The 257,535-nt window shown below is 42.0% G+C and overlaps 13 protein-coding genes and 1 long non-coding RNA gene across 24 annotated transcripts; 10 read left to right on the forward strand and 4 right to left on the reverse strand.

Annotated features, from left to right (window-relative positions):
* The first annotated feature begins 3,158 nt into the window (after positions 1-3,158).
* Positions 3,159-4,171, forward strand: LOC147333960 (butyrophilin subfamily 1 member A1-like). Its single transcript, XM_086285858.1, has 2 exons — positions 3,159-3,339; positions 3,834-4,171. The coding sequence occupies exons 1-2, from the start codon at positions 3,159-3,161 to the stop codon at positions 4,169-4,171; spliced, it is 519 nt and encodes a 172-aa protein (XP_086141984.1).
* Positions 4,172-10,605: 6,434 nt separating this feature from the next.
* Positions 10,606-55,109, reverse strand: LOC147333961 (butyrophilin subfamily 2 member A2-like). 2 transcript variants are annotated; one of them, XM_086286811.1, is made up of 3 exons: positions 55,031-55,109; positions 11,174-11,509; positions 10,606-10,942 (listed from the first exon to the last, which is right to left on the reverse strand). In XM_086286811.1, exons 1-3 carry the CDS (start codon positions 55,092-55,094, stop codon positions 10,770-10,772), a joined length of 573 nt encoding a protein of 190 aa, XP_086142937.1. In that variant the 5' UTR covers positions 55,095-55,109; the 3' UTR covers positions 10,606-10,769. The 2 variants fall into 2 exon arrangements, 1 of the variants encoding a protein (XP_086142937.1); XR_015128425.1 differs by lacking the exons at positions 10,606-10,942; positions 55,031-55,109 and adding an exon at positions 13,163-13,406 and having other exon boundaries at positions 11,377-11,509.
* LOC147333962 (nuclear factor 7, ovary-like) lies at positions 26,486-28,156 on the forward strand. Its single transcript, XM_086286528.1, has one exon. It carries the CDS (start codon positions 26,486-26,488, stop codon positions 27,872-27,874), a length of 1,389 nt encoding a protein of 462 aa, XP_086142654.1. The 3' UTR covers positions 27,875-28,156.
* Positions 36,272-37,211, forward strand: LOC147333963 (uncharacterized). The gene is made up of 3 exons (XR_015128472.1): positions 36,272-36,302; positions 36,378-36,439; positions 36,713-37,211. It is a non-coding gene; the product is annotated as an uncharacterized LOC147333963 (long non-coding RNA).
* Positions 55,110-61,770: 6,661 nt separating the features above from the next.
* On the forward strand, positions 61,771-63,356 carry LOC147333964 (nuclear factor 7, ovary-like). Of its 2 annotated transcripts, XM_086286570.1 has the most exons (3): positions 61,783-62,019; positions 62,206-62,472; positions 62,506-63,356. In XM_086286570.1, the coding sequence occupies exons 1-3, from the start codon at positions 61,783-61,785 to the stop codon at positions 63,172-63,174; spliced, it is 1,173 nt and encodes a 390-aa protein (XP_086142696.1). In that variant the 3' UTR covers positions 63,175-63,356. The 2 variants fall into 2 exon arrangements, with proteins under 2 accessions (XP_086142697.1, XP_086142696.1); XM_086286571.1 differs by having other exon boundaries at positions 61,771-63,356.
* A 16,465-nt stretch (positions 63,357-79,821) lies between these two features.
* Positions 79,822-90,792, forward strand: LOC147333965 (CD226 antigen-like). Its single transcript, XM_086286634.1, has 4 exons — positions 79,822-80,002; positions 80,506-80,835; positions 88,400-88,732; positions 90,469-90,792. The coding sequence occupies exons 1-4, from the start codon at positions 79,822-79,824 to the stop codon at positions 90,498-90,500; spliced, it is 876 nt and encodes a 291-aa protein (XP_086142760.1). The 3' UTR covers positions 90,501-90,792.
* Positions 90,793-93,608: 2,816 nt separating this feature from the next.
* Positions 93,609-242,291, reverse strand: LOC147333966 (butyrophilin subfamily 2 member A2-like). 3 transcript variants are annotated; one of them, XM_086286460.1, is made up of 9 exons: positions 242,231-242,291; positions 239,985-240,311; positions 231,889-232,227; positions 230,267-230,599; positions 229,206-229,544; positions 225,411-225,749; positions 134,761-135,096; positions 95,755-96,090; positions 93,609-95,523 (listed from the first exon to the last, which is right to left on the reverse strand). In XM_086286460.1, exons 1-9 carry the CDS (start codon positions 242,289-242,291, stop codon positions 95,345-95,347), a joined length of 2,589 nt encoding a protein of 862 aa, XP_086142586.1. In that variant the 3' UTR covers positions 93,609-95,344. The 3 variants fall into 3 exon arrangements, with proteins under 3 accessions (XP_086142586.1, XP_086142587.1, XP_086142589.1); XM_086286461.1 differs by lacking the exons at positions 134,761-135,096; positions 225,411-225,749; positions 229,206-229,544; ... (2 more) ...; positions 239,985-240,311; positions 242,231-242,291 and adding an exon at positions 97,243-97,427; XM_086286463.1 differs by lacking the exons at positions 93,609-95,523; positions 95,755-96,090; positions 225,411-225,749; ... (3 more) ...; positions 239,985-240,311; positions 242,231-242,291 and adding exons at positions 133,937-134,534; positions 136,249-136,433.
* LOC147333967 (nuclear factor 7, brain-like) lies at positions 110,309-112,076 on the forward strand. Its single transcript, XM_086286656.1, has one exon. The coding sequence runs from the start codon at positions 110,321-110,323 to the stop codon at positions 111,713-111,715; it is 1,395 nt and encodes a 464-aa protein (XP_086142782.1). The 5' UTR covers positions 110,309-110,320; the 3' UTR covers positions 111,716-112,076.
* On the reverse strand, positions 115,230-118,305 carry LOC147333968 (complement C1q-like protein 2). Of its 4 annotated transcripts, none has more exons than XM_086286711.1 (4): positions 118,101-118,305; positions 116,191-116,262; positions 115,717-115,848; positions 115,230-115,619 (listed from the first exon to the last, which is right to left on the reverse strand). In XM_086286711.1, exons 1-4 carry the CDS (start codon positions 118,303-118,305, stop codon positions 115,336-115,338), a joined length of 693 nt encoding a protein of 230 aa, XP_086142837.1. In that variant the 3' UTR covers positions 115,230-115,335. The 4 variants fall into 4 exon arrangements, with proteins under 4 accessions (XP_086142837.1, XP_086142836.1, XP_086142838.1 ...); XM_086286710.1 differs by lacking the exon at positions 116,191-116,262 and adding an exon at positions 117,762-117,854; XM_086286712.1 differs by lacking the exon at positions 116,191-116,262 and adding an exon at positions 117,762-117,819 and having other exon boundaries at positions 118,096-118,305.
* LOC147333969 (matrix remodeling-associated protein 8-like) lies at positions 121,373-129,498 on the forward strand. The gene is made up of 4 exons (XM_086286647.1): positions 121,373-121,553; positions 122,056-122,385; positions 125,948-126,280; positions 128,024-129,498. Exons 1-4 carry the CDS (start codon positions 121,373-121,375, stop codon positions 128,053-128,055), a joined length of 876 nt encoding a protein of 291 aa, XP_086142773.1. The 3' UTR covers positions 128,056-129,498.
* LOC147333970 (nuclear factor 7, brain-like) lies at positions 148,091-155,735 on the forward strand. Of its 3 annotated transcripts, XM_086286540.1 has the most exons (3): positions 148,106-148,342; positions 148,529-148,795; positions 148,829-149,793. In XM_086286540.1, exons 1-3 carry the CDS (start codon positions 148,106-148,108, stop codon positions 149,489-149,491), a joined length of 1,167 nt encoding a protein of 388 aa, XP_086142666.1. In that variant the 3' UTR covers positions 149,492-149,793. The 3 variants fall into 3 exon arrangements, with proteins under 3 accessions (XP_086142668.1, XP_086142666.1, XP_086142665.1); XM_086286539.1 differs by adding an exon at positions 155,715-155,735 and having other exon boundaries at positions 148,106-149,473; XM_086286542.1 differs by having other exon boundaries at positions 148,091-149,793.
* On the forward strand, positions 165,058-170,980 carry LOC147333971 (matrix remodeling-associated protein 8-like). Its single transcript, XM_086286635.1, has 4 exons — positions 165,058-165,373; positions 165,877-166,206; positions 168,666-168,998; positions 170,738-170,980. The coding sequence occupies exons 1-4, from the start codon at positions 165,193-165,195 to the stop codon at positions 170,767-170,769; spliced, it is 876 nt and encodes a 291-aa protein (XP_086142761.1). The 5' UTR covers positions 165,058-165,192; the 3' UTR covers positions 170,770-170,980.
* Positions 176,394-181,412, reverse strand: LOC147333972 (uncharacterized). The gene is made up of 7 exons (XM_086286473.1): positions 181,093-181,412; positions 180,203-180,283; positions 179,295-179,436; positions 179,038-179,153; positions 178,545-178,771; positions 178,220-178,326; positions 176,394-177,911 (listed from the first exon to the last, which is right to left on the reverse strand). Exons 1-7 carry the CDS (start codon positions 181,343-181,345, stop codon positions 176,642-176,644), a joined length of 2,196 nt encoding a protein of 731 aa, XP_086142599.1. The 5' UTR covers positions 181,346-181,412; the 3' UTR covers positions 176,394-176,641.
* Positions 206,105-207,725, forward strand: LOC147333973 (nuclear factor 7, ovary-like). Of its 2 annotated transcripts, XM_086286568.1 has the most exons (3): positions 206,117-206,353; positions 206,540-206,806; positions 206,840-207,725. In XM_086286568.1, the coding sequence occupies exons 1-3, from the start codon at positions 206,117-206,119 to the stop codon at positions 207,509-207,511; spliced, it is 1,176 nt and encodes a 391-aa protein (XP_086142694.1). In that variant the 3' UTR covers positions 207,512-207,725. The 2 variants fall into 2 exon arrangements, with proteins under 2 accessions (XP_086142695.1, XP_086142694.1); XM_086286569.1 differs by having other exon boundaries at positions 206,105-207,725.
* Positions 242,292-257,535: the final 15,244 nt, after the last annotated feature.

Genomic DNA, 257,535 nt, shown 5'->3' on the forward strand with positions numbered 1-257,535 from the left:
ATGTCACATATTGACAGTGGCTCACCCAATGACATAATTACCCAGCTACATTTCTGAAAGAATGCAAAAGCATTGACATATATTTTTCCTACAATAGCCCGACGGGCAGGGAAGAGATAGATTTTGGTAGCCCGACTGAAAAAATCGCTAGCTCCGGGACGTCGGGCTAGCGATATTGCAAGCCCTGTATCTGATTGAGGAATCACTCATCTTTGGAAAAGAGAGTTTATTACAGAGAAATGGCTTTTTCCAAAATAAAAGCTATACTATCCGCTTCTTCTGGGCTATATTCTCAGCAGCATAAGGAGAATCATGTGCTAACAGCTGTCTAAATGACTCGGCTAAAGTTAGTAGCATGCTTGCTTTTTTTTGTCTGCTTCCACTTGTCTTTGCACCAGGATGATGTCGGCGTAAATGTGCAGTCATATTCGTTGTGTTCCCACTAGTGCTTTCAGGTTAATCTCGTTGAAATGACCTTAACGCCACAACACGGCAAATCTCCGTTAACGAGCTACCGCCGATCGCCCCGTGCATGGGGCTAGACGGCCAACACGTTAACGAGCTAACTGCGCTAACACACTAGTTCCCACCCATGTAATTGAGCATTGCATGGCACATCCAACATACTGTTTTACTTTAGTCCATGACTCGCTTACCTTCAGGGTCATACGTCACATTAAAACCAAAATAATTCCAAACGCCAGATCTGAATGAGGTTCAATTTGCCTGTTGCAAGTAGAGCTTAACTTCTGTCTCGCTAGCTTGCCCTGCACTCTTCCTTCTGACGATGCTGTCTGTGTTGAGCACTCAGTGGATCTGCGCTCGACAGTGCAGCCTAGGCGGAGTAGTCGAACACAGATTCACTGAGCGCTCAACACAGACAGCATCGTCAGAAGGAAAATTGATAAAATAAATTACAAATGTTGTATTGTTCGATACATATGCGTACCGAACCGAAAGCACTGTATCGAACGGTTCAATATCGATACGAATATCGTTGCACCCCTAATATATATATATATTAGGGGTGCAACGATACACAAAATTCACGGTTCGGTTCGATACTTTGGTGTCACGGTTCGATATTTTTTCGATACAAAAAAATGTTCATGCCTTTTTAATTTGTCATTTATTAAAATTATAAATATATATTTTAACTCAAACGTGCAGTTTTTAGATTTAATGTTGCTGAAACAACAAAGGGATAAAATAAATCTATCTGATCAAGAAATCACTCATCTTTGGAAAAGAGAGTTTATTACAGAGAAATGGCTCTTTCCAAAATAAAAGCTATACTATACGCTTCTTCTGGGCTATATTCTCAGCAGCATATTAAACATATCAGGTCCCCATAAGGAGAATCATGTGCTAACGGCTGTCTAAATGACTCGGGTAAAGTTTGTAGCATGCGTGCTTGTTGTTTTTGTCTGCTTCCACTTGTCTTTGCACTAGGATGATGTCGGCGTCAATGTGCAGTCATATTCGTTGTGTTCTCACTAGTGCTGTCAGCGTTAATCTCGTTGAAATGACGTTAACGCCACAACACGGCAAATCTCCGTTAACGAGCTACAGCGGATCGCCCCGTGCGTGGGGCTGGACGGCGTCAACACGTTAACAAGCAAACTGCGCTTCACCTCTTCAGTTCTGAAAGCTGATGGAGAGTCTCGGGTGTTAAACTCCCAGTGAGGTTGTGATGCTGGCGGAGGTCCTGAGAGTGGATGACCCACCCTGCTGTCAACTGAGTTACTGAGGTCACATGGGTCAATGTGTGAGGGGGGGGTGAATGGCCCGGAAGTGATCCCAGGACTATGTTATAGGTAGCCAACACTTTTTCCATGTTTGAACTTAATGTGACCACTAGAGGGAGGTATGTGCCTGTTAGTGCCATAAGCCAGCTGTGCAGCAGGCAGGTTGTTTGGCTTCATTTTTGCACAATGGGAGGAGGCGCTGTCGCGTCGTCCATGTTTTCTACAGTCATTGATTTGGACACAGCCAATGTGTTTAGTTTTACTCTTCCCCATGTGATGTCATTATGTCCATTTGTGTCAGCTTTTTTCCCAGGTGCCTCCACTTCCCCATCACCTCATATGTGTATGTAAGTCTTCTGTCTCCCTTTGTTCATTGTTGCTTCGTCTGTGTTCCCACCCCCATGTCCTCATAGTCACAGAGTCATAGTGTGTGTCATAGTGCCCTCATATTATCACAGTATGTCATAGTTGTTCATAGGTTTCTTAGTTCTCCTGTCACCAGCCAAATAAAGGCTCGCTTTTGGTTTCAAGTTCCATCTCTCTGCCTATGTCTGTTCGTGGGTCGTCTACATACACTCCACAACCGAGACAGGAGAGGAACCTGATAACAGCTGAACGTTCTTTTGTTCACACGGAAAATAGGTGTGAAAGGCAAAATTATAAATTGTTTCTAAAAAAAAATTAAATAAAGCTGTTTTATTAAATGAATATATACATAATGCAAATGTGCTCATAAATGAGTTGACTCTGTGTTTTCAGAGTTAACAGATTCATTCAGCGATATTGTCTGGATCTGAAATATTGCAGGTACACGCAGAGTGCAGAGGATTTTTACACATACACTGATAATTGTTTTCTATAAGTCTCTGGGTCAGGAAGTCCAAACATGACGTCCTGAACTGGGCCTTAGAATAAGCTGAAGGATAACATTAGATAATCAAGGCAGGATGTGTTTTTGTGTCCATGTGTTTCTGATTCCAGGAGGAGCAGATACCAGGGGAGGTCGGATGTGGACGGGGAGGATTCGCAGCAGACTGCCACGTTGGATTTGGGAGAAGATAATAATATTTTGTCATTGTCAAAGTATAAAAGCTGTACAGCCCATTTCAGGGTTAGGGTTGGGGTCAAAGTGAAACTAGAAATATTTAGAATCACAATGAGTTCAAAGCGTGAGGAGGTCTGATGTTCCAACAGTGTTCAGGATGAGAATTATTACCTGCAATGCTCCAGTTTGACCTCATGGTGGCAGTGCCGTCTCACTGTTATAATGGCTACACTCAGACTACAGGAGAGAACAAGAGGCTGTACTAAAACTCTGATGTTTTATCGTGTGTTTATGACATCATGCTGACGTCAGCCTGATAATACCTGTTGATTCAACTAAACAGCCAAGGTTTCCAAGGCTCTTAAATGAACCACAAACTACAGGGTAAGAGTGAGCTGCTGAAAGTCAGATCTGTTCTTCAAAGCAGACTTTCAGCTTTATTACAAACTAAGAGTCGGATCAGCACAAATACTGACACAGAGATGGCTGCTGGCACTGCGCTGCTCTGCTGCACTTTGCTGTTTGTCCTTGTCTTCGTCTCTGCAGGTGAGATTGAACTAAACTGAGGTTCTCTCTGAGATAACAAGAAGTACAGGAGGATTATTTTCATCTGGATTCAGTTTGTCTGTGTGTGAAGGAGACACCAGGCTGGGTGGACACTTAACATCTGTAATCCAGCTGTGACAGAGACAAAGAAGTGTAATGTGTGTGTCAGTGTCAGTGTCAGGAGTCAGGATGCAGCTACAAAGCTTCTTGTTCAGTGTATACAAACAGCTGTAGCTCCATAAAGGCAGCATGCAGAGACTCACAGTGTCTTATAATGAGAGGCTGCTTTCTCTCACACATTATGTTCACTTATTATCAGCACATGTTGTTGTTCTGTGGAAGCTAACATCTTGTAGTTTCTGACACTTTGCATGTTTAGCATGAGGCTAAAATTCCCCCTCAGTGGGTCACTGGTGACCTGCTGGATGTTCAGAGGTTCATTAAATCCAACATGACTAAAAACTCAAATGTCAAAGTGTTGTTTCCTCTTTCAGAGCAGAAAACCATCACAGCTGAGTCTGGACAGGACGTCACTCTGACATGTCGAGCTCCAAACAACAACATTAGAGTAATAAAGTGGGAGAGATTTGACCTGGGAGATGATTATGTGCTTTTGTACCAGGATGGTCTCCCTGATTCAACACACCAGCATCCATCTTTTAAGAACCGGGTGGATCTGCAGGACAGACAGATGAAGGATGGAGACGTGTCTTTGATTCTGAAGGATGTGACAGTTCATGACGCTGGAGCATACGAGTGTCGTTTCTTCATGGAAGAAACTCGCTCATGGAAGTTAATCAGCAGCCTCAACCTGATTGTTACAGGTGAGTGAGTAGAGTTGAGTGTGTGTGATCAGAGGTGAAGCTGCTTCCTGGTTGTTGATGTGTGTTTGTTGTATGGATGAGCTGGTGGATGTCAGAGGTAGACAGATGTTTCTCCAGCTGTTGTCTTTGTGGCTGGTAGTCTAGAGTTGTAGAGCAGCATTGTTTGGTTAGAGCAGAAACAAAGACATTTATGTCTCTTCTTCTCTTGCTCTCTAACTCGTCTGTAAACATGTGTGGGGAAACTCAATGTTAAAGCCTACAGCTGGAGGGGGAGGGGAGGGGTGGAGCTGGTGGTTGTGAGTCTGTGAAAGTGAATCCTGCCGGTGCCATAGCTGCTGAAAACGTACTTAGTGCAGACACAAAACGTCCATCAGCTTCAAAGTGTGTCAGAAAAATGTCCACATGGTGACTGATGGATGAGAGAGGTCCCATTGTTGTTGTTGTGCACAAATCATTGAACAACACAAACACTTAGAGCTGCTTTCAGTGCTGCCTGTTTTGTTACTGCACACATTTCTGATGGTCCTACAGTCCAACGTAGCAAACGTCTCCCTGAAGCCTCTTCTTAGAGACCAAAGGTTGGATCAGAGCGAGCAGCTGAAAGGACACATCTATGAATGCAGTCAGAGACTTTCTCACAACCTCACACTTCATCTGGTCACATTTACACTCAGCTTCTCTGTTAGTCACTGAGATTATAGACTCGCACATTTAAAATAATCTGAATGTTGGATCAGATGAAGTTAATATTTTTTATTTCTTGAACATATGTTTAATTAGCATGTTGCTAAAGCTTTAAGTAATGCACTGGTGACCTGGTGTATGTTAACAGGTCAATTAATCAAATCCAGAATAACTCAAATGTAAGCTAAACAGCATAAATATTAAACATAAACAACATCATATTTCCCCCATGGCACAGTCCACTCAGCACTTCCTGGAGTTTCTCATTTGATCGTTCATCGACACTCATGACTTACAGAGACTCTGATCATCAAACACAGGAATAAAACAAGCAGTGAGCACAACAAAGGATTATTAAAGAAGGAATATTAACTCTATTCTAACTCTAGTAACTCTACACCAGGAAACCACCAAATCTTCTGCAAACGTGATTTTAACCAGTCAAAATGTTTTTGGATATTTATTCAGTGTAGAAACCTAAAAAGTCAGTTTTTTTTTAGATGTTTGGTTGTTTTGAACAATTATATCAAACTGTAAGTATGATGTTTGGTATATAGTATTATATATTGCATGGTATTGATATATTGCACTGTTTGAAGTGCTTCGTATATAAAAGTAGTAAACTGTGTACACAGTGTTTGGTGTGACAGAGCTGTTGTCACTGAATCACAGGTTCAGATGTTTCAGCCTCATAATAAACAAACACGTTTTCAGAGACTCGAGGATTTGACCTTCCAAAAGTCTCAGACATTTTTAATGAGCTCTCACAGTCTGCAGCCAAACAGGTCAAATTATAAAGAACAGCTGGATCAACCCAACATGACCTCTGACCCCGAAGCAGCTGTTAGACCTGTGTATTTGAAAAAAAATATGATTTTTTTATGGTGAAAGCAAGATTCCAGACTGCAGTTTTGGTCAGATCATGTTTTTAAATAAAAAGCAGAAAAATCAACATTAACATTTTCTCACTTTATAAATATTATGAATGATTTTTTCATCTAATCTCCTGAACTAGAAGAGGACACCTCACAGCTGTTTCTCACCTGCAGGTCAGCCAGGAGGACACAGAGATGAACTGTGAGTCGGACGATCTGAGGACAGACAGAAACTCTCCTGAACATCCAGCAGTCGACTCTGATGATCATCATGTTCAGACTCGGACCAACAGTGTGTGTCTGTGCTGTCTGTGACTCTGAACTACAGTTTATTCATCTTGTTCATGAGATTTACTGACACAAAGTCAAACTGTGTTACAAACACACATGAATTTCTGATCTCAGAGTCAGTGAGTGTTGGAGCTTCAGGTTAGGCAAATTAACTATTTTATGTTGGTGTGATTGTTTATTAGCTTCATGTGACTTTTTCTTCTTTAAGTACAGTCCACTGGAAAACACTTTGTATAAAAATCATCTCTTTGGCTGACATTGTTTTTAGTTTGTAAACCAATCTTACCCAGTTTAACAGATTGTACAAACTGTTAACGTCTCTCTCTGATCCTGCACTGAGAAGTTTGACAACCTCTTCAACTTTTCTTTAACATGACACACTGTTCAGCTCAGATTTAAACTGCTTTGACCTTTGACACCAGCAAAACATCCTGAACAACTTTGCTGGGTTGAGACCTGATTACTTTTCATAAACAGACCCATAAGACTCAAAAATATGAAACATATTTTCACATTTATACTGTTGTATAGATGATGCAAACTTTTGTACACTGATGCTCTTTTGGGTGAAGTTTGACTCATTTGTTTAGATGGATTTTCAGATCCACCAGTTTGGCTCAAGTTAGAAACATTGTGATTTTAGGGAAAATTGCCACTCATAATGTATAAATATACACATCATGTTTGTGTGGATTTGTAATGAGACAGCAGTGAAGCAGTGAAGTCATCCTGTTGCCCACAGAAACAGACTGTGAATTAGTAAAGTAACACATGGAGCGCATGAGGAACAAAGGTCATACATGTATCTCCTGAAGTGGATTCTGGGTCTCTGACTTCCTCCCACAGTCCAAAGACATTAACGGGTGTTTTTTATTTATCCGTGTGTGCTGTGTGTTAATGTGTGGTTCCTACAGAACTTAATGGTCAGTAACACTAACATATAAACATGAGTACATCACATCAGCACATGAAAGAACAACAGTGTGGCATTAATATTACAGCAGTGAGGACAGTGTGATGAACTGATGCTCTGATCTCTGGTCTGACCAAAGCTTTAACTCCAAACATCTCTCCACTGTTAGAGCTTCTGCACTGTTTCAGGTTCAAATCATGGTTGATATTTTCATGGCCTGATGGTGTGACGCCTCCACCTACATCACTGAACTGCTCCACTTCTGTACTCTTCTCTCTGTGGCCTTCTTGAAACATCCTCTTGGTGTTTGTGGGGTTTTTCTCAGTTCATGTGTGCCTTATAAGAGTTTGTTTTTTAAAGACAATGACAATCAGTGAATTCCTTCTGTGATTGAATGAAATATGAGCACTATGTAAGTGTGTAAGTGTTAATAAAGATTTACATGTACCTGTTGAATTCTCTTCTCATTGTTTTTGTCCCTCCAATAACAGACAAACCTCTGTTTCTGAAGTGCCTTAGAGCAACGTCTTCCTCTGTAACTCAATGCTGTGGGTAAACATGTCTTTACTTCTGTGCCTGAAAACAACATCTCCCTGTAGAAAGTGAAGGCTGAGCTCACTCAGATCACTCAGTCAGATCAACTGAGCTTAGAAATAAACTGATTTGTTGATTTTACAATGCTGTGATTGCAGCTATTCCACAACTCTCTCTGTTAATGGTGCACATGGCCACTGATTAAATGGTCATTGATCAATGATCATTATTCTTTCGGATAGCGATTGAGATTGTGGATAGAAGTGGCAGAAATGGGCTTCCTCCAAAGAGTGGTTGGCCTCTGCCTTAGAGATAGGGTGAGCAGTTTGGCTATTGGGGGGGCTCAGGGTAGAGCTGCTGCTCCTTCACATCGAAAGAAACCAGTTGAGGTGGTTTGGGCATCTGACGAGGATGCCTCCTGGGTGAATTGTTCCATGCATGTCCCACAAGAAGGAATCGAATGGAACTGAAGAAATCACTTGGAAGAGTGACAAAGCATTTCTCCAATTGAATGCGTCCAGATAAACAGAATCAACCTTTTGTGACACTTTTATAATGTTCAACACGATTACTAACAGATAACACACCCAGTGCACTAAACTCACTGTGTGCAGGACTTTGTTTGGTGTTTACATAAATGGTAAATGGTCTGAATGTCTATAGCGCTTTACTAGTCCCTATGGACCCCAAAGCGCTTTACACTATATTCAGTCATCCACCCATTCACACACTGGTGATGGCAAGGCAGACATACATTGTAGCCACAGCGGCCCTGGGGCGCACTGACAGAGGCGGGGCAAAATGAAAACAAACTACAAACTGCTGAGCTGTTGAACAGCTGATCCAGCCTTTAGTCTGAGCTGCAGTCAGTCACACAAACAGACTGAACAGGGTGTGTTCTGTGCAGCACCTGCATTTAAAACAGAAGCAAAGCTGTTCCTGTGAAATGAAACTGAAAGCCTCTCTGAGCGTCTCCCTGTAGAAAATGGAGGCTGAGCTCAGTCAGATCACTCAGCCTGCAGACAAATGGAGGCGTGTTTGAGACGTGCAGATAAACACTCAGCTTTGTGTCGTCCTCTAAGGGCTCAGGGCCGTCCTGTTGTCATATTATCACATGCATGACAACATGCGTCTCAGTCCTCAGAGTCCTCTGCACAGTGCTCAGGGATTTTCCTCATCTTTCATATTGTGTGCCTGTTTGAATTCAAGCATCATCGTCTACAACTGGACACCGAGCTCTATCTGTCCATGAAGCCAGATAACACACACCATTTAGTTAAACTGCAGGAATGTCTTAAAGACATAAAGACCTGGATGATAACTTTCTGCTTCTTAATTCAGATCAAACTGAGGTTATTGTAATCGGCCCTGAAAATCTTAGAAATATGGTATCTAACCAGATTCTTACTCTGGATGGCATTACCTTGGCCTCCAGTAACGCTGTGAGGAACCTTGGAGTCATTTTTGACCAGGACATGTCCTTCAATGCACATATTAAACAAATATGTGAGACTGCTTTCTTCCATTTACGCAACATCTCTAAAGTTAGTTTTTTCAGTTTCAGTTTGCTGGCACTGTTTTGGCGTCTGGGGGCACGATTGTTAATAACAAACACACAAATATTACATCTTTTGAATCTGTGATGACATGTGACAATATGATGAAGTTCACATGATGTAGCTTCTCTGCCAACAACACAAATGAAAGAATAAATAATTTAAACCAAAGTAAGAGTTTATTGTTCAAATACAGAGACACTCTCACACTGACCTTTGTTGTTTGTTCTCTGTCCTTCATACAAACATTTGGTGCTTACAGACTCTGTGAACACTGAGTTTTAAGGCTTTTCTAATGCTGTGTGAGCAGCAGGAAAATACAATCAGAGCATAAACACACATACATACAAGGTCAAAGACGAGTAGCTACACTTTTTAAACGCAATAACTGATCACTTATGTGAAGTCAGCGAGTACCGAGGTGAACTTTTCTTATCTTTGAGATCTATTGAAACAACTACATTAAATCATACTGCTGAGTGACAACAATAGCGTTATCTAAGGTTAGAGGGTTACCTAGGCAACCAGGGATGTGCATAACCATCTGTCAGCTACAAATTGATGCATGAACGATGGGATGAGTTCATACTTGGATGTAATTTTAGTGAAACAGCTGATCGAGGATTAGTGTTGTTGAGGTTTTGTGGTCCACAGCTCACACTCACATAATGAGGTCATATTTGATCTTATAAACAAAAACACTGATCCCAGGTCTGTAACACTGTTCATGGATACTGAGGGTAAACAACACACACAGCTCACAAAGATAAAGAGAAAACTGAAACCAGATCTTGATGATTGAAAGATTCAGGTGTGAAAAACTTCATAAATATGTAATCTGAGCTCAAAATGATGTAACTACAGTCAGTGGAAACAAAACCATCAAAGTGAAAAATGTTCAAGTGTTGATTTCATTTGTTTGAAGAGTTAAAAGTAGGCGTGCACAACAAAATGTCTCAGCGAGCTGTGTCACACTCAAAGTCAGAGCTTTCTGTGTCAGAAAGAGGCTAAATCACCATGGTAACTGATGGTGAAAGATCACCTGGTCAGGAGCATTTCATGTTCAGAGTTTTGTTTTTAAATCAGCTGTTAGAGCCACGTTTTCACTGTGATGTCGATTCTCTGCTGGAGGAAATGTTTCATATGTGCAGCTTGTTAAACTGTAACTTGCTGAAGCCACTGAGTGAAGCTAAACTGCACATCACACTGTTACAATGTACCTGTATTCATGTAGTGGAGACATTAGTGAAGTTATCAGTGAGTAACATCTCTGATTGGACTGGGTGGCGCTCACAGGGACCATTTTGTGTAGAAGAAAAGTCACATGGTACATGAAACGCTCCTTTTCATCTGAGCGTGCTCAGAGCCTGAAGCAGAGAAAGGTGATAATCACCACGGTGATACCTGCTGTCTCTGACTGCAGTTTCAGGTTTAGTTGAGCCAGCTAACACAAAGAAAGCCTGACTGTGTTGAAGTTGATTTGTAGTCACAGCCCTCTGGATGTTCCAGTTACTATGAAATGTAAAGACTGTTTTTAAAGATGAAACTCGTCCACTGAGATGAGCTGTCAGCAAAAACAGAAGCAGCCGTTAAAGATAAAACTGAAATAAACCTACAGTGCTGTGGGCCTGCTGTCTGTGCTCAGTTCATCTGTTTCTGCAGGATTTTAAACACTGACAACACCCAGAACTCTGAACAGCAGCAGCAGACTCAAAGCTGGAAAAACCTCTGAGACATTTTAAACCTGCTGCACTTAAACAGGAGGCTGGTTTGTTTCCACTCTCTGCTGTTGTTTATGTTTTCTGTAGATCAAAAAACCAACAACAACAACAAGAAGCAGAGCAGAAACTGACAGACCAACAATCAGTCCAACAGATCCATCCTCCTTCTCTTTGTCTTCATCCTTCTCTTGTCCTCCTGTCAGACCTGCAGGTGAGAAACAGGTGTCAGCTGTCAGGTAGGTGATGAGTGAAGAACAGAACAGAATCCATTTGCTCTTCAAACTGCTGTCAGACATTATCTACTGCACTCTGATCACATCACTCAGACCAGCTGCTTTCTACAAAGTCTCATCAACAACATCTTTAGAAACAAACATCAACAACCAGGAAGCAGCTTCACCTCTGATCACACACACACTCAACTCTACTCACTCACCTGGAGGAACAACATGAAGGTGGATGCTGCTGATGAACTTCCATGAGCGTGTTTCTTCCATGAAGACACGACACTCATATGTTCCACTATCAGCAGTGTTCACATCCTTCAGAATCAAAGACACGTCTCCATCCTTCATCTGTCTGTCCTGCAGATCCACCCGGTTCTTAAAAGATGGATGCTGGTCATCTGGAACAAAGTGACCGTCCCGGTAAACAAACACACATTTATCTCCCAGGTCAGCTCTGCTCCACTCTAAAATAATGATGTTGTTGTTTGCAGCTCGACATGTCAGAGTGACGTCCTGTCCAGACTCAGCTGTGATGTTTTTCTGGTCTGAAAGAGGAAACAACACAGAGCAGAGAGGTTAAAGGTCAAAGTACAACTGTTCACTTCTACAGCAGCCAATCAGAAACACACAATAAAAGATTGTCTTCTGTTATTAGATGATGATCTTTGATTGTGTTTCTTCTTGTGTCCCTTCAGGCGTCACCACAGCGAGTCTTCTCCTCCTCCTCACCTGATCCCGAGCATCTTCATCAGGGCTGATTTGTGACAGAAGGACAGCAGCAAGAGTGAAAGGGAAGGTTTGAAGATGGCAGTGAGCTGCTGTCATGTTTGCTTTGGAGACTCTGACACAAAGACAGGAGGCCGAGCTGAACATGTTCAGATTTTCATTGAGAGCAGAATGGACGAGATTATGAACGAGTTCATCAGAGGGAAGCTCAGGCTGAGACGTTTGGAGACAAAGTTCATGAGCAAAGACTGAGACGGATGAAAAACATCATCTGAAAAACAAATCTTTGGTTTTAGAATCTGTTAGTTTGATAAAATGTTGTTGATGGACGAGTTCATTGAGACTCTGGACGTCTGTCAGACTGAGTCACTGCTTTTTATTGTAACAGCTGTACTGATGCTCCTGAATCTGGCCTCTGACACAAACCTCCAAACAGTAAGAATGAAAAAAGAATAAAACTATTAAAACTCTTCAAGCAATAAATAATCAAACCTGAAAAAGAAGAAAATCATCTGGAAACTAAACTGAACTAAACACAAAAAGTCCAAATGGAATAAAAACTCAAACTAATGAGAAAAAACTACAATAACTCTGTTCCACAAACAACAACATGTGCTGATAATAAGTGAACATAATGTGTGAGAGAAAGCAGCCTCTCATTATAAGACACTGTGAGTCTCTGCATGCTGCCTTTATGGAGCTACAGCTGTTTGTATACACTGAACAAGAAGCTTTGTAGCTGCATCCTGACTCCTGACACTACAACACATCACACTGACACACACATTACACTTCTTTGTGTCTGTGCTGCAAACTGCACCAACACACAGACTCCACCCAGCTTTGTGTCGATCGCAACACTGAATGAGTAACAAACTACTTCTTAGAGAAATATAATCAGCATGTAAACCAGACTGAGACTCTTTATCTCAGAAATAAACTCAGTTTAGTTTCTATCAGTTAAATCTCACCTGCAGAGACGAACAGGACAAACATCAGCGTGGAGCAGAGCGACGCAGTTACAGCAGACATGTCCGTGTTCTCTGTTTCTGCTGATCTGACTCTTAGTTTGTTCTAAATGTTTGAGTCTGTTGGTGTTTTCACTGAATAACTGAACCTGAGTTTAAACCTGAACACATCAGATTAAAGGTTTAAATAAATCTGAATGTCCCTGAGGGTTAGAGCTGATCTGTTGTTCAGCTGCTCGTTTAAACTCAACACTTTGAAGATGCTTTGAAAGTCTGATATGTTCGACCAATATAATTTGAATTTTCTACCAATGATCTTTCAGGCTTTTCATGGTTAACATCCACTGAAAATGAAATTATATTTTAAATTTAGTTTCACTCGCTTTTGTAGTTTCTGTTCAAATATGTTTGTGGGTTGATGTTAACCAAACTTTAACCAAGAAAACTGAAACGTTTTACCTAAAGAACTGAAAATGATTTTAGAAAAAGGCAACAAACACTTACTGTTGTTCTTAACAGATCTGTTAACTCCTCAAACACTCTTCTGATCATCAGGATGGAAAAAAAATCCACATGAAGATAAAAACTGTGAGGCTGGTTTAATCGATCTGCTTTCTCTGTAGGTTCAAAAGAAACTACTTTAGGTGAGCTTTTTTTTTTTTTAAATGAGCGATTAAAAAAGAAAAAAAATGCTAAAAATGTAAATCTGTGGCTGAACTGACCTCTGTGCCAAACAGCTGAACCAACTGACTCTTGTTTCACTCTGCTGTCCTGTTTAACAGGTAAAACAAGGTGTCACAGTTATAGGAAATGAACCCGTTTCCAATGCAACAGGTAGACGTGTAGAGACAAGCTCCACTCTGTCTGGCAGTGAATTGAAATGAACTTGTCCTAATGAATAAAAAGTCAAAAGTCAGTTGTGTTGGAGCCACAGAGAGCAAATCTCTGTTCTTTATGGAGAACCAGTGAGTCCTACTTCCTGTGTCTAGTTTTACTTCGTCTGTCTCGTCCTCTGTGATTGGCCCATGAAGGTTATAGTTTCAGATGGTGATGAGTAGATGACACATGGAGTGTGTGGCACATTCACTTTGCTGTGTTGACACTGTGTTGGTGTGACACTGAAGGGCGATTAATTAATAATTGCCAACAACCTGGATAAAGAGTGTGAGACTAAACTTGGGTGATTCATTCTGACAGCTCTGTACTGTACTGTGTTACACGAGCGCTGATGGCTCACGTCTGCTTGTAGATCAGCTGATCACAGCCTGGAAACAGCTGGAGCTCACAAAACAAATGATTCCGACTTATTTCTTTATCCCTGCTGCACTCAGTCGTAGAGTTCCTCTACCTGCCACATCCACTTTAACCCCAGACTACCTTTTACTGAGTACTACGGTAGGACCTGAGTACTTTTCAGAGCCTGTAGTTTTCACTTTTACTTCTGTAAAGAAGTTTAATGAGTACTTCAGCTATTACCACAGTATTTGTACAGCTTGAGTATCTGTACTTCTTAACTACAGATTTTTTTTTTTTACTTTTCTCCCTTTGAAAGTGTCTAATTATCAGTAATTATCTATTATTTACTGAATAATATGTAGAATATAAAGCAGAAGCTGTGGATGACTTACTGTAGTCAGTTCAGGAGAATCCTCAGAGTTTCTGCTCCTCATCATGATGGAAACATGAAAACATGTTGATGCTCTTTGAGCTGGAATCAGTCCAAAGCAGCCGTGAGTGTGAACCAACAGACATCATTATAATAAATCTGACATGAATCCTGATAGAAATCCTGCTCACTGACCTCTCTAACTGTAACTCTGTCACTGACACATCTGCCAACATCTGTTCCGGTAACAGCTCAGAGGAGTTCAGCACTTTCTCTCAGATTATTATCAGAAAAATCAGAACAGGAGGAACGTTTTTGTAAATGTGGCTGAAAGCGGCGAGGCAAGTTTATTTATATAAGTTCATTTATATAGCACAATTCAACAACAAGGTGATTCAAAGTGCTTTACAGAGACATTAAAAAACAAAAACAATAAAAAGCATGATTTAAAAAAACTGTAGATAAAATCAGAACAATAGATAAAATCAGTAGTTAAAATGTTAGTTTTGAAATTTAAGCTTAAAAGTGTGGATTTGGTGCTTTATTCAAATGCAGCTGAGAACAGGTGAGTCTTCAACCTGGATTTAAATAAACTGAGTGTTTCAGCTGATCTGAGGCTTTCTGGGAGTTTGTTCCAGATATAAGGAGCATAAAAGATGAATGCAGCTTCTCTGTGTCTGGTTCTGACTCTGGGAACTGATAAAAACTGGATCCAGATGACCTGAGGGATCTGGAAGGTTCATACTGGGTCAGGAGGTCACTGATGTATTTTGGTCCTAAACCATTCAGAGCTTTATAGACCAGCATCAGAACTTTAAAGTCTATCCTCTGACGGACAGGCAGCCAGTGTAAAGACCTCAGAGCTGGACTGATGTGGTCCACTTTTTTGGTCTTAGTGAGGACTCGAGCAGCAGAGTTCTGAATGAGCTGTAGATGTCTGACTGATTTTTTAGGTAGACCTGTAAAGATGCTGTTACAGTAATCAAGCCTACTAAAGATGAATGCATGGACTAGTTTTTCCAGGTCCTGTTGAGACATCAGATCTTTTATCCTTGAAATATTCTTGAGGTGATAGTAAGCTGACTTTGTTATTGTCTTAATGTGTTTTTCTAAGTTTAGGTCTGCATCCATCACTACACCCAAATTTCTCGCCTGGTTTGTGGTTTTTAGATGTATAGATTGAAGTTCTCTGGTGAGCTGTAATCGTTTTTCTTTGGCACCAAAGACTATTACCTCAGTTTTCTTTTTGTTTAGCTGGAGAAAATTGTGGCACAACCAGTCATTAATTTCCTCAATGCATTTACCAAGAGCCTGTACAGGGCCTCGGTCTCCTGGTGACATTGTGATATATATTTGTGTGTCATCTGCACAGCTGTGGTACTTTATTTTGTTGTTCTTTATAATCTGTGCCAGTGGGAGCATGTAGATGTTAAACAGAAGGGGTCCCAAGATGGAACCTTGGGGAACTCCACATGTGATACTAGTCTGCTCAGATGTGAAGTTACCTATTGATACAAAGTATTTTCTGTTTTCTAAGTATGTCTTGAACCAGTTTAGTACAGTTCCTGAAAGACCTGTCCAGTTCTCCAGTCGTTTGAGTAATATGCTGTGGTCAACTGTATCAAATGCTGCACTGAGATCCAGTAAAACTAAGACTGACATTGTTCCACTGTCTGTATTCAGACATATGTCATTAAACACTTTGGTCAGAGCGGTTTCAGTGCTGTGGTTCTGTCTAAAACCTGACTGGAAGGCATCGTAGCAGTTATTCTGTTTTAAGAAGTAACTGAGCTGTTGAGAAACTGCTTTTTCAATGATCTTACTTAAAAATGGGAGATTTGAGATCGGCCTGTAGTTGTTCATTTGTGTCTTGTCAAGATTGTCCTTTTTCAGTATAGGTTTTATTACAGCAGTTTTTAGTGATTCTGGAAACACACCTGATAATAAAGAAAAGTTGACGATCTGTAACAGGTCTGACTCCAAAGTCTTTGAGACCTTTTTGAAAAAACTTGTTGGCAGGACATCTAAACAGCAGGAGGAGGAGTTCAGTTTACCTAAGATGTCCTCCAGGTCTTTGCTGTTAATCGGGTGAAACTGTTTCATTGTGTTTAAACAGTTTTTCGGTGGACACAGTACATATCCTGGATCTGCTGTTGATGTACCAACTGCTTGTCTAATCTTTTGGATTTTTTCTGTGAAGAATTTGGCAAAGTCATTGCAGGCCATGGTTGAATGAAGTTCAAGCTCAGCTTTCCTACACTCTCTTTTTTCATTTTTCACCAGTGTGGAGTTTCTCCATGGAGACTTTTTCCTTCCAGAGATAACCTTCACCTTAATGGGAGCAATAGTGTCCATTACATTTAACATGTTAGCATTGAAGCTATTGACGAGCTCATTGACTGAACCTTTGGACAGGTCAGGTGTTAATGGGAAGACCTGGTTAAAAATTGCACTACTGTGTTCAGTTATACACCGTTTTGTGATCACAGCTGTTGATATATTTGTGTGGGCTGAGATTTTACTTTCAAAGAAAACACAGTAATGATCAGACACGCCCACATCAGACACAGTAACCTTTGAAATGCTCAGGCCCTTGGAGATCAGCAGGTCAAGAGTGTGTCCTCTATTATGTGTGGCCTCTGTTACATGCTGAGTCAGCCCAAAGTTGCCCAGAGTGTTACTCAGGTCTTTAGTCCCTTTGTCCTGAGGGTTGTCCACATGGATGTTAAAATCCCCAACAATAATTACACAGTCGAAATCAACACAGATCACAGACAGCAGTTCACTGAGGTCATTAAAAAAGTCTGTGCAGTATTTGGGAGGCCTGTAAACATTAAGAAACACAACTTTGGATGGGCCTTCAGCTGTAAAGCCACATATTCAAAAGATAGCTGCTTACATCGAAATGATTCATAAAATAAGACAGCAAAATAATTATTCTGTCCTGATTTTAGTTTTTATAAAAAAAAAACCAAAATCCTCAGGAATAAAAACTGAATATAAATAAATAATAAGTAAAATATATTACATATAATCAACACACCGTACTAAATGAAAGTTTATATAAATCACATTTATAACAAATAAATTCTAATCAGAAGCCTCTTTATGATTATGATTTCCCCACCATCAAATAAAACAGAAGAGATAAATGTTGATTATAGATCTTCTTTTGTTGTTGTTCCTTAATTTATTTATTTATTTAAAATATTCTGGAAACATCCAGAGGATGTGTTTTAGTTATTTTTGGTCATGTGTTTTTTAAAACTTTATTTAAATTTAATGTTTTTCTCAATAATTACTCCAAGGTTTTTTTTGTCCAAATGTCAGCTTGTTGTTGTCATAGTAACAATGTCAGTCAGTGTACTTACTGCTTTCCTTAGGTTACTGTGTCTATAACATAGCTAGCATTGTTTTATCCTATTAAACAGAAATGAGGCATCTTTGGCACAATTTTGGTTTTAGATGCTGTGATTTGAAGCATTGGGTTTTGCATTATGTCCACTGACGTTTTTACATGGTGTTCAAAATTACTTCCCAAATATCTGCCCAGAGATGTATGCAACACAAAAAATGACTTCCCCATTCAAGCACCAATGCCACAGCAAGTTTTACAGTTTCACCAAAACAAAATGTTTTATTTGTCTTTAGAGGAACATCAGAGGGACACATCTAACACAACAAACAAAGCCTTGTAGAAAGGAAACAAAAATGACGTAAAAGGCTTCCCACTCCTACAGCTACAAAAATGTATAATTAATTACAATAATAATAATTTCTACAAAAAACTAATTTAGCTCTTCTAGATGCAGAAACTTCATCACACAAGTAAGCACAGCCTGATTGGAAATGGGGCATAGGTAGGGACAACCAGTCTTGTAGTCGTCCCCATTCAATCTCCAACCGATGATCACCTTCCAGCTGGAACTTACATAACCATAAAGGTAAGGAAAGGAAAATCTCAATGCATCATGGGAATCCCCCGGCAGCCTACGTCTATTGCAGCATAATTAAGGGAGGATTCAGGGTCACCTGGTCCAGCCCTAACTATATGCTTTAGCAAAAAGGAAAGTTTGAAGCTTAATCTTGAAAGTAGAGATAGTGTCTGTCTCCTGAATCCAAACTGGAAGCTGGTTCCACAGAAGAGGGGCCTGAAAACTGAAGGCTCTCCCTCCCATTCTACTTTTAAATACTCTAAGAACAACAAGTAGGCCTGCAGAGCGAGAGCGAAGTGCTCTAATAGGGTGATATGGTACTACAAGGTCATTAAGATAAGATGGGGCCTGATTATTTAAGACCTTGTATGTGAGGAGCAGGATTTTGAATTCAATTCTGGGGTGATCGTGGCTCAAGAGTTGGGAGTTCGCCTTGTAATCGGAAGGTTGCCGGTTCGAGCCCCAGCTTGGACAGTCTCGGTCGTTGTGTCCTTGGGCAAGACACTTCACCCGTTGCCTACTGGTGGTGGTCAGAGGGCCCGGTGGCGCCAGTGTCCGGCAGCCTCGCCTCTGTCAGTGCGCCCCAGGGTGGCTGTGGCTACATTGTAGCTTGCCATCACCAGTGTGTGAATGTGTGTGTGAATGGGTGGATGACAGGTTGTGTAAAGCGCTTTGGGGTCCTTAGGGACTAGAAAAGTGCTATACAAATACAGGCTATTTACCATTTACCATTTAACAGGAAGCCAATGAAGGGAAGCCAGTCTCAGACCAACAGAATAGACCCAGCAGAAGAAGCTACTTCCATTTAGGAGTTTTCATGGCCTCTGAGGATTTCCTCCAGTTTTTATCCATCTATTGGTATCAAGACTGCATCTGTGAGATTTTCTGCCACAGAGGGAATTTTCCACGACTGCTACAGCTGCCAAACGTCTTGATGCATGCTCAATCATCCAGGTAAGTAAATCTCCAAAAGTTGATTCTGTTCATCTGGACGCAGCGTTTTGTGGGAGAAACGTTTCGTCACTCATCCAGGTGACTTCTTCAGTCTCAGCTGACTGCAGGTTTCCTCAATCTTATAAACAGAACATTTGCATAATGACTGAAAGCAGCCCACTGAAGGAAGAATGGGCTGGGAGGTCAGAGATCAGTGGGCTTTGGTCAGTGGTTGTTGATCATGAACTGACAGATCTGTATCCTGTGTGTGCACCCACTGTGGGCCTTTTCTGTGCTTAGTGTCAGCCTGAGCTCCATGCAGGCCTCAAAGGCCAAGCAATTCAAAAGCTTCACCAAAACAAGGCACCACTCAAATAGCTGGACCCAGGCTCGCCGCCCTTATGGAGGAAAACATAGAAGATGATCTCTGTGAGTTATTTTTACTGTCATATTATAAAATGTGATGTTCTAGCATCATGTTATTCTTCTTAAGCCTTTGAAAAGTTTCCTCTGTGTCCATTAAACTGATGACTTTAGTGCTGATGTCTACTTGTTACATTTAGTACTGTTTAATTTTCAACCTAGGAAGATCTGTAAGAAGGACTCACAATATAACATAATACTGTAAGATTACTTACAGGTAAAATACTCAGATTGTACTTAGATAAAAGTATGTAATCACAGACTCGCCCAGCCCGACTGCCTTGAAGTTCAGGTGTCTTCACTGCCTCCTCTGATAAGAGCTGGAGACCTGAGTAGGTTCGTCAGCCATCAGCAGCAGATCACCTCTCGATCGGGCACGTTTTCATCTGGGAGGCTTTTAGAGCTCACTGCCCTCGGCGTCGCTGCTGGAACAACCAAGTTTTGCTATTGAATCTTTGACCTGCTGATCTCACAGAGGCAGGAGACCCAGAACATCCATGCCAGCTTCAGTTTATGCTCTGTCCTGTCATCCAATCAGATTTGCATGTAATACACTGATATTCAGCCCCAGCCTGGTGTTCTCTCCATCTCTGACCTTTCACACAATTTAAACTAACAAACTTTCTCTTTAAAACTGTTTGTCAATCACAATTTACTCGATTTATTATTATTCTATCACATATTTATATCAGTCATAATGAACTCAGTATGATCTGAGCTGTAAACCTGTATTGATCATCACAAACCTTTATAGCGCTTCAGAGCAGCTCCTTCAGTGGCTGCAGCACCCACGATGTGGGACGGAGAGATTTCCTCCCCTCTGCTGTCAGACTCCACCACAAAGACTTTGCAGCTGATCAAACACACACATGTGCAATAGGACTAAGTGTAACACTCTTTTTCTGACAACGTTGTATTTGTGCTCAGTTGTATGTAGCATGTGTATTCTATTTTTATCCTATTATTCTATTCTATTCTATTGGGTACAGTTGTGTACAGTTTCTTATTCTATTCCAGGGTTCTCTCATGTTTGCTATGTAACTGCACTGTCCACTTCCTGCTGTAACAAAACAAATTTCCCACATGTGGGACTAATAAAGATGCTCTTATCGTTACTGTATAACCACAGGTTCACTTCACATTTGGTAGAATATAAAAGGACAAAGCTGGACAATTGTCATCACATTTCTCATTAGTTGCTGTTAGCACAGGCACACAAAGAAAGCAGAGCTTTAGCTTTAGCTCCCTACATCACTTTTAAGCCTGGATGTTGAGGCTTTTGCTTCCTCTCAGCTGTGATGACATCTCTGTCTGCTCCATCTCACCCAACATCATCCATCTGACCTGATGCTACCTGACAAACTAAAGATAAAATATTAAATTCATTTTGCATCACTTACATTTAAAATACATTTAAGGTGGATTTCTTAAAAGGGAAGGGACTGACCTGACTGTTGTGTCGAGACAGGTGTGAAGGGAGTTAAATCCAGTCTTATACTACGGACGTGTTTGGTTTTGGTCTGTAATACGTTGAGTTTATTATCTATAAGTTAACATAGCAAATCCTCCATCCAGAGGCTAAAGTGATATCAGAGCTAGACTACTTTAAGGGAAAACAGATGATCGTCTGAGCCTTAAATGAAATAAGGTTAAAAAGAAATGCTGCTATCGACAGTGTGAGGCAGTGAGCTCTGTTATACCATATTTTTTAATTTCTTTATTATTATTATATTATAGTGTTATTACCTTCCTGTTACTTCATAATAGAATGACAGTTAATGGTAAAAGTCTTGAATAGTTTTGAATTTATTTTTCCATGATCACATTTCATTCAATCACTCGTGGACTTGTATGAATGTTACATGTATTATTTTCACCCGTGGATTTACAGACACTGTGTGAACAGTTTTCATTTTATCCAAAGTTTTACTTGATGTCCAACTGATAAAATCACTGACAGACAACAGAAGCAGGAGCTCAGAGAGAAATTCAATTCAACTTTATTCATAAAGAGACAAATCACAACGTTTGGTTTTATTTTACAGAAACTTCAAACTAAACCAAATTCAGGACGTGTATTAAACCTGCAGCTGATCCCTGTCTGCTGTTCACTACCTTTGATTTCTGTTACCAGCATCATCTCATGTTCCCCAGGTTCACTGACAACGCTGAAACCACCAGCGGGAGACTAAGAGTGCTGATTTAAAAAGATTCAGACATTTTATTTTGCTGCAGCTCAACATGAGGCTGGATCCTGATTCTTTGTTGTTTTTGTTTTCTCTACATCAAGAAAACAGCAGCAACAAGAAGCACAGCAGGAACTGACAGGCTGACCTTCAGTCCAACAGATCCTCCTGTGTGACCTGCAGGTGAGAAACAGGTGTGAGGTGTCAGGTAGGTGATGATGAAGAACAGAACAGAATCCATTTGCTCTTCAAACTGCTGTCAGACATTATCTGCTGCACTCTGATCACATCACTCAGACCAGCTGCTTTCTACAAAGTCTCATCAGCAACATCTTTACAAACCAACATCAGATTGTGTGTTTTGTGGTCTAAAGTTTTGTGCCTCTGGTTTCTCATTGGCTCACACTCTTGCAGAGCCGTAACACGCACATGAATGAGAGGTGGTGAGTGTAGTTCCTATTGACAGGGTATTGCAGACCATCCCGCTAATTGCTGAATTTACTTTTGTCTGTCATATTTATGATGAAAAACAAATGTAATCAAATTAGATATTGATATTTTCATATGGGAATTGATCCTGCAACATGAAACGCTGGGATTGGAAGTTCAGCATCGCTCCGCACATCATACCTGTGAGATGACAGACAGCAGTGTGGAGGAGAGTGCGACACAAAAACACAGAAATATGACTGACAGCTGCAAACGAAGCAGCATCTGCTGCAGGTGAAAGATATTGGGACTAGCAGAGCAGAGTGGCTTCACTGTAAAACAAAATTAGCAGTGAGTGTGAAAAGTTTCTGTGTGTGGAGTTCAACACCGTCCACTCAGAAGCTGCATCACTGGATGGTAGATTTAAAAAGCTTCAGCATTCAGTGACAACAGAGCTGTTGATGAGGCACTTCAGAGAATAACTGCAGCAGCAAAGTGCACTCCCACCCAGCTCCACCATTACAGGGCCAAGTGAAGGAGGAGCCACAGACGTCTGCTGTGTGGAGCCTCTTTGATGAAAGAGCTGCAGGAGATGCTGCAAAGAGAAATACTACAGCTGATGTTATGATGGAGATGAAATGTTATCTTGAGGAGCCCCTCATCCAACAAGGAGAAGGCCCACAGAGCTGGTGGGAGGCCAAGGCCACAGTCTTTCCCTACCTGTTGAAGGTGATGGAGGGGAGACTGTGCATTGTGGCAACATCTGTTCCTTTGGAGGGTCTTCTCAAAAACTGGGCAGATACTAAGGAGAAACCACATCAGCCCATCCAAGCTGAGGCAGCTGGTTTTTCTGAATGTCGACCTGCACTGAGGACAAACTGTTTGGCTGCTGAGTTTGGTTCTGTTCTGTGGATTTGTTTACAGTGGGGCTTTTTGTGCTGAATTAAACTTAAAGGTTTGATTAAAATATTAAACAACAGTAAGAATGCCTGCTTTTGTAACAGAACAAAAACACAAAATTAGGCAATTATAAGGCTTTTCATAAAAACACTACATGCAAAAGGGTTTGTCAGCACACAAAGCATTCACATTTGCCAAGTAAAGCTAAAGTATGAGGCTACAGAGGATAATAACTTAAGAGACATTTGGGAGCCACGAGACGTGCAAGATAATCCAGAGCTTAGATCTAAATAAGGAAGTCTTAACTCAGTAATGGAGAATATCCTCACACATTAAGAAGCACCGAGGGAGGGAAGTCCTTCATTACTCTGTCAGTCAGGTAGGTGATCAGTGAAGAACAGCACAGAATCTATGTACCTGCATGTTCAGCTCAATTTGTGGATGCAATAAGAAGTAAAGTGAGAGTGATCAGCTTACCAGTGACTGTGATATTAACCAGGTTACTGATGGCACCATTACTGGACTCACACCAGTAAACTCCGGTGTCGTGAGGCACCAGCGTACTGATTGAACATGATTGATCACGTTGCTGTTGTCCCCGCCCATCTCCACACTCAGCCCTCTGCAGTTTGCTTGTGTTTCTCCTCACAGTCCAATCAGAAAAGCTTTGGTCCTCCTCACAGATTACAGTCACAACATCTCCCTCAGAGACATCAGAGCTGTGAGGAAGAGGAGAGGTTAGATCAGGGCAAGGCTGGACTGGGACAAAAAGTCGGGATGAAGATTGAAAATGTGACGTCATTCAGGGGTAAAACCGCAAAGGATTCTGGGAACTTGTGGCAAGAGGTACTAGCGCACGCAGGCTTTCAATTGAACTCAGTTACACAGCGATAAAAAGAAACCCAAAAAATGGCAAGAAGCTGTTGTATTATTGACTGCAACAGCCGGTCGCATGACAGCCACGGGAAGCCGACGGGTAAAGAGATCATTTTTTTTAATCGGATTATGTCGTTGAAGAGACATTTTTAAGCCATGTTTCCGAAGTAAGAGCCGACGGATGGTCTGGATATACCAAACATAACGTCCCAGAACTCTCCAGCTCACATGTTAGTCTGATCCAAGCATTCCCACAAAGGTCAGAGTTTTGTTGTAGTTAATGCGTCATTTTTCTTAACATGATTGGTGATATAGGTTACAAGCAAGTCTGGCGCTGAACAGAAATTGCTCCTTTGTTTATTGTGCATAAATAGTGAATTGTCCTGACACAATATTGTGTTTCGCTTCTGTTATTATGGTACATTGACAGAAACATATACTTTTATTCACAGGGTAAAACAGGTGTTTTGTATCACTAATTGTCCAGTACGATTACAGCATACAATATTATTGTCACTGCTACATTTCTGTAACGCGTACCAGAAATTATTTCCACTACTAATTAATTACCATTGAGCTCAAAGGTTATATTAATAAACGGTTAACGAATGTGTATTTATGACGACGATTTGTGAGACTGGTAAACTTATGATGGTCTTTTGTTCTACACGGTGCATTTCAAGGTCCTGCACCCATCCGTCGGTAAACTGTACCTGGGCTTGTTGCAGTGACCTGAAGTTACTAAACTTCATGAGTGTATGCACTCACTCCAAGAACCGTATGATTATAAATATGAGCGTGGTGAAAGTTGGGCAGCACGCTGACGTCTTTGGTCCCTCTGTGTGCTCGTAAGGGTCTGACCCTTTCACTCCTTTGATTTTTTCCTCGTATCTTTTCTTTGTCTTTTCGTCGAGACTTTTTTGTGCGGCAAAGAAAAAACAAGAAGGTATTGGAACCGGAGAATGAACGTTTTGCGGTGCTGCAAATGCTTGCATTTGATGCGGTACTTGGATTGTTTTGCCACGAGTTCCCGGCATGCAATGCGCGAAAATCACGTGATTGCTAAACAAGGGGGAGGGTGCAGCCAGCCTCCTCGGCTGTAATTGGTCCAGCCCAGAGTCGATCATGACCAATTGGCCAATCCAACACCTTTCATTATATATACCCTTCCTTAAAAAAAAAAAATTCATCGGCCCATAAAAACAAAAAATCGCCAGCTATGGATCAGGGGTGTCAAACTCAAATACACAGTGGGCCAAAATTCAAAACTGGAACAAAGTCGCAGGCTAACGTTAATATTTATTGAAATATATTTATTCCTCCAGATATAAGAATGAATCTTTTCTCAAACACGTTTTGCTGAAAAACTGAATATGGAACAAGTTCTGCTCCAATTATTTGGGTAAAGATAATAAACACTTTGATGGCCTATAAGTGAAAGTGAAAACGTGATAAACCAATAATATAATTAATAAATAATTATATTTTTTGATAAGTGAAGTTCACTGAACTGAAAGGAAATTTTGGTTTGATGATGGTTGACATGTTTTCCAAATAGACGTTTTTCCTCTAGTGAGGAGATGCAGGTGCAGCAGAGCATTGCTGGAAGAAATGATCCCAAGGGTGGAATCTCCTGAGAAATCTTCAGAGACCCAGCGAGAAGTAGGGACCATAGCTGACAGCCCAGGCAGGGGTTGAGGTCAAAGGTCATGCTGTTTGGGGACCTACTGGTCATCATGAGAAGATTCTGGAACCACAGCAATGACCATAAAGCTGCACTGGATGGAGAGCTGTGTCACGGGGCTTTCCAGAGGTAATCACGAGGAGATTGTGGACAACATGTGAAATGAGAGAAAAGCTCTTTATTAGTAACTTTTACAACTTCTGGCAGGTTAATGTCTGAACTTTGGAGTGAAACACACCCTTAGTTACAGGAAATAACACCACTGTCTGTAACTAAGTGAATCCACCTTAACACCACCTGTGTGTGTGTGACTGCATTACACTCCCACTGCTGGGAACCTGAACAAGAACCAGAACAAAGTCTAAAATAGAAGCTGACAAACAGCTGCACCACCGAGTGACACTTTATTTTATAAACTTCACAACAGGTTTCATGTTGTGACCTGTGGAGGTGAAAAGACACAAAACCTGTTTTACAGCTTTTGAGCTGCAGGCAGGATTGAAACACACCTTAGTTAAAAGTCAAACAGCAACATTTGTCTCCTCCCCTCACGTCACTCAAATGTGACAAACCAGGAAACAGGAAGTTCTTCGTCCTCAGTAAAGAGAGACGCACAGACGATCAGACTGAGCTCAGACCAAACTAGCAGCTTCCTCTGAGTGAGTCCAGCTACAGGAGAGAAAAGTGGAAAACTCCAACACTGCTGCTTCAAGCTGCTGACGCTCCACACACTGAATGTGAGTTTGAGCAAAAACACGACTCAAAGCAAGTTTCAGTGAAGGTGGTAGAGGAGGGAGGGGAGCCAGGACTGACTGTACTTCCTGTCTGCTGTTTTCAGCTTCACTCACAGACTCAATGGCTTCCAGATCAGAGGAGGATCTCTGCTGTCCGGTCTGTCAGGAGGTCTTCAGAGATCCTGTTATTCTGTCATGTAGCCACAGCTTCTGTAAAGACTGTCTGAAGAGATGGTGGAGAGAGAGACCAACACACGAGTGTCCAGTTTGTAAGGAAATATCAGTTTATGATCCACCTTTAAACCGAGCTTTAAAGAACCTGTGTGAGTCGTTCTTACAGGAGAGAGATCAGAGAGCTTCAGAGGCTCTCTGCAGTCTGCACTCTGAGAAACTCAAACTCTTCTGTCTGGACCATCAGCAGCCAGTGTGTGTCGTCTGCTGTGCCTCAGAAAAACACACCAATCACAGATTCAGACCCATCGATGAAGCTGCACAACAACACAAGAAGGAACTTCAGGAAACTCTGGAGCCCTTAAAGAAGAAGTTAAAGGTTTGTGAAGAAGTTCAAGTGAAGTTTGATCAAACAGCAGAACACATTAAGGTCCAGGCCCGACACACAGAGAGGCAGATTAAGGAGCAGTTTAAGAAGCTTCAGCAGTTTCTAGCAGAGGAAGAGGAGGCCAGGCTGGCTGCACTGAGGGAGGAAGAGGAGCAGAAGAGTGGGATGATGAAGGAGAAGATGGAGGCTCTGAGCAGAGAGATAGCAGCTCTTTCAGACACAGTCAGAGCCACAGAGGAGGAGCTGAGAGCTGAAGACGTCTCATTCCTGCACAACTACAAGGCTGCAGTGGAAAGAGTCCAGCGCTGCCCCCTGCTGGATGATCCACAGCTGCCCTCAGGAGCTCTGATAGACCAGGCCAAACACCTGGGCAACCTGACCTTCAACATCTGGAACAACATGAAGGACATGGTCTCCTACACTCCTCTCATTCTGGACCCAAACACTGCTGATACAGACCTCATCCTGTCTGAAGATCTGACCAGTGTGAGAGAAGGAGAGAGGCAGCAGCTTCCTGATAATCCAGAGAGGATTGATTGTTACATCTCTGTCCTGGGCTCTGAGGGCTTTAACTCAGGGACTCACAGCTGGGATGTTGAAGTTGGAGACAGTATACGGTGGGCACTGGGTGTGTTAGCAGAGTCTGTGCAGAGGAAGGGAGACATGCTGTCTGGATTATGGACAATATTTTTCTATAAAGGTAAATACTACACATTCTCACCATCAGCAGATTCTGCTCTCTCAGTCCAGAAGAAGTTCCAGAGGATCAGAGTGAATCTGGACTGGAACAGAGGAAAGCTGTCGTTCTCTGATCCTGATACTAACACACACATACACACCTTCACACACACTTTCACTCACAGGATGTTTCCATACATTAGCACTGATGATGGTGGTAAAGTGAAGGTGTGTCCGTTGAAGGTGTCAGTGTCAGTGCAGCAGATGAGTTGAGGATGATGATGTTTCTAATGTTGTTTCCTGTCAGTGAGTTGAAGCTGTTAAACTGCAGCTGTCCTCCTGCTGCCTCGTTGTTCCAAAGCTCTTTGTTTCTCTTTTAGTTTCACTCTTTCTTTCTGTTTCTGCTGTCCACCTTTTCACATGGAAAATCATTTCACTGTTTCTCACTGAATGACTCCCCAAACTAGATTTGAAGTTCTATCAAGTTTCTAATCATTACAAGTGATTCATGTTTCTATTTGATGTGTAAATGGAGATGATTTAGTTTGCTGGGATATGGACTGACATGTGTTGAATGGGAGGAGCAGTTTGTTGTTGTCTTCTTGTCTGTTTATGACAACAATAAATATGTTGTTGAAACAATGATTCATGTTTAACTCCATATATGAAATGTTTCTGCTCTTTGAATTCTGTTTGATTAAAGACTTTCTTCATGACACAAATGAGATTTCAGTGTATTAATAGAACTAAATAAGCTCAGAGTTGAAAGGCTGGAGTATTATGTACGTGCTTCACTGTCAGGATCTTCAGGGGGATTCAAAGGGAAACATCAAACTGCTGTAATGAGATAAACTAGTTGGGCTGAACACACTTATCTGTAGTTTGTCTCCATCCAGGATCATCAGAATATAATGAACATGTGTGAAGAGCCACAAAATGCTGCTGCCCTCTCAGCATGATGAGCTCCAGCCTTTGTTAGCAGGACAACAGGAAACATGAGACAACTTTCAGAGACAGTAACCAACTGTGGCCACAAGATGGCAGCAGCTGATCTGAGATCCTTTATTGGACAGAAGGACTCTGCTCTGTGACGTCATCAGAGAGACGGCCTTCACTCTGATAGATCTGACGTCATGTCTGCACTGCGATGATGAAAGCTGATAAACACATTGTTATTGATCCATGAAATCACCTCTGTCCTCTCAAGTGTAGCTGTTTACAGAGCTGAAGAAGTCCTTCATCATCAAAACAGACAAACATGTATTTCCTGTATTAAGTGACGTCATCCTCACTCTGACCTCTTACATACATTCTGTTCAGTTTTCCTGCTGTAAGAAATAAACTGTGTGAAAATAGAAATGCAGGGAAACATCCATTAATCACAGCTGAGCCGTTTGTTTCTGACTCACATTCAATGAGGCTTCAGGTGTAAATACCTCAGAAGTGTTTGTGAGTTCAGTAGAAGCAGACCCAGTCGACCATCATGGCCTCCACAGCACTACACAATGCAACAGAAAGGCCTTCATCATCTGCTGAACCACCTCTGAACCACGACGCTCTCCCTGCATCTAAAAGCTGTTAGTCAGGATGAGATGCTGCTGTGATCGCTCACAATTTACCTGTGAGACCTTTGTAAATATTGTCTTTGTTTCTGGAGGAAACACCTTTAGTCTGTTTGTATTTGGAGTGCAGATCTGGGCGTCCATCACTTTAACCTGCACACGTTTAGTTATTGAGTGTAGTTGATGTTTGGCAGCATTTTATAAGTGACAGTTCATGAACGGTGAAGGAACAGAGGACGCCTGACCATCCTACCTGTGTCAGTAAGAAGACTTTAATCACAACTTCACAACTTAACACAACTGAAACCTGAATTCAGTGTTGCATAGTTTACTAACAGTGTGTGCTGACACTGAAGTTAGCAGTTTGTTTCCTAAGAGCTGCTGGGACAAACCACAGTGACCGGCTACAGAGTTTAGTTAAGGTGGTTCTAACATGTGACCTGTTGAATTATTTACAGGGATTTATTTTTCATTTAAAGCATCATTTGTGAAGTTTTTATGAAGTTTACTTCTTTTTTGTTCTTTGTGTAACGTTTAGATTTTCTTCTCTTGTGTTTTAACTCTTCAGGTTTCCTGTAACAGAGATGTAAACCACCGTTTTCTGATGCTGCTGCACTGGGACATAAACACGGCCACTTTATTAGGCACACCTTGCTGGCTGCAGGTTATAACCCCTGCTGGAAACATCCCCACAGATTTGGATCCTTATTGCCATGACAGCACCACACAGCTGCTCCAGATGCTGCAGGATGCTGGTCAGGGCTCTAACAGTGAAACTTTACTGAAAGTAAGAAACCTGAGAGGAAATAAACTTTGACTTTAGTAAGCTGAGCTCTGAAGCTGTGATGGAGCTCAGTCGGTGTGAAGGCGGCTGCTGTGTAACAAACGTTTGTCTGAGGTGCTGCGACTGATCGTGGTCATGTTTATTTAAAGAAGTCGGTGATGAAGCAGGCTGTGCAGTCCGAGCTCTTCATCAGTTAACAGTCCTCCAGAGCTGCTGCAGGGAGCTGACTGTCCTCCAGGTGGCGCTAAGTGAACAAAGTCCAAAGAAATAAACTTGGACTGTTTTTTGAAGCCTAAATAAAATGTGAATAAACTTTATAGATACATTTGAAACCAGCTACTCTGTGACTTTACACACTCACACAGTAACAGAGCTGATTCCTGATTGGAGCAGCACAGAGTTAGACTTCTTTTCTGGCTGTGGATTGGTTCGTCAGGATTTCCTCCTTTACAGGTTTAAAAACAATCTCTGTTTCTACATTTTTTGACCTCCTTCTTGTGTCTAAAGGTGAAGCAGCACCAGCCTCCTCTGATCCTCATGTTGTAGCTCTGTGTGTCCAGCAGGGGGCAGAACACCTCCAAACTGTGCCAGCAGCTCTCACTGTGAGCTCAGACGTTTGTGGACACTCAGTTTGTTTGAACATAGTAAATAATCAGAGCTTCTCACACTGTTTATGGGGACACCACCTGCCCGAGGGTGTACTGTGTCAGAGAGGTGGTGTATGGTGCTGGGTGTAGTCTCTCTGCTGGTTCACAGTTTTTACTGAGGAGCTGTGTTCATGTCAGGAAGGTTTCGTCTGATCACTGTGGTGCAGTTTGGTTTACTCTGTTTCTGAGTGTTTGTAGGATCAGTCTCTGCAGGTCACCTGATACCTGGCAGTGAAGTGTTTATGAATCAGCTCCGTCAGATTGAATCCAACAGAATAACATGTAAAACACTCCAGGGCTTTTACTCTGAAACTTTCTCCAGAGCTGTCTGGAGTTTTCTTACATTAAAATATTCTGGGATTACCAGACTGTCCACATCATGTGTCCTACAAAACTTTCATCCACAAATATACCCTGACATTAAACCCAAATAGATCTGAGAGCGAGTCATTAGTATCAGTACTGTGTGTGTGTGTGTGTGTGTGTGTGTGTGTGTGTGTGAGAGAGAGATATTCAGGTAACTTACTGGGTTACTGCACATGCTCACACCTTTTCAGCACAACAGGTGCAGTTTGGTGTTTTACTGCCTCCTGCTGGAACAATGATGGCAGCTCTCAAGACTTTATTGGTTATTGTCATTTCGTGTTACACAGCCTGAAACGAAATACTGTTCCTCAGCAGCCTCTACAGTGCAATAACCAATATATTTTAAAAAGAATAAATACAGTTTAAAGGGAATAAGTTTAAAAAAGAGCAGCAAAAAAGGCATAAATAGCTTAAAATCTAAGTTCTAAAAAAACCTCCACTTTTTATTAATATTTTATTATTTATCAAATTATTATAAACTAAAAATATTTTTTACGTGATAAACGACTTCAGTGCTTCGTCCATGACCTCCTGAAGGTAAAGGGCCCAAAGAGCCAATCAGCAGCTCTGAAACAGGAAATATGACTCATGGAGAAGTTCACAACAGTTTCAGCTGCCAGTTGTACTCATCACCATGGAGACGGTCTCCATGGTGGAGGCAGAGTGACAGTGTTGTAGATGCTGCATTTTGAAGCCTCAGTGTTTATGTTGTGCCCTTAAACAGGGGAAATAGTGAGGAGAGGTGAAAGAGCGGCACAGACACGCAGCTCTCACTCTCACTCGTCTGTATTGAGTGAAGGAGGAAGCGCGCGAACCCACCTACTGGAGCCCTGAGGCATTAACAATGGATCGACGCACAATCAACCCAGGCAAAACTTTCACTACTTATCTCCCTCTATATTCCCACTGCATATTCTATTCGAAAACAGTCAAAGCAACAAATAAAACATTAATAAGGGCATGACATGAAATGTAAGGAACAGAGATGTACAACTTCAAAACTAATCAAATTTATGATCCACCACATTTATATTTTTGTTCACAGCCATGTACACATCAAACTCTCATCTTTCTGTCCAAAAACAAAACAAAAAGATTCCCTGTAAATTTGACCTTTTCCTTCAACTGTCCATTATAGCGTGGTCTTCCTACTTATCTTGACACAATACTCAGTCGCGTTGCCTGCTGCAAACTTAAAAGAAGTCTGACGAATGAAGTGACTGTGAGTGTGTCTGACGTCACGGTGTGTGTGAAAAGGTATCCAGCTGGGGCAGACATGATTCTGCAGGTCACCTGCCCAGTGGACAAAAAGAAATAAAATAGTTGTGTGGATGATATATGAATGATAATACGAAGAGCGTTTTGTGTCTCTCAGCCTGAAACAACTGTAATGCCACTTTCTGTTTTGGAGAAAGGACAGTTAAAAAAAGATGTGTGTTGTTTTAAGCAGTGATGAGAATAATGAAGATGTGATGAGAGAGCAACACAAAAGTATAAGTACAGGGATGATGCTCTTTACAGGAAGGGTCAGAGCAGACTCTACCTGCTGAGGCGGCTGAGGTCATTTGGAGTCCAGGGAGCGCTTTTAAAGACCTTCTATGACTCTGTGGTGGCATCTGTCATTTTTTACAGTGTGGTATGTTGGAGCAGCAGTTTATCTCCCGCCCCATGCATGTAGATGTTGCTGAACTGCAGAGCTGCTTCAGTGACAGACTGCTGCATCCTCGATGCATGAAGGAGCGTTTCCGCAGGTCCTTCCTCCCTGCAGCTGTCAGACTGTACAATCTGAACTGCTCCCAACAAACACAGATGTTTACATCAGCGCTGTATCGTGCACTGTTTTATCAACCGATTCACACTACAACCAGGGTTGCCTCTTATCTGTATTTAATTTTATTTAATTTAACAACAGTATGGTACTCAGTTTTTGGTAACCATTGTCCTTCATGTAAATATGTAAGAATTGTGTATGTTTCTGTTCTGTGTCATGTGTACTGTTTGTTTGTATATGTGTTTTCTTGCTGCTGTTACACCCAAGTTTCCCCTTGTGGGACAATTAAATTGATATAACAACACTCGTGGTAAAGTTGTGGACTGGAAGAATACCTGACCAAGATTATCTTGCAATGTTTTGCAGCCGCCAGTCAAGCCAGTAGATAAATGTCTGTGATTGTCGCAGGTGGCTGTGTGGCTGGCAGGAGCTCTTTCCTATCAGTTTGTCCCCACCTTCACCTATGGTCACGAGCTTTGGGTAATAACCAAAAGAATCCGATTCTGGATATGAACTGCAACTCTCTTTACATTGGCCTTTCCTCCACCCTTCTCGTTAGATTGCAGACTGTCCAGAATGCGGCGGCACGCCTTTTGACAGGTAGCAGGAAGTTTTCTTCCATCACTCCTGTTCTTGCTGGCTTGCACTGGCTTCCAATTAAATACCGTATTCAATTTAAAATATTACTTTTCACCTACAAAACCATTAATAACTTTGCGCCGAGCTACCTCAATGAGCTTCTCAGGTTACACACTCCTGTCAGAGCACTTAGCTCTGCTACCCAAATTCTTCTGGAGCAACCTCGTTCTCGGCTGAAGTCTCGCAGTGACCGCGCGTTTGCTGTAGCTGCCCCGGTCTTATGGAACAACCTTCCTGTCGCTATCCGGGCGTCTGACTCTATGCCACTGTTTAAATCACGGCTTAAGACTTATTTCTTTAATCTTGCCTTTCCACCCAGTTAACACTTGTGTGCGCTGGTACATTTTTTATGCTTGTGAACTACTTTTATATCTTATGATGGTTTTTATAATTGATACGTGCCAGGTCCTTTCTCTTTTCCCTCCCATCTCCCTTTTCCTATTTTATTTTTGTCAAGCACCTTGGTATACCCTTGTTTTTTTAGTGTGCTTTATAAATAAAGTTTATTTATTTATTTATTATTTGTTGCTGTTTAAGTTTGTCAATTTCAGACCTCTGTCTCTGAAGTTCAACGTTCTGCATTTCCAGGTCTTTCAGTTTTGCGACATGGTCTGACAGAAAAGAACATAAATAAGTCAATATGAATTTTATTTATCTGCATCATTTGAATCTTTTCATTTTTAGTAGGTTAGATTATTGAATAAATAATGAATAAATAATAAAAATAAAAAAATTAATGAGAAACGTTAGTGATAGATTCATGAAGTGACATTGATATCTCTGTAACAGGGGCTCATATGAAGGTTTCCTCATGCTGTCATTTTTCTCACTACCTGACATCATACTCTACCTTTATTCTCTTGTTTTAAGGTCCTGATTTCCACTTTCTGTTCAGCCACTGAGGCAGTCAGCTCTCTGACCACAGCATGGATTTCCTGTGGACAGGGTTGTTGGTTTGAAATCTGCTGGTCAAGAATTTCATTATCTGCCTCTGTCTGATTTGTGGAAACAGAGCAGACCAGAAGCAACAGCGAGAACTTCAGCGTGATCTCCATTCTGTCAGTGAAAACTCAACAGTATCTGTGTGTCATCTGCAAACCTGACTGACTTTTATATTACACAGTACAGAGGGGAGGTCACTGTAGCATTAGATTCAACCTTATTCTAGTGAATCAGTGACTAATGTAATCTTTATGACTTCAGATGCAGTACAAGGAGAAGAACAAGTGAGTATCAATGATTGTCAACTGATAGTAAAACATGAGCATGTGTGTTTCCACCAACTGACCAGAGCTTAGAGGACAAATATCAAAATGTGTGCTCAGATACAGATGTTTAAGCAGCTGTGAAAGAACATATCTGGAAGTTTTTGGCACTGAGGAAGTAATTGCCTTTGATTATGGAATTCCTCTAATAACTCAGAGCAAAAATACTCTAAGCGACAAAATGCATAAAGTAATCTTTACAACTTTTACAAGGTACAAGACTACAAAGAGATAAACAAGTGAATGTCAATGATTATCAGCCGTTCATAAAATTAATCAGCACGTGTTGTTTTAGAAAATCCAATGTGAATGTAGGAACCATGAAGGTCACTGACATGGTATAACTTGAAGATGAACTTCTACTCTTCATGTGTAACATGACACTTGGTTGACCACCCTTCCCACTCCAGTTCAATAAAACCACAGCTGTGCTTTTTTGTTTCTTTCTTCTCTGACCACTTAGGTGAGAAAGCTAGTGTTCAATGCTTTTCAGAGAATGAATTAATCTCTGACCCTTCCACTCCAAGCACTCCTCCAGATGCAGTGAACAGTCTTATAAGCAATACAAGAGCATGCTGAAGAGTCTTGGTTGCTAAATACAGCAAAAGTATTCGGTGACAGTGTTGTAGATGCTGCATTTTGAAGCCTCAGTGTTTATGTTGTGCCCTTAAACAGGGGAAATAGTGAGGAGAGGTGAAAGAGCGGCACAGACACGCAGCTCTCACTCTCACTCGTCTGTATTGAGTTTCAGAAGCAATACAACCAAAACAATATTCTTATGGATGCACTCAGTCTCAGGACAACTGTATCCAAACTAAGTCACTATTGTTCGCTGCATTAGCTGATGAGAATACTTTAGATAACATGAACTGTAGCATTAGACAAAAACATCTTTTTAACTCGCACATGTTAGCTGACACAGTCACTAACTTTCCACAGCAATGAAATAATACTTTAAGTACTGCATGTCTTTCAGTAGTTAACTTATACAGATAGTAACAGAAAAATCTTCACACAATATGGCGGAGTAATAGCGAAAACTAGCATACACAGTGTGTTGATAGGAGTTATGTGGGTAGTTCAGCTTCACCACTAGGGGGCTGTCTAACCAAATTGTGATATATACTGTGTTGTAGAAGCAGCGGCAGGTTACGTTTACGTGCATGGATGTGAGCCACGTTAAAAAAAATAAAGAAGCTTGCTCACTACTACTGATGTTTTATTGAAAACACGACATGGTACCAGGAGTGAACCAGTAAAGCAGGTCATCATGGACAGTGTTAAGCCACCAGATGCCGTCAACTGGAACGGAAATGTGGACTGTGAGTGGCGAACTTTTAAACAGCGGTTTATGCTATACCTGCAAGCTGTCGGCCTAGATAGTAAGCCTGATACACGGAAGATTGCACTGCTTCTTACCGTAGCAGGTCCACAAGCGGTGGAAGTATATGTAACCCACATAAAAATAAAAAGAACTGCGTCTATAACTAAATTGGAATCTTAAATTCCAATTGGGAGCGTGCCCGTGAAGGCATCGCGACGCGTCATGGCGCGTGTCTGCACATGCCTGTTGTGACCAATCACATTCGCGAGGCACCGATATATGCCTTCCGGGTTGTCGTCTCGAAAAGACGCGGGGGAGAGGCGTTAGCGGATGGAAGCAACAGGTACGTAGGGCGAGCGCTCTTCGCTGTTTACTATCTTGGCTTGTTTTTGAATTAATTGTGGATTGCGTTCAACAGTATTTTGATACCGCCGTGGGTAGATGCGTGGGGCTCGTATGTGACATCGCACGTAGTGAATGGTGAGTTGAGCCTGAATGTTTGTTTGTATTTGTAACCTGTATCAGTATGCCAGTGCAATTAGCTGATGGGATGGCTGAGGCTTACTGCATTACTACTGCTCTCACTTTATGTGGCTGTAGTTTTGTTATTTGAGATTGTCATTTGTTTTAATTCATTACAATGGTTGGATATGTATTTGTTGTATTTTCTCATGGATTTTATGTGTACACTGGAACTAAAGCTAGCTTGGGAAGTTTAGATGAATTTTGCTAATAGTGGTTTTGTGATTATAGTGCAGGCTAGTGGTGCCCTGGAGAGACCACAGCGACACCACTACTTTGGATGGCGAGCTAGGCCCAACGAGCCAGAACCCCAGCTACAACTTCCTGCGGTCTGGTAGGAGGCTGCTGCGGCCTACACTCTCCCCTCTTGGTTTCAGTCCCCTAAATCTCACTTCTGAGATTTCAGCTTTGGAATCTTAGTGCTGATCATCCTACTTCAAATTTCAACCTGTCTAGACTGTCATACGCGTTGGACTTATATCACTCATGAAATAAACTTTATGGACATTGTTGCCAGAGGTTGGACGAGGTTCCTGCACTGCCGTGCAGCGGATATTTTACAAGCTTGAATTGTTTTATTTTTTCCTTGTCTGCAGATTTTGTAAATATTGGTGTTTGGTAATTGCACTTTATTTTCACTATAAATAACAATTGTAATCACAATATCTGTGGTTGTACGTTTATTGTACTTCACTCACCTCCTAGAGCCGAATCTGATATCTTCTGAATTAGCCCAACTACTCATAACCAACTTAAATTATTTTAGCTTATGTACTTGCTACATATATAACACGTTTGTGTTCGCAACTGCAGAAGACAAAGAAAAGTTTGACGAAGAAAGTTGAGAAAGTTTGATGAACACTGTTCGCCCAAAAAGAATGAAACATTTGAGAGGTACGTCTTTCGGTCACGTATACAACAACCTTCAGAGAGTTTTGATACGTTTCTGACTGACCTCAAGTTAAAGGCAAGAACATGCAATTTTGGACAGCTGCAAGAATCTATGATAAGAGATCAGATCGTATTTGGAATAAAAGATATAAAGATGAGAGAGAGGCTTCTGAGAGAGGCGGATCTGACTTTAGCAAGTGCTGTGAAAGTATGTCATGCCAGCAAGCTCGCAATACAACATGCAAAAACCTTCAGCGGGTCGCCGAGGGAAATAGACATGGAAAGTACAGCTGTAGCTGCAGTGAATACACGGCAGGCAGGGCGCACGTACAAAAAAGAACAGAAAGAATCAAAAGACACTTTCTTGTGCAAAAGATGTGGCACAAAACATGGAAGGAAACAATGCCCAGCTTATGGTAAAATATGCAAAAAATGCAATGGACAAAACCATTTTGCCAAGCAATGTTTTTCAAAGAATAAACAAAAAGAAAGAGTACACACAGTAGAAGAAACTGCTCTTAGTGACACGTTTTTTGTGGGAATGGTAATGCAGCATGATACACCCATGGACCAACCTGCAGTCAGTACAGTGAAGCAGGACAAATGGACAGAGATGTTACCAGTGAATGGAGCCCTGGTAACTTTCAAACTGGACACAGGAGCCAAGGCTAATCTGGTGAATGAGCTGGATGTGAAAGCAATGAAAACGAAACCACACATATTCCAAAATAACAGTTTACTCCAAGCATATAATGGAGAACCAATCAAAACCAAAGGTAAATGCAGGCTCAGGGTAAAAGGAAAATATCACAGTCTGATGTTTATCATTGTGCCAGAGGGACATGAATCTCTGTTGGGAGATAAAGCATGTGAGCCCAAAAGTGTGAAAGAAATAGTGGATCTGTACCCAGACATATTCAAGGGGTTTGGAGTCTTACCCTTCACCTACAAGATAAAGCTGAAAGAAGGAGCTCAGCCTGTGGTTCATGCACCTCGACGTGTTCCAGCTGCTCTTAAAGACAAGCTCAAAGAGGAACTAGAGCGGATGGAGGCACTGGAAGTTATAAGAAAAGTTGAAGAACCTACTGAATGGGTTAACTCCATGGTGTGCATTAAAAAACCATGCAGACTCTAGGATCCGAAAGACTTAAATGCTAACATACAAAGAGAGCATTACCAGATACCTACAAGAGAAGAAATAACAAGTGAAATGGCTGGTGCAAAATTTTTTAGCAAACTAGATGCGTCCCAAGGATTTTGGCAACTAAAGCTTCATGAAGACAGTACAAAATACTGCACGTTCAACACGCCATTTGGGCGTTACTGCTTCTTGAGAATGCCTTTTGGAATTTCTTCAGCTCCTGAGATATTCCACAGGACCATGGAGCATATGATCGAAGGAATCGAGGGAGTCAGAGTTTATATGGACGACATCATTTTGTGGGGATCCACACTATAGCAGCACAATGAGAGACTAGTAAAGGTTTTGGAAAGAGTGAAACGTTATGGACTTAAACTGAACAGAGCAAAATGTCAGTTTGGCGTGGGTGACATTACCTTTCTCGGTGACAAGCTGACAGCCGAAGGCATCGAGCCGGACAAGGAAAAACTACGAGCTATACTGGAAATGCCACGTCCAGAAGATAAAAAAGGTGTGTTGAGAATCCTGGGAATGGTTAACTTTATTGGAAAATTCATCCCAAGCCTGGCAGCCAAAACAGTGCACCTGAGACAGCTTCTACACAATAGCTGCTGTCACGGTCCTGAGTCTGTGGACTCAGTGTTTTTCTGTTTGTATTAGTTATCTTTGATTTCATGATGTGTTTTGATTCTCTTGGGTTTGATTTCTGTCACTGTATCCCCTAGTTTAGTCCACGTCTGTTCAGTTTCCTGTTTTACTTTGAAAGTCTGTGTACTATGTCAATGTGTTGAGTTTTGCCTCCCCTTGTCTTGTCATGTCTGATGAGTCCCAGCTGTGCTCTCCTCCTGTTTCACATTCCCTAATTACCTCAGTATGTATTTAAGCCCTGTGTTTTTCCCTGCCAGTTGTTGCGTCCTCCACGTTTGTTGTGTGTGTATTCATTGTCTGCAATCTTCAGCATCTCCAGTCTAGTTAGTTTAAGTTGTTGTTTATGTATCGCCAAGGGTGACTCACCAGCAAATAAAGCTGTCGTTTAAGTTAATGTTTTGTCTCCGAGTCCTGCACGTGGGTCCAGCCACTGACAGCCACACAACTCATCGTGACAGCTGCGAGTTCAGATGGAATAAAGAACTGGAAAACGAGTGGCAAGAACTGGAAAACGAGTGGCAACAACTGAAAAAGACACTTACAACAGAGCCAGTTTTGGCGTATTTTGATCCAAAAAGAAAAACAAAAGTGTCAACAGATGCATCGAAGGCCGGGATCGGCGCAGTGTTGTTGCAGGCTTATGGAGACCACTGGAGGCCAGTGGCATATGCCTCAAGAGCAATGACAGAGACAGAATCTCGCTACGCCCAAATAGAAAAAGAGACATTGGGGCTTGTCTTTGGATTTGATAAGTTCCACACCTATGTCTATGGTTTGCCAACATTTGTGGCAGAGACTGACCACAAGCCATTGATAGCCATAATCAAGAAAAACTTAAGTGAAATGTCTCCATGCATTCAAAGATTGATGATGAAGCTACAGCGCTATGATTTCAACTTGATCTACACACCAGGTAAACATACTGTGTTAGCAGATGCACTCTCTAGGGGCACAACCCCAAACAAAGAGCAAAGCTCCACAGAGATGGATGTAAATATACATGTAAACCTGGTAGCAGAGTCACTTCCTATGTCAGACAGAAAATCACATCAGATCAAGGCTGAAACACATAAGGACTCTAGTCTGCAAAGAGTTATAACACTGTTGAATGGGAAATGGCCAAGAGGTGAATGCAAAACATACTACAACATAAGGAAAAAACTACCTGCTGGTTATTGATTACTTGTCAAACTATCCAGAGATGGCATTATTGTCCAACATGTCAGCTACTTGTGTCATAACGCGCATGAAATCAATATTTGCTAGACATGGGATACCACAGATTGTTCATAGTGACAATGGACCTTGCTATAGTTGTAGAGAATTCCAACTATTTGCTCAGGAATATGACTTTAAACATGTGACCTCAAGCCCCCTGCATCCACAGTCCAATGGGAAAGCAGAGAAAGGTGTGCACATTGTGAAACAGTTACTAAAGAAAGCACAAGATAGTAAGGCAGATCCTTATTTGGCACTACTGAGCTACAGAGCATCACCACTGGAGCATGGCAAGTCACCAGCAGAAATATTAATGGGAAGAAAACTACGGACCACTCTTCCTTACACAACAACCAGGAAACACAAACAAGTGAGAGACAAAATGAAACAGTCGCAGAAGAGACAAAAGATCAACTTTGACAAGTCCTCAAAAAGTCTAAAACCACTCGCACCCAATGAAGCAGTCAGAGTGGAAGATGCAAACATCTGGGAAAACAGAGCAACTGTACTGGAGGAGGTAAACCCAAGATCGTACAATGTGAAAACTGAAGATGGACTGATATTAAGGAGAAATCGGAGGAGTTTACTGTAAACTCAAAAGACAATGGGACCATCGGAAGGACAGTGTGATGACAACACACCACCTGAACCAACAACACCCGTGAAGGACAGTGTGGAGCAAAGAGACCAGTCACCCATTGTCAGAAGATCAGCACGCTCTATCAAGCCACCTGATAGACTAAACCTTTAAGCATATATATATATGTATATGTTGGTGTATACATATATAGCTAGATATATATACATATATCAAAAAGGAACTTTCTGCATTATTGTGTGTTCAGTAGTTTACACTGTCACAAATGTTTGTGATGTAATTCAAGCTATGCAATGTTAGGTATGTTTCCACAGTGTTGTTCAGCAGTTAACATCTAAAGAAAAGGGGATGTGTTGATAGGAGTTATGTGGGTAGTTCAGCTTCACCACTAGGGGGCTGTCTAACCAAATTGTGATATATACTGTGTTGTAGAAGCAGCGGCAGGTTACGTTTACGTGCATGGATGTGAGCCACGTTAAAAACATAAAGAAGCTTGCTCACTACTACTGATGTTTTATTGAAAACATGACACACAGCAACAGAGATTAACTGGAACTTCTCAGCAAAATAGTCTGCAATTCACATCTTCCGCTACAATGAACAATGATAACAATGTAATAATCAACAGTAACACACATTTATACAGATTTGTGCATGACAGTTACCTTAAACAGGGGAAATAGTGAGGAGAGGTGAAAGAGCGGCACAGACACGCAGCTCTCACTCTCACTCGTCTGTATTGAGTGAAGGAGGAAGCGCGCGAACCCACCTACTGGAGCCCTGAGGCATTAACAATGGATCGACGCACAATCAACCCAGGCAAAACTTTCACTACTTATCTCCCTCTATATTCCCACTGCATATTCTATTCGAAAACAGTCAAAGCAACAAATAAAACATTAATAAGGGCATGACATGAAATGTAAGGAACAGAGATGTACAACTTCAAAACTAATCAAATTTATGATCCACCACACGTGACTGCTCAGACCTAACACACTATGTGACACTCACACCTTGTGGTATGTAAATTGTATATTACCATAATAAAATACAAAATAACCATCTGTTCTCCTGGAGAAAGTATAATTTAATCAAACCGTGCAATTTACTGGCCCTGTGTGCATAAATGGTATCTTTGTTGTGTTGTGTTTTTGATTGTAGATACCTTATATTCTAATATTTTTATTTGCCACCCTCAGATTTGACTGTCCTGAAGCAACATGTGGAAGAGCCCTCCTCTCCAAGTCTAACAGATACATTGTCTGTCTCAACCACCAGCAGTCAGAGCAGTGACACAAGTGATGCCGGACTTCAAATGGTTCAGCCTCTATTGGACAGCATACGTGCAAGAAATGTAGATACAGTACTTAATTGACTTATACTTGACTCTTTAGTTGCCATTACTTGAAAAAGCTTAAACACGAAGATAAAACAGATTAGAGAAAAATAATTTAATATAGTATTTCATGTAGTTTGCTCTGCAACTGTAGTGTGTAATAAGACTTGCTCTCTCTCTCTCTCTCTGTTTTTGTTATGCATGTTAACCATGAAACGTGTTTCCATGATCAGTGTCCTGCTATTCAGGTAAATGAAACCACTTCTAAGAAGATACTGGTCCTAGGAAGGGAGAAAGTAAGACATTTCAAATGTTTTGATGCCCAAATGTCATATGGGTGTGATTCACAATTTTATGTTCTGTGAGAGAGTTGCATTACTTAATTTGTTGGCTTGATGGAGACTTTACAGAGTCTTCCTCACGTTAACACTGCATTACAAGAAGTACTTATTCTGTAGTCATTTTTTTCCTTTAATTCTGTTTTTTTTCTTTTCGCCCAATGTTAGGCCTATCTGACCTCAACTGTTTAGCTGCCAATAATGGTGGATATTATGCTATTACAGTACTGTTACACAGAATGTATGTTAATCCATGCAGCATTCATATTTGAATATGTTATTTTTGATAAATAAAATCCATACATTCATAATAATCACTATTGTGTTTTTGTAGTAATTTGCACCTAAAACCTAAAACTTTTTTCAATTGATGAGTAACACTACAAAAGAGTTAATATCAAACTTAACTCTAGTTATGAGTTAAATTTTACTCTATATGGTAGTAGAAATTTCACTCCGTGAGAGTTTAGTTTTAACTCCTATAAAGAGTTGAAAAATCAACTCCCGGAAAAGAGTTACTCTAACTCTGCACTAGAGTTCATTCGATGGTCACGCATGTACGCTCAAATGTAGTTAATCTGAACTCCCTGAGAGTTTATTCCAAAGACCAGAATTTGCTGTGTAGCACAAACCCTGTGCCTTGCTTTATGAAGGAACCAGTTATGAGACAAACTGACTCGCTCAGTTCGAGCAGCAACATAACACTGCGAATTTCAGTAAAAGACTGTCGGCTCTTTCCAAAGTTCTCCTTTCTGTATTTCACTGCTTCCTGGAAAGAATTTCTGGGGAATCTACTCTCCATCCATTGTTTCAGACGCGGACACTGCTGACAAAGTAGATCGTAAACCTCCTTACGGTCAATGTTGCTGCCGTTTCTTTGATTAGGGTTTTTAAACGCAATCCGTTCTGCTGTACTACATCTAAGACCGTCATTGCACCTCTGCGCTTTGCATTATTTGATGCATGTGGAGGTTTCTGCTACCATGGGATGGCTACATCTTTTATTTCTGTATCTGCTCCTTGTGGAAAACATATTTTGGATTTTCTTATTGTCCAGATGATCAATTATGTCTGTGCACTCAGTCTTACGTTCGTCATTGATGTTAACCAGCTCAAAGTAGCCCAGGGTCATCGGTGAAGCGACCATCTCTTTCAGAACCTCGGCCGCAGTTAGTCCCTTCTCCCACAAAGATACTTGAACTGTTTTAAAGCGTCATTTAAAAAAAACAACTTCTCTCTTTTTTTGGCATTTAGTCCCCCCTTCTGTAAAAGACAGAATAGTAATCTCTCACCTTAACCATCTTCTTATATTTATTGAAAGGCCTCCGTGCAAGGTTGAACACAGTTAGTGTTGCGTGTGCCATCTGAACTGGATTTCAGTCTGAACTGATGTCCGTGTTGGTCCTGCAGAAAATCCGAGTTGGAAAAGGTAGAAGTTTTTTATGTTGCATAAACAAAATGTATTTCATTTTGTTCATAGTCTATTTAAAGCCATGATCCTTTTCTTATCGCTTTCACTGGAGTGGGTAAAATGAGTCTGCAAAGTTAAAAAAAGAGATTTACATTTATTGTTTATTACTTTTATTGGACATCATCCGATCCCATTTATGCACATTTAGGATGTACAATAGATGAGAATGACATGGTCAGCTGAAACTAAAAATTCAGCTGAAACCAGGCCAAGAAGATGAAAATTCTGTTGAAAATGGGTGAAGAAGCAGAACAATGCTACTGAAATGTTGTAAATAAGCAGAACCTTGCGCAGAAAAGAGGTCACAAAGCTGAAGTTTCTGCTGACAACAGCTGAAGAAGCTGAAATTTGTGTTGAAAAGACTTTTAAAAAAGTTTAACTGCAAACTGAAAAAGAAATGTTGCCATCAGCGGGACTTAAAACCCAGGCCTCCCACTCTGAGAATGGCTGCTCATCTCACTGAGCTAAGACACAGCTCACCATGCAAGAAAAATCAGTGATCACACTTGTCATGTGGTCCATTAATTTCAATGGGCCAAAAAATTGCAAAAAAGCTTAATATCTCAAACGGTATAACCGTTATGATCACCAAAATATACTGCAGTCTTGCGTAAAGATGAAGTGACTTCGTACAGCCCCGATTTGCAGACGCTGTGCGCAGAGGTTCAGGAGCAGAAGTCCCATTGTACCAGGGCAGACCCGACGATGTTTACATGAACACGCTTTTTAGCATTTCTCAATTGACCACTTTTGACACATGGTTGCTGTACCCACTGGGAGATGGATTATGAGTTTCTGAGAATTTCAGAGATCCTTTGTGTTAAGTCTAATTGTTGAATGTTATCATTATGCTTCTTAAATTTGTAAGGTCTGAGTTCAATCTATAGGATCAAGACATTCCTTTGTCTCTGACCACTGTGCTGGGAGAGGCTTTTATTGCAGATACATCCTATCTGGAAAATCTGTTTCTTGTGATGTTGCTGCCTGCTTATATGACCCTTTTGGTCAGCAGGAGGTCACACACACACACACACACACACACACACACACACACACACACACACACACACACACATTCTCACATGCATACAGATGTTTACACATACACACACATAGTGCCTTGTCTTAGAACCATTTGGGGGGTTTTACGTGGGAGGTGCTGTGATGTGTATTGTGTGTATTGTGCTAGCAAGTAAAAGATGTTCATCTTGTTTTTGTCGTTAACAAGAATACGTTTCTAAACCAGCAGGGCTTGTGGAAACACAGGCCCAACACTTACAGATGAAGGTCATGTGAAGGTAGGTGTAAAGCATCTGATTTACTGTTGGCTGGTTTCATCTGTGAAAAAACAGCATATGAAATGAATTCAAGAGAAGCTGTCAGGCTTTATCTTTATCCTCACAAAGAGGAAGTGTATTCAGTTACTCTCCTCTACTCTGATTTCTTGTAATTTACAGGAAGTTGCTGAATACCTGATGTGTTCATGCAGTCAGTGACTCTTGGCTTTATTCTAAAACTGTCATTCTCACTAATCCAGTCAAGTTTTTGTCGAAGACTGTTTGACAGATAGGAGATGGAGGCTAAACTCAGTATTCTGGGGATAAAACTTAAACTCAAGAGCAGCTTTAATACTCCAGTGATCGGTCTGTCCGCACAGCAGATACAGGTTCATAATTTTATCAACACATCCATCCACAGATGTAAATCCAGAGCAGCCATGTTTACCCACAGCATTCAATTACAGAGGAAGATGTATATTAGTTGCTCAAAGGCACTTCAAAAATAGAGGTTTGTCTGTGATTGCAGGGACAAAAACAATGAAAAAAACGCATTCAACAGGTATATGTGTAAATCTTTATTCAATTCAATTCAATTTTATTCATATATCACCAAATCACAACAAAAGTCACCTCAAGGGCTTTATTAGCCCTTACATTCTGCTCATATTTCATTCATTCACAGAAAGAATTCTGATAGGTTTGTAGCTTAAACCTATTCGCTGGAGCGTTGAAGGTTCATTAATATATGACGTATACATACACACAAAGAGTACCTTGCCTGTGTGTTGTGTGTGTGTGTGTGTGTGTGTGTGTGGGGGGGGGGGGGGGGGGGGGGTCAGTGTGTGTCCCCATAAACAACTTCCCTAAACCTGCTGGTCTGGAAGTCCAGCAGTTCATCTAAACAAAAGGCACTTAGCCTAAAACACACATAGATACGTTTATCCTACCATAAAACAATAAGAGAAGGTACGACCTCTCCCATACTCCCAGGATGTGGGTGTGAATGCCAGAACACTCTGGAATGCACACAAAGTTTTTGCAGACTATTAAGGATCAAACCTCTACCATTGATTATAAAACTCTAAGCATATATGAGTAGATATTTCTAAGCATAAATGACAATCCACTATATAAACCTGACAAATTCCCTCATTATCATTGTCTTTAAAAAAAATGCCCTTTGCTTTGCAGAGATATAACAGTGTTCATAAAGGCACAGTGGACACATGAACCAAACAACACAGAAAACACCAAGAGGCTGTTTAAAGAAGACCACAGAGAGAGGAGTAAAAAAAGTCGAGCAGGGTGGAGCACTTCAGTCATGTAGGTGGAGGCTTCACACCGTCAGGCCATAAAAATAAGAACCATGATTTGAACTGAACCTGAAACAGTCAGTGCAGAAGCTTTAACAGTGGAGTGATGTTTGGAGTTAGAGCTTTGGTCAGACCAGACAACAGAGCATCAGTTCATCAAACTGGCTGCTGATTAAAAATGGTCCTTACTGCTGTAATGATTAATGCCACACTGTTGTTCTTTCATGTGTTAATGTAATGTACTCATGTGTTTATGTGAGTGTCACTGACCAAGTTCTGTATGAACCACACATTCAAACATTTGCAAATATGTGATATCTTGATAAACCGAGCAGATATTTGAACTTTCCACAGCTACATTCTCGCCTGAAAATATGTTAAAAGTTTATTTTGTGACCCAGAAAGAGTAATAAGAGTGATATTAAAAACTTAGTAGCTGCCGACATTGTTGAAAACTGGAATTGGCTGGGCCGTGCTATGAATTCTGGGATATGGTGGGCCACGAAGGACACACCCGACCCATCCTTCAAATTCGGGGAAAAGGAGAAGAGATTTGTCAGCTGCATTCGGAGAAGTCTACGAATTTGGACAGCCTTCGTCACGTCGCTGTGACATAATCGGCCTACAAATGCAGCCTCAAGAGGATGCAGCCCATGAATTTGGACACCCCTATAACAGTTTGTAAAACCTCTTAAGTCTGATGAGATGGATTTACAAACTAAAAAAATGTCAGGCAAAGAGAAGATGTTTTTATACAAAGTACTTAAGGAGGAAAAAGTCACATGAAGCTAATAAACAATCACACCAACATAAAATAATTAATTTGCCTAACCTAAACCAACACAAAAACACTCACTGATCCTGACATTAGAGCTCACAAAAATTCATGTATGTTTGTAACACGGTTTGACTTTGTGTCAGTAAATCTCATGAACAGCCTGAAGATGAATAAACTGTAGTTCAGAGTCACTGACAGCACAGACACACACTGTTGGTCTGAGTGTGAGCATGATGATCATCAGAGATGTCTGCTGGATGTTCAGGAAAGTTCATTGGTGTCTGTCCTTAGATCGTCTGACTCACAGTTCATTTCTGTCTCCTCCTGTCTGACCTGCAGGTGAGAAACAGCTGTCAGCTGTCAGGTAGGTGATGAGTGAAGAACAGAACAGAATCCATCCCCTTTTCCCTCATAGCAAGCAGGTCTGGCCCGGATCTGGTATCAAGCCGGCACTGCTGGCTGACTTCTGGCACGATAAGACGTTTGTCATCCAGATATGGGCCAGGCTTGCCATAGATGGCACTGTCTATGTGATGTCATGCCATATCTGGCTCGATTGTGGTTTGGTTTATGTGGCCCAGGCTCATAGAAAACAGGCCTGGCCGGGATCCAGCATCAAGCTGGCACTTCTGACTGACTGGTGTCATGGCAGAGTGTATGTCAACCAGATGCGGGACAGGTCTGGCAATGAGGCGCTATTTATGTTCCTATTTTCCTATTTTAGTTAGAAGACCCAAATGCCATGTTGCAATACTATACTGCTATGGTAGCCAATGTTTCAAGTGCACGTTTGACAGGATTATGAGTGTACACTTTATCCAAAACCTAGTGAGGGTTTACTCATCTTTGCCAGTGAGTGGATGTAGCTCAGGCGGTAGAGCAGGTCACCTATTGATCGGAAAGTTAGTGGTTCGATCCCTGGCTTCTCCAGTCTGCATGTCATGAGTGCGAGCATATATGAATGTAGTTAGGAAGCACTCAGTTAAGAGAAAGTGTGTGAATGTAGCATGTTGCATAGAGCACTTTGAGTAATCTGGGAGAGTTGAAAAATGCTGTATAAGAATCATTCCATTCACTGTCTGAACAAAGTTTTGTCATGTTGCTTTTGCACTATTATGCACATGTTGTTATTACATGGCTTAATTAAGGTACACATTAGGCTGAATTCTGGGACCAGAGCTGAAAGTGTTCTGGGACAGCACAGGGCCAGCAGTGTGTCTGCAACTGGCCTTGTGCTGGCCCATGTGTGGGTCACCAAAGGGTCGTCATTCTTTGTGGTATGTGGAACATGTGTAAGCACATTGTGTGGCCCAGATTCGGGCCATGCCAATTTTGCTATGTGGATAACAGGTCTAACAGTTCGTTCAGGGTCGGAGGTCATGTTGGTTTCATCCAGCTGATATGCAGATCTGTGAGAGCTCATTAAATAGTGATGGGATTTCCGGCTCTTTTTAGAGAGCCGACTCTTTCGGCTCCCAAACGGCTCTTCAGGTTGTTTTGTTGCTTTAATTAATTTATAATTAACAACAATATAAAATTATGCACAAAAGGGATAACTAATGTTAAAAAGGTGGTTTTATTTATATATGTTTATATATAAATATTATTAGATTATTCTGTTATTATATGTTACCTTATATATGTAATCAAAGTAGTTGAATTAGAATACTGCTGTAGATCACATTATACCCTTTAATATAGAGTGTGTGAGCTGTATGTAGTTTAGTTCTCATTATACTTTTGAGTTAACAGAACATATTCACATATTAGTTCATTAGATAAATGTGCATCACTCTGTATCCTTGATCTGCTGGGAATGTGTTACACTGTTTTCTTGACATGCTTAATTGTTGAATCATGAAGAGAAGGTTGTAAGCAGGAGACTCTGTGTCTAAAGACAGGGGAGATAGACAGACCACATTCCACACCCCCACCTTACAGAAAGCAGAGAAACAACTGCCGAGGTCATAACTTAGGCGCTGTAACAGAGAAAAAATGTGATGTTTTGGCTTTTACGACTAGCTGGGGGCCACTAGAGACTATAAAAAGCTGAGCAACCCGTCACCATTTTGAGACATGTGCCTGACCCTCTGGTAGCATCTCTCCCGTCCGGACGTTGTAATGCTCTGACTGTTGAATTGTATGGAAATAAATGATTGTTGATTGAGCATTGATACACCGAGTATTGTCCTTCCTTCAGCCCAAAGATTCAAAGAATTGGGAGAATTCAACAACTTGGTGCCGTGTGACCCGGATCTTTGGTGTGCTGAGGAGGTGTAGATTTGGCCTTTGGTGAGATCGTGGGGCAAAGTGAACAGAGGACCGGTCCAAAAATAAAAAGGTAAGCACAGCCTGTTGTATTATAAATACCAAATGTGCATATTGGGCTTTCCAAATTAATCTGTTCACTGAGTCACATGTATTTTCACAGTAAATTTGTCGGTGTCTGGTTTTTGGCGCAAGATACTAACAACATAAGTTGAGGCTGAATTCCAGTGTGTTAAATAAACTGCTTCTACCGAGATACTAATAACATACTACGTTGGACTAGTTGCAGTAATCTGCTTCTACCGAGATACTAATAACATACTACGTTGGACTAGTTGCAGTAATCTGCTTCTACCGAGATACTAATAACATACTACGTTGGACTAGTTGCAGCCACTTTACCTTCCACATTTAATTTTGTCTAATACTGGCTTCTGTAGCAATAATACATTAGAATTTATTCTGAAGACGCGGCCATTAGTCCAGTACATTGAAGTCGAGGTTTGTTTATTTTGTTTATGGTGTCAGTGACGTCCTGGCTTTTGCCGGCTATGAAATAGAAGTTGATTTAAGGAAAAGCAGATGCTGGCTTCACGGTGCAGTTGGACGCTGGCAACGCGAGAGCGAAACACGTCCGTAGGTTTGGTTTATGATACGGCGTGTTCCGGTGGTGCGGCCGTGAAGTGCAGTAGTGGTTGGTGCTAGTTTTAGTACATTGGATAGAGGTTTTGACGGTGGTTTGTGGCGTCAGTCGAGTATAAAGGGCTGCGGTCATAATACAAAGTAAAATTTAAGTACAGTGGCCCCTACAGACAAAGCACGTACAAACTCCAAAACACATTTCTAGCGTTAACTGAACTTCCAAAACAGAGCTACCTAGATCACTTAAATTACACAATTGAAAGCGTGTATTGTTTGTGTATTTATACACAAATAATATATTGTTCATTTACCTGTTACTACAACACACCAAATCCGGTCATTGGTACATCCTGGCTTGTGTAGCCACTAGGTAACAAAAGCTCAACACTGCGCCTAGCGTCCTGGAGCACTTCTGTTTGTGATTTGTACGTGTTTTGAGTTTTTATGTGCTTCTGAGTTTTAATGTGTTTTGGAGTTTTTACGTGCTTCGGGGTTTGTACGTGCTTTGTCTCTAGCAGCCACCGTAAATATACTTTGATTTATTCACTCCACATAAAATGTAATAAATAAATCATATAATACAAAAACCAACTATTCACATTTCAACTTTTAACTTTAAATTTTCAGTTTTTTCTTTTTAAACAAATTTAAAGTGAAACAACACAAAACACTGCAAACCACAACACAATTAAACATAAATTAAAATATGAAAACAAAAAGATGCACATTCTCTGTCATATGGACCTGCATGAATAAACTTTCTGAATCCTTTATCATCCGCAACTGAAAATAGTTGTGGATGATTACTATACCTTTCTAATGTGATGTTGTTGTCCCTGGCTCTCTTTCTCTCTCTCTCCCTCCCGCTCTGTTCCTGTGCTACTTGAGTGTAACTACTGCCCCTCCCCCCTCTGCCCAGCGCAAAGCACAAGGCTCGCACGTGGAGTGAAGCGGAAAAAAAGTGCGAGAGAAAGGGTGAGAGAAAGAAGAAATAAAAAACCATGGCTCCCAATAAGGAGCCGGCTCGTGTCGTTCACTTCAAAGACCCGGCTCTAAGAGCCGTTTCGTTCACAACCGACACATCACTATCATTAAAACATGCCTGAGACTTTTGGAAGGTCAAATCCTCGAATTTCTGAAAATGTGTTTGTTTATTATGAGGCTGGAACATCTGAACCTTTGATTCAGTGATAACAGCTCTGTCACACCAAACAAACTACACTGTTTACATAATTTACAATGTTTATATATGAAGCACTTCAAATACTAAGATAATAATACTAAAAGTGCAAACTGAAAGAGGATTCTTTTAACACCTCAGTGAGCTCAGTGTGATTGTGTCATTAACCCTGATAATTATTGAATTAATTATCTTTAATTTCCTAATACAGTTGTTACACAGGCAAACTGGGGTTTGTCAGTTTATAGTACAACGATCAGCTCGTATGTTCTCAACCATGAATGAATTAATTTTAACCAAAATCCAGAGGAGATGATGATGTAAGAGAACAACAATTTATCACAGCTGGTCCAGATGTGTCAGGGATCACTGATGATTTCAGCATGAGAGGTTCAAATTTATAATGTGATCAGTCTCCTCCAAAGTTTGTAGAACGATCCAGGCAGTGATTCTGGAATTTGGAAACTGCTTACAGATTAGTAACTCTGCTCAGCTGGTCTCAGGAACATTACAGCAAGAGGGCAGAAACTAGAGCTGGGCGATATAAATTTTTTCATATCACGATATGTTTTTTTCATTTCAGGCGATAACGATATCTATCACGATACAAGCCAAATAACTATATTTGTAAGATTTAAATGTGCCGTTGCTCACAAGTAAAATGTGAAATAATCAGCAGCTTGTTTGGATTTAAATACTTATTTCTCATAATAAGTTCAACAGGGTAGATGTACTTAAGGAACATGAGACTTTTTCAGATAAATAAAGGCAAATATTGCAAACTACACAAAAGGCAGCCGCTAAAGCGTTTAAGTTTCAAAACAGAACAAACAAAACAGACTAAATTGTCAATTCCACTTAGAAACAAAATATTAATTCTAAAAATAAATCTTAGTTTGTTTTACAGAAGAACAGACTGTTACGGTCGCTGACCTCTAGTGGCTCCCTCTGTAGAGGAGTGTCTTTTCTCCTTTTCTTGTGTTGCAGGTCTGCCTCATGAGCCACAGCTGAGGTGTGTTCCAGCTCGTCAGCCACGGCATATAGTCTGCCATCCTAAACTGCCACACCCCTGCCACTTCCCCCATTTTTGCCGGAGCTGTGAGCTGTATTGTTTTGGGCAGCGGGCCTTAGTGTGTATGCGTGTGAGACCTTAAACTCTGTGAAACTTTGGTTTTCTTTCTTTCATTGTAAGCAAAGGTTGTGCGATTGTGTTATTGTGTTAATTAGTTCATTGTTGTGGAAGCAGGTAGGGGTTCTCTGCCATTTTAGTTTCAACTGTTTTCTCCTGTTTTTGGTTAGACAGGGAGCTCAGCCATTGTATCTTGTTTTGGTTAGTGAGTACTTGGTTTGATTTCTAGCTAAAGGGGGTGTTTTGTTTGTTTTGGCCTTGGAGACCCTGAAGAAAAGAGCTTCCCTGTGTTTATTTTTACTGTAGTAGTTTTGGGCAATAAATCATGTTTAATGACATCTATTCTCCAGTAGTTCATGTGTTCTCTTTCACTTTGTGTTACCCCTCACCCCAGTCAACACTTCATTTGTAAGTGGGGCGTAACACAGACAAAATTGACTAAGTTTTGTCAATATCAAATCAACTGAGAACTAAAAGGAAATTCTCAATCTCTCCTTGTTGTATAGCTTAGCTTTTCAAACAGTTTTAACAATTACTTTAGTCTGACAAAATCCCAATGACGAATTAGCGCTTCCAGTCAGAGATGAGCATGCACCGGTTTACTACTAAACTACTATGCTACTACTACTATGCTACTGTTTTTTGTCAGACTTGAAAAAGCCGAAATACCTTCACACTACGGAACTTCTATGGCTCTTCCGTTCGACAATTGGAACCATCATCTGTTTTCTCTTCGGTAACCTTCGGTCACGCTCTCGGTTGATTTTTCTCTAGTCGGCGCACTCATTTCCTCCATTACCCGGGCGGCACGGCGGCTGGCTGCTTCCCAAACAAATACACATGTGCGGCTTGGCACTTGGGCTGTACGTAACAAGTCACGTGATGTGATGCTGCGGCTGTGATTGGTTCGGCTCTGCGCTACTTAATTTAGATTGGCTGTTCTTTTTTTTTTTTTTTTAAAAAGAGGACAAGAGAGATGAGGCCTATCGCAATAGTTTAACTTTTCTATCGAGAAAACGTTATTTTGCAATACATATCGTTATCGTTCTATCACCCAGCTCTAGCAGAAACACAGCTACAGTATTTTGCCTTGATTTAAACATGGCAGACTGACAACAAACACACATCAACAACCAGGAAGCAGCTTCACCTCTGATCACACACACACTCAACTCTATGGGCTCAAAATGTGGTCATAAATAGATTTGTGCGTGCGTAAAAAAGATTTGTGCGTGGACTTAGCCAAAACAAACCCCTGCAAGTTACAACTACGAATTTTGACCTTATTTTTCTTCCTGTCATCTGATTGGTCAATGTCATGTCAATCACAAATGTAACAATCCAATCAGAGAACAGATGGGTTTGGCTGTCAGAGGGGCGCTTTTTTGAACTGCAGGTCCTTGAAGGGTAATACAGTTTGAAGCTGGACGATCTCTATATAAATATCCGATAGCAGCTAGGTCCCCTAACTTTCAGCAGCTGTTGAAAGGATAAAGTTGTGGTATATCAGTGGTTAGAAATACCATTATTACTTTAGGATTAGTTTAACACAACGTCAGGGCTGACCCGGGACCATTGCTGTGAGTCACAGTGCGCAGCATAAAAGTCCTTTCACATCGGATGCAGGATGTGCTGCTAATGCTAATTGCTAACTAAAAGCAAAGGATCCAGAATTTGTTGCTGGCTGCTGGGCTCTGTGGGTTTTTGCAGCAGCTCTACCTGTACTAGATGCACCTGCTCCTTGTCTTTTCTATCTCTGACTTTATGTCCTCTACAAGAGCTTCTTTTCTTTTTGCTAGTTCTTCAAATGTTCAATAAAAACATGTATGCTAATTCATAACGAAGAAAGCTTTGTAATGAAGACTGTCATTTCCAAAGCACTGCCCCCCCCCACCCTGCGTCTCCAGCGCTGTTGAAAAGGCTGTGGAAGTCCCTGTATTGAACACGTAGTCCTGTGACACAAAATCACCAAACTCGGACGACCACAGATTGTTTTCCTTCGTGGTGATGAAGGAAAACGCTGGGTTGGCATGTAAAAGGGCATTTATTCCCTTCAAAGACCTGCAGTTAAAAAAAAAGCGCCCCTCCGACAGCCAAACCCATCTGTTCTCTGATTGGATTGTTACATTTGTGATTGACATGACATTCACCAATCAGATGAAAGGAAGAAAAATAGGGTCAAAATTCGTAGTTGTAACTTGCAGGGGTTTTTGGGCTAAGTCCACACACAAATCTTTTTTACACATACAAATCTTTTTTACAAGTACAAAATATTTATGACCACATTTTGAGCCCAAACAACTCTACTCACTCACCTGGAGGATCAACAACAGTCAGGGAGATGGAGCTGATGAGTTTCCATGAGTTTGTTTCTGCCATGAAGCCATAACACTCGTATGTTTCAGCATCATTAATCGTCACATCCTTCAAAATCAAAGACACGTCTCCATCCTTCATCTGTCTGTCCTGCAGATCCACCCGGTCCTTAAAAGATGGATGCTGGCTGTCTGGAACAAAGTGACCATCTCAGTACAAAAGCACATATTCTTTCTTCAGGTCATCTCTGCTCCACTCTACAGCTCTGATGTTGTTGTGTGGAGCTCGACATGTCAGAGTGACGTCCTGTCCAGACTCAGCTCTGATGGTTTTCTGGACTGAAAGAGGAAACAACACAGAGCAGAGAGGTTAAAGGTCAAAGTACAATTATGATCAGAATGATTGACTTTAAATATTTTGTTTATTTCCTTTGACATTTGAGTTTTTAGTCATGTTGGATTTAATGAACCTCTGAACATCCAGCAGGTCATCCATACAACAAACACACATCAACAACCAGGAAGCAACTTCACCTCTACTCACTCACCTGGAGAAACCCTGAGGTAGATGATGCTGATGAGCTCCCATGAGTGAGTTTCTTCCATGTAGACATGACACTCATATGTTTCAGCATCATTAATCGTCACATCCTTCAGAATCAAAGACGCATCTCCATCCTTCATCTGTCTGTCCTGCAGATCCACCCGGTTCTTAAAAGATGGATGCTGGTCGTCTGGATCGAAACGACCATGCTGGTACAAAAACACATTTTCTGGCAACAGGTCAGCTCTGCTCCAATACACACGTCTGATGTTTGGAGATCGACATGTCAGAGTGATGTCCTGTCCAGACTCAGCTATGATGATTTTCCGCTCTGAAAGAGGAAACAACACAGAGCAGAGAGGTTAAAGGTCAAAGTACAATTATGATCAGAATGATTGACTTTAAATATTTTGTTTATTTCCTTTGACATTTGAGTTTTTAGTCATGTTGGATTTAATGAACCTCTGAACATCCAGCAGGTCACCAGTGACCCACTGAGGGGGAATTTTAGCCTCATGCTAAACATGCAAAGTGTCAGAAACTACAAGATGTTAGCTTCCACAGAACAACAACATGTGCCGATAATAAGTGAACATAATGTGTGAGAGAAAGCAGCCTCTCATTATAAGACACTGTGAGTCTCTGCATGCTGCCTTTATGGAGCTACAGCTGTTTGTATACATTGAACAAGAAGCTTTGTAGCTGCATACTGACTCCTGACACTACAACACATCACACTGACACACACATTACACTTCTTTGTCTCTGTCACAGCTGGATTACAGATGTTAAGTGTCCACCCAGGTTCATGTCTCATTCACACACAAATGGCATTCTTTACTTTTAGTCTTATGACCATATGTTGTATATTTATTGTATATTTATCACCCTTAAAAACCTATGTCAGACATTGGTTTATGGACTTTGTATTTTGAAGCCTCAACATTTGCTTTATTGCTATCGCTATGTGGGTTTTTGTGAGCCTTTTGGGACCATATGAGGACGAGGGATCAGAATCTGGAGTTGTGCACACTACTGTTTCTTTTAGTGTGTATCCATAAGATTTGTACAGCAGATTCAAGTTGTGCCTTGAAAACAGGAAAGTCATCTGCATAGAGGAGAACTTTAATAGCAGGCTTGTATAAAGTGAGGCTTTGTGCACTCGTTTTACTTCTGTCACCCTGTTTTGATGCAGAATTCACTTGAAATCAGGGAAGAACGGGACTTTCTTTTTAAATGTGTTCTTGTGAATTGATTGTGTACCTCATACATTTGATTTGACTTTCTGTGAGACAACAGTCATCTGCTGGCCAAATAAGTTTTCCAAATACCTCCACGTGATCAAGCCTGGATTTAGAAAAGAATAGCAAAAACAATCTGCACCTCCTGCTTCAGATGCAAGTTGTGTTTCTGTGTTGAAAGACAGCGGCGGTTGGGGAGACCTCGGCTCATCCAGCTGGAGAGCCTGACCAGGAGGAGTCGAACATTAACTCAGCTCTTCCAGGGCACCCTGCAGACTCGGCTGCTGGCATTGGCGAGGGAGTGCGGCCGCCACTGGGATGACGTGAATGCCAAACTGGCATCTATCACAGATCGACTGCAGGTATGCGAGTCAGACCTTCTGAGGAGGGTTTCACTTTTCTCTTTTCTCTATAATTGTCTCTTTTCTTTCTCTTTAAACTTCTTGTCTCAGAGTGGGAGGGATTTGACGCACAAAGGGAGGAGCTTGTCGTTTGGTTGGCTGATATGGATGTCCACCTGAGTGAGGTTGACCAGCTGACAGGAAACACCTGTGAAAAACTGAAACAACTGCAGGTGTGGGCTTGTTTTGATATGACATATATTTGATATGATACATACGTCAAGATATTGTCCTAAACTGGACTAACAAAGGACCATGAGTCCAACATGAAACTTACCTTACATAACACTGCAGTTCATTGATAATTTTAATCAAAAACTTGTTGTTTAAATATTTTTACTGAACATGCAAACATCTGCTGATGACAATGTCTTTATTGGTCTGTTATGAAGCTATTGCTATTTCTAATGTGTTTTTATCACTTTCTGATGTTTTGTTAATTAAACAATACATGTATTAATTGTTGTGTTATCTATAGATATAGTATTGATATATATTTATTTATAGTATAGTAAAAAATATTATTATCACTGTTTAAATGACTGATAAGTGACATGTATTAGTTGTGATGTTGTGCTGAGGGTTAAAATGCCTTTTTGTCTTTTGGTAACTACGAAATGGCAATAAACCATTAATATATGTCTATGCTGTGCTCGTATTTATTTTAGCCTACTCAACTTCAATTTATAATACATTTTATTTTGAAAGATTTGAAATGGTTCCCAACCCAGCGGTCCCCAACCTTTTTTGCGCCACGGACCGGTTTATGCTCGACAATATTTTCATGGACCGGCCTTTAAGGTGTCGCAGATAAATACAACAAAATAAAACTAGTACCGGTACCGCAAAAAAGAAAATTTATTCATAACACACGTGAAAAGGCCAAGGAAAACCGAGTAAACGATAAAAACGATAAAAATGATAACAAAATAATGCTGAAAACCGATAAAAAACCCTGAAAACCATACATTTCACACCTGACGCTCAACTCTTGCGGCCCGGAACCAAACGACTCACGGACCGGTACCGGTCCGAAGCCCGGGGGTTGGGGACGGCTGCTTTAAAGAACTCAGGAGGATGGAGCCAATGAATTTGGAAACCCCCTAAATGTGATCTGATGAAGTGTGAGGTTGTGAGAAAGTCTCTGACTGCATTCATAGATGTGTCCTTTCAGCTGCTCGCTCTGATCCAACCTTTGGTCTCTAAGAAGAGGCTTCAGGGAGACGTTTGCTACGTTGGACTGTAGGACCATCAGAAATGTGTGCAGTAACAAAACAGGCAGCACTGAAAGCAGCTCTAAGTGTTTGTGTTGTTCAATGATTTGTGCACAACAACAACAATGGGACCTCTCTCATCCATCAGTCACCATGTGGACATTTTTCTGACACACTTTGAAGCTGATGGACGTTTTGTGTCTGCACCAAGTACGTTTTCAGCAGCTATGGCACCGGCAGGATTCACTTTCACAGACTCACAAGCACCAGCTTCACCCCTCCCCTCCCCCTCCAGCTGTAGGCTTTAACATTGAGTTTCCCCACACATGTTTACAGACGAGTTAGAGAGCAAGAGAAGAAGAGACGGATTCATAAATGTCTTTGTTTCTGGGCTATGTGCTGATCAGAGGTGGCCCATACTAAGGTTTCAGCAGTTGTAATGAATAAGGTTTATTGGCATTATTAACATATTAGGAGAAGATTTGATAAACAAAGAAAGAAAAATACCACTGTTGATCACAGGTGGATTTACTCTATTGTGTGTTTTGTCTGGGCTTTTTTTCGTGAATGAACTGAATAAATTATGGAGGTGAAGAGGAAGCTCTCTGTACAAAAAGAACAATGACAGTTTTTACAGGATGTTGTGTTTGTTCTAAACATTTCATTTTGCTCTTTTATTGTGAAATAATTTAACTTTCATAGCAGCAGTAAATAGACGTCATTCATGACACTGAGATCTGTGAGCTCAGCAGAGTGAACTCAGATTTTCAAATTAAAATATTCATATAAAAATGAGCAAAAAACAAAAAAAAACAGAGAGACTTGCTCTCAGTCCAGGATGTCCTTTATTGCGTCCATCCTTCTCTTGTCCTCCTGTGTGACCTGCAGGTGAGAAACAGGTGTGAGGTGTCAGCTGTCAGGTAGGTGATGAGTGAAGAACAGAACAGAATCCATTTCCTCTTCAAACTGCTGTCAGACATTATCTACTGCACTCTGATCACATCACTCAGACCAGCTGCTTTTACAAAGTCTCATTGATGGGTCTGTCTAGCAGACCACACCAGATACAGAGTAGGTGTCCGCCACTCCCCTGCACCTGTGTCAGTTTCCCAGGTAAGGGGGGCTGGGGCCCAGTTGGTCCCTGCTTCAGTTTCTGGGGCCGGCTGGTCCCTGCACCCGTATCAGCTCCTCGGGTGTGGACAGCAGCTGTCCAGTCGCTGCCAAAATCTGCACCGACCCCCGAGGTGAGGTCCGCCAGGACAACGCTAACCTCCGCACCTGTACCCACTCCTCGGGTGGGAGTGGACCAACTTCACAATCTCTTTTGCAGCCCATAGCTCAGCCATTAGCCCCGCTACCTGTAGCAGTTCAGCCTGCTGTGCAGTCGCCCTCAGTTCAGCCCATTTACAACATGATCCGAAGATCCGTTGTATATGAGCAGGAATAGTTTAAAGTTATGGCTGAACTGTCCCAGGCATCTTCTGTTGCCCAACTACAAATGGGTGGACCTCCAGGTCAACGGAAAGCCACGTGACCGTGAGAGTTCCTTATATCACAGTGCAGTGGTAGATACAAAGCCCTGTACTGCCCTATATTGCACCTTAATTTGTTTTTATATAATTGCGTGGAATGAGTCTTGAGTTGAATTTTTTAATAGGCAAAAAATATTTAATATATTTAAATAAGTTAATAAGTAAATGTTAAAAATTTTTCTTTTTTTCTTTTTTCGCTGATCCGAAAATTGATCCGAACCGTGAGATGTTTGATCCGTTGCACCACTACACACAAGTGTAATGTTTTTGACTCATCTAGCTGATTTTTGTCCACATTCAATCATGCCTCACCTCACAAAGGCCTATTCTGTGTTTTTGAGTTAATACACAAGTTCCTTAAGATTTAACTCGATATCACTGCAAAGTGTGTAATAGACAGTCCACCAGCATTCAGAAGTTGCAGGAAGCTGCAGTGACAGTAGAGAGATTTTCCTGTGTCCTGGGCCCCTTGGCTCATGCTGGACTGCCAGTTGCCTCTGTTTCTCTGGCAGGGGTGTCAAACTCAAATACACAGTGGGCCAAAATTCAAAACTGGAACAAAGTCGCAGGCTAACGTTAATATTTATTGAAATATATTTATTCCTCCAGATATAAGAATGAATCTTTTCTCAAACACGTTTTGCTGAAAAACTGAATATGGAACAAGTTCTGCTCCAATTATTTGGGTAAAGATAATAAACACTTTGATGGCCTATAAGTGAAAGTGAAAACGTGATAAACCAATAATATAATTAATAAATAATTATATTTTTTGATAAGTGAAGTTCACTGAACTGAAAGGAAATTTTGGTTTGATGATGGTTGACATGTTTTCCAAATAGAAGTTTTTCCTCTAGTGAGGAGATGCAGGTGCAGCAGAGCATTGCTGGAAGAAATGATCCCAAGGGTGGAATCTCCTGAGAAATCTTCAGAGACCCAGCGAGAAGTAGGGACCATAGCTGACAGCCCAGGCAGGGGTTGAGGTCAAAGGTCATGCTGTTTGGGGACCTACTGGTCATCATGAGAAGATTCTGGAACCACAGCAATGACCATAAAGCTGCACTGGATGGAGAGCTGTGCCACGGGGCTTTCCAGAGGTAATCACGAGGAGATTGTGGACAACATGTGAAATGAGAGAAAAGCTCTTTATTAGTAACTTTTACAACTTCTGGCAGGTTAATGTCTGAACTTTGGAGTGAAACACACCCTTAGTTACAGGAAATAACACCACTGTCTGTAACTAAGTGAGTCCACCTTAACACCACCTGTGTGTGTGTGACTGCATTACACTCCCACTGCTGGGAACCTGAACAAGAACCAGAACAAAGTCTAAAATAGAAGCTGACAAACAGCTGCACCACCGAGTGACACTTTATTTTATAAACTTCACAACAGGTTTCATGTTGTGACCTGTGGAGGTGAAAAGACAAAACCTGTTTTACAGCTTTTGAGCTGCAGGCAGGATTGAAACACACCTTAGTTAAAAGTCAAACAGCAACATTTTCTCCTCCCCTCACGTCACTCAAATGTGACAAACCAGGAAACAGGAAGTTCTTCGTCCTCAGTAAAGAGAGACGCACAGACGATCAGACTGAGCTCAGACCAAACTAGCAGCTTCCTCTGAGTGAGTCCAGCTACAGGAGAGAAAAGTGGAAAACTCCAACACTGCTGCTTCAAGCTGCTGACGCTCCACACACTGAATGTGAGTTTGAGCAAAAACACGACTCAAAGGAAGTTTCAGTGAAGGTGGTAGAGGAGGGAGGGGAGCCAGGACTGACTGTACTTCCTGTCTGCTGTTTTCAGCTTCACTCACAGACTCAATGGCTTCCAGATCAGAGGAGGATCTCTGCTGTCCGGTCTGTCAGGAGGTCTTCAGAGATCCTGTTATTCTGTCATGTAGCCACAGCTTCTGTAAAGACTGTCTGAAGAGATGGTGGAGAGAGAGACCAACACACGAGTGTCCAGTTTGTAAGAGAAGGTCTTCAAAGGATGAACCACCTTTAAATCTGGCTTTAAAGAACCTGTGTGAGTCGTTCTTACAGGAGAGAGATCAGAGAGCTTCAGAGGCTCTCTGCAGTCTGCACTCTGAGAAACTCAAACTCTTCTGTCTGGACCATCAGCAGCCAGCGTGTGTCGTCTGCTGTGCCTCAGAAAAACACACCAGTCACAGATTCAGACCCATCGATGAAGCTGCACAACAACACAAGAAGGAACTTCAGGAAACTCTGGAGCCCTTAAAGAAGAAGTTAAAGGTTTGTGAAGAAGTTCAAGTGAAGTTTGATCAAACAGCAGAACACATTAAGGTCCAGGCCCGACACACAGAGAGGCAGATTAAGGAGCAGTTTAAGAAGCTTCACCAGTTTCTAGCAGAGGAAGAGGAGGCCAGGCTGGCTGCACTGAGGGAGGAAGAGGAGCAGAAGAGTGGGATGATGAAGGAGAAGATGGAGGCTCTGAGCAGAGAGATAGCAGCTCTTTCAGACACAGTCAGAGCCACAGAGGAGGAGCTGAGAGCTGAAGACGTCTCATTCCTGCACAACTACAAGGCTGCAGTGGAAAGAGTCCAGCGCTGCCCCCTGCTGGATGATCCACAGCTGCCCTCAGGAGCTCTGATAGACCAGGCCAAACACCTGGGCAACCTGACCTTCAACATCTGGAACAACATGAAGGACATGGTCTCCTACACTCCTCTCATTCTGGACCCAAACACTGCTCATCCAAACCTCATCCTGTCTGAAGATCTGACCAGTGTGAGACGAGGAGGAGAGAGGCAGCAGCTTCCTGATAATCCAGAGAGGTTTGATTATTATTTCTCTGTTCTGGGCTCTGAGGGCTTTAACTCAGGGACTCACAGCTGGGATGTTGAAGTTGGAGACAGTACATGGTGGGGACTGGGTGTGTTAGCAGAGTCTGTGCAGAGGAAGGGAGACAAACTGTCTGGATTATGGAGAATATGGTTCTATCAAGGTAAATACTACACAGGCTCACCATCAGCTCCTCTCACTGCTCTCTCAGTAGAGAAGAAGCTCCAGAGGATCAGAGTGAATCTGGACTGGAACAGAGGAAAGCTGTCGTTCTCTGATCCTGATACTAACACACACATACACACCTTCACACACACTTTCACTCACAGGATGTTTCCATACATTCAAACTGGTGATAAAGTGAATGTGTGTCCGTTGAAGGTGTCAGTGTCAGTGCAGCAGATGAGTTGAGGATGATGATGTTTCTAATGTTGTTTCCTGTCAGTGAGTTGAAGCTGTTAAACTGCAGCTGTCCTCCTGCTGCCTCGTTGTTCCAAAGCTCTTTGTTTCTCTTTTAGTTTCACTCTTTCTTTCTGTTTCTGCTGTCCACCTTTTCACATGGAAAATCATTTCACTGTTTCTCACTGAATGACTCCCCAAACTAGATTTGAAATTCTATAAAGTTTCTAATCATTACAAGTGATTCATGTTTCTATTTGATGTGTAAATGGAGATGATTTAGTTTGCTGGGATATGGACTGACATGTGTTGAATGGGAGGAGCAGTTTGTTGTTGTCTTCTTGTCTGTTTATGACAACAATAAATATGTTGTTGAAACAATGATTCATGTTTAACTCCATATATGAAATGTTTCTGCTCTTTGAATTCTGTTTGATTAAAGACTTTCTTCATGACACAAATGAGATTTCAGTGTATTAATAGAACTAAATAAGCTCAGAGTTGAAAGGCTGGAGTATTATGTACGTGCTTCACTGTCAGGATCTTCAGGGGGATTCAAAGGGAAACATCAAACTGCTGTAATGAGATAAACTAGTTGGGCTGAACACACTTATCTGTAGTTTGTCTCCATCCAGGATCATCAGAATATAATGAACATGTGTGAAGAGCCACAAAATGCTGCTGCCCTCTCAGCATGATGAGCTCCAGCCTTTGTTAGCAGGACAACAGGAAACATGAGACAACTTTCAGAGACAGTAACCAACTGTGGCCACAAGATGGCAGCAGCTGATCTGAGATCCTTTATTGGACAGAAGGACTCTGCTCTGTGACGTCATCAGAGAGACGGCCTTCACTCTGATAGATCTGACGTCATGTCTGCACTGCGATGATGAAAGCTGATAAACACATTGTTATTGATCCATGAAATCACCTCTGTCCTCTCAAGTGTAGCTGTTTACAGAGCTGAAGAAGTCCTTCATCATCAAAACAGACAAACATGTATTTCCTGTATTAAGTGACGTCATCCTCACTCTGACCTCTTACATACATTCTGTTCAGTTTTCCTGCTGTAAGAAATAAACTGTGTGAAAATAGAAATGCAGGGAAACATCCATTAATCACAGCTGAGCCGTTTGTTTCTGACTCACATTCAATGAGGCTTCAGGTGTAAATACCTCAGAAGTGTTTGTGAGTTCAGTAGAAGCAGACCCAGTCGACCATCATGGCCTCCACAGCACTACACAATGCAACAGAAAGGCCTTCATCATCTGCTGAACCACCTCTGAACCACGACGCTCTCCCTGCATCTAAAAGCTGTTAGTCAGGATGAGATGCTGCTGTGATCGCTCACAATTTACCTGTGAGACCTTTGTAAATATTGTCTTTGTTTCTGGAGGAAACACCTTTAGTCTGTTTGTATTTGGAGTGCAGATCTGGGCGTCCATCACTTTAACCTGCACACGTTTAGTTATTGAGTGTAGTTGATGTTTGGCAGCATTTTATAAGTGACAGTTCATGAACGGTGAAGGAACAGAGGACGCCTGACCATCCTACCTGTGTCAGTAAGAAGACTTTCATCACAACTTCACAACTTAACACAACTGAAACCTGAATTCAGTGTTGCATAGTTTACTAACAGTGTGTGCTGACACTGAAGTTAGCAGTTTGTTTCCTAAGAGCTGCTGGGACAAACCACAGTGAGCGGCTACAGAGTTTAGTTAAGGTGGTTCTAACATGTGACCTGTTGAATTATTTACAGGGATTTATTTTTCATTTAAAGCATCATTTGTGAAGTTTTTATGAAGTTTACTTCTTTTATGTTCTTTGTGTAACGTTTAGATTTTCTTCTCTGGTGTTTTAACTCTTCAGGTTTCCTGTAACAGAGATGTAAACCACCGTTTTCTGATGCTGCTGCACTGTGACATAAACACGGCCACTTTATTAGGCACACCTTGCTGGCTGCAGGTTATAACCCCTGCTGGAAACATCCCCACAGATTTGGATCCTTATTGCCATGACAGCACCACACAGCTGCTCCAGATGCTGCAGGATGCTGGTCAGGGCTCTAACAGTGAAACTTTACTGAAAGTAAGAAACCTGAGAGGAAATAAACTTTGACTTTAGTAAGCTGAGCTCTGAAGCTGTGATGGAGCTCAGTCGGTGTGAAGGCGGCTGCTGTGTAACAAACGTTTGTCTGAGGTGCTGCGACTAATCGTGGTCATGTTTATTTAAAGAAGTCGGTGATGAAGCAGGCTGTGCAGTCCGAGCTCTTCATCAGTTAACAGTCCTCCGGAGCTGCTGCAGGGAGCTGACTGTCCTCCAGGTGGCGCTAAGTGAACAAAGTCCAAAGAAATAAACTTGGACTGTTTTTTGAAGCCTAAATAAAACGTGAATAAACTTTATAGATACATTTGAAACCAGCTACTCTGTGACTTTACACACTCACACAGTAACAGAGCTGATTCCTGATTGGAGCAGCACAGAGTTAGTCTTCTTTTCTGGCTGTGGATTGGTTCGTCAGGATTTCCTCCTTTACAGGTTTAAAAACAATCTCTGTTTTTACATTTTTTGACCTCCTTCTTGTGTCTAAAGGTGAAGCAGCACCAGCCTCCTCTGATCCTCATGTTGTAGCTCTGTGTGTCCAGCAGGGGGCAGAACACCTCCAAACTGTGCCAGCAGCTCTCACTGTGAGCTCAGACGTTTGTGGACACTCAGTTTGTTTGAACATAGTAAATAATCAGAGCTTCTCACACTGTTTATGGGGGAACCACCTGCCCGAGGGTGTACTGTGTCAGAGAGGTGGTGTATGGTGCTGGGTGTAGTCTCTCTGCTGGTTCACAGTTTTTACTGAGGAGCTGCGTTCATGTCAGGAAGGTTTCGTCTGATCACTGTGGTGCAGTTTGGTTTACTCTGTTTCTGAGTGTTTGTAGGATCAGTCTCTGCAGGTCACCTGATACCTGGCAGTGAAGTGTTTATGAATCAGCTCCGTCAGATTTAATCCAACAGAATAACATGTAAAACACTCCAGGGCTTTTACTCTGAAACTTTCTCCAGAGCTGTCTGGAGTTTTCTTACATTAAAATATTCTGGGATTACCAGACTGTCCACATCATGTGTCCTACAAAACTTTCATCCACAAATATACCCTGACATTAAACCCAAATAGATCTGAGAGCGAGTCATTAGTATCAGTACTGTGTGTGTGTGTGTGTGTGTGTGTGTGTGTGTGTGAGAGATATTCAGGTAACTTACTGGGTTACTGCACATGCTCACACCTTTTCAGCACAACAGGTGCAGTTTGGTGTTTTACTGCCTCCTGCTGGAACAATGATGGCAGCTCTCAAGACTTTATTGGTTATTGTCATTTTGTGTTACACAGCCTGAAACGAAATACTGTTCCTCAGCAGCCTCTACAGTGCAATAACCAATATATTTTAAAAAGAATAAATACAGTTTAAAGGGAATAAGTTTAAAAAAGAGCAGCAAAAAAGGCATAAATAGCTTAAAATCTAAGTTCTAAAAAAACCTCCAGTTTTTATTAATATTTTATTATTTATCAAATTATTATAAACTAAAAATATTTTTTACGTGATAAACGACTTCAGTGCTTCGTCCATGACCTCCTGAAGGTAAAGGGCCCAAAGAGCCAATCAGCAGCTCTGAAACAGGAAATATGACTCATGGAGAAGTTCACAACAGTTTCAGCTGCCAGTTGTACTCATCACCATGGAGACGGTCTCCATGGTGGAGGCAGAGTGACAGTGTTGTAGATGCTGCATTTTGAAGCCTCAGTGTTTATGTTGTGCCCTTAAACAGGGGAAATAGTGAGGAGAGGTGAAAGAGCGGCACAGACACGCAGCTCTCACTCTCACTCGTCTGTATTGAGTGAAGGAGGAAGTGCGCGAACCCACCTACTGGAGCCCTGAGGCATTAACAATGGATCGACGCACAATCAACCCAGGCAAAACTTTCACTACTTATCTCCCTCTATATTCCCACTGCATATTCTATTCGAAAACAGTCAAAGCAACAAATAAAACATTAATAAGGGCATGACATGAAATGTAAGGAACAGAGATGTACAACTTCAAAACTAATCAAATTTATGATCCACCACATTTATATTTTTGTTCACAGCCATGTACACATCAAACTCTCATCTTTCTGTCCAAAAACAAAACAAAAAGATTCCCTGTAAATTTGACCTTTTCCTTCAACTGTCCATTATAGCGTGGTCTTCCTACTTATCTTGACACAATACTCAGTCGCGTTGCCTGCTGCAAACTTAAAAGAAGTCTGACGAATGAAGTGACTGTGAGTGTGTCTGACGTCACGGTGTGTGTGAAAAGGTATCCAGCTGGGGCAGACATGATTCTGCAGGTCACCTGCCCAGTGGACAAAAAGAAATAAAATAGTTGTGTGGATGATATATGAATGATAATACGAAGAGCGTTTTGTGTCTCTCAGCCTGAAACAACTGTAATGCCACTTTCTGTTTTGGAGAAAGGACAGTTAAAAAAAGATGTGTGTTGTTTTAAGCAGTGATGAGAATAATGAAGATGTGATGAGAGAGCAACACAAAAGTATAAGTACAGGGATGATGCTCTTTACAGGAAGGGTCAGAGCAGACTCTACCTGCTGAGGCGGCTGAGGTCATTTGGAGTCCAGGGAGCGCTTTTAAAGACCTTCTATGACTCTGTGGTGGCATCTGTCATTTTTTACAGTGTGGTATGTTGGAGCAGCAGTTTATCTCCCGCCCCATGCATGTAGATGTTGCTGAACTGCAGAGCTGCTTCAGTGACAGACTGCTGCATCCTCGATGCATGAAGGAGCGTTTCCGCAGGTCCTTCCTCCCTGCAGCTGTCAGACTGTACAATCTGAACTGCTCCCAACAAACACAGATGTTTACATCAGCGCTGTATCGTGCACTGTTTTATCAACCGATTCACACTACAACCAGGGTTGCCTCTTATCTGTATTTAATTTTATTTAATTTAACAACAGTATGGTACTCAGTTTTTGGTAACCATTGTCCTTCATGTAAATATGTAAGAATTGTGTATGTTTCTGTTCTGTGTCATGTGTACTGTTTGTTTGTATATGTGTTTTCTTGCTGCTGTTACACCCAAGTTTCCCCTTGTGGGACAATTAAATTGATATAACAACACTCGTGGTAAAGTTGTGGACTGGAAGAATACCTGACCAAGATTATCTTGCAATGTTTTGCAGCCGCCAGTCAAGCCGGTAGATAAATGTCTGTGATTGTCGCAGGTGGCTGTGTGGCTGGCAGGAGCTCTTTCCTATCAGTTTGTCCCCACCTTCACCTATGGTCACGAGCTTTGGGTAATAACCAAAAGAATCAGATTCTGGATATGAACTGCAACTCTCTTTACATTGGCCTTTCCTCCACCCTTCTCGTTAGATTGCAGACTGTCCAGAATGCGGCGGCACGCCTTTTGACAGGTAGCAGGAAGTTTTCTTCCACCACTCCTGTTCTTGCTGGCTTGCACTGGCTTCCAATTAAATACCGTATTCAATTTAAAATATTACTTTTCACCTACAAAACCATTAATAACTTTGCGCCGAGCTACCTCAATGAGCTTCTCAGGTTACACACTCCTGTCAGAGCACTTAGCTCTGCTACCCAAATTCTTCTGGAGCAACCTCGTTCTCGGCTGAAGTCTCGCAGTGACCGCGCGTTTGCTGTAGCTGCCCCGGTCTTATGGAACAACCTTCCTGTCGCTATCCGGGCGTCTGACTCTATGCCACTGTTTAAATCACGGCTTAAGACTTATTTCTTTAATCTTGCCTTTCCACCCAGTTAACACTTGTGTGCGCTGGTACATTTTTTATGCTTGTGAACTACTTTTATATCTTATGATGGTTTTTATAATTGATACGTGCCAGGTCCTTTCTCTTTTCCCTCCCATCTCCCTTTTCCTATTTTATTTTTGTCAAGCACCTTGGTATACCCTTGTTTTTTTAGTGTGCTTTATAAATAAAGTTTATTTATTTATTTATTATTTGTTGCTGTTTAAGTTTGTCAATTTCAGACCTCTGTCTCTGAAGTTCAACGTTCTGCATTTCCAGGTCTTTCAGTTTTGCGACATGGTCTGACAGAAAAGAACATAAATAAGTCAATATGAATTTTATTTATCTGCATCATTTGAATCTTTTCATTTTTAGTAGGTTAGATTATTGAATAAATAATGAATAAATAATAAAAATAAAAAAATAAATGAGAAACGTTAGTGATAGATTCATGAAGTGACATTGATATCTCTGTAACAGGGGCTCATATGAAGGTTTCCTCATGCTGTCATTTTTCTCACTACCTGACATCATACTCTACCTTTATTCTCTTGTTTTAAGGTCCTGATTTCCACTTTCTGTTCAGCCACTGAGGCAGTCAGCTCTCTGAGCACAGCATGGACTTCCTGTGGACAGGGTTGTTGGTTTGAAATCTGCTGGTCAAGAATTTCATTATCTGCCTCTGTCTGATTTGTGGAAACAGAGCAGACCAGAAGCAACAGCGAGAAAAACAGCGTGATCTCCATTCTGTCAGTGAAAACTCAACAGTATCTGTGTGTCATCTGCAAACCTGACTGACTTTTATATTACACAGTACAGAGGGGAGGTCACTGTAGCATTAGATTCAACCTTATTCTAGTGAATCAGTGACTAATGTAATCTTTATGACTTCAGATGCAGTACAAGGAGAAGAACAAGTGAGTATCAATGATTGTCAACTGATAGTAAAACATGAGCATGTGTGTTTCCACCAACTGACCAGAGCTTAGAGGACAAATATCAAAATGTGTGCTCAGATACAGATGTTTAAGCAGCTGTGAAAGAACATATCTGGAAGTTTTTGGCACTGAGGAAGTAATTGCCTTTGATTATGGAATTCCTCTAATAACTCAGAGCAAAAATACTCTAAGCGACAAAATGCATAAAGTAATCTTTACAACTTTTACAAGGTACAAGACTACAAAGAGATAAACAAGTGAATGTCAATGATTATCAGCCGTTCATAAAATTAATCAGCACGTGTTGTTTTAGAAAATCCAATGTGAATGTAGGAACCATGAAGGTCACTGACATGGTATAACTTGAAGATGAACTTCTACTCTTCATGTGTAACATGACACTTGGTTGACCACCCTTCCCACTCCAGTTCAATAAAACCACAGCTGTCCTTTTTTGTTTCTTTCTTCTCTGACCACTTAGGTGAGAAAGCTAGTGTTCAATGCTTTTCAGAGAATGAATTAATCTCTGACCCTTCCACTCCAAGCACTCCTCCAGATGCAGTGAACAATCTTATAAGCAATACAAGAGCATGCCGAAGAGTCTTGGTTGCTAAATACAGCAAAAGTATTCGGCCCCCTTGAATTTTTCCACATTTTGTCACATTACAGCCACAAACATGAATCAATTTTATTGGAATTCCACGTGAAAGACCAACACAAAGTGGTGACCACGTGAGAAGTGGAACGGAAATCATACATGATTCCAAACATTTTTTACAAATAACTGCAAAGTGGGGTGTGCGTAATTATTCAGCCCCCTTTGGTCTGAGTGCAGTCAGTTGCCCATAGACGTTGCCTGATGAGTGCTAATGACTAAATAGAGTGCACCTGTGTGTAATCTAATGTCAGTACAAATACAGCTGCTCTGTGACGGCCTCAGAGGTTGTCTAAGAGAATATTGGGAGCAACAACACCATGAAGTCCAAAGAACACACCAGACAGGTCAGGGATAAAGTTATTGAGAAATTTAAAGCAGGCGTAAGCTACAAAAAGATTTCCCAAGCCTTGAACATCCCACGGAGCACTGTTCAAGCCATCATTCAGAAATGGAAGGAGTACGGCACAACTGTAAACCTACCAAGACAAGGCCGTCCACCTAAACTCACAGGCCGAACAAGGAGAGCGCTGATCAGAAATGCAGCCAAGAGGCCCATGGTGACTCTGGACGAGCTGCAGAGATCTACAGCTCAGGTGGGGGAATCTGTCCATAGGACAACTATTAGTCGTGCACTGCACAAATTTGGCCTTTATGGAAGAGTGGCAAGAAGAAAGCCGTTGTTAACAGCAAACCATAAGAAGTCCCGTTTGCAGTTTGCTACAAGCCATGTGGGGGACACAGCAAACATGTGGGGGACACAGCAAACATGTAGGGGACACAGCAAACATGTGGGGGACACAGCAAACATGTAGGGGACACAGCAAACATGTAGGGGACACAGCAAACATGTGGAAGAAGGTGCTCTGGTCAGATGAGACCAAAATGTAACTTTTTGGCCAAAATGCAAAACGCTATGTGTGGCGGAAAACTAACACTGCACCTCACTCTGAACACACCATCCCCACTGTCAAATATGGTGGTGGCAGCATCATGCTCTGGGGGTGCTTCTCTTCAGCAGGGACAGGAAGCTGGTCAGAGTTGATGGGAAGATGGATGGAGCCAAATACAGGGCAATCTTGGAAGAAAACCTCTTGGAGTCTGCAAAAGACTTGAGACTGGGGCGGAGGTTCACCTTCCAGCAGGACAACGACCCTTCTGCTATCTTTTATGGTGTGGTCTGCTGGGGCGGCAGCACCTCTGCTGGGGACAGGAAGAGACTGAACAGGGTGATCCGAAGGGCCAGCTCTGTTCTAGGATGCCCTCTGGACCCAGTGCAGGTGGTGAGTGACAGGAGAATGGCGGCTAAGCTGTCATCCCTGTTGGACAACGTCTCCCACCCCATGCAGCAGACTGTGACAGCACTGAGCAGCTCCTTCAGTGGGAGACTGCGGCACCCACGGTGTGGGACGGCAATAACACTAAGTGCAATAATCTTTTCTGGCATCGTTGTATTTTTACTCAGTTGTATATAGCATTCGTATTCTATTTTTATCTTATTGTATATTTTTATTCTATTTTATTCTACTGTATATAGTATATTATTTTATTCTATTCTGTACAGCTGTGTACTGTATTTATTCTTATCGTATTCTAATTTTTGCGTCATAACTTTTGCACTGTCCACTTCCTGCTGTGACAAAACAAATTTCCCACGTGTGGGACTAATAAAGGTTATCTTATCTTATAATTACATTTCAATGCGACAGCTACAAACAGTTTGGTGTGAAAAATGAAGAAATGGTCTCAGAACAAGTAGTTTGAGCCCTGATTTCTGATTCAAACTAATTTAACTGTTTTCAGTGGTACATATGGAGCTTTATCACAGGAGGAGACACACCGACACATATTTCCTTTCAATTTGGTTTTCTACTTGTTTTCTATCTTTTTAGTTAATTAACTGATTTTAATTCTCAGATTTTGCCACCTAATTCATTATTTCCAAAGAATCTTATCTTATCTTATCTTAACATAAAGCCAGGGCAACAATGGAATGGTTTAAAACAAAACATATCCATGTGTTAGAATGGCCCAGTCAAAGTCCAGATCTAAATCCAATCGAGAATCTGTGGCAAGATCTGAAAACTGCTGATCACAAACGCTGTCCATCTAATCTGACTGAGCTGGAGCTGTTTTGCAAAGAAGAATGGGCAAAGATTTCAGTCTGTAGATGTGCAAAGCTGGTAGAGACAGACCCTAAAAGACTGGCAGCGGTAATTGCAGCAAAAGGTGGTTCTACAAAGTATTGACTCAGGGGGCTGAATAATTATGCACACCCCACTTTGCAGTTATTTATTTGTAAAAAATGTTTGGAATCATGTATGATTTTCGTTCCACTTCTCACGTGTGCACCACTTTGTGTTGGTCTTTCACGTGGAATTCCAATAAAATTCTGTCTGGACAATGTCATATCATGAGTAATAATTAAAAATAATCCATATACATAAAACAAACACATGCACACACACAGTGACATTTTAGACCTTCAGAATACTGTATATACTTTGGGCATCTCGGTGCTGATCCAGAATCCTTACATTATTATTTATTACTAGAGCTACAATAATAAAGCAATGAGGAGGGGGAAGTAATAAATATGAAATAATGTATTTATGATGATTCCATTTGTTTCACTATCCACTCTGTGCAGGGCAAAGCTTATTACATGTTTAAACTGTAGAGATACAATCATTTTACTGCTGTAAAATCCAAATTTTGTCTTATTTAAAATATAAATCTAATATAATCTGCTTCTTAATGTATGTTCTTTAAAATACAGTGTGGCGTGGGTGTGGTCTCTGGCCAGCTGCAGAGGAGGGGTGACGCAGTGAGCTCCCGGGGCGGTGCAGGGGCGGGGTGAACAGGTGTGCTGGGATCTGACAGTGATTGTGTCTCTTTATATGTTGGCAGTGACAGTCGGAGGAGGAGGGCGGACATGACAGCAGAGAGAGAGCGGGAGTGTCTGTGTCCCTGTACAAACGCACAGTATTAAATAAAAGTTCGGCTGTCGTCAAATTCGCTCCAGCTTATATTTCTTGGGTCCAACGTTACATACAGCTTGTGTTTTTTAATATATCATAATTATAATAATGCATAATTATGTGGACATGCATATTAGATCGTTTTTTAGTGGAATATAATCCCTCCAGAAAGGCAGGAAAAGCCCGGAAACTTACTTTAAAACTAAATATGTTCCCTAAAACGGTGACAGAGCTACAGACACATGACAGCCTTACACAGGTAGCCAGCAGCTATGACCAGCACTACTTGTGCAGTTAATAAAAGGACAGGTAATGCTTGTCGCCCTGTTGCACACACAGCACGCTCATTTGTTTCAGTTCGTCAGCTGCAACAAGACAACTTACCAACGTGTACGTAATAAGCTGATACTCCTGGGTGCTACACACTACAGTGTACGCTGTACACCTACTTACTGGTTGTGTCGCATCAGTCTGTGTCTCTGAGTTAACTTGTGTTTCTCCTACAGCTCCGGACCGCTAAAAATGCGCGTGCTCTTTGTGAGCTCGTTCCCGGCTCGTAACCAGCGCGTTCTGCCGTCAAGGGTGATCATTGGTTAAATGTGATCATGTGACTGATGCAAGCCAGATCCTTTTATTTAGCAAAACTATGATTAATAGTTAAATATTATTGTTGAGGGGCACAGACAAGACTCCGCAAAAATTTTTTAAAAGTTGCCTCAACAAAAGGGCACTCTGGGCACCCATCAGGAAAGGGGCGGGTGCTCAAGCCCCTCCAGCCCCCCCCTCTGCACGTGCCTGCTGTTACACCATCGTAGGTTATACAGGCACTGATCCAATAGGTGTTTTGGCAGCCATCTGCTGTGACTGGTTGGGGGTGACGGAAAAGAGACGAGGGCAGATGGCGACAGGATAAAAGACACACATCAGGAAGAGACAAAGTTTATTACTCCTACTGATTAAATATCACAAACAACAGCCAATACAAACTAAACAACAAGCTAACAGGGGTGCTGCAGTCTTGGAATAAAACTGCAGAGATGATCAGTCTATGAAACCAAAGATGTGTTTTATATTGGGAGAAGTACCAAAAAATTTAAATAATGGGATATAAACTTGGCACTAGGACAAGCAAATGATTTTAAACTGGGCAGGAAAAATAAGATGCTTTTGAGTGGAGTCTCATGGGTCCCCCAAATATTTGTATCTTTACAAAAAATAATAATAACCAAAGCGCAAAAAAAAGAGTAATATTTGGCATAATTAAAACTTGCCTACTAAGAATGACATAAAAATTACATAAAGTAGCACAAACACTTTAATATGCCACGGGTAAATTGAGCTGTGGCATTTTTCCTTTTTAAATCCGCCTTTTTTCTGAGCTAATTGAAAGCTGTTTAGAGATCCGTGGTTCTTTCACAGAAAATGATGCATTACTGTAAACTGAACACAATATAAAGTATTTAAAATGAGTTAAGCTTTACACATGTGCCGCAGTGACATTACTGCAGGTGTGATTCACTGACAATCACTTCCTCACTGAATGTTTCAGTGGTGCAGTTGCTCGGGCCTCTGAATCTCTGTTTTTTTGTATTTACCTGCTGCTGATGCTCCTCATGCTTACCTCTGGTCTTACCTTTGCTTCTTCCCCTCTGCTTGGATCTTCACCCATGTGCCTGTTGGACTGTCCTCTCCTCTGTAAACTCAGAGACCTCCTTGCCCTCCCCATTACACATTCTGGCTAAACTTGATAAAAAAAATACTGTAAACCAATGTGTCCTGCATTTGAGTCCAATTATCATGAACATAATTTCTCTCTTTTTAGTTAATAGATCAGATTGTGTGCTTTATAACATGTTTCCTTTATTTGCCTTTTCTTTCTGTGGTCATGTTAAAAAGCAGAGTGTAGTATATTGTTAGAGAATTGAGCCTGTCCACAGTAAAATAGTCACTTCTTTAAACTTAGTCCAAAATGGTGAGAAGAACCTTAACCTCACCTCAGAGTCTGACCTTAAACAACATTCAGTGTTCTGTTCTTCTTTCTGCTTTGTCCTCTCTTGTTTTCATCCATGTTTCTAGAGTTACATTTATTTATACTTTGTGTCGGCTCAGTGATTTATTTTTCTGTCTGCAGGTAGAAAAATCATTGACGTTTGCAGATGACACAGATGCTGTTATGTTTTCAGTGACTGAATGGAGATCATTGCAGTTTTCTTTGTTCTTTTTCCACAGATCAGACCACGAGCAGACTGCACTCCAACAACCCTGTCCACACTACATTTGACTGGTACTCACACTGCCCTTGAACATAAACTAAACAACATGTTGATTCCACCATGTTAGAAGATTTATAGAACTATCATATCATCCCCTTTATGCCTCCGTACTTAAGTAAGTACTTAAGTAAGTAAGTACTCATTCACCCCTCTTTCTGTCATGGTATAAAAAGCTCAGGTTTGCACAGACACACATACTACGTCTGAAAAGAAGATCCAAGGTAAAGTGTTGGGTCGGGTAGTGAGACTATGCTTAATGGTAATTTGTGACTGACAATATTGCTGTAATTTCCAGAGAAATTGATGGCGGAAGGAAGAAGATCTTGCACAGTTCATTTTGCACTTGCATTAGAGCATGAAGCAAAGGTGGAGAGTCAGAAGACTGAAACTGACCAGTTGAAACAACAGCAGTTTTTTTTAATCATACGCACTGGACTCTAAACTAAAAAGTGATTATTAAATGTGAAAAAATGTAAAATTGCTGTACTGCATGGTAAATGGTTTGTTTCAGTGTCATGGAGCTGCAGATGTTTTAGAACATAAATCCTGAAAAATGCAACCAAAACCACCCCAAAAAAATTATATATATATATATATATATATCATTTTTTTGGGGTGCAACGATACACAAAATTCACGGTTCGGTTCGGTTCGATACTTTGGTGTCACGGTTCGATATTTTTTCGATACAAAAAAATGTTCATGCATTTTTAATTTGTCATTTATTAAAATTATAAATATATATTTTAACTCAAAAGTACAGTTTTTAAATTTAACCCTAACCCTTGTGCGTGTTTTTTATTTTGACAGCGAATGCGCACCTGCGGACCACTTATGTGCAGCCCTGGTTATTTAGCTCGTCATATTGCAGCCACAGAAATTCTTTTGTCCATGAAACCATAAAGCTGCACTTTCTTTTTGCCTTATAGTCTGATTTGTCATAACTTTTCCGTTTTGTGGTAAGCTTTTCTTTGGCTGTCACTTCTTCACCCTGACCTGTCTTATTTGGCTCAGCAGAACTGAAATATAAATCCTGCTGCTTTTACACACGCACTCACATAAGCTCAGCGATTCTCTGCACGATCAACCTCTCACATGTTTAAGCTGCGGGAGATTTCACTTGTCATGTTTGCATAGTAAGCTAACGATTAATAAGACGATGTCAGAGGAATTGGTGCACAAATTATCATCACTCACAGATCAGTGCTGTCGCTCTCTATACACAGTTCGCACGATTGCAAAGTGAAAGCAAAAAAACAAGCGCAAATTCAAACGCGACTTCAATATGTCACATATTGACAGTGGCTCACCGATGCCAATGACATAATTACCCAGCTACATTTCTGAAAGAATGCAAAAGCATTGACATATATTTTTCCTACAATAGCCCGACGGGCAGGGAAGAGATAGATTTTGGTAGCCCGACTGAAAAAATCGCTAGCTCCGGGACGTCGGGCTAGCGATATTGCGAGCCCTGTATCTGATTGAGGAATCACTCATCTTTGGAAAAGAGAGTTTATTACAGAGAAATGGCTCTTTCCAAAATAAAAGCTATACTATCCGCTTCTTCTGGGCTATATTCTCAGCAGCATAAGGAGAATCATGTGCTAACAGCTGTCTAAATGACTCGGCTAAAGTTAGTAGCATGCTTGCTTTTTTTTGTCTGCTTCCACTTGTCTTTGCACTAGGATGATGTCGGCGTAAATGTGCAGTCATATTCGTTGTGTTCCCACTAGTGCTTTCAGGTTAATCTCGTTGAAATGACCTTAACGCCACAACACGGCAAATCTCCGTTAACGAGCTACCGCCGATCGCCCCGTGCATGGGGCTAGACGGCCAACACGTTAACGAGCTAACTGCGCTAACACACTAGTTCCCACCCATGTAATTGAGCATTGCATGGCACATCCAACATACTGTTTTACTTTAGTCCATGACTCGCTTACCTTCAGGGTCATACGTCACATTAAAACCAAAATAATTCCAAACGCCAGATCTGAATGAGGTTCAATTTGCCTGTTGCAAGTAGAGCTTAACTTCTGTCTCGCTAGCTTGCCCTGCGCTCTTCCTTCTGACGATGCTGTCTGTGTTGAGCGCTCAGTGGATCTGCGCTCGACAGTGCAGCCTAGGCGGAGTAGTCGAACACAGATTCACTGAGCGCTCAACACAGACAGCATCGTCAGAAGGAAAATTGATAAAATAAATTACAAATGTTGTATTGTTCGATACATATGCGTACCGAACCGAAAGCACTGTATCGAACGGTTCAATATCGATACGAATATCGTTGCACCCCTAATATATATATATATTAGGGGTGCAACGATACACAAAATTCACGGTTCGGTTCGATACTTTGGTGTCACGGTTCGATATTTTTTCGATACAAAAAATGTTCATGCCTTTTTAATTTGTCATTTATTAAAATTATAAATATATATTTTAACTCAAACGTGCAGTTTTTAGATTTAATGTTGCTGCAACAACAAAGGGATAAAATAAATCTATCTGATCAAGAAATCACTCATCTTTGGAAAAGAGAGTTTATTACAGAGAAATGGCTCTTTCCAAAATAAAAGCTATACTATACGCTTCTTCTGGGCTATATTCTCAGCAGCATATTAAACATGGCCCGGAAGTGATCCCAGGACTATGTTATAGGTAGCCAACACTTTTTCCATGTTTGAACTTAATGTGACCACTAGAGGGAGGTATGTGCCTCTTAGTGCCATAAGCCAGCTGTGCAGCAGGCAGGTTGTTTGGCTTCATTTTTGCACAATGGGAGGAGGCGCTGTCGCGTCGTCCATGTTTTCTACAGTCATTGATTTGGACACAGCCAATGTGTTTAGTTTTACTCTTCCCCATGTGATGTCATTATGTCCATTTGTGTCAGCTTTTTTCCCAGGTGCCTCCACTTCCCCATCACCTCATATGTGTATGTAAGTCTTCTGTCTCCCTTTGTTCATTGTTGCTTCGTCTGTGTTCCCACCCCCATGTCCTCATAGTCACAGAGTCATAGTGTGTGTCATAGTGCCCTCATATTATCACAGTATGTCATAGTTGTTCATAGGTTTCTTAGTTCTCCTGTCACCAGCCAAATAAAGGCTCGCTTTTGGTTTCAAGTTCCATCTCTCTGCCTATGTCTGTTCGTGGGTCCTCTACATACACTCCACAACCGAGACAGGAGAGGAACCTGATAACAGCTGAACGTTCTTTTGTTCACACGGAAAATAGGTGTGAAAGGCAAAATTATAAATTGTTTCTAAAAAAAATTAAATAAAGCTGTTTTATTAAATGAATATATACATAATGCAAATGTGCTCATAAATGAGTTGACTCTGTGTTTTCAGAGTTAACAGATTCATTCAGCGATATTGTCTGGATCTGAAATATTGCAGGTACACGCAGAGTGCAGAGGATTTTTACACATACACTGATAATTGTTTTCTATAAGTCTCTGGGTCAGGAAGTCCAAACATGACGTCCTGAACTGGGCCTTAGAATAAGCTGAAGGATAACATTAGATAATCAAGGCAGGATGTGTTTTTGTGTCCATGTGTTTCTGATTCCAGGAGGAGCAGATACCAGGGGAGGTCGGATGTGGACGGGGAGGATTCGCAGCAGACTGCCACGTTGGATTTGGGAGAAGATAATAATATTTTGTCATTGTCAAAGTATAAAAGCTGTACAGCCCATTTCAGGGTTAGGGTTGGGGTCAAAGTGAAACTAGAAATATTTAGAATCACAATGAGTTCAAAGCGTGAGGAGGTCTGATGTTCCAACAGTGTTCAGGATGAGAATTATTACCTGCAATGCTCCAGTTTGACCTCATGGTGGCAGTGCCGTCTCACTGTTATAATGGCTACACTCAGACTACAGGAGAGAACAAGAGGCTGTACTAAAACTCTGATGTTTTATCGTGTGTTTATGACATCATGCTGACGTCAGCCTGATAATACCTGTTGATTCAACTAAACAGCCAAGGTTTCCAAGGCTCTTAAATGAACCACAAACTACAGGGTAAGAGTGAGCTGCTGAAAGTCAGATCTGTTCTTCAAAGCAGACTTTCAGCTTTATTACAAACTAAGAGTCGGATCAGCACAAATACTGACACAGAGATGGCTGCTGGCACTGCGCTGCTCTGCTGCACTTTGCTGTTTGTCCTTGTCTTCGTCTCTGCAGGTGAGATTGAACTAAACTGAGGTTCTCTCTGAGATAACAAGAAGTACAGGAGGATTATTTTCATCTGGATTCAGTTTGTCTGTGTGTGAAGGAGACACCAGGCTGGGTGGACACTTAACATCTGTAATCCAGCTGTGACAGAGACAAAGAAGTGTAATGTGTGTGTCAGTGTGATGTGTTGTAGTGTCAGGAGTCAGTATGCAGCTACAAAGCTTCTTGTTCAGTGTATACAAACAGCTGTAGCTCCATAAAGGCAGCATGCAGAGACTCACAGTGTCTTATAATGAGAGGCTGCTTTCTCTCACACATTATGTTCACTTATTATCAGCACATGTTGTTGTTCTGTGGAAGCTAACATCTTGTAGTTTCTGACACTTTGCATGTTTAGCATGAGGCTAAAATTCCCCCTCAGTGGGTCACTGGTGACCTGCTGGATGTTCAGAGGTTCATTAAATCCAACATGACTAAAAACTCAAATGTCAAAGTGTTGTTTCCTCTTTCAGAGCAGAAAACCATCACAGCTGAGTCTGGACAGGACGTCACTCTGACATGTCGAGCTCCAAACAACAACATTAGAGTAATAAAGTGGGAGAGATTTGACCTGGGAGATGATTATGTGCTTTTGTACCAGGATGGTCTCCCTGATTCAACACACCAGCATCCATCTTTTAAGAACCGGGTGGATCTGCAGGACAGACAGATGAAGGATGGAGACGTGTCTTTGATTCTGAAGGATGTGACAGTTCATGACGCTGGAGCATACGAGTGTCGTTTCTTCATGGAAGAAACTCGCTCATGGAAGTCCATCAGCAGCCTCAACCTGATTGTTACAGGTGAGTGAGTAGAGTTGAGTGTGTGTGTGATCAGAGGTGAAGCTGCTTCCTGGTTGTTGATGTGTGTTTGTTGTATGGATGAGCTGGTGGATGTCAGAGGTAGACAGATGTTTCTCCAGCTGTTGTCTTTGTGGCTGGTAGTCTAGAGTTGTAGAGCAGCATTGTTTGGTTAGAGCAGAAACAAAGACATTTATGAATCCGTCTCTTCTTCTCTTGCTCTCTAACTCGTCTGTAAACATGTGTGGGGAAACTCAATGTTAAAGCCTACAGCTGGAGGGGGAGGGGAGGGGTGAAGCTGGTGGTGAGTCTGTGAAAGTGTCATGGTCTCCGTGCCTGCCCGGTCGGCCCCACAAGGCTACAATTGCTGTTGCTGTTTTCTCCCTCTCTGCCTGGGCGGAGCTCACTGTGGGCTCCCGCCCTTGGCCCACACACACACCTGACAACACTAACCCATCATCACCGGGAGCACTATTTGAGGCTGGAACACAGATCCTCTCGTCGCTGGATGATTGTACCCCTAACGTTAGTGTTCTCACAGCTCTTGTGCTTCATATCCGTGACTTGTGATTAGTTGATGACCTGCCTTCTCGTCTGCTTCAGATCCCCCCCCCCCGGACCTGCGACCTCCCTGCTGCGGGAAAGTGTGTGAGTGTGAGAGAAGAAGACGTGAGCGAGTTACCCTGTGATTTCCCCCCCGGAGTTTTGGATCCCTTCACTGTACATATATTGCACTGCACTGTAAATAAACCACACCTTGGAGATACCTTACCGCTCTGCGTTTGAATCCCTGTACCAGATCGTGACAGAATCATCCAGCCACGGAAATGGATTCAGCAGATCCAGCGGTCTCGACTCCCACCCTCGCCACTTTGGCCGCGATGCTGGCACGCCACGAGCAGATGTTCATTCACCTTCGAGCAGAGCTCGCGAACCTCACACAGGCCGTGGCTCGGCTAACACCGCTACCGGCCGCTCCTCTGGTCGCCGCTCCTCCGTTGGAGGCGCCAGTTCCAGCTGTAAGTGTCGCGCCACCTGTTCACGTTGACAGATTCCTCCCTACTCCCAGGGCTTTCACGGGAGAGATTGATAAATGTGCTGGTTTTCTCACTCAGTGTGCCCTTCAGTTTCGCCAGCAACCGCAAACCTTTTCTACTGATGGTGCGAAAATCGCTTATATCGTCCAGTTACTCCAGGACCGTGCTCTAACCTGGGCTCAAGCTGCGCTTCAGGCGGAGCCGGACATCACCTTTTCTGACTTTCTTACTAAGTTTAAAGGTGTGTTTGACAGGAAAGCCACAACTGCCACCGCCGGCCAGCGCTTGCTTGCGCTTAAACAAGGTAAACGCAGCATGGCTGATTTATCTATTGACTTTTCTACCTTGGCTGAACAGGCGAAATGGGGGGAAGAGGCCCTTAAAAGTGCATTGCTCACTAATATTAATGAGGAAATAAAGAATGAACTAATGCTCCGTGAACTGCCTTCCTCCCTGGATGCGCTTCTGGTTTTGTGTATGCGGGTGGACGATCAGGTGCGCGCACATCGGAGCGCACGCGCGCGTTCGGGGCATGCCCCGCTGGACTTTTGTGGGACCCCTACTGCAGCCCATGGGTCGTGTGACGCCGACACCGGGGATGGGGAAGAGCCCATGCAGCTTGGGCGCTCACGGCTGTCGCCCGCGGAGCGCCAGCGCCGTCTTGCCTCCGGTGAGTGCGTTTATTGCAGCCGTAAAGGCCACTCTGTCTCCTCCTGCCCAACGCTGGCAAAAGGGCGCGCTCACCAGTGATCGTGAGGGTGCTGGTGGGCGATCTGTCGAGTGAAAGCCCTCTCCCCAGGCTTCTTTTGCCGGCTACTCTGCGTGTTCGGACTGTTTCTCATTCTCTCTCCGTTCTCATTGACTCTGGGGCTGAGCAGAACTTTATTGACACCTCACTCGCCGCCAAACTGAACATCGCCTTGGAGCCTCTGTCACGCCCCCTCCGCGTTCACGCACTGTCGGGCCAGCGCCTGCCTGACATCACTCATGTTTCTGAATTCCTTTCATTATCTCTCTCTGGCAATCACGCAGAAAGGATTTGTTTTTTTTCGTTTAAGGCTCCTCTCACTCCGCTGGTTCTGGGTCACCCCTGGCTTGTCCTCCACAACCCGCATATCGACTGGGAGAAGGGTGCCGTACTAGGTTGGAGTGTGGCCTGCCATATGAACTGCCTCCGGGCTGCGGCTTCCCCCGTTTCGCTCCCACCCACGGCCTCGCCGTCGGACGCCCCGGACCTCTCGATGGTTCCGCGGGTTTATCATGATCTGCGGGATGTTTTTTGTAAGGATCGGGCGCGGTCCCTTCCCCCGCACCGCCTGTACGATTGTGCCGTCGATCTTCTTCCTGGAGCTCCGCTGCCGTCTAGCCGCCTGTACAGCCTCTCCCGGCCTGAGAGGGATGCTATGGAGCGTTACATCTTGGAGTCGCTGGCGGCAGGGTTGATTCGCCCCTCCTCTTCCCCTGTCGCGGCTGGGTTTTTTTTCGTGGATAAGAAGGATGGTTCGCTGCGGCCGTGTATTGACTTTCGGGGCCTTAATCAGATCACTGTTAAGAACAAATACCCTTTGCCGTTGCTTTCCTCCGCCTTTGAACTGCTTCTAGGCATGACCGTCTTTACCAAGCTGGATCTGCGCAACGCTTACCACCTGGTGCGCATCAGGGAGGGGGATGAGTGGAAGACCGCGTTCAATACGCATCGGGGCCACTTTGAGTATCTCGTGATGCCGTTTGGGCTGACTAACGCCCCCGCAGTGTTTCAGGCGATGGTTAATGATGTCCTTCGTGATTTTGTTAACCGTTGTGTATTTGTGTACTTGGATGACATCTTGATCTTTTCTAAGACACTCGAGGAGCACAAGGTCCATGTCCGGCAGGTCCTGCTGCGCCTTCTGGAGAACCGGCTCTTTGTGAAGGGGGAGAAGTGCGATTTCCACGTGGCGTCAGTGAGTTTTCTGGGCCACATTATCGAGAAGGGGGACTTGCGGACTGATCCGGAGAAAGTGCGGGCTGTGGTGGAATGGCCTACTCCTCCTGATCGCCGCCAAGTGCAACGTTTTTTGGGATTCGCCAACTTTTACAGACGGTTCATTCGTGATTTCAGCAGAATCGCTCTCCCTCTCACTAAACTCACCTCTCCCAAGGTTCCCTTCCAGTGGGATTCTGCCGCTCAGCGAGCCTTCGCCCTGCTCAAGGACAGGTTCACCACCGCTCCCATACTCTGGCAACCGGACCTTACACGGCAGTTCGTTGTGGAAGTGGACGCATCGGACTCCGGGGTTGGGGCAGTTCTGTCTCAACAGCTGGACGGTAAGCTGCACCCGTGTGCCTTTTATTCTCGCCGTCTCTCCCCAGCAGAGTGTAACTATGACATCGGGGACCGGGAGCTTCTGGCCGTCAAGCTGGCCCTGGAGGAGTGGAGACATTGGTTGGAGGGAGCAGCACAACCATTCATCGTCTGGACGGATCACAAGAATCTGGAGTACCTGCGCTCGGCTAGACGTCTCAATTCCCGGCAAGCCAGGTGGGCACTGTTTTTCGCTCGTTTTGACTTCACTATCACCTACAGGCCAGGAACACGGAACGTAAAGCCAGACGCCCTGTCCAGGCAATTCTCCATCACTGGGGAGGACTCGGACCCTGAGCCTGTCCTCCCGGCCGCCTGCGTAATTGGAGCCATCTCCTGGGAGATCGAGGGGCTCATCCAAGAGGCGCAGGAGACCGAACCGGATCCTGGCACTGGTCCACCTGGTCGCCTCTTCGTTCCTTCAGCCGTCCGCTCTCAGGTTCTCCAGTGGGCTCACACCGCCCGCTTTTCATGCCATCCTGGGGTCCTCCGCACCTGCTCGTTCCTCCGACGTTACGTCTGGTGGCCTGCTATGACTAGGGATGCCAAGGAGTATGTAGCCGCCTGTTCGACCTGCGCCCGGAATAAGCTTTCGAACCGCCCTCCACCGGGTCTTCTGCAGCCTCTCCCTACACCAGCTCGACCATGGTCCCATGTTTCTTTGGACTTTGTCACGGGCCTGCCGCCCTCCGCTGGTAACACCGCCATACTTACCATTATCGATCGTTTCTCCAAAGCTGCACACTTCGTCGCCCTCCCGAAGCTCCCCTCGGCCTTGGAGACGGCCCGGCTCCTCACCTCCCTTCACGGGATCCCCGAGGACATCGTCTCGGATAGGGGGCCGCAATTCACGTCCCGTGTTTGGAGGGAGTTCTGCTCCGCACTGGGGGCCAAGGTCAGTCTGTCTTCCGGTTTCCATCCACAGAGTAACGGGCAATCGGAGCGGGCCAACCAGGAGCTGGAAGCTGCCCTCCGCTGTGTCACTTCGCACAACCAATCGACCTGGAGTGAACAGCTTCCATGGATCGAATACGCCCACAACAGCCACACATCCTCCGCCACGGGCAAGTCTCCCTTCGAAGCGTCCCTGGGCTATCAACCACCTTTGCTCCCGGCCATCGAAGGTGAGCACTCCGTTCCTTCTGTACAGGCTCACCTCCGCGGGTGGCGTCGTGCCTGGCGGGCGACTCAGGCTGCCCTGCTCCGTACTAAGGAGCGGAACAAGACCCTCGCTGACCGTCACCGGACACCGGCCCCCGTGTACACCATCGGTCAACGAGTATGGCTGGCTACCCGTTTTGTGCCGCTACGGACTGAGTCAAAGAAGCTGTCTCCTCAGTTTATTTGCCCTTTTCCCGTTGAGGCCATTGTGAACCCTGTGTCTGTCCGCCTCAAGCTGCCGCGCAACATGCGCATTCACAATGTCTTTCATGTGTCTCAGGTCAAGCCGGTGCTCTCCAGCCCGTTGTGCCCTCCCTCCAGGGCCCCGCCGCCCCCCTGGCTCGTGGATGGTCAGCTGGTCTACAATATCACCCTGACAACACTAACCCATCATCACCGGGAGCACTATTTGAGGCTGGAACACAGATCCTCTCGTCGCTGGATGATTGTACCCCTAACGTTAGTGTTCTCACAGCTCTTGTGCTTCATATCCGTGACTTGTGATTAGTTGATGACCTGCCTTCTCGTCTGCTTCAGATCCCCCCCCCCGGACCTGCGACCTCCCTGCTGCGGGAAAGTGTGTGAGTGTGAGAGAAGAAGACGTGAGCGAGTTACCCTGTGATTTCCCCCCCGGAGTTTTGGATCCCTTCACTGTACATATATTGCACTGCACTGTAAATAAACCACACCTTGGAGATACCTTACCGCTCTGCGTTTGAATCCCTGTACCAGATCGTGACAGAAAGTGAATCACAGTCAACTACAGCCCCTTAAATTGCCTTATTACACAATGCTGAGAAAGCATTCGAACGGGTGGAGTGGGATTATCTGTTTTATACTCTAAATAAATTTGGATTTGGCCCTAATTTCATTTCATGGATTCAGTTACTTGACTCCTCACCTATGGCACGTGTTAGAACAAATTTGTTATTCTCTTCTTATTTCCCACTTGTCCGTGGTACGAGACAAGGATGTCCCTTATCCCCTCTCCTTTTGCGTTATCAATTGAACCATTGGCGATTAAAGCCAAGCTGACAGCTGACAGTTGCATTAAGGGCATCTTCAGAGCTGACCAGGAGCACAAAATATCCGTATATGCTGACGATCTCCTGCTGTATATGTCAGAGCCTTTATAACACTGAATAAGCATATCCCTGCATTTATTTGGAACGGCAAAAGTCCATGAATTCATAAAGATTTCATGCAGAGGACTAGGCCAATGGGTGGATTAGCCTTGCCAATTTTTCAGTCTTATTATTGGGCAGCAAATATTCGAAATATGCTGGATCAGTAATTTTACCACAGAGACTCCAGCTTGGCTCCAAATTGACTCATCCAATTGTGGCAAAATGTGCCTATCAGCTTTGTTGAGTTCAGCTCTCCCATTAGAACTGTACACCTATAAATGTAACCCTTTGTTGTATGACTCGCTCAGAATCTGGGTGCAATGTAAGGTTTGGGTTACACTATCAGCTCAAATCATATGTTCCCACCCTCAATGATGGATTCTGCCTTTAAAATATGGGAAGGTAATGGACTTAGAAATATCAAAGACCTTTTTGCAGATGGAATTTTTCTCATTCACGCAGCTCCTGAAGCAGTTTAATGTTCCTCGCAAACATTTTTTCCGCTATTTACAAGTTCACCACTTTGTAAAGAGTCGATTTCCTTCATTTCCAGAAGTACCTGAGGAAACTTCTTTGGATAAAATTATTAATATAAACACTCATAAGAGAGGGGCGATTAAAGAAATGTATGCTATATTATTAGATCTTCAATCTCCTTCTCTCTCCATCCTTAAAGCACAGTGGGAGAAAGACCTTGGGATGACTTTAACAGATGAACTCTATGTTTTCTCCATAGGGTACACTCTTCTTCTATATGTGCCAGACATGGGCTGACCCCCTGTGTAACAGATGTAAAGCAGAAACAGGTTCACTCCTTCATAGTTTTTGGCCCCAATCTTCATAACTATTGGGTGTCTACCCATACGGAAAAGATGCATATAAATCTTATAAAGTTTGTATCTGTCTTGTGTGAAGCTTGTATGAAAAGCATACAAGAGTGAAAACAGATTAAGATCCCTTGAAAATCATAAATGAAACTTGTATGTTTTGGATATTTACTAAAACAATATAAGAAAGTAATGAGAAAGTGGCCACTTTCATGAGTAAATCATATAAGCCTTATATGATTGACTGTATGAAGTAGGCCACATCTTATGCAAGTCTTATAAGTTTTTTCTATTTCTTTTCCATATGGGTATATTTAACACCTTTTCAGAGATATATAACGTTAATTATGATCCCTCTGCTCTAATCTTTGGGGTGATACCTCAAAACATCACTTTGCCAAAATACTATTCAAATTCTTTGCTTCACTCATTGCAAGGCGCCTTATACTTTTAAGATGGAAGCAGGAAGCTCCTCCCACACATGAACAGAGGCTTGCAGAGCTCATGAAGTTTTTGCATTTAGAAAAGATGAGATATACACTGGTAGGTTCAACCACCAAATTTCTTGAGGCATGGCAGCCTTTTCTAATGTACATGGAAACATTTAAAATGACCACATTGTCATGACCAGATACCATCCATCCATTTTATTTTTGTTGTTGTTGTTTGTTTGTTTTTTGTTTTGTAGGGGTTTCTTTAGTTTGTTTGTTTGTTTTCTTTCTGTTATCTTTTGGGGTATTGTAAAAACTGAACAGCAAACTACTGTATGTTCAAAGTTTTGCTATTAACATGCTGCTGTAACTGAAAATAAAATGAAAAAAATAAATAAAACTCAAATGTCAAAGGAAATAAACAAAATATTTAAAGTCAACCATTCTGATCATAATTGCACTTTGACCTTTAACCTCTCTGCTCTGTGTTGTCTGAAGGGACACAAGAAGAAACACAATCAAAGATCATCATCTAATAACAGAAGACAATCTTTTATTGTGTGTTTCTGATTGGCTGCTGTAGAAGAACAGTTGTACTTTGACCTTTAACCTCTCTGCTCTGTGTTGTTTCATCTTTCAGATCAGAAAACCATCACAGCTGAGTCTGGACAGGACGTCACTCTGACATGTCGAGCTCCAAACAACAACATCTTCGCTCTAGAGTGGGAGAGAGCTGACCTGAAGTCAGGAAATGTTCTTTTCCGAGTTGGTTGTGATATTATTCTAGACGACCAGCATCCATCTTTTAAGAACCGGGTGGATCTGCAGGACAAAGAGATGAAGGATGGAGACGTGTCTTTGATTCTGAAGGATGTGACGATTAATGATGCTGGAACATACGAGTGTCGTTTCCTCATGGTAGAAGCACGCTCATTCAAACACAGCTTCATCAAACTGGTTGTTGATCCTCCAGGTGAGTGAGTAGAGTTGAGTGTGTGTGATCAGAGGTGAAGCTGCTTCCTGGTTGTTGATGTGTGTTTGTTGTATGGATGAGCTGGTGGATGTCAGAGGCAGACAGATGTTTCTCCAGCTGTTGTCTTTGTGGCTGGTAGTCTAGAGTTGTAGAGCAGCATTGTTTGGTTAGAGCAGAAACAAAGACATTTATGTCTCTTCTTCTCTTGCTCTCTAACTCGTCTGTAAACATGTGTGGGGAAACTCAATGATAAAGCCTACAGCTGGAGGGGGAGGGGAGGGGTGGAGCTGGTGGTTGTGAGTCTGTGAAAGTGAATCCTGCCGGTGCCATAGCTGGTGAAAACGTACTTAGTGCAGACACAAAACGTCCATCAGCTTCAAAGTGTGTCAGAAAAATGTCCACATGGTGACTGATGGATGAAAGAGGTCCCATTGTTGTTGTTGTGCACAAATCATTGAACAACACAAACACTTAGAGCTGCTTTCAGTGCTGCCTGTTTTGTTACTGCACACATTTCTGATGGTCCTACAGTCCAACGTAGCAAACGTCTCCCTGAAGCCTCTTCTTAGAGACCAAAGGTTGGATCAGAGCGAGCAGCTGAAAGGACACATCTATGAATGCAGTCAGAGACTTTCTCACAACCTCACACTTCATCTGGTCACATTTACACTCAGGTTCTCTGTTAGTCACTGAGATTACAGACTCGCACATTTAAAATAATCTGAATGTTGGATCAGATGAAGTTAATATTTTTTATTTCTTGAACATATGTTTAATTAGCATGTTGCTAAAGCTTTAAGTAATGCACTGGTGACCTGGTGTATGTTAACAGGTCAATTAATCAAATCCAGAATAACTCAAATGTAAGCTAAACAGCATAAATATTAAACATAAACAACATCATATTTCCCCCATGGCACAGTCCACTCAGCACTTCCTGGAGTTTCTCATTTGATCGTTCATCGACACTCATGACTTACAGAGACTCTGATCATCAAACACAGGAATAAAACAAGCAGTGAGCACAACAAAGGATTATTAAAGAAGGAATATTAACTCTATTCTAACTCTAGTAACTCTACACCAGGAAACCACCAAATCTTCTGCAAACGTGATTTTAACCAGTCAAAATGTTTTTGGATATTTATTCAGTGTAGAAACCTAAAAAGTCAGTTTTATTTTTAGATGTTTGGTTGTTTTGAACAATTATATCAAACTGTAAGTATGATGTTTGGTATATAGTATTATATATTGCATGGTATTGATATATTGCACTGTTTGAAGTGCTTCGTATATAAAAGTAGTAAACTGTGTACACAGTGTTTGGTGTGACAGAGCTGTTGTCACTGAATCACAGGTTCAGATGTTTCAGCCTCATAATAAACAAACACGTTTTCAGAGAGTCGAGGATTTGACCTTCCAAAAGTCTCAGACATGTTTTAATGAGCTCTCACAGTCTGCAGCCAAACAGGTCAAATTATAAAGAACAGCTGGATCAACCCAACATGACCTCTGACCCCGAAGCAGCTGTTAGACCTGTGTATTTGAAAAAAAATATGATTTTTTTTATGGTGAAAGCAAGATTCCAGACTGCAGTTTTGGTCAGATCATGTTTTTAAATAAAAAGCAGAAAAATCAACATTAACATTTTCTCACTTTATAAATATTATGAATGATTTTTTCATCTAATCTCCTGAACTAGAAGAGGACACATCACAGCTGTTTCTCACCTGCAGGTCAGCCAGGAGGACACAGAGATGAACTGTGAGTCGGACGATCTGAGGACAGACAGAAACTCTCCTGAACATCCAGCAGTCGACTCTGATGATCATCATGTTCAGACTCGGACCAACAGTGTGTGTCTGTGCTGTCAGTGACTCTGAACTACAGTTTATTCATCTTGTTCATGAGATTTACTGACACAAAGTCAAACTGTGTTACAAACACACATGAATTTCTGATCTCAGAGTCAGTGAGTGTTGGAGCTTCAGGTTAGACAAATTAACTATTTTATGTTGGTGTGATTGTTTATTAGCTTCATGTGACTTTTTCTTCTTTAAGTACAGTCCACCGGAAAACACTTTGTATAAAAATCATCTCTTTGGCTGACATTGTTTTTAGTTTGTAAACCAATCTTACCCAATTTAACAGATTGTACAAACTGTTAACGTCTCTCTCTGATCCTGCACTGAGAAGTTTGACAACCTCTTCAACTTTTCTTTAACATGACACACTGTTCAGGTCAGATTTAAACTGCTTTGACCTTTGACACCAGCAAAACATCCTGAACAACTTTGCTGGGTTGAGACCTGATTACTTTTCATAAACAGACCCATGAGACTCAAAAATATGAAACATATTGTCACATTTTATACTGTTGTATAGATGATGCAAACTTTTGTACACTGATGCTCTTTTGGGTGAAGTTTGACTCATTTGTTTAGATGGATTTTCAGATCCACCAGTTTGGCTCAAGTTAGAAACATTGTGATTTTAGGGAAAATTGCCACTCATAATGTATAAATATACACATCATGTTTGTGTGGATTTGTAATGAGACAGCAGTGTCGGAGGTCACAGTCATCCTGTTGCCCACAGAAACAGACTCCTCCTGTGAATTAGTAAAGTAACACATGGAGCGCATGAGGAACAAAGGTCATACATGTATCTCCTGAAGTGGATTCTGGGTCTCTGACTTCCTCCCACAGTCCAAAGACATCAACGGGTGTTTTTTATTTATCCGTGTATGCTGTGTGTGAATGTGTGGTTCCTACAGAACTTAATGGTCAGTAACACTAACATGTAAACATGAGTGCATCACATCAGCACATGAAAGAACAACAGTGTGGCATTAATATTACAGCAGTGAGGACAGTGTGATGAACTGATGCTCTGATCTCTGGTCTGACCAAAGCTTTAACTCCAAACATCTCTCCACTGTTAGAGCTTCTGCACTGTTTCAGGTTCAAATCATGGTTCATACTTTCATGGCCTGATGGTGTGACGCCTCCACCTACATCACTGAACTGCTCCACTTCTGTACTCTTCTCTCTGTGGCCTTCTTGAAACGTCCTCTTGGTGTTTGTGGGGTTTTTCTCAGTTCATGTGTGCCTTATAAGAGTTTGTTTTTTAAAGACAATGACAATCAGTGAATTCCTTCTGTGATTGAATGAAATATGAGCACTATGTAAGTGTGTAAGTGTTAATAAAGATTTACATGTACCTGTTGAATTCTCTTTTCATTGTTTTTGTCCCTCCAATAACAGACAAACCTCTGTTTCTGAAGTGCCTTAGAGCAACGTCTTCCTCTGTAACTCAATGCTGTGGGTAAACATGTCTTTACTTCTGTGCCTGAAAACAACATCTCCCTGTAGAAAGTGAAGGCTGAGCTCACTCAGATCACTCAGTCAGATCAACTGAGCTTAGAAATAAACTGATTTGTTGATTTTACAATGCTGTGATTGCAGCTATTCCACAACTCTCTCTGTTAATGGTACACATGGCCACTGATTAAATGGTCATTGATCAATGATCATTATTCTTTTGGATAGCGATTGAGATTGTGGATAGAAGTGGCAGAAATGGGCTTCCTCCAAAGAGTGGTTGGCCTCTGCCTTAGAGATAGGGTGAGCAGTTTGGCTATTGGAGGGGCTCAGGGTAGAGCTGCTGCTCCTTCACATCGAAAGAAACCAGTTGAGGTGGTTTGGGCATCTGACGAGGATGCCTCCTGGGTGAATTGTTCCATGCATGTCCCACAAGAAGGAATCGAATGGAACTGAAGAAATCACTTGGAAGAGTGACAAAGCATTTCTCCAATTGAATGCGTCCAGATAAACAGAATCAACCTTTTGTGACACTTTTATAATGTTCAACACGATTACTAACAGATAACACACCCAGTGCACTAAACTCACTGTGTGCAGGACTTTGTTTGGTGTTTACATAAACGGTAAATGGTCTGAATTTCTATAGCGCTTTACTAGTCCCTATGGACCCCAAAGCGCTTTACACTATATTCAGTCATCCACACATTCACACACTGGTGATGGCAAGGCAGACATACATTGTAGCCACAGCGGCCCTGGGGCGCACTGACAGAGGCAAAATGAAAACAAACTACAAACTGCTGAGCTGTTGAACAGCTGATCCAGCCTCTTATCTGAGCTGCAGTCAGTCACACAAACAGACTGAACAGGGTGTGTTCTGTGCAGCACCTGCATGTAAAACAGAAGCAAAGCTGTTCCTGTGAAATGAAACTGAAAGCCTCTCTGAGCGTCTCCCTGTAGAAAATGGAGGCTGAGCTCAGTCAGATCACTCAGCCTGCAGACAAATGGAGGCGTGTTTGAGACGTGCAGATAAACACTCAGCTTTGTGTCATCCTCTAAGGGCTCAGGGCCGTCCTGTTGTCATATTATCACATGCATGACAACATGCGTCTCAGTCCTCAGAGTCCTCTGCACAGTGCTCAGGGATTTTCCTCATCTTTCATATTGTGTGCCTGTTTGAATTCAAGCATCATCGTCTACAACTGGACACCCAGCTCTATCTGTCCATGAAGCCAGATAACACACACCATTTAGTTAAACTGCAGGAATGTCTTAAAGACATAAAGACCTGGATGATAACTTTCTGCTTCTTAATTCAGATCAAACTGAGGTTATTGTACTCGGCCCTGAAAAGCCTAGAAATATGGTATCTAACCAGATTCTTACTCTGGATGGCATTACCTTGGCCTCCAGTAACACTGTGAGGAACCTTGGAGTCATTTTGACCAGGACATGTCCTTCAATGCACATATTAAACAAATATGTAAGACTGCTTTCTTCCATTTACGCAACATCTCTAAAGTTAGTTTTTTCAGTTTCAGTTTGCTGGCACTGTTTTGGCGTCTGGGGGCACGATTGTTAATAACAAACACACAAATATTACATCTTTTGAATCTGTGATGACATGTGACAATATGATGAAGTTCACATGATGTAGCTTCTCTGCCAACAACACAAATGAAAGAATAAATAATTTAAACCAAAGTAAGAGTTTATTGTTCAAATACAGAGACACTCTCACACTGACCTTTGTTGTTTGTTCTCTGTCCTTCATACAAACATTTGGTGCTTACAGACTCTGTGAACACTGAGTTTTCAGGCTTTTCTAATGCTGTGTGAGCAGCAGGAAAATACAATCAGAGCATAAACACACATACATACAAGGTCAAAGACGAGTAGCTACACTTTTTAAACGCAATAACTGATCACTGATGTGAAGTCAGCGAGTACCGAGGTGAACTTTTCTTATCTTTGAGATCTATTGAAACAACTACATTAAATCATACTGCTGAGTGACAACAATAGCGTTATCTAAGGTTAGAGGGTTACCTAGGCAACCAGGGATGTGCATAACCATCTGTCAGCTACAAATTGATGCATGAACGATGGGATGAGTTCATACTTGGATGTAATTTTAGTGAAACAGCTGATCGAGGATTAGTGTTGTTGAGGTTTTGTGGTCCACAGCTCACACTCACATAATGAGGTCATATTTGATCTTATAAACAAAAACACTGATCCCAGGTCTGTAACACTGTTCATGGATACTGAGGGTAAACAACCCACACAGCTCACAAAGATAAAGAGAAAACTGAAACCAGATCTTGATGATTGAAACATTCAGGTGTGAAAAACTTCATAAATATGTAATCTGAGCTCAAAATGATGTAACTACAGTCAGTGGAAACAAAACCATCAAAGTGAAAAATGTTCAAGTGTTGATTTCATTTGTTTGAAGAGTTAAAAGTAGGCGTGCACAACAAAATGTCTCAGTGAGCTGTGTCACACTCAAAGTCAGAGCTTTCTGTGTCAGAAAGAGGCTAAATCACCATGGTAACTGATGGTGAAAGATCACCTGGTCAGGAGCATTTCATGTTCAGAGTTTTGTTTTTAAATCAGCTGTTAGAGCCACGTTTTCACTGTGATGTCGATTCTCTGCTGGAGGAAATGTTTCATATGTGCAGCTTGTTAAACTGTAACTTACTGAAGCCACTGAGTGAAGCTAAACTGCACATCACACTGTTACAATGTACCTGTATTCATGTAGTGGAGACATTAGTGAAGTTATCAGTGAGTAACGTCTCTGATTGGACTGGGTGGCGCTCACAGGGACCATTTTGTGTAGAAGAAAAGTCACATGATACATGAAACGCTCCTTTTCATCTGAGCGTGCTCAGAGCCTGAAGCAGAGAAAGGTGATAATCACCACGGTGATACCTGCTGTCTCTGACTGCAGTTTCAGGTTTAGTTGAGCCAGCTAACACAAAGAAAGCCTGACTGTGTTGAAGTTGATTTGTAGTCACAGCCCTCTGGATGTTCCAGTTACTATGAAATGTAAAGACTGTTTTTAAAGATGAAACTCGTCCACTGAGATGAGCTGTCAGCAAAAACAGAAGCAGCCATTAAAGATAAAACTGAAATAAACCTACAGTGCTGTGGGCCTGCTGTCTGTGCTCAGTTCATCTGTTTCTGCAGGATTTTAAACACTGACAACACCCAGAACTCTGAACAGCAGCAGCAGACTCAAAGCTGGAAAAACCTCTGAGACATTTTAAACCTGCTGCACTTAAACAGGAGGCTGGTTTGTTTCCACTCTCTGCTGTTGTTTATGTTTTCTGTAGATCAAAAAACCAACAACAGCAACAACAACAAGAAGCAGAGCAGGAACTGACAGACCAACAATCAGTCCAACAGATCCATCCTCCTTCTCTTTGTCTTCATCCTTCTCTTGTCCTCCTGTCAGACCTGCAGGTGAGAAACAGGTGTGAGGTGTCAGGTAGGTGATGAGTGAAGAACAGAACAGAATCCATTTCCTCTTCAAACTGCTGTCAGACATTATCTACTGCACTCTGATCACATCACTCAGACCAGCTGCTTTCTACAAAGTCTCATCAGCAACATCTTTAGAAACAAACATCAACAACCAGGAAGCAGCTTCACCTCTGATCACACACACACTCAACTCTACTCACTCACCTGGAGGAACAACATGAAGGTGGATGCTGCTGATGAACTTCCATGAGCGTGTTTCTTCCATGAAGACACGACACTCATATGTTCCACTATCAGCAGTGTTCACATCCTTCAGAATCAAAGACACGTCTCCATCCTTCATCTGTCTGTCCTGCAGATCCACCCGGTTCTTAAAAGATGGATGCTGGTCATCTGGAACAAAGTGACCGTCCCGGTAAACAAGCACATATTCATCTCTCAGGTCAGCTCTGCTCCACTCTAAAATAATGATGTTGTTGTTTGGAGCTCGACATGTCAGAGTGACGTCCTGTCCAGACTCAGCTGTGATGGTTTTCTGGTCTGAAAGAGGAAACAACACAGAGCAGAGAGGTTAAAGGTCAAAGTACAACTGTTCACTTCTACAGCAGCCAATCAGAAACACACAATAAAAGACAGTCTTCTATTATTAGATGATGATCTTTGATTGTGTTTCTTCTTGTGTCCCTTCAGGCGTCACCACAGCGAGTCTTCTCCTCCTCCTCACCTGATCCCGAGCATCTTCATCAGGGCTGATTTGTGACAGAAGGACAGCAGCAAGAGTGAAAGGGAAGGTTTGAAGATGGCAGTGAGCTGCTGTCATGTTTGCTTTGGAGACTCTGACACAAAGACAGGAGGCCGAGCTGAACATGTTCAGATTTTCATTGAGAGCAGAATGGACGAGATTATGAACGAGTTCATCAGAGGGAAGCTCAGGATGAGACGTTTGGAGACAAAGTTCATGAGCAAAGACTGAGACGGATGAAAAACATCATCTGAAAAACAAATCTTTGGTTTTAGAATCTGTTAGTTTGATAAAATGTTGTTGATGGACGAGTTCATTGAGACTCTGGATGTCTGTCAGACTGAGTCACTGCTTTTTATTGTAACAGCTGTACTGATGCTCCTGAATCTGGCCTCTGACACAAACCTCCAAACAGTAAGAATGAAAAAAGAATAAAACTATTAAAACTCTTCAAGCAATAAATAATCAAACCTGAAAAAGAAGAAAATCATCTGGAAACTAAACTGAACTAAACACAAAAAGTCCAAATGGAATAAAAACTCAAACTAATGAGAAAAAACTACAATAACTCTGTTCCACAAACAACAACATGTGCTGATAATAAGTGAACAACATGTGTGAGAGAAAGCAGCCTCTCATTATAAGACACTGTGAGTCTCTGCATGCTGCCTTTATGGAGCTACAGCTGTTTGTATACACTGAACAAGAAGCTTTGTAGCTGCATCCTGACTCCTGACACTACAACACATCACACTGACACACACATTACACTTCTTTGTGTCTGTGCTGCAAACTGCACCAACACACAGACTCCACCCAGCTTTGTGTCGATCGCAACACTGAATGAGTAATAAACTACTTATTAGAGAAATATAATCAGCATGTAAACCAGACTGAGACTCTTTATCTCAGAAATAAACTCAGTTTAGTTTCTATCAGTTAAATCTCACCTGCAGAGACGAACAGGACAAACATCAGCGTGGAGCAGAGCGACGCAGTTACAGCAGACATGTCCGTGTTCTCTGTTTCTGCTGATCTGACTCTTAGTTTGTTCTAAATGTTTGAGTCTGTTGGTGTTTTCACTCAATAACTGAACCTGAGTTTAAACCTGACTACATCAGATTACATTTAAGGTTTAAATAAAGCTGAAGCTGCGGTTCAAACTCTTCCGTGTCTCATCAGGACGTCGCGTTAGAGTGACGTTTGGTAGGTTGGACTGAGGATGCGCAGAAATAAGTGCGTCACAAAAGGCGAAGTGGAAAAGTTTTAGTGTTCAGCTGTTGAACGATCTCCACAGAACAAAATCAGAACCTCTCATGTGTCGTCATGTAGGAACAGTTTGTGTTTCAGTCGCTGAAGCAGAAGAACGTTTTGTTTCTGACGGCAGTTTGATTCTTGTTTCATCGCCACAAACAGAAAAACTGAAACAATATGAAAATAAGTCTCAGGGAAATATTTTTACTGTGCAGCCAAAACTTCCTGTTTTATCTCAGAGTTAAATCTCACCTGCAGAGACGAACAGAACAAACATCAGCGTGGAGCAGAGCGACGCAGTTACAGCAGACATGTCCGTGTTCTCTGTTTCTGCTGATCTGACTCTTAGTTTGTTCTAAATGTCTGAGTCTGTTGGTATTTTCACTGAATAACTGAACCCGAGTTTAAACCTGAACACATCCGATCAGATTAAAGGTTTAAATAAATCTGAATGTCCCTGAGGGTTAGAGCTGATCTGTTGTTCAGCTGCTCGTTTAAACTCAACACTTTGAAGATGCTTTGAAAGTCTGATATGTTCGACCAATATAATTTGAATTTTCTACCAATGATCTTTCAGGCTTTTCATGGTTAACATCCACTGAAAATGAAATTATATTTTAAATTTAGTTTCACTCGCTTTTGGAGTTTCTGTTCAAATATTTTTGTGGGTTGATGTTAACCAAACGTTAACCAAGAAAACTGAAACGTTTTACCTAAAAAACTGAAAATCTCTGTTCTTTATGGAGAACCAGTGAGTCCTACTTTCTTTGTCTAGTTTTACTTCGTCTGTCTCGTCCTCTGTGATTGGCCCAGCTGTGCTCCCACATGTTATACTGTGTGTACATGTTGTCTTTGTCTTCTCTTACTCTTTGTTATTCTCCCTCACAGCTGCGTCCCATGAAGGTTATAGTTTCAGATGGTGATGAGTAGATGACACATGGAGTGTGTGGCACATTCACTTTGCTGTGTTGACACTGTGTTGGTGTGACACTGAAGGGCGATTGATTAATAATTGCCAACAACCTGGATAAAGAGTGTGAGACTAAACTTGGGTGATTCATTCTGACAGCTCTGTACTGTACTGTGTTACACGAGCGCTGATGGCTCACGTCTGCTTGTAGATCAGCTGATCACAGCCTGGAAACAGCTGGAGCTCACAAAACAAATGATTCCGACTTATTTCTTTATCCCTGCTGCACTCAGTCGTAGAGTTCCTCTACCTGCCACATCCACTTTAAACCCAGACTACCTTTTACTGAGTACTACGGTAGGACCTGAGTACTTTTCAGAGCCTGTAGTTTTCACTTTTACTTCTGTAAAGAAGTTTAATGAGTACTTCAGCTATTACCGGAGTATTTGTACAGCTTGAGTATCTGTACTTCTTAACTACAGATTTTTTTTTTTTTACTTTTGTCCCTCTGAAAGTGTCTAATTATCAGTAATTATCTATTATTTACTGAATAATATGTAGAATATAAAGCAGAATCTGTGGGATGACTTACTGTAGTCAGTTCAGGAGAATCCTCAGAGTTTCTGCTCCTCATCATGATGGAAACATGAAAACATGTTGATGCTCTTTGAGCTGGAATCAGTCCAAAGCAGCCGTGAGTGTGAACCAACAGACATCATTATAATAACTCTGACACGAATCCTGATAGAAATCCTGCTCACTGACCTCTCTAACTGTAACTCTGTCACTGACACATCTGCCAACATCTGTTCCTGTAACAGCTCAGAGGAGGAGTTCAGCACTTTCTCTCAGATTATAATCAGAAAAATCAGAACAGGAGGAGCGTTTTTGTAAATGTGGCTGAAAGCGGCGAGGCAAGTTTATTTATATAAGTTCATTTATATAGCACAATTCAACAACAAGGTGATTCAAAGTGCTTTACAGAGACATTAAAAAACAAAAACAATAAAAAGCATGATTTAAAAAAACTGTAGATAAAATCAGAACAATAGATAAAATCAGTAGTTAAAATATAAGTTTTGAAATTTAAGCTTAAAAGTGTGGATTTGGTGCTTTATTCAAATGCAGCTGAGAACAGGTGAGTCTTCAACCTGGATTTAAATAAACTGAGTGTTTCAGCTGATCTGAGGCTTTCTGGGAGTTTGTTCCAGATATAAGGAGCATAAAAGCTGAATGCAGCTTCTCCGTGTCTGGTTCTGACTCTGGGAACTGATAAAAGACCAGATCCAGATGACCTGAGGGATCTGGAAGGTTCATACTGGGTCAGGAGGTCACTGATGTATTTTGGTCCTAAACCATTCAGAGCTTTATAGACCAGCATCAGAACTTTAAAGTCTATCCTCTGACGGACAGGCAGCCAGTGTAAAGACCTCAGAGCTGGACTGATGTGGTCCACTTTTTTGGTCTTAGTGAGGACTCGAGCAGCAGAGTTCTGAATGAGCTGTAGTTGTCTGACTGATTTTTTAGGTAGACCTGTAAAGATGCTGTTACAGTAATCAAGCCTACTAAAGATGAATGCATGGACTAGTTTTTCCAGGTCCTGTTGAGACATCAGATCTTTTATCCTTGAAATATTCTTGAGGTGATAGTAAGCTGACTTTGTTATTGTCTTAATGTGTTTTTCCAAGTTTAGGTCTGCGTCCATCACTACACCCAAATTTCTCGCCTGGTTTGTGGTTTTTAGATGTATAGATTGAAGTTCTCTGGTGACCTGTAATCATTTTTCTTTGGCGCCAAAGACTATTACCTCAGTTTTCTTTTTGTTTAGCTGGAGAAAATTTTGGCACAACCAGTCATTAATTTCCTCAATGCATTTACCAAGAGCCTGTACAGGGCCTCGGTCTCCTGGTGACATTGTGATATATATTTGTGTGTCATCTGCATAGCTGTGGTAGTTTATTTTGTTGTTGTTTATAATCTGTGCCAGTGGGAGCATGTAAATGTTAAACAGAAGGGGTCCCAAGATGGAACCTTGGGGAACTCCACATGTGATACTTGTCTGCTCAGATGTGAAGTTACCTATTGATACAAAGTATTTCCTGTTTTCTAAGTATGTTTTGAACCAGTTTAGTACAGTTCCTGAAAGACCTGTCCAGTTCTCCAGTCGTTTGAGTAATATGTTGTGGTCAACTGTATCAAATGCTGCACTGAGATCCAGTAAAACTAGGACTGACATTTTTCCACTGTCTGTATTCAGACATATGTCATTAAACACTTTGGTCAGAGCGGTTTCAGTGCTGTGGTTCTGTCTAAAACCTGACTGGAAGGCATCGTAGCAGTTATTCTGTTTTAAGAAGTAACTGAGCTGTTGAGAAACTGCTTTTTCAATGATCTTACTTAAAAATGGGAGATTTGAGATCGGCCTGTAGTTGTTCATTTGTGTCTTGTCAAGATTGTCCTTTTTCAGTATAGGTTTGATTACAGCAGTTTTTAGTGGTTCCGGAAACACACCTGACATTAAGGAAAAGTTGACGATCTGTAACAGGTCTGACTCCAAAGTCTTTGAGACCTTTTTGAAAAAACTTGTTGGCAGGACATCTAAACAGCAGGAGGAGGAGTTCAGTTGACCTAAGATGTCCTCCAGGTCTTTGCTGTTAATCGGGTGAAACTGTTTCATGGTGTTTAAACAGTTTTTCGGTGGACACAGTACATATCCTGGATCTGCTGTTGATGTACCAATTGCTTGTCTAATCTTTTGGATTTTTTCTGTGAAGAATTTGGCAAAGTCATTGCAGGCCATGGTCGAATGAAGTTCAAGCTCAGCTTTCCTACACTCTCTTTTTTCATTTTTCACCAGTGTGGAGTTTCTCCATGGAGACTTTTTCCTTCCAGAGATAACCTTCACCTTAATGGGAGCAATAGTGTCCATTACATTTAACATGTTAGCATTGAAGCTATTGACGAGCTCATTGACTGACCCTCTGGACAGGTCAGGTGTTAATGGGAAGACCTGGTTAAAGATCTCACTACTGTGTTCAGTTATACACCGTTTTGTGATCACGGCTGTTGATATATTTATGTGGGCTGAGATTTTACTTTCAAAGAAAACACAGTAATGATCAGACACGCCCACATCAGACACAGTAACCTTTGAAATGCTCAGGCCCTTGGAGATCAGTAGGTCAAGAGTGTGTCCTCTATTATGTGTGGCCTCTGTTACATGCTGAGTCAGCCCAAAGTTGCCCAGAGTGTTACTCAGGTCTTTAGTCCCTTTGTCCTGAGGGACTGATGATGTGACCGAAGAACTGTAGTTCATTCTTTCCAAAGTGGCACTTGGACCTGTTGAGCTTAAGTCCTGATGCTTTGATTGTCTGTAATACTGCACCTAAGCGTTTGTCATGTTCCTCTTTGTTAGCCCCGAAAACCAATATGTCGTCCATCACGACGACAGTCCCCTCTAGGCCCTTGAGCAAGGTGCTCATGAGCCGCTGGAAGATCTCGGGTGCTGAAGTTATGCCAAATGGCAGGCGTCTGAAGCAAAACCTGCCCATGGGAGTTATGAACGTGGTTAGTTTTTGGCAGCTGGGATCCAGTGGTATTTGCCAGAACCCACTGGAGGCATCCAAAGTGGAGAAAACTTTAGCCCCTGCTAACTTAGGAGTTATGTCATCCAATGTGGGCAAGATGTACCGTTCACGCTTTACTCCCTTATTCAGACGTTTTAAGTCCACACACACCCTGACCTCATCCTTGTTGCGCTTTGGAGCAGGCACCATTGGTGCACACCAGTCTGTTGGCTCGGTGACTTCCTCAATGATGCCAAGTTTGAGCATGCGCTTTATTTCCTTTTCCACTTTTGGGAGGAGAGGAAAAGGCACCCGGCGTGGGGTGGTTACACTGTACGGCACTGCATCTTCGGTCAGCTCGATTTTTACAGGTTCACAGTTCAGCAGGCCAATTTCTCCGAACACATCCTCTTTTAAGTCACTACTGATTTTGTTAACTCTAGTGACTAATCCCATGCGCTTTGCTACTGTCTTCCCCAGTAGGTTACTTGCATATTGCCCTTTTATAACTGTAATCCAGTACTGGTACTTTTGGCCTTTGTACTCTGTAGTAGCAAGGAATTTACCCATGCACTTGACTTTTCCACCAGGGCTGTACACAGTTGGCTTACACTGGATAAGTTTGGGTCTCTGCTGTAGCTTATTAAGGGTCGTTTCTGTCATAACAGTGGTGTCTGCGCCTGTATCAATTTTGAAATCAACTGGACTGCCATTTACCAATAGCTCAATGTCCCAGTCGGCATCTGAGCCTGACTCCTCAATGACTGTTGTTTTTGGCTCAATTACTGCTCCTAGGAAAAGCTCCCCTATGAAGAATGAATCCTCATCTGAGTCCTCTACAGCCTCAGCCCTGACCTCTTTTAGCATTTTGGTTTTGCATACAACTTCAAAGTGTCCCAACTTATTGCACTTTCTGCATCTTTTATTGCGGGCTGGGCAGTTTTCTCTTTTGTCATGCACCCTGTTGCATCTTTGGCATTTTGGTTTACTCTCACCATGTTGTTGCTCACGTACCTGATGAGGTTGGTAGTAACTCCTTCTCATGCTGTTATAATGCCTCTGTTTCACCTCATTCACCGTGCTTTCCACTCGGTCTGCACTTTGCTGTTTGACTTGTTCACTCTGGCGTGCTAGTTGAATGGCTTTATCCAAAGTTAAGTCCGCCTCGAGCTGGAGTTTTTGTGAAACATCTTTGTCAATTAATCCAATGACGATACGATCCCGGATCTGCTCGTCTTTACTGCCGCCGAACTCGCAGTGCTGCGCGAGCTCGTACAGGCCCCGCACGAAAGCCTCGACCGTCTCCCCGGCCCTCTGGCTCCGTTTGTGAAAACAGGCGCGGTCATGGATAACGTTTCTCTTTGGGACAAAGTGCTCATCAAACTTTTGTATAACCAGATCATACTCAAACTGCGGACTTGGCCTGGCCTCCGTAGCAGCAGGAAACACAAATGAGCCATATATTGGTTCGGCATCTCTCCCCATGGAGTAAAGAAGCGAGTTCACCTGCACTTCGCCGCTCTCCATCCCTAGCTTGGACGCCACTCGAAAACGGGAGAATCTCTGCCGCCATATCGGCCACTCTGCCGGCTGTGTAAAGTCGAACGGCTCCGGAGGTCCAAATTTAGCCATTTCTTCGTGTAATTCGGCGTGAAGTCCTCAATTCTGACACCATGTCATGTTCGGAGGCAATAAGACGCTGGGTTCTCAAGCACGAACCGCTTTTTATTGAGTTGTAGCAGCAGTGTCTGTGGCTACATCAATTTCTGGAAAAAACACATATACACCGGTCCTCTAGCGACCTCTAGTGGCTGCCCTCATGGTAGCCTTACTAGGACAACATAAACAGATTTCACAACATAGCTGCTTACATTGAAATGATTCATAAAATAAGACAGCAAAATAATTATTCTGTCCTGATTTTAGTTTTTATAAAAAAAAACCAAAAATCCTCAGGAATAAAAACTGAATGTAAATAAATAATAAGTAAAATATATTACATATAATCAACACACCGTACTAAATGAAAGTTTATATAAATCACATTTATAACAAATAAATTCTAATCAGAAGCCTCTTTATGATTATGATTTCCCCACCATCAAATAAAACAGAAGAGATAAATGCTGATTATAGATCTTCTTTTGTTGTTGTTCCTTAAATTATTTATTTATTTAAAATATTCTGGAAACATCCAGAGGATGTGTTTTAGTTACATTTTTGGTCATGTGTTTTTTAAAACTTTATTTAAATTTAATGTTTTTCTCAATAATTACTCCAAGGTTTTTTTTGTCCAAATGTCAGCTTGTTGTTGTCATAGTAACAATGTCAGTCAGTGTACTTACTGCTTTCCTTGGGTTACTGTGTCTATAACATAGCTAGCATTGTTTTATCCTATTAAACAGAAATGAGGCATCTTTGGCACAATTTTGGTTTTAGATGCTGTGATTTGAAGCATTGGGTTTTGCATTATGTCCACTGACATTTTTACATGGTGTTCAAAATTACTGCCCAAATATCTGCCCAGAGATGTATGCAACACAAAAAATGACTTCCCCATTCAAGCACCAATGCCACAGCAAGTTTTACAGTTTCACCAAAACAAAATGTTTTATTTGTCTTTAGAGGAACATCAGAGGGACACATCTAACACAACAAACAAAGCCTTGTAGAAAGGAAACAAAAATGACGTAAAAGGCTTCCCACTCCTACAGCTACAAAAATGTATAATTAATTACAATAATAATAATTTCTACAAAAAACTAATTTAGCTCTTCTAGATGCAGAAACTTCATCACACAAGTAAGCACAGCCTGATTGGAAATGGGGCATAGGTAGGAACAACCAGTCTTGTAGTCGTCCCCATTCAATCTCCAACCGATGATCACCTTCCAGCTGGAACTTACATAACCATAAAGGTAAGGAAAGGAAAAACTCAATGCATCATGGGAATCCCCGGCAGCCTACGTCTATTGCAGCATAACTAAGGGAGGATTCAGGGTCACCTGGTCCAGCCCTAACTATATGCTTTAGCAAAAAGGAAAGTTTGAAGCTTAATCTTGAAAGTAGAGATAGTGTCTGTCTCCCGAATCCAAACTGGAAGCTGTTTCCACAGAAGAGGGGCCTGAAAACTGAAGGCTCTCCCTCCCATTCTACTTTTAAATACTCTAGGAACAACAAGTAGGCCTGCAGAGCGAGAGCGAAGTGCTCTAATAGGGTGATATGGTACTACAAGGTCATTAAGATAAGATGGGGCCTGATTATTTAAGACCTTGTATGTGAGGAGCAGGATTTTGAATTCAATTCTGGATTTAACAGGAAGCAAATGAAGGGAAGCCAGTCTCAGACCAACAGAATAGACCCAGCAGAAGAAGCTACTTCCATTTAGGAGTTTTCAAGGCCTCTGAGGATTTCCTCCAGTTTTTATCCATCTATTGGTATCAAGACTGCATCTGTGAGATTTTCTGCCACAGAGGGAATTTTCCACGACTGCTACAGCTGCCAAACGTCTTGATGCATGCTCAATCATCCAGGTAAGTAAATCTCCAAAAGTTGATTCTGTTCATCTGGACGCAGCGTTTTGTGGGAGAAACGTTTCGTCACTCATCCAGGTGACTTCTTCAGTCTCAGCTGACTGCAGGTTTCCTCAATCTTATAAACAGAACATTTGCATAATGACTGAAAGCAGCCCACTGAAGGAAGAATGGGCTGGGAGGTCAGAGATCAGTGGGCTTTGGTCAGTGGTTGTTGATCATGACCTGACAGATCTGTATCCTGTGTGTGCACCCACTGTGGGCCTTTCCTGTGCTTAGTGTCAGCCTGAGCTCCATGCAGGCCTCAAAGGCCAAGCAATTCAAAAGCTTCACCAAAACAAGGCACCACTCAAATAGCTGGACCCAGGCTCGCCGCCCTTATGGAGGAAAACATAGAAGATGATCTCTGTGAGTTATTTTTACTGTCATATTATAAAATGTGATGTTCTAGCATCATGTTATTCTTCTTAAGCCTTTGAAAAGCTTCCTCTGTGTCCATTAAACTGATGACTTTAGTGCTGCTGTCTACTTGTTACATTTAGTACTGTTTAATTTTCAACCTAGGAAGATCTGTAAGAAGGACTCACAATATAACATAATACTGTAAGATTACTTACAGGTAAAATACTCAGATTGTACTTAGATAAAAGTATGTAATCACAGACTGGCCCAGCCCGACTGCCTTGAAGCTCAGGTGTCTTCACTGCCTCCTCTGATAAGAGCTGGAGACCTGAGTAGGTTCGTCACCCATCAGCAGCAGATCACCTCTCGATCGGACACGTTTTCATCTGGGAGGCTTTTAGAGCTCACTGCCCTCGGCGTCGCTGCTGGAACAACCAAGTTTTGCTATTGAATCTTTGACCTGCTGATCTCACAGAGGCAGGAGACCCAGAACATCCATGCCAGCTTCAGTTTATGCTCTGTCCTGTCATCCAATCAGATTTGCATGTAATACACTGATATTCAGCCCCAGCCTGGTGTTCTCTCCATCTCTGACCTTTCACACAATTTAAACTAACAAACTTTCTCTTTAAAACTGTTTGTCAATCACAATTTACTCGATTTATTATTATTCTATCACATATTTATATCAGTCATAATGAACTCAGTATGATCTGAGCTGTAAACCTGTATTGATCATCACAAACCTTTATAGCACTTCAGAGCAGCTCCTTCAGTGGCTGCAGCACCCACGATGTGGGCGGAGAGATTTCCTCCCCTCTGCTGTCAGACTCCACCACAAAGACTTTGCAGCTGATCAAACACACACATGTGCAATAGGACTAAGTGTAACACTCTTTTTCTGACAACGTTGTATTTGTACTCAGTTGTATATAGCATGTGTATTCTATTTTTATCCTATCATTCTATTCTATTCTATTGGGTACAGTTGTGTACAGTTTCTTATTCTATTCCAGTGTTCTCTCATGTTTGCTATGTAACTGCACTGTCCACTTCCTGCTGTAACAAAACAAATTTCCCACATGTGGGACTAATAAAGACGCTCTTATCGTTACTGTATAACCACAGGTTCACTTCACATTTGGTAGAATATAAAAGGACAAAGCTGGACAATTGTCATCACATTTCTCATTAGTTGCTGTTAGCACAAGCACACAAAGAAAGCAGAGCTTTAGCTTTAGCTCCCTACATCACTTTTAAGCCTGGATGTTGAGGCTTTTGCTTCCTCTCAGCTGTGATGACATCTCTGTCTGCTCCATCTCACCCAACATCATCCATCTGACCTGATGCTACCTGACAAACTAAAGATAAAATATTAAATTCATTTTGCATCACTTACATTTAAAATACATTTAAGGTGGATTTCTTAAAAGGGAAGTGTCAGGTTCGTTTGTTTGGAAGGAAAAATAAGCACAAGCAGAGTCCCAGTGGGTGTCCAAAAAAGTGATTTATTAAACACACACAGTTTACACAGTGTGGAAAGCCGCCGGTCGGTCTTCTCCTCTCTGGTCGTTAGAGAAAGCTTTATAGGCAGGACAATTCCTGGCACTCAGCTTCCCAGAACAACAACCCTTTCCCAGGATTGAAACCAGATGTTTCCACTCATCGGTATTTGGGAACATAAACAATTGTGTACACGAGTGTGCAGTTTTGTGAGATTGTAGGTTCAAGCCAACGAAAGTTCGGTGTCCTTATCTGACTTCGGCCTGCCTGGACCTGCAGCAATGCTGGTGCTTTCTGGAATGTGTTTTATTCTGCGTGTTCTGGCAGATTTACTGAATGATAAATGATACATGATAATATTGATAAGTGATGCAGACTAATGAAGTAATGATGAAATAATGACCGTGCATATGAATGATAACACAGTGACAGTAAAATAACATTCCTTGACGTGACAGAAGGGACTGACCTGACTGTTGTGTCGAGACAGGTGTGAAGGGAGTTAAATCCAGTCTTATACTACGGACGTGTTTGGTTTTGGTCTGTAATACGTTGAGTTTATTATCTATAAGTTAACATAGCAAATCCTCCATCCAGAGGCTAAAGTGATATCAGAGCTAGACTACTTTAAGTGGAAACAGATGATCGTCTGAGCCTTAAATGAAATAAGGTTAAAAAGAAATGCTGCTATCGACAGTGTGAGGCAGTGAGCTCTGTTATACCATATTTTTTAATTTTCTTTATTATTATTATATTATAGTGTTATTACCTTCCTGTTACTTCATAATAGAATGACAGTTAATGGTAAAAGTCTTGAATAGTTTTGAATTTATTTTTCCATGATCACATTTCATTCAATCACTCGTGGACTTGTGTGAATGTTACATGTGTTATTTTCACCCGTGGATTTACAGACACTGTGTGAACAGTTTTCATTTTATCCAAAGTTTTACTTGATGTCCAACTGATAAAATCACTGACAGACAACAGAAGCAGGAGCTCAGAGAGAAATTCAATTCAACTTTATTCATAAAGAGACAAATCACAACGTTTGGTTTTATTTTACAGTGTAAAATACAATCCCAGCTGTGTGAACAAAGCCTGGCTCCTTTAATCCTGCATGACAAACCTCAGGATGCAGGTTATTATTACTCTTTCCTGCTGGCACACCTGTCACACCTGAGAGTCAGCTAGAAACTTACAGTGACGTGGACATCATGCAAAGACTGCCAGACTCTGTAATACTGCAAATGATCAGTGACTCAGGTTAACAAAAAAGAAAGTAAGAGGAAATTTAATTCTATAAAACGTGAAAAATTCCACACACATGTAACTCACCACTGTGTGAACATCACAGGGGAGAAATCGTTTCTCTGAGTCAGAGATGAGTGTCAGTAACACAGAAGTTGTCATGGTCCCCGCACCTCGCCAGCTGACAGCAGTCAGGCGCTTTGTTTTGTTTATTCTCCTCTCTCGCCTCTGCTCTCCCTTTCTCTCTCATCCTCTCCCACTCTCTCTTTCTCCTGCCGGGGCGGAGCTCAGTGTGGGCTCCTGCTCCTGGCCCACGCACCTGGAGATGATCAGCACACCTGCCGCTGATTATGAGAATTGGAGTCCTACTTAAGATGGCGAGTCTGCTCTACTCGTCGCTGGATCGTTGAGTCATCAGCGTCAGTCGTCCTGCACTCTGCAAAGTTTGTTCGTGTCTGAACCAGGAGACTAACTGTTTCTCTGTCTGTGTATAGATTTCCCCTGGACCTGTTTTCCCTGTGCACGGTGACTGAGCGTGAGCAAGAGTGATGGAGGAAAGAAGAGGAGCTGTGTGTGGTTGCGAGGGCTGTATGGAAATCTCCCCTCCCTGGACTCCTGCCCCTTTCACTCCCGGACCCTGGAACCCTTTTTCCCAGACACCGTTGTGTGTGTGTGTGTGTGTGTGTGTGTGTGTGTGTGTGTGTGTGTGTGTGTGTGTCACCGTGGAGAACACTGTAAATAAATTCACTTTTGATTTGAAGAAACTTGTGGTCTGCGCCTGAGTCCGCTCCACTAATCGTGACAGAAGTAAAACTCAGTGTCATGCAGTGACTTTTACACAACCAGATCAGATGAACCAGCTCACACTAAAACATTTTGCTGCACTTTTTACACTTATTTCTTTTCTTTCTGCTTTCTGAGATAAAAGCTCTTTATCAGTAACTTTTACAACTTCTGGCAGGTTAATGTCTGAACTTTGGAGTGAAACACACCCTTAGTTACAGGAAATAACACCATTGTCTGTAACTAAGTGAATCCACCTTAACACCACCTGTGTGTGTGTGACTGCATTACACTCCCACTGCTGGGAACCTGAACAAGAACCAGAACAAAGTCTAAAATAGAAGCTGACAAACAGCTGCACCACCGAGTGACACTTTATTTTATAAACTTCACAACAGGTTTCATGTTGTGACCTGTGGAGGTGAAAAGACACAAAACCTGTTTTACAGCTTTTGAGCTGCAGGCAGGATTGAAACACACCTTAGTTAAAAGTCAAACAGCAACATTTGTCTCCTCCCCTCATGTCACTCAAATGTGACAAACCAGGAAACAGGAAGTTCTTCGTCCTCAGTAAAGAGAGACGCACAGACGATCAGACTGAGCTCCGACCAAACTAGCAGCTTCCTCTGAGTGAGTCCAGCTACAGGAGAGAAAAGTGGAAAACTCCAACACTGCTGCTTCAAGCTGCTGACGCTCCACACACTGAATGTGAGTTTGAGCAAAAACACGACTCAAAGGAAGTTTCAGTGAAGGTGGTAGAGGAGGGAGGGGAGCCAGGACTGACTGTACTTCCTGTCTGCTGTTTTCAGCTTCACTCACAGACTCAATGGCTTCCAGATCAGAGGAGGATCTCTGCTGTCCGGTCTGTCAGGAGGTCTTCAGAGATCCTGTTCTTCTGTCATGTAGCCACAGCTTCTGTAAAGACTGTCTGAAGAGATGGTGGAGAGAGAGACCAACACACGAGTGTCCAGTTTGTAAGAGAAGATCTTCAAGGGAAGAACCACCTTTAAATCTGGCTTTAAAGAACCTGTGTGAGTCGTTCTTACAGGAGAGAGATCAGAGAGCTTCAGAGGCTCTCTGCAGTCTGCACTCTGAGAAACTCAAACTCTTCTGTCTGGACCATCAGCAGCCAGTGTGTCACATCTGCTGTGCCTCAGAAAAACACACCAATCACAGATTCAGACCCATCGATGAAGCTGCACAACAACACAAGAAGGAACTTCAGGAAACTCTGGAGCCCTTAAAGAAGAAGTTAAAGGTTTGTGAAGAAGTTCAAGTGAAGTTTGATCAAACAGCAGAACACATTAAGGTCCAGGCCCGACACACAGAGAGGCAGATTAAGGAGCAGTTTAAGAAGCTTCAGCAGTTTCTAGCAGAGGAAGAGGAGGCCAGGCTGGCTGCACTGAGGGAGGAAGAGGAGCAGAAGAGTGGGATGATGAAGGAGAAGATGGAGGCTCTGAGCAGAGAGATAGCAGCTCTTTCAGACACAGTCAGAGCCACAGAGGAGGAGCTGAGAGCTGAAGACGTCTCATTCCTGCACAACTACAAGGCTGCAGTGGAAAGAGTCCAGCGCTGCCCCCTGCTGGATGATCCACAGCTGCCCTCAGGAGCTCTGATAGACCAGGCCAAACACCTGGGCAACCTGACCTTCAACATCTGGAACAACATGAAGGACATGGTCTCCTACACTCCTCTCATTCTGGACCCAAACACTGCAAATCCAAAACTCATCCTGTCTGAAGATCTGACCAGTGTGAGAGGAGGAGGAGAGAGGCAGCAGCTTCCTGATAATCCAGAGAGGTTTGATAGTTTCTACTCTGTCCTGGGCTCTGAGGGCTTTAACTCAGGGACTCACAGCTGGGATGTTGAAGTTGGAGACAGTATACGGTGGGCACTGGGTGTATTTGCAGAGTCTGGGCAGAGGAAGGGAAGCATAGGGTCTGTTTTATGGAGAATAGCGTTCAATAAAGGTAAATACTACACACTCTCACCATCAGCTGTCACTGATCTCTCAGTCCAGAAGAAGCTCCAGAGGATCAGAGTGAATCTGGACTGGAACAGAGGAAAGCTGTCGTTCTCTGATCCTGATACTAACACACACATACACACCTTCACACACACTTTCACTCACAGGATGTTTCCATACATTAACACTGATGATGGTGGTAAAGTGAAGGTGTGTCCGTTGAAGGTGTCAGTGTCAGTGCAGCAGATGAGTTGAGGATGATGATGTTTCTAATGTTGTTTCCTGTCAGTGAGTTGAAGCTGTTAAACTGCAGCTGTCCTCCTGCTGCCTCGTTGTTCCAAAGCTCTTTGTTTCTCTTTTAGTTTCACTCTTTCTTTCTGTTTCTGCTGTCCACCTTTTCACATGGAAAATCATTTCACTGTTTCTCACTGAATGACTCCCCAAACTAGATTTGAAATTCTATCAAGTTTCTAATCATTCCAAGTGATTCATGTTTCTATTTGATGTGTAAATGGAGATGATTTAGTTTGCTGGGATATGGACTGACATGTGTTGAATGGGAGGAGCAGTTTGTTGTTGTCTTCTTGTCTGTTTATGACAACAATAAATATGTTGTTGAAACAATGATTCATGTTTAACTCCATATATGAAATGTTTCTGATCTTTGAATTCTGTTTGATTAAAGACTTTCTTCATGACACAAATGAGATTTCAGTGTATTAATAGAACTAAATAAGCTCAGAGTTGAAAGGCTGGAGTATTATGTACGTGCTTCACTGTCAGGATCTTCAGGGGGATTCAAAGGGAAACATCAAACTGCTGTAATGAGATAAACTAGTTGGGCTGAACACACTTATCTGTAGTTTGTCTCCATCCAGGATCATCAGAATATAATGAACATGTGTGAAGAGCCACAAAATGCTGCTGCCCTCTCAGCATGATGAGCTCCAGCCTTTGTTAGCAGGACAACAGGAAACATGAGACAACTTTCAGAGACAGTAACCAACTGTGGCCACAAGATGGCAGCAGCTGATCTGAGATCCTTTATTGGACAGAAGGACTCTGCTCTGTGACGTCATCAGAGAGACGGCCTTCACTCTGATAGATCTGACGTCATGTCTGCACTGCGATGATGAAAGCTGATAAACACATTGTTATTGATCCATGAAATCACCTCTGTCCTCTCAAGTGTAGCTGTTTACAGAGCTGAAGAAGTCCTTCATCATCAAAACAGACAAACATGTATTTCCTGTATTAAGTGACGTCATCCTCACTCTGACCTCTTACATACATTCTGTTCAGTTTTCTTGCTGTAAGAAATAAACTGTGTGAAAATAGAAATGCAGGGAAACATCCATTAATCACAGCTGAGCCGTTTGTTTCTGACTCACATTCAATGAGGCTTCAGGTGTAAATACCTCAGAAGTGTTTGTGAGTTCAGTAGAAGCAGACCCAGTCGACCATCATGGCCTCCACAGCACTACACAATGCAACAGAAAGGCCTTCATCATCTGCTGAACCACCTCTGAACCACGACGCTCTCCCTGCATCTAAAAGCTGTTAGTCAGGATGAGATGCTGCTGTGATCGCTCACAATTTACCTGTGAGACCTTTGTAAATATTGTCTTTGTTTCTGGAGGAAAACCTTTAGTCTGTTTGTATTTGGAGTGCAGATCTGGGCGTCCATCACTTTAACCTGCACACGTTTAGTTATTGAGTGTAGTTGATGTTTGGCAGCATTTTATAAGTGACAGTTCATGAACGGTGAAGGAACAGAGGACGCCTGACCATCCTACCTGTGTCAGTAAGAAGACTTTCATCACAACTTCACAACTTAACACAACTGAAACCTGAATTCAGTGTTACATAGTTTACTAACAGTGTGTGCTGACACTGAAGTTAGCAGTTTGTTTCCTAAGAGCTGCTGGGACAAACCACAGTGAGCGGCTACAGAGTTTAGTTAAGGTGGTTCTAACATGTGACCTGTTGAATTATTTACAGGGATTTATTTTCATTTAAAGCATCATTTGTGAAGTTTTTATGAAGTTTACTTCTTTTATGTTCTTTGTGTAACGTTTAGATTTTCTTCTCTGGTGTTTTAACTCTTCAGGTTTCCTGTAACAGAGATGTAAACCACCGTTTTCTGATGCTGCTGCACTGGGACATAAACACGGCCACTTTATTAGGCACACCTTGCTGGCTGCAGGTTATAACCCCTGCTGGAAACATCCCCACAGATTTGGATCCTTATTGCCATGACAGCACCACACAGCTGCTCCAGATGCTGCAGGATGCTGGTCAGGGCTCTAACAGTGAAACTTTACTGAAAGTAAGAAACCTGAGAGGAAATAAACTTTGACTTTAGTAAGCTGAGCTCTGAAGCTGTGATGGAGCTCAGTCGGTGTGAAGGCGGCTGCTGTGTAACAAGTGTTTGTCTGAGGTGCTGCGACTGATCGTGGTCATGTTTATTTAAAGAAGTCGGTGATGAAGCAGGCTGTGCAGTCCGAGCTCTTCATCAGTTAACAGTACTCCAGAGCTGCTGCAGGGAGCTGACTGTCCTCCAGGTGGCGCTAAGTGAACAAAGTCCAAAGAAATAAACTTGGACTGTTTTTTGAAGCCTAAATAAAACGTGAATAAACTTTATAGATACATTTGAAACCAGCTACTCTGTGACTTTACACACTCACACAGTAACAGAGCTGATTCCTGATTGGAGCAGCACAGAGTTAGACTTCTTTTCTGGCTGTGGATTGGTTCGTCAGGATTTCCCCCTTTACAGGTTTAAAAACAATCTCTGTTTTTACATTTTTTGACCTCCTTCTTGTGTCTAAAGGTGAAGCAGCACCAGCCTCCTCTGATCCTCATGTTGTAGCTCTGTGTGTCCAGCAGGGGGCAGAACACCTCCAAACTGTGCCAGCAGCTCTCACTGTGAGCTCAGACATTTGTGGACACTCAGTTTGTTTGAACATAGTAAATAATCAGAGCTTCTCACGCTGTTTATGGGGACACCACCTGCCCGAGGGTGTACTGTGTCAGAGAGGTGGTGTATGGTGCTGGGTGTAGTCTCTCTGCTGGTTCACAGTTTTTACTGAGGAGCTGTGTTCATGTCAGGAAGGTTTCGTCTGATCACTGTGGTGCAGTTTGGTTTACTCTGTTTCTGAGTGTTTGTAGGATCAGTCTCTGCAGGTCACCTGATACCTGGCAGTGAAGTGTTTATGAATCAGCTCCGTCAGATTTAATCCAACAGAATAACATGTAAAACACTCCAGGGCTTTTACTCTGAAACTTTCTCCAGAGCTGTCTGGAGTTTTCTTACATTAAAATATTCTGGTGGAGGCAGAGTGACAGTGTTGTAGATGCTGCATTTTGAAGCCTCAGTGTTTATATTTTTGTTCACAGCCATGTAGACAGAGAGGCAGAGAGAGACAGTGCTGTCACTGAGCTACATGTGTCAGAGCTCAGATGAGGCCCACACATGTGTGTTATCTGTTGTTGCTACACACAGTTAAGATATGGAACATGTGTGTAACCAACTTTCATAGGTTTTAATATCCTGATGTTGACAATTGATGCAAATACAATAAAATAATAACTACACATGTTATGTGTTAGTCTTTAATACAGCTCTCCAACACACACACAACAAATAAATAATCAGTCACTTTGATTTTTTAAAATCAAATTTATCATTATTTTACTATCATATTTGCAAATCGTTACATAAAAATATTATTAACTGCTTTTAGAAGTAGAAATGATTTATGAGGTTTTAGATATTTAAGATAACTAGATTGCCACCTATTGAATTAATGCACATTTTAAAACATCAGAAGCTGGTGGATAATAGAAGACAACTTAAGGAAGCGTTTCCCTTTTTACATGGTGAAAAGAAGATGACCACTGAAGGTGGAATGGTGAAAATGATTGTCATATATTTTAAAACTAACCCAGAGACATAAAAACACCTGATCTCCAGTCTCTAGACGCAGTGAGGCTCCATTAGAAGCTGTTCCGAAATGTGAGGCCTGACGCTCCCACGCTGAAAAAATGCGTTCTCCATTCTTAAACAACACAACAGCTACACCATAAACAGGATCTCCAGGTCCACATACGTACCACTCAAAGTGGTAGGCTCCTCTCACTGGTGCAGTGAAAATACCTGTGGGACATTTGTTAAGTGGAAAATCAGATGTTCGAACATCGTGAACATCAGTCTGACATCAACATAGCTGAGAAGTGACATTCAGTCTTATTACCTGTGTGTGGGTTGTAGGCATTTCCAATGTTTGTGACAAGATGTTTAAAGACAAGCGTAGTGTGTGTGTTAAATGGGCCAGTAATTCCACCACCTTCAGCCAGTAAAGAAGCTGAAAAAGCCACCTGTTTGACTAAGAAAGAGAGAAATGTCATGAATTTAACATTTTTGCTGCGGTGTCCCCCCCCCTCCCCCAAAAGACGAAATGAAAAAGTTTTAGTGAAAGCATTTGATAGATTTCATTCTTACAGAAGCCAAAACCAACTAAGAACAGCTGCAGTGTGGTAGCTGTCCACAGACAATTTGGAGGAGGAGTGCTGAAATAAATACATTTAAAGAAAAGGTTGTAGATATGTTTTGCCACACAGTGTGTAGCAGTCTTCTTGGTAACTGGATTGCAGCCTTAATACACAAAAAAATACACAGATATTTTAAGATGAAAATAATCAGAGCCATGCTGACTTCATCACATTACCTAGTAGCTGTTGATCAAGATTTTCAATTGCAGTCCTCTGCTTATCCACTTCCTCCAACTTTGCTGCATTGTCTGAAAAAGAAAGTTTAAAAAATAACATTCTCTAAAAATGTATAAATACCCTGTGTGTGTGTTAGGAGTTTTAATTATTGTTCTAACTACAGAGTGCTACTGAGGATATCGTCGGGTGGTGGAAGAAATCGTTCGAGGACCTCCTTAATCCCACTGACATGTCTTCCATTGAGGGAGATGAGTCTGTGGACAAGGAGGATGGCTCGTCTATCACCGGGGGCGGGGTCACTGAGGCAGTTACACAGCTCCTTGGTGGCAAGGCCCCTGGGGTGCATGAGGTTCGTCCTGAGTTCCTGAAGGGTCTGAATGTTGTTGAGCTGTCTTGGTTGACATGCGTCTAAAATGTTGACCTTCAACAGGTCCTGGCATCCAGCTCCCACTGGAGCAGTATGCAGCCATGGTCCTCAGTGGAAAAGGGTAGAGCGCCCACTCCGTGTCAGGGACGTGTTCCTGCACAAAGTGGAGGAGTTTAACTATCTCAGGATCTTGTTTAAGAGTGAGGAGAGTGGGAGATCAACAGACAGATTGGTGCTGTGGCTGCAGTGATGTGGACTCTGTATCGGTCCATCATGGTGAAGAGACAGCTGAGTGAAAAAGTAAAGCTCTTTCCTATCCAACACGTTGCAACACGTTCTCACTCCCAAAGCGTAACATTTCACGCTAGGTGACAAATCGTCAACATATTACGTTTTCGGCTACCCACAACGTTCCTAAATGACGACCTCGGAAAAAAGAGGAAATATGAGAACCGTCTGGACTCCATCTACACGTTTTCGCTCTTTTTCTTCAAATCGCTTAGAAACACGTTATTTAACATCATTATAGTCCTGGATGAGGTCAGGAATAAGGTTATGGTCAGGGCTAGGGATAAGGTTAGGTTTACGGCTGGAATACAGGGCTGGAACGTCTGTTACCGCGGGAGCGTCATTGCACTGGATTCCAGACATGACCCACCGCGTACCATAAGAACGCCGAAGGTCTCCTTTCGCGTTCCTCAGGAACGCCGCGGGACGTGACAAAACGTCGACATGTTACGCCTCGGGAGTGAGAATGGGCTGTCCTATCAGTTTGTCCCCACCTTCACCTATGGTCACGAGCTTTGGGTAATAACCAAAAGAATCAGATTCTGGATAAAAACAGTGGAAAAGAGCTTTCTCAAGCCTGGGAATGCCTTGGTGTTCCCCCGGATGAGCTGCAGGTGGGGGCCGGGGAGGGGAATGTCTAGGCTTCTGTGCTTAAGCTGCCGCCCCTGCGACCCAGCCTTGGATAAGTGGAAGATGTATGGTTGGGTTGAAACTACCCTTAGATAAATTATACTTTGCACATATTAGTACATATTACATTTCCCCCACTGAACCCATAAAAAGCACAAATTTTGATGATTTCATATACTTTAACCTATAATTATTAATCTCACACATTGGAATAAATGAACTCTAACAAATAATAATGAATCACTAATATTCTGTTATACAATGAAACATGTGTACATACAGTACCTTGTTGTTGCTGTTTAAGCTTGTCAATTTCAGACCTCTGTCTCTGAAGTTCAACGTTCTGCATTTCCAGGTCTTTCAGTTTTGCGACATGGTCTGACAGAAAAGAACATAAATAACTCAATATGAATTTTATTTATCTGCATCATTTGAATCCCTTTTCATTTTTCGTAGGCTAGATTATTGAATAAATAATGAATAAATAATAAAAATAAAAAGATTAATGAGAAACGTTAGTGATAGATTCATGAAGTGACATTGATATCTCTGTAACGCAACAGGGGCTCATATGAAGGTTTCCTCATGCTGTCATTTTTCTCACTACCTGACATCATACTCTACCTTTATTCTCTTGTTTTAAGGTCCTGATTTCCACTTTCTGTTCAGCCACTGAGGCAGTCAGCTCTCTGAGCACAGCATGGATTTCCTGTGGACAGGGTTGTTGGTTTGAAATCTGCTGGTCAAGAATTTCATTGTCTGCCTCTGTCTGATTTGTGGAAACAGAGCAGACCAGAAGCAACAGCGAGAACTTCAGCGTGATCTCCATTCTGTCAGTGAAAACTCAACAGTATCTGTGTGTCATCTGCAAACCTGACTGACTTTTATATTACACAGTACAGAGGGGAGGTCACTGTAGCATTAGATTCAACCTTATTCTAGTGAATCAGTGACTAATGTAATCTTTATGACTTCAGATGCAGTACAAGGAGAAGAACAAGTGAGTATCAATGATTGTCAACTGATAGTAAAACATGAGCATGTGTGTTTCCACCAACTGACCAGAGCTTAGAGGACAAATATCAAAATGTGTGCTCAGATACAGATGTTTAAGCAGCTGTGAAAGAACATATCTGGAAGTTTTTGGCACTGAGGAAGTAATTGCCTTTGATTATGGAACTCCTCTAATAACTCAGAGCAAAAATACTCTAAACGACCTGCACCTGTGTGTAATCTAATGTCAGTACAAATACAGCTGCTCTGTGACGGCAAGAGAATATTGGGAGCAACAACACCATGAAGTCCAAAGGACACACCAGACAGGTCAGGGATAAAGTTAATGAGAAATTTAAAGTAGGCTTAGGCTACAAAAAGATTTCCCAAGCCTTGAACATCCCACTGAGCACTGTTCAAGCCATCATTCAGAAATGGAAGGAGTATGGCACAACTGTAAACCTACCAAGACAAGGCCGTCCACCTAAACTCACAGGCCGAACAAGGAGAGCGCTGATCAGAAATGCAGCCAAGAGGCCCATGGTGACTCTGGACGAGCTGCAGAGATCTACAGCTCAGGTGGGGGAATCTCTCCATGGGACAACTATTAGTCGTGCACTGCACAAAGTTGGCCTTTATGGAAGAGTGGCAAGAAGAAAGCCATTGTTAACAGAAAACCATAAGAAGTCCAGTTTGCAGTTTGCCACAAGCCATGTGGGGGACACAGCAAACATGTGGGGGACACAGCAAACATGTAGGGGACACAGCAAACATGTGGGGGACACAGCAAACATGTAGGGGACACAGCAAACATGTGGAAGAAGCTGCTCTGGTCAGATGAGACCAAAATGCAAAACGCTATGTGTGGCAGAAAACTAACCCTGCACATCACTCTGAACACACCATCCCCACTGTCAAATATGGTGGTGGCAGCATCATGCTCTGGGGGTGCTTCTCTTCAGCAGGGACAGGGAAGCTGGCCAGAGTTGATGGGAAGATGGATGGAGCCAAATACAGGGCAACCTAGGAAGAAAACCTCTTGGAGTCTGCAAAAGACTTGAGACTGGGGCGGAGGTTCACCTTCCAGCAGGACAACGACCCTAAACATAAATCCAGCGCAACAATGGAAAGGTGTAAAACAAAACATATCCATGTGTTAGACTGGCTCAGTCGAAGTCCAGATCTAAATCCAATCGAGAATCTGTGGCAAGATCTGAAAACTGCTGTTCACAAACCCTGTCCATCTAATCTGACTGGCATACTGACTGGCAATATGATGTAATCTGATCAAGGCATACATGGAACACCATAACCAAGTGGCCGGCATAGTGTACAGGAACATCTTTGCTGAGTATAACCTGGAAGTCCCGAGGTCAAAATGGGAGATGCCCCCAAGGGTGGTGGAGAATGACCGAGCTAAGATCCTGTGGGACTTCCAGATACAGACGGACAAAATGGTGGTGACTAACCAACCGGACATAGTGGTGGTAGACAAACAGAAGAAGACGGCCATAGCGGTTCCGAATGACAGCAATATCAGGAAGAAGGAACACGAGAAGCTGGAGAAATACCAAGGGCTCAGAGAAGAGCTCGAGAGGATGTGGAGGGTGAAGGTAACGGTGGTCCCCGTGGTAATCGGAGCACTAGGTGCGGTGACTCCCAAGCTAGGCGAGTGGCTCCAGCAGATCCCGGGAATAACATCGGAGATCTCTGTCCAGAAGAGCGCAGTCCTGGGAACAGCTAAGATACTGCGCAGGACCCTCAAGCTCCCAGGCCTCTGGTAGAGGACCCGAGCTTGAAGGATGAACCGCGCCACTTCCCCGATCACCTCATATGTGTATGTAAGTCTTCTGTCTCCCTTTGTTCATTGTTGCTTTGTCTGTGTTCCCATGTCCTCATAGTCATAGAGTCATAATGTGTGTCATAGTGCCCTCATAGTTATCACAGTATGTCATAGTTGTTCATAGGTTTCTTAGTTCTCCTGTCACCAGCCAAATAAAGGCTCGCTTTTGGTTTCAAGTTCCATCTCTCTGCCTATGTCTGTTCGTGGGTCCTCTACATACACTCCACAACCGAGACAGGAAAGGAACCTGATAACAGCTGAACGTTCTTTTGTACACACGTAAAATAGGTGTGAAAGGCAAAATTATAAATTGTTTCTAAAAAAAATTAAATAAAGCTGTTTTATTAAATGAATATATACATAATGCAAATGTGCTCATAAATGAGTTGACTCTGTGTTTTCAGAGTTAACAGATTCATTCAGCGTTATTGTCTGGATCTGAAATATTGCAGGTACACGCAGAGTGCAGAGGATTTTTACACATACACTGATAATTGTTTTCTATAAGTCTCTGGGTCAGGAAGTCCAAACATGATGTCCTGAACTGGGCCTTAGAATACGATGAAGGATAGCATTAGATAATCAAGGCTATACAGGATGTGTTTTTGTGTCCATGTGTTTCTGATTCCAGGAGGAGCAGATACCAGGTGAGGTCGGATGTGGACGGGGAGGATTCGCAGCAGACTGCCACGTTGGATTTGGGAGAAGATAATAATATTTTGTCATTGTCAAAGTATAAAAGCTGTACAGCCCATTTCAGGGTTAGGGTTTGGGTCAAAGTGAAACTAGAAATATTTAGAATAACAATGAGTTCAAAGCGTGAGGAGGTCTGATGTTCCAACAGTGTTCAGGATGAGAATTATTACCTGCAACGCTCCAGTTTGACCTCATGGTGGCAGTGCCGTCTCACTGTTATAATGGCTACACTCAGACTACAGGAGAGAACAAGAGGCTGTACTAAAACTCTGATGTTTTATCATGTGTTTATGACATCATGCTGACGTCAGCCTGATAATACCTGTTGATTCAACTTAACAGCCAAGGTTTCCAAGGTTCTTAAATGAACCACAAACTACAGGGTAAGAGTGAGCTGCTGAAAGTCAGATCTGTTCTTCAAAGCAGACTTTCAGCTTTATTACAAACTAAGAGTCGGATCAGCACAAATACTGACACAGAGATGGCTGCTGGCACTGCGCTGCTCTGCTGCACTTTGCTGTTTGTCCTTGTCTTCGTCTCTGCAGGTGAGATTGAACTAAACTGAGGTTCTCTCTGAGATAACAAGAAGTACAGGAGGATTATTTTCATCTGGATTCAGTTTGTCTGTGTGTGAAGGAGACACGAGGCTGGGTGGACACGTAACATCTGTAATCCAGCTCGACAGAGACAAAGAAGTGTAATGTGTGTGTCAGTGTGATGTGTTGTAGTGTCAGGAGTCAGTATGCAGCTACAAAGCTTCTTGTTCAGTGTATACAAACAGCTGTAGCTCCATAAAGGCAGCATGCAGAGACTCACAGTGTCTTATAATGAGAGGCTGCTTTCTCTCACACATTATGTTCACTTATTATCAGCACATGTTGTTGTTCTGTGGAAGCTAACATCTTGTAGTTTCTGACACTTTGCATGTTTAGCATGAGGCTAAAATTCCCCCTCAGTGGGTCACTGGTGACCTGCTGGATGTTCAGAGGTTCATTAAATCCAACATGACTAAAAACTCAAATGTCAAAGTGTTGTTTTCTCTTTCAGACCAGAAAACCATCTCAGCTGAGTCTGGACAGGACGTCACTCTGACATGTCGAGCTCCAAACAACAACATTAGAGTAATAAAGTGGGAGAGATCTGACCTGAAGCCAGATTATGTGCTTTTGTACCAGGATGGTCTCTCTGATTCAACACACCAGCATCCATCTTTTAAGAACCGGGTGGATCTGCAGGACAGACAGATGAAGGATGGAGACGTGTCTTTGATTCTGAAGGATGTGACAGTTCATGACGCTGGAGCATACGAGTGTCGTTTCTTCATGGAAGAAACTCGCTCATGGAAGTTAATCAGCAGCCTCAACCTGATTGTTACAGGTGAGTGAGTAGAGTTGAGTGTGTGTGTGATCAGAGGTGAAGCTGCTTCCTGGTTGTTGATGTGTGTTTGTTGTATGGATGAGCTGGTGGATGTCAGAGGTAGACAGATGTTTCTCCAGCTGTTGTCTTTGTGGCTGGTAGTCTAGAGTTGTAGAGCAGCATTGTTTGGTTAGAGCAGAAACAAAGACATTTATGAATCCATCTCTTCTTCTCTTGCTCTCTAACTCGTCTGTAAACATGTGTGGAGAAGCTCAATGTTAAAGCCTACAGCTGGAGGGGGAGGGGAGGGGTGGAGCTGGTGGTAAGTCTGTGAAAGTGAATCACAGTCAACTACAGCCCCTTAAATTGCCTTATTACTCGATGCTGAGAAAGCATTCGAACGGGTGGAGTGGGATTATCTGTTTTATACTCTAAATAAATTTGGATTTGGCCCTAATTTCATTTCATGGATTCAGTTACTTGACTCCTCACCTATGGCACGTGTTAGAACAAATTTGTTATTCTCTTCTTATTTCCCACTTCTCCGTGGTACGAGACAAGGATGTCCCTTATCCCCTCTTCTTTTGCGTTATCAATTGAACCATTGGCGATTAAACTGCGAGCTGACAGTTGCATTAAGGGCATCTTCAGAGGTGACCAGGAGCACAAAATATCCTTATATGCTGACGATCTCCTGCTGCATATGTCAGAGCCTTTATAACACTGAATAAGTATATCCCTGCATTTATTTGGAACGGCAAAAGTCCATGAATTCGTAAAGATTTCATGCAGAGAACTAGGCCAATGGGTGGATTAGCCTTGCCAATTTTTCAGTCTTATTATTGGGCAGCAAATATTCAAAATATGCTGGATCAGTAATTTTACCACAGAGACTCCAGCTTGGCTCCAAATTGACTCATCCAATTGTGGCAAAATGTGCCTATCAGCTTTGTTGAGTTCAGCTCTCCCATTAGAACTGTACACCTATAAATGTAACCCTTTGTTGTATGACTCGCTCAGAATCTGGGTGCAATGTAAGGTTTGGGTTACACTTAATGTCAATTAAAGCACCTATCAGCTCAAATCATATGTTCCCTCCCTCCATGATGGATTCTGCCTTTAAAATATGGGAAAGTAATGGACTTAGAAATATCAAAGACCTTTTTGCAGATGGAATTTTTCTCATTCACGCAGCTCCTGAAGCAGTTTAATGTTCCTCGCAAACATTTTTTCCGCTATTTACAAGTTCACCACTTTGTAAAGAGTCGATTTCCTTCATTTCCAGAAGTACCTGAGGAAACTTCTTTGGATAAAATTATTAATATAAACACTCATAAGAGAGGGGCGATTAAAGAAATGTATGCTATATTATTAGATCTTCAATCTCCTTCTCTCTACATCCTTAAAGCTCAGTGGGAGAAAGACCTTGGGATGACTTTAACAGATGGACTCTATGTTTTCTCCATAGGGTACACTCTTCTTCTATATGTGCCAGACATGGGCTGACCCCCTGTGTAACAGATGTAAAGCAGAAACAGGTTCACTCCTTCATCGTCAAAGGAGCTTGCAAAGAAAAGCGTCTGGACTTCTTTAAGTTACTTGAAGACGTTTCACCTCTCATCCGAGAAGCTTCTTCAGTTCTAAGGTCAAATGGTGGAGAGTCCCAGATATAAACCTAGTGGGAGTGACCCCCCACAGAGGGACAAAAGGACCCCCTGATGATCCTCTAATCGCCTGAGCCAAGGTGTGAAACTGGGTGTGGGTCCCAATCAGCCAGAGTTTCGGGTGAGTTCATTGTGAAACCTGGCCCCACCTTATCATGCGAATTCCTGAGATCAGATGGCCCAGGATGTGAGTGGGTGTTAAGGCGTCTGGGAAGGGATCTCAAAACTGGATTATAGATGGCAGAGAGTTGGTGTCGTAAACCCCCGCCTCTGTTCAAAGATGGTCGCTCACAGTGGACATAGATGGCTTCTTTCACTCCTCTTTCAAACCATCTGTCCTCTCTGTCCAAAATGTGAACATTGGCATCCTCGAAAGAGTGTCCTTTATCCTTAAGATGCAGATGGACTGCTGAGTCTTGTCCTGTGGAGGTGGCTCTTCTGTGTTGTGCCATGCGCTTGTGAAGTGGCTGTTTGGTCTCTCTAATGTAGAGGTCTGGGCATTCCTCGCTGCACTGTACAGCATACACCACATTGTTAAGTCTGTGTTTTGGCGTTTTATCTTTCGGGTGAACCAGTTTTTGTCTGAGCGTGTTGCTGGGTCTGAAATGCACCGGGATGTCATGCTTGGAGAAAACTCTCCTGAGTTTTTCTGATACACCGGCTACATACGGGATGACAATGTTGTTGCGTCTGTCTTTCTTATCCTCCCTCGCTGGTGTCTGGTCTTTCACACCTTGTCTCAGGCGATTAGAGGATCACCAGGGGGTCCTTTTGTCCCTCTGTGGGGGGTTACTCCCACTAGGTTTATATCTGGGACTCTCCACCATTTGACCTTAGAACTGAAGAAGCTTCTCGGATGAGAGGTGAAACGTCTTCAAGTAACTTAAAGAAGTCCAGACGCTTTTCTTTTCAACCTCCTTTGACTACGATGACCTGGATGACTGAGAACCTTCACAGACATATTCACTCCTTCATAGTTTTTGGCCCCAATCTTCATAGCTATTGGGTGTCTACCCATATGGAAAAGATGCATATAAATCTTATAAAGTTTGTATCTGTCTTGTGTGAAACTTGTATGAAAAGCATACAAGAGTGAAAACAGATTAAGATCCCTTGAAAATCATATAAATGAAACTTGTATGTTTTGGATATTTACTAAAACAATATAAGAAAGTAATGAGAAAGTGGCCACTTTCATGAGTAAATCATATAAGCCTTATATGATTGACTGTATGAAGTAGGCCACATCTTATGCAAGTCTTATAAGTTTTTTCTATTTCTTTTCCATATGGGTATATTTAACACCTTTTCAGAGATATATAACGTTAATTATGATCCCTCTGCTCTAATCTTTGGGGTGATACCTCAAAACATCACTTTGCCAAAATACTATTCAAATTCTTTGCTTCACTCATTGCAAGGCGCCTTATACTTTTAAGATGGAAGCAGGAAGCTCCTCCCACACATGAACAGAGGCTTGCAGAGCTCATGAAGTTTTTGCATTTAGAAAAGATGAGATATACACTGGTAGGTTCAACCACCAAATTTCTTGAGGCATGGCAGCCTTTTCTAATGTACATGGAAACATTTAAAATGACCACATTGTCATGACCAGATACCATCCATCCATTTTATTTTTGTTGTTGTTGTTTGTTTGTTTTTTGTTTTGTAGGGGTTTCTTTAGTTTGTTTGTTTGTTTTCTTTCTGTTATCTTTTGGGGTATTGTAAAAACTGAACAGCAAACTACTGTATGTTCAAAGTTTTGCTATTAACATGCTGCTGTAACTGAAAATAAAATGAAAAAAATAAATAAAACTCAAATGTCAAAGGAAATAAACAAAATATTTAAAGTCAATCATTCTGATCATAATTGCACTTTGACCTTTAACCTCTCTGCTCTGTGTTGTTTCCTCTTTCAGATCAGAAAACCATCACAGCTGAGTCTGGACAGGATGTAATTCTGCCATGTCGAGCTCCAAACAACAACATCTTCACTCTAGAGTGGGAGAGAGCTGACCTGAAGTCAGGAAATGTTCTTTTCCGAGTTGGTTGTGATATTATTCTAGATGACCAGCATCCATCTTTTAAGAACCGGGTGGATCTGCAGGACAAAGAGATGAAGGATGGAGACGTGTCTTTGATTCTGAAGGATGTGACAATTAATGATGCTGGAACATACGAGTGTCATTTCCTCATGGTAGAAGCACGCTCATTCAAACACAGCTTCATCAAACTGGTTGTTGTTCCTCCAGGTGAGTGAGTAGAGTTGAGTGTGTGTGTGATCAGAGGTGAAGCTGCTTCCTGGTTGTTGATGTGTGTTTGTTGTATGGATGAGCTGGTGGATGTCAGAGGTAGACAGATGTTTCTCCAGCTGTTGTCTTTGTGGCTGGTAGTCTAGAGTTGTAGAGCAGCATTGTTTGGTTAGAGCAGAAACAAAGACATTTATGAATCCGTCTCTTCTTCTCTTGCTCTCTAACTCGTCTGTAAACATGTGTGGGGAAACTCAATGTTAAAGCCTACAGCTGGAGGGGGAGGGGAGGGGTGAAGCTGGTGGTTGTGAGTCTGTGAAAGTGAATCCTGCCGGTGCCATAGCTGGTGAAAACGTACTTAGTGCAGACACAAAACGTCCATCAGCTTCAAAGTGTGTCAGAAAAATGTCCACATGGTGACTGATGGATGAGAGAGGTCCCATTGTTGTTGTTGTGCACAAATCATTGAACAACACAAACACTTAGAGCTGCTTTCAGTGCTGCCTGTTTTGTTACTGCACACATTTCTGATGGTCCTACAGTCCAACGTAGCAAACGTCTCCCTGAAGCCTCTTCTTAGAGACCAAAGGTTGGATCAGAGCGAGCAGCTGAAAGGACACATCTATGAATGCAGTCAGAGACTTTCTCACAACCTCACACTTCATCTGGTCACATTTACACTCAGGTTCTCTGTTAGTCACTGAGATTACAGACTCGCACATTTAAAATAATCTGAATGTTGGATCAGATGAAGTTAATATTTTTTATTTCTTGAACATATGTTTAATTAGCATGTTGCTAAAGCTTTAAGTAATGCACTGGTGACCTGGTGTATGTTAACAGGTCAATTAATCAAATCCAGAATAACTCAAATGTAAGCTAAACAGCATAAATATTAAACATAAACAACATCATATTTCCCCCATGGCACAGTCCACTCAGCACTTCCTGGAGTTTCTCATTTGATCGTTCATTGACACTCATGACTTACAGAGACTCTGATCATCAAACACAGGAATAAAACAAGCAGTGAGCACAACAAAGGATTATTAAAGAAGGAATATTAACTCTATTCTAACTCTAGTAACTCTACACCAGGAAACCACCAAATCTTCTGCAAACGTGATTTTAACCAGTCAAAATGTTTTTGGATATTTATTCAGTGTAGAAACCTAAAAAGTCAGTTTTATTTTTAGATGTTTGGTTGTTTTGAACAATTATATCAAACTGTAAGTATGATGTTTGGTATATAGTATTATATATTGCATGGTATTGATATATTGCACTGTTTGAAGTGCTTCGTATATAAAAGTAGTAAACTGTGTACACAGTGTTTGGTGTGACAGAGCTGTTGTCACTGAATCACAGGTTCAGATGTTTCAGCCTCATAATAAACAAACACGTTTTCAGAGACTCGAGGATTTGACCTTCCAAAAGTCTCAGACATGTTTTAATGAGCTCTCACAGTCTGCAGCCAAACAGGTCAAATTATAAAGAACAGCTGGATCAACCCAACATGACCTCTGACCCCGAAGCAGCTGTTAGACCTGTGTATTTGAAAAAAAATATGATTTTTTTATGGTGAAAGCAAGATTCCAGACTGCAGTTTTGGTCAGATCATGTTTTTAAATAAAAAGCAGAAAAATCAACATTAACATTTTCTCACTTTATAAATGTTATGAATGATTTTTTCATCTAATCTCCTGAACTAGAAGAGGACACCTCACAGCTGTTTCTCACCTGCAGGTCAGCCAGGAGGACACAGAGATGAACTGTGAGTCGGACGATCTGAGGACAGACAGAAACTCTCCTGAACATCCAGCAGTCGACTCTGATGATCATCATGTTCAGACTCGGACCAACAGTGTGTGTCTGTGCTGTCAGTGACTCTGAACTACAGTTTATTCATCTTGTTCATGAGATTTACTGACACAAAGTCAAACTGTGTTACAAACACACATGAATTTCTGATCTCAGAGTCAGTGAGTGTTGGAGCTTCAGGTTAGACAAATTAACTATTTTATGTTGGTGTGATTGTTTATTAACTTCATGTGACTTTTTCTTCTTTAAGTACAGTCCACTGGAAAACACTTTGTATAAAAATCATCTCTTTGGCTGACATTGTTTTTAGTTTGTAAACCAATCTTACCCAGTTTAACAGATTGTACAAACTGTTAACGTCTCTCTCTGATCCTGCACTGAGAAGTTTGACAACCTCTTCAACTTTTCTTTAACATGACACACTGTTCAGCTCAGATTTAAACTGCTTTGACCTTTGACACCAGCAAAACATCCTGAACAACTTTGCTGGGTTGAGACCTGATTACTTTTCATAAACAGACCCATGAGACTCAAAAATATGAAACATATTGTCACATTTTATACTGTTGTATAGATGATGCAAACTTTTGTACACTGATGCTTTTTTGGGTGAAGTTTGACTCATTTGTTTAGATGGATTTTCAGATCCACCAGTTTGGCTCAAGTTAGAAACATTGTGATTTTAGGGAAAATTGCCACTCATAATGTATAAATATAGACGTCATGTTTGTGTGGATTTGTAATGAGACAGCAGTGTCGGAGGTCACAGTCATCCTGTTGCCCACAGAAACAGACTCCTCCTGTGAATTAGTAAAGTAACACATGGAGCGCATGAGGAACAAAGGTCATACATGTATCTCCTGAAGTGGATTCTGGGTCTCTGACTTCCTCCCACAGTCCAAAGACATCAACGGGTGTTTTTTATTTATCCGTGTATGCTGTGTGTGAATGTGTGGTTCCTACAGAACTTAATGGTCAGTAACACTAACATGTAAACATGAGTACATCACATCAGCACATGAAAGAACAACAGTGTGGCATTAATATTACAGCAGTGAGGACAGTGTGATGAACTGATGCTCTGATCTCTGGTCTGACCAAAGCTTTAACTCCAAACATCTCTCCACTGTTAGAGCTTCTGCACTGTTTCAGGTTCAAATCATGGTTCATATTTTCATGGCCTGATGGTGTGACGCCTCCACCTACATCACTGAACTGCTCCACTTCTGTACTCTTCTCTCTGTGGCCTTCTTGAAACGTCCTCTTGGTGTTTGTGGGGTTTTTCTCAGTTCATGTGTGCCTTATAAGAGTTTGTTTTTTAAAGACAATGACAATCAGTGAATTCCTTCTGTGATTGAATGAAATATGAGCACTATGTAAGTGTGTAAGTGTTAATAAAGATTTACATGTACCTGTTGAATTCTCTTCTCATTGTTTTTGTCCCTCCAATAACAGACAAACCTCTGTTTCTGAAGTGCCTTAGAGCAACGTCTTCCTCTGTAACTGAATGCTGTGGGTAAACATGTCTTTACTTCTGTGCCTGAAAACAACATCTCCCTGTAGAAAGTGAAGGCTGAGCTCACTCAGATCACTCAGTCAGATCAACTGAGCTTAGAAATAAACTGATTTGTTGATTTTACAATGCTGTGATTGCAGCTATTCCACAACTCTCTCTGTTAATGGTACACATGGCCACTGATTAAATGGTCATTGATCAATGATCATTATTCTTTCGGATAGCGATTGAGATTGTGGATAGAAGTGGCAGAAATGGGCTTCCTCCAAAGAGTGGTTGGTCTATGCCTTAGAGATAGGGTGAGCAGTTTGGCTATTGGAGGGGCTCAGGGTAGAGCTGCTGCTCCTTCACATCGAAAGAAACCAGTTGAGGTGGTTTGGGCATCTGACGAGGATGCCTCCTGGGTGAATTGTTCCATGCATGTCCCACAAGAAGGAATCGAATGGAACTGAAGAAATCACTTGGAAGAGTGACAAAGCATTTCTCCAATTGAATGCGTCCAGATAAACAGAATCAACCTTTTGTGACACTTTTATAATGTTCAACACGATTACTAACAGATAACACACCCAGTGCACTAAACTCACTGTGTGCAGGACTTTGTTTGGTGTTTACATAAATGGTAAATGGTCTGAATTTCTATAGCGCTTTACTAGTCCCTATGGACCCCAAAGCGCTTTACACTATATTCAGTCATCCACCCAGTCACACACTGGTGATGGCAAGGCAGACATACATTGTAGCCACAGCGGCCCTGGGGCGCACTGACAGAGGCAGGGCAAAATGAAAACAAACTACAAACTGCTGAGCTGTTGAACAGCTGATCCAGCCTTTAGTCTGAGCTGCAGTCAGTCACACAAACAGACTGAACAGGATGTGTTCTGTGCAGCACCTGCATGTAAAACAGAAGCAAAGCTGTTCCTGTGAAATGAAACTGAAAGCCTCTCTGAGCGTCTCCCTGTAGAAAATGGAGGCTGAGCTCAGTCAGATCACTCAGCCTGCAGACAAATGGAGGCGTGTTTGAGACGTGCAGATAAACAGTCACAGCTTAGTGTCGGCCTCTGAGGGCTCAGGGCCGTCCTGTTGTCATGTTATCAAGTGCATGACGGCTCTCTGCACACACTTTGAGTCCTTATGCACATTTTCACGAGTCCTCATCTCTGTGGACCTGAGGGATTACCCACAGTTCATAGTGTTGTGATTAGGGATGGGTATCGTTTAGGTTTTATCCGATACCGGTGCCAAATCGGTACTTTTGAAACGTGCCGGTGCTCAAACGGTGCTCAAACCGGTGCTTAAAGAATGGAGAAGACAAAATTGGTCCAAAAACTTCTCATGTTCAGCTGGTTTTATGTAAAAAGATAACAATGTTAGCCTTTTCTGCAGCTATGGGGCATATATGGTATCACTCTTGGCTGGAAGCAGTGCTTAAACAATGGAAAAAATACAAACTTTGTCCAAAAACCTCTCATGTTCAGCTGGTTTTATGTAAAAAGATAACAATGTTAGCCTTTTCTGCAGCTATGGGGCATATATGGTATCACTCTTGGCTGGAAGCAGTGCTTAACCAGTGGAAAAAATACAAACTTTGTCCAAAAACCTCTCATGTTCAGCTGTTTCCCTCTTTTTCTTTGGTCATTTTAGCCTTTTTGGCCAGGGTGAAGGGAACATCTGCCATCAAACAAGAAGACAGCCGCATGTAGCTATGATGATGTTTGCTAGTTCACCTTACATGCATTAATGTAATAACGTGGTTAGCCTACTCAGCGTAAATTACACACGAACAACATTAAGCTACTCACGCAGAGAAGAACGGCTGCTGCTGCCATCAAATACGGTGCATTTCTCGGCTTTAAAAAAAAAAAAAACGCTATGCGTCGCCAGGTGTTTCATCGGATTTGATGTGTTACCTCCTTTGCACAGTATCAGCTTAAAGCACTTGTTGCTGCTGAGTTTGCATATTTTGCTGTGAAGTACAGCCAGACTTTTGACCGCTTCGCCTTGGACATTTTTAATCTGTAGCTCTGCTCTAACAGAACGTACGTACCTGGCCCCGCCTACTATCCTCGGAAACGTAAAATGATTGGCTAGGAGTGTATCACAGCTCAGGGAAAAAAAGCACCGAAATAAAGCACCGAAATGTGCGCTGCTTTTTGGTCTGGTTACTACCGTTTATGTCAGAACCGGTGCCATCATGGCACCGGACACCGGTACCCATCCCTAGTTGTGATGGTGAAAGCATTAAGAACAAGGATGGAAAATAAATAAATAAATAACCAAACTGAAGGTTCAGAGGAATGTAGCTCATCACAAATGCTTCATGATGAAGTTTTCACAATGATGAATAATTTGATTATTTTACAGTTTCTTCCTGTAAAGTTAGAGCCTGAAAACAGACAAAATCAATCAGTAAATGTCAGATCACACGACGAGGTCTGAGGCACCACGACAGTTAGCATCACAGCAGAGGTGACAAAGTGCTTTCTGTGGCCTGTTTATCTTCAGTTCTTTGAATTTAGTTAGACATTAATTTCATTAATTAGAATTAATTTCAGTACATTAAACATTAGCAGAAGGATGGAGAGCGTGCTATATGTATTTCTTGCACTTGCACAAACACAAACAGCAGCTCTTCTTGTTTTTCAATCTAGAAGAGAATTTAGATCAAGAAATTTCCATGATCATTATGATTTGATTTGATTTTATAGGAAATGTAGTTTGACGTGTTTCCAATACTGAGGATGAGGATACACTATAAAAAATTTAAAGCTACTGTTAGTTTTCCTGTCTTGTAAAAAGTAAAGTTTTTGTTCATGCACAGAAAATGAATATTTTTCAGATTTCAATGGACTTTCTGTCATTTTTGTTTTGTTTTGTTGGGGTTAAAACGATGCCACCTTAAAATGAAACTGAAAAATAAATATTGACATTAAGACAAGAAAAAAGTTTTCACACTTACATCTTTTTTCTTTCTTTTTTGCTTACAGTTTTTTCAGTTTCAGTTTGCTGGCACTGTTTTGGCGTCTGGGGGCACGATTGTTAATAACAAACACACAAATATTACATCTTTTGAATCTGTGATGACATGTGACAATATGATGAAGTTCACATGATGTAGCTTCTCTGCCAACAACACAAATGAAAGAATAAATAATTTAAACCAAAGTAAGAGTTTATTGTTCAAATACAGAGACACTCTCACACTGACCTTTGTTGTTTGTTCTCTGTCCTTCATACAAACATTTGGTGCTTACAGACTCTGTGAACACTGAGTTTTCAGGCTTTTCTAATGCTGTGTGAGCAGCAGGAAAATACAATCAGAGCATAAACACACATACATACAAGGTCAAAGACGAGTAGCTACACTTTTTAAACGCAATAACTGATCACTGATGTGAAGTCAGCGAGTACCGAGGTGAACTTTTCTTATCTTTGAGATCTATTGAAACAACTACATTAAATCATACTGCTGAGTGACAACAATAGCGTTATCTAAGGTTAGAGGGTTACCTAGGCAACCAGGGATGTGCATAACCATCTGTCAGCTACAAATTGATGCATGAACGATGGGATGAGTTCATACTTGGATGTAATTTTAGTGAAACAGCTGATCGAGGATTAGTGTTGTTGAGGTTTTGTGGTCCACAGCTCACACTCACATAATGAGGTCATATTTGATCTTATAAACAAAAACACTGATCCCAGGTCTGTAACACTGTTCATGGATACTGAGGGTAAACAACACACACAGCTCACAAAGATAAAGAGAAAACTGAAACCAGATCTTGATGATTGAAAGATTCAGGTGTGAAAAACTTCATAAATATGTAATCTGAGCTCAAAATGATGTAACTACAGTCAGTGGAAACAAAACCATCAAAGTGAAAAATGTTCAAGTGTTGATTTCATTTGTTTGAAGAGTTAAAAGTAGGCGTGCACAACAAAATGTCTCAGTGAGCTGTGTCACACTCAAAGTCAGAGCTTTCTGTGTCAGAAAGAGGCTAAATCACCATGGTAACTGATGGTGAAAGATCACCTGGTCAGGAGCATTTCATGTTCAGAGTTTTGTTTTTAAATCAGCTGTTAGAGCCACGTTTTCACTGTGATGTCGATTCTCTGCTGGAGGAAATGTTTCATATGTGCAGCTTGTTAAACTGTAACTTGCTGAAGCCACTGAGTGAAGCTAAACTGCACATCACACTGTTACAATGTACCTGTATTCATGTAGTGGAGACATTAGTGAAGTTATCAGTGAGTAACGTCTCTGATTGGACTGGGTGGCGCTCACAAGGACCATTTTGTGTAGAAGAAAAGTCACATGGTACATGAAACGCTCCTTTTCATCTGAGCGTGCTCAGAGCCTGAAGCAGAGAAAGGTGATAATCACCACGGTGATACCTGCTGTCTCTGACTGCAGTTTCAGGTTTAGTTGAGCCAGCTAACACAAAGAAAGCCTGACTGTGTTGAAGTTGATTTGTAGTCACAGCCCTCTGGATGTTCCAGTTACTATGAAATGTAAAGACTGTTTTTAAAGATGAAACTCGTCCACTGAGATGAGCTGTCAGCAAAAACAGAAGCAGCCATTAAAGATAAAACTGAAATAAACCTACAGTGCTGTGGGCCTGCTGTCTGTGCTCAGTTCATCTGTTTCTGCAGGATTTTAAACACTGACAACACCCAGAACTCTGAACAGCAGCAGCAGACTCAAAGCTGGAAAAACCTCTGAGACATTTTAAACCTGCTGCACTTAAACAGGAGGCTGGTTTGTTTCCACTCTCTGCTGTTGTTTATGTTTTCTGTAGATCAAAAAACCAACAACAGCAACAAGAAGCAGAGCAGGAACTGACAGACCAACAATCAGTGCAACAGATCCATCCTCCTTCTCTTTGTCTTCATCCTTCTCTTGTCCTCCTGTCAGACCTGCAGGTGAGAAACAGGTGTGAGGTGTAGGTGATGAGTGAAGAACAGAACAGAATCCATTTCCTCTTCAAACTGCTGTCAGACATTATCTACTGCACTCTGATCACATCACTCAGACCAGCTGCTTTCTACAAAGTCTCATCAGCAACATCTTTAGAAACAAACATCAACAACCAGGAAGCAGCTTCACCTCTGATCACACACACACTCAACTCTACTCACTCACCTGGAGGAACAACATGAAGGTGGATGCTGCTGATGAACTTCCATGAGCGTGTTTCTTCCATGAAGACACGACACTCATATGTTCCACTATCAGCAGTGTTCACATCCTTCAGAATCAAAGACACGTCTCCATCCTTCATCTGTCTGTCCTGCAGATCCACCCGGTTCTTAAAAGATGGATGCTGGTCATCTGGAACAAAGTGACCGTCCCGGTAAACAAACACATATTCATCTCCCAGGTCAGCTCTGCTCCACTCTAAAATAAGGATGTTGTTGTTTGGAGCTCGACATGTCAGAGTGACGTCCTGTCCAGACTCAGCTGTGATGGTTTTCTGGTCTGAAAGAGGAAACAACACAGAGCAGAGAGGTTAAAGGTCAAAGTACAACTGTTCACTTCTACAGCAGCCAATCAGAAACACACAATAAAAGATTGTCTTCTGTTATTAGATGATGATCTTTGATTGTGTTTCTTCTTGTGTCCCTTCAGGCGTCACCACAGCGAGTCTTCTCCTCCTCCTCACCTGATCCCGAGCATCTTCATCAGGGCTGATTTGTGACAGAAGGACAGCAGCAAGAGTGAAAGGGAAGGTTTGAAGATGGCAGTGAGCTGCTGTCATGTTTGCTTTGGAGACTCTGACACAAAGACAGGAGGCCGAGCTGAACATGTTCAGATTTTCATTGAGAGCAGAATGGACGAGATTATGAACGAGTTCATCAGAGGGAAGCTCAGGCTGAGACGTTTGGAGACAAAGTTCATGAGCAAAGACTGAGACGGATGAAAAACATCATCTGAAAAACAAATCTTTGGTTTTAGAATCTGTTAGTTTGATAAAATGTTGTTGATGGACGAGTTCATTGAGACTCTGGATGTCTGTCAGACTGAGTCACTGCTTTTTATTGTAACAGCTGTACTGATGCTCCTGAATCTGGCCTCTGACACAAACCTCCAAACAGTAAGAATGAAAAAAGAATAAAACTATTAAAACTCTTCAAGCAATAAATAATCAAACCTGAAAAAGAAGAAAATCATCTGGAAACTAAACTGAACTAAACACAAAAAGTCCAAATGGAATAAAAACTCAAACTAATGAGAAAAAACTACAATAACTCTGTTTCACAAACAACAACATGTGCTGATAATAAGTGAACATAATGTGTGAGAGAAAGCAGCCTCTCATTATAAGACACTGTGAGTCTCTGCATGCTGCCTTTATGGAGCTACAGCTGTTTGTATACACTGAACAAGAAGCTTTGTAGCTGCATCCTGACTCCTGACACTACAACACATCACACTGACACACACATTACACTTCTTTGTGTCTGTGCTGCAAACTGCACCAACACACAGACTCCACCCAGCTTTGTGTCGATCGCAACACTGAATGAGTAATAAACTACTTCTTAGAGAAATATAATCAGCATGTAAACCAGACTGAGACTCTTTATCTCAGAAATAAACTCAGTTTAGTTTCTATCAGTTAAATCTCACCTGCAGAGACGAACAGGACAAACATCAGCGTGGAGCAGAGCGACGCAGTTACAGCAGACATGTCCGTGTTCTCTGTTTCTGCTGATCTGACTCTTAGTTTGTCCTAAATGTTTGAGTCTGTTGGTGTTTTCACTCAATAACTGAACCTGAGTTTAAACCTGAACACATCAGATTAAATTTAAGGTTTAAATAAAGCTGAAGCTGCGGTTCAAACTCTTCCGTGTCTTTGAGGACGTGGCGTTAGAGTGACGTTTGGTAGGTTGGACTGAGGATGCGCAGAAATAAGTGCGTCACAACAAACGAGGCGAAGTAGAAAAGTTTTAGTGTTCAGTTGTTGAACGATCTCCACAGAACAAAATCAGAACCTCTCATGTGTCGTCATGTAGGAACAGTTTGTGTTTCAGTCGCTGAAGCAGAAGAACGTTTTGTTTCTGACGGCAGTTTGATTCTTGTTTCATCGTCACAAACAGAAAAACTGAAATAATATGAAAATAAGTCTCAGGGAAATATTTTTACTGTGCAGCCAAAACTTCCTGTTTTATCTCAGAGTTAAATCTCACCTGCAGAGACGAACAGGACAAACATCAGCGTGGAGCAGAGTGACGCAGTTACAGCAGACATGTCCGTGTTCTCTGTTTCTGCTGATCTGACTCTTAGTTTGTTCTAAATGTCTGAGTCTGTTGGTGTTTTCACTGAATAACTGAACCCGAGTTTAAACCTGAACACATCCGATCAGATTAAAGGTTTAAATAAATCTGAATGTCACTGAGGGTTAGAGCTGATCTGTTGTTCAGCTGCTCGTTTAAACTCAACACTTTGAAGATGCTTTGAAAATCTGATATGTTCGACCAATATAATTTGAATTTTCTACCAATGATCTTTCAGGCTTTTCATGGTTAACATCCACTGAAAATGAAATTATATTTTAAATTTAGTTTCACTCGTTTTTGGAGTTTCTGTTCAAATATTTTTGTGGGTTGATGTTAACCAAACGTTAACCAAGAAAACTGAAACGTTTTACCTAAAAAACTGAAAATCTCTGTTCTTTATGGAGAACCAGTGAGTCCTACTTCCTGTGTCTAGTTTTACTTCGTCTGTCTCGTCCTCTGTGATTGGCCCATGAAGGTTATAGTTTCAGATGGTGATGAGTAGATGACACATGGAGTGTGTGGCACATTCACTTTGCTGTGGTGACACTGTGTTGGTGTGACACTGAAGGGCGATAAATTAATAATTGCCAACAACCTGGATAAAGAGTGTGAGACTAACTTGGGTGATTCATTCTGACAGCTCTGTACTGTACTGTGTTACACGAGCGCTGATGGCTCACGTCTGCTTGTAGATCAGCTGATCACAGCCTGGAAACAGCTGGAGCTCACAAAACAAATGATTCCGACTTATTTCTTTATCCCTGCTGCACTCAGTCGTAGAGTTCCTCTACCTGCCACATCCACTTTAACCCCAGACTACCTTTTACTGAGTACTACGGTAGGACCTGAGTACTTTTCAGAGCCTGTAGTTTTCACTTTTACTTCTGTAAAGAAGTTTAATGAGTACTTCAGCTATTACCAGAGTATTTGTACAGCTTGAGTATCTGTACTTCTTAACTACAGATTTTTTTTTTTTACTTTTGTCCCTTTGAAAGTGTCTAATTATCAGTAATTATCTATTATTTACTGAATAATATGTAGAATATAAAGCAGAAGCTGTGGATGACTTACTGTAGTCAGTTCAGGAGAATCCTCAGAGTTTCTGCTCCTCATCATGATGGAAACATGAAAACATGTTGATGCTCTTTGAGCTGGAATCAGTCCAAAGCAGCCGTGAGTGTGAACCAACAGACATCATTATAATAACTCTGACATGAATCCTGATAGAAATCCTGCTCACTGACCTCTCTAACTGTAACTCTGTCACTGACACATCTGCCAACATCTGTTCCTGTAACAGCTCAGAGGAGTTCAGCACTTTCTGATTATTATCAGAAAAATCAGAACAGGAGGAGCGTTTTTGTAAATGTGGCTGAAAGCGGCGAGGCAAGTTTATTTATATAAGTTCATTTATATAGCACAATTCAACAACAAGGTGATTCAAAGTGCTTTACAGAGACATTAAAAAACAAAAACAATAAAAAGCATGATTTAAAAAACTGTAGATAAAATCAGAACAATAGATAAAATCAGTAGTTAAAATGTTAGTTTTGAAATTTAAGCTTAAAAGTGTGGATTTGGTGCTTTATTCAAATGCAGCTGAGAACAGGTGAGTCTTCAACCTGGATTTAAATAAACTGAGTGTTTCAGCTGATCTGAGGCTTTCTGGGAGTTTGTTCCAGATATAAGGAGCATAAAAGCTGAATGCAGCTTCTCCGTGTCTGGTTCTGACTCTGGGAACTGATAAAAGACCGGATCCAGATGACCTGAGGGATCTGGAAGGTTCATACTGGGTCAGGAGGTCACTGATGTATTTTGGTCCTAAACCATTCAGAGCTTTATAGACCAGCATCAGAACTTTAAAGTCTATCCTCTGACGGACAGGCAGCCAGTGTAAAGACCTCAGAGCTGGACTGATGTGGTTCACTTTTTTGGTCTTAGTGAGGACTCGAGCAGCAGAGTTCTGAATGAGCTGTAGATGTCTGACTGATTTTTTAGGTAGACCTGTAAAGATGCTGTTACAGTAATCAAGCCTACTAAAGATGAATGCATGGACTATTTTTTCCAGGTCCTGTTGAGACATCAGATCTTTTATCCTTGAAATATTCTTGAGGTGATAGTAAGCTGACTTTGTTATTGTCTTAATGTGTTTTTCTAAGTTTAGGTCTGCATCCATCACTACACCCAAATTTCTCGCCTGGTTTGTGGTTTTTAGGTGTATAGATTGAAGTTCTCTGGTGAGCTGTAATCGTTTTTCTTTGGCACCAAAGACTATTACTTCAGTTTTGTTTTTGTTTAGCTGGAGAAAATTGTGGCACAACCAGTCATTAATTTCCTCAATGCATTTACCAAGAGCCTGTACAGGGCCTCGGTCTCCTGGTGACATTGTGATATATATTTGTGTGTCATCTGCACAGCTGTGGTAGTTTATTTTGTTGTTCTTTATAATCTGTGCCAGTGGGAGCATGTAGATGTTAAACAGAAGGGGTCCCAAGATGGAACCTTGGGGAACTCCACATGTGATACTTGTCTGCTCAGATGTGAAGTTACCTATTGATACAAAGTATTTTCTGTTTTCTAAGTATGTTTTGAACCAGTTTAGTACAGTTCCTGAAAGACCTGTCCAGTTCTCCAGTCGTTTGAGTAATATGCTGTGGTCAACTGTATCAAATGCTGCACTGAGATCCAGTAAAACTAAGACTGACATTGTTCCACTGTCTGTATTCAGACATATGTCATTAAACACTTTGGTCAGAGCGGTTTCAGTGCTGTGGTTCTGTCTAAAACCTGACTGGAAGGCATCGTAGCAGTTATTCTGTTTTAAGAAGTAACTGAGCTGTTGAGAAACTGCTTTTTCAATGATCTCACTTACAAATGGGAGATTTGAGATCGGCCTGTAGTTTTTCATTTGTGTCTTGTCAAGATTGTCCTTTTTCAGTATAGGTTTTATTACAGCAGTTTTTAGTGATTCTGGAAACACACCTGACATTAAGGAAAAGTTGACGATCTGTAACAGGTCTGACTCCAAAATCTTTGAGACCTTTTTGAAAAAACTTGTTGGCAGGACATCTAAACAGCAGGAGGAGGAGTTCAGTTTACCTAAGATGTCCTCCAGGTCTTTGCTGTTAATAGGTTGAAACTGTTTCATGGTGTTTAAACAGTTTTTCGGTGGACACAGTACATATCCTGGATCTGCTGTTGATGTACCAACTGCTTGTCTAATCTTTTGGATTTTTTCTGTGAAGAATTTGGCAAAGTCATTGCAGGCCATGGTCGAATGAAGTTCAAGCTCAGCTTTCCTACACTCTCTTTTTTCTTTTTTCACCAGTGTGGAGTTTCTCCATGGAGACTTTTTCCTTCCAGAGATAACCTTCACCTTAATGGGAGCAATAGTGTCCATTACATTTAACATGTTAGCATTGAAGCTATTGACGAGCTCATTGACTGAACCTTTGGACAGGTCAGGTGTTAATGGGAAGACCTGGTTAAAGATCTCACTACTGTCTTCAGTTATACACCGTTTTGTGATCACAGCTGTTGATATATTTGTGTGGGCTGAGATTTTACTTTCAAAGAAAACACAGTAATGATCAGACACGCCCACATCAGACACAGTAATGTTTGAAATGCTCAGGCCCTTGGAGATCAGTAGGTCAAGAGTGTGTCCTCTATTATGTGTGGCCTCTGTTACATGCTGAGTCAGCCCAAAGTTGCCCAGAGTGTTACTCAGGTCTTTAGTCCCTTTGTCCTGAGGGTTGTCCACATGGATGTTAAAATCCCCAACAATAATTACACAGTCGAAATCAACACAGATCACAGACAGCAGTTCACTGAGGTCATTAAAAAAGTCTGTGCAGTATTTGGGAGGCCTGTAAACATTAAGAAACACAACTTTGGATGGGGCCTTCAGCTGTAAAGCCACATATTCAAAAGACTGAAAACTTCCAGGAGATAGCTGCTTACATTGAAATGATTCATAAAATAAGACAGCAAAATAATTATTCTGTCCTGATTTTAGTTTTTATAAAAAAAACCCAAAAATTCTCAGGAATAAAAACTGAATATAAATAAATAATAAGTAAAATATATTACATATAATCAACACACCGTACTAAATGAAAGTTTATATAAATCACATTTATAACAAATAAATTCTAATCAGAAGCCTCTTTATGATTATGATTTCCCCACCATCAAATAAAACAGAAGAGATAAATGCTGATTATAGATCTTCTTTTGTTGTTGTTCCTTAATTTATTTATTTATTTAAAATATTCTGGAAACATCCAGAGGATGTGTTTTAGTTACATTTTTGGTCATGTGTTTTTTAAAACTTTATTTAAATTTAATGTTTTTCTCAATAATTACTCCAAGGTTTTTTTTGTCCAAATGTCAGCTTGTTGTTGTCATAGTAACAATGTCAGTCAGTGTACTTACTGCTTTCCTTGGGTTACTGTGTCTATAACATAGCTAGCATTGTTTTATCCTATTAAACAGAAATGAGGCATCTTTGGCACAATTTTGGTTTTAGATGCTGTGATTTGAAGCATTGGGTTTTGCATTATGTCCACTGACATTTTTACATGGTGTTCAAAATTACTGCCCAAATATCTGCCCAGAGATGTATGCAACACAAAAAATGACTTCCCCATTCAAGCACCAATGCCACAGCAAGTTTTACAGTTTCACCAAAACAAAATGTTTTATTTGTCTTTAGAGGAACATCAGAGGGACACATCTAACACAACAAACAAAGCCTTGTAGAAAGGAAACAAAAATGACGTAAAAGGCTTCCCACTCCTACAGCTACAAAAATGTATAATTAATTACAATAATAATAATTTCTACAAAAAACTAATTTAGCTCTTCTAGATGCAGAAACTTCATCACACAAGTAAGCACAGCCTGATTGGAAATGGGGCATAGGTAGGGACAACCAGTCTTGTAGTCGTCCCCATTCAATCTCCAACCGATGATCACCTTCCAGCTGGAACTTACATAACCATAAAGGTAAGGAAAGGAAAAACTCAATGCATCATGGGAATCCCCGGCAGCCTACGTCTATTGCAGCATAACTAAGGGAGGATTCAGGGTCTAACTATATGCTTTAGCAAAAAGGAAAGTTTGAAGCTTAATCTTGAAAGTAGAGATAGTGTCTGTCTCCTGAATCCAAACTGGAAGCTGTTTCCACAGAAGAGGGGCCTGAAAACTGAAGGCTCTGCCTCCCATTCTACTTTTAAATACTCTAGGAACAACAAGTAGGCCTGCAGAGCGAGAGCGAAGTGCTCTAATAGGGTGATATGGTACTACAAGGTCATTAAGATAAGATGGGGCCTGATTATTTAAGACCTTGTATGTGAGGAGCAGGATTTTGGATTCAATTCTGGATTTAACAGGAAGCCAATGAAGGGAAGCCAGTGTCAGACCAACAGAATAGACCCAGCAGAAGAAGCTACTTCCATTTAGGAGTTTTCAAGGCCTCTGAGGATTTCCTCCAGTTTTTATCCATCTATTGGTATCAAGACTGCATCTGTGAGGATTTTCTGCCACAGAGGGAATTTTCCACGACTGCTACAGCTGCCAAACGTCTTGATGCATGCTCAATCATCCAGGTAAGTAAATCTCCAAAAGTTGATTCTGTTCATCTGGACGCAGCGTTTTGTGGGAGAAACGTTTCGTCACTCATCCAGGTGACTTCTTCAGTCTCAGCTGACTGCAGGTTTCCTCAATCTTATAAACAGAACATTTGCATAATGACTGAAAGCAGCCCACTGAAGGAAGAATGGGCTGGGAGGTCAGAGATCAGTGGGCTTTGGTCAGTGGTTGTTGATCATGACCTGACAGATCTGTATCCTGTGTGTGCACCCACTGTGGGCCTTTTCTGTGCTTAGTGTCAGCCTGAGCTCCATGCAGGCCTCAAAGGCCAAGCAATTCAAAAGCTTCACCAAAACAAGGCACCACTCAAATAGCTGGACCCAGGCTCGCCGCCCTTATGGAGGAAAACATAGAAGATGATCTCTGTGAGTTATTTTTACTGTCATATTATAAAATGTGATGTTCTAGCATCATGTTATTCTTCTTAAGCCTTTGAAAAGCTTCCTCTGTGTCCATTAAACTGATGACTTTAGTGCTGCTGTCTACTTGTTACATTTAGTACTGTTTCATTTTCAACCTAGGAAGATCTGTAAGAAGGACTCACAATATAACATAATACTGTAAGATTACTTACAGGTAAAATACTCAGATTGTACTTAGATAAAAGTATGTAATCACAGACTGGCCCAGCCTGACTGCCTTGAAGCTCAGGTGTCTTCACTGCCTCCTCTGATAAGAGCTGGAGACCTGAGTAGGTTCGTCACCCATCAGCAGCAGATCACCTCTCGATCGGGCACGTTTTCATCTGGGAGGCTTTTAGAGCTCACTGCCCTCGGCGTCGCTGCTGGAACAACCAAGTTTTGCTATTGAATCTTTGACCTGCTGATCTCACAGAGGCAGGAGACCCAGAACATCCATGCCAGCTTCAGTTTATGCTCTGTCCTGTCATCCAATCAGATTTGCATGTAATACACTGATATTCAGCCCCAGCCTGGTGTTCTCTCCATCTCTGACCTTTCACACAATTTAAACTAACAAACTTTCTCTTTAAAACTGTTTGTCAATCACAATTTACTCGATTTATTATTCTTCTATCACATATTTATATCAGTCATAATGAACTCAGTATGATCTGAGCTGTAAACCTGTATTGATCATCACAAACCTTTATAGCACTGCAGAGCAGCTCCTTCAGTGGCTGCAGCACCCACGATGTGGGACGGAGAGATTTCCTCCCCTCTGCTGTCAGACTCCACCACAAAGACTTTGCAGCTGATCAAACACACACATGTGCAATAGGACTAAGTGTAACACTCTTTTTCTGACAACGTTGTATTTGTACTCAGTTGTATGTAGCATGTGTATTCTATTTTTATCCTATCATTCTATTCTATTCTATTGGGTACAGTTGTGTACAGTTTCTTATTCTATTCCAGTGTTCTCTCATGTTTGCTATGTAACTGCACTGTCCACTTCCTGCTGTAACAAAACAAATTTCCCACATGTGGGACTAATAAAGATGCTCTTATCGTTACTGTATAACCACAGGTTCACTTCACATTTGGTAGAATATAAAAGGACAAAGCTGGACAATTGTCATCACATTTCTCATTAGTTGCTGTTAGCACAAGCACACAAAGAAAGCAGAGCTTTAGCTTTAGCTCCCTACATCACTTTTAAGCCTGGATGTTGAGGCTTTTGCTTCCTCTCAGCTGTGATGACATCTCTGTCTGCTCCATCTCACCCAACATCATCCATCTGACCTGATGCTACCTGACAAACTAAAGATAAAATATTAAATTCATTTTGCATCACTTACATTTAAAATACATTTAAGGTGGATTTCTTAAAAGGGAAGGGACTGACCTGACTGTTGTGTCGAGACAGGTGTGAAGGGAGTTAAATCCAGTCTTATACTACGGACGTGTTTGGTTTTGGTCTGTAATACGTTGAGTTTATTATCTATAAGTTAACATAGCAAATCCTCCATCCAGAGGCTAAAGTGATATCAGAGCTAGACTACTTTAAGTGAAAACAGATGATCGTCTGAGCCTTAAATGAAATAAGGTTAAAAAGAAATGCTGCTATCGACAGTGTGAGGCAGTGAGCTCTGTTACACCATATTTTTAAATTTTCTTTATTATTATTATATTATAGTGTTATTACCTTCCTGTTACTTCATAATAGAATGACAGTTAATGGTAAAAGTCTTGAATAGTTTTGAATTTATTTTTCCATGATCACATTTCATTCAATCACTCGTGGACTTGTGTGAATGTTACATGTATTATTTTCACCCGTGGATTTACAGACACTGTGTGAACAGTTTTCATTTTATCCAAAGTTTTACTTGATGTCCAACTGATAAAATCACTGACAGACAACAGAAGCAGGAGCTCAGAGAGAAATTCAATTCAACTTTATTCATAAAGAGACAAATCACAACGTTTGGTTTTATTTTACAGAAACTTCAAACTAAACCAAATTCAGGACGTGTATTAAACCTGCAGCTGATCCCTGTCTGCTGTTCACTACCTTTGATTTCTGTTACCAGCATCATCTCATGTTCCCCAGGTTCACTGACAACGCTGAAACCACCAGCGGGAGACTAAGAGTGCTGATTTAAAAAGATTCAGACATTTTATTTTGCTGCAGCTCAACATGAGGCTGGATCCTGATTCTTTGTTGTTTTTGTTTTCTCTAGATGAAGAAAACAGCAGCAACAAGAAGCACAGCAGGAACTGACAGGCTGACCTTCAGTCCAACAGATCCTCCTGTGTGACCTGCAGGTGAGAAACAGCTGTGAGGTGTCAGGTAGGTGATGATGAAGAACAGAACAGAATCCATTTGCTCTTCAAACTGCTGTCAGACATTATCTGCTGCACTCTGATCACATCACTCAGACCAGCTGCTTTCTACAAAGTCTCATCAGCAACATCTTTACAAACCAACATCAGATTGTGTGTTTTGTGGTCTAAAGTTTTGTGCCTCTGGTTTCTCATTGGCTCACACTCTTGCAGAGCCGTAACACGCACATGAATGAGAGGTGGTGAGTGTAGTTCCTGTTAACAGGGTATTGCAGACCATCCCGCTAATTGCTGAATTTACTTTTGTCTGTCATATTTATGATGAAAAACAAATGTAATCAAATTAGATATTGATATTTTCATATGGGAATTGATCCTGCAACATGAAACGCTGGGATTGGAAGTTCAGCATCGCTCCGCACATCATACGTGTGAGATGACAGACAGCAGTGTGGAGGAGAGTGCGACACAAAAACAGAAATATGACTGACAGCTGCAAACGAAGCAGCATCTGCTGCAGGTGAAAGATATTGGGACTAGCAGAGCAGAGTGGCTTCACTGTAAAACAAAATTAGCAGTGAGTGTGAAAAGTTTCTGTGTGTGGAGTTCAACACCGTCCACTCAGAAGCTGCATCACTGGATGGTAGATTTAAAAAGCTTTCAGCATTCAGTGACAACAGAGCTGTTGATGAGGCACTTCAGAGAATAACTGCAGCAGCAAAGTGCACTCCCACCCAGCTCCACCATTACAGGGCCAAGTGAAGGAGGAGCCACAGACGTCTGCTGTGTGGAGCCTCTTTGATGAAAGAGCTGCAGGAGATGCTGCAAAGAGAAATACTACAGCTGATGTTATGATGGAGATGAAATGTTATCTTGAGGAGCCCCTCATCCAACAAGGAGAAGGCCCACAGAGCTGGTGGGAGGCCAAGGCCACAGTCTTTCCCTACCTGTTGAAGGTGATGGAGGGGAGACTGTGCATTGTGGCAACATCTGTTCCTTTGGAGGGTCTTCTCAAAAACTGGGCAGATACTAAGGAGAAACCACATCAGCCCATCCAAGCTGAGGCAGCTGGTTTTTCTGAATGTCGACCTGCACTGAGGACAAACTGTTTGGCTGCTGAGTTTGGTTCTGTTCTGTGGATTTGTTTACAGTGGGGCTTTTTGTGCTGAATTAAACTTAAAGATTTGAGTAAAATATTAAACAACAGTAAGAATGCCTGCTTTTGTAACAGAACAAAAACACAGAATTAGGCAATTATAAGGCTTTTCATAAAAACACTACATGCAAAAGGGTGTGTCAGCACACAAAGCATTCACATTTGCCAAGTAAAGCTAAAGTATGAGGCTACAGAGGATAATAACTTAAGAGACATTTGGGAGCCACGAGACGTGCAAGATAATCCAGAGCTTAGATCTAAATAAGGAAGTCTTAACTCAGTAATGGAGAATATCCTCACACATTAAGAAGCACCGAGGGAGGGAAGTCCTTCATTACTCTGTCAGTCAGGTAGGTGATCAGTGAAGAACAGCACAGAATCTATGTACCTGCATGTTCAGCTCAATTTGTGGATGCAATAAGAAGTAAAGTGAGAGTGATCAGCTTACCAGTGACTGTGATATTAACCAGGTTACTGATGGCACCATTACTGGACTCACACCAGTAAACTCCGGTGTCGTGAGGCACCAGCGTACTGATTGAACATGATTGATCACGTTGCTGTTGTCCCCGCCCATCTCCACACTCAGCCCTCTGCAGTTTGCTTGTGTTTCTCCTCACAGTCCAATCAGAAAAGCTTTGGTCCTCCTCACAGATTACAGTCACAACATCTCCCTCAGAGACATCAGAGCTGTGAGGAAGAGGAGAGGTTAGATCAGGGGTGTCAAACTCAAATACACAGTGGGCCAAAATTCAAAACTGGAACAAAGTCGCAGGCTAACGTTAATATTTATTGAAATATATTTATTCCTCCAGATATAAGAATGAATCTTTTCTCAAACACGTTTTGCTGAAAAACTGAATATGGAACAAGTTCTGCTCCAATTATTTGGGTAAAGACAATAAACACTTTGATGGCCTATAAGTGAAAGTGAAAACGTGATAAACCAATAATATAATTAATAAATAATTATATTTTTTGATAAGTGAAGTTCACTGAACTGAAAGGAAATTTTGGTTTGATGATGGTTGACATGTTTAGTGGCAAATAACACCACTGTCTGTAACTAAGTGAATCCACCTGAACACCACCTGTGTGTGTGTGACTGCATTACACTCCCACTGCTGGGAACCTGAACAAGAACCAGAACAAAGTCTAAAATAGAAGCTGACAAACAGCTGCACCACCGAGTGACACTTTATTTTATAAACTTCACAACAGGTTTCATGTTGTGACCTGTGGAGGTGAAAAGACACAAAACCTGTTTTACAGCTTTTGAGCTGCAGGCAGGATTGAAACACACCTTAGTTAAAAGTCAAACAGCAACATTTGTCTCCTCCCCTCACGTCACTCAAATGTGACAAACCAGGAAACAGGAAGTTCTTCATCCTCAGTAAAGAGAGACGCACAGACGATCAGACTGAGCTCAGACCAAACTAGCAGCTTCCTCTGAGTGAGTCCAGCTACAGGAGAGAAAAGTGGAAAACTCCAACACTGCTGCTTCAAGCTGCTGACGCTCCACACACTGAATGTGAGTTTGAGCAAAAACACGACTCAAAGGAAGTTTCAGTGAAGGTGGTAGAGGAGGGAGGGGAGCCAGGACTGACTGTACTTCCTGTCTGCTGTTTTCAGCTTCACTCACAGACTCAATGGCTTCCAGATCAGAGGAGGATCTCTGCTGTCCGGTCTGTCAGGAGGTCTTCAGAGATCCTGTTATTCTGTCATGTAGCCACAGCTTCTGTAAAGACTGTCTGAAGAGATGGTGGAGAGAGAGACCAACACACGAGTGTCCAGTTTGTAAGAGAAGATCTTCAAAGGATGATCCACCTTTATGTCTGGCTTTAAGAAACCTGTGTGAGTCGTTCTTACAGGAGAGAGATCAGAGAGCTTCAGAGGCTCTCTGCAGTCTGCACTCTGAGAAACTCAAACTCTTCTGTCTGGACCATCAGCAGCCAGTGTGTGTCGTCTGCAGAGACTCAGAAAAACACACCAATCACAGATTCAGACCCATCGATGAAGCTGCACAACAACACAAGAAGGAACTTCAGGAAACTCTGGAGCCCTTAAAGAAGAAGTTAAAGGTTTGTGAAGAAGTTCAAGTGAAGTTTGATCAAACAGCAGAACACATTAAGGTCCAGGCCCGACACACAGAGAGGCAGATTAAGGAGCAGTTTAAGAAGCTTCACCAGTTTCTAGCAGAGGAAGAGGAGGCCAGGCTGGCTGCACTGAGGGAGGAAGAGGAGCAGAAGAGTGGGATGATGAAGGAGAAGATGGAGGCTCTGAGCAGAGAGATAGCAGCTCTTTCAGACACAGTCAGAGCCACAGAGGAGGAGCTGAGAGCTGAAGACGTCTCATTCCTGCACAACTACAAGGCTGCAGTGGAAAGAGTCCAGCGCTGCCCCCTGCTGGATGATCCACAGCTGCCCTCAGGAGCTCTGATAGACCAGGCCAAACACCTGGGCAACCTGACCTTCAACATCTGGAACAACATGAAGGACATGGTCTCCTACACTCCTCTCATTCTGGACCCAAACACTGCTCATCCAGAACTCATCCTGTCTGAAGATCTGACCAGTGTGAGACGAGGAGGAGAGAGGCAGCAGCTTCCTGATAATCCAGAGAGGATTGATAATTATATCTCTGTCCTGGGCTCTGAGGGCTTTAACTCAGGGACTCACAGCTGGGATGTTGAAGTTGGAGACAGTACAGGGTGGGTACTGGGTGTGTTAGCAGAGTCTGTGCAGAGGAAGGGAGACAAACTGCCTGGATTATGGATAATATGGTTCTATGAAGGTGAATACTCAGCACGCTCACCATCAGCTGTCACTGATCTCTCAGTCCAGAAGAAGCTCCAGAGGATCAGAGTGAATCTGGACTGGAACAGAGGAAAGCTGTCGTTCTCTGATCCTGATACTAACACACACATACACACCTTCACACACACTTTCACTCACAGGATGTTTCCATATATTTGGGCTGATAAACTGAAGGTGTGTCCGTTGAAGGTGTCAGTGTCAGTGCAGCAGATGAGTTGAGGATGATGATGTTTCTAATGTTGTTTCCTGTCAGTGAGTTGAAGCTGTTAAACTGCAGCTGTCCTCCTGCTGCCTCGTTGTTCCAAAGCTCTTTGTTTCTCTTTTAGTTTCACTCTTTCTTTCTGTTTCTGCTGTCCACCTTTTCACATGGAAAATCATTTCACTGTTTCTCACTGAATGACTCCCCAAACTAGATTTGAAATTCTATCAAGTTTCTAATCATTACAAGTGATTCATGTTTCTATTTGATGTGTAAATGGAGATGATTTAGTTTGCTGGGATATGGACTGACATGTGTTGAATGGGAGGAGCAGTTTGTTGTTGTCTTCTTGTCTGTTTATGACAACAATAAATATGTTGTTGAAACAATGATTCATGTTTAACTCCATATATGAAATGTTTCTGATCTTTGAATTCTGTTTGATTAAAGACTTTCTTCATGACACAAATGAGATTTCAGTGTATTAATAGAACTAAATAAGCTCAGAGTTGAAAGGCTGGAGTATTATGTACGTGCTTCACTGTCAGGATCTTCAGGGGGATTCAAAGGGAAACATCAAACTGCTGTAATGAGATAAACTAGTTGGGCTGAACACACTTATCTGTAGTTTGTCTCCATCCAGGATCATCAGAATATAATGAACATGTGTGAAGAGCCACAAAATGCTGCTGCCCTCTCAGCATGATGAGCTCCAGCCTTTGTTAGCAGGACAACAGGAAACATGAGACAACTTTCAGAGACAGTAACCAACTGTGGCCACAAGATGGCAGCAGCTGATCTGAGATCCTTTATTGGACAGAAGGACTCTGCTCTGTGACGTCATCAGAGAGACGGCCTTCACTCTGATAGATCTGACGTCATGTCTGCACTGCGATGATGAAAGCTGATAAACACATTGTTATTGATCCATGAAATCACCTCTGTCCTCTCAAGTGTAGCTGTTTACAGAGCTGAAGAAGTCCTTCATCATCAAAACAGACAAACATGTATTTCCTGTATTAAGTGACGTCATCCTCACTCTGACCTCTTACATACATTCTGTTCAGTTTTCCTGCTGTAAGAAATAAACTGTGTGAAAATAGAAATGCAGGGAAACATCCATTAATCACAGCTGAGCCGTTTGTTTCTGACTCACATTCAATGAGGCTTCAGGTGTAAATACCTCAGAAGTGTTTGTGAGTTCAGTAGAAGCAGACCCAGTCGACCATCATGGCCTCCACAGCACTACACAATGCAACAGAAAGGCCTTCATCATCTGCTGAACCACCTCTGAACCACGACGCTCTCCCTGCATCTAAAAGCTGTTAGTCAGGATGAGATGCTGCTGTGATCGCTCACAATTTACCTGTGAGACCTTTGTAAATATTGTCTTTGTTTCTGGAGGAAACACCTTTAGTCTGTTTGTATTTGGAGTGCAGATCTGGGCGTCCATCACTTTAACCTGCACACGTTTAGTTATTGAGTGTAGTTGATGTTTGGCAGCATTTTATAAGTGACAGTTCATGAACGGTGAAGGAACAGAGGACGCCTGACCATCCTACCTGTGTCAGTAAGAAGACTTTCATCACAACTTCACAACTTAACACAACTGAAACCTGAATCCAGTGTTGCATAGTTTACTAACAGTGTGTGCTGACACTGAAGTTAGCAGTTTGTTTCCTAAGAGCTGCTGGGACAAACCACAGTGAGCGGCTACAGAGTTTAGTTAAGGTGGTTCTAACATGTGACCTGTTGAATTATTTACAGGGATTTATTTTTCATTTAAAGCATCATTTGTGAAGTTTTTATGAAGTTTACTTCTTTTATGTTCTTTGTGTAACGTTTAGATTTTCTTCTCTGGTGTTTTAACTCTTCAGGTTTCCTGTAACAGAGATGTAAACCACCGTTTTCTGATGCTGCTGCACTGGGACATAAACACGGCCACTTTATTAGGCACACCTTGCTGGCTGCAGGTTATAACCCCTGCTGGAAACATCCCCACAGATTTGGATCCTTATTGCCATGACAGCACCACACAGCTGCTCCAGATGCTGCAGGATGCTGGTCAGGGCTCTAACAGTGAAACTTTACTGAAAGTAAGAAACCTGAGAGGAAATAAACCTTGACTTTAGTAAGCTGAGCTCTGAAGCTGTGATGGAGCTCAGTCGGTGTGAAGGCGGCTGCTGTGTAACAAACGTTTGTCTGAGGTGCTGCGACTGATCGTGGTCATGTTTATTTAAAGAAGTCGGTGATGAAGCAGGCTGTGCAGTCCGAGCTCTTCATCAGTTAACAGTCCTCCAGAGCTGCTGCAGGGAGCTGACTGTCCTCCAGGTGGCGCTAAGTGAACAAAGTCCAAAGAAATAAACTTGGACTGTTTTTTGAAGCCTAAATAAAATGTGAATAAACTTTATAGATACATTTGAAACCAGCTACTCTGTGACTTTACACACTCACACAGTAACAGAGCTGATTCCTGATTGGAGCAGCACAGAGTTAGACTTCTTTTCTGGCTGTGGATTGGTTCGTCAGGATTTCCTCCTTTACAGGTTTAAAAACAATCTCTGTTGTTACATTTTTTGACCTCCTTCTTGTGTCTAAAGGTGAAGCAGCACCAGCCTCCTCTGATCCTCATGTTGTAGCTCTGTGTGTCCAGCAGGGGGCAGAACACCTCCAAACTGTGCCAGCAGCTCTCACTGTGAGCTCAGACGTTTGTGGACACTCAGTTTGTTTGAACATAGTAAATAATCAGAGCTTCTCACACTGTTTATGGGGACACCACCTGCCCGAGGGTGTACTGTGTCAGAGAGGTGGTGTATGGTGCTGGGTGTAGTCTCTCTGCTGGTTCACAGTTTTTACTGAGGAGCTGTGTTCATGTCAGGAAGGTTTCGTCTGATCACTGTGGTGCAGTTTGGTTTACTCTGTTTCTGAGTGTTTGTAGGATCAGTCTCTGCAGGTCACCTGATACCTGGCAGTGAAGTGTTTATGAATCAGCTCCGTCAGATTGAATCCAACAGAATAACATGTAAAACACTCCAGGGCTTTTACTCTGAAACTTTCTCCAGAGCTGTCTGGAGTTTTCTTACATTAAAATATTCTGGGATTACCAGACTGTCCACATCATGTGTCCTACAAAACTTTCATCCACAAATATACCCTGACATTAAACCCAAATAGATGTGAGAGCGAGTCATTAGTATCAGTACTGTGTGTGTGTGTGTGTGTGTGTGTGTGTGTGTGTGTGTGTGTGTGTGTGTGTGTGTGTGTGTGTGTGTGTGTGTGTGAGAGAGAGATATTCAGGTAACTTACTGGGTTACTGCACATGCTCACACCTTTTCAGCACAACAGGTGCAGTTTGGTGTTTTACTGCCTCCTGCTGGAACAATGATGGCAGCTCTCAAGACTTTATTGGTTATTGTCATTTCGTGTTACACAGCCTGAAACGAAATACTGTTCCTCAGCAGCCTCTACAGTGCAATAACCAATATATTTTAAAAAGAATAAATACAGTTTAAAGGGAATAAGTTTAAAAAGGAGCAGCAAAAAAGGCATAAATAGCTTAAAATCTAAGTTCTAAAAAAACCTCCAGTTTTTATTAATATTTTATTATTTATCAAATTATTATAAACTAAAAATATATTTTACGTGATAAACGACTTCAGTGCTTCGTCCATGACCTCCTGAAGGTAAAGGGCCCAAAGAGCCAATCAGCAGCTCTGAAACAGGAAACATGACTCATGGAGAAGTTCACAACAGTTTCAGCTGCCAGTTGTACTCATCACCATGGAGACGGTCTCCATGGTGGAGGCAGAGTGACAGTGTTGTAGATGCTGCATTTTGAAGCCTCAGTGTTTATGTTGTGCCCTTAAACAGGGGAAATAGTGAGGAGAGGTGAAAGAGCGGCACAGACACGCAGCTCTCACTCTCACTCGTCTGTATTGAGTGAAGGAGGAAGCGCGCGAACCCACCTACTGGAGCCCTGAGGCATTAACAATGGATCGACGCACAATCAACCCAGGCAAAACTTTCACTACTTATCTCCCTCTATATTCCCACTGCATATTCTATTCGAAAACAGTCAAAGCAACAAATAAAACATTAATAAGGGCATGACATGAAATGTAAGGAACAGAGATGTACAACTTCAAAACTAATCAAATTTATGATCCACCACATTTATATTTTTGTTCACAGCCATGTACACATCAAACTCTCATCTTTCTGTCCAAAAACAAAACAAAAAGATTCCCTGTAAATTTGACCTTTTCCTTCAACTGTCCATTATAGCGTGGTCTTCCTACTTATCTTGACACAATACTCAGTCGCGTTGCCTGCTGCAAACTTAAAAGAAGTCTGACGAATGAAGTGACTGTGAGTGTGTCTGACGTCACGGTGTGTGTGAAAAGGTATCCAGCTGGGGCAGACATGATTCTGCAGGTCACCTGCCCAGTGGACAAAAAGAAATAAAATAGTTGTGTGGATGATATATGAATGATAATACGAAGAGTGTTTTGTGTCTCTCAGCCTGAAACAACTGTAATGCCACTTTCTGTTTTGGAGAAAGGACAGTTAAAAAAAGATGTGTGTTGTTTTAAGCAGTGATGAGAATAATGAAGATGTGATGAGAGAGCAACACAAAAGTATAAGTACAGGGATGATGCTCTTTACAGGAAGGGTCAGAGCAGACTCTACCTGCTGAGGCGGCTGAGGTCATTTGGAGTCCAGGGAGCGCTTTTAAAGACCTTCTATGACTCTGTGGTGGCATCTGTCATTTTTTACAGTGTGGTATGTTGGAGCAGCAGTTTATCTCCCGCCCCATGCATGTAGATGTTGCTGAACTGCAGAGCTGCTTCAGTGACAGACTGCTGCATCCTCGATGCATGAAGGAGCGTTTCCGCAGGTCCTTCCTCCCTGCAGCTGTCAGACTGTACAATCTGAACTGCTCCCAACAAACACAGATGTTTACATCAGCGCTGTATCGTGCACTGTTTTATCAACCGATTCACACTACAACCAGGGTTGCCTCTTATCTGTATTTAATTTTATTTAATTTAACAACAGTATGGTACTCAGTTTTTGGTAACCATTGTCCTTCATGTAAATATGTAAGAATTGTGTATGTTTCTGTTCTGTGTCATGTGTACTGTTTGTTTGTATATGTGTTTTCTTGCTGCTGTTACACCCAAGTTTCCCCTTGTGGGACAATTAAATTGATATAACAACACTCGTGGTAAAGTTGTGGACTGGAAGAATACCTGACCAAGATTATCTTGCAATGTTTTGCAGCCGCCAGTCAAGCCGGTAGATAAATGTCTGTGATTGTCGCAGGTGGCTGTGTGGCTGGCAGGAGCTCTTTCCTATCAGTTTGTCCCCACCTTCACCTATGGTCACGAGCTTTGGGTAATAACCAAAAGAATCCGATTCTGGATATGAACTGCAACTCTCTTTACATTGGCCTTTCCTCCACCCTTCTCGTTAGATTGCAGACTGTCCAGAATGCGGCGGCACGCCTTTTGACAGGTAGCAGGAAGTTTTCTTCCATCACTCCTGTTCTTGCTGGCTTGCACTGGCTTCCAATTAAATACCGTATTCAATTTAAAATATTACTTTTCACCTACAAAACCATTAATAACTTTGCGCCGAGCTACCTCAATGAGCTTCTCAGGTTACACACTCCTGTCAGAGCACTTAGCTCTGCTACCCAAATTCTTCTGGAGCAACCTCGTTCTCGGCTGAAGTCTCGCAGTGACCGCGCGTTTGCTGTAGCTGCCCCGGTCTTATGGAACAACCTTCCTGTCGCTATCCGGGCGTCTGACTCTATGCCACTGTTTAAATCACGGCTTAAGACTTATTTCTTTAATCTTGCCTTTCCACCCAGTTAACACTTGTGTGCGCTGGTACATTTTTTATGCTTGTGAACTACTTTTATATCTTATGATGGTTTTTATAATTGATACGTGCCAGGTCCTTTCTCTTTTCCCTCCCATCTCCCTTTTCCTATTTTATTTTTGTCAAGCACCTTGGTATACCCTTGTTTTTTTAGTGTGCTTTATAAATAAAGTTTATTTATTTATTTATTATTTGTTGCTGTTTAAGTTTGTCAATTTCAGACCTCTGTCTCTGAAGTTCAACGTTCTGCATTTCCAGGTCTTTCAGTTTTGCGACATGGTCTGACAGAAAAGAACATAAATAAGTCAATATGAATTTTATTTATCTGCATCATTTGAATCTTTTCATTTTTAGTAGGTTAGATTATTGAATAAATAATGAATAAATAATAAAAATAAAAAAATTAATGAGAAACGTTAGTGATAGATTCATGAAGTGACATTGATATCTCTGTAACAGGGGCTCATATGAAGGTTTCCTCATGCTGTCATTTTTCTCACTACCTGACATCATACTCTACCTTTATTCTCTTGTTTTAAGGTCCTGATTTCCACTTTCTGTTCAGCCACTGAGGCAGTCAGCTCTCTGAGCACAGCATGGATTTCCTGTGGACAGGGTTGTTGGTTTGAAATCTGCTGGTCAAGAATTTCATTATCTGCCTCTGTCTGATTTGTGGAAACAGAGCAGACCAGAAGCAACAGCGAGAACTTCAGCGTGATCTCCATTCTGTCAGTGAAAACTCAACAGTATCTGTGTGTCATCTGCAAACCTGACTGACTTTTATATTACACAGTACAGAGGGGAGGTCACTGTAGCATTAGATTCAACCTTATTCTAGTGAATCAGTGACTAATGTAATCTTTATGACTTCAGATGCAGTACAAGGAGAAGAACAAGTGAGTATCAATGATTGTCAACTGATAGTAAAACATGAGCATGTGTGTTTCCACCAACTGACCAGAGCTTAGAGGACAAATATCAAAATGTGTGCTCAGATACAGATGTTTAAGCAGCTGTGAAAGAACATATCTGGAAGTTTTTGGCACTGAGGAAGTAATTGCCTTTGATTATGGAATTCCTCTAATAACTCAGAGCAAAAATACTCTAAGCGACAAAATGCATAAAGTAATCTTTACAACTTTTACAAGGTACAAGACTACAAAGAGATAAACAAGTGAATGTCAATGATTATCAGCCGTTCATAAAATTAATCAGCACGTGTTGTTTTAGAAAATCCAATGTGAATGTAGGAACCATGAAGGTCACTGACATGGTATAACTTGAAGATGAACTTCTACTCTTCATGTGTAACATGACACTTGGTTGACCACCCTTCCCACTCCAGTTCAATAAAACCACAGCTGTCCTTTTTTGTTTCTTTCTTCTCTGACCACTTAGGTGAGAAAGCTAGTGTTCAATGCTTTTCAGAGAATGAATTAATCTCTGACCCTTCCACTCCAAGCACTCCTCCAGATGCAGTGAACAATCTTATAAGCAATACAAGAGCATGCTGAAGAGTCTTGGTTGCTAAATACAGCAAAAGTATTCGGCCCCCTTGAACTTTTCCACATTTTGTCACATTACAGCCACAAACATGGATCAGTTTTATTGGAATTCCACGTGAAAGACCAACACAAAGTGGTGACCACGTGAGAAGTGGAACGGAAATCATACATGATTCCAAACATTTTTTACAAATAACTGCAAAGTGGGGTGTGCGTAATTATTCAGCCCCCTTTGGTCTGAGTGCAGTCAGTTGCCCATAGACGTTGCCTGATGAGTGCTAATGACTAAATAGAGTGCACCTGTGTGTAATCTAATGTCAGTACAAATACAGCTGCTCTGTGACGGCCTCAGAGGTTGTCTAAGAGAATATTGGGAGCAACAACACCATGAAGTCCAAAGAACACACCAGACAGGTCAGGGATAAAGTTATTGAGAAATTTAAAGCAGGCGTAAGCTACAAAAAGATTTCCCAAGCCTTGAACATCCCACGGAGCACTGTTCAAGCCATCATTCAGAAATGGAAGGAGTATGGCACAACTGTAAACCTACCAAGACAAGGCCGTCCACCTAAACTCACAGGCCGAACAAGGAGAGCGCTGATCAGAAATGCAGCCAAGAGGCCCATGGTGACTCTGGACGAGCTGCAGAGATCTACAGCTCAGGTGGGGGAATCTGTCCATAGGACAACTATTAGTCGTGCACTGCACAAAGTTGGCCTTTATGGAAGAGTGGCAAGAAGAAAGCCATTGTTAACAGCAAACCATAAGAAGTCCCGTTTGCAGTTTGCTACAAGCCATGTGGGGGACACAGCAAACATGTAGGGGACACAGCAAACATGTAGGGGACACAGCAAACATGTGGGGGACACAGCAAACATGTGGGGGACACAGCAAACATGTAGGGGACACAGCAAACATGTAGGGGACACAGCAAACATGTGGAGGACACAGCAAACATGTGGGGGACACAGCAAACATGTGGAGGACACAGCAAACATGTAGGGGACACAGCAAACATGTGGAAGAAGGTGCTCTGGTCAGATGAGACCAAAATGTAACTTTTTGGCCAAAATGCAAAACGCTATGTGTGGCGGAAAACTAACACTGCACCTCACTCTGAACACACCATCCCCACTGTCAGATATGGTGGTGGTAGCATCATGCTCTGGGGGTGCTTCTCTTCAGCAGGGACAGGGAAGCTGGTCAGAGTTGATGGGAAGATGGATGGAGCCAAATACAGGGCAATCTTGGAAGAAAACCTCTTGGAGTCTGCAAAAGACTTGAGACTGGGGCGGAGGTTCACCTTCCAGCAGGACAACGACCCTAAACATAAAGCCAGGGCAACAATGGAATGGTTTAAAACAAAACATATCCATGTGTTAGAATGGCCCAGTCAAAGTCCAGATCTAAATCCAATCGAGAATCTGTGGCAAGATCTGAAAACTGCTGATCACAAACGCTGTCCATCTAATCTGACTGAGCTGGAGCTGTTTTGCAAAGAAGAATGGGCAAAGATTTCAGTCTGTAGATGTGCAAAGCTGGTAGAGACAGACCCTAAAAGACTGGCAGCGGTAATTGCAGCAAAAGGTGGTTCTACAAAGTATTGACTCAGGGGGCTGAATAATTATGCACACCCCACTTTGCAGTTATTTATTTGTAAAAAATGTTTGGAATCATGTATGATTTTCGTTCCACTTCTCACGTGTGCACCACTTTGTGTTGGTCTTTCACGTGGAATTCCAATAAAATTCTGTCTGGACAATGTCATATCATGAGTAATAATTAAAAATAATCCATATACATAAAACAAACACATGCACACACACAGTGACATTTTAGACCTTCAGAATACTGTATATACTTTGGGCATCTCGGTGCTGATCCAGAATCCTTACATTATTATTTATTACTAGAGCTACAATAATAAAGCAATGAGGAGGGGGAAGTAATAAATATGAAATAATGTATTTATGATGATTCCATTTGTTTCACTATCCACTCTGTGCAGGGCAAAGCTTATTACATGTTTAAACTGTAGAGATACAATAATTTTACTGCTGTAAAATCCAAATTTTGTCTTATTTAAAATATAAATCTAATATAATCTGCTTCTTAATGTATGTTCTTTAAAATACAGTGTGGCGTGGGTGTGGTCTCTGGCCAGCTGCAGAGGACGGGTGACGCAGTGAGCTCCCGGGGCGGTGCAGGGGCGGGGTGAACAGGTGTGCTGGGATCTGACAGTGATTGTGTCTCTTTATATGTTGGCAGTGACAGTTGGAGGAGGAGGGCGGACATGACAGCAGAGAGAGAGCGGGAGTGTCTGTGTCCCTGTACAAACGCACAGTATTAAATAAAAGTTCGGCTGTCGTCAAATTCGCTCCAGCTTATATTTCTTGGGTCCAACGTTACATACAGCTTGTGTTTTTTAATATATCATAATTATAATAATGCATAATTATGTGGACATGCATATTAGATTGTTTTTTAGTGGAATATAATCCCTCCAGAAAGGCAGGAAAAGCTATGTAACTTGCTTTAAAACTAAATATGTTCCCTAAAACGGTGACAGAGCTACAGACCCATGACAGCCTTACACAGGTAGCCAGCAGCTATGACCAGCACTACTTGTGCAGTTAATAAAAGGACAGGTAATGTTTGTCGCGCTGTTGCACTCACAGCACGCTCGTTTGTTTCAGTTCGTCAGTTGCAACAAGACAGCTTACCAACGTGTACGTAATAAGCTGATACTCCTGGGTGCTACACACTACAGTGTACGCTGTACACCTACTTACTGGTTGTGTCGCATCAGTCTGTCTCTCTGAGTTAACTTGTGTTTCTCCTACAGCTCCGGACCGCTAAAAATGCGCGTGCTCTTTGTGAGCTCGTTCCCGGCTCGTAACCAGCGCGTTCTGCCGTCAAGGGCGATCATTGGTTAAATGTGATCATGTGACTGATGCAAGTGAGATCCTTTTATTTAGCAAAACTGTGATTAATAGTTAAATATTATTGTTGAGGGGCACAGACAGGACTCCGCACGCCCACATACTTAAAAAAAAAATTTTTTTTAAAGTTGCCTCAACAAAAGGGCACTCTGGGCACCCATCAGGAAAGGGGCGGGTGCTCAAGCCCCTCCAGCCCCCCCCCCCCCCCCCCCCCTCTGCACGTGCCTACTGTTACACCATCGTAGGTTATACAGGCACTGATCCAATAGGTGTTTTGGCAGCCATCTGCTGTGACTGGTTGGGGGTGACGGAAAAGAGACGAGGGCAGATGGCGACAGGATAAAAGACACACATCAGGAAGAGACAAAGTTTATTACTCCTACTGATTAAATATCACAAACAACAGCCAATACAAACTAAACAACAAGCTAACAGGGGTGCTGCAGTCTTGGAATAAAACTGCAGAGATGATCAGTCTATGAAACCAAAGGTGCGTTTTATATTGGGAGAAGTACCAAAAAATGTAAATAATGGGATATAAACTTGGCACTAGGACAAGCAAATGATTTTAAACTGGGCAGGAAAAATAAGATGCTTTTGAGTGGAGTCTCATGGGTCCCCCAAATATTTGTATCTGTACAAAAAATAATAATAACCAAAGCGCAAAAAAAAGAGTAATATTTGGCATAATTAAAACTTGCCTACTAAGAATGACATAAAAATTACATAAAGTAGCACAAACACTTTAATATGCCACGGGTAAATTGAGCTGTGGCATTTTTCCTTTTTAAATCCGCCTTTTTTCTGAGCTAATTGAAAGCTGTTTAGAGATCCGTGGTTCTTTCACAGAAAATGATGCATTACTGTAAACTGAACACAATATAAAGTATTTAAAATGAGTTAAGCTTTACACATGTGCCGCAGTGACATTACTGCAGGTGTGATTCACTGACAATCACTTCCTCACTGAATGTTTCAGTGGTGCAGTTGCTCGGGCCTCTGAATCTCTGTTTTTTTGTATTTACCTGCTGCTGATGCTCCTCATGCTTACCTCTGGTCTTACCTTTGCTTCTTCCCCTCTGCTTGGATCTTCACCCATGTGCCTGTTGGACTGTCCTCTCCTCTGTAAACTCAGAGACCTCCTTGCCCTCCCCATTACACATTCTGGCTAAACTTGATAAAAAAAAATACTGTAAACCAATGTGTCCTGCATTTGAGTCCAATTATCATGAACATAATTTCTCTCTTTTTAGTTAATAGATCAGATTGTGTGCTTTATAACATGTTTCCTTTATTTGCCTTTTCTTTCTGTGGTCATGTTAAAAAGCAGAGTGTAGTATATTGTTAGAGAATTGAGCCTGTCCACAGTAAAATAGTCACTTCTTTAAACTTAGTCCAAAATGGTGAGAAGAACCTTAACCTCACCTCAGAGTCTGACCTTAAACAACATTCAGTGTTCTGTTCTTCTTTCTGCTTTGTCCTCTCTTGTTTTCATCCATGTTTCTAGAGTTACATTTATTTATACTTTGTGTCGGCTCAGTGATTTATTTTTCTGTCTGCAGGTAGAAAAATCATTGACGTTTGCAGATGACACAGATGCTGTTATGTTTTCAGTGACTGAATGGAGATCATTGCAGTTTTCTTTGTTCTTTTTCCACAGATCAGACCACGAGCAGACTGCACTCCAACAACCCCGTCCACACTACATTTGACTGGTACTCACACTGCCCTTGAACATAAACTAAACAACATGTTGATTCCACCATGTTAGAAGATTTATAGAACTATCATATCATCCCCTTTATGCCTCCGTACTTAAGTAAGTACTTAAGTAAGTAAGTACTCATTCACCCCTCTTTCTGTCATGGTATAAAAAGCTCAGGTTTGCACAGACACACATACTACGTCTGAAAAGAAGATCCAAGGTAAAGTGTTGGGTCGGGTAGTGAGACTATGCTTAATGGTAATTTGTGACATGACAATATTGCTGTAATTTCCAGAGAAATTGATGGCGGAAGGAAGAAGATCTTGCACAGTTCATTTTGCACTTGCATTAGAGCATGAAGCAAAGGTGGAGAGTCAGAAGACTGAAACTGACCAGTTGAAACAACAGCAGTTTTTTTTAATCATACGCACTGGACTCTAAACTAAAAAGTGATTATTAAATGTGAAAAAATGTAAAATTGCTGTACTGCATGGTAATTGGTTTGTTTCAGTGTCATGGAGCTGCAGATGTTTTAGAACATAAATCCTGAAAAACGCAACCAAAACCACCCAAAAATAAATTATATATATACGTATATATATATATAAATATATATATATATATATATATATATATATATATATATATATATATATATTTATATATATATATATATATATTAGGGGTGCAACGATACACAAAATTCACGGTTCGGTTCGATACTTTGGTGTCACGGTTCGATATTTTTTCGATACAAAAAAATGTTCATGCATTTTTAATTTGTCATTTATTAAAATTATAAATATATATTTTAACTCAAAAGTACAGTTTTTAAATTTAACCCTAACCCTTGTGCGTGTTTTTTATTTTGACAGCGAATGCGCACCTGCGGACCACTTATGTGCAGCCCTGGTTATTTAGCTCGTCATATTGCAGCCACAGAAATTCTTTTGTCCATGAAACCATAAAGCTGCACTTTCTTTTTGCCTTATAGTCAGATTTGTCATAACTTCTCCGTTTTGTGGTAAGCTTTTCTTTGGCTGTCACTTCTTCACCCTGACCTGTCTTATTTGGCTCAGCAGAACTGAAATGCTTTTACACACGCACTCACATAAGCTCAGCGATTCTCTGCGCGATCAACCTCTCACATGTTTAAGCTTGCTGCGGGAGATTTCACTTGTCATGTTTGCGTAGTAAGCTAACGATTAATAAGACGATGTCAGAGGAATTGGTGCACAAATTATCATCACTCACAGATCAGTGCTGTCGCTCTCTATACACAGTTCGCACGATTGCAAAGAGAAAGCAAAAAAACAAGCGCAAATTCAAACGCGACTTCAATATGTCACATATTGACAGTGGCTCACCGATGCCAATGACATAATTACCCAGCTACATTTCTGAAATAATGCAAAAGCATTGACATAGATTTTTCCTACAATAGCCCGACGGGCAGGGAAGAGATAGATTTTGGTAGCCCGACTGAAAAAATCGCTAGCTCCGGGACGTCGGGCTAGCGATATTGCGAGCCCTGTATCTGATTGAGGAATCACTCATCTTTGGAAAAGAGAGTTTATTACAGAGAAATGGCTCTTTCCAAAATAAAAGCTATACTATCCGCTTCTTCTGGGCTATATTCTCAGCAGCATAAGGAGAATCATGTGCTAACAGCTGTCTAAATGACTCGGCTAAAGTTAGTAGCATGCTTGCTTTTTTTTGTCTGCTTCCACTTGTCTTTGCACTAGGATGATGTCGGCGTAAATGTGCAGTCATATTCGTTGTGTTCCCACTAGTGCTTTCAGGTTAATCTCGTTGAAATGACCTTAACGCCACAACACGGCAAATCTCCGTTAACGAGCTACCGCCGATCGCCCCGTGCATGGGGCTAGACGGCCAACACGTTAACGAGCTAACTGCGCTAACACACTAGTTCCCACCCATGTAATTGAGCATTGCATGGCACATCCAACATACTGTTTTACTTTAGTCCATGACTCGCTTACCTTCAGGGTCATACGTCACATTAAAACCAAAATAATTCCAAACGCCAGATCTGAATGAGGTTCAATTTGCCTGTTGCAAGTAGAGCTTAACTTCTGTCTCGCTAGCTTGCCCTGCGCTCTTCCTTCTGACGATGCTGTCTGTGTTGAGCGCTCAGTGGATCTGCGCTCGACAGTGCAGCCTAGGCGGAGTAGTCGAACACAGATTCACTGAGCGCTCAACACAGACAGCATCGTCAGAAGGAAAATTGATAAAATAAATTACAAATGTTGTATTGTTCGATACATATGCGTACCGAACCGAAAGCACTGTATCGAACGGTTCAATATCGATACGAATATCGTTGCACCCCTAATATATATATATATTAGGGGTGCAACGATACACAAAATTCACGGTTCGGTTCGATACTTTGGTGTCACGGTTCGATATTTTTTCGATACAAAAAAATGTTCATGCCTTTTTAATTTGTCATTTATTAAAATTATAAATATATATTTTAACTCAAACGTGCAGTTTTTAGATTTAATGTTGCTGAAACAACAAAGGGATAAAATAAATCTATCTGATCAAGAAATCACTCATCTTTGGAAAAGAGAGTTTATTACAGAGAAATGGCTCTTTCCAAAATAAAAGCTATACTATCCGCTTCTTCTGGGCTATATTCTCAGCAGCATATTAAACATATCAGGTCCCCATAAGGAGAATCATGTACTAACGGCTGTCTAAATGACTCGGGTAAAGTTTGCAGCATGCGTGCTTGTTGTTTTTGTCTGCTTCCACTTGTCTTTGCACTAGGATGATGTCGGCGTCAATGTGCAGTCATATTCGTTGTGTTCTCACTAGTGCTGTCAGCATTAATCTCGTTGAAATGACGTTAACGCCACAACACGGCAAATCTCCGTTAACGAGCTACAGCGGATCGCCCCGTGCGTGGGGCTGGACGGCGTCAACACGTTAACAAGCAAACTGCGCTTCACCTCTTCAGTTCTGAAAGCTGATGGAGAGTCTCGGGTGTTTAACTCCCAGTGAGGTTGTGATGCTGGCGGAGGTCCTGAGAGTGGATGACCAACCCTGCTGTCAACTGAGTTACTGAGGTCACATGGGTCAATGTGTGATAATTGTTTTCTATAAGTCTCTGGGTCAGGAAGTCCAAACATGACGTCCTGAACTGGGCCTTAGAATAAGCTGAAGGATAACATTAGATAATCAAGGCAGGATGTGTTTTTGTGTCCATGTGTTTCTGATTCCAGGAGGAGCAGATACCAGGTGAGGTCGGATGTGGACGGGGAGGATTCGCAGCAGACTGCCACGTTGGATTTGGGAGAAGATAATAATATTTTATCATTGTCAAAGTATAAAAGCTGTACAGCCCATTTCAGGGTTAGGGTTGGGGTCAAAGTGAAACCAGAAATATTTAGAATCACAATGAGTTCAAAGCGTGAGGAGGTCTGATGTTCCAACAGTGTTCAGGATGAGAATTATTACCTGCAATGCTCCAGTTTGACCTCATGGTGGCAGTGCCGTCTCACTGTTATAATGGCTACACTCAGACTACAGGAGAGAACAAGAGGCTGTACTAAAACTCTGATGTTTTATCGTGTGTTTATGACATCATGCTGACGTCAGCCTGATAATACCTGTTGATTCAACTAAACAGCCAAGGTTTCCAAGGTTCTTAAATGAACCACAAACTACAGGGTAAGAGTGAGCTGCTGAAAGTCAGATCTGTTCTTCAAAGCAGACTTTCAGCTTTATTACAAACTAAGAGTCGGATCAGCACAAATACTGACACAGAGATGGCTGCTGGCACTGCGCTGCTCTGCTGCACTTTGCTGTTTGTCCTTGTCTTCGTCTCTGCAGGTGAGATTGAACTAAACTGAGGTTCTCTCTGAGATAACAAGAAGTACAGGAGGATTATTTTCATCTGGATTCAGTTTGTCTGTGTGTGAAGGAGATACGAGGCTGGGTGGACACGTAACATCTGTAATCCAGCTGTGACAGAGACAAAGAAGTGTAATGTGTGTGTCAGTGTGATGTGTTGTAGTGTCAGGAGTCAGGATGCAGCTACAAAGCTTCTTGTTCAGTGTATACAAACAGCTGTAGCTCCATAAAGGCAGCATGCAGAGACTCACAGTGTCTTATAATGAGAGGCTGCTTTCTCTCACACATTATGGTCACTTATTATCAGCACATGTTGTTGTTCTGTGGAAGCTAACATCTTGTAGTTTCTGACACTTTGCATGTTTAGCATGAGGCTAAAATTCCCCCTCAGTGGGTCACTGGTGACCTGCTGGATGTTCAGAGGTTCATTAAATCCAACATGACTAAAAACTCAAATGTCAAAGTGTTGTTTCCTCTTTCAGAGCAGAAAACCATCACAGCTGAGTCTGGACAGGACGTCACTCTGACATGTCGAGCTCCAAACAACAACATTAGAGTAATAAAGTGGGAGAGATTTGACCTGGGAGATGATTATGTGGTTTTGTACCAGGATGGTCTCCCTGATTCAACACACCAGCATCCATCTTTTAAGAACCGGGTGGATCTGCAGGACAGACAGATGAAGGATGGAGACGTGTCTTTGATTCTGAAGGATGTGACAGTTCATGACGCTGGAGCATACGAGTGTCGTTTCTTCATGGAAGAAACTCGCTCATGGAAGTCCATCAGCAGCCTCAACCTGATTGTTACAGGTGAGTGAGTAGAGTTGAGTGTGTGTGTGATCAGAGGTGAAGCTGCTTCCTGGTTGTTGATGTGTGTTTGTTGTATGGATGAGCTGGTGGATGTCAGAGGTAGACAGATGTTTCTCCAGCTGTTGTCTTTGTGGCTGGTAGTCTAGAGTTGTAGAGCAGCATTGTTTGGTTAGAGCAGAAACAAAGACATTTATGAATCCGTCTCTTCTTCTCTTGCTCTCTAACTCGTCTGTAAACATGTGTGGGGAAGCTCAATGTTAAAGCCTACAGCTGGAGGGGGAGGGGAGGGGTGAAGCTGGTGGTGAGTCTGTGAAAGTGAATCACAGTCAACTACAGCCCCTTAAATTGCCTTATTACACAATGCTGAGAAAGCATTCGAACGGGTGGAGTGGGATTATCTGTTTTATACTCTAAATAAATTTGGATTTGGCCCTAATTTCATTTCATGGATTCAGTTACTTGACTCCTCACCTATGGCACGTGTTAGAACAAATTTGTTATTCTCTTCTTATTTCCCACTTCTCCGTGGTACGAGACAAGGATGTCCCTTATCCCCTCTCCTTTTGCGTTATCAATTGAACCATTGGCGATTAAAGCCAAGCTGACAGCTGACAGTTGCATTAAGGGCATCTTCAGAGCTGACCAGGAGCACAAAATATCCGTATATGCTGACGATCTCCTGCTGTATATGTCAGAGCCTTTATAACACTGAATAAGCATATCCCTGCATTTATTTGGAATGCAAAAGTCCATGAATTCGTAAAGATTTCATGCAGAGGACTAGGCCAATGCGTGGATTAGCCTTGCCAATTTTTCAGTCTTATTATTGGGCAGCAAATATTCGAAATATGCTGGATCAGTAATTTTACCACAGAGACTCCAGCTTGGCTCCAAATTGACTCATCCAATTGTGGCAAAATGTGCCTATCAGCTTTGTTGAGTTCAGCTCTCCCATTAGAACTGTACACCTATAAATGTAACCCTTTGTTGTATGACTCGCTCAGAATCTGGGTGCAATGTAAGGTTTGGGTTACACTATCAGCTCAAATCATATGTTCCCACCCTCAATGATGGATTCTGCCTTTAAAATATGGGAAGGTAATGGACTTAGAAATATCAAAGACCTTTTTGCAGATGGAATTTTTCTCATTCACGCAGCTCCTGAAGCAGTTTAATGTTCCTCGCAAACATTTTTTCCGCTATTTACAAGTTCACCACTTTGTAAAGAGTCGATTTCCTTCATTTCCAGAAGTACCTGAGGAAACTTCTTTGGATAAAATTATTAATATAAACACTCATAAGAGAGGGGCGATTAAAGAAATGTATGCTATATTATTAGATCTTCAATCTCCTTCTCTCTCCATCCTTAAAGCTCAGTGGGAGAAAGACCTTGGGATGACTTTAACAGATGAGCTCTATGTTTTCTCCATAGGGTACACTCTTCTTCTATATGTGCCAGACATGGGCTGACCCCCTGTGTAACAGATGTAAAGCAGAAACAGGTTCACTCCTTCATAGTTTTTGGCCCCAATCTTCATAACTATTGGGTGTCTACCCATACGGAAAAGATGCATATAAATCTTATAAAGTTTGTATCTGTCTTGTGTGAAGCTTTTATGAAAAGCATACAAGAGTGAAAACAGATTAAGATCCCTTGAAAATCATATAAATGAAACTTGTATGTTTTGGATATTTACTAAAACAATATAAGAAAGTAATGAGAAAGTGGCCACTTTCATGAGTAAATCATATAAGCCTTATATGATTGACTGTATGAAGTAGGCCACATCTTATGCAAGTCTTATAAGTTTTTTCTATTTCTTTTCCATATGGGTATATTTAACACCTTTTCAGAGATATATAACGTTAATTATGATCCCTCTGCTCTAATCTTTGGGGTGATACCTCAAAACATCACTTTGCCAAAATACTATTCAAATTCTTTGCTTCACTCATTGCAAGGCGCCTTATACTTTTAAGATGGAAGCAGGAAGCTCCTCCCACACATGAACAGAGGCTTGCAGAGCTCATGAAGTTTTTGCATTTAGAAAAGATGAGATATACACTGGTAGGTTCAACCACCAAATTTCTTGAGGCATGGCAGCCTTTTCTAATGTACATGGAAACATTTAAAATGACCACATTGTCATGACCAGATACCATCCATCCATTTTATTTTTGTTGTTGTTGTTTGTTTGTTTTTTGTTTTGTAGTGGTTTCTTTAGTTTGTTTGTTTGTTTTCTTTCTGTTATCTTTTGGGGTATTGTAAAAACTGAACAGCAAACTACTGTATGTTCAAAGTTTTGCTATTAACATGCTGCTGTAACTGAAAATAAAATGAAAAAATAAATAAAACTCAAATGTCAAAGGAAATAAACAAAATATTTAAAGTCAATCATTCTGATCATAATTGCACTTTGACCTTTAACCTCTCTGCTCTGTGTTGTTTCATCTTTCAGATCAGAAAACCATCACAGCTAAGTCTGGACAGGATGTAATTCTGCCATGTCGAGCTCCAAACAACAACATCTTCGCTCTAGAGTGGGAGAGAGCTGACCTGAAGTCAGGAAATGTTGTTTTCCGAGTTGGTTGTGATATTATTCTAGATGACCAGCGTCCATCTTTTAAGAACCGGGTGGATCTGCAGGACAAAGAGATGAAGGATGGAGACGTGTCTTTGATTCTGAAGGATGTGACGATTTATGATGCTGGAACATACGAGTGTCGTTTCCTCATGGTAGAAGCACGCTCATTCAAACACAGCTTCATCAAACTGGTTGTTGATCCTCCAGGTGAGTGAGTAGAGTTGAGTGTGTGTGTGATCAGAGGTGAAGCTGCTTCCTGGTTGTTGATGTGTGTTTGTTGTATGGATGAGCTGGTGGATGTCAGAGGTAGACAGATGTTTCTCCAGCTGTTGTCTTTGTGGCTGGTAGTCTAGAGTTGTAGAGCAGCATTGTTTGGTTAGAGCAGAAACAAAGACATTTATGTCTCTTCTTCTCTTGCTCTCTAACTCGTCTGTAAACATGTGTGGGGAAACTCAATGATAAAGCCTACAGCTGGAGGGGGAGGGGAGGGGTGGAGCTGGTGGTTGTGAGTCTGTGAAAGTGAATCCTGCCGGTGCCATAGCTGCTGAAAACGTACTTAGTGCAGACACAAAACGTCCATCAGCTTCAAAGTGTGTCAGAAAAATGTCCACATGGTGACTGATGGATGAGAGAGGTCCCATTGTTGTTGTTGTGCACAAATCATTGAACAACACAAACACTTAGAGCTGCTTTCAGTGCTGCCTGTTTTGTTACTGCACACATTTCTGATGGTCCTACAGTCCAACGTAGCAAACGTCTCCCTGAAGCCTCTTCTTAGAGACCAAAGGTTGGATCAGAGCGAGCAGCTGAAAGGACACATCTATGAATGCAGTCAGAGACTTTCTCACAACCTCACACTTCATCTGGTCACATTTACACTCAGGTTCTCTGTTAGTCACTGAGATTACAGACTCGCACATTTAAAATAATCTGAATGTTGGATCAGATGAAGTTAATATTTTTTATTTCTTGAACATATGTTTAATTAGCATGTTGCTAAAGCTTTAAGTAATGCACTGGTGACCTGGTGTATGTTAACAGGTCAATTAATCAAATCCAGAATAACTCAAATGTAAGCTAAACAGCATAAATATTAAACATAAACAACATCATATTTCCCCCATGGCACAGTCCACTCAGCACTTCCTGGAGTTTCTCATTTGATCGTTCATTGACACTCATGACTTACAGAGACTCTGATCATCAAACACAGGAATAAAACAAGCAGTGAGCACAACAAAGGATTATTAAAGAAGGAATATTAACTCTATTCTAACTCTAGTAACTCTACACCAGGAAACCACCAAATCTTCTGCAAACGTGATTTTAACCAGTCAAAATGTTTTTGGATATTTATTCAGTGTAGAAACCTAAAAAGTCAGTTTTATTTTTAGATGTTTGGTTGTTTTGAACAATTATATCAAACTGTAAGTATGATGTTTGGTATATAGTATTATATATTGCATGGTATTGATATATTGCACTGTTTGAAGTGCTTCGTATATAAAAGTAGTAAACTGTGTACACAGTGTTTGGTGTGACAGAGCTGTTGTCACTGAATCACAGGTTCAGATGTTTCAGCGTCATAATAAACAAACACGTTTTCAGAGACTCGAGGATTTGACCTTCCAAAAGTCTCAGACATGTTTTAATGAGCTCTCACAGTCTGCAGCCAAACAGGTCAAATTATAAAGAACAGCTGGATCAACCCAACATGACCTCTGACCCCGAAGCAGCTGTTAGACCTGTGTATTTGAAAAAAAATATGATTTTTTTTTATGGTGAAAGCAAGATTCCAGACTGCAGTTTTGGTCAGATCATGTTTTTAAATAAAAAGCAGAAAAATCAACATTAACATTTTCTCACTTTATAAATGTTATGAATGATTTTTTCATCTAATCTCCTGAACTAGAAGAGGACACCTCACAGCTGTTTCTCACCTGCAGGTCAGCCAGGAGGACACAGAGATGAACTGTGAGTCGGACGATCTGAGGACAGACAGAAACTCTCCTGAACATCCAGCAGTCGACTCTGATGATCATCATGTTCAGACTCGGACCAACAGTGTGTGTCTGTGCTGTCAGTGACTCTGAACTACAGTTTATTCATCTTGTTCATGAGATTTACTGACACAAAGTCAAACTGTGTTACAAACACACATGAATTTCTGATCTCAGAGTCAGTGAGTGTTGGAGCTTCAGGTTAGACAAATTAACTATTTTATGTTGTATAAAATTGTATAAAAATCATCTCTTTGGCTGACATTGTTTTTAGTTTGTAAACCAATCTTACCCAATTTAACAGATTGTACAAACTGTTAACGTCTCTCTCTGATCCTGCACTGAGAAGTTTGACAACCTCTTCAACTTTTCTTTAACATGACACACTGTTCAGCTCAGATTTAAACTGCTTTGACCTTTGACACCAGCAAAACATCCTGAACAACTTTGCTGGGTTGAGACCTGATTACTTTTCATAAACAGACCCATGAGACTCAAAAATATGAAACATATTTTCACATTTATACTGTTGTATAGATGATGCAAACTTTTGTACACTGATGCTCTTTTGGGTGAAGTTTGACTCATTTGTTTAGATGGATTTTCAGATCCACCAGTTTGGCTCAAGTTAGAAACATTGTGATTTTAGGGAAAATTGCCACTCATAATGTATAAATATACACATCATGTTTGTGTGGATTTGTAATGAGACAGCAGTGAAGCAGTGAAGTCATCCTGTTGCCCACAGAAACAGACTGTGAATTAGTAAAGTAACACATGGAGCGCATGAGGAACAAAGGTCATACATGTATCTCCTGAAGTGGATTCTGGGTCTCTGACTTCCTCCCACAGTCCAAAGACATCAACGGGTGTTTTTTATTTATCCGTGTATGCTGTGTGTTAATGTGTGGTTCCTACAGAACTTAATGGTCAGTAACACTAACATGTAAACATGAGTACATCACATCAGCACATGAAAGAACAACAGTGTGGCATTAATATTACAGCAGTGAGGACAGTGTGATGAACTGATGCTCTGATCTCTGGTCTGACCAAAGCTTTAACTCCAAACATCTCTCCACTGTTAGAGCTTCTGCACTGTTTCAGGTTCAAATCATGGTTCATACTTTCATGGCCTGATGGTGTGACGCCTCCACCTACATCACTGAACTGCTCCACTTCTGTACTCTTCTCTCTGTGGCCTTCTTGAAACGTCCTCTTGGTGTTTGTGGGGTTTTTCTCAGTTCATGTGTGCCTTATAAGAGTTTGTTTTTTAAAGACAATGACAACCAGTGAATTGTGCCGCACTTGGTGGTGTTTGTAATTCAACTTGACTGAGGTTAAATTTCTTTTTTATAATGGATTTAATTTGTTGATATTCTAAAAAAATTTTCTTGTTGATCCCATATTGTGCAACTAGTCTGTCAAATGGAATAAATTCTGTTCCCTCTAATATATGTTCTAAGTATTTAATTCCTTTACAACTCCATTCTGGGAAGTTAATCATATTATGGTTTTGTAATATGTCAGGGTTATTCCAGATAGGAGTACGTTTGCATGGGATTAGTGAAGACTCCGTTATTTTTAGAAACTCCCACCATGCTGTCAGAGAGGAGCTGATGTTGATACTTTTAAAACATTCATGTCTTTTGATGTTTGAGCTAATAAATGGTAGGTCTGAAATCTCTAGATCCTTGCATAGTGCCTGTTCAACATCTAGCCAGGGCTCATCTAGGAAGGTATGTTTTGACCATTCTGAGATGAACTGAAGCCTGTTGGCTAAGAAGTATTGGTGAAAATTAGGCAGATCTAATCCTCCTCTATCCTTGGTTCTTTGTAGCGTTTTTAAGCTGATACGCGGGGGTTTATCTTTCCAAAGGAAATTGGAAATATATGAATCTAGAGATCTGAACCAATCTTGTGATGGTTTGTTAGGGATCATCAAAAATAAGTAATTTATTTTTGGCAAGATCATCATTTTTATAGTGGCGACCCTTCCCATGAGTGATATGGGTAAAGATTTCCATCTAGTCAGATCGCCTTCTACTTTCTTTAGAAGTGGGATGTGATTTAATTTAGTTAAGTCTGAAAGCTTAGGAGAAACATTAATACCTAAATATTTAATATTTCCTGATTGCTGTGGGGCAGAGGAAGAATTATGGAAGAAGCAGTTAATGGGGAGAACTGTAGATTTTGGCCAGTTAATTGAATAATCTGAAACTCTTGAAAACCAGTTTATTAGAGTAATTACCTCAGAGAGGTTGGTTTGTGTGTTTTGCAGAAAAAGCAACACATCATCCGCATAGAGACTGATTTTATGTTCTATGTTCTTACATTTTATGCCCTTAATTGTTGTAGCCTGTCTAAATGCTGCTGCTAGAGGTTCGATAAAAATTGCAAAAAGTGAAGGGGAGAGTGGGCATCCCTGCCTGGTGCCCACTCTATCTATCAGAGTCTATCAGATTGTCAATTGTGGCCTGTGGAATGTTGGTCCACTCCACTTCAATAGCTGTGCGAGGTTGTTGGATATTCGTGGGAACTGGTACACGCTGTCGTATACGCCGGTCAAGCACATCCCGAACATGCTCAATGGGTGACATGTCCGGTGAGTATGCTGGCCATGCAAGAACTGGGACATTCTCGGCTGCCATCTGCCCTGAACAATGTGAACCATGATTCATCCGTGAAGCGCACACCTCTCCAACGTGCCAGACGCCATCGAATGTGAGCATTTGCCCACACAAGTCTGTTACGGCGACGAGCTGGAGTCAGGTCAAGACCCCGATGAGGACGACGGGCATGCAGTTGAGCGTCCCTGAGACGGTTTCTGACAGTTTGTGCAGAAATTGTTTGGTTGTGTAAACCAATTGTTCCAGCAGCTGTCTGGGTGGCTGGTCTCAGACGATCTTGGAGGTGAACCTGCTGGATGTGGAAGTCCTGGGCTGGTGTGGTTACACGAGGTCTGCGGTTGTGAGGCCGGTTGGATGTGCTGCCATATTCTCTGAAACGCCTGTGGAGACGGCTTATGGTTGAGAAATGAACATTCAATGCACGGGCGACAGATCTGGTTGACATTCCTGCTGTCAGCATGCCAATTGCACGCTCCCTCATTGCTTGTGGCATCTGTGGCATTTTGCTGTGAGACAAAACTGCACATTCCAGGGTGGCCTTTTGTTGTGGGCAGTCTGAGGTACACCTGTGCACTACTCATGATGTCAGATCAGCATCCTGATGTGGCACACCTGTGAGGTGGGATGGATTATCTCAATATGGCAGATGTGCCCACTACCACACATTTGGACTGATTTGTGACCACTGTTTGGGAGGGATGGTTATATTGTGTATCTGGGATGAATTTTAGGTCTCTACGTCCATCCCATGGGGAATGGGAGCAAAAACAAAAGTGTTGCATTTATATTTTTGTTGAGTGTATTAGGCAAATGAGTATTTTGTCCACATCATCCTCTTCATGCATGTTGTCTTACTCCAAGCTGTATAGGCTCCAAAGCCTACTACCAATTAAGCATATTAGGTGATGTGCATCTCTGTAATGAGAAGGGGTGTGGTCTAATGACATCAACACCCTATATCAGGTGTGCATAATTATTAGGCAACGTCCTTTCCTTTGGCAAAATGGGTCAAAAGAAGGACTTGACAGGCTCAGAAAAGTCAAAAATAGTGAGATATCTTGCAGAGGGATGCAGCAGTCTCAAAATTGCAAAGCTTCTGAAGCGTGATCATCGAACAATCAAGCGTTTCATTCAAAATAGTCAACAGGGTCGCAAGAAGCGTGTGGAAAAACCAAGGCGCAAAATAACTGCACATGAACTGAGAAAAGTCAAGCGTGCAGCTGCCAAGATGCCACATGCCACCAGTTTGGCCATATTTCAGAGCTGCAACATCACTGGATTGCCCAAAAGCACAAGGTGTGCAATACTCAGAGACATGGCCAAGGTAAGAAAGGCTGAAAGACGACCACCACCGAACAAGACACACAAGCTGAAACGTCAAGACTGGGCCAAGAAATATCTCAAGACTGGTTTTTCTAAGGTTTTATGGACTGATGAAATGAGAGTGAGTCTTGATGGGCCAGATGGATGGGCCCGTGGCTGGATTGGTAAAGGGCAGAGAGCTCCAGTCCGACTCAGACGCCAGCAAGGTGGAGGTGGAGTACTGGTTTGGGCTGGTATCATCAAAGATGAGCTTGTGGGGCCTTTTCGGGTTGAGGATGGAGTCAAGCTCAACTCCCAGTCCTACTGCCAGTTTCTGGAAGACACCTTCTTCAAGCAGTGGTACAGGAAGAAGTCTGCATCCTTCAAGAAAAACATGATTTTCATGCAGGACAATGCTCCATCACACGCGTCCAAGTACTCCACAGCGTGGCTGGCAAGAAAGGGTATAAAAGAAGAAAAACTAATGACATGGCCTCCTTGTTCACCTGATCTGAACCCCATTGAGAACCTGTGGTCCATCATCAAATGTGAGATTTACAAGGAGGGAAAACAGTACACCTCTCTGAACAGTGTCTGGGAGGCTGTGGTTGCTGCTGCACGCAATGTTGATGGTGAACAGATCAAAACACTGACAGAATCCATGAATGGCAGGCTTTTGAGTGTCCTTGCAAAGAAAGGTGGCTATATTGGTCGCTGATTTGTTTTTGTTTTGTTTTTGAATGTCAGAAATGTATATTTGTGAATGTGGAGATGTTATATTGGTTTCACTGGTAAAAATAAATAATTGAAATGGGTATATATTTGTTTTTGTTAAGTTGCCTAATAATTCTGCACAGTAATAGTCACCTGCACCCACAGATATCCCCCTAAAATAGCTAAAACTAACAACAAACTAAAAACTACTTCCAAAAACATTCAGCTTTGATATTAATGAGTTTTTTGGGTTCATTGAGAACATGGTTGTTGTTCAATAATAAAATTATTCCTCAAAAATACAACTTGCCTAATAATTCTGCACTCCCTATAGTTTAGTGGTAAGGAACAGCTACAGTCAAACTGTAGCTCACAAACATAAATGATTTTGAGACTCGTTGTGGTGGAAAGCACCTCCACTTCCTGCCCTAGTAGATACAAGCACTGCAGCAGGTAATGCTGTTAGGGCTGCTGTGATGAAAGACGCTGTATGAATACAGAGGAGTTCTGGGTGGCAGCAGATGTTTGGCTTTTTTTAAAGCTTTTTACTGGTTTTTGTTATTCTGACTGCCCACTTTTACAATTATATGCTGATCTAAAGTGTACATTTGAGCCCTGAAATTGATGGGGGGTTATGGTCCAAGAGCACCCGTGAATTTTGAAAAACCTTGAATTTTGGATGTGGTAAAACAAAATGATTTTATAGTTTAAACCCTGAATATATAAATCTGGGGATGCAGGACTTTAAGAACAAAATGAAAAACACTCGAGATAGCTACATGTATGATGTGGGAACGCTGGACTGCATCTGCTGGAGATGCAATTAAGAGAGATGAACAACGCTTTCGGATTGGCTACTTTCAAAACCCCGCCTCTGAGTACACTGGCATTTCAACACTCAAAGGTGCGTTTTCCTTTAAAACAACTGCGGAGTCCTTCAGTAACTTAGGTCTTGATGCCCAAACAAATAACGATTTAGTAGAACTGTTGATCACCAGACTACATGTTTGCTGTAAGTGACATGATGATCTAAGAACCACGTGTTTTAGCACAAAAAGTTATAAAAAGAAGAAAAAAAAATCCACAACACTTTTTCCAGTTTAAAAAAATGAAATATAAAGTTCACAGATTAAAAAACAAAAAAACAAACTGTATCTGTAAGTATATTATGATAAAAAAAAAAAGTTGTTGTTTTCAGTGTCGTTTAGGTTGTGGATGGACTGGGGACAGAGTTTTCCTCCACCTGGTGGCTCTTCATGTGCGTTTTCAGACAGTGGCTCTGGGTGAAGGCTTTTTCGCAGATGGTGCACTGGTACGGTCTCTCTCCGTTGTGGGTCCTCATGTGGACCCTCAGGTGTTCCTGGCGAGAGCACGCCTTCCCACAGATCGCGCACACAAACCGTTTGATGCCCAAGTGGCTCCTGATGTGGTTGGTCAGGTAAGTCTTGCGTTTGAAGAAACGGCCGCACTCAGAACAGCCGTACGGTGCCTCACCAGTGTGCACTCGCATGTGACCCTTGAGTTCGCCGTTGGACACGAAGCCTTTGCTGCACACGCCGCAGACGTGCGGCCTCTCGCTGCTGTGCGTCTTCATGTGAGTCATCAGGCTGCAGTTTGACAGGAAGGATTTGCAGCAGACATGGCAGAGAAAAGGTCGCTCCCTGGCCATGTGGATCTTCTCGTGGGACTTCAGGATGCTGGAAAGTTTGAAACGCTTCCCGCAGATTTGGCAGCCATACGGCCGCTCTCCAGAGTGAGTGAACTTGTGGCGGGTCAAAGATCGAAGGTCACAGACAGACTTTCCACAGATATTGCAGACGTATCTGTCTTTGCTGGTGTGTGTCTTGCTGTGAGCTTGGAGCTGCGCCTTCAAACCAAAGGATTTTGGGCAAATGTCACATTTGTGTGGTTTCTCTTCCACATGGACCCAATGGTGAACATTCAGACCAGACATGTAAGCAAAGGTTTTGCTGCAAATCTTACATTTGAATGGCCTGTCTCCTGTGTGCAGAGAAATGTGGCTGTTAAGACCAACGATGGAGAAGAAAGATTTCCCACAATATGAGCAGTCGTGAGTTTTCTGGTGAATTCTGATATGTCTCTTTAACTCATCCACAGATTCAAACTGCTCTCCACAAACTCCACAACCACCCTGTGGCTCCTCCAGGTGACTCCAGGTGTGTTTGATCAAGCTGCCCAGGTTCAAGTACCACACTCCACACACTTTACAGGCTATTTTACTCTTCTCTATCTCCTTCATGTCACTTTTGCGCACTTGTTTCTTCATCTTTTTTGTCACCTGGAGCTCAGAAACAGGTTTAAAGCATTTGTCTACAGCCAAGGCTTTGTGTTCATCTTTGCTGTCCACTTCCCTCTCACAGGCCTCTTCATCTGTTGGCAGGTCTTGCTTTTGTGATGTTGTGCTGCTGGCCAGCATGTCCACACTGGGACTGTCTGTATGCTGATCAGAGCTGCTGTGGAACAAAACGGTTAAAGTTAAGTTTTTAAGTACTGAGCGTCTGTAAATAAAAGCCATAGGTTTCGTCTACTTGCAATAACTAAAAACAACAAACTTATCCATTAGAGAACTTGAACCACAGAATTTTGGGTTTGGTATTCGTTAGATCAGAATTTGTTCCCTCAGTAATTTTTTAAATTTCATGTTTTTCATTGAATTATCACAATCCAGCGTCTAGATTTACATCAACATTCTAGAGTCTTGTTTTTGACATCGTTGGTCAATCAAGAGCACACAAATCCTTATACCCGTTTTTATTTTTACCTTGACTGGAGTTCAGCTTCATTGTTTTTTGTTATGTCAGCATCGCTGGATGGACAGTCATCGTTTGTTGGTGAAGCGGGAAACTCTTTCTCCCCCTCCTCACTAGTCTGTAAGAGTTCATTTCCAAATTATTATCAGCACTTATGTTAACTGAGAGTAAAATAGCTAAAATTTCTTTAAGATTTTTGTAAAATCTTAAAGTGTACATTTAAATCACATCATGATTGTTACATTTTAAATCTGTTATTGTGGTATAAAGAAGCAAAATTATCAAAATCCTACCAATGTCAGAGGCAAAAGCAGCACAAACAGGTACAGCGTCTACCTTCAAGCGGATGTAGAGGGCAGAGTTTCCAGTAAACATGTGGATCTCCTCTGGAGTCACAATCTTCACTTTCAGGGGCTGGAGCCTCCGGCTTCTGTCAGTTGTGAACAAGTCAAAAGGTTCATCATCTGCCAGCTGAGGAAAGGTGGACTTCAACAGGTCCAGGAAGTCAGCTTCCTGTAGACCAAGAGGGCACTTCAGGTCGTGTGCTGGGAACTTCTTGAATACTGGAACAGAAGAAATTCATCTTAAGATCAATAGTCCTTAGGCAGTCAGTAAAACCAAACCTTGCCCTAGTATTCATTAGTTCAAGTGATTAGTTGGCCAGTCTTTGACTATTTCTGATGATAAATAATGTAATTAAATATTTTTGTAAGCATTGGAAAATGCTTTGAATTAGGAACAAAGAAAAAATGGTATTAATAGCACGGCTAACACTGTACCACATAACAGACAAATACAAAACCTTAATGACTAACATTTCATTTCATACCCGTCTTAGAGAGCACATTGGTGTGAGAGTCCTCCAGGATGCGGACTCTGAGATCTATATGGTTCTTTATGTCACTGATGCGAGGTCTGCCGGGCTTCTTCCTGATAGTCGGAACTCTGGCGAAAATGCAGGAACTAAGTCAGTGTCATAAAAGACTATAAAGCAAATGCAAATAAACTTGGGGACCATCCACATATTGTTGGCCATATCACAAACCTCTACAGTTTGTTGTTCCTTAAAGTGGTGTTTTTTCTAACCTTGACGGCATTTTATAATCTGGGTCCTTTAGATCTTCTCGTTTTTGTCGGGAACTTGTTGGTTGCACCAACTCCTGCTCCTCTTCATCGTCATCAATGTCGTCGTACCAAAGCAGGGCCAGGCTCTCAGTGTCCTTCACACCTGGATACATCAGAATTCACTTTTTGTTATGGTTTTTAATTTGAATCATATGAACGACAAAGACACAATACATGTGGTTTAGTCAGTTTGCTTTAGTAATAATTTGATTAATTGAACTCGCCTGGCGCACAGTATATAAGCACTGCACTCACTTTCATGCCCTCTTTTCACTCCCACACAAGCGGCAGCTTAGGTGAGTTTGATTTGTAGTTCTCAGTTTAAATCTTTATTTAAGTTAATGACTTAAAGTCATTAACTTAAATGACTTGTTTTCTCTTTCAGAGTTTAGCAGTCCATGCGTGTCTTCCTTTAAGTTACTACTGATTACACTAAAGTAAACCGACATATACGGCAACTAATTGATAGCAGTTTTCTTTGCATTCTGACCAGATGAGGCCATGGTGATAAAAAATAAAAACTTTGAACCTCCTTATTAACACACAGTAGGAGGCAAATTGTTTCTAAACAGTCAGGCTGACTTTTGACCGACTGCTGGTGACAAATTGGTGATGTTTGCAAATAACTCGAGGCCAATTTACAAACATGGACAGACTGCCAACATGTTGCAATTAATCTTAATCAGTCTGTGCCAATAAGCGGAACTCATCTGGTTGCCAACTGGTTGTATTCTGGATATATACCTATATATGGGGTTACCCATGTTATGGGGTGCCTGTGTCATTTTGCAATATTCTTTATAAAAGCCTTGAACTACCCCCCCCCAAAAAAAAGAAAAACAATTAATGGTAAGACTGTTCAGACGTACCTGTCTGTTGCTTGGGCTGTTGCTCCTCTCTGTCCTCAGGCACGACTTCCACCTCATGCCTCTCCACATCAGGCTGTAGGACTTTGTGTTTTTTGGTCAAAAAGAACATTTGATCAATATATCAGCTTTGTGTGACTGTGGTGTTTGACTGCAGCTCCGAAGACCCTCCTTCCTGTTGATCATTGTTTTTATTATGTAAACCAATAAGAAAACATTAACTCTAGATTCCAAAAAGACAAAACAAAACAAAGAATGACAATCTGGGATAAGAATTAGACCAGATTCTTATGCTCTCAAGGATAACTACATTACGCCCAGTGGCATATCTTGTGAGAAGAAGGGCGTGGTTACGGGTTATATGGCCTGTTGCTACATGCTTTTAAGAGTCTGTACAACAGCCATGAGAGCGTGGACAATAAAAAGCAGTAAATCAGATTGCACGCTCAAGAAGAGTTTAGTTGGGTGGTCTCAGATGTTTTCTGTTGGCGACCTCCATCTCACTGGAACAGCCTGAAGCAGCAGAAATTCTAATTAGTCCCTCAAAGTCTGAGGTCATGGCACTAAAAAATGTATGGAATAACCACTCCAGGCTGAAGGTTCTACCTCAAGTAGAGGCTTCATACACCTCAAGGTCTAGTTCAGGGAAAAAAAACAAAAACAAAAAAAAAGAATCATCAGCTCTTCTCTACATTTAAACTGAGAGAGATTTATGCCGAATTGCAAATAACGCTAATATTATTTTCCCTGCATTCACATTTTATTGTAATTACACATCTGTATGTTTAACAGCTTGTAAACGTAAAATCAGCGATTTTTAAACGAAGTTCGGCAAATTCTAAATTTACAAATCAGCTTTTTGTGGCTGCGAGCAGCTTTATTTGTCCACTCACCTCTTTTCTCCAGAGAGACGTTAGGCTGCAGAAGCTCCAGCAGTCTCCTCTGACGGCCGATCTCTCGCCTGAAGCCCGCAGCCTCCTCCTCGTAGTCGGCTACAGTCCTCTCCACCACCGCTAAGATCTCGCGGGCGGCTGTGCTCATTTTCTCGGTGACGATTCCTCTCAGTATGTCGCTCTTAGACATGTTACCGACGCTGTCGACCGGCTCGGGGCCGCCGCTGCTGCCGCTCTTCATCCAGTAAAACATGTTTGTTTGTTTTCTCAGCTGTGTTTTGATGAAGACACACTACAGCGCAGGGTGCGTTTCCGGCGGATTCTGGTGCAGCTACAAATTGTGTCCGGAAAAGAAAATCAGGCGTTATTTAGTTCCCCTGCTGGTCTGACTTTTATCAGTAAGACTGATGTCTGCTGTACATTTAAGATGCTGGTGAAAATCATGGCATTATAGTAAAGTAAGTGAAAAGCATTTTTAATGTAGCACCTTTGAGGACAAACATCATAACAAAAATGGTTAAATGTTAGAACAAAAAGTTACCCAAAAGCAAGCTTAAAAAGATTATATTTTTAGCTGCTTTTAAAACAAATCACCAAATTCATAGATCTCAAGCTTCAAAAGCTCTGTCTCCTCTTTTAGCCCTCAGCATTGGATGATGCACAGTCTGCAGTGACCTCGGAGACCTTTACATTAGGGACTTCTGTCCAATAGCACAGCACCGACAGAAGCACAGCATGTTATACAGTGGGGCAAAAAAGTATTTAGTCAGCCACCGATTGTGCAAGTTCCCCCACTTAAAATGATGACAGAGGTCAGTAATTTGCACCAGAGGTACACTTCAACTGTGAGAGACAGAATGTGAAAAAAAAATCCATGAATTCACATGGTTGGATTTGTAAAGAATTTATTCGTAAATCAGGGTGGAAAATAAGTATTTGGTCACCTCAAACAAGGAAAATCTCTGGCTCTCACAGACCTGTAACGTCTTCTGTAAGAAGCTTTTCTGTCCCCCACTCGTTACCTGTATGAATGGCACCTGTTTGAACTCATCATCTGTATAAAAGACACCTGTCCACAGCCTCAAACAGTCAGACTCCAAACTCCGCCATGGCCAAGACCAAAGAGCTTTCGAAGGACACCAGGAAAAGTATTGTAGACCTGCACCAGACTGGGAAAAGTGAATCTACAATAGGCAAGCAGCTTGGTGTGAAAAAATCAACTGTGGGAGCAATCATCAGAAAATGGAAGACATACAAGACCACTGATAATCTCCCTCGATCTGGGGCTCCACGCAAGATCTCATCCCGTGGGGTCAAAATGATCATGAGAACGGTGAGCAAAGATCCCAGAACCACACGGGGGGACCTGGTGAATGACCTGCAGAGAGCTGGGACCAAAGTAACAAAGGTCACCATCAGTAACACACTACAACGGCAGGGAATCAAATCCCGCAGTGCCAGACGTGTTCCGCTGCTGAAGCCAGTGCATGTCCAGGCCCGTCTGAAGTTTGCCAGAGAGCACATGGATGATACAGCAGAGGATTGGGAGAATGTCATGTGGTCAGATGAAACCAAAGTAGAACTTTTTGGTATAAACTCAACTCGTCGTGTTTGGAGGAAGAAGAATACTGAGTTGCATCCCAAGAACACCATACCTACTGTGAAGCATGGGGGTGGAAACATCATGCTATGGGGCTGTTTTTCTGCCAAGGGGACAGGACGACTGATCCGTGTTAAGGACAGAATGAATGGGGCCATGTATCGTGAGATTTTGAGCCAAAACCTCCTTCCATCAGTGAGAACTTTGAAGATGAAACGAGGCTGGGTCTTCCAACATGACAATGATCCAAAACACACCGCCCGGGCAACAAAGGAGTGGCTCCGTAAGAAGCATTTGAAAGTCCTGGAGTGGCCTAGCCAGTCTCCAGACCTCAACCCCATAGAAAATCTGTGGCGGGAGTTGAAAGTCCGTGTTGCTCGGCAACAGCCCCAAAACATCACTGCTCTCGAGAAGATCTGCATGGAGGAATGGGCCAAAATACCAGCTACTGTGTGTGCAAACCTGGTAAAGACCTATAGTAAACGTTTGACCTCTGTTATTGCCAACAAAGGTTATGTTACAAAGTATTGAGTTGTATTTTTGTTATTGACCAAATACTTATTTTCCACCCTGATTTACGAATAAATTCTTTACAAATCCTACCATGTGGATTCATGGATTTTTTTTCACATTCTGTCTCTCACAGTTGAAGTGTACCTCTGGTGCAAATTACTGACCTCTGTCATCATTTTAGGTGGGGGAACTTGCACAATCGGTGGCTGACTAAATACTTTTTTGCCCCACTGTATCTTTACTGCAGCTGTGTTAAAAACATGGCTGCCCTCTCGCTGTAATGAGACCAGCTGAGCAGAGTTACTGATCTGTAAGCAGTTTCCAAACTCCTGAGACTGAACACAGTGTGGCTTTGAACCTCTCATGCTGAAATCATCAGTATCTCTGTGACCAGCTGTGATAAACTGCTGATAAATGAACACATTATCTTTGTGCTATAAACTTACCTGCCAGAGCAAATACATAACAGCCACAATACACAGTTGGTCTGTGTAACAACCAGAGATGGGCAGTAACGCGTTACTTGTAACGCGTTACTGTAATCTGATTACTTTTTTCAAGTAACGAGTAAAGTAAGGGATTACTATTGCAAAATCGGTAATTAGATTACCGTTACTTTCCCGTAGGAACGCTGCGTTACTGCGTTACTAAAACCGTGATTTTTTTTGCGAGAATGTGTCATGACAGTGACGTAAGCAAGTGCGACGTTGGTGACAGCAGCTGTGTGCAGATCAACAATGGATAACATATCGAGTGCGGGAGAGAGTATGAGCGTGCAGCGTTTAAAGCGTGGAAGTACTGACCTTACTTTGAGTTTGATTCCATAAAAAGTGACAAAAACATTAGTGTCCATCGTGCGTGGGAAGAAAACTTCTTTTTACAGCGAAAAAAACCCTAAACTTCCGAGCAAGCACCGAGTAGCTACGACGTGATGGGAAACTCACAGAGACACTCGCGCGGATTCTTCAACTGACCACAGCACACCTGCACCAGGGTAACCCTCCGCCTACCCTGCTCCTGCTTTACAGGTGAAAATAGAGCAAAAGGACCGCTGAGTCTTTGACTTTATTTATTTTCTGCTGTGTTTTACTTGCATCTGTTTGAAAGAGTGAGTGAAAACACAAAAAATATTTTATTTTATGAGCTGGAATGTGCAGAAAATAGGTTTAAATGTTAAACTAATTTATTCAACTCAGAGAATGTTGCATATAATTAAATGTTTTGCTTGATGCATAAAGTTAAAAGATTAAAACTGATAAAACAAGTTAAAAAAGAGACTTTTCCATTTGATTACATTTTGTATGATGGATTATGCAGAAAAAGTAGAATTGGGCTGAAAGATCTATCACTTTATCACCTCTTCAGGTTGTAAATCGTGTTTTTAAAAAGTAACTAAGTAACTAAGTAACTAAGTAATTAATTACTTTTGAAAATAAGTAATCAGTAAAGTAATGGGATTACTTTTTGGGGGGAGTAATCAGTAATTAGTTACTGATTACTTTTTTCAAGTAACTTGACCAACACTGGTAACAACTGTAAAAAACTATTGTAAGGAGCTGGACCTCTTCAAGTTTGTTTAAAACGTTTAATCCGAGAAGCTTCTTCAGTTCTAAGAGCAACTGGTGGATCTCCCAGATTTTTAAGCCCTATGGGAGTGTCCCCCAGGAGGGTCATGGAGCACCTGTTGATCCTATTGATCCCACCATTCTGATGGACATAGAAGAGCCACCTCCACAGGATAAAGGACACTCTTTCGAGGATGCTAATGTTCACATTTTGGACAGAGAGGACAGATGGTTTTAAAGAGGAGTGAAAGAAGCCATCTACGTCCACTGTGAGCGACCATCTTTGATCATCAGGGGGGTCCTTTTGTCCCTCTTGGGGGGGAAACTCCCACAGAGCTTGAATCTGAATCACAGGTTCAGATGTTTCAGCCTCATAATAAACAAACACAGGTTCAGAGAGTCGAGGATTTGACCTTCCAAAAGTCTCAGACATGTTTTAACGAACTCTCAGTTTGCAAATGATAAAGATCAGCTGGATCAGTTTTAGTCATATTTAGTCAGATCATCCGTTTCCTTTGTTAAATTAAGAAAAATCCACCAGTATTTTCTCACTTTATACATATTGTGAATAGTTTGTATTAATCTGTTGTCCTGAACTAGAAGAGGAAACAGATTCTGTTCTGTTCTTCACTCATCACCTACCTGACAGCTGACACCTCACACCTGTTTCTCACCTGCAGGTCACACAGGAGGAGACACAGAGGCTGGAGGGAAGGAGGCTGGAGGGAAGAAGGACGGAGGGAAGGAGGACGGAGGGAAGAAGGACGGAGGGAAGGAGGATGAAGGGAAGAAGGTTGGGGGGAAGAAGGACGAAGGGAAGAAGGACGGAGGGAAGGAGGATGGGGGGAAGGAGGACGGAGGGAAGAAGGACGGAGGGAAGGAGGATGAAGGGAAGAAGGACGGGGGGAAGACGGACGGAGGGAAGGAGGATGAAGGGAAGAAGGATGGGGGGAAGGAGGACAGAGGGAAGGAGGACGGAGGGAAGGAGGATGGGGGGAAGGAGGACAGAGGGAAGACGGACGGAGGGAAGGAGGATGAAGGGAAGAAGGATGGGGGGAAGGAGGACGAAGGGAAGAAGGATGGAGGGAAGGAGGATGGGGGAAGGAGGACAGAGGGAAGAAGGACGGAGGGAAGGAGGATGAAGGGAAGAAGGATGGGGGGAAGGAGGACGGAGGGAAGGAGGACGAAGGGAAGAAGGACGGAGGGAAGGAGGATGGAGGGAAGAAGGATGGAGGGAAGGAGGACAGAGGGAAGGAGGATGGGGGGAAGGAGGACGGAGGGAAGGAGGACGGAGGGAAGGAGGACGGAGGGAAGAAGGACGAAGGGAAGAAGGACGGGGGGAAGGAGGATGAAGGGAAGAAGGATGGGGTGAAGGAGGATGGAGGGAAGAAGGACGGAGGGAAGGAGGACGGGGGGAAGGAGGATGAAGGGAAGGAGGATGGGGGGAAGGAGGACGGAGGGAAGGAGGATGGGGGGAAGAAGGATGGAGGGAAGGAGGATGAAGGGAAGGATGAAGGGAAGGAGGATGGAGGGAAGGAGGATGGAAGGAAGGATGAAGGGAAGGAGGATGGAAGGAAGGATGAAGGGAAGGAGGATGGAGGGAAGAAGGACGGGGGGAAGACGGACGGAGGGAAGGAGGACGAAGGGAAGAAGGATGGGGGGAAGGAGGACGAAGGGAAGAAGGATGGAGGGAAGGAGGATGGGGGGAAGGAGGACAGAGGGAAGAAGGACGGAGGGAAGGAGGATGAAGGGAAGAAGGATGGGGGGAAGGAGGACGGAGGGAAGGAGGACGAAGGGAAGAAGGACGGAGGGAAGGAGGATGGAGGGAAGGAGGATGGAGGGAAGGAGGATGGAGGGAAGGATGAAGGGAAGGAGGATGGAGGGAAGAAGGACGGGGGGAAGACGGACGGAGGGAAGGAGGACGAAGGGAAGAAGGATGGGGGGAAGGAGGACGAAGGGAAGAAGGATGGAGGGAAGGAGGATGGGGGGAAGGAGGATGGAAGGAAGGATGAAGGGAAGGAGGATGGAGGGAAGAAGGACGGGGGGAAGACGGACGGAGGGAAGGAGGACGAAGGGAAGAAGGATGGGGGGAAGGAGGACGAAGGGAAGAAGGATGGAGGGAAGGAGGATGGGGGGAAGGAGGACAGAGGGAAGAAGGACGGAGGGAAGGAGGATGAAGGGAAGAAGGATGGGGGGAAGGAGGACGGAGGGAAGGAGGACGAAGGGAAGAAGGACGGAGGGAAGGAGGATGGAGGGAAGAAGGATGGAGGGAAGGAGGACAGAGGGAAGGAGGATGGGGGGAAGGAGGACGGAGGGAAGGAGGACGGAGGGAAGAAGGACGAAGGGAAGAAGGACGGGGGGAAGGAGGATCAAGGGAAGAAGGATGGGGTGAAGGAGGATGGAGGGAAGAAGGACGGAGGGAAGGAGGACGGGGGGAAGGAGGATGAAGGGAAGGAGGATGGGGGGAAGGAGGACGGAGGGAAGGAGGATGGGGGGAAGAAGGATGGAGGGAAGGAGGATGAAGGGAAGAAGGATGGGGGGAAGGAGGATGGAGGGAAGAAGGACAGAGGGAAGGAGGATGGGGGGAAGAAGGATGGAGGGAAGGAGGATGAAGGGAAGAAGGATGGGGGGAAGGAGGACGGAGGGAAGGAGGACGAAGGGAAGGAGGAGGGAGGGAAGAAGGACGGGGGGAAGGAGGACGGTGGGAAGAAGGACGGAGGGAAGAAGGACGGAGGGAAGAAGGACGGAGGGAAGGAGGATGGAGGGAAGAAGGATGGAGGGAAGGAGGATGAAGGGAAGAAGGATAGAGGGAAGGAGGATGGAAGGAAGGATGAAGGGAAGGAGGATGGAGGGAAGGAGGATGGAAGGAAGGATGAAGGGAAGGAGGATGGAAGGAAGGATGAAGGGAAGGAGGATGGAGGGAAGGAGGATGGAAGGAAGGATGAAGGGAAGGAGGATGGAGGGAAGGAGGATGGGAGGAAGGATGAAGGGAAGGAGGATGGATCTGTTCGACTGATAGTTGGTCTGTCAGTTTCTGCTGTGCTTCTTGTTGTTGTTGCTCTTCTTATTAATCTGATCTGCAGAAAATATGAGAGGGGTTTTAGCACAAGAAAACAAAACCTGAGAAAAAAACGTAAGAAAACAATTGAAAGGGCTGCAAAGTATTCAAAGCTGAATAATGCTGAGACTGACTTTCCATGAAGTCACTGTTACCCAGCGCGACGAAAAACATGATCAAGGACAGAAAGAAACTGATGATGCCCCATGTGACTTTTCCTCCTCAAGCCCAGCCCACTGGGAGACAGCTTGTTTTTGTGTTTGTGGTGTTTTGCTCGGCTGTGCCCTTTTTAACACTGTTGTGTTTAACTTTGTTTTTTTTATATCTCTGGAAATAAAAGTTTGGTTTGTAAAGAAAATGATAATGAGTGAAATCAGTCTGTCTGTCTACATTTATGAAGAAAACAGTGATCAAAAACTCAAATATTTACTCAATAAACTGAAAAAATGTTAAGATTTAACATTCCTGTGAATCACTAAACTAAGATGTATAACCACTGTTTTTGAAAACTGCTTCACATCTGTGCTGCATGGAGTCGACCAACTTGTGGCAGCTGTAAACAGATATACCAGCCCAGGAGGATTTGACAACCTTCCACAATTCCTCTGCGTTTCTTGGTTTTGCCTCAGAAACACCATTTTTGATGTCACAAGTTTTCTATTGGATTAAGGTCCGGGCACTCTGCTGGCCACTCCATGACCCTAATTTTATTGGTCTGGAACCAAGATGCTGCTCACTTACTGGTGTGTTTGGGGTCGTTGTGATGTTTAAACACCCATTTCATGGGCATTTCCTCTTCAGCATAAGGCAGCGTGACCTCTCCAAGTATTTCGATATAAGCAAATTGATCCCTGATATGAGATAAGTGGGCCCGACACCATAGTAAGAGAAACAGACCCCATCATGATGCTTGCACTGCCATGCTTCACAGTCTTCAGAGAGTACTGTGGCTTGAATTCAGTGTTTGGGGGTCTGAGGGCTCAGGGCCGTCCTGTTGTCATGGTATCAAGTGCATGACGACTCTCTGCACACACTCTGAGTCCTTATGCACATTTTCTATAAGTCCTCATCAGAGGAATGCAGCTCATCTAAATATCTGTAAAAAAGTTTTTGTTAATGCAAAGAAATATCTTTTTAAAAATTTCTGTAAATACTGAAAAAAACCAGGAACTTTCTGTCATTTCTCTGTTACTTCATTCATTTGGTTTTGTATGAGTGGTCATGGCAGAGAAGTTCCTCCTTCACATTCTCCAAAAACGTCCATTGGGCCGATTTGGACTCTTTGCCAGCCTGATTCTGGGCCCCGGGCCTTATGTTTGACACCCCTGCACTCAACTCTTTATAGCTCTGAAAACTAATTTAAGAACAACAAAAAAACCCTCAGAAAATAAAGTAACTGACAGAAATTTTAAATATGAGCATAATTCCACCAAAGAGGCTTTTTATTTTCAGGCTCTGGTTGTTTGAGGCTGTCAGACGCTCAGTTATTGACGATGATGCTTGAATTCAAACAGACAGACAACATGAAAGATGAGGAAATCCCTGAGCACTGTGCAGAGGACTCTGAGGATCCTCAGCGTCACTGTGACACGTGCCTGTATGTGCACATCTTTACTTTTAATAAGATGTTTCAACATGCAGACGTGAATCTTTTTTTTTTTTTTTTTTTTTTTTTTTTTTTTCTTTTAAATGACATCAGAAACAGCAGTATGCGACATTACGTGATGGCAGAGCTTCAGTTCATCCTTTGTCATTTTTTTTTTTTTTTTTTTTTTTTTTTTTTAATAAATAGGACAGGGGGAATGAATGAGAGAGAGAGGGGGAGAGAAAGAAAGAAAACCCAAGGGGAGAAGAGACGGTGAGAAGGGGGGGGAAGAGAGACAAAAAAAAAAAAAAACTCTTGGGTCACCTGTATGGAGAAAAAACAAACAAACAAACAAACAAACAAACAAACAGAGGAGACAGCAAACAACAAAGAGCAACATAATAGTAGAGAAAACAAAGCACCATCACAATAAACTAGCTAGTCATAGATATCAGTATTTACTAAGTAATAAACGATATTGTGCAGCACGCAAGATAGACAGCGCACAGTGTGCTTTGAGGCAGCAGCCAAGAAAGCTTTAGTCCGCGTCTGTGAATACCCATGTGTGCATACCTGTGTGGATCAGCATGCTTGCATTCCAAAGGTTTCTCCATGTAATGATCTGCTAGGGAGTGTGGGGGGGCCACAGCCCCATCCTCCAGGGTGTGAAGCGGGTGACGTGAATCTAACACAGTAACAGCTGCCTTTGTTTCAGATCCAGCTCATTCCAGTTCACTGACAAAGTTTTGGTGCTGCGATAACGACTCTGAGCCGATGAAGCTCTGATGACTCTGATAACATCTCCCTCCCAGTAATAACCTCCCAGCAGCAACTATGACAGACACGTCTCCTGACAGTGACACTCTTACAGATACACATTCAAGATTCAAGAGCTTTATTGTCAGTACAGCAGTAGACACAGTATACAGCTTACCACATGGTGCATTTATAAGTATGCAAAAGATATCTCTCTCCAAGAGATGTAAAACTCAAAATTACAAATACATAACATACTAAACTTTGTGATGCGGCTGCTGCTGCTCCACATGTTAGTAAATCTGACCCTAAATCTTCCTGCTTCTCTTAGAGCACACAGGTAACGGCTGCCCTGAGCATGAAGGTGTGTCTGCAACATGATGAAGCTCGTCTAGAGCAATGATTACAATCTGCTCCGGGGCAGCTGGAGAGTCCTGTTTGCTGTTTGCCTCCTTTAGAAAATAGAATAAGAGCCAGAAACTTCTTCTCAACACAAAATAGTCTTTGAATGTGTTTTATCTTATTTTCTAGGGTCCATTAGAGTGACTGTGGATACAAAGTGATGTTAGTGAGAATTAAAGGTTTTAGTAAAAAGTGTGAAGGTTGACAGTTTGATTACAGCTGCTCAAACTGATTTCTTGTTCTTTGTATGTTTGTCACACTTATTAAATGTTTCAGATCAGGATGATGTAGCTTTGGATTTGTTCCCTTAATAACAAACATCTTCATTTACAAACTTCAGTTTGTGTTTTCTTTGTTTAATATTTTAATGTGTTTGATCTGAAACATTTAAGTGTGACAAACATACGAAAACCAGGAAACCAGGAAGGAAACAAACTCTGTTTCACTCTGTTTGTTTCCATCTTATGTTCTTATATGTTGTTTGTTTGAAACTTGTGATCAGTATTTTAAACTTTTTAAACTGAACTCAGACACACAAACTACAAACTGGTCAGACATTGAAATGAATTGTTCCTCTGAGTATCTGAACCTGCTGTTGTGTTGCTTTTGTGTGCTGCTGTCACTGATGGCTGCTGCTGTGACAACAGACACACAAACAGTTTGATGTCATCAGAAATCCCTCTGCATACACTGAGAGAAAAGCTGCTTTACTTTCACACTCCAACACTGTTATTATGTCCTGCAGTCTGAGTGTAAAACAACACTGCCCCCGTGAGGTCAAACTGGAGCATTGCACATGATAATTCACATCCAGCAAACGTCTTGGACCTTCACACACATCTGACCCTGATTTAGTGGAGACTTTAGAAATTTCAGTGTTTCTAGGATCTGTATCCTGTGTGTGCACCCACTGTGGGCCTTTCCTGTGCTTAGTGTCAGCCTGAGCTCCATGCAGGCCTCAAAGGCCAAGCAATTTAAAATCTTCACCAAAACAAGGCACCACTCAAATAGCTGGACCCAGGCTCGCCGCCCTTATGGAGGAAAACATAGAAGATGATCTCTGTGAGTTATTTTTACTGTCATATTATAAAATGTGATGTTCTAGCATCATGTTATTCTTCTTAAGCCTTTGAAAAGCTTCCTCTGTGTCCATTAAACTGATGACTTTAGTGCTGCTGTCTACTTGTTACATTTAGTACTGTTTAATTTTCAACCTAGGAAGATCTGTAAGAAGGACTCACAATATAACATAATACTGTAAGATTACTTACAGGTAAAATACTCAGATTGTACTTAGATAAAAGTCATCACAGACTCGCCCAGCCCGACTGCCTTGAAGCTCAGGTGTCTTCACTGCCTCCTCTGATAAGAGCTGGAGACCTGAGTAGGTTCGTCACCCATCAGCAGCAGATCACCTCTCGATCGGGCACGTTTTCATCTGGGAGGCTTTTAGAGCTCACTGCCCTCGGCGTCGCTGCTGGAACAACCAAGTTTTGCTATTGAATCTTTGACCTGCTGATCTCACAGAGGCAGGAGACCCAGAACATCCATGCGAGCTTCAGTTTATGCTCTGTCCTGTCATCCAATCAGATTTGCATGTAATACACTGATATTCAGCCCCAGCCTGGTGTTCTCTCCATCTCTGACCTTTCACACAATTTAAACTAACAAACTTTCTCTTTAAAACTGTTTGTCAATCACAATTTACTCGATTTATTATTCTTCTATCACATATTTATATCAGTCATAATGAACTCAGTATGATCTGAGCTGTAAACCTGTATTGATCATCACAAACCTTTATAGCGCTTCAGAGCAGCTCCTTCAGTGGCTGCAGCACCCACAATGTGGGCGGAGAGATTTCCTCCCCTCTGCTGTCAGACTCCACCACAAAGACTTTGCAGCTGATCAAACACACACATGTGCAATAGGACTAAGTGTAACACTCTTTTTCTGACAACGTTGTATTTGTACTCAGTTGTATGTAGCATGTGTATTCTATTTTTATCCTATCATTCTATTCTATTCTATTGGGTACAGTTGTGTACAGTTTCTTATTCTATTCCAGGGTTCTCTCATGTTTGCTATGTAACTGCACTGTCCACTTCCTGCTGTAACAAAACAAATTTCCCACATGTGGGACTAATAAAGATGCTCTTATCGTTACTGTATAACCACAGGTTCACTTCACATTTGGTAGAATATAAAAGGACAAAGCTGGACAATTGTCATCACATTTCTCATTAGTTGCTGTTAGCACAAGCACACAAAGAAAGCAGAGCTTTAGCTTTAGCTCCCTACATCACTTTTAAGCCTGGATGTTGAGGCTTTTGCTTCCTCTCAGCTGTGATGACATCTCTGTCTGCTCCATCTCACCCAACATCATCCATCTGACCTGATGCTACCTGACAAACTAAAGATAAAATATTAAATTCATTTTGCATCACTTACATTTAAAATACATTTAAGGTGGATTTCTTAAAAGGGAAGGGACTGACCTGACTGTTGTGTCGAGACAGGTGTGAAGGGAGTTAAATCCAGTCTTATACTACGGACGTGTTTGGTTTTGGTCTGTAATACGTTGAGTTTATTATCTATAAGTTAACATAGCAAATCCTCCATCCAGAGGCTAAAGTGATATCAGAGCTAGACTACTTTAAGTGAAAACAGATGATCGTCTGAGCCTTAAATGAAATAAGGTTAAAAAGAAATGCTGCTATCGACAGTGTGAGGCAGTGAGCTCTGTTATACCATATTTTTAAATTTTCTTTATTATTATTATTATATTATAGTGTTATTACCTTCCTGTTACTTCATAATAGAATCACAGTTAATGGTAAAAGTTTTGAATAGTTTTGAATTTATTTTTCCATGATCACATTTCATTCAATCACTCGTGGACTTGTGTGAATGTTACATGTGTTATTTTCACCCGTGGATTTACAGACACTGTGTGAACACAGTTTTCATTTTATCCAAAGTTTTACTTGATGTCCAACTGATAAAATCACTGACAGACAACAGAAGCAGGAGCTCAGAGAGAAATTCAATTCAACTTTATTCATAAAGAGACAAATCACAACGTTTGGTTTTATTTTACAGAAACTTCAAACTAAACCAAATTCAGGACGTGTATTAAACCTGCAGCTGATCCCTGTCTGCTGTTCACTACCTTTGATTTCTGTTACCAGCATCATCTCATGTTCCCCAGGTTCACTGACAACGCTGAAACCACCAGCGGGAGACTAAGAGTGCTGCTTTAAAAAGATTCAGACATTTTATTTTGCTGCAGCTCAACATGAGGCTGGATCCTGATTCTTTGTTGTTTTTGTTTTCTCTACATCAAGAAAACAGCAGCAACAAGAAGCACAGCAGGAACTGACAGGCTGACCTTCAGTCCAACAGATCCTCCTGTGTGACCTGCAGGTGAGAAACAGCTGTGAGGTGTCAGGTAGGTGATGATGAAGAACAGAACAGAATCCATTTGTTCTTCAAACTGCTGTCAGACATTATCTGCTGCACTCTGATCACATGACTCAGACCAGCTGCTTTCTACAAAGTCTCATCAGCAACATCTTTACAAACCAACATCAGATTGTGTGTTTTGTGGTCTAAAGTTTTGTGCCTCTGGTTTCTCATTGGCTCACACTCTTGCAGAGCCGTAACACGCACATGAATGAGAGGTGGTGAGTGTAGTTCCTATTGACAGGGTATTGCAGACCATCCCGCTAATTGCCGAATTTACTTTTGTCTGTCATATTTATGATGAAAAACAAATGTAATCAAATTAGATATTGATATTTTCATATGGGAATTGATCCTGCAACATGAAACGCTGGGATTGGAAGTTCAGCATCGCTCCGCACATCATACCTGTGAGATGACAGACAGCAGTGTGGAGGAGAGTGCGACACAAGTACCGGACTCCGCAATACAACTGCCGGGGTTCTCTGTGCACCGCGCGGACAGGTCACAGGATCTTACTGGGAAAAGCAGAGGCGGTGGTGTGTGTTTCATGATCAACAACAGCTGGTGTGATTATGCGAACGTGCACCCGGTCAAATCCTTCTGCTCACCGGACCTGGAGTACCTGATGATTAAGTGCCGGCCATTCTGGCTACCGAGGGAATTTACAGCAGTGATTATTACGGCTGTTTACATTCCCCCACAAGCCGACACTGACCGTGCACTCAGGGAACTGTACAGCGCGATCAGCAGCGAGGAAACCGCACACCCAGAGGCAGCGTTTATCACAGCCGGAGACTTTAATAAGGGAAACCTGAAGAAAGTCTCACCAAAACTCCATCAACACATCCTTTTCAACACACGTGGAAACCGGCTACTCGACCACTGCTACACCTCTTTCCGGGATGCGTACAAAGCCCTCCCCCGCGCCCCATTCGGCCAATCAGATCACTGCTCCATCCTGCTCCTGCCCGCCTACAGGCAGAAGCTGAAACAGGAAGCTCCAACCCGGAGGGCGGTGCACTGTTGGACGGACCAATCGGAGTCTGCGCTGCGGGACTGTTTTGATCACGCGGACTGGGAAATGTTTCACGTGGCCGCAAAAGACATTGATGAATACACAGACTCAGTCTGTGGATTTATCAGGAAATGCGTGGAAGATGTCGTCCCATCCAGAACAGTCAAATCCTTCCCAAATCAAAAACCCTGGATTAACGGAGATGTTCGCGCGGCACTGGCGGCACGGAACACCGCCTTTGCCTCCGCGAACACATCGGACTACAAACACGCACATTACCAACTCCGGAAGACGATCAAAGCAGCCAAACGTGAGTACAGGGACAGGGTGGAGCAACAGTTTGACAACCCTCGGAGTATGTGGCAGGGACTAAACACGATCACAGACTTTAGAGGGAAAACCAGCACACCGCAGACCACGGCCTCTCTGTGTGAGGATCTAAACGTATTCTACGCTAGATTCGACACAGCGAACACCATGAGACCGGACAGTGTGCGCACCGCGGATGACGTCAGTGCGCACACTGTGTCTGAGGAGGATGTGCGGAAGTGCTTCAGGAAGGTGAACGCACGCAAAGCTACTGGTCCGGACGGGATTCCCGGCCGCGTCCTCAGGTCATGCGCGGCTCAGCTGGCTGGAGTGTTCACGCACATCTTCAACCTTTCCCTCTCTCTGTCTGTAGTCCCAGCCTGCTTCAAAATGGCCACCATCGTCCCTGTACCCAAATCCTCCACCATCTCCTCATTGAACGACTGGCGACCTGTAGCCCTGACCCCCATTGTAAGCAAATGCTTCGAGAAGCTGGTCAGGGACTTCATCTGCTCTGCACTACCCGACTCACTGGACCCTCTACAGTTTGCATACCGCCACAACAGGTCCACTGATGATGCCATAGCCCTGACACTACACACTGCCCTGTCACACCTGGAGAAGAGAGACACGTATGTGAGGATGCTGTTTGTAGATTACAGCTCAGCATTCAATACCATCGTTCCCTCGAAGCTGGACAGGAAACTGCAGGATCTAGGACTGAGCAGCTCCCTCTGCAGCTGGATCCTTAGCTTCCTGTCTGACAGACGCCAAGTGGTCAGACTGGGCAGCATCACCTCATCCCCCATCACACTGAACACTGGTGCACCACAGGGGTGTGTACTGAGCCCTCTCCTGTACTCACTCTACACCTACGACTGCACAGCCACTAACAACTCCAACATCATTGTGAAGTTTGCGGACGACACTACAGTGGTGGGTCTTATCACCAATGGTGATGAGACGGCTTACAGGGAGGAGGTCAGCGCCCTGACCCACTGGTGTCAAGACAACCATCTCACCCTCAACGTCGCAAAGACAAAGGAGTTGATAGTGGACTTCCGGAGGTGCAGAGAAGTACACACCCCCATCACCATCAACGGCGCTGCTGTGGAGAGAGTGAGCAGCTTCCGGTTCCTTGGCGTACACCTGGCTGAGGATCTTACGTGGTCAGTACACACAAACAAAACAGTGAAGAAGGCGCAGCAGCGCCTCTTCTTTCTCAGGAGACTGAAAAGATTCGGCATGAGCCCCCGCATCCTCAGGACCTTCTATCACTGTGCCATTGAGAGCATCCTCACTGGATGCATCACCACCTGGTATGGCAACAGCACCGCCTACAACTGCAAAGCTCTCCAGCGAGTAGTGCGGTGCTCTGAACGGATAATTGGAGGTGAGCTTCCCTCCCTCCAAGACATCTACAGGAAGCGCTGCCTGAGGAAAGCGGGGAGGATCATCAAGGACTCCAGTCACCCCAGCCATAAACTGTTCAGACTGCTTCCATCAGGAAGGAGGTTCTGCAGCATCCGGTCCCGTACCAGCAGACTGAGAGACAGCTTCTTCCATCAGGCCATCAGACTGCTGAACACGTCATAGACACCTCAGCTTCACTACTGGAACTTCAACATTATGCACTCCATACTGTACAGTAATGCCACTGTTTTGCACATATTCAACTCTGTATATTTTATATATTTTATTATTATTATTATTATTTATTTTTTTTTTTTTTACTATTTAATTTGTAAAAATGTGTATACACACACACACACACACACACACGTAGGAAAATATTTAGTATACACATCCAGAAATGCATACACTATTATATATTGTACATATATTTATTAGTTTCAGGTTGGCCATTCTTGTATTTTGCTCGTTTGTGTTGTTGTGTTTGCACATCTCTGTTGCTTGTGGGGCTCGCACACAAGAATTTCACTCGCATGTGCTGTGCCAGTGTGCCTGCACATGTGATGTGACAATAAAAGTGATTTGATTTGATTTGATTTGAAAACCATAAATATGACTGACAGCTGCAAACGAAGCAGCATCTGCTGCAGGTGAAAGATATTGGGACTAGCAGAGCAGAGTGGCTTCACTGTAAAACAAAATTAGCAGTGAGTGTGAAAAGTTTCTGTGTGTGGAGTTCAACACCGTCCACTCAGAAGCTGCATCACTGGATGGTAGATTTAAAAAGCTTGCATTCAGTGACAACAGAGCTGTTGATGAGGCACTTCAGAGAATAACTGCAGCAGCAAAGTGCACTCCCACCCAGCTCCACCATTACAGGGCCAAGTGAAGGAGGAGCCACAGACGTCTGCTGGGTGGAGCCTCTTTGATGAAAGAGCTACAGGAGATGCTGCAAAGAGAAATACTACAGCTGATGTTATGATGGAGATGAAATGTTATCTTGAGGAGCCCCTCATCCAACAAGGAGAAGGCCCACAGAGCTGGTGGGAGGCCAAGGCCACAGTCTTTCCCTACCTGTTGAAGGTGATGGAGGGGAGACTGTGCATTGTGGCAACATCTGTTCCTTTGGAGGGTCTTCTCAAAAACTGGGCAGATACTAAGGAGAAACCACATCAGCCCATCCAAGCTGAGGCAGCTGGTTTTTCTGAATGTCGACCTGCACTGAGGACAAACTGTTTGGCTGCTGAGTTTGGTTCTGTTCTGTGGATTTGTTTACAGTGGGGCTTTTTGTGCTGAATTAAACTTAAAGGTTTGATTAAAATATTAAACAACAGTAAGAATGCCTGCTTTTGTAACAGAACAAAAACACAAAATTAGGCAATTATAAGGCTTTTCATAAAAACACTACATGCAAAAGGGTTTGTCAGCACACAAAGCATTCACATTTGCCAAGTAAAGCTAAAGTATGAGGCTACAGAGGATAATAACTTAAGAGACATTTGGGAGCCACGAGACGTGCAAGATAATCCAGAGCTTAGATCTAAATAAGGAAGTCTTAACTCAGTAATGGAGAATATCCTCACACATTAAGAAGCACCGAGGGAGGGAAGTCCTTCATTACTCTGTCAGTCAGGTAGGTGATCAGTGAAGAACAGCACAGAATCTATGTACCTGCATGTTCAGCTCAATTTGTGGATGCAATAAGAAGTAAAGTGAGAGTGATCAGCTTACCAGTGACTGTGATATTAACCAGGTTACTGATGGCACCATTACTGGACTCACACCAGTAAACTCCGGTGTCGTGAGGCACCAGCGTACTGATTGAACATGATTGATCACGTTGCTGTTGTCCCCGCCCATCTCCACACTCAGCCCTCTGCAGTTTGCTTGTGTTTCTCCTCACAGTCCAATCAGAAACGCTTTGGTCCTCCTCACAGATTACAGTCACAACATCTCCCTCAGAGACATCAGAGCTGTTGGGACTCACGATCAGACGAGCTGTGAGGAAGAAGAGAGGTTAGATATCACTCACGACTGAACTTCTGGGACCGCTCCGCCCCCTGGTGGCCTGATTTGATAGTGAAAAATTATTTTCTACCAGGCTGATGTAATAAAGCTGTGGAATCAGGACTGAGGTTTCGGGCATTTCCCCTCGGCTATTTGCAAGTAAGAAGAGCAAACATCTGAAGAGGCACAAGCTCCAACATTTTAGTAATATGAAGAACAACTTTGTTGCTTGATCAGCACGTTGTGGCCTGCAGCCTTCATAGGTTTAAGGTTTTAGGAAACAGTTTTAGGATTATTTGGTTCAGTGGAAATTACTGCTACTGACAGTGAAAAAATCTGCAGACCTCATAGTTTTCAGAGGATGAGCATTTGTTCGAGGGTCCACTTTCTGCCAGCTCTTCATTTCTGTGTATGCACTGGATTCTCTCCCTTCCCTCTCCTTTCACTGGTGGGTGAGAGGAAGTGGGCAAATTCCACAAATGTCATTTAAAGATTAAACGACTCACTACATGTGAGTTCATGTTAGCTAGATAACACACATGTCTTAAAGACATAAAGACCTGGATGGCCGCTAACTTAATTCAGAACAAACTGAGGTTATTGTACTCGGCCCTGAAAATCTTAGTAATATGGTATCTAAGCAGATTCTTACTCTGGATGGCATTACCTTGGCCTCCAGTAACACTGTGAGGAACTGGAGCTGGAGGCTGCATGCCCCGTTGGAAGGCTTTAATTCATTTTATCTGTGTTTGTTTAACAGGAAAAAAATAATCACAATAAAAGTGAGACTAGTGAGGAACATAAGTATTTGAACTCCCTGCGATTTTGACAGACAGTGATATTAATTTTCTTTGCAAACAAACAAGAGTCTTCAGGGTGTACGTCAGATGTCTTAAACGAGGAAGACTTTAATGCTTTACATTAAGGAGGAGGAGAAATTGATGTTTTCTGAAAAATATAAAGTGAAATATTTCTCTTGTCAGCGATGAAGTAGGTGGTGGTCGGCCCTTAGTCCACGGCTGGGCGCAACCTGAAAAAGTTACATGAGCCCTCCACCCACAGTAGGTGCCGTAGGGGTTGGGTGCAATGTGTGCTGGGCGGCAGCCAGGAGCGAGGTCTCTGGTGGACCAATCCCTCGCCACAGATTCTAGCGAAGGGACGAGGCGTGTCACATCTCTGGTGGGGAAGGAGCCTGAGGTAGTGCACGAGGTTGACGCGTAACCTGCTTTTAAAATGAAGTGTGGAGTTGGGAGGGGGGCATGGGGGTGCTGAGAGCTTTCCCAATCACAACTATCTCTACTGAATTTTGGCTCCGTCTAAACAGTTCTTTGAATTTTGCGGCTTTTTCGCTCATCATTTTTAACCAATCCTGAGTAGGGATTCAGAGCACCGTATGAAACAGGGCTGCTGATGAACTCGTCTGCATTAGCGCTGTCCTCTGTAATCTGATGGAGACTCTGCAGTCCCATTTGCACTATTTCCCAGGGCCATAGGCTATAACTCTTTTAATTAGATTTAGAGGCTGATGTTGATCTTCCTCTTTCACAGAGGGATAGTGAGTCTGTGTAAGTGGATTTCTCATCCTGGTGTCTCCATGCTGACGTGTCTCTTGCAGGCTTCTGTGCAGCTTGCAGGTGACGATTAGACTCAGAACTGCCCAATCAGATGCAGTCAATGTGATCCTTGTTGTTAACAGCCCAAAAACTTCACTGACTTTCAGCTGGTAAAAACAGAGCTCAGTAGCTCTGTAATTAAATGCATAACCCCAGACTCTGGAGGAATTTCATTGCTCCTCCAGAGTTTCTTCATCAGGTCTCTGCACTCTACATATTAGCATCTGATGCCTCTTGGGTGTTACTGGTCCATTCGTGTCCATTCCCTCCTCAACCTCTCTCCTCTCAAGATCAACATTAGAAGCATTAATTAATGCAAAGAAAAGCGTCTGGACGCTCCAGACGCTTTTCTTTGCAAACTCCTTTGACTATGATGACCTGGATGACTGAGAACCTTCACAGACATATTAGAAGCATTAGTTCAGAGTAGGTTAATTAGATAGGTATAACTCAAGTGATTTGATTATGTGATCATAATTATTAGTATTATTTGATTTGGCTTTTGTTTTGCTTCTGCTAAATGGCTTTAAAAAAATATCCTGATTTCAAAAATTGTGGACTTTTTAACCTTTTGTGAAACAGTAATAGTAAAAACTTGTGTATTGCTATTGCATCATTCAAAGTGTTCTTACTCTATCCTTTAAATTATCCTTGGGGCCGATTTTTCCAGGGCACTAAATTTAACCTAGTTAGTCACAAATTGTACAGATTTGGAGGTGAACTGCTAATAACAGGTGTGACTGAGGGGAGGGCTTGACCAGAGGACCACCCTGGCAAGCACACCTTTAGACTGAGCGGGATCAACATCCGGAGGACTAAGAAGCACTAAGAGCATGGGTCTCCGACTGCAGTCCTCAAGGGCCGGTGTCCTGAAACTTTTGAATGCGTCCCTGCTGCAACACACCTGAATAAAATTATTAGGTCATTAGCAAAACTCTATAGAACGTGACTGCATGCTGAGGTGTCAAATCACCCTTTTGATTCATGTTACAGCAGCTCATGAGTGAATGAACATGGTGAAATAAAAGTATCTTTAGAAGCACATTTTTCCAAACACTTCCATTGACTTACATTTATTCAAATTTACTTGAGTAGGGTTTCCACCTCTGCATGCAGTCAAGTTCTACCCATATGGAAAAGATATATATAAATCTGATAAAGTTTGTATCTGTCTTGAGTGAAACTTGTATGAAAAGCATACGAGAGTGAAAACAGATATAATCTTGAAAAATTATATAATGAAACTTGAATGTTTTGGATACTTACTAAAACAATATATGACAGTAATGAGAAAGTGGCCACTTTCATGAGTAAATCATGTAAGCCTTATAAGATTTACTTATATGTAGTCTATGTTGTGATTCTACTGGTGTTACTGGTTCTGCTGGTGAGACGATGTGTTCACAGGAAACTTGAAGGTTTGTACATATTCATTCTTATTCATCGTGGTATTTTGTTTCCATTCTGTCATCATAATTTGGTCCATTTAGATTCTTAAATCATAAAAGTGTTTACTTTAACTCATTTCAGCAGATGGAGAAGATGACATCACCAGTGACATCACATACAGTGTTGTGAAAGCATCAAATCCTCAACAACCTCCAGTCAAAGAAACCAGAGATGGAGGTTTGTGTGTTCACCCAGGTGTCATCCACATACCTGAACCAATGACTTGGTGGTGTTTCAGGGTAGGATAGCAAAGCCCTCTTTCCCACGTCTTCCATATACAAGTTGCCCACAATGGGTGAAACTGGGGAGCCCACGGCACACCCACGTTCCTGCCTGTAGAACTGACCCTTGCATGTGAAACAGGTGGAATTAAGACACAGTTTCAAAAGCAAGCACACCTGGTCCAACAGCCTTGTCTTGTTCTAACTGCTTCAGACAGTCTGTCACCCTCGTCCTGTGACCACTTCCTGGGTCTCTTTCAGTCTTCAAATATAAAGTTTTTACAGCTTATAGATTTTAAGTTCTGCTCCAATTATTTGGGTAAAGACAATAAACACTTTGATGGTCAATAAGTGAAAGTGAAAATGTGATAAACGAATAATATAATTAAAAAATAATAAATAATTATATTTTTTGATAAGTGAAGTTCACTGAACTGAAAGGAAAATTTGGTTTGATGATGGTTGACATGTTTTCCAAATAGAAGTTTTTCCTCTAGTGAGGAGATGCAGGTGCAGCAGAGCATTGCTGGAAGAAATGATCCCAAGGGTGGAATCTCCTGAGAAACCTTCAGAGACCCAGCGAGAAGTAGGGACCATAGCTGACAGCCCAGGCAGGGGTTGAGGTCAAAGGTCATGCTGTTTGGGGACCTACTGGTCATCATGAGAAGATTCTGGAACCACAGCAATGACCATAAAGCTGCACTGGATGGAGAGCTGTGCCACGGGGCTTTCCAGAGGTAATCACGAGGAGATTGTGGACAACAGATGGAGATCTGAAGGATGAGGGGAGCGTTCCAAGCTCCAATCGACAGTGCAGAGAGGAAGTTCAAGGATGGCATCGTGATTCTGTGAACAGAAAGCAGAAGCTATGGTGGTGACGGGGAATGACTGACAGCAGTTTCCTATGAACATCACCTAATGCTGTGTCACTGTGCTATGCATGCTTTGACACTCTGAAGAGGGTCTTCCTTTGTGTCATTGTTGTTGTCATTTGCATCATGAACAAGACTGCTGAAGTGACTCAACAGGTGGGGTTACAACAGCAGTAAAATCATTGAATCCAATACCCTTTCCAAAAAAGGTTTTCTGCAGAGACGAAAGGACAATAGAGGAGTCATAAGTATCCCCCCACAGGAAGAATGCATGAAATGAGGTGATGAGGGTTGATAGAGGCCATAAAACAGGAGTGCTGACAAAGGCCTGCAGCCTTGAAGATAACTGAAAGCCACATTGACAAACAGCAAAACTAACTGGTGTGTTTGTTATACCCATGTCTGCATACATTTGGACTCTGGTCATATGGACAGTGATAGAAACAACTGGAAGAGACATTTATGAAGCTCTGAGGAACTCAAACCACTCTGCATGTGTGATTTACACACCTGGAGGAGATGCACCACAAAGCTGGAATGATTTTGCAAATGTTAATTTCTATGTTTGACTGTTAGCATTCATTTGCTTACTTGGAGGGTGTCAATGGAAAATTGTATTTAGTAGTCAGTATAATCTTTTAGTGATATAAGTTTGCATATGGTAGAATGCTGCATGTAACATTCTAGGGTGTTCACCCCACATCCTAGGAGCATGAGAGAGGTCGTACCTTGTCTTATTGTTTTATGGTAGGATTAACGTAGCTATGTCTGTTTTAGTCTAAGTGCCTTTTGGTTTGATGAACTGCTGGACTTTGAGACCAGCAGGTTTAGGGAAGATCTTATGGGGCCACACTCTTAACAGAGAGAACGATGCTTGTCACAGTTCTCTCCCTCATGCACGAGCAACACAAAGAGCTCTGGTGACTTGCGTCTTGTCTTTGCCATTGTAGTAGAATTGTCTTGGCGTTCCAGCAATAGGTCTGTGCTAGATGAACGTATCAGCAACCTTCAAACACGTGTGGAGAATTCATTATTTCTTTGACAGATTCTTTAGTAAATAACAGAAAAAAGAAAGTAAGAGAAAAATCACCTGCACAAGTGCCGAGGTAGGTCTCCCTGCAGGATTGGTTTTCCCTTCATCAGGAGCAGCGCTGGGCTGTTTAAATCACGGACAAACAGGATCCTACAGTTGTTTATGTTTTTAAACCCATTTTGCACAGAGAGGCATTTTTTGGAAAATGCATTGATAGTAATATTGAATATTATTACACATCAAAAAAAATAACTACAGTAAAATAATCACATCGTGACGCCTCTGCCTTTCTAAATGGAGGGACAGTAACTGTGTGTGTATGTAAGCGTGTAAAACCTGAAGATGGTAAGATTAACAGTATTTTGTCTCTATCTGCCATTCTGCTATTCATCTCAACAATAACGTGGCGCACAGCGTGGCGTGAAAATAGCCACATGCAATGGAGCAAAATATGGGTGTGTGTGGTTGGAGGATGAGAGTCAGCTAGAAACTTACAGTGACGTGGACATCATGCAAAGACTGCCAGACTCTGTAATACTGCAAATGATCAGTGACTCAGGTTAACAAAAAAGAAAGTAAGAGGAAATTAAATTCTATAAAACGTGAAAAATTCCACACACATGTAACTCACCACTGTGTGAACATCACAGGGGAGAAATCGTTTCTCTGAGTCAGAGATGAGTGTCAGTAACACAGAAGTTGTCATGGTCCCCGCACCTCTCCAGCTGACAGCAGTCAGGCGCTTTGTTTTGTTTATTCTCCTCTCTCGCCTCTGCTCTCCCTTTCTCTCTCGTCCTCTCCCACTCTCTCTTTCTCCTGCCGGGGCGGAGCTCAGTGTGGGCTCCTGCTCCTGGCCCACGCACCTGGAGATGATCAGCACACCTGCCGCTGATTATGAGAATTGGAGTCCTACTTAAGATGGCGAGTCTGCTCTACTCGTCGCTGGATCGTTGAGCCATCAGCGTCAGTCGTCCTGCACTCTGCAAAGTTTGTTCGTGAGTACGTCTGAACCAGGAGACTAACTGTTTCTCTGTCTGTGTATAGATTTCCCCTGGACCTGTTTTCCCTGTGCACGGTGACTGAGCGTGAGCAAGACTGATGGAGGAAAGAAGAGGAGCTGTGTGTGGTTGCGAGGGCTTTATGGAAATCTCCCCTCCCTGGACTCCTGCCCCTTTCACTCCCGGACCCTGGAACCCTTTTCCCCAGACACCGTTGTGTGTGTGTGTGTGTGTGTGTGTGTGTGTGTGTGTGTGTGTCACCGTGGAGAACACTGTAAATAAATTCACTTTTGTTTTGAAGAAACTTGCGGTCTGCGCCTGAGTCCGCTCCACTAATCGTGACAGAAGTAAAACTCAGTGTCATGCAGTGACTTTTACACAACCAGATCAGATGAACCAGCTCACACTAAAACATTTTGCTGCACTCTTTACACTTATTTCTTTTCTTTCTGCTTTCTGAGATAAAAGCTCTTTATCAGTAACTTTTACAACTTCTGGCAGGTTAATGTCTGAACTTTGGAGTGAAACACACCCTTAGTTACAGGAAATAACACCATTGTCTGTAACTAAGTGAATCCACCTTAACACCACCTGTGTGTGTGTGACTGCATTACACTCCCACTGCTGGGAACCTGAACAAGAACCAGAACAAAGTCTAAAATAGAAGCTGACAAACAGCTGCACCACCGAGTGACACTTTATTTTATAAACTTCACAACAGGTTTCATGTTGTGACCTGTGGAGGTGAAAAGACACAAAACCTGTTTTACAGCTTTTGAGCTGCAGGCAGGATTGAAACACACCTTAGTTAAAAGTCAAACAGCAACATTTGTCTCCTCCCCTCACGTCACTCAAATGCGACAAACCAGGAAACAGGAAGTTCTTCGTCCTCAGTAAAGAGACGCACAGACGATCAGACTGAGCTCAGACCAAACTAGCAGCTTCCTCTGAGTGAGTCCAGCTACAGGAGAGAAAAGTGGAAAACTCCAACACTGCTGCTTCAAGCTGCTGACGCTCCACACACTGAATGTGAGTTTGAGCAAAAACACGACTCAAAGGAAGTTTCAGTGAAGGTGGTAGAGGAGGGAGGGGAGCCAGGACTGACTGTACTTCCTGTCTGCTGTTTTCAGCTTCACTCACAGACTCAATGGCTTCCAGATCAGAGGAGGATCTCTGCTGTCCGGTCTGTCAGGAGGTCTTCAGAGATCCTGTTCTTCTGTCATGTAGCCACAGCTTCTGTAAAGACTGTCTGAAGAGATGGTGGAGAGAGAGACCAACACACGAGTGTCCAGTTTGTAAGAGAAGATCTTCAAAGGATGATCCACCTTTAAATCTGGCTTTAAAGAACCTGTGTGAGTCGTTCTTACAGGAGAGAGATCAGAGAGCTTCAGAGGCTCTCTGCAGTCTGCACTCTGAGAAACTCAAACTCTTCTGTCTGGACCATCAGCAGCCAGTGTGTGTCGTCTGCAGAGACTCAGAAAAACACACCAATCACAGATTCAGACCCATCGATGAAGCTGCACAACAACACAAGAAGGAACTTCAGGAAACTCTGGAGCCCTTAAAGAAGAAGTTAAAGGTTTGTGAAGAAGTTCAAGTGAAGTTTGATCAAACAGCAGAACACATTAAGGTCCAGGCCCGACACACAGAGAGGCAGATTAAGGAGCAGTTTAAGAAGCTTCACCAGTTTCTAGCAGAGGAAGAGGAGGCCAGGCTGGCTGCACTGAGGGAGGAAGAGGAGCAGAAGAGTGGGATGATGAAGGAGAAGATGGAGGCTCTGAGCAGAGAGATAGCAGCTCTTTCAGACACAGTCAGAGCCACAGAGGAGGAGCTGAGAGCTGAAGACGTCTCATTCCTGCACAACTACAAGGCTGCAGTGGAAAGAGTCCAGCGCTGCCCCCTGCTGGATGATCCACAGCTGCCCTCAGGAGCTCTGATAGACCAGGCCAAACACCTGGGCAACCTGACCTTCAACATCTGGAACAACATGAAGGACATGGTCTCCTACACTCCTCTCATTCTGGACCCAAACACTGCTGGTCCAAACCTCATCCTGTCTGAAGATCTGACCAGTGTGAGAGAAGGAGGAGAGAAGCAGCAGCTTCCTGATAATCCAGAGAGGATTGATGATTCCTGCTCTGTCCTGGGCTCTGAGGGCTTTAACTCAGGGACTCACAGCTGGGATGTTGATGTTGGAGACAGTACAGGGTGGTTACTGGGTGTGTTAGCAGAGTCTGTGCAGAGGAAGGGAGAAATAGAGTCTGGATTATGGATAATAGGGTTCAATAAAGATAAATACTTAGCATTCTCACCATCAGCAGATTCTGCTCTCTCAGTCCAGAAGAAGCTCCAGAGGATCAGAGTGAATCTGGACTGGAACAGAGGAAAGCTGTCGTTCTCTGATCCTGATACTAACACACACATACACACCTTCACACACACTTTCACTCACAGGATGTTTCCATACATTAACACTGATGATGATGATAAACTGAAGGTGTGTCCGTTGAAGGTGTCAGTGTCAGTGCAGCAGATGAGTTGAGGATGATGATGTTTCTAATGTTGTTTCCTGTCAGTGAGTTGAAGCTGTTAAACTGCAGCTGTCCTCCTGCTGCCTCGTTGTTCCAAAGCTCTTTGTTTCTCTTTTAGTTTCACTCTTTCTTTCTGTTTCTGCTGTCCACCTTTTCACATGGAAAATCATTTCACTGTTTCTCACTGAATGACTCCCCAAACTAGATTTGAAATTCTATCAAGTTTCTAATCATTACAAGTGATTCATGTTTCTATTTGATGTGTAAATGGAGATGATTTAGTTTGCTGGGATATGGACTGACATGTGTTGAATGGGAGGAGCAGTTTGTTGTTGTCTTCTTGTCTGTTTATGACAACAATAAATATGTTGTTGAAACAATGATTCATGTTTAACTCCATATATGAAATGTTTCTGATCTTTGAATTCTGTTTGATTAAAGACTTTCTTCATGACACAAATGAGATTTCAGTGTATTAATAGAACTAAATAAGCTCAGAGTTGAAAGGCTGGAGTATTATGTACGTGCTTCACTGTCAGGATCTTCAGGGGGATTCAAAGGGAAACATCAAACTGCTGTAATGAGATAAACTAGTTGGGCTGAACACACTTATCTGTAGTTTGTCTCCATCCAGGATCATCAGAATATAATGAACATGTGTGAAGAGCCACAAAATGCTGCTGCCCTCTCAGCATGATGAGCTCCAGCCTTTGTTAGCAGGACAACAGGAAACATGAGACAACTTTCAGAGACAGTAACCAACTGTGGCCACAAGATGGCAGCAGCTGATCTGAGATCCTTTATTGGACAGAAGGACTCTGCTCTGTGACGTCATCAGAGAGACGGCCTTCACTCTGATAGATCTGACGTCATGTCTGCACTGCGATGATGAAAGCTGATAAACACATTGTTATTGATCCATGAAATCACCTCTGTCCTCTCAAGTGTAGCTGTTTACAGAGCTGAAGAAGTCCTTCATCATCAAAACAGACAAACATGTATTTCCTGTATTAAGTGACGTCATCCTCACTCTGACCTCTTACATACATTCTGTTCAGTTTTCCTGCTGTAAGAAATAAACTGTGTGAAAATAGAAATGCAGGGAAACATCCATTAATCACAGCTGAGCCGTTTGTTTCTGACTCACATTCAATGAGGCTTCAGGTGTAAATACCTCAGAAGTGTTTGTGAGTTCAGTAGAAGCAGACCCAGTCGACCATCATGGCCTCCACAGCACTACACAATGCAACAGAAAGGCCTTCATCATCTGCTGAACCACCTCTGAACCACGACGCTCTCCCTGCATCTAAAAGCTGTTAGTCAGGATGAGATGCTGCTGTGATCGCTCACAATTTACCTGTGAGACCTTTGTAAATATTGTCTTTGTTTCTGGAGGAAACACCTTTAGTCTGTTTGTATTTGGAGTGCAGATCTGGGCGTCCATCACTGTAACCTGCACACGTTTAGTTATTGAGTGTAGTTGATGTTTGGCAGCATTTTATAAGTGACAGTTCATGAACGGTGAAGGAACAGAGGACGCCTGACCATCCTACCTGTGTCAGTAAGAAGACTTTCATCACAACTTCACAACTTAACACAACTGAAACCTGAATTCAGTGTTGCATAGTTTACTAACAGTGTGTGCTGACACTGAAGTTAGCAGTTTGTTTCCTAAGAGCTGCTGGGACAAACCACAGTGAGCGGCTACAGAGTTTAGTTAAGGTGGTTCTAACATGTGACCTGTTGAATTATTTACACGGATTTATTTTTCATTTAAAGCATCATTTGTGAAGTTTTTATGAAGTTTACTTCTTTTATGTTCTTTGTGTAACGTTTAGATTTTCTTCTCTGGTGTTTTAACTCTTCAGGTTTCCTGTAACAGAGATGTAAACCACCGTTTTCTGATGCTGCTGCTCTGTGACATAAACACGGCCACTTTATTAGGCACACCTTGCTGGCTGCAGGTTATAACCCCTGCTGGAAACATCCCACAGATTTGGATCCTTATTGCCATGACAGCACCACACAGCTGCTCCAGATGCTGCAGGATGCTGGTCAGGGCTCTAACAGTGAAACTTTACTGAAAGTAAGAAACCTGAGAGGAAATAAACTTTGACTTTAGTAAGCTGAGCTCTGAAGCTGTGATGGAGCTCAGTCGGTGTGAAGGCGGCTGCTATGTAACAAACGTTTGTCTGAGGTGCTGCGACTGATCGTGGTCATGTTTATTTAAAGAAGTCGGTGATGAAGCAGGCTGTGCAGTCCGAGCTCTTCATCAGTTAACAGTCCTCCAGAGCTGCTGCAGGGAGCTGACTGTCCTCCAGGTGGCGCTAAGTGAACAAAGTCCAAAGAAATAAACTTGGACTGTTTTTTGAAGCCTAAATAAAATGTAAATAAACTTTATAGATACATTTGAAACCAGCTACTCTGTGACTTTACACACTCACACAGTAACAGAGCTGATTCCTGATTGGAGCAGCACAGAGTTAGACTTCTTTTCTGGCTGTGGATTGGTTCGTCAGGATTTCCCCCTTTACAGGTTTAAAAACAATCTCTGTTTCTACATTTTTTGACCTCCTTCTTGTGTCTAAAGGTGAAGCAGCACCAGCCTCCTCTGATCCTCATGTTGTAGCTCTGTGTGTCCAGCAGGGGGCAGAACACCTCCAAACTGTGCCAGCAGCTCTCACTGTGAGCTCAGACGTTTGTGGACACTCAGTTTGTTTGAACATAGTAAATAATCAGAGCTTCTCACACTGTTTATGGGGACACCACCTGCCCGAGGGTGTACTGTGTCAGAGAGGTGGTGTATGGTGCTGGGTGTAGTCTCTCTGCTGGTTCACAGTTTTTACTGAGGAGCTGTGTTCATGTCAGGAAGGTTTCGTCTGATCACTGTGGTGCAGTTTGGTTTACTCTGTTTCTGAGTGTTTGTAGGATCAGTCTCTGCAGGTCACCTGATACCTGGCAGTGAAGTGTTTATGAATCAGCTCCGTCAGATTTAATCCAACAGAATAACATGTAAAACACTCCAGGGCTTTTACTCTGAAACTTTCTCCAGAGCTGTCTGGAGTTTTCTTACATTAAAATATTCTGGGATTACCAGACTGTCCACATCATGTGTCCTACAAAACTTTCATCCACAAATATACCCTGACATTAAACCCAAATAGATCTGAGAGCGAGTCATTAGTATCAGTACTGTGTGTGTGTGTGTGTGTGTGTGTGTGTGTGTGTGTGTGTGTGTGTGTGTGTGTGTGTGTGTGAGAGAGAGATATTCAGGTAACTTACTGGGTTACTGCACATGCTCACACCTTTTCAGCACAACAGGTGCAGTTTGGTGTTTTACTGCCTCCTGCTGGAACAATGATGGCAGCTCTCAAGACTTTATTGGTTATTGTCATTTCGTGTTACACAGCCTGAAACGAAATACTGTTCCTCAGCAGCCTCTACAGTGCAATAACCAATATATTTTAAAAAGAATAAATACAGTTTAAAGGGAATAAGTTTAAAAAAGAGCAGCAAAAAAGGCATAAATAGCTTAAAATCTAAGTTCTAAAAAAACCTCCAGTTTTTATTAATATTTTATTATTTATCAAATTATTATAAACTAAAAATATTTTTTACGTGATAAACGACTTCAGTGCTTCGTCCATGACCTCCTGAAGGTAAAGGGCCCAAAGAGCCAATCAGCAGCTCTGAAACAGGAAATATGACTCATGGAGAAGTTCACAACAGTTTCAGCTGCCAGTTGTACTCATCACCATGGAGACTGTCTCCATGGTGGAGGCAGAGTGACAGTGTTGTAGATGCTGCATTTTGAAGCCTCAGTGTTTATGTTGTGCCCTTAAACAGGGGAAATAGTGAGGAGAGGTGAAAGAGCGGCACAGACACGCAGCTCTCACTCTCACTCGTCTGTATTGAGTGAAGGAGGAAGCGCGCGAACCCACCTACTGGAGCCCTGAGGCATTAACAATGGATCGACGCACAATCAACCCAGGCAAAACTTTCACTACTTATCTCCCTCTATATTCCCACTGCATATTCTATTCGAAAACAGTCAAAGCAACAAATAAAACATTAATAAGGGCATGACATGAAATGTAAGGAACAGAGATGTACAACTTCAAAACTAATCAAATTTATGATCCACCACACGTGACTGCTCAGACCTAACACACTATGTGACACTCACACCTTGTGGTATGTAAATTGTATATTACCATAATAAAATACAAAATAACCATCTGTTCTCCTGGAGAAGGTATAATTTAATCAAACCGTGCAATTTACTGGCCCTGTGTGCATAAATGGTATCTTTGTTGTGTTGTGTTTTTGATTGTAGATACCTTATATTCTAATATTTTTATTTGCCACCCTCAGATTTGACTGTCCTGAAGCAACATGTGGAAGAGCCCTCCTCTCCAAGTCTAACAGATACATTGTCTGTCTCAACCACCAGCAGTCAGAGCAGTGACACAAGTGATGCCGGACTTCAAATGGTTCAGCCTCTATTGGACAGCATACATGCAAGAAATGTAGATACAGTACTTAATTGACTTATACTTGACTCTTTAGTTGACATTACTTGAAAAAGCTTAAACACGAAGATAAAACAGATTAGAGAAAAATAATTTAATATAGTATTTCATGTAGTTTGCTCTGCAACTGTAGTGTGTAATAAGACTTGCTCTCTCTCTCTCTCTCTGTTTTTGTTATGCATGTTAACCACGAAACGTGTTTCCATGATCAGTGTCCTGCTTTTCAGGTAAATGAAACCACTTCTAAGAAGATACTGGTCCTAGGAAGGGAGAAAGTAAGACATTTCAAATGTTTTGATGCCCAAATGTCATATGGGTGTGATTCACAATTTTATGTTGTGTGAGAGAGTTGCATTACTTAATTTGTTGGCTTGATGGAGACTTTACAGAGTCTTCCTCACGTTAACACTGCATTACAAGAAGTGCTTATTCTGTAGTCATTTTTTTCCTTTAATTCTGTTTTTTTTTTTCTTTTCGCCCAATGTTAGGCCTTTCTGACCTCAACTGTTTAGCTGCCAATAATGGTGGATATTATGCTATTACAGTACTGTTACACAGAATGTATGTTAATCCATGCAGCATTCATATTTGAATATGTTATTTTTGATAAATAAAATCCATACATTCATAATAATCAGAATTGTGTTTTTGTAGTAATTTGCACCTAAAACCTAAAACTTTTTTCAATTGATGAGTAACACTACAAAAGAGTTAATATCAAACTTAACTCTAGTTATGAGTTAAATTTTACTCTATATGGTAGTAGAAATTTCACTCCGTGAGAGTTTAGTTTTAACTCCTATAAAGAGTTGAAAAATCAACTCCCGGAAAAGAGTTACTCTAACTCTGCACTAGAGTTCATTCGATGGTCACGCATGTACGCTCAAATGTAGTTAATCTGAACTCCCTGAGAGTTTATTCCAAAGACCAGAATTTGCTGTGTAGCACAAACCCTGTGCCTTGCTTTATGAAGGAACCAGTTATGAGACAAACTGACTCGCTCAGTTCGAGCAGCAACATAACACTGCGAATTTCAGTAAAAGACTGTCGGCTCTTTCCAAAGTTCTCCTTTCTGTATTTCACTGCTTCCTGGAAAGAATTTCTGGGGAATCTACTCTCCATCCATTGTTTCAGACGCGGACACTGCTGACAAAGTAGATCGTAAACCTCCTTACGGTCAATGTTGCTGCCGTTTCTTTGATTAGGGTTTTTAAACGCAATCCGTTCTGCTGTGCTACATCTAACACCGTCATTGCACCTCTGTGCTTTGCATTATTTGATGCATGTGGAGGTTTCTGCTACCATGGGATGGCTACATCTTTTATTTCTGTATCTGCTCCTTGTGGAAAACATATTTTGGATTTTCTTATTGTCCAGATGATCAATTATGTCTGTGCACTCAGTCTTACGTTCGTCATTGATGTTAACCAGCTCAAAGTAGCCCAGGGTCATCGGTGAAGCGACCGTCTCTTTCAGAACCTCGGCCGCAGTTAGTCCCTTCTCCCACAAAGATACTTGAACTGCTTTAAAGCGTCATTTAAAAAAAACAACTTCTCTCTTTTTTGGCATTTAGTCCCCCCTTTGTACCGATGTAAAAGACAGAATAGTAATCTCTCACCTTAACCATCTTCTTATATTTATTGAAAGGCCTCCGTGCAAGGTTGAACACAGTTAGTGTTGCGTGTGCCATCTGAACTGGATTTCAGTCTGAACTGATGTCCGTGTTGGTCCTGCAGAAAATCCGAGTTGGAAAAGGTAGAAGTTTTTTATGTTGCATAAACAAAATGTATTTCATTTTGTTCATAGTCTATTTAAAGCCATGATCCTTTTCTTATCACTTTCACTGGAGTGGGTAAAATGAGTCTGCAAAGTTAAAAAAAAGAGATTTACATTTATTGTTTATTACTTTTATTGGACATCATCCGATCCCATTTATACACATTTAGGATGTACAATAGATGAGAATGACATGGTCAGCTGAAACTAAAAATTCAGCTGAAACCAGGCCAAGAAGATGAAAATTCTGTTGAAAATGGGTGAAGAAGCAGAACAATGCTACTGAAAAGTTGTAAATAAGCAGAACCTTGCGCAGAAAAGAGGTCACAAAGCTGAAGTTTCTGCTGACAACAGCTGAAGAAGCTGAAATTTGTGTTGAAAAGACTTTTAAAAAAGTTTAACTGCAAACTGAAAAAGAAATGTTGCCATCAGCGGGACTTAAAACCCAGGCCCCCCACTCTGAGAATGGCTGCTCATCTCACTGAGCTAAGACACAGCTCACCATGCAAGAAAAATCAGTGATCACACTTGTCATGTGGTCCATTAATTTCAATGGGCCAAAAAATTGCAAAAAAGCTCAATATCTCAAAAGGTATAACCGTTATGATCACCAAAATATACTGCAGTGTTGCGTAAAGATGAAGTGACTTCGTACAGCCCCGATTTGCAGACGCTGTGCGCAGAGGTTCAGGAGCAGAAGTCCCATTGTACCAGGGCAGACCCGACGATGTTTACATGAACACGCTTTTTAGCATTTCTCAATTGACCACTTTTGACACATGGTTGCTGTACCCACTGGGAGATGGATTATGAGTTTCTGAGAATTTCAGAGATCCTTTGTGTTAAGTCTAATTGTTGAATGTTATCATTATGCTTCTTAAATTTGTAAGGTCTGAGTTCAATCTATAGGATCAAGACATTCCTTTGTCTCTGACCACTGTGCTGGGAGAGGCTTTTATTGCAGATACATCCTATCTGGAAAATCTGTTTCTTGTGATGTTGCTTCCTGCTTATATGACCCTTTTGGTCAGCAGGAGGTCACACACACACACACACACACACACACACACACACACACACACACACACATGCATACAGATGTTTACACATACACACACACACACACACACACACACGCATACAGATGTTTACACATACACACACATAGTGCCTTGTCTTAGAACCATTTGGGGGGTTTTACGTGGGAGGTGCTGTGATGTGTATTGTGTGTATTGTGCTAGCAAGTAAAAGATGTTCATCTTGTTTTTGTCGTTAACAAGAATACGTTTCTAAACCAGCAGGGCTTGTGGAAACACAGACCCAACTCTTACAGATGAAGGTCATGTGAAGGTAGGTGTAAAGCATCTGATTTACTGTTGGCTGGTTTCATCTGTGAAAAAACAGCATATGAAATGAATTCAAGAGAAGCTGTCAGGCTTTATCTGACACAATATAAAGACGAAAATCACTTCCATCACAAAGAGGAAGTGTACTCAGTTGCTCTCCTCTACTTGGATTTCTTGTAATTTACAGGAAGTTGCTGAATACCTGATGTGTTCATGCAGTCAGTGACTCTTGGCTTTATTCTAAAACTGTCATTCTCACTAATCCAGTCAAGTTTTTGTCGAAGATTGTTTGACAGATAGGAGATGGAGGCTAAACTCAGTATTCTGGGGATAAAATTAAACTCAAGAGCAGCTTTAATACTACAGTGATCGGTCTGTCCGCACAGCAGATACAGGTTCATAATTTTATCAACACATCCATCCACAGATGTAAATCCAGAGCAGCCATGTTTACCCACAGCATTATATTACAGAGGAAGATGTATATTAGTTGCTCCAAGGCACTTCAAAAATAGAGGTTTGTCTGTGATTGCAGGGACAAAAACAATGAAAAAAACGCATTCAACAGGTATATGTGTAAATCTTTATTCAATTCAATTCAATTTTATTCATATATCACCAAATCACAACAAAAGTCACCTCAAGGGCTTTATTAGCCCTTACATTCTGCTCATATTTCATTCATTCACAGAAAGAATTCTGATAGGTTTGTAGCTTAAACCTATTCGCTGGAGCGTTGAAGGTTCATTAATATATGACGTATACATACACACAAAGAGTACCTTGCCTGTGTGTTGTGTGTGTGTGTGTGTGTGGGGGGGGGGGGGGGGGGGGGGGGGGTCAGTGTGTGTCCCCATAAACAACTTCCCTAAACCTGCTGGTCTTGAAGTCCAGCAGTTCATCTAAACAAAAAGCACTTAGCCTAAAACAGACATAGATACGTTTATCCTACCATAAAACAATAAGAGAAGGAACGACCTCTCCCATGCTCCCAGGACGTAGGTGTGAATGCCAGAACACTCTGGAATGCACACAAAGTTTTTGCAGACTATTAAGGATCAAACCTCTACCACCATGACATTGATTATACAACTCTAAGCATATATGAGTAGATATTTCTAAGCATAAATGACAATCCACTATATAAACCTGACAAATTCCCTCATTATCATTGTCTTTAAAAAAATGCCCTTTCCTTTGCAGAGATATAACAGTGTTCATAAAGGCACAGTGGACACATGAACCAAACAACACAGAAAACACCAAGAGGCTGTTTAAAGAAGGCCACAGAGAGAGGAGTAAAAAAGTCGAGCAGGGTGGAGCACTTCAGTCATGTAGGTGGAGGCTTCACACCGTCAGGCCATAAAAATAAGAACCATGATTTGAACTGAACCTGAAACAGTCAGTGCAGAAGCTTTAACAGTGGAGTGATGTTTGGAGTTAGAGCTTTGGTCAGACCAGACAACAGAGCATCAGTTCATCAAACTGGCTGCTGATTAAAAATGGTCCTTACTGCTGTAATGATTAATGCCACACTGTTGTTCTTTCATGTGTTAATGTAATGTACTCATGTGTTTATGTGAGTGTCACTGACCAAGTTCTGTATGAACCACACATTCAAACATTTGCAAATATGTGATATCTTGATAAACCGAGCAGATATTTGAACTTTCCACAGCTACATTCTCGCCTGAAAATATGTTAAAAGTGTATTTTGTGACCCAGAAAGAGTAATAAGAGTAATATTAAAAACTTAGTAGCTGCCGACATTGTTGAAAACTGGAATTGGCTGGGCCGCGCTATGAATTCTGGGATACGGTGGGCCACGAAGGACACACCCGACCCATCCTTCAAATTCGGGGAAAAGGAGAAGAGATTTGTCAGCTGCATTCGGAGAAGTCTACGAATTTGGAAAGCCTTCGTCACGTCGCTGTGACATAATCGGCCTACAAATGCAGCCTCAAGAGGATGCAGCCCATGAATTTGGACACCCCTATAACAGTTTGTAAAACCTCTTAAGTCTGATGAGATGGATTTACAAACTAAAAAAATGTCAGGCAAAGAGAAGATTTTTTTTATACAAAGTGTTTTCCAGTGGGCTGTACTTAAGGAGGAAAAAGTCACATGAAGCTAATAAACAATCACACCAACATAAAAGAATTAATTTGCCTAACCTAAACCAACACAAAAACACTCACTGATCCTGACATTAGAGCTCACAAAAATTCATGTATGTTTGTAACACGGTTTGACTTTGTGTCAGTAAATCTCATGAACAGCCTGAAGATGAATAAACTGTAGTTCAGAGTCACTGACAGCACAGACACACACTGTTGGTCTGAGTGTGAGCATGATGATCATCAGAGATGTCTGCTGGATGTTCAGGAAAGTTCATTGGTGTCTGTCCTTAGATCGTCTGACTCACAGTTCATTTCTGTCTCCTCCTGTCTGACCTGCAGGTGAGAAACAGGTGTGAGGTGTCAGCTGTCAGGTAGGTGATGAGTGAAGAACAGAACAGAATCCATCCCCTTTTCCCTCATAGCAAGCAGGTCTGGCCCGGATCTGGTATCAAGCCGGCACTGCTGGCTGACTTCTGGCACGATAAGACGTTTGTCATCCAGATATGGGCCAGGCCTGCCATAGATGGCACTGTCTATGTGATGTCATGCCATATCTGGCTCGATTGTGGTTTGGTTTATGTGGCCCAGGCTCATAGAAAACAGGCCTGGCCGGGATCCAGCATCAAGCTGGCACTTCTGACTGACTGGTGTCATGGCAGAGTGTATGTCAACCAGATGCGGGCCAGGTCTGGCAATGAGGCGCTATTTATGTTCCTATTTTCCTATTTTAGTTAGAAGACCCAAATGCCATGTTGCAATACTATACCGCAATGGTAGCCAATGTTTCAAGTGCACGTTTGACAGGTTTGTGAGTGTACACTTTATCCAAAACCTAGTGAGGGTTTACTCATCTTTGCCAGTGAGTGGATGTAGCTCAGGCGGTAGAGCAGGTCACCTATTGATCGGAAAGTTAGTGGTTCGATCCCTGGCTTCTCCAGTCTGCATGTCATGAGTGCGAGCATATATGAATGTAGTTAGGAAGCACTCAGTTAAGAGAAAGTGTGTGAATGTAGCATGTTGCATAGAGCACTTTGAGTAATCTGGGAGAGTTGAAAAATGCTGTATAAGAATCATTCCATTCACTGTCTGAACAAAGTTTTGTCATGTTGCTTTTGCACTATTATGCACATGTTGTTATTACATGGCTTAATTAAGGTACACATTAGGCTGAATTCTGGGACCAGAGCTGAAAGTGTTCTGGGACAGCACAGGGCCAGCAGTGTGTCTGCAACTGGCCTTGTGCTGGCCCATGTGTGGGTCACCAAAGGGTCGTCATTCTTTGTGGTATGTGGAACATGTGTAAGCACATTGTGTGGCCCAGATTCGGGCCATGCCAATTTTGCTATGTGGATAACAGGTCTAACAGTTCGTTCAGGGTCGGAGGTCATGTTGGTTTCATCCAGCTGATATGCAGATCTGTGAGAGCTCATTAAATAGTGATGGGATTTCCGGCTCTTTTTAGAGAGCCGACTCTTTCGGCTCCCAAACGGCTCTTCAGGTTGTTTTGTTGCTTTAATTAATTTATAATTAACAACAATATAAAATTATGCACAAAGGGGATAACTAATGTAAAAAAAGTGGTTTTATTTATATATGTTTATATATAAATATATACAGTGGCCCCTACAGACAAAGCACGTACAAACTCCAAAACACATTTCTAGCGTGAACTGAACTTCCAAAACAGAGCTACCTAGATCACTTAAATTACACAATTGAAAGCGTGTATTGTTTGTGTATTTATACACAAATAATATATTGTTCATTTACCTGTTACTACAACACACCAAATCCGGTCATTGGTACATCCTGGCTTGTGTAGCCACTAGGTAACAAAAGCTCAACACTGTGCCTAGCGTCCTGGAGCACTTCTGTTTGTGTTTGTACGTGTTTTGAGTTTTTATGTGCTTCTGAGTTTTAATGTGTTTTGGAGTTTTTTACGTGCTTCGGGGTTTGTACGTGCTTCGTCTCTAGCAGCCACCGTAAATATACTTTGATTTATTCACTCCACATAAAATGTAATAAATATATCATATAATACAAAAACCAACTATTCACATTTCAACTTTTAACTTTAAATTTTCAGTTTTTTCTTTTTAAACAAATTTAAAGTGAAACAACACAAAACACTGCAAACCACAACACAATTAAACATAATTTATAATATGAAAACAAAAAGATGCACATTCTCTGTCATATGGACCTGCATGAATAAACTTTCCTTTATCATCCGCAACTGAAAATAGTTGTGGATGATTACTATACCTTTCTAATGTGATGTTGTTGTCCCTGGCTCTCTTTCTCTCTCTCTCCCTCCCGCTCTGTTCCTGTGCTACTTGAGTGTAACTACTGCCCCTCCCCCCTCTGCCCAGCGCAAAGCACAAGGCTCGCACGTGGAGTGAAGCGGAAAAAAAGTGCGAGAGAAAGGGTGAGAGAAAGAAGAAATAAAAAACCATGGCTCCCAATAATGAGCCGGCTCGCGTCGTTCACTTCAAAGACCTGGCTCTAAGAGCCGTTTCGTTCACAACCGACACATCACTATCATTAAAACATGCCTGAGACTTTTGGAAGGTCAAATCCTCGAATTTCTGAAAATGTGTTTGTTTATTATGAGGCTGGAACATCTGAACCTTTGATTCAGTGACAACAGCTCTGTCACACCAAACAAACTACACTGTTTACATAATTTACAATGTTTATATATGAAGCACTTCAAATACTAGGATAATAATACTAAAAGTGCAAACTGAAAGAGGATTCTTTTAACACCTCAGTGAGCTCAGTGTGATTGTGTCATTAACCCTGATAATTATTGAATTAATTATCTTTAATTTCCTAATACAGTTGTTACACAGGCAAACTGGGGTTTGTCAGTTTATAGTACAAAGCTCAGCTCGTATGTTCTCAACCATGAATGAATTAATTTTAACCAAAATCCAGAGGAGATGATGATGTAAGAGAACAACAATTTATCACAGCTGGTCCAGATGTGTCAGGGATCACTGATGATTTCAGCATGAGAGGTTCAAATTTATAATGTGATCAGTCTCCTCCAAAGTTTGTAGAACGATCCAGGCAGTGATTCTGGAATTTGGAAACTGCTTACAGATTAGTAACTCTGCTCAGCTGGTCTCAGGAACATTACAGCAAGAGGGCAGAAACTAGAGCTGGGCGATATAAATTTTTTCATATCACGATATGTTTTTTTCATTTCAGGCGATAACGATATCTATCACGATATAAGCCAAATAACTATATTTGTAAGATTTAAATGTGCCGTTGCTCACAAGTAAAATGTGAAATAATCAGCAGCTTGTTTGGATTTAAATATTTATTTCTCATAATAAGTTCAACAGGGTAGATGTACTTAAGGAACATGAGACTTTTTCAGATAAATAAAGGCAAATATTGCAAACTACACAAAAGGCAGCCGCTAAAGCGTTTAAGTTTCAAAATAGAACAAACAAAACAGACTAAATTGTCAATACCACTTAGAAACAAAATATTAATTCTAAAAATAAATCTTAGTTTGTTTTACAGAAGAACAGACTGTTACGGTCGCTGACCTCTAGTGGCTCTCCCTCTGTAGAGGAGTGTCTTTTCTCCTTTTCTTGTGTTGCAGGTCTGCCTCATGAGCCACAGCTGAGGTGTGTTCGTCAGACACGGCATATAGTCTGCCATCCTAAACTGCCACACGCCTGCCACTTCCCCCATTTTTGCCGGAGCTGTGAGCTGTATTGTTTTGGGCAGCGGGCCTTAGTGTGTATGCGTGTGCGACCTTAAACTCTGTGAAACTTTGGTTTTCTTTCTTTCATTGTAAGCAAAGGTTGTGCGATTGTGTTATTGTGTTAATTAGTTCATTGTTGTGGAAGCAGGTAGGGGTTCTCTGCCATTTTAGTTTCAACTGTTTTCTCCTGTTTTTGGTTAGACAGGGAGCTCAGCCATTGTATCTTGTTTTGGTTAGTGAGTACTTGGTTTGATTTCTAGCTAAAGGGGGTGTTTTGTTTGTTTTGGCCTTGGAGACCCTGAAGAAAAGAGCTTCCCTGTGTTTATTTTTACTGTAGTAGTTTTGGGCAATAAATCATGTTTAATGACATCTATTCTCCAGTAGTTCATGTGTTCTCTTTCACTTTGTGTTACCCCTCACCCCAGTCAACACTTCATTTGTAAGTGGGGCGTAACACAGACAAAATTGACTCACTTTTGTCAATATCAAATAAACTGAGAACTAAAAGGAAGTTCTCAATCTCTCCTTGTTGTATAGCTTAGCTTTTCAAACAGTTTTAACAGTTACTTTAGTCTGACAAAAGCCGAATGACGAATTAGCGCTTCCAGTCAGAGACCGAGGCTACGTCCACATGTACACGGGTATTTTTGAAAACAGAGATTTTCCGTTTTCGTTTTAAAAAATAATCCCGTCCACACATAAAGGCAGAAATGAAGGAAAACGCTGCTATGAACATGCCAAAGCACCAGGTGGCGCTAGATTCCTAACCGTGCAGAAATGTTGGCCAATCAGAAGTCTAGAAGCCTCGGTGGGAAAAAGTAAACAAAGCTGGGGCATAGAAGCAGAACCGAGTCGTATGTGTGGAGGGACAGTAACTGTGTGTATATGTAAGCATTTAAACACTGCAGAGAGTAGAATTAACAGTATTGTAGAAATTCATTTCACCGAAACAATAATGTGGCGCACAGTGTGACGTCAAAAAATGCGCACACCTTTGACGCTGCGTTTTCTCCGTTTTTCTCGTCCACACGTAAAAGCAAAAACGGAGTTTTCAAAAATCTTCGTTTTCAGTGACCAAAAACGCCGTTTACGTGTGGACGAAAGGTGCAAACGCATAGAAAAAAAATCTGCGTTTTCAAAACTACCCGGGTACATGTGGACGTAGCGCATGCACCAGTTTATTGTATTTCCAGACTTGCTTTCGGCACAATTTACAGTGCACGCTGCTCTGTTTTTTGTCAGACTTGAAATAGCCGAAATACCTTCACACTACGGAACTTCTATGGCTCTTCCGTTCGACAATCTCATTGGAACCATCATCTGTTTTCTCTTCGGTAACCTTCGGTCACGCTCTCGGTTGATTTTTCTCTAGTCGGCACACTCATTTCCTCCAATACCCGGGCGGCACGGCGGCTGGCTGCTTCCCAAACAAATACACATGTGCAGCTTGGCACTTGTGCTGTACGTAACAAGTCACGTGATGTGACGCTGCGGCTGTGATTGGTTCGGCTCTGCGCTACTTAATTTAGATTGGCTGTTCTTTTTTTTTTTTTTTTTTTTTTTAAGAGGACAAGAGAGATGAGGCCTATCGCAATAGTTTAACTTTTCTATCGAGAAAACGTTATTTCGCAATACATATCGTTATCGTTCTATCACGCAGCTCTAGCAGAAACACAGCTACAGTATTTTGCCTTGATTTAAACATGGCAGACTGACAGTAGCCGTTCTCTCTCTGTAACAGCAACACCTGAAACATGCAGGGAGGACTGAGTCTGCTCAACTACACATGGTTTAAATTCTAAGGTTAAAGCTATCAGGACATAATGTAAGTAAATTAATTAATAAAAAATGAGCTCAGTGTGGAGCCTCACACTCTCACAGATGAGGATGTTTAACACCGATTCCAGAGCGAGCAAGACTGTGCTAAAGAAAACTGATGGAGGCCATCTAAGTGGCTGGATGCTTGACTTCAAGCAGTCAGTGATACGGCCCTAGCAGGACCTCCTGAAACTACTATTGTGTGGGTGTGGTGTTCTCTCTTTGCCTCCTACTCTCTTGCTCCGCCCCTCTGTCTCTCTCTCGCTCTTCTCTCTCCCCAGGACACAGCTGCTGCTCATTGGCCTCATTTACCACCTGGGCCAAGTCAGCAATCACCTCTCTGAGGTCATATAAGCTGGGGATGAACTGGATGACAGAGGGTGGTTTTCTCTGGTGTCGCCACTTTGTGTTCTAGGTGTGTGATTGTTCTGCCTGAGTTGTGGAAGCAGTAAAGCTAGCTGCTGCTAGTGACAGGGTGAGATTGTGGGCCCCTGGAAGTATCTCCTCGTGGTGTGGAGTTTTTGTTTGGTTGTTGTGTTTTTTGTTGTTGCGACCTTTTTCCTAGTGTTATTGGTAAAACGGCGTCTTTATGTTAAGTTTATCTATAATAAAAACTACTTTATTTACTAAACACCTCTGTCTGTTCTCCTTTCATTCTGTTCTGGACCCATTTGTTACCAGTCCGCACACACCCCCTTGACCTTCATCGTTGGGACTGTTGCGGGAATTGCCGTCTTGTGTGTGGCTGGGTGCAGTAAGGAGTGTATGTGATGTGTGTGTGAGCATGCGCGTGAAGGAAACGTGGGGAGCGGAAGAGAAAAAAAGAGAGAGTGTGTCATGGGTAGAGAGGGCGACCGGGAGCAACGTTCTAACGGGCTACAGGCTATGCAGTGTGTTTTCGAAGTGTGCAGTACTGTTATTAAAGTCTCATCTCTTCAGTACTCTCCGGTGTCCCGGCTGATTTCTGTCTGCCTCACTACTCCACAAAAGTGAAGGGAGTTAACCCCAAAGGAGGACAAACTTCGGCCCTGGAGGAAGCATCTCCCCTCACGTCTCCCGACCACGGTCAGGGGACTGACGGCGAGGAATGGTTAACAGGACGTAACAGTCAGTCAGACAGTTAATCCTTCAACACTTGTCTGCATTTATACTGATTGATGCACTTTGTATAAAGTTGTGTATTGTGTACATATAAAGAGTTATTAGGATAGGTGGGACAGAGCTGTGATCATTTACCAGATCACAGGTACAGCCGTGTTTTAGCCTCATGCTAAAGAAAAACATTTTCAAACTAGTGATGATTTTACTTTTCAAAAATAATGTATTTTAATGAGCTCTCGCAGATCTTCAGTCTTCGTTTTTCTGCTGATTGAGCCAAAGATGACGGCTGACTTCACATGGGTTGTTAAAAAACCCTGCAAGTTAACTGGTAATTTTAGTATGTTAAAAAAAAAAGATTTAAAATTCGGTCCCTAAATATAAATCATCACATCAGACAGTGTGTCCTCCATCGCTGTTGAAATAGTGGAAACGCAGGTTTGTTGGGTTTTCTTTTGGTTTGGCGGCCATGTTTCAAAACAATATGGAGGCTGCAGTTTTGGTCGATTGCGTTTCCTGTTTTTGAATGAAAACAGAAAAATCCACCAGTACAGTACACTATATGCCAAACATCATACAGTCTGATACACTGAAAACAATGTTTCAGGGGTGACAACAATCAAGCATCTATAAAATTGATTATTTAAGTTTTTACACTGTATAAATATCTCAGACATTTTCACTGGTTAAAATTCAGTAAAATTACATTTGTAGAACATTTGATGGTTTCCTGGTGTAGAGTTACTTTTAATATTCAGTGCAGTTATTGTGCTTAATCGTTTTCCTTTTCTTTATCCTGTGTTTGATGCTCAGAGTCTCTGTAAGTCATCAGTGTCGATAAATGAGGAAAGAAACCCCAGGAAGTGCTGAGAGGATGGTACCACGTGTACCTTATCATGAGGGAATTCTGTTTTCTATGTTTTATTTTTAGATTGTTTATCTTAGTTTTGAGTTGTTCTGGATTCGATTAGTTAAACCGGTTGCCACACACCAGGTAACCAGTGCATCACTTAAACGTTCAGCTACATGCTAATATTTACAAGAACAAGAAAATATTAACTTTCAAACAAAGTCAAATCCATAATTAATTATCTCTGAATGGTTTTGTGGTTGCCTTTGACTTTTATCAGGTGCAAAAAAGTTGATTTTAAATGTGATCAGATGAAGTGTGAGGTTGTGAGAAAGTCTCTGACTGCATTCATAGATGTGTCCTTTCAGCTGGGTTAGGGTCTTTAACATTGAGTTTCCCCACACATGTTTACGGACGAGTTAGAGAGCAAGAGAAGAAGAGACGGATTCATAAATGTCTTTGTTTCTGCTCTAACCAAACAATGCTGCTCTACAACTCTAGACTACCAGCCACAAAGACAACAGCTGGAGAAACATCTGTCTACCTCTGACATCCACCAGCTCATCCATACAACAAACAAACATCAACAACCAGGAAGCAGCTTCACCTCTGATCACACACACACTCAACTCTACTCACTCACCTGGAGGATCAACAACAGTCAGGGAGATGATGCTGATGAGCTCCCATGAGTTTGTTTCTGCCATGAAGCCATAACACTTGTATGTTTCAGCATCATTAACCGTCACATCCTTCAGAATCAAAGACGCGTCTCCATCCTTCATCTGTCTGTCCTTCAGATCCACCCGGTTCTTAAAAGATGGATGCTGGCTGTCTGGAACAAAGTGACCATCCTGGTACAAAAGCAGATATTCTTTCTTCAGGTCAGCTCTGCTCCAGTGTACAGTTATGATGCTGTTGTTTGGAGCTCGACATGTCAGAGTGACGTCCTGTCCAGACTCAGCTGTGATGGTTTTCTGGACTGAAAGAAGAAACAACACAGAGCAGAGAGGTTAAAGGTCAAAGTACAATTATGATCAGAATGATTGACTTTAAATATTTTGTTTATTTCCTTTGACATTTGAGTTTTTAGTCATGTTGGATTTAATGAACCTCTGAACATCCAGCAGGTCACCAGTGACCCACTGAGGGGGAATTTTAGCCTCATGCTAAACATGCAAAGTGTCAGAAACTACAAGATGTTAGCTTCCACAGAACAACAACATGTGCTGATAATAAGTGAACATAATGTGTGAGAGAAAGCAGCCTCTCATTATAAGACACTGTGAGTCTCTGCATGCTGCCTTTATGGAGCTACAGCTGTTTGTATACACTGAACAAAAAGCTTTGTAGCTGCATCCTGACTCCTGACACTACAACACACCACATTGACACACACATTACACTTCTTTGTCTCTGTCACAGCTGGATTACAGATGTTAAGTGTCCACCCAGCCTCGTGTCTCCTTCACACACACAGTGAAAACTGTGTTTGGTTTCTAACAGGTATATCTGACCTGCTTAATGTGACAAATGCGACAATGGCATCAAAAACAAAGCTGAAAATTAAAATCTTATTTTAAAGTTGAGTCTAAATTTGATCAGATGAAGTGTGAGGCTGTGAGGATGTCTCTGACTGCATTGGACTCCCACTGTGGGAGAAGGGGAAGAAGCGAAAGGAAGGGTATGAGCAGATATGTGTGTGTGTTCAGCAATGAAGTCTAATAAAGTGAAGCTAAACTTGCTTAAAGCCATATGAAAGCTCGAAGAATGAAGTTATGATCTAGGCACGAGTCACAGAGCTCAAAAAAGATAAGCAAGCACTCGCTGTTGTTTGGCGCTCTCTGGGAGGACAAGAGCGACGGAATTACCGTTGGATGATTTGAACAAGGACACTGGTATTAACACAATACTCTTATTCTTTATTCAACCAGATAACGAGACACCCCACTGTAAACATGACAAACTATAACATAGACTTTGAACAATGGTACAGTGGTATGTGCAAATACGAGATGGATTCTAGGTGGGATGTAAGGAACATGAAGACTAATGGTATGTTGAAACAACCTTTTTTTTATCACTGACAAGAAAGTGCAAGTACATCAGGATCGCTACAATCAGCATATGCAGCCTATAAATGTAAAGCCTTCGAGAGCTATGGAAAAAGATTCACCCCCCTGATGATAAGGAAAGGGATCTGCTCAGGTCTAAGATTGGTCAAATTCTTTGGGTGGCACGACAGGACAGACCAGATGGAATGTTTAATGCCAGCAGCTTGGCATCAACTATAAAAACTGCAACTGTGCAGACTTTGCATGAAGCAAACTTTATAGTGTGAAAACTGAAATGAACAAAGGTTGCTTTGAATTTTCAGTATCTAGGAAGTGACACTGCTTTGAAGCTGATTGTGTTCAGTGATTCCTCATTCAGAAATCTGTCAGATGGAGGCACACAGGGAAGAGATCGCATCATCTCAGTGGGGAACAGTGGAAGATTCTCACTGCTGGCATGGCAGTCAAAGAGAGTCAAGAGGGTTGTACACAATATACTGACCGGTGAAACACTTGCCATGTCACATGGTATTGAAAATGCCATTTTCCTATCAACGCTACACTCTGAACTCACCACTGTTAATGTAAAACATCCAACACTTATAACCTGTGTCACTGATAATCACTCACTTGTTGATGCACTCAAGTCTACAAAATCAGTCACGGAAAAAATAGTGCGTTTTGAGATAAGCAGCATGAAAGAACTTATCCAGACTCAAAAGGTGGAGCGAGTCCTTTGATGCAACACAAAAGAGTACCTAGCAGAATGCCTTACAAAAAAGGAGTTGCTGCTTTCAGGTTACATACGGCACTTAAAGAAGGACAAGGGAAATTTGGTTAAGACAAACAGTTTAAAATATCTGTATCTCATATTTCGGCTCTGTGCAGGCAGGAGAGGACCCAAACGCAAACTCACGGGAAACAGGATATAAACTCAAAAGTACTGCTTTATTGCAGACTCAAGGAAAAGATACAAAACTAAACGATACTGGGAAAACACAAACAAAACTTCACAGTGAGGCACACAAGGGAACACACTGCATGTGGGACAACGCGATATAGAACAAAGGGAGACTCTGACATAAATACACAGAAGGTAATGAAGGAAGTGGAAGCACATGGGGAACACAGCTGGGGACAATTACACATGACATCGCAGGGAGGACACGAAAATGAAAATGCTGACACCAGGACGCAGACTTTAAACATAACACAGAGAGAGGCAGAGAGAGAACATGACGGAAAGAGGAAAACAAAGAACACAAGGAGTATGAACAAAGCACAATAACTCACACCACTATATACACGGTCACACAGAGGGAGACAAGGGGGATAAAGACACGAGGGGAAATCCAGTAAATTAACCTGAACAACTAAGAACCCATAGAATAACAAATGAACTTAACAAGACAGGAACACAGGAAAACTAAGAACGCTGGATCCGATGACCCAGGATCCTGACGCTGTATTGTTGTAATGGTATTACTATTTTTCATGCCACAATTTATGTTGCCACTGTTACAGTGTATTCATGTCAAAAGGAAAAGGACGGGGAGTGGAGAAAAACAAAGCTTCACTTACAAGCTTTAAATTTTCTTTTAAGAGAGTCAATTCTTTTGACTTGTAAGCTTTGTTGCACTTGGACTCTTACTGTAATGAGGAAGAAGCAAAAGGAAATGCACGAGCAGATGTTTATGTGTGTGCAGCAACAGAGTCTAATAAAATGAAGTGAAACTAGCTTAAAGTCTGTTTCATCACTGAGTAACAGTGTCTGTTCAGCTGCTCGCTCTGATCCAACCTTTGGTCTCTAAGAAGAGGCTTCAGGGAGACGTTTGCTACGTTGGACTGTAGGACCATCAGAAATGTGTGCAGTAACAAAACAGGCAGCACTGAAAGCAGCTCTAAGTGTTTGTGTTGTTCAATGATTTGTGCACAACAACAACAACGGGACCTCTCTCATCCATCAGTCACCATGTGGACATTTTTCTGACACACTTTGAAGCTGATGGACGTTTTGTGTCTGCACTAAGTACGTTTTCACCAGCTATGGCACCGGCAGGATTCACTTTCACAGACTCACAACCACCAGCTTCACCCCTCCCCTCCCCCTCCAGCTGTAGGCTTTATCATTGAGTTTCCCCACACATGTTTACAGACGAGTTAGAGAGCAAGAGAAGAAGAGACTGATTCATAAATGTCTTTGTTTCTGCTCTAACCAAACAATGCTGCTCTACAACTCTAGACTACCAGCCACAAAGACAACAGCTGGAGAAACATCTGTCTACCTCTGACATCCACCAGCTCATCCATACAACAAACACACATCAACAACCAGGAAGCAGCTTCACCTCTGATCACACACACACTCAACTCTACTCACTCACCTGGAGGATCAACAACAGTCAGGGAGATGATGCTGATGAGCTCCCATGAGTTTGTTTCTGCCATGAAGCCATAACACTTGTATGTTTCAGCATCATTAATCGTCACATCCTTCAGAATCAAAGACGCGTCTCCATCCTTCATCTGTCTGTCCTTCAGATCCACCCGGTTCTTAAAAGATGGATGCTGGCTGTCTGGAACAAAGTGACCATCCTGGTACAAAAGCAGATATTCTTTCTTCAGGTCATCTCTGCTCCACTCTACAGCTCTGATCTTGTTGTTTGGAGCTCGACATGTCAGAGTGACGTCCTGTCCAGACTCAGCTGTGATGGTTTTCTGGACTGAAAGAGGAAACAATACAAAGCAGAGAGGTTAAAGGTCAAAGTACAATTATGATCAGAATGATTGACTTTAAATATTTTGTTTATTTCCTTTGACATTTGAGTTTTTAGTCATGTTGGATTTAATGAACCTCTGAACATCCAGCAGGTCACCAGTGACCCACTGAGGGGGAATTTTAGCCTCATGCTAAACATGCAAAGTGTCAGAAACTACAAGATGTTAGCTTCCACAGAACAACAACATGTGCTGATAATAAGTGAACATAATGTGTGAGAGAAAGCAGCCTCTCATTATAAGACACTGTGAGTCTCTGCATGCTGCCTTTATGGAGCTACAGCTGTTTGTATACACTGAACAAAAAGCTTTGTAGCTGCATCCTGACTCCTGACACTACAACACATCACACTGACACACACATTACACTTTGTCTCTGTCACAGCTGGATTACAAATGTTAAGTGTCCACCCAGCCTCGTGTCTCCTTCACACACACAGTGGAAACTGTGTTTGGTTTCTAACAGGTATATCTGACCTGCTTAATGTGATCTGCTCTAACCAAACAACGCTGCTCTACAACTCTAGACTACCAGCCACAAAGACAACAGCTGGAAACATCTGTCTACCTCTGACATCCACCAGCTCATCCATACAACAAACAAACATCAACAACCAGGAAGCAGCTTCACCTCTGATCACACACACACTCAACTCTACTCACTCACCTGGAGAAACCCTGAGGTAGATGATGCTGATGAGTTTCCATGAGTGAGTTTCTTCCATGAAGACACGACACTTGTATGTTCCAGCATCATTAATCGTCACATCCTTCAGAATCAAAGACGCGTCTCCATCCTTCATCTGTCTGTCCTGCAGATCCACCCGGTTCTTAAAAGATGGATGCTGGTTGTCTGGATCGAAACGACCATGCTGGTACAAAAACACAGTTTCTGGCAACAGGTCATCTCTGCTCCAATACACATGTCTGATGTTGTTGTTTGGAGCTCGACATGTCAGAGTGACGTCCTGTCCAGACTCAGCTGTGATGAGTTTCCGCTCTGAAAGAGGAAACAATACAAAGCAGAGAGGTTAAAGGTCAAAGTACAATTATGATCAGAATGATTGACTTTAAATATTTTGTTTATTTCCTTTGACATTTGAGTTTTTAGTCATGTTGGATTTAATGAACCTCTGAACATCCAGCAGGTCACCAGTGACCCACTGAGGGGGAATTTTAGCCTCATGCTAAACATGCAAAGTGTCAGAAACTACAAGATGTTAGCTTCCACAGAACAACAACATGTGCTGATAATAAGTGAACATAATGTGTGAGAGAAAGCAGCCTCTCATTATAAGACACTGTGAGTCTCTGCATGCTGCCTTTATGGAGCTACAGCTGTTTGTATACACTGAACAAGAAGCTTTGTAGCTGCATCCTGACTCCTGACACTACAACACATCACACTGACACACACATTACACTTCTTTGTCTCTGTCACAGCTGGATTACAGATGTTAAGTGTCCACCCAGCCTCGTGTCTCCTTCACACACACAGTGGAAACTGTGTTTGGTTTCTAACAGGTATATCTGACCTGCTTAATGTGACTAACGCGACAATGGCGTCAAAAACAAAGCTGACAATTAAAATCTTATTTTAAAGTTGAGTTCAAACCTGAGTCTAACTGTGATGAGATAAAGTGTGAGGTTGTCAGAAAGTCTCTGACTGCATTCATAGATGTGTCCTTTCAGCTGCTCGCTCTGATCCAACCTTTGGTCTCTAAGAAGAGGCTTCAGGGAGACGTTTGCTACGTTGGACTGTAGGACCATCAGAAATGTGTGCAGTAACAAAACAGGCAGCACTGAAAGCAGCTCTAAGTGTTTGTGTTGTTCAATGATTTGTGCACAACAACAACAATGGGACCTCTCTCATCCATCAGTCACCATGTGGACATTTTTCTGACACACTTTGAAGCTGATGGACGTTTTGTGTCTGCACTAAGTACGTTTTCACCAGCTATGGCACCGGCAGGATTCACTTTCACAGACTCACAACCACCAGCTTCACCCCTCCCCTCCCCCTCCAGCTGTAGGCTTTAACATTGAGTTTCCCCACACATGTTTACAGACGAGTTAGAGAGCAAGAGAAGAAGAGACGGATTCATAAATGTCTTTGTTTCTGCTCTAACCAAACAATGCTGCTCTACAACTCTAGACTACCAGCCACAAAGACAACAGCTGGAGAAACATCTGTCTGCCTCTGACATCCACCAGCTCATCCATACAACAAACACACATCAACAACCAGGAAGCAGCTTCACCTCTGATCACACACACACTCAAGTCTACCTGGAGGATCAACAACACTCAGGGAGATGATGCTGATGAGTTTCCATGAGTTTGTTTCTGCCATGAAGCCATAACACTCGTATGTTTCAGTGTCTTTAATCGTCACATCCTTCAGAATCAAAGACGCGTCTCCATCCTTCATCTGTCTGTCCTTCAGATCCACCCGGTTCTTAAAAGATGGATGCTGGTTGTCTGGAACAAAGTGACCATCCTGGTACAAAAGCAAATATTCTTTCTTCAGGTCAGCTCTCTTCCACTGCACAGCTAAGATGTTGTTGTTTGGAGCTCGACATGTCAGAGTGACGTCCTGTCCAGACTCAGCTGTGATGTTTTTCTGGTCTGAAAGAGGAAACAACACAGAGCAGAGAGGTTAAAGGTCAAAGTACAATTATGATCAGAATGATTGACTTTAAATATTTTGTTTATTTCCTTTGACATTTGAGTTTTTAGTCATGTTGGATTTAATGAACCTCTGAACATCCAGCAGGTCACCAGTGACCCACTGAGGGGGAATTTTAGCCTCATGCTAAACATGCAAAGTGTCAGAAACTACAAGATGTTAGCTTCCACAGAACAACAACATGTGCTGATAATAAGTGAACATAATGTGTGAGAGAAAGCAGCCTCTCATTATAAGACACTGAGTCTCTGCATGCTGCCTTTATGGAGCTACAGCTGTTTGTATACACTGAACAAAAAGCTTTGTAGCTGCATCCTGACTCCTGACACTACAACACATCACACTGACACACACATTACACTTCTTTGTCTCTGTCACAGCTGGATTACAGATGTTAAGTGTCCACCCAGCCTCGTGTCTCCTTCACACACACAGTGGAAACTGTGTTTGGTTTCTAACTGGTATACCTGACCTGCTTAATGTGACAAACACAACAATGGTGTCAAAAACAAAGTTGAAAATTTTAATCAGACTTTTAAAGTCAGATTTAATTGGGTGTCCAAATCCATGGGCTGCATCTTCATGAGGACCCGGCCTTCCTGGTCTACGTGGGCTAGGTCCTCAGGAGCCTGGTACACCGAAGGGAGCGTCTGTGAAATTGGACGTTCTTGCCTTCTAGTTTTGTGTCACCAGATGTCTCAGTGGAGTTTAATAAACCCAGCCGTGTGCTCCATGCTATTTAAGATATAACAGGATACCGGCATAAATTCTCGATCATCTCACACTTCTGTTTAATCAGTTTTCTGTTGGACGTTTATTCAGCTGTGTGAAAACTTTAGAACTTTAATCTCAGCCAAACCAATTTACTGAGGAACAAATAAAATACTGAAAAAAGTCAAACAAAAACATTTTTAAGTTATCTAAGTGACTTATACATCGTGTTTACACTTGCGGTGCCCCTTGCATGTGACAGCCTGTTACAGCAGCTCTGGTCATTCTCAGTTTCTTTCTCCTCTTTATTTTCTCGCAATGTTTTCTAACTAAAGTATTAGCAATTAGATTCCGCAATCATGTTACCATTTTGTGCTAGTCATGGTCGTTTTTCTCAGTTTTTTTTTCACTTTTTTCACTCATGTTTCACCCTCAGCCAAACCAATTTACTCCGGAACAAATTAACACAGAAAAAAGCGAAACAATAACAATTTTAAGTTATCCGAGTGACTTATATATCATGTTTGACCCGAGTGGCGAAAGAGCAGGGGTCTGAAAACAATGAAGTACTACTCATGATGTCAGATCAGCATCCTGATGTGGCACACCTGTGAGGTGGGATGGATTATCTCAATATAGCAGATGTGCCCACTACCACACATTTGGACTGATTTGTGACCACTGTTTGGGAGGGATGGTTATATTGTGTATCTGGAATGAATTTTAGGTCTCTACGTCCATCCCATGGGGAATGGGAGCAGTAACAAAGGTGTTGCGTTTATATTTTTGTTGAGTGTATTTGAAGTTTACACAGCTACTTTCTCGCCTGAAAATGTATTATAAACTTATTTTGTGACCCAGAAAAAGTAATAAGAATAATGTTAAAAACTTAGTAGCAGCCACCATTGTTGGAAACTGGAATTGGCTGATCCGCGCTATGAATTCTGGTATAGGCAGGGCCATGAAGGACACAAAGGACCCATCCATTAAATTCAGGGAAAAGGAGTGCGCATTTGTCGGCTGCATTTGCAGGACTCTACGAATTGGGACAACCTTCGTCGCGTCACTGTGACGTATTCGGCCTACAAATGCGGCCTCAGGAGGATGCAGCCCATGAATTTGGACACCACTCAACTGTGATGAGATGAAGTGTGAGGTTTTGAGAAAGTGTCTGACTGCATTCATAGATGTGTCCTTTCAGCTGCTCACTCTGATCCAACCTTTGGTCTCTAAGAAGAGGCTTCAGGGAGACGTTTGCTACGTTGGACTGTAGGACCATCAGAAATGTGTGCAGTAACAAAACAGGCAGCACTGAAAGCAGCTCTAAGTGTTTGTGTTGTTCAATGATTTGTGCACAACAACAACAATGGGACCTCTCTCATCCATCAGTCACCATGTGGACATTTTTCTGACACACTTTGAAGCTGATGGACGTTTTGTGTCTGCACTAAGTACGTTTTCACCAGCTATGGCACCGGCAGGATTCACTTTCACAGACTCACAACCACCAGCTTCACCCCTCCCCTCCTCCTCCAGCTGTAGGCTTTAACATTGAGTTTCCCCACCCATGTTTACAGACGAGTTAGAGAGCAAGAGAAGAAGAGACGGATTCATAAATGTCTTTGTTTCTGCTCTAACCAAACAATGCTGCTCTACAACTCTAGACTACCAGCCACAAAGACAACAGCTGGAGAAACATCAGTCTACCTCTGACACCCACCAGCTCATCCATACAACAAACAAACATCAACAAGGCAAGGCAAGTTTATTTGTATAGCACAATTCAACAACAAGGTGATTCAAAGTGCTTTACAGAGACATTAGAAACAAGAACAAATAAAAAGCATGATTTAAAATTGATTAAAACAAGCAAATAAACGAACTAACTAATTAACAAACAAACAAACAAAACAGTATATAAAATCAAAACAGATAAAATCAGAACAGTAGATAAAATCAGTAGTTAAATGTAAGTTTTGAAATTTAAGCTTAAAGTGTGGATTTGGTGCTTTATTCAAATGCAGCTGAGAACAGGTGAGTCTTCAACCTGGATTTAAATAAACTGAGTGTTTCAGCTGATCTGAGGCTTTCTGGGAGTTTGTTCCAGATATAAGGAGCATAAAAGCTGAATGCAGCTTCTCCGTGTCTGGTTATGACTCTGGGAACTGATAAAAGTCCGGATCCAGATGACCTGAGGGATCTGGAAGGTTCATACTGGGTCAGGAGGTCATTGATGTATTTTGGTCCTAAACCATTCAGAGCTTTATAGACCAGCATCAGAACTTTAAAGTCTATCCTCTGACGGACAGGCAGCCAGTATAAAGACCTCAGAGCTGGACTGATGTGGTCCACTTTTTTGGTCTTAGTGAGGACTCGAGCAGCAGAGTTCTGAATGAGCTGTAGTTGTCTGACTGATTTTTTTAGGTAGACCTGTAAAGATGCTGTTACAGTAATCAAGCCTACTAAAGATGAATGCATGGACTAGTTTTTCCAGGTCCTGTTGAGACATCAGATCTTTTATCCTTGAAATATTCTTGAGGTGATAGTAAGCTGACTTTGTTATTGTCTTAATGTGTTTTTCTAAGTTTAGGTCTGCGTCCATCACTACACCCAAATTTCTCGCCTGGTTTGTGGTTTTTAGATGTATAGATTGAAGTTCTCTGGTGACCTGTAATCGTTTTTCTTTGGCGCCAAAGACTATTACCTCAGTTTTGTTTTTGTTTAGCTGGAGAAAATTGTGGCACAACCAGTCATTGATTTCCTCAATGCATTTACCAAGAGCCTGCACAGGGCCTCGGTCTCCTGGTGACATTGTGATATATATTTGTGTGTCATCTGCATAGCTGTGATAGTTTATTTTGTTGTTGTTTATAATCTGTGCCAGTGGGAGCATGTAGATGTTAAACAGAAGAGGTCCCAAGATGGAACCTTGGGGAACTCCACATGTGATACTAGTCTGCTCAGATGTGAAGTTACCTATTGATACAAAGTATTTCCTGTTTTCTAAGTATGTTTTGAACCAGTTTAGTACAGTTCCTGAAAGACCTGCCCAGTTCTCCAGTCGTTTGAGTAATATGTTGTGGTCAACTGTATCAAATGCTGCACTGAGATCCAGTAAAACTAAGACTGACATTTTTCCACTGTCTGTGTTCAGACATATGTCATTAAACACTTTGGTCAGAGCGGTTTCAGTGCTGTGGTTCTGTCTAAAACCTGACTGGAAGGCATCGTAGCAATTATTCTGTTTTAAGAAGTAATTGAGCTGTTGAGAAACTGCTTTTTCAATGATCTTACTTAAAAATGGGAGATTTGAGATTGGCCTGTAGTTGTTCATTTGTGTCTTGTCAGGATTGTCCTTTTTCAGTATAGGTTTAATTACAGCAGTTTTTAGTGATTCTGGAAACACACCTGATAATAAAGAAAAGTTGACGATCTGTAACAGGTCTGACTCCAAAGTCTTTGAGACCTTTTTGAAAAAACTTGTTGGCAGGACATCTAAACAGCAGGAGGAGGAGTTCAGTTGACCTAAGATGTCCTCCAGGTCTTTGCTGTTAATAGGTTTAAACTGTTTCATGGTATTTAAACAGTTTTTTGGTGGACACAGTACATATCCTGGATCTGCTATTGATGTACCAATTGCTTGTCTAATTTTTTGGATTTTTTCTGTGAAGAATTTGGCAAAGTCATTGCAGGCCATGGTCGAATGAAGTTCAGCTGCCACTGACACAGGAGGGTTTGTTAGCCTGTCAACTGTAGAAAATAAGACCCGAGCATTATGGCTGTTTTTAGTGATGATGTCAGAGAAGTAGGACCTCCTTGCACTCCTCAGTTGTAAATTATAATTGTGAAGTTTCTCTTTATAAATGTCATAGTGAACCTGGAGGTTTGTTTTTCTCCATCTGCGCTCAGCTTTCCTACACTCTCTTTTTTCATTTTTCACCAGTGTGGAGTTTCTCCATGGAGACTTTTTCCTTCCAGAGATAACCTTCACCTTAATGGGAGCAATAGTGTCCATTACATTTAACATGTTAGCATTGAAGCTATTGACGAGCTCATTGACTGACCCTCTGGACAGGTCAGGTGTTAATGGGAAGACCTGGTTAAAAATTGCACTACTGTGTTCAGTTATACACCGTTTTGTGATCACTGTTGTTGATATATTTGTGTGGGCTGAGATTTTGCTTTCAAAGAAAACACAGTAATGATCAGACAGGCCCACATCAGACACAGTAACCTTTGAAATGCTCAGGCCTTTGGAGATCAGTAGGTCAAGAGTGTGTCCTCTATTATGTGTGGCCTCTGTTACATGCTGAGTCAGCCCAAAGTTGCCCAGAGTGTTACTCAGGTCTTTAGTCCCTTTGTCCTGAGGGTTGTCCACATGGATGTTAAAATCCCCAACAATAATTACACAGTCAAAATCAACACAGATCACAGACAGCAGTTCACTGAGGTCATTAAAAAAGTCTGTGCAGTATTTGGGAGGCCTGTAAACATTAAGAAACACAACTTTGGATGGGGCCTTCAGCTGTAAAGCCACATATTCAAAAGACTGAAAACTTCCAGGAGATAGCTGCTTACATTGAAATGATTCATTAAATAAGACAGCAACCCCTCCTCCTCTCCTGCTCGCCCTGACCTCACTGATAAAACTGTAGTTAGGAGGGGTCGTCTCGATGAGAACAGCTCCACTGTTACTTTGGTCCAACCAAGTTTCAGTTAAAAACATAAAATCAAGGCTGTGCTCAGTGATTAAATCATTAATTAAAAATGTTTTCCCAGCTAGAGATCTAATGTTTAATAAAGCCAACTTAAGTGTTTTAGAGGTATTACTTGTCCCCTCGTGTTTGGGAGCAGTCTGTGGCACACAAGGTATGTTTACTATGTTTAAAGATCTTTTAGAGTGCAGCTCTCTGTGTTTTGACCAGGCCACATGTCTCCTGTCACCTAAAAGTACAGAGATTTTAAAACCTTCTAGTAAACAGGGTCCCAGCTTCTCCTGGGAAAAGTCACCACTGCCATAATCCTCACAGCCCGGACCCTTCACACATCACACATCAGACTGCGGAGACAGGGCATGAAGAGGAACTAAGGGGGGCGAGGCTGGGCAATGTGACTTCGATTGCTCTGTTGAGGGTGGGGCTCGATGGCGAACCTTTGGCCGCTCTGGTGGGGGGTTTATGGGGGACAAAAAGGGATTGGGACGGGGGGTAGATCTGAGCCCAGCATTGACCCGCTCCATCATCTCCTCAGTGAATTTCAGGTGTGGGGAGGAGGGAGAAAGGGAGGGTGATGGCCTGTCAGGGGTTTTGGGGACTGGTCCCTTGTCCTGGTCGTTGGTGTTGTTGAGAGAGTTGGAGGCAAATAGGGACCCCTCTTCTTGCCTTAGATGTCTCTCCTTTCTGAGGCTCTTCCCGGGTGGGGGCAAATGGAGCTCCTCCTCAAGGTTTCTGCTGGGCTTTGTCTGTTCTTGGAGTACTGTTTGTTCCTCTTTATGAGATAACTCCTCGTTTATCTCAGCCTTGGCACCAAGCACAGATGGATGACGTATGGAATAAAACAAGTTGGAGGTGAACAGTTTCACCCGTGACTTGTTAAAATTAAATCCATTTGCTTTAAACAGATGCCTGCGTTCCCAAAAAATATTAAAGTTGTCGATAAAATGCACTGAGTGGTCGGCACATGCTGATATAAGCCATTTATTCAGTGTAAACAACCTGCTGAATCTCTCGTCTCCTTCTCTGACCGGCGGTACAGGTCCACTGATGAATACAGCTGCATTCAGAGAGTTTACAGTATTTAATAATCCAGTAAAGTCCCGTTTCAGAACCTCCGACTGTTGTTTGGACACATCGTTTGACCCTGTATGCAGAACAATGTTTGTCACAGTTGGATATTCATCTGCAATTTGAAGAATTCTCTCCTTCAGGTTGTTGACCATATCCTTAGGAAAGCAGAGGACTTTAGTGTTCTTACCGCACATCCTTTGTACATCCTTTACGGCAGAGTCACCCACAATCAGAGTTTCAGGCCTAGCCTTTAGCTTTCCCTGTGGCCTTTCACTTTTCAACAGATTTTCAGACCTTACTTCGCTGCTTTTAGATGGATGGTTGTCCGATATAGATCCAGGGTCCTTTGATAGTGGAGCAAATCTGTTCTGCAGTTTCACATTCAGTTGTTTTGGAGGTTTGTTGTTATCCTTCCTATTCACGGTTGTCCAGTCCTGTTTCCTCCCGTATACAGGGGTAGAAGAGCTTCTCTGTCTCGTAGGAAGTGAAGGCCAGTCGGTTTCAGAGATTTCAGCTCGCTGTGCCCTGCCTGTGGTACGTCCTCCCCCTTCCAGGAGACATGATTTATGTCTTGGTTTTGCACCAAGACAGTCCAAGGGGGGATTATCACTTGAGGATTTATAATAATGCACAGAGTCTACTTTCTTGGTCATGTTATCTGTGCTCCTTAGCTGTGTACTAGCTTGCTCATCGCCATTGTTTTGAATCAAAGGCAAGGTTGTTTCATTTCCACACAGTCCATTTACCTCCACGTTTACTTCTAAGCGATGAATTTTTGTCTCCAGTACTGCAATCTTCTGCAGGAGGCTGTGGTAGTCATCTGTGGAGAGGGAAGGCATCTTGTTGCTAGTTAGCCTAGCGGTTAGCCCCTTTCCAGGCTATTGAGGCTGTTCGGTGCCCAGACGCTGTAATCAGGCTTCAGCTGTGTCTAGGCCACAGACACACGGAGCGCTGAGGATAAGGTAACTATAAAAATGTTGCTGCTTCTGTTAAGAACACTTTAGTCCTAATGATCTATAAGTGTCCAGAAGCTATCGCAGGTAAGCCCATAAGGAAAAAAGGGAAAAAATCAGCATAAAAATCAATAAAAGAAGCAAAGAGCAAAGAGATGAAGCGTCCACACTCACAAAAGGGGAGGAGACAGAACCAGGAAGCAGCTTCACCTCTGATCACACACACTCTCAACTCTACTCACTCACCTGGAGAAACCCTGAGGTGGATGATGCTGATGAGCTTCCATGAGTGTTTTTCTTCCATGAAGCCATAACACTTGTATGTTTCAGCATCATTAATCGTCACATCTTTCATAATCAAAGACGCGTCTCCATCCTTCATCTGTCTGTTCTGCAGGTCCACCCGGTTCTTAAAAGATGGATGCTGGTTGTCTGGATCGAAACGACCATGCTGGTACAAAAACACAGTTTCTGGCAACAGGTCATCTCTGCTCCAATACACACGTCTGATGTTTGGAGCTCGACATGTCAGAGTGACGTCCTGTCCAGACTCAGCTGTGATGGTTTTCTGGTCTGAAAGAGGAAACAACACAGAGCAGAGATGTTAAAGGTCAAAGTACAACTATTTCCTTTGACATTTGAGTTTTTAGTCATGTTGGATTTATTGAACCTCTGAACATCCAGCAGGTCACCAGTGACCCACTGAGGGGGAATTTTAGCCTCATGCTAAACATGCAAAGTGTCAGAAATATGGCTGGGTATCGTCGCTGATTTCTAGAATCGATTCAATTCCGATTCACAAGGTCCCAAATTGATTCGATCCACGTTTCGATTTGATTCAGGGAAATTTTGCCTCAGTCAGAAATATTATAATTCTGATTATGTATCAGTACATTTCCATATTTTTATATATATAAAAAGAAATCTGACACTTGTGAGACTTTATCAAAAGTGTAAGCATCACAGCAGATGCCTTTGTGTCAAAGTAACTGAGGATAAAACACAGAAAAACATGAAGGCAACTTCTCTTGCCTGGGATTTTATATCAGATAACCTTAAAAAATATTCTGCAGTAGATCAAAAATGAAAGAAAACCATTAACATATGAACATTACCTGATGCTGCTGAAGTAAGGCAGAGCAAAGTTACAGAGGTTTTATTAGAGGCACAGCTAAGCGTTTTGCAATTTTTGCATAACTTTAAGTTTACATTTGTCCATTTACATTTGTTTACATTTAGCCTATTGAACGGCAGAAATTAGGTTTTCATTTTGGAAGTAAGCAAAAGGGAAAAAAACACAGCGGCCGACAGCGCTGTAAACAACGGTAGACTTGTGCGTAATAAACAAGCGAATAATGCAGAAAACAGATTTTTAGATGGGAAACTGTTCTTGAAGAGAGAGAGAGAGAGAGAGAGAGAGAGAGAGAGAGCTCTGCATGAAGTGTGATTTTTATCGCGGTGAAAGCAAAAAAGCAAAACTAATTTATGACGATGTTTATGTGAAGCGTAGTTTGGATCTTCTTTTGCTGCTGGTTCAGTCAATATTGTTTGGAGAGAAATAAAACCTGCAGCTTCAGAATCTATCGCAAAAAGGAATGAGCAGACTGAGTAGTACAAAAAAATGTTTGCAGTTACTACAGTAGTGCAAATTTTTTCCCTTACTATAAATACTAATAAAGTGAAGTGACCAGTGCAGATTGTACAGAGTACTTGTGAAGCTGCAGGGTAGCTTCTGAGTGCGTCCTGTGGACTGTGTTGTGTGTGTTTAAGTGTTGTGGTTGAGGTGTCGTATGGCTTGATGGGAGAAACTGTTTTTAAGTCTTGTAGTCCGAGCAGACAGACTCCTGTAACGTCTGCCAGGTAGTAACAAGGAGAACAGCTGATGTGCTGGGTGGCTGTGGTCCCTGATGATGCTGTGTGCTTTGCAGAGGCATCGTTGAAGACAAATGTCCTGAATGGCAGCAAGCCTCGTGCCAGTTTTGTGCTCTGCTGCTTTCACCACCATCTGTTTATAGCTATTTGGTGGTTGATGAAATTTTGTTTAACCTGAGATTCTGGCATTTCGGGAGAAATAAAATTATATCTAAAAGTCGATTCAGGATTTTAATGAATCAATTTTATGTTATCCAAGCTAGAATCGATTTTAATCGATAAATCGATAATCAAACCCACCCCCAGTCAGAAACTACAAGATGTTAGCTTCCACAGAACAACAACATGTGCTGATAATAAGTGAACATAATGTGTGAGAGAAAGCAGCCTCTCATTATAAGACACTGTGAGTCTCTGCATGCTGCCTTTATGGAGCTACAGCTGTTTGTATACACTGAACTAAAAGCTTTGTAGCTGCATCCTGACTCCTGACACTACAACACACCACAGACAAACTAAATCTATATGATAATAACTCATAAGTAATAAATATTATTCAAATATAAACCAGACTGATACTTTATTCCTCATTATCCCAGAAACAAATAGTTAAATCTCACCTGCAGAGGCAACCACGACAACCAGCAAAGTCCAGCAGAGTGATGCAGTTAAAGCAGACATGTCCGTGTTCTCAAGATCTGCTGATCTGACTTTTAGTTTGTTTAAGTGACCAAGTCTGATATTGATTCTGTTGCTCACTTAAAATGTGATTTTAAAATCTGAGATTACATTAAAGTTTCAAACAAAAATTTAATTCATCAACTATTGTAACAAATGTATTTCAGCCCGTCTACACTTGTCAGTCAACATATCGTAAGGAATTCAATATATAGTGTCTTTTGGTAGGTTGGGCTATGGGACGATCATAAATAAGTGCGTCATAACGAAAGCAATGGAATGTAAAGCAGGTCTGAGTGTTTAACAGGTTTACAGGTGCGGGTTTCTTTTATTGACATAAGCCTGTATATCTGGTAGTTTCCAGTAGAGGGCTCTGTCGGATTTTGTGGCTCACATGTGCCAGAATGTTCTCAGTGAAGGTTGAAGCAAAACACCGGACTCTGACGAAGTTAACATATTGCAGTATTTGGAAGGCGTAGCGAGGTACATGTTTTAAGCGTGACTTGATTATTTAGTTGATATTTCATTGTATTCTCTAGTTTTTGGATTTATGTTTAAGTTTATATTAATAAGACGCATCTAGGATATGTATTTTCTGTTTTCTGTTTCGTTTTCACGGTGTATCTGGTGAAAACGAAACAGATAAGTCAGACTTCATTAGCCGTGTCTTGGCCCAAACTCTGCTTCAGGTCACAAAATCAAGACTTCAGCATTACTGAGAGTTACAAACTGTCTGAATTCTTTCATCTCTACTAAAATGATCGCTGTGGCTACTATACCAGGTGTAACAATTAAGTTTAACATCCAGGTGATAGGTTTTGTATTGTTGATTGTCATTTATGCTTAGAAACATTTACTCATATATGCTTAGAAGTGTATAATCATTTGTAGATTGAAAGAATGTTTTATCTTAAAGGAGGTCTGTATTAACTCTGTGTAGAAAGAAGTGCATTCATTCCTCTAGAGTGTATCCTTGGTATAAATCACATACTCCCTAGGAGAGTTTATCTTTTCTTGTTGATTTATGGTATAGCAAGCATACGTATATCTGTTTAAGTATAAGAGCCTTTTGTTTAGATAAATCTGTTAGACTTCTAGGCGCCAGCGGTGGGGAGTCTTCACAGGGTCACATCTTGACCTCACGCAGATCTCTCACACACACACACACACAGGCAAGGTACTCTTTGTGTGTATGTAGACGTCATATGTTAATGAACTTATGCATATTCATGTAACCTCAATAAAAGAACAGTGGTACGGGAGAACGGACGAGAGCAACCGGGTCAGGCGAGGGAACGGTGTCTGTCCGGTCTCTCCCGTGCACGAGTAACATGAAGAACTTTGCCTACTTCGTGTCTTGCTTTGCGGTGTAATTATATTGTCTTCAACGTTCCAGCGAATAGGTTTATGCTACAAACCTACCACCAGGGATCAATGAAAACGAATTTACTATATTTAACGGCGTTAGCAGGAAGTTAGCTCGCTAGTTTCCACCAAAACATGACATACCATGTTCTGACTGAGAGATTTTTTAAACTAATTAAAACGTACAGCTCTGCTACCACTTCCAACATAAATGAAGAGAGAAAACTAAACAGGAGTCACTTTTGTAGTTATACTGAAGTTGGACTAGCTGGTATATAATGATGCTCTATGTGTGACAGCCACACAGCTATGTTAGCATAATATGAACATAGTGAAGCTGGCGGAAGAACGCTATCTATTTTCCACTCCACAAAAGTTAACATGAGTATTCCCGATGGTTGGGGACAAATGCAATCGTATGGCAGGATGCACTTTAATGTTTCAGTCTATGGAATAGCTATTATATATATTTTGGTAATCGCACCAGGTCTGAAGGGGCTCTAGCGTAGACAGTTAATAATAAACAAACTTAATAATAAGTTTGTTAATAATTATTGACTTGGGTAAACATACACAGAGAAAGACAGTTATACAGGATTAGATCCGGTGTTTCAGATTAACTGGTGAGGATGAAACAGATGAGTATTAGGAACTGATTTTCCTTTGTTAAGAAACAATCACTGAAAATAACAGACTCAGACATTTATAAACATGAAAGTGTTGGATCGCCTGTAAAGTCAACACAGACATGTCTGCTGGAACCGGTTCACTCTGCTTCACTTTCCTGTTTGTTGTGTTTGTCTGTGCAGGTGAGTTTATTTAATTTGGTTTGTTATCATGCGTGAAGGAGTCATGAGGCTGGGTGGACACTTAACATCTGTAATCCAGCTGTGACAGAGACAAAGAAGTGTAATGTGTGTGTCAGTGTGATGTGTTGTAGTGTCAGGAGTCAGGATGCAGCTACAAAGCTTTTTGTTCAGTGTATACAAACAGCTGTAGCTCCATAAAGGCAGCATGCAGAGACTCACAGTGTCTTATAATGAGAGGCTGCTTTCTCTCACACATTATGTTCACTTATTATCAGCACATGTTGTTGTTCTGTGGAAGCTAACATCTTGTAGTTTCTGACACTTTGCATGTTTAGCATGAGGCTAAAATTCCCCCTCAGTGGGTCACTGGTGACCTGCTGGATGTTCAGAGGTTCATTAAATCCAACATGACTAAAAACTCAAATGTCAAAGGAAATAAACTGTTAGGTGTGGCTGTGTGCAGGTAGGAATAGGACCCAAGGTGCAGACTCCGGAGACAGACGCGAACTCAAAAAAGGCTTTAATTTAATACTCAAAATATAACATAACTGAAAAAAACTGAAAACAAAACTTAAACTGGAGAAATGACAGAACACACAGCTAAGTAAACGGTAGATCGCAACACAGACACAGAGAAACACAGGGCTTAAATACACAGAGGGAGCAATCAGGGAATGGGTAACAGGAGGGAAACACAGCTGGGACAAATCAGAACTGACGAGACCAATGAAGCGTAAACTGAACACACTGAGATAAGACACAGACCTTCAAAGTAAAACAGGAAACGCATAACACAGACTGAACAAAGACACAGGCTCATAAGCAGGCACTACAAAGGGAACAGAGATGTGGGAACAGGGCAGACACAAAACACTGACTGAACACGGGGATATAGGAACTTAAGATACACATAGACGCGAACTAGACAAGGGGATGCAGGTGATAGGGGAGACAGAGCAACTAAAGAAGACAGAGACCTAAGCCAAAAGACAGAACTCAAAGAAACCAAAAACTAGAAAGTATAAATAATATCATAAACTCAAAAACCCTGGGTCGACGACCCAGGCATCCTAACATAAACAAAATATTTAAAGTCAATCATTCTGGTCATAATTGTACTTTGACCTTTAACCTCTCTGCTCTGTGTTGTTTCCTCTTTCAGACCCAAATATCATCACAGCTGAGTCTGGACAGAACGTCACTCAGACATGTCGAGCTCCAAACAACACAGTTACAGTTTTAAACTGGACAAGATCTGACCTGAAGCCAGATTATGTGCTTTTGTACCAGCATGGTTCCTCTGATTCAACACACCAGCATCCATCTTTTAAGAACCGTGTGGATCTGCAGGACAGACAGATGAAGGATGGAGACGCGTCTTTGATTCTGAAGAACGTGACGATTAATGACACTGGAACATACGAGTGTGGTGTGTTCATGAATGAAACAAGGTCATGGATGAACATCAGCTTCGTATAACTGGTTGTTCCTCCAGGTGAGTGAGTAGAGCTGAGTGTGTGTGTGATCAGAGGTGAAGCTGCTTCTTGGTTGTTGATGTGTGTTTGTTGTATGGATGAGCTGGTGGATGTCAGAGGTAGACAGATGTTTCCAGCTGTTGTCTTTGTGGCTGGTAGTCTAGAGTTGTAGAGCAGCATTGTTTGGTTAGAGCAGAAACAAAGACATTTATGAATCCGTCTCTTCTTGTCTTGCTCTCTAACTCGTCTGTAAACATGAAACTTAGATTACACAGGAAACACGTGATCTCACCCAAAGAACAGTCACCGTCCTGCTTTGAAACAACCAGAACAAAACAAAAGCACGTTTGCACTATTCCAGCACGGCTGGAGCACACACTGGCTGATGTGACAATTCATGGATATAATTTCCAATCTTTCTTTAGCTCCCACCACATCTTTAACAACCATGTGGGGTCAGGGGTCATGTTTGGCTTGAGACTTTTGAAAAGTAAATCATCAGTATCTCTGTGACCAGCTGTGATAAACTGCTGATAAATTAACACATTAATCTTTGTGCTTTAAACGTACCTGCCAGAGCAAATACATAACAGCCATAATACAAAGTTTGTCTGTGTAACAACTGTAAAAAACTATTGTAAGGAGCTGGACTTCTTTAATTTTGTTTAAAACGTTTAATCCGAGAAGCTTCTTCAGTTCTAAGAGCAACTGGTGGATCTCCCAGATTTTTAAGCCCTATGGGAGTGTCCCCCAGGAGGGTCATGGAGCACCTGTTGATCCCACCATTCTGATGGACATAGAAGAGCCACCTCCACAGGACAGGACTCAGCAGTCCATCTGCATCTAAAGGTCAAAGGTCACTCTTTCGAGGATGCCAATGTTCACATTTTGGACAGAGAGGACAGATGGTTTGAAAGAGGAGTGAAAGAAGCATCTATGTCCACTGTGAGCGGCCATCTTTGAACAGAGGCGGTGGTTTACAACACCAACTCTCTGCCATCTATAATCCAGTTTTGAGATCCCTTCTATTGCACCCGATCCTTTTATTCCCTTTACTGAACAGAGACAACACGACTCAGTTGGTCAAAACTCTTAAATCATTCTTTTATTCATTTCTGGAAATGGAGATATGCTCAGGGCTAAAGCCTCCGCAAATCTGAAGCTTTACAAGCCAAAACATGTATGTAGTTTCGATAAAAACAACTGCTTCTGGGCTGACTAGTGTGTGTGTGTTACTTAGTTCCACTTTTTCTGTCTGGTTTCCTGTTCTTATTATATTGCCTCTGCAGCTCTGCACTTCCTGTATTTTTAAACTTCCTCTAACTTAAGCCTCTGTTGCTAAGGCCTGTCACGCTCTGACCTAGTTCTCGTTCACATCTGGCCTTGCTTTATAGAGGCTTTTATTATTAAAATACATAAAATAAGCACTAAGAATATATGTTTATTCCGTAACACTTCCCAGACGCCTTAACACCCACTCACATCCTGGGCCACCTGACCTCAGGAAATCACATGATAGGGTGGGCCAGGTTTCACAATGAGCTCACCAGAAACCCTGGCTGATTGTGACCTGATGAAAGATTTTTAATTTTGCTTAGTTGTAGCTTCATTTAAAGGAAGAAGAGGTTGTGAATTGGAGCCAACACAGGAAGAGAGATTGAAGCCATATGTGTAAAGGAATGTGGTGACATCCGGTTTTAAACAGACAGGCTGGCGCTCCCCCTCTCTTTCTCTCCTTTTATGGAATGTCAGCATTTCTATACATACCAAGTTATCTCCTGTTTCAGCTGACAAGCGAACAGTTTCTCCTTTTAAGGAAAATTATCAGTTCCATACATGCCACTCCTACTGTTGTGGAAACTTGCTTTAAGTACAAAGAAAGGACATTTTGGATGCCCTGGGCGGTCTTTCCTCTCTGTCTCATGGAGGATGGAGGGAAGGAGACTGGAGGGAAGGAGGCTGGAGCGAAGGAGGCTGGAGGGAAGGAGGCTGGAGGGAAGGAGACTGGAGGGAAGGAGGATGGAGGGAAGGAGACTGGAGGGAAGGAGGCTGGAGCGAAGGAGGCTGGAGGGAAGGAGACTGGAGGGAAGGAGGCTGGAGGGAAGGAGGCTGGAGGGAAGGAGGCTGGATCTGCTCGACTGATAGTTGGTCTGTCAGTTTCTGCTGTGCTTCTTGTTGTTGTTGCTCTTCTTATTAATCTGATCTGCAGAAAATATGAGAGGGGTTTTAGCACAAGAAAACAAAACCAGAGAAAAAAACGTAAAAAAATAATTGAAAGGTCAGAAAATTATTCAAAGCTGAACTCTGAGCCTGGTGTTCCATGAAGTCACTGTTACCCAGTGTGATGAAAAACAGATGATCAAGGACAGAAAGAAACTGATGATGCCTCATGTGACTTTTCCTCCTTAAGCCCAGCCCACTGGGAGACAGCTTGTACTTTGTTCTCCGTGGTTTGTAAATCCATCGTATCAAATTTGACAGAGTGTTGCCAATTTAGAGACTTTGTTGCAATATGTAGCGAGTTTTCAGACACCCTTAGTGGTTTTTTCCCCCCTAGCGACAAATCTGGCAACTTTTCTGGTGTTATTGGAGACGTATGACCACTGTTTCGCTCTTACAAGCAGCGGGTGCTGCCGTCTGCACGTCTGCCAAAGCGCTCACAGGCGGTCGCACACAGCAGTCGCCCCCAGCTGCTGTCAGCGCAGAAGATGTTCACGAGTCCAAACTACAAACGAATCGCACACGAAGCCGCTGCTTCCGCACTGACTGTGACGCAGGCCTGCAGCAGCGGTAGATTGGTTTGTGTCTAAACCAAATCGATGCTCTAAAATGCATCATTCCAATCATAAAGAATGAGGGTTGGAATTGTGACATAAAAACAAACAATAATTGCTAAAAGAAATGTAATTTAAATATGTAGTAAGTTCTTTTAGGGTGTCTTTTTTAAAAGACTTTATGTCTCTTCCACGATGTCATTTCTCTCTCCTACAGCGTCCGTTACAGTTACATACATTTGCTGATGTGATGACGTCATTTAACAACAGCCAATAGAAATTTCCCCAACTGAGGAGTCGGCAACACTGAGTAGTAGTTAAATCGGAAGTGTGCAGTCAGTTGCTTAAATCTTTCAGCTTTTTTTAAACCTTAAATTTAATTGAATCTCATCAGGTTTTAAACTCAGGTTCAGTTATTCTCTGAAATTAGCGACAGATTTAGACTTCAGAACAAATCAAAGAAGCGCTGGATGATCAGTAATAATGACACGGAAATGTCTGCCGTAACTGCATCACGCTGCTCCGCTTTGCTGTTTGCTGTCGTCGTCGTGTTCGTCTCTGCAGGTGAGGTTTACAGTTAGAAACTAAACTGAGTTTATCTGGCAACAATAGACCAGCATCGACTAGTTTACATGTTGTTAAGAATGATGATAATAATATGGATTTAGTTTGTCTGTGTGGACACGTGGAAACATCTGTAATCCAGCTGTGAGAGAGACAAAGAAGTGTAATGTGTGTGTCAGTGTGATGTGTTGTAGTGTCAGGAGTCAGGATGCAGCTACAAAGCTTTTTGTTCAGTGTACACAAACAGCTGTAGCTCCATAAAGGCAGCATGCAGAGACTCACAGTGTCTTATAATGAGAGGCTGCTTTCTCTCACACATTATGTTCACTTATTATCAGCACATGTTGTTGTTCTGTGGAAGCTAACATCTTGTAGTTTCTGACACTTTGCATGTTTAGCATGAGGCTAAAATTCCCCCTCAGTGGGTCACTGGTGACCTGCTGGATGTTCAGAGGTTCATTAAATCCAACATGACTCCAAACAAGCTGCTGATTATTTCACATTTTACTTGTGAGCAACGGCACATTTAAATCTTACAAATATAGTTATTTGGCTTATATCGTGATATATATCGTTATCGCCTGAAATGAAAAAAACATATCGTGATATGAAAAAATTTATATCGCCCAGCTCTAGTTTCTGCCCTCTTGCTGTAATGTTCCTGAGACCAGCTGAGCAGAGTTACTAATCTGTAAGCAGTTTCCAAATTCCAGAATCACCGCCTGGATCGTTCTACAAACTTTGGAGGAACCTGATCACATTGTAAATTTGAAGTGCTTCATATATAAACATTGTAAATTATGTAAACAGTGTAGTTTGTTTGGCGTGACAGAGCTGTTATCACTGAATCAAAGGTTCAGATGTTTCAGCCTCATAATAAACAAACACATTTTCAGAAATTTGAGGATTTGACCTTCCAATAGTCTCAGGCATGTTTCAATGATAGTGATGTGTCGGTTGTGAACGAAACGGCTCTTAGAGCCGGGTCTTTGAAGTGAACGACGCGAGCCGGCTCCTTATTGGGAGCCATGATTTTTTATTTCTTCTTTCTCTCACCCTCTCTCTCGCACTTTTTTTCCACTTCACTCCATATGCGAGCCTTGTGCTTTGCACTGGGCAGAGGGGGGAGGGGCAGTATTTACACTCTCAGTTGGAGAGAAAGAGAGCCAGGGACTACAATGTCACATTAGAAAGGTATAGTAATCATCCACAACTATTTTTGGTTGCAGATGATAAAGGATTCAGAAAGTTTATTCATGCAGGCCCATATGACAGAGAATATGCATCTTTTTGTTTTCATATTTTAATTTATATTTAATTGTGTTGTGGTTTGCAGTGTTTTGTGTTGTTTCACTTTAAATTAGTTTAAAAGGAAATAGCTGAAAATTTAAAGTTAAAAGTTTATATATTACATTTTATGTGGAGTGAATAAATAAAAGTATATTTACGGTGGTCCCCAGAGACAAAGCACGTACAAACTGCAAAACACGTCAAAACACGTACCAACTCCAAAACACGTACAAAACACAAACAGAAGTGCTCCAGGATACTCGGGCGCAGTGTTGAGCTTTTGTTACCCAGTGGCTACACAAGCCAGGATGTACCAACGACCGGATTTGGTGTGTGGTAGTAACAGGTAAATTAACAATATTTTATATTATTTGAATATATATGAGTGCTTGTGTATAAATACACACACAATACACACATGCTTTCAATTGTGTAATTTAAGTGATCTAGGTAGCTCTGTTTTGGAAGTTCAGTTAACGCTAGAAATGTGTTTTGGAGTTTGTACGTGCTTTGTCTGTAGGGGCCATCGCATACATTTATATATAAACATATATAAATAAAACCACTTTTTTTTACATTAGTTATCCCCTTTGTGCATAATTTTATATTGTTGTTAATTATAAATTAATTAAAGCAACAAAACAACCTGAAGAGCCGTTTGAGAGCCGAAAGAGCCGGCTCTCTAAAAAGAGCCAGAAATCCCATCACTATTTAATGAGCTCTCACAGATCTGCATATCAGCTGGATGAAACCAACATGACATCCGACCCTGAACGAACTGTTAGACCTGTTATCCACATAGCAAAATTGGTATGGCCCGGATCTGGGCCACACAATGTGCTTACACATGGCCCACATACCACAAAGAATGACGGCCCATGTGTGGCCCATATCTGGTTTGCCAAAGGTGGCCCACACATGGGCCAGCACATAGCCAGTTGCAGACACACTGGTGGTCCTTTGCTGGCTCATGTGTGGATTACCTCTGGCAAACCTGGTCTGGGCCACCAAAGGGCCGTCATTCTTGCGGTATGTGGGCCATGTGTAAGTTGTGTGCAGCCACGGGCCACTTGCAGACACACTGCTGGCCCTGTGCTTGCCCAGAACAGTTTCAGATCTGGCTCCAGATGTCAGCCTAATGTATACCTTAATTAAGCCATGTAATAACAACATGTGCAAAAGTATGTAAGTGCAAAAGTAACATGACAAAACTCTGTTCAGACAGGGAATGGAATGATTCTTATACAGCATTTTTTAACTCTACCAAATTACTCGAAGTGCTCTATGCAACATGCCACATTCACACACTTTCTCTTAACTGAGTGCTTCCGAACTACACATACACATTCACACTCACGACATGCAGAATGGAGAAGCCAGGGATTGAACCACTAACTTTCCGATCAATAGGTGACCTGCTCTACCGCCTGAGCTACAGCCACCCGCTGGCAAAGATGAGTAAACCCTCACTAGATTTTGGACAAAGTGTACACTCACAAACCTGTCAAACCTGCATCTGAAACGTTGGCTACCATAGCAGTATAGTATTGCACCATGGCATTTAAGTTTTCTAACTAAAATAGGAAAATAGACCTGGCGCACATCTGGTTGACATACACTCTGCCATGACACCAGTCAGTCAGAAGTGCCAGCTTGATGCTGGATCCCAGCCAGGCCTGTTTTCTATGGGCCTGGGCCACATACACAAAACTATGATCGGGCCAGATATGGCATGCCATCACATAAATAGTGCCTCATTGCCAGACCTGGCGCACATACACTCTGCCATGACACCAGTCAGTCAGAAGTGCCAGCTTGATACCGCATCAGGGCCAGACCTGCTTGCTATGGGTAGGTGTTTTTTTTTAAAAAAATTTTTTTTATCTTTTTATGGTGAAAACAAGATTGCAGACTGCAGTTTGGGTCAGATCCTGTTTTTCCCGTTTTTAAACAAAACAGCAGAAAAATCCACCAGCATGAACATTTTCTCACTTCATACATGTTGTCAATTATTGTTTTTTAACCTAATCTCCTGAACTAGAAAAGGGGATGGATTCTGTTCTGTTCTTCACTGACAGCTGACACCTCACACCTGTTTCTCACCTGCAGGTCAGACAGGAGGAGACAGAAATTAACTGTGAGTCAGACGATCTAAGGACAGACACCAATGAACTTTCCTGAACATCCAGCAGACATCTCTGATGATCATCATGCTCACACTCAGACCAACAGTGTGTGTCTGTGCTGTCAGTGACTCTGAACTACAGTTTATTCATCTTCAGGCTGTTCATGAGATTTACTGACACAAAGTCAAACCGTGTTACAAACATACATGAATTTTTGTGAGCTCTAATGTCAGGATCAGTGAGTGTTTTTGTGTTGGTTTAGGTTAGGCAAATTAATTCTTTTATGTTGGTGTGATTGTTTATTAGCTTCATGTGACTTTTTCCTCCTTAAGTACAGCCCACTGGAAAACACTTTGTATAAAAAAAATCTTCTCTTTGCCTGACATTTTTTTAGTTTGTAAATCCATCTCATCAGACTTAAGAGATTTTACAAACTGTTATAGGGGTGTCCAAATTCATGGGCTGCATCCTCTTGAGGCTGCATTTGTAGGCCGATTATGTCACAGCGACCTGCTGAAGGCTGTCCAAATTCGTAGACTTCTCCGAATGCAGCTGACAAATCTCTTCTCCTTTTCCCCGAATTTGAAGGATGGGTCGGGTGTGTCCTTTGTGGCCCACCATATCCCAGAATTCATAGCATGGCCCAGCCAATTCCAGTTTTCAACGATGTTGGTGGCTACTAAGTTTTTAATATTACTCTTATTACTCTTTCTGGGTCACAAAATAAACTTTTAACATATTTTCAGGCGAGAATGTAGCTGTGGAAAGTTCAAATATCTGCTCGGTTTATCAAGATATCACATATTTGCAAATGTTTGAATGTATGGTTCATACAGAACTTGGTCAGTGACACTCACATAAACACATGAGTACATTACATTAACACATGAAAGAACAACAGTGTGGCATTAATCATTACAGCAGTAAGGTGTGTACTTACCTGACGGTGTGAAGCCTCCACCTACATGACTGAAGTGCTCCACCCTGCTCGACTTTTTTACTCCTCTCTCTGTGGCCTTCTTTAAACAGCCTCTTGGTGTTTTCTGTGTTGTTTGGTTCATGTGTCCACTGTGCCTTTATGAACACTGTTATATCTCTGCAAAGGAAAGGGCATTTTTTTAAAGACAATGATAATGAGGGAATTCTTTCTGTGAATGAATGAAATATGAGCAGAATGTAAGGGCAAATAAAACGCCTTGAGGTGACTTTTGTTGTGATTTGGTGCTATATGAATAAAATTGAATTGAATTGAATTGAATAAAGATTTACACATATACCTGTTGAATGCGTTTTTTTCATTGTTTTTGTCCCTGCAATCACAGACAAACCTCTATTTTTGAAGTGCCTTTGAACAACTAATATAGAATAGAATTCAACTTTATTGTCATTGCACATGCACGGGTACAGGGCAACGAAATGCAGTTTGCATCCATCCAGAAGTGCTTAGTGATATAGATATATTACAATATATATTAGCAATAATATAGATATGTAAGTATATTACAGAAATGGGTCTATTATGTTATAATATACACGGTATGAAGTATGTTGTGAATATTCTATAACTATAAGTATGTACAGGCTGTAGTGAGTACAAGCTATGTACAGGATATGAACAGGATATAAATATGAAAAACTATACAGAATATGAAATAACTTTACAGGAATCTGAGATATACAGCTATACAGAAATGGGAACTATGCAAGTTGTAAACAGTTGTAGGGTTAAAAATTATCGTATGTACAGAATGATTATTTACACAGAGCTATACAGTAGTGCAGTTAAGATAAGTGAGGGTGTGGATAATTTCTACAGAGGCTATATAAAGTGCTAGTGGTTGTGAGTGGTGGTTCACTCCATGTTATTATTGTGTGTTTGAGGGTACAGTTGTCCATTGTGGGTGTGTGTATGTTCAGTCCATGTGTTAACGTGGGTCAGATGTCAGGAGGCAGAGTTCAGGAGTCTGACAGCTGTGGGGAAGAAGCTGTTCCGGTACCTGGTGGTCTTAGTCCGGAGGCTCCTGTGGCGCCTCCCAGAGGGCAGGAGGGTGAAGAGTCCATGTGATGGGTGACTGGGGTCTTTGATGATTTTCCCAGCCCTTTTCAGACACCGCTTCCTGTAGATGTCTTTTATGGCAGGAAGTGGTGCTCCGGCGATGCGCTGGGCAGTTTTCACGACCCTCTGCAACGCCTTCCGGTCCGAGGCAGAGCAGTTCCCGTACCAGACTGTTATACAGTTGGTCAGGATGCTCTCGATGGTGCAGCGATAGAAGTTCACCAGGATGTCTGAGGACAGGTGGTTCTTCCTCAGAGTCCTCAAGAAGAAGAGGCGCTGGTGAGCCTTCTTGACCAGCTTGGAGCAGTTGGTCGTCCAGATGAGATCCTCGGAGATGTGGACTCCCAGGAACTTGAAGCTGCTCACACGCTCCACAGCCGTCCCCTTAATGTGGATGGGTGGATGTGGGTCAGCATTCCTCCTGTAGTCCACGATGAGCTCCTTGGTCTTCTCGGTGTTAAGCAGCAGGTTGTTTGTGTCGCACCACTCAGCCAGACGATCCACCTCCTCCCTGTAGGCGGCCTCATCGTTGTCACTGATGAGGCCAATCACCGTGGTGTCATCTGCAAACTTAATGATGGTGTTGGAACCATCAGCAGGTCTGCAGTCGTGGGTGAAGAGGGAGTAGAGGAAAGGGCTCATCACACAGCCTTGTGGTACACCGGTGTTCATTGTGATGGTAGATGAGCAGTGGTTATCCAGCCGGACATGTTGGGGGCAGTTGGTCAGGAAGTCCAGTAACCATTTGCAGATGAGGGAACTGATGCCCAGGTCTGTCAGTTTCCTGATGAGTTGTGAGGGGTGGACATCTTCCTCTGTAATTGAATGCTGTGGGTAAACATGGCTGCTCTGGATTTACATCTGTGGATGGATCTGTTGATAAAATTATGAACCTGTATCTGCTGTGCGGACAGACCGATCACTGGAGTATTGACTGGAGAGTCACTGACTGCAAGAACACATCAGGTATTCAGCAACTTCCTGTAAATTACAAGAAATCCAAGTAGAGGAGAGCAACTGAGTACACTTCCTCTTTGTGATGGAGGTGATTTTCTTCTTTATATTGTGTCAGATAAAGTCTGACAGCTTCTCTTGAATTCATTTCATATGCTGTTTTTTCACAGATGAAACCAGCCAACAGTAAATCAGATGCTTTACACTAACTGCACATGACATCCATCTGTAACCACTTCCTGTTGTTCCCAAACCATCTCTGAAATCCTCAGAAACTTAGAATACATCTCCCAGTTTTTAGGTCAAAACAGCTTTGAGCAGTAATCAGCAGGATTCTGGTGAACAGGTGTTGAAGTATAGGATGGAGCTCAGACTATTCTGGTCACACTGAGCAGTGACTGTTTGCTCATCTGCATCTGGACTTTGTACATGTTTTTTTATGTTAAGGTTATTTTTCATGCTGTTGTTTCCATTCATGTGTTCATCAGGAGCTCTCCTCTCAGTACTAAAAACACTATGTACACTTTGTTCCGGGAGCACATGGCACACGCCAAAACGTACTCCCTGGCGTCCTTGTCCAAGGAGGGCCACCAGAAAAATCGCAGGAGGAAGGTGATGGTGTGGCGGACGCCTGGATGACAGGTGAATCGGGCAGTGTGGCCCCAGTGGAGCACCTGGGCGTGGACGGCAGCAGGGACAAACAACCGCTGCTGACCTGTTGAACCAGCTGATCCAGCCTTTTGTCTGAGCTGGAGTCAGTCACACAAACAGACTGAACAGGGTGTGTTCTGTGCAGCACCTGCATGTAAAACAGAAGCAAAGCTGTTCCTGTGAAATGAAAGTGAAAGCCTCTCTGAGCGTCTCCCTGTAGAAAATGGAGGCTGAGCTCATTCAGATCACTCAGCCTGCAGACAAATGGAGGAATGTTTGAGATGTGCAGATAAACAGTCGGAGCTTTGTGTCGGCCCCTAAGGGCTCAGGGCCGTCCTGTAGTCATGCTATCAAGTGCATGACGGCTCTCTGCAGACACTTTGATCCCTTATTCACATTTTCTATAAGTCTGCATAGAGACGATGTAGATTTGGATTTCTTCCCCTTAATAACAAACACCTCTATTGAGAAACTGCATTTGGGGTTTTTCCTTGTTTAACATTTAAATGTGTTTGATCTGAAACATTTAAGTGTGACAACATTAAAAAAATAGGAAACCAGGAAGGGGACAAACATTGTTTCACACCTCTGTATGTTTTTGTTTCCTTTCCATCTTATGTCCTTATATGTTGTTTGTTTGAAACTTATGATTTGTACTTTAAAGTTTTTAGACTGAGCTCAAACACATAAACTACTAACTGTTCAGACATTAGAAATGAATTGTTCCTCTGAGTATTTTAAGCTCCCGTTGTGTTGCTTTTGTGTGCTGGTGTCACTGATGGCTGCTGCTGTGACAAAAAAGACACAAACAATTTGATTTAATCAAAAATCACTCTGGAAATGCTCAGAAAAAAGACAGTTCATGGTTTAAAGTAGATTTACTTTAATACTCCAACACTGTTATTAAGTTGTCCAGTCTGTGTATAACAGCACTGCCTGCATGAGGTCAAACTGGATCATTGAACATAATGTTTCTTGATGCGTGCCACTAGAAGAACAGTGCGCTGGTTTCAGTCATTGTGCAAATGTAAAGTCCAGATGAACAGAATCTACTTTTTTGATATTGCACATAACAATTTTCATCCAGAAGACTTCATTAGACCTTCACACATGTCTGACCCTGATTTATTCCAAATTTTAGAAACTTCAGAGCATTTCCAAAGTCTGCTTCCTGTTTAATGAT

The sequence above is a fragment of the Aulonocara sp. 'chitande type north' Nkhata Bay genome, linkage group LG3, assembly GCF_057382095.1.
Source record: "Aulonocara sp. 'chitande type north' Nkhata Bay isolate Kocher_YH1m ecotype deep benthic linkage group LG3, A_spYH_male_GT1.1, whole genome shotgun sequence".
In the NCBI taxonomy this organism is placed as follows: domain Eukaryota; kingdom Metazoa; phylum Chordata; class Actinopteri; order Cichliformes; family Cichlidae; genus Aulonocara; species Aulonocara sp. 'chitande type north' Nkhata Bay.

Coding starts and splice junctions, on each gene's coding strand:
- LOC147333960 (XM_086285858.1), top strand. CDS start 3,159: ATGAACCACAAACTACAGGGTAAGAGTGAGCTGCTGAAAGTCAGATCT. Junction 3,340..3,833: donor CCTTGTCTTCGTCTCTGCAG/GTGAGATTGAAC, acceptor TTCCTCTTTCAG/AGCAGAAAACCATCACAGCT.
- LOC147333962 (XM_086286528.1), top strand. CDS start 26,486: ATGGCTTCCAGATCAGAGGAGGATCTCTGCTGTCCGGTCTGTCAGGAG.
- LOC147333961 (XM_086286811.1), bottom strand. CDS start 55,094: ATGGCAGAAACAAACTCATGGAAACTCATCAGCTCCATCTCCCTGACT. Junction 11,510..55,030: donor GACTGTTGTTGATCCTCCAG/GTGAGTGAGTAG, acceptor TTCCTCTTTCAG/ACCAGAAAAACATCACAGCT. Junction 10,943..11,173: donor CCTTCATGTTGTTCCTCCAG/GTGAGTGAGTAG, acceptor TCTCACCTGCAG/GTCTGACAGGAGGACAAGAG.
- LOC147333964 (XM_086286571.1), top strand. CDS start 61,783: ATGGCTTCCAGATCAGAGGAGGATCTCTGCTGTCCGGTCTGTCAGGAG.
- LOC147333965 (XM_086286634.1), top strand. CDS start 79,822: ATGAACCACAAACTACAGGGTAAGAGTGAGCTGCTGAAAGTCAGATCT. Junction 80,003..80,505: donor CCTTGTCTTCGTCTCTGCAG/GTGAGATTGAAC, acceptor TTCCTCTTTCAG/AGCAGAAAACCATCACAGCT. Junction 80,836..88,399: donor CCTCAACCTGATTGTTACAG/GTGAGTGAGTAG, acceptor TTCATCTTTCAG/ATCAGAAAACCATCACAGCT.
- LOC147333967 (XM_086286656.1), top strand. CDS start 110,321: ATGGCTTCCAGATCAGAGGAGGATCTCTGCTGTCCGGTCTGTCAGGAG.
- LOC147333968 (XM_086286710.1), bottom strand. CDS start 118,305: ATGGAGATCACGCTGAAGTTCTCGCTGTTGCTTCTGGTCTGCTCTGTT. Junction 115,849..117,761: donor GCTTAAACAGCAACAACAAG/GTACTGTATGTA, acceptor TCTCTTTCTTAG/TCAAACAGGTGGCTTTTTCA. Junction 115,620..115,716: donor TGCCTACAACCCACACACAG/GTAATAAGACTG, acceptor AATGTCCCACAG/GTATTTTCACTGCACCAGTG.
- LOC147333969 (XM_086286647.1), top strand. CDS start 121,373: ATGAACCACAAACTACAGGGTAAGAGTGAGCTGCTGAAAGTCAGATCT. Junction 121,554..122,055: donor CCTTGTCTTCGTCTCTGCAG/GTGAGATTGAAC, acceptor TTTCTCTTTCAG/ACCAGAAAACCATCTCAGCT. Junction 126,281..128,023: donor ACTGGTTGTTGTTCCTCCAG/GTGAGTGAGTAG, acceptor TCTCACCTGCAG/GTCAGCCAGGAGGACACAGA.
- LOC147333970 (XM_086286539.1), top strand. CDS start 148,106: ATGGCTTCCAGATCAGAGGAGGATCTCTGCTGTCCGGTCTGTCAGGAG. Junction 149,474..155,714: donor CGTTGAAGGTGTCAGTGTCA/GTGCAGCAGATG, acceptor CATTTTTAGTAG/GTTAGATTATTGAATAAATA.
- LOC147333971 (XM_086286635.1), top strand. CDS start 165,193: ATGAACCACAAACTACAGGGTAAGAGTGAGCTGCTGAAAGTCAGATCT. Junction 165,374..165,876: donor CCTTGTCTTCGTCTCTGCAG/GTGAGATTGAAC, acceptor TTCCTCTTTCAG/AGCAGAAAACCATCACAGCT. Junction 166,207..168,665: donor CCTCAACCTGATTGTTACAG/GTGAGTGAGTAG, acceptor TTCATCTTTCAG/ATCAGAAAACCATCACAGCT.
- LOC147333972 (XM_086286473.1), bottom strand. CDS start 181,345: ATGTTTTACTGGATGAAGAGCGGCAGCAGCGGCGGCCCCGAGCCGGTC. Junction 180,284..181,092: donor CGTCTCTCTGGAGAAAAGAG/GTGAGTGGACAA, acceptor AAAAACACAAAG/TCCTACAGCCTGATGTGGAG. Junction 179,154..179,294: donor GATTATAAAATGCCGTCAAG/GTTAGAAAAAAC, acceptor CATTTTCGCCAG/AGTTCCGACTATCAGGAAGA.
- LOC147333973 (XM_086286569.1), top strand. CDS start 206,117: ATGGCTTCCAGATCAGAGGAGGATCTCTGCTGTCCGGTCTGTCAGGAG.
- LOC147333966 (XM_086286460.1), bottom strand. CDS start 242,291: ATGTCTGCTTTAACTGCATCACTCTGCTGGACTTTGCTGGTTGTCGTG. Junction 230,600..231,888: donor GAGTGTTGTTGATCCTCCAG/GTAGACTTGAGT, acceptor TTCCTCTTTCAG/AGCGGAAACTCATCACAGCT. Junction 229,545..230,266: donor CTACCTCAGGGTTTCTCCAG/GTGAGTGAGTAG, acceptor TTCCTCTTTCAG/TCCAGAAAACCATCACAGCT.